Raw genomic sequence first — 288,358 nt, 5'->3', positions numbered from 1 at the left:
AGTAACTATTAAATTAGAACCCCAAGTCTTTCTGATCCCTTATCTAGAACTCTTTCCATTACACCCTGCTCAATAAATTTGATTTTTTCTCCTTTACATATATAAATGTTTTGCAGATGGCCATGCTTTCAGAAGTATGGTATAAATATGTCAATCACTATTTTATGTTTAACTGGCAATAAATTCCCATTTTTGTGACACTTCCACAGAGGACAGAGAAACACACAATGTGGAGAATAACACTACTTCCCCCTCTTGGTCAACTTGCACTGGCTATACCAACCTTGCAAATTTAACAATTCCAAGACATATGGATAGGTACCAGCAATAAGCATATTGTATCCTTAGAGGGGAATTATTATGCATATCCGACTCCTCCCTGTCATCCTGCCAAGATAGCCATTTAGTTTAGCATAGAAAATCTGAACAAATTATGTTTTATTATAAAATAGACTAACATAGCTCATAGCTCCTATTAAAACAATTATCATAAGAACCATAGGTCTGTAATAGCTTAGCAGAAAGAGTGCTGGAGTTGGAGACAGAAGTCTTTTGAGTCCATAGATTCAGAGGACCATAAATTTAAGGTAGGAAGGGACCTTAATCATTTAGTTCTACCCAACCACCCTCATATTACAGACAAGAAAAATCTATATTCAGAGCAGTTGCCATGGCCAAGATCATCCCTAGACATAGCAAGTAGGAGAGCTTGGATTTGAATCCCAGTCCTCTGATGCTAACTCAACCACCTATTAGTTGTGGAACCTTAATTAGTTAGTTATTTAACCATTCAAGGCTTTGTATTCTCATCAGAAAGGCAAAGGTGATCATAGAATCATTTAATCTCAGATTTGGAAAGGGCCTCAAAGATCATGTAGTCTAACCCATATCCCAAAAATTGGATGATCAGACTTTTCTTGGATACCCTGGGGAAAGTGTAGAGAATATAAATTATTTAACTGCTGTGACTGTTTCATTTTTGTATCATTAGCCCAGTGCCTACCCCATAATAGGTACTTTTGCTTGTTGATTGATTAACAGAGAACTCAGTATCTCCTGAGCCAGCCCATTCTACTCTTAGATTGCTTCTTTGGAAGATATTTTTCTTATGTTCAAATTAAATGTCCCTAAGGCAATGGTTCCACAAGGGCCAAGCAGAGCAAATTTAATCTCTCTTCTACCTGTCAAATTTAAGGATGACTGTCAATTGATATGTCCTTTCTCTGTCTTTTCTTCTCTAGGCTAAATATGCCCAGTTTCTTCAGCCAGTAGTTGCACAGAATGGTTTTGAATCCCATACTATTCCATTGCCTTCCTACTTGCATTGCTTAGATGGAATGAAATTAACTTAGATTAATTTTCATTTTGAAAAAAAATGTGGTAGGGGCAACTAAATGGCTGGTCTTAGATTCAAATCTGGTCTCAGATACTTCCTAACTGTGTGACTTGGGGCAAATCACTTGCACCAAATTGCCTAGGCTTTACTGCTCTACTCCCTTGGAATTAATACTTAGTATCATTTGTAAGATTGAAGGTAAGAGGGGTTTTTGTTGTTGTTGTTGTTTTAAGAAAAGAAGAGGAAAAATATGTGGTATCACTGAGAAAACTATTTAGATAAGTAGCAATAATTGGTATAAATTGCTATGCAACAATGATCATTTCAGTTGGAGTTGGAGTCAGGTAACTGGATATCCAGAACTGTTATTTAGTTAAGCAACTAGTCTGCAATAAATTGTTTAGGAAGTTATATGGGCCACTAAGAAATGATCGCACAGGTAGTATCTGTCAGAGATAGGACTTGAACACAGTCACAGTGAAGTAACATGTACTAAGCTCCTAAGGTGTACTGATGATCATCATGCTAAATTCTGGAGATATGGAAAAAAGGCATGACAAGTCAAGAAGATCACCATCTAATGGGAAAACAATAAAGGGAATAGTGGAAATTACCCAGGTCAGGGGGATGATGAAATCCTGCAGTCAAGAGAGGAAATAATCTGAGGAGTTGTAAGTTACAGAGTTGATTTCATCTTGCAGAATTACGAATTTATGGAGAGCATCTAGAAGATCCAGGATCCAGGAGATCAGCCATGTGGGAAATGAAAAGGAAAACTCTCAGAGTAATTTTCTCAAAAGATAGGGTATCAGGGAAGTCACCAGTGTTCATCCTCTATCTTCTCTATCTTCTCCAAGCATAGAGAGGGAAGAGCCCCTACACACTGACATGTCTGATTCCAAGTCTAATTCCCTATCCATTACATCAAGGTGCCTTTCTTGTTCAGTATTACTCATTTTAACTGAACATTAGATGAACATTTTGAAGATGTATTGGAAATGGAAGGGAGGGGGCAAGAAGGGAAGTGTTTTGATAAGAAACCTTTGAAGATTCGATTCATTTAGAGCCTTCCTCTTAGACTTGAGTCATTGAGTGTGACAGTCTAACAGAAAGTTAGGGAGGCATCTACCTCCCCATTTTACAGATGAGGAATGGCCCAGAGAAACAAAGTAACTTTTCCAAGGTCACATGGCTATCTATCAACAGAATCTGAGCTAGAACTCAGGTCTCATAACTCTCAGGTCACAACTCTAGGTTGCCTCTACAAAAAAATTAAAAACCTGATCTATCTTAATGTTGATTAAAATTATATATAAAGTGCCAAAAGATTTAATCAAAATCTTTCCAAGAAAAAAAAAAAAGATAGTACTCCAAGTTGGCCACTTTAAGAAGGGCATTGATCCTGCTTTGACAGACTAATGTACTTCTTAAAGAGCTTACCTTGCTCCAGGGAAAAACCAACACAACTAATGCAGTAAATTTGTTTGGGGGCAGACTTACAATTAAGGGTTCCCTCTGGAGAAGATATCTAGCTGCCCTGTTAAAGATAATGGTGACAAATGCATTTGTACAGCAGTGTTCAAAGAGGAAGTGGGTACATCAGGACATGTATGTCTTGCTTTAAGCCAATTTAACATATGAAAATTGAGCTTTCGGCAATAGAAATAGAGAGGGCAAGGTTGTAGCAGTGATTATTCGTTTTATAAAGGTACTTACAGTTTAAAGAGATGGCATGGCTAAAAGACCACCCTAGAAGTAAGGAAGACCTAGTTTCAAATCTAATGTCTGACAAATATTACCTATGTCACCTTGGTCAAGTCACAGCCTCTCAATGTTCCCTTGTCTTTAACTTATAGACAGGTTGTCCGTTTATTTTGATTGGGGGAGTTTGAATGAACTCCCTAAAAATGAGAAAAATCACAAGTCTAGGCAAAGAAGGGAAAAAAGGCCACAGCAACCCTCCCGCCCTACCTTTGATGGATCCACTGAGTTATAGTGCAGTGGGAAAAGTGATGAATTTAGATTCACAGGCCTTGGTTCAATTCCTTGCTTCTTATTAGATGTTGCTTTGTATAAATCATTTAATCTCTCTGGACCTCCATTTCCTTAACTATAAAATGAGGGACCAAGATTAGACTAAGGTCACTTTCACTTCTAAATATGTAATCCCATTTCCCAAGATATAAATTTTATAATTTAAAGGCAAAGTTTATTGATATTTTTATTCAACTTACAAAAACTAATATAAAAGTATAATAAATATATTATAGAAAGCAAGGTATATATAGTCAGTAATAGTCTAGATTCTGCTCTGCTTTCAGAAAAATCATGAATCAGATTAGAATTCAAAAAGCATCTTCTGTATTGTGTCACCTCTCACGTGAGTCAAACAAACTTCCCTTTGCTATGACTGTGAGTCTGAGATTAAGAACCATAGGCACAATTCTTCACATTATCAATAATTTGTTATATAGCCTTAGAATGGGAATTGGAGCTCAAGGATCCTCATCTCACAGATAGAAGGAGGAACATGTTGTTGTTCTTCCCTTTCAAAGAGCACCAATGGCACCACAAGGTGATGTCCTGACTGGCTCTGATTGGATTAAAGTGAGGCAGAGCTGCACAAAATCATCAGCCTCCCTCTCTTTTCCAAAATCATCAAGTCCAAGGGAAAGGAAAAGATCAAGAGCATTGGTGATACCCTGGGATGTAGTGGATGGCCATGGCAACTTTAATGCCACACCAAGCTTTAAGTGCTATACAGCTCCTGCTTTGGAGGCTTTTTTGGCCACTGGGACAAAATGTTCTCATCTGCCCATTCCACCAGGGACAGTTTTCTCATGCTTGAGATACTCATCCCCACCCCCATCACTAACAGGTTTGAGGCATGACAGTTACCTGCAACCTGGTTGAGACAGTCTACTGAGTTTTAAGGATGTGACCATTGTGCATGCTACAAGCTCCTTGTATCCACTGGTGAGAATTTACTGAAATTGGAACCCCAAAGTGGATTAGCAGCTGTGAAAGGGACTCTGTAAGTCATCACACCAGAGGTTCTCATCCTATTAAAACATCATTACAGTGCTTAATTTTTAAAATAAATGTTAAAATTCTTACCTTCTGACATAGAATTGATATTATCATTCCCAAAGCAGATGAATAGTTAAGGGCTAGGCATCTGAGGTAGTAACTTGTCCAGGATCACAAAGCAAAGAAGTGTCTGAGGTCACATTTGAACCCAGGACCTCTCATCTCCAGGCCTGCCTCTCTATTCACTGAGCCATTTAGCTGCCCCTACAGTGATTAATTCAAAACAAGTTCCTGCTATATGACAGGCATTATACAAAGGACAGGATACAAATGCTTTTATATTTCTGTGTGAAATGGTCACTGCCCTCAAGGAAAGAAGGGAAAGAACATGTAAACAATAACATTTAATACAAGGAAAAATGAGGAAAGAGAAAACTAGAATACCAAGCTTAATCCTTTATTGACTATGATTCCAATTTCCAGCAATTGGAGAAATATAAAGTAATTAGCAGTATCAGTGGTGGGAGGATTGATCCTCATATATGCTGTTCCATCTCCTTTCTCCATAACTCTGACCTAGTCATACTTTATACCTGGGATGCTCTCTCCACACCTCTACAACTTGGAGTAACTGATTTCCATCAAGTCAACCAAAACATTATTTTATTTAAGGAGGTTTTTCCCAGTCTCCACAACCCACTCTCTCCCCCCCCCCCCAAGGTGCTAGTGCCTAATTTTAAGGACTAGATGTGGCCGTTTCAAATCTTTGTTCCTCATTTCCCTCATGGCAAAAATGAAAAGGAGTGGTTAAATTTCTGATGCCCCTTTACAACTCAAAAATTCTACATTCTAAGTTCAAATTGCAAGCCCCTTAACCAGCATTTTGCAGTTATTTCTCATAAGTATCTGCTTCTAAAAGCAGGGATTCACCTCACTCTCTAGGGAAACCTCACCTTTTAAAGGACTTCACTCACTGCAGGGGTTGTTTGGGTGACAGATATTTGGAAGCAACACAATCCCTTCTTTATGTCAAACTTTGAAACCTGTGAGTTTAATTATCAATAAATAGGTCATTGAAATTCAGTGTGATTAAAAGACATACTGCTTGGATTTCTTTTAGATCTACAAATCAGTAGCTAGATATATGGAATTTTGATGCTAAAAAGAAATATGAAAGATTCATATCTTTAATATATAAATATGAATAAATGTTTATTTCCTTGGGATTTATACTAGATTATTGGTTAGTTTATCTAGCAAATCAGCCAGTATATTAAGGGAATTTTTAATTGGTAAAAGAAAAATGAGTTAGAGAAGGAAATAGCAAATCATTCAAGTATCTTGCCAAATGCCAAGAAAACCCCAAATGGATTCATAAAGAATCAGATGTGACTGAACAATAACAATTTTGAAATGGGCAACTAAGTAATGAAGTGGAGAAAGTACCTGGATTGGAGTCTGGAAGACTCATCTGCTTCAGTTCAAATCTAGCCTCAGATAGTTATTGTGACTGTAGGCAAGTCACTTAACTCTGTTTGCTTCAGTCTCCTCATTTGTCAAATGAATTGGAGAAGGAAAGGGCAAAATACTCTAATATCTTCCCCAAGAAAACCCCAAGTAACATCACAAAGAGTCAAAAACAACTGAAATGACTGAACAATGACAATATTTTGAAATATCTACTACTATCTTTTAACCAAAATGTAGTGTTTCTTTCAATATTTAATAATAAGTTGTAGCTAGTTTTATATAATGCTTTAAGGTTTGCAAAGCACTTCACAAATATTAACTCATTTTGTCATCAAACAGTCCTGAGAAATAGCATTTATTATCTTCATTTTATAGGTAAGGAAACTGAGGCTGAAAAATATTAAGTGACTTGACAAGACTCACACAACTATTAAACATTCAAGGCAAGTTCTAATTCAGGTCTTCCTGATCCCATATCCAGCTCTTTGTCTACTGAGCCACTGAACTGCCTCAAAACATTTATTAACTTAGAATTAGTAATAGTTAATGACAATTCAAAATCAAATTAAATTATAAATTTTAAAATATTATTCTGACAGGGCTTCACCAGACTGTCAAAGAGGTCAATGACATAAAAAGGGGCTAAGATCCCCAAAATTAATAATTAAATCATGAGTATCTAGAATAATAGTATGGGGGGGTAATATGCTATTATTCCAAGTGTTCCTGGTTTAATTCTTTATTTTGACAAGGTTCAAATCAATTGATTCCTGAGTCTATAGGTTATACTGTCACAGACCACTTTATTGGATTGCTTTGAGTGACTTTGGAAAAAGAACTCACCTACGACTGTCATATTCTTCATCCATAAAACTTAAGGTTGGATTTGCTTTCTGCTAAAGTCCCTTTGATCCAGTGATTTCCACAAAGAAAATTGAATAAACCCCTATATTTGATTATAAGGCAAAGTTTCCTGGGATGACAGATTTCTGCTACCTTTTCCCAATTTCTAGCTACAACTACCAAGCTGTTCTCAGTAACATACTGAAAAGACATGTGGGAATTTGGTTCTGTCAGTTAGGCTATAGAGGAAATGATGTATATTTCAGAATGATATCATGGAAATAGATTCAACCCCATAACTGCAAGACTTGTATTCAAGTCCTGCCTCTGCTATATCCTAGCTGTGTAACCTAGGGAAAATCATTTAATCTTTTGGTGTCCTTAGGCAACACTCTAAAATGACAAATTGTATCAAAGGTACTGATCTATGTTAGTAGTGTTTTTTTCACCTGGGAGTTCCCAGTACCAAAGAAATCACAAATCCTCTCCCTATTTCGAGTTTATCCCTTAGATTTATTCTGAGATTCTCTTATGGAAGGAAATTGATTTACTAAAATAGTGATAATTATTCAAAGGTTTGAAATAAGGCTCCATTCAATTCTTCTTTTGTTCTTCATCATATCATGGAAATAGCCAAAGGTTGTGGCCATAGAATAATAGCTCTATCAGATTCTACCAAATGAGAAAGGTATTGTGTCAAAAGACTATACTGTGTCATTCAAAAACAAATGCTGGTAGCCTCATCACCAGGTTAGATATCAAATGATAAATTTGTCAGCTACTACAATTCTCAAAAAAATCTTCTATGTCACAGAGAGATTGGCAATCTGTGTTGACAGCGGTATTACCTAAACTAGTGGTGTCAAATTCAAATAGAAACAGGAACCTGCAGCCTGCATTGACTTTTAAAACCACAAAATATTACCAATTTTTTATTTATTTTTGTTAAACATTTCCCTGTTATAATTTAGGCCATTCTTGGGAGTTTGGGTCATATGCAAAATTAGTTGGCCTCATATTTGTTACATCCAACCTGCACTACTGAAGTCCCAAGTCCTTGAATCTCTGAAGAATGAAGTTCAAATAAAATATAGATTTTTAAATACTTACAAAGCATATAAATAAGGTAGTTGTGTGATATGGAAGTTTTATCCCAATAAAGTTATAAAGTAATTGGCCATAGATTAATGAATTATATAGTACTAGCACTCCCATATGCAAGGAAAAACTGATAACTAGAATCTTCTAAATTAGAGTGCCTTGAGAATGGGATGGTGAACGTTCAAAGTGATTTTTTGAAAAAGCTTTGGATCCTCACGCTCTCCCGTTTAAGTCAATTCAAGATTTATTAAGCACAAATATTAGGGTTGTTTCAGTGTTTCCTACCTTTTTGAAATTTGGGTTGAGAAAAGCTAGGAAAGGGTATAAATTTCTCACCTCCACAATCAAATATAAAATCCTCCATTTGACTTTGAAGCCCCTTCCTTACCTGACCCCTTCCTATCTGTTTAGTCTTCCAATAACTTACTTCCATCTGAGATCCAGTGACATTGGCCTCCTTGTTCCTCACATAAGATACTTTATCTCCCAAATTAAAATTTTTACTAGCTGTCCTCTACACCTGGAATTTTCTTCTCCTCACCTGTCTCCTACTTTCCCTACCTTCTTTCAAGTCTCAACAAAAAGTCTACCTTCTGAAATTAGCCTTTCCTACATGTCCTTAATGATCATGCCTTTTCTCTGATTCTATCTCCATTTTGCCCTGCATGTGTCTCCTTTATACAGAATAATTTGCATGTTGTCTTGCCCATTATTTGAGAATTTCTTGAATGTGTAGGAATTATTTTTGTCCTTCACTGTATCTCTGGAACTTCCTAACATACAGTAGATGCTTAATAAATACTAATATTTTATAATGAATTATGGAAGGAATAGATTCTTAAAGACCCTGGAAGACTTCTATGAACCAATGAAATGTGAAGTGAACAGAACCAGGGGAACAATTTTCACAGTAATATCAATGTTATAAAGATAATCAACTGTAGAAGATTTAGTCATTCTGATCAAAACAGGCTTACTTACTTACAGGCAGAGGTTAAGGGAAGCAAGAGAATCTGAAACTAAAAATAAGAGAAAATTGATTTTTTTGAAAATAACCTTTGACATATTTTGTTATATAAGGATAACCCAATGAGTAGGGAGTGGGAAAATTTTTCAATGAAAGTGATAAAAAAAATCAATAAATGTTTTAAATAACAACAAAAAACAGTATCCAGATAGTCTCAAAACTATGTGACATTTCCTACTATTTTTTTTTCACTAACATGGCCATTGAGGCCTGAGAGATAGCTATAATTTTTATCTGGTTTTTGATAGTTATATTTGTCCTTAACATGATGAGACTCTTAATACTTAGTCGTGTTTATTGTACAGTAGAAATTCTTTCATTGCAAATTATAAGCCTAGTAGAACTCCGTGCCTTTTCATTGCCTATTCCTCCATAAGTAGAATTCTCTCCCTTCTCATCTCTATGTCTTTGCTTGCTTGGCTTCCTTCCAGTCTCAACTGAAATCCCACCATCTTTTTTTTAAAAACCCTTACTTTCCATCTTAGGGTCAATACTGTGTTTTGGTTCTAAGGCAGAACAGTGGTAAGTGCTAGGCAATGGGGGGTTACATTATTTGCCTAGGGCCACACAGCTAGGAGATGCCTGAGACCAGATTTGAACCCAGGACCTCCTGTCTCTCAGCCTGGCTCTCAATCCACTCAGCCACCCAGCTGCCCCCAAAATCCCACCTTCTGCAAGAAGCCATTCCAAATCATCCTTAATGCTACTTTCTTTTCCTCTGAAACTATCTCCAATTTATCCCAGACCTATCCCGTATGTATATAATTGTTTTTATGTGAATTCCCAGAAGCAAGGACTTTTTTGTATCTCTTGTGCTTAGCAACCTCATATGTTAATAGTCACTTAATAAATGCTTGTTTATTTGACTGGTGAGTGTCTTCAGAGTCATTGCTTCTGTAACACAATAAGGAGATAAGGATAAAGGATTAGGAGTCTGCAGCCTGAGCTTACATTAAAGAAAGCATGGAAAATTTGGTTGGAACACACTTCTGAATTCATATTACAGAGAGTAGTTGTACCATTCAGTGGGGGAAACTCTAGGACCAGAGGCATAGACTCTAAGGATGCTGTGAAGAGTATGGGAAAATTTGTTTCTCCTTTTCAAACTGCTTTGTCAATACCAATTCAGCACAAAAGCACAAATAGCTTACTTCTGTTCTACTAACTCTTTATCTCAATAATGTCAACATGCTGGCTTTATTCCACTATTGAGCAATGTGTTCAATACCACTCTTTTTGCCCATAATACCATCCTGAATGTTTTTATATTGTATATAAATTCAAAACACAAAAAGATTTTATATTCTTTGTATTTTTAAAAGTTGCTGAGCTGCTTATAACTAGTTGAAAAGCCAACGCAAGAAGTCACCCACTCAAAACTGATAGAATTATATAAGTCCTTCTTGATAAGAGAGAATATGAGCATATAGATTTACAAAAAGAAAACAATGTAGTAATAGTTGCCAGGGTTTCAGCTTTTTCAAAATGAGAATTCTTACCATTTTTCATGTCTGAAGCACCTGAACATTAAGTAATCAAAGAATAATATACAAAATCTCTCTGGTGCAGTCACATGACAAATGAGGACCTCTGCAAAAGCCCTGTGACATACAATGGATTTGACCTAGCTTTCAAAACAAAGAAGACTATGGGTTGATAATATACTATGTATGATGGATAACCATGCTCTACCACATTAGATCTTGAGGGAAATCAGGAGGTCCAAACCTAATGAAATAAGCCAGTGATTTGGTTATATGGATAAAGATACAAACCATAAGTACGGGATTATCTGTTGTGATGTTGATCAGATCTATTCTTTCATCATGATCATCAATGACAGGTATGAACACAGAAATATGTAGAAACAGAAGCCAGGGACACCAGATGAGGTGAGGCTTGAGCACTGAAGGGGAGGATAACATTACAGCAGTTAGAGAACAAGAATTTACAATAACAGTTCCAACACAAGTAAATGAAGCTTAAGAGATGAATCGTCCTGCCCCACCTGGGCTGGCCCAGGAGTAGGTCCCAAAGCATTGGATGTCCAGAATGACAGTAGGATTTGAACTAAGCAAGGGGTGAGACAGAGGTACAAGTGAGATCTAGAATCAAATGATTTGTTTATGAGTAGGATTAAGGGGATTTGTCTGACTGGTACTACAGAAATCAGTAATTAGTTAGTAGAAATCAGATCTGAGAGGGCAAGAAGCAAAGAACCGTGTCTATATATATAGCAAAAGTCAAAACAGTTATCAGGGGCAATGAAATCAGAGAAGGTAAAGATGAAATGAAAATAGAAGGTCATAGCAATATGTCAGAGAAACAGAAGACAAGTAGCATCAAAGATCAGCGTTCCAAATAGCAGCAAGAAGCCTGAGGCAATTTGTTTCATTCAATTGGTACAGTATATCTGCAGACTTTTAAATTAGATGTCTATGGAGCCAGACTCACCTACCCAGTCTAAGTAATGGGCTTCAATTCCAACTTCACTAACCATTTAGAAAGTGCCTATTATGTTCCATAAACTGGGCTAGTCACTAGAGATCTAAAGACAAAACAGCCTGTGCTTTCCAGGAGCTTCTATTTTACTAGAAGAATACCACATATAAGCGTAGGTAATTAAATTAAAACCTCCCCACAAAAATTGCACAGCAAAGGAAAATAATTTCAAGAGAGAATTGCCTCTTAGGTAGATTCAGCTTACCTCTTCATTCTTTTGAAGACGGCAGACTGATGGCTTAGATTTAGGCTTGGTAAATAACCCATATTTATATATTTTACTCTCATTTATATATTACAACTTATATGATGTATGTATAAAGCATTTTCTTCATAATTTATGCTGTACTTAGAGAAGTCAATTTACATGTTTGGGTCTTAGTTGCATCATCTGTAAAATAAGAAGTTTGGATTATATAATCACTAGGACCCCTTTCAGCATCACCAAATGTAGTATTGAAAAATTAATGTTATACCAAATATAATATGTTATTACAAATTGGTTTGGAAATATAATATTAGTTTTTTTAAAAAGATTATTGTGGTCACCATTTATAAAAATAATTAACCCTTAAGTCACAAGGATGATAATAACTTTTAACAATATAATTTTAACATAAATATAGTCTAAGAAAAAATAAGATGGGAAGGAAATGGAAAAACATTTCCTAGCCTGCCACCCTAATCTTACCAGCCCACAAGAGTGTCTTCCACTTTAGCCACCAACCTCCAAAGAAGAAGACCCCTTCTCTACAGTCTCATTCCTATGTCTTCCTTCTTCATGTCACTTCCTTTTCTTCTACACTGGTCTACCACATCTCAGGAACCAAAGTCTCTCTGACCCAGACCTGTAACCCCTAGTTCTGGGTCGCTAATGGGCTGGCTTGGACAAGCAGAAAGTTCTCCATCCTGGGAGAAAAGGGTTCCCTTTATACATGTAAGCTTATGTTACCATTTTTTACCCATCACTTGACCAAGGTTCAAAAATTGCTAATTATACCTTTGATAAGGAACCAAGATTGTTGAAGACTTAATTCAGCACTCTATTCAATATCCAAATTGCATCTCAAAAGAAGATTGCCATAAACACAAAACTCAAATTAAAGCCTAGAAGATCATCTGGGTGGTACCAGATTTCATGTAGTCCCTCTGTTTTCAAAGAGAGGGTCAGCATGGTCTAGTGAATAGAGTGTAAAGTGTGATAGAGACCAAGACACAGAACCTGATTTACAAACACCTGACACAGAGTCCCAATATACCACTGAACAAGAGCTAGCGAAAGACCTGGGGAATACAGAAATCATTGAACAAGAATCAGAACAAGACATAGATAATACAGAACCAAATGGTATAATAATATTTGACCTAGATAGCAATGAAGAACAAGAACCTTATGAATATATCAAGCTCTATGAAAAAGACAACAAAGATTTAGATGAGTGGAAAACACATTGGCATAGTGAACCCCTGAATTTGGAACACAGAAGTTTTTCTGAAGATGTAAACAAACAAAAAAAAACTATCAGTGGAGGGAATGCTGTCTGCATTAGAAGTCAATAGCTATGAAGAATTTTATGAGAAGTATGGGGATGGAGAAAGTGACAATGAAAAAGGAATAAATGAAACTGCATTACAAGATTACAAAGAACAAATGAAGAAGATATAGACAATATAATGCTAATATCACACCTTCCTTTCTCTAACCCAGAACTTTTCATAAACCAAGAGGCAATACATAATGATGACCCTCACTATTGTGCCTGGTACCAATTCCACAGAAACTCATACAAAAAGGAAGTTTACATTAATCCAGCATGGTACTATACTTAAGATCCAATACTTAATACATGATCAAATCAGGAAAACCCCTAAGCCAGTAATAACAAGCCCTGGCTGCCAAAACTAAGACAAGTCCACAGACCCCAATAAATGGAGATGGAAAACATCAAAGATGTTATTGGAGCACTTTACCCAAATAAAATTTATTGCATGGAACCAAGAGTCTGAAAATAAAGGCACCAAAACAGATTACAGAAAAGAACTGAAACAGGTTACCCATATCCATCATCCTCCACCTAAAACACAATATCTCCAGGGGGAAGAAGAGAGGGAGGGCATCCCAGAGAACTATTAACTAACAGTTTCATGCATCTCACATTAAACATCACTATGCCCATGATAACACACCAGAAGAAAACTTAATGGAGGCCCCAGAATCCATGCAAACACAGACACCCCAAGAATAGCCCTTGATAAACAAACAGAGAGCCCATGAATCCAACAAAAATGCACAGGAAGAAATAGAGATACTGAACAGAGACAGCCCAAATGACAGTGAAACCAAAACAGAATAATGTACAACACAGATAGTAAACCTACATCAAAAAAAAAAAAAACCCTCTCCATCTCAGACTTATACAAAAAGTTCATTAACATCTGAAATAGACCACATAGGAAAACAATATGTAACTCACTTGCACACATGAAGATGGCACAAACATCCTGTAAAAAGTTTCACTCATGCATTAACATATTCACTCTTACATGTGTGCACATGTTAATCTTACACACACATGATCCTGTAGTTCCGGATACCTGAGATCGTCTTTCAAGAGGAAACAATAGTCAAGTATGTATCCAGTACAGCTGAAGACAGCTGGACATGTGACAACTTCAAGCAACAACAAAGGATTGAAAACACACTAATAACTGGAAAGAACTTTGAATCAAAGACATTATGGGGAATTAACTTCAGGAAAATGGGTCACGTAAAATTAATCGCCAATCACATTAATTTCACATATAGGGAATTGCATCCACATGCACATTAAAATCAACACAGGAAGAATGAAGGATAGATCTTCAGGCAACATGAGAAGTGGATTTCCTGAAGAAAAGTAAGTATGCATCCACCACAACATATCTAGAACATGAACAAATTTCACACTGACAACCCATAAATTGTATATCTGTAAATAAATCTCTAGTACGACTCATACAGATGGGAAGAAAATGATCTTCATGTCTGGATGACTCCATACTGGAGGATGTGTGTATATATATATGCATATATATATATACATATATATAAAACATGTAGGATATGTAAATGTGTAGAAAACCCAGACATGTACATATGTAAGATATTATCTAATCAACTAACATAGATAGAAAGGAAAGAGTTAACATACTAACTATTAACAGACAGGGACAGATTAGTTTAGGGTGGAAAAGGGAATGTTGTAACTAGTGAGGTAACACAGGGATGGAATAAACCAGATTTCATTAGATACAAGTTAATATATATACATATAAATGTTATGAATTGTTACATTGGAATTAGCATTACATAAGGCATGGGATAGTTCAATTTTACTTAGAGTTAAACTTTATTTTGATTGCAATAGGAATGACCTTTGTATTTAGAATTGTTATATTGTAAAAATTATGTGATCCTAACCCTCCTTCCCATAAATCAGCCTTTAGCATAAGATAGGACCTTAGGTAGCAAATAGATAGATTAGGATAGGATTTGTTATTTCAGGGGTGGGGGGAGTAGTAAATAGGATGGATAGATTACATTAGGAATAATTTAAGGTAAGTAAGTAGCTTGGTATGCTAAAAGACAAAATGGAGAAGTTGTGATAGAGAAATGATCCAGAGACTTTGAGGGACAGAGCCTGGAGGACATGCCGAGGTTTGCATCCACAGCAGGGGATGGTGAAGGAGATTTGGAATCTTGAGGGAAGAGAGATTCCAGGGTGGGACAGTTGATCTCTTCTCTTGCCTGAGAAGGCTGATCAGAAATTTCTCTCCTGAGCCATACAAAATCTCTCAATGAACCTAATCACCACCACCACCCAAGACACCAAGAATTGTGGCAGAAACTGAGAAAAATAAGAACAGCCTCAGAAGATCTCCCACAGCTCCTGTGACACCCTGAGTCTGGACATTGGCTCTGCTGTGATAGACCAGGGTCACAACCCTGGACCTCTCAGAGACCAGGCTGGCAAGCCTGAGTCTCTCAATTTTGGGGGAGGGAGAAAGATATTTTAGACAGACAGGGACTTCCTTTACCCTCTTTCCTATAAACTCCAACCTGCAGACATCTTATTTATCTTACCCCTAACCACCATTTGTTAGAATAAAGTGTCTGAAGTTGACTTCTTTGTCATATTGAAGGGGGAGAGAGCAGATTTCTCTCTTTCCCCAAGGCCAAAGGTTCACCCATTAATCAGTTATTAGAGGGAGTAAAGGCAAGATTAGTGGAGAGACATTTAAAGAAGACTGAAGAGGGGGAATCCATCTCACCCACTTTCTTCTTTCTGAGATCATCTACTCTTTCTCCATTATACCCAAACCAACCCTTTAATACAAAAGCTTGGATTCAGGAAGACCTGCCTTCAAATATATACCAGCTCAGTGACAATGAGCAATTATTAAACTTCTAAGGATCAAATGAAATTTATGTAAGGCGGTTAATAAACCTTAAAGTGGTAGATAAAGATGAAGGATCATTCTTTTTAATTTATTTTCCCATACTCTTGCTTTTTAGTGGAGTAGGGAACTCTTGAAGAGGAATATCTACCATCTATCTATCTTTGCAACTTATCATTTTAGAGAGGTACCTAGAACACCAAGAGATTAAGTGACTTGCCCAGAGTTACAAATCTAGTATATGTTAGAGGTAGGACATGCACTCATGTCTTCCTGACTTTGAGTGCCACTCCAAAGTAAATTATTACTATATTATAGGAACGAAGCAATGAAAATCCCATCAGAGGCATTCCATTTAATGATGGTATCTTGCCATCCTTTACAATCCATCTTCCTTCCTTTATTCTTTCCTTCCTTTTTTCCTGCCTTTACTTCCTTGGTTTTCCTTTTTTATTTCTTTCTTCTTTTATTATTTTGTTCCTTCTTTACTTTCTTGATTCTTTCCTTCCTTCTTGCTTTCCTTCTTTTCCCATTTTTCTTTCCCTATCCTTTTCATTTCCCCACTTTTCCTATTCTCTCATTTCCTTTCTTTTTCCTCTCCAAAAGAAAGCATTATCTACTATAACTTATAACCCCAGATTGTGTCAGTGTCAGAATAATATTTACCATGCATGTGCAGGGGCATTTAGAAAGAACAAAGAGAAAAGAAGAACTTTCTACTGCAGTATTTCAACCAATTATGGTGCAATCATGTGGTCACAGACCCAAAAAGAGAATGAAACTAGAGCAGACATTAGGAAATAAAAATAGGAATGTCTTGGAAATGAGAATCTCAAGGAAGACATACTCTAAAATAGCTATGAAAGAAATTAAGTTGCCAGACCTTGAAGCTATGAGGACTTGCCAGACTAAACTCTAAATTAAACTTTTTCCCTCTGTGAACTATTTTGAATATTCAAAAATATCTGACAAATCACTTTTAAAATGTAGGCAAATTAATCCAATAATCAACTTATTCTCAGGTCATATAGTTCATTAAGATAGAATGCTGGACTTGGAATCATGAAGACCCCATCTTTGATGCTTACTAGTTTAGTGACCATGGAGAAGTCAGCCTTTGGACTTCAGGCAACTCTTGAAGAAGAACTCTTCTCATCCACATGATAAAATCATAAGCAACCCACTTACCAGAGCCTGGTGAGGATATGCACTGAAAAGGGAAACTAGTACAAGAAAAAATGGTCTTATATTGTTTAACTGAGGGTGTGAGGGGATGAGGAAAGAGATACAAAGGAAAGTGTAGGTAATGTCAAAACAAAAATCAATAAAAGTTTATTTGGAAAAAAAGAGCATTTCTTGCAAGAAAAAAAGGCTCATAAAGTACCATCTTGACACTAGTTGTGAAGTGCTCTCAAGAACATCAACCAAGAGTTATAGATTAAATTGTCAGTATTAAATTGACAATTCATCCTTACCATATGCTGGGCACTAGAGAACCATAGAAAAAAGTGAAATAGTCCTTTCCTTCAAGGAGCTTACATTCTCTAGAGGGGAGAGAACATATATCTATATTGAAGAAAACATACATACATATACAAGCAGATACAATATACATAAAACATAATTTGAGGATACTAGCAAGAGAAGCTGAAGAGTACAGGAACGGCTTTTACATGGATGGATAGATATGATACATACATACATACATACATACATGCATACATACATAGATACATAGATAGATAGATAGATAGATAGATAGATAGATAGATAGATAGATAGATAGATAGATAGACAGACAGAATGACAGACATATAGACAAATGGAAAGAGGTGGTACTTAAGCATAATTTTTTTAAATCCTTACCTTCCATCCTAGAATCAATACTGTGGCAGAAAAGCAGTAAGGAGTAGGCAATGGAGTTTAAGTGACTTGCCCAGGGTCACACAGCTAGGAAGTGTCTGAGGCCAGATTTTAAGCATAATTTTGAAAGAAAGAAAAAAGGTTTCTAAGAGGAAGATAAAAAGAGAGCATTCCTGCAAAAGGTCAAGTCACTCAGTGCAGAGACAGAAAGATAGGAGATGGATGGAATAAATGTCTGTCATATATAAGGAATGTAATAAGACCAGTTTGGTTGGACCACAAAATGTCTGAAGGGGATTAAGATCTGTTTTATAAATGAAGTAGGTAGAAGACAAGGATGCAGAAATGATGGCTTATAAAAGTTTTGAGTCATCTGAATGTTGAGGAATATATGTATAAATTAAAAGTTGAGGTATTGTTGTCAAAAAGGTAGATAAACTGAAAGAATTTCCTTAAACATAATACCATAAAATACATTGAATACCCAAATTAAGAAGTTAAGAAGGGAATTAAAAAATTCTAAAAATTTCTAAAAAAAAAACCTAAAAAATAAAAATAAAATTTTAAAATGAAGAAGGAACAGTTAAAAACAAAAGGAAAAAGATCTTCTCAAAGTAACCCAAAAAATAAAGTATAAAGGGGCTACAGGTGGGAAAATGGATGGTGGGTAGTACAACTTATCAACAGTTTTACTAAGTAAATGTCATGAGCATGACAAATTTTGTAAAACTTTCCTACTGTTACATCCTGTAGACTCCCTTGAATCTCACTGACTCCTTCTTGCTGATCTATAAAGATGTCTCTTGCCTCTGGCTCATTTCTTGGACTCTATTTGCTGACCTCCTTAACTTTTCATAAATTCTCTCCTTTGTCTCTAGTCCATTAAGTTTTGTTTATGACATAGTGTCCCATGAAACTTGAGCCTATATCACGAAGAATCCTCAATTGCACTATGTTGCTTAGCTACCCCTGCCCCTGACCCATTCATAACCAGAGATAAAGGCACCTTACTAATCTACTGCTGGATCTCCTTCCTCTAGAAAAGAGAACCTACTTCTTCTATACCTGATCACAGATTGGCTGGGCAACAGCTCTTTACCTGAATCCAAACCCTGCCTTGTTTCCTCTGCCCTAAGATTCATAGATACATATAATATGTTTTCAGTAGAGTGACTTCCACTTTCCTCCTCTACTTTCATTTAATATCCTATCATACATTCCCACGTATGTTTTAGAAGAATCTGAGAACTATTCTTTTTTTTAAACAGATGGAAAGGGTATTTTTAATCAAATAGTCCTAACTCTTCTTCCTACTAATTATGTATTTTAGGTTAAATGAATTTTCGATGCATATTTTTCAATGTATTATTTACTTTTATTGAAGACTTAATTCAAATCCTATTTCTGGATTGGGACTAGCCACTAGGTTCTCAAAATCTACTCCAGTGCACACACTCTGGGAAATGGAAGGGAAAGGAAAAGGAAGAGAAGAAAGAAGGATAAAGAGAAGGAAAAGAGAGGAGAGGGGAGGGTAAGGAAGAGAAGAGCTGAGAGGAGGGGAGAGAACTCTCTTTGGCAAGACCCAAGGTATTTTATGGTATCTGCCTCCACATTCACCTGCCCTCTCTTTAACCTATTAGGTTATATCAAAAATGTTGACTCAAATGTCATACTCACCTATCTTCACACTGAATTCACACATATACATTCAAAAAATATATTAACCACAATCAGTTTCCTATTTACCTACTCTCTGCTGTTGAGTCATTCCTGAATGTGTATGTCTACCCAGTTCAATTATAGAATAGAGTTGCTGATCTTAGCTAAGGTAGAAGAGTTGCGCCAGAATGTGTGTGTATTCATTTTTCCCACTACCTCTCCTTTTATGCTCTCCACTCTCCTCCAAACCATAAGCCATTGCTCAGGTTACTTTCTGATGCTCCTAAATACCACCTATATAACTGCAATTATTTGATTGCCTTCATTAAAATATATGTTCCTTGAGGGCAGAGACTGTTTTTGCTTTTATTTATATTCATAGCTCTTCACATAGAGCATCACACATAGTAAGCACCTAATAAATGCTTGGCTGACTGTCTCTCCAGTCTTACAGAGAGAAAGACAGAGGAAATGTCTCCACAAGGGTCCCGGGAAGTCTGTCTCCCTCTGGGTCTCATAGTGCCCTAAGCTTTTAACATATTAATTTTGAACTACTTTCCCCTTGGTCTTATCTTTGGGTTGCTCTTTAATGGAGATTTTCCACCAATGGTTTTAACACAATATTCCCATAAATTACATACATTCCTGAGAATATAGAAGATACTCAATAATTTGTCAATTGAATGACTGAGTAAATGAATGAATGTCACCAGCAACTTCTAGCTAAGATCTCTGTATTTGATCTTTCCTTTTTTAAGTTCATCCTACTTACTGCTTCCAGACCAATCTTATTTTAACATTATTTTTACTTTATCATTTGTGCGTGATAATCTATAATACTATATGTTATATCAAATCCAAATTCTCAGTTTGATATTTGAGCATAGTTCTTTTATCATTCTTCTTCTCCAAAACATTTCTCCAGACTCATCCTTATTACTTCTTAATATTAAAGGTAGACTATTAAACCTTCATCATTCTAAGAGATATTCCCACATAAGACTTTCTCACCCCTGCCTACATACCTATGCTTATGCTTTTCTCTTCCCTGCCCTCTTCTCACTTTTTTACTAATCTATGTCCCTCATCTCCTTCAACACCTGCCTCAAAATTCATTTCCTCCAAGCAACATTGCATACAAAACCTTACCTTTAGGCTACATATCCCTAGAAATTATACTTTCTATTTGGACTTTTAATTTTGCATTTGTTAATGGGTTGTTTTGTGGTCCATTTTCTGCTATTTCATGTGCTTACATGTTATCTCCCCAATTCAATTATAAGCTCCTTGAAGCAATTTTTCAACTTTTTGTTTTGTTTTGTAGTGCTTTCTATAGAGCTCTGCATGCAGGAGGTTCTCAGAACATATTTAATAGCCAATAGACTGACTTCTAGAAAGAAAAGGAGGAATAGAGTTGCTGATCTTAGCTAAGGTAAAAGAATTGAGCCAGAAATTTTACTCAGCTCTCACTGTTTCACTGAGACAGGGAAGGCAGTATGATATAATTAAATGAACACTGCCCAGTAGAGTTGGTAAATATTTAACAGACTCTCCAAAAAACAAGACATATTTCTAAAGTTCACTCTGTATTATTAACATTTTCTTCATAATTTTATTGTCTAGACAAGAAGTAAGATAATAAATGAAGCCCTAATTTACAGCATGTGCCAATTTCTAAGATGTAAATGCTCCCACTAAAAGTTTAAGATTTGAGCAAGCTGGTGTGACTGGACTCTAGCACATGCTTGAGCTGTCTCTGGAGTTAAGAGTTCAAATTCTGCCTCTACTGCTTATTACCTGTGTAACCCTGTGCAAGTCACTTAACATATCTTGTCCTCAGTCTTCTGACCAGTAAAATGAGGGCTTTGGACTAAATGGCCTCAGAGTATCCACTCTGATTCCATAAAATTCACTTTTTGTGAGTTGTTAATATATATTCTCAACAGCCTACTCCTAGGGTTAGTACCTCCCTGCTGATGATGAATACAGGGAAGTATGCACTTTTGCAGATAGAAAGCTAGAGACTGAGAACTCCTCCAGACTCAGCAAAAGGACTTAATAAATCTAAGTCGGCAAGTGGCTTAACATAATCTTGTAGATAGAAAACACTTGGTATGGAAACCCCTTCCAGGAAATGACAGGAAGTTGCATTGATCTTTCAGGTCCATTAAATCATCCTTATTAGTGTATTAAATGAATTAACACAATTTGCAAAAGTGCCTTTTGCTTGAGTTTCACTTTAGCCAATAACAATTTTTTGACATATCTTCCATTTAGCCAGGATCCTTGACCTGTGCACTAGGAAAATTCATTTAGCTTCCAAAAGTTCCTCATATTCCCAGGAAGGAGCTTGTACTCTAGAAGGTATGAAATTATTATCCATGTCAATTATAATAGACAATGAGCAAATACTCATTAGGCTATTATCCTACCTTGACCTTGCACATTTTAAACGTTAAGTTCTTACTGGGCTGCTCCTTGGCTCTAATTAATACTTCAGCTTCACGTTTGTGTAGCACTCTATAGTTTCCAAATGCTTTTAGGACCATTACCTCATTTCATGCTATGAATTCGCTTAAGATCTCTGATTTTACTCTGCAAAGAGAATTTCTAGTGTTGGAACTCATTCCATCAAGACAAATTACAACCCATATATAATTTAGTAGGTTATCTCCTGAGCCACATAAAGGTTAGAAGAATTGCCCAGGGTCACATTACAATTAAAATTTGAATCCAAATTTGCCTATCTCCAAAACTATCCACTATCACATGTAGTTTATCATTTCTGAGAATCAAAGAACTTTAGAGTTTATAGGGATTACAAAGTTTACTTAGTCTAACTCATACCTGAAGCATTAATCCCTTTACAATATCCCGAAAAAAAAAGTCATTCAGCTTTTACTTGAACCTTGGCAGTTATTGGAAATTCCTTGGCAGAAACTGGAAATGATAAGGATGATGTCTCATCATCATCCCTTGTTCATTGTGCTTTGAGGTTTACAAATAATTTTCCTTACCATAGGTGTAATGTAAGTATAATCATCCACATTTTATTCATGAGGAAACTGAGTCTGAGAGTTGCCCAATATCAAATAGTTAGTATTGGTGTTAATATTCCTTCTCTCTCCCTGTTGAAAAAACTCTAAAATAGAAGGGAAAGCACGGAAACTGAAGTTAAGTGACCTCCCCAGGGTCTCGCTGCTATGAAATATCTGAGGCCAAATTTGAACCCAGGTCCTCCTGACTAAGACCTGGCACTCTATCCACCGTGCCTCCTAGCTGCCCCTAAATCTAGGGTTTCTAATATAGGTCTTTTATTCCTTTTACTCCATTTCCACACTTCCATTAATTCACAGCTCTAATTTTTTAGGAAAACTTTTATTGAGCTTAAATTACCCTCCCTTCAACTTCTACACAAAGATTCTATTTCCACCTACTAAGACAGAGTAATTCCAATCCCTATCCATGTAATAATATTCTATGTAGTTCAAACAAAAATCCCAGAATCTCGTCTTCTTTAGGCTAAATATTTCCATTTTTAGTAGTCCTCAGATTAAAGAAAACAGACAAGCAAGGGAAAAGCAAAAAGTCTGCATGGCAATTGTACCACAGTTGTTGGTTTATAAAGGAGTTGTTTAATAGATGATATCTTTAAAGAAGATACTGACCATGTGACCCAGACAAGTCACTTAATTTATTAGTGCCCCAGGCAACTCTCCAAGACTGTAAGTTGCAGAATAGATTCCAGTCTGCATTGGCAGAGGGACCCTTATATCAATGAAATCACAGGTCAGATAACTTTTTTTTTAATTTATATTGATGCCGACTAGTAACTACTCCTAGAGGATTATAAGGTAACCATCAATCCTCTTGTCTTTAGATGAATTTTGTTTTCTGTGGAATGGAAACCAAAATCAAGTAAATTTCCAGAATTCATGAAGCTCATCCTGATATATGTCTCCTGGGGAATTTCTCTTCTATGGACATATTTCTCAAGAGAACTAACCCATGGGAAAGCACACATATTATGTGTACTTTCCTCTACTAGACATCTTGTGTGCTTTAGCTGTTCTTGTTTCCTTCCTGTTTATGGACATCAGTTTACTAAGAAGTTAATTTATGGTGATGAGAATGTAGAGATGCAGTCCAGGCTGAATTTATGGTAAGGTGATTGTAATGGAATTCATCCTTCTCACCCGAAGATGGGACCTGAGAATCTGAGAAAACCAATTTCTCACTATAGTTTTAAGTCTCTCCTCCCTGCCTGTAGCAACTAACACTAAGATCTTCTTAACCTGTAACTCTCTGTAAGATCTGCCCCCCTTATCCTATTTGTGAGTTCTCCCTGGAGCTTTCATTTTCTGGAGGAGCCCAGGCCATCCTTTATTCTCCCTTTGGGACTCTTCTCGGTTTTTAGACTCCAAAACCAAGCTTCCTTCCATGTTGTCTTCCATTGTTAGAATGTAAACTCCTTAAGGACAAGAACTGTCTTTCTTTTTGTTTTTATTTATATCCCCAGCTCTTGGCATATAGTAAGTTTGTTTCTCTTATTCCTTCCTTCCCTCACAGAAACTATTGTCAAGCAAGATCTTCCACAGCCATTACTCATACTAATGATTTTTAAAGTCATATTTCACACTTATTCTGATTAAATTTCATCTATTTTTAAGTCTTATAATGATCTTGTGAGATATATTAACATAGGTATTATTATGAGACTCAAAAGCACTAAATGCTTTACCTAATATCACATGGCTAAGAAGTGATATTGTCTAAACTCAAATACAAGTCCTTATCCTGATCCAGTGCTCTCATCTCTATGTATACTGTACTGCTTGCCCTTAAGCATATTCCCTGTGTTCTATCTGTTCTGTTATATGATCTATCTGACACTATCCAACTGGGGAATACATAATTAATGTTTGAGGGAGGGGGAGGAGGCTTGTCTGGAAGATATGAAGATCGCAGTAAAATAGAAACAAAATAAAACAAAAGAAATTAGGTTGCTATACTATCGATCTTTTTCATATTTTCTTGTTCTTTATGAAGAAAAGATGAAAGGGGAAAAGAAAGGAAAAGTATTTAAAGATATAATGGCAAGAAAAATGCTAATAATTATAACTGAATGTTAATGGGATGAATTCACTCATAAGATAAAGGAAAAGCGTAGTGTGTTCTAAAGCAGAATCTAAAAATCTGATGTTTACAAAAAAAATAATACTTAAATTACAAAGATGCACAAAATTTAAATAAAAGGGGACTTGAAGAATAATTTATCATGCCTCTGCCTCAGGAAAATTGAAAAGAATAATAACAATCATAATCTTAAGGCAATAGAAAAAAATTGGCATTTCTTGATCCTGAGCCATATTTTCCTATACCTTTTCATCATCAGTTTAATGTGAATCCAACAAATATTATTAGTGTCCATTAGGTTCAAGTTCTGTATGATATACTGGATTCCCCCCTTGTTTCCAACTTTGTATCAGAAATGCTACTTGGGAATATTTTGTTTGAAGGATTTTGTCAAGTTCTTTACTTCAGGTATCAAATGGTTCTGCCCTCTGTTGATGGGTAAGTGGAAATTATTTTCATGATGTTTGCTTTTGAAGTGTCTCTCCCAAATGATGTTTCTTATTGACTTTCAGAACAGTTTGAAAACAATTTCACCAACTCCTTTATTCTCCTTTCTAAAAAAAAGTTTGGGAGCTATCCATCCATTTAGCTTCATTTATAATAAGAATATTAATGTATTACAAAGTATGCAATCTCTCCCAAACCATTAATGAAATTTATAATTAGTCTGTATACACATTTACTCAAGCCCAGTTTTTCACTCCAAGGAGGGTAAAGATCAAATTTAAAGGGATATCCTGTTCTTAAATTTCCTAACAAGCACTAACCAGCTCAATATACATCCATGTTGTGGTGAGAGGAGAAAGTTGTTCAATGAAATCTTTGCTTTAGCTGAGTCACTCCCTCCTACCAAACTCTATGAATAAAAGAAATAAATTAAATCCTTTCATCATCCACTGGACTATCACATCCCATTTTAATGCTCAACTGATTTGTAATGAACATATATTGCTAATTCAAATAATTTTAATTCTTTACATCCATTATATAATCTAAAAGAAGCATCTCCTCTCACACTATTTTCCCAAGCTTTTATCCATTCTAGAAGTTTAGATTCCCAGATGGCAGCTGATACTCTCACAATTACAGAAAAAGCTCAAGTGTCTGAGGTTTCTACTACTATCACTCTCAGTCCCCCACTGGTATGCTCCTCATTAACAGTTAACCAGTAGATATCCAATAGCTCCTTAAAAAGAATTACCTGAGAAGACAGAGCACGAACATTTCTCTAAACCAGAGGGACACATAAGGTCCTTGGGAAAAGTGAACTCAAACATATAGTACAGGGATTGTGAGTTTATATGTAGACAATACATGTGGCCCAAAGGTCACAACTCAAACTCCTGGTTCCTAAATGTCCTTTCTTGATTCTATAGTCAACATTTCTTCTCTAATGCAAGGGTTCAAAGCTTTCAAGTTAATTCTATCCTCAGGGGGGCTATCCTTCTCTATATTTGTGAGTCCATGTCTGTACCCATTGTGTCTTCTAGATGAATTGTCTACTACTGATCTCTCAGATCACATGGCCAATGGGAAAGTAGGGTAGAATGTAACACTATCTGCACTGACTCTCCACATATCAAGACACAAAATGTAATGATCTTTTCAATCATAAACTATTTCCTTTATGTATCATATGACTTAACCATTGATCAAAAGTCTTATGATCCTTTGAACACAAATTAATTATGGACTTGTCTACAATTTGTCAAAAGGGGTCTTGTTAAATATAAATTATGTTTGTTTGGGGTCAGTTACTTTGCCTTCTTATTTAGATTTATTTCTAAATTACTAAGTTTGCATATCATAAATATTTTGGTCAAATTTCTTACTACTGGCCATTAAAGTTCGCTTTTTTCCATAACCTATGCAAATACTTGAAAGTGTAGAATCTTGAAATCCTAATATTCAGTACTAAGAAAACAATATTTCTTTAAGCTGATAATGTAAAGCTGGGTAAGACATGATAGATAATTAATACTGCCTCAACTTCAGTAAATTAATTAGGTCTCTTTAGTAAAATCAAACTATATTCACTCACATTTTCCTTCATACCACCTGTTAGATTGAGGTGTTAAGAGTCTTGAATATTTTTTTCTACTGTTTTTCTATCATACAAAGTTTTTATGAATTTTTTGATAAATGTTACATAGAAAGCATTTCATTTTTCCAGGCCTTGTCTATCACTAATATAGATTATCTGAAACTGTTTTGGTGATATGACTATATTACTTACCATAGTATTATCTTTGGCCTTGAGAAATTCTAATATGCCCAGTTACACAGCAAGATCTGTCCCAGGTATAATGTAACACTTTATGTTCCCACCTCTTTCTAATCTTCCTTACTGTAAAGGCCTCTATCTAAATGAATACACTTATTTCCAAATTATAGCTGGTACAGATTAATACCACTATATGAGATTTTACTTAAATCTGGAACTATGGCGCTTGAGGAGTTACAACCCTAAGTGAGTTCCCCTGCCCATATCCCCTTTCATTTTGCATTAAGTGGTATGGGAAATACTGTGCAAGAATAGATACAAATTAATTGATATGGTATTCCTACCCCTCTCAAAAAAAAAAGAGCTTTGTATGTCATGTTTTACTGTCCCACTACTATAATCTCCCTTTCAAAGTATGCTAAAAGAATTTGAAATTTTAAAAACCCTTGATATATTGCTTAGGAGACTTTGTGTTGTTTTAAGTACTTCTACTTCTGAAGGATATTACCACAATTGGGGAGTTTGCCTTAAAAACTTTTTTGAAATATAAGTGACATTTTCACTTTCTTCAGTCTCTTGTTTATATCTCAAATTTGATCTTTGCCAGGGGGCTTCCCAATCCATAGTACTCCACCTTCTCAAATAACAAAAGCCACAAAAGAAAGTTTTAGAAACTTGGTTCTGGGGTATATCTAATCATTTACATACATATATATATTTCAGAAGAATTTTAATACTTAGAATTAATAAACTGAAAATTCAGAGACATAGCTTTAAATATGAATTTATGTCTGTACATATGAATGTATCTGCACACATATGTGCATATTTTACATACATACATACATACATACACACACACAAATTAACTTTAATTAAGAAGGAAGAAAGACCAGATTATTAACAATTCACATTTTGGGGTTGTAATGACAACCTTAGTTAGTTTCCTCATTTTTAAAGGTAGTGGGTTGACTTTAATAGGGCTTTAATATTTTATGAGTATATATCAGATCAACTAGTATACCCTTAAAAGAAAACTCCTAAGTGCACACACACACACACCTATACCTATGTCTGTATCTAAGAGCAAGTAGTTTACCATAATCTCAAAAGTAATGCAATGATATATTCATCCAAAGTTCTATGGATCTCCAAATAATTGTTAATAGACTATAATAATTAGTAAAAGTGATTGTTTCTTAGCCATAGCAAAATCATATCTGGGAGCCACAAACTTCCAAGAGTACTTGGGACTTACTTTCTTGTGTAGGTCCACTTAATACTCCCTTTGATTTTCAAAACTCCTCTCAGTATCAAGTGTGAACAAAGCAGTGAGTGAAGCTTCATCTCCATTTGGGCTTGTAACCCTTCTCCAAACACAATTGCAGCCAAACAGGATTGTAACCTGATTTGCATTTTCACTAACTGAGTTACAAAGCATATTGAGAATGCTTGCTACGCATAATAGGGACTTGTTAGAAGACTCCATAGCTTGGACTCTGAACACTAATGAAACATTTTTATCTTTCCCCCTCTCATCCACTGAAATTGGGCAAAAGCTTCTCCTGCTGCAACTTTGTTCCAAAACAGCCTTCCAACATGTGATCTGAGCTAGGCTGCTATTTCAGGTGGCAGGATTCTGCATCCACAGTGGACAAGGCCCCAGGGACAAAGTTTCAGCCTTAACTTTGAGCCTCCTTTGCTTTTGTTGTGTTGTGTTACAACCTTAGCATTATCTCACCCTGGACTTTTTATCTGTGAATATCTAAGTCCTGTCTTGTGGAAAACTAATTACTGAACCACTGAGAGCTTCATAATGTCCTGCATTTAAGTCCTGAACATCATACATAATGCATAGGAAGCAGTCTCTGCACTCTGATTACAGAACACTGTCATTAAGTGAGCAAATTAAAGATGTGAATAATTCACTGGCTGAGCTTATTGTCAGTGCTGCATTGTGAAATTAGAATTTCTAATAAGTACTGCAATTTTTTTAACCCAATTAACACAGAGAACATCTTGAGACTGATTAGTACAATAAAAATTATTACCTTATTCTTTTGCTTCACAACAGCCAAATTAAATACTGTACTTAATTATGCAGCATTCATTCCTTCTCTGCTAAAGGAAAGAGGTAGAAAAAAACAACTATCGTTTTAATAAGAGTTCTAATAGCTGAACGTGGGCTAGAAATACATCTCATGCATCTATGGCTCACTATCTTTTTGCAAAGTTTTTTCACCAGTGGGAGACTATCTTAGCACTAGTCTATTCTCAAACCAAATATTTGTTTCCTAAAAAACCAAACACCATACAAATAACTAACAAAGTAACTAACCTTCCCAGATTGAGTTGCATGGAGTCAGTCTTTGCTTCTTCTTGTTGTCTCTAAATGTATCTCAAACACAAATATGCCCCCCACTGCACCTCCTGTCTGTGTTTGAAACTAGAAAAATGCATATTTTAAAAATTCATTCATTAGGAAAATCAAGAAACTGAAACAGTGTGCCTTACCTCAGGTTCTCATTTCGCTCACAAGAATGTGTCTCCATTCAGCCAGGCTAGTGGAAAAGTCCAGCTAATGCACAGCATATTGGTCCTTCTCATACAGGGTGTATGCTGCCATGTTAAATAAAGAAAATGATCATTTAAATCGGGGCTTTTGTCTCCCAATATTTCCTCCTGCTGCCCCTTTTGCATCAAAGACCAGAGCAGCCGGCACATCTGGTGGCAGTCATTGCCACTGGCTGCAGCTGCCCATGGGTTAGCTTTCCCCCTTCCTGCCCAGCTTCTTTGCATCTCCATTCTGGGCAACTTCAATTCCCTCCCCCCCCATGGGGGAAACAACGGTGACATTGCGTTCAGAATATCAGATTATTTTCCCCCAGTCTCTGCAGCCACCTCCTTCCTGTCTAGATATTTTATAGAGGAGAGTGAAAATAGCGAAGGTGCTCTGAAAATCAGGCAGACACAATGCAATAGGGAGAGATAGAGAGGAAGGAAAGGGAGAATGAGAGCGAGAGAGTGAGAGGGAGAGAGGTTGGGGGGTAGCTGTCAGTGCAGATAAATCTGCATATGGAAATCAAGGTTATCCTGGGTACAGTTTTATTTAACTATGATCTACTGTTTTTTTAATTAGATTGGAATTTTAGAGAGGGAAAAGGAGTCTTACAACCAGAGAGCAACTTCTTATTCACTAGAGTCTTAGAATCTTATTGCTGCAGCAGCAGAAGTTTCAGGAAAAGAGAGAGAGAATGAGTAGAGATTTTAGGAAATGAATGTGGGGATAGGAAGGAAGGAAGGAAGGAAGGAAGGAAGGAAGGAAGGAAGGAAGGAAGGAAGGAAGAAAGGAAGGAAGGAAGGAAGGAAGGAAGGAAGGAAGGAAGGAAGGAAGGAAGGAAGGAAGGAAGGAAGGAAGGAAGGAAGGAAGGAAGGAAGGAAGGAAGGAAGGAAGGAAGGAAGGAAGGAAGGAAGGAAGGAAGGAAGGAAGGAAGGAAGGAAGGAAGGAAGGAAGGAAGGAAGGAAGAATGGAAGAATGGAAGGAAGGAAGGAAGGAAGGAAGAATGGAAGGAAGGAAGAATGGAAGGAAGGAAGGAAGAATGGAAGGAAGGAAAGAGGGAAGAAAGGATACAAAAATGAAAAGCCCTTATGTGGTAGGAATTAAGTGCCCATTAAAAACTGAGGATGAATCAGAGAATCCCAGAACTGAAAGTGATCTTGGTGTCCATTTAGTCTAACCCTGAACAAAAATTCCTTCTTAAAAGGTACCCAACAAGTAGTCATTCAGTTTTTGTCTATTCAATGTCATAGATAGAACCCACTACCTCATCAGGTCATCCATTCCAATTCTGGACAATGCTGATGGCTACGATTTTGTTTCCTTACATCAAACCAAATTTACCTCTTCTTGCAACCTCTAACCATTCCATTTTATTCTTCCTTCTTGTGCTAAGGGAAACAGTCTAATCCCTCTCCATAATATTTGAAAACATCTTCACATTCTTTTTAAGTTTCTTTCCCTGTTCTTGGTACTGAAAGTAAGCACTATTCCACTTTGGTCAGCATGGTCGCTGACATATAATGGCTTCTTAATCAATCAATAAACACACATTTTTAAGTGCCCACTATGTCCCAGGGACAGTGCTAAGAAATGAATTTTTAAAGAGAAGCAAAAGATAGTCCCCTGCCCTCAAGGAACTCACAATCTAAGGAAAGGAGACAGTAAACAAATTAATGTATACAAACAAACTATATAGAAGATAAATAATAGGAATTATTGTTCATCCTTTCTTTTCTAAGAGGACAAATTTTTGGAGTGATATCTTGATTTGCAAGTGAATTAAATTTAAGTGAAGCAGAGTTACACACGTTGAGAGTCTCACTCTCTCTTCCAGAGTCATTGAAGTTTAGAAGCAAGAAAAAAAGTCACAGTGACTAGCAATGGCCTGGGATGCAATGGATGACCTTGCCATCTTCAGTATCTGATCAAGCTCTAAGCACTCCACAGTGCCTACTTTCAAAGCCTTCATGACTATTGGAACATGCTTAGAGTAGTCATTCCCCTTTCTCATATTTGGGTTTGAGGTCTGTCCCTTACCCTCAACTTGGTTTAGCCCATCTGCCTAGATAGTTTTACTAAAGTATGGCTGCTGTACATGCTATAGTGTCTAAGAGCCCCTGGTGAGAGTTGAGTGAAAGACACCAAAGTAAATGAGCAGCCCTGAAAAGGGCTCAGTGAGTCCTCACACCAGAGGAGCCAGTCCTCCCTAAATGACCCATATACCCCATCCAGGGCAACTAAGTGGCTCAGAAGATAGTTTCAGATCTGGAATCAGGAAGATTCATATTCCTGAGTTTATATCTGGCCTCAGATACTTACTAGCTGTGTGACTCTGAGCAAGTCATATTACCATTTGCCTCAGTTTCCTCATCTGTAATGTAAGCTGGAGAAAGAAATGGCAAAACAATCTAATATCTTGCCCAGGAAAACCACAAATGAGGTCATAAAGAGTCAGATACAACTGAAAAAGGAAATAATTAGCAGATATAAGACATTAGAATTGAGTAGTTGGGAAAGGTTTTCTGTGGGGGAAAAAATGGGATTTTTAGCTGGGAAGCTAATAAGCATAGATGAGGACAAAGAACCTTCTAGGTATGAAGAACTGCCAGAGAAAATTCTCTGAACCAAGAAATGGAGGGTACCATTCATGGAACAACAAACAAGCAAGTGTCATTAGATTGAAGAATATTATGGGAGAGTAAGATATAAGAAGACTGGAAAAGGAGGAGGGAGTGAGACAAAGATGAACTTTGATTGTCTAAGAGCATTTTGTATTTGATCCTGGAGGTAATAGGAGTGGGGGGGGGAGGTAACATGGTTTGACCTGTAATTTAGGAAAATCACTATCAGCTGAGTGGAAGATGGATCAGCATTGGGAAAGACTTGAGGCACAGACTCACAAACAAGCTACTGCAAAAGGTCAGATATGATGAGGTAATGAGGGCCTGCATTAGAGTGGTAGTAGGGTCAGGAGGAGGAAAAAAGGCCTGTTTTTGAGAGATGTTACAAAAGTCAAATCAACAGGTCTTGGCAACAGATTGTATATGGGAAAGATATCGAAGAGTTGAGGATGACTTCTAGGTTTAAACCTTGTGATGGGATGATGGTGTTTCCCTCTACAGTTATAGGGAAGGTAGAAGAGGAGAAGTGTTTAGGGGGAAAGATAAGAATTCTGTTTTGAACATAATGAGTTTATGATGCCTATTGAATATCCAATTCAAGATGTCTGAAAACCAGTTACTGTGAAATTGGAAGTCAACAGGGATGTTAGGGCAGAATAGGTAGATTTGAGAACCATCAACATTGAGATGGCAATTAAATACATGGGAGTAATGAAGTCATCAAGTAAGAAGTAGCCCAATAGGCATATCTAGAGGACCTCATCATCTATATGTAATCCCTCTATGAGTTGGACTTTATGATTAATCTCCTCTATGACAGTGGCAAATACCTTTGGGGAGCATAATTTGCCCTGTTTTATGCCTTGTCTGATATTAATGATCAAAGAGTCATCAAACAATGTTTTATCTTTACTGTTCTATCTTTCAAAGAATCGTTTATAATTCTGACATGAGTATAGGAAAAACTGTTGCAAACAAACCTTTAAGGTTGTGTTTTGCTCTACCATATCAAATATTCTTTTTAACAAGCAACAAACAATAATCACAATAATCTGTCAATTAAATGATGGTAAAGAGGTAGTCCACTATGGAATATTGCTTAAGAAAGCCTGCTGTACCTTCATCAAGAATGACCTTGTTAATGCATGGATAGGTTTCTGTCATAAATTTTTTATATACACAGAAGGGTAGGAACAAGAAACAGTAGATATTGATGTCCTCTCCATTGTTTTGGAGGTTTGGGGATTTTGGAGGGGTTAATAAAGTGATAATATCTTTTCCCTCACTCCTTTTGTAATACACATTACAAAGGGATACAAATATATATTTACAAAAATAACCAATAGTATCAGATTGTTACATGTTAATGTTAGTACATCTATCAAATTTACATTTTTTTTAAATTCCAAAGAATTTCTCCTTTGAAATTTTGGAATATAACAAATAGTTACAAAACAAAACCAATTTGAATTCATAATTGGCATAGGACAAATACCCCTTGCAAGGTAGATAAGCACTTGAGTACTTCTGTGTATCTCTAGTTTCATCTAATCCAGTATTCCTTCCAATTGTGCAAACCACTGGCAATTCATTCCTTCTCACTCTCCATGTCCTTTGATAAATCCTTCAAAGAAAGTCAATCCTCCCTCCCTTGTCTTTAGGGTCTTCCTCTAGATCTCTTGAAATTGTGTAGATACCAGGAAAGCATGTAATCCATCCATTTGTAATCCACTGTTCTGTTAGAGATCACTTCTTTTTCCATATAGACATTTTAATGATGATGATATTCTTTAGACCACTCATTCACATCATTCTTCCTTGGTAATGTGTTATAGCCTACTCTTACTTATCATGCATTTCTCCGTTGTCCTTTCAATGACCTACAGCTTTGATTCTTTAGAGATTTTGATGTTCTGTGACGTTCATAACAGAGTCATGTCAGGCTAACGGGGTCCACTACAAATTTATTATCTTATCTCAAGTAGGCCTTTGGTACATCAAGGTAATTGTTTCATTCCTATTTAATAGATTTAATAACCCTCTCTCCAAAAAAAAAAAAAAAGCTTTAAAATATTCTTGTCTCTCCTAAAGACCTCACCTAATACAGAGAGAGAGAGAGAGAGAGAAAGAGAGAGAGAGAGAGAGAGAGAGAGAGAGAGAGAGACAGAGAGACAGAGAGAGAGACAGAGACAGAGAGAGAGAGATGAGGATATATATATATATATGTATATATATCATGAATTCTTCTTTCATCCCTTTTCTGATTTGACATCACTCAGATATTTTCCCTAGTCTGACCATGACATCCTTCAAACTCAACAAACTTCTTTGGTTCTCTGTAACTTAAGGATCAACTATAAAGTCTTCCTTTTGGTATTTAAAGTTCTTCATAACTTAGCCCTTTCATACTTTTCCATTATTATGCTTTACTTGCCTCCATGAATTCTTCAACCCAGCCAACACTGACCTACTTGCTGTTCCTGACATTTGACATTCTGTATGCTGTCTTTGCTTTTACACTGACTATTCCTCCTATCTCCTCCTTAAAATATTCTCACTCTTTACTTATGCCTTTAAGTTTCCCTGACTTACTTATCTTAATGTTCAATTTAAGTCTAATCTTCTGTAAGAAGTCTTGTATATTCTCCCCCAACTAGTAGTTCCTTCCCCTGTGAGACTTCTCTTTCCTCCTCAAACAATTACTATTGTGTCTGACCCTGGACATGCCATTTAACCTCCCTCTGACAGCTTCAGATTCCTCATCTGCAAAATGAGGATAATAATAGCATCTATCTCCAGAAACTGTTGTGATAATAAATTAGATAAAATTTATAAAGAGTTTAGCAAAACTTAAAGATCTGTATAAATGTAGGATGTGTTATCTGGCCTCACTCTCCCAGAGTCAGGAAAACTACTCTTGCCCATAGGATTCTAGGGTTACCCTAAGGATTTAATAGTACCATCTACTGCCATTAGCTCAAGATTCTACTTGTGCTCCATTCAAATGTAATAGACTTTTCTACTAGCAGCAATGCAATGATCCAGGATAATCCAGAGGATTAATGAGAAAGAACACTATCCACATCCAGAGAAAGAACTGTGGGAGTAGAAATGCAGAAGAAAAACATATGATTGATCACATGGTTCAATAGGGATGTGATTGGGGTAAAGGCATTAAAAGATCACTCTATTGCAAATGCAAATAATATAGAAATAGATTTTTAACAAGGATGCACATATAACCCAGTGGAGCTATTTCTTCTCTGAGAGGGTGGAGGGAAGAGGGAGGGGTGGGAATAATGATGTACCATGTAACCAAGGAAAAATATTCTAAATAAATAAATTTTAAAAAAATTAAATTCTACTTGTGCTCCCCACACTGATAAGTGCCAGTATCTGGGTACTCACCATTTAATCACTTACAATCAATTACCTTTTACAAAGGGATATTTACTTTGAAGGTACAGCAATAACAAAATTACAATTGAGATGTATGAGATGTTCAGGGAGGAGCGGTGCCTCAGGTGTGAAGGCAGGCTCTATATTCACCCTCGATGTCCACCTTTCACCCAACTCTCATTTGTGGTTTCGAGAAGCTATAATCTGCTCAGAAGCCAGACCCTGATAAAACCATCTCTGAATTCCCCATTGAAATGGACAGATGAGAATAATTTGTTCCAATGGCCATGAATTCAGCTAAAGCACTATGGAATGCTCAGAGCTTAGTCAGACATCAAAGAAGTCAGGGTCATCCACCATACCCCAGACTATTGCCCTGACTTTCGTCCTGCCACTGAATTTCAGTGATTTTTGTACAACTCAGCTTCACTTCAATCCAATTAACTTTCAAAGTCAAAACATCACTCCACGATGGCATTGTTCCTCTTCAAAAATGAAGAATGAACAACAATATAAGACAATTGGCCTCTCCCCTATCATATCTCAGTCTTTGGGGAGATGAGTTCACACTTAGCTCATTTTCTATAACATTTCTACCATAAGTTCATGTCTGGAATCGTCCTCATCTTGGGTACCACTAAGCTGTATCCAGAAGATTATATTTGAAGGTCATTCCTATCCCTCTACTGAGATGGCTGAAAAACTCAAATACTAGGATACTGGCACATCTTTCCCCCTTAACTGTGGCCTTGGAAGGGAAAAAGACAAAAGACTATCCCTTTACATTGCTTCTCACCAGATATTCAGTGAGCCCCTAAATGAAAATATCTTCCAGCTCATCATGAAACTTTAGCAAAGGATCGTAAATTGTAATTTTAAGTGGATGTTGACCAAAAGTATACTCTCAACCTATGATAGCTTTCAAGTAACCAACAATTGAAGGGACCCTGGGCCACATTAATAGTCAAATGATCAGGGGGCAGCTGGGTGTCTCAGTGGATTGAGAGCCAGGCCTAGAGATGGGAGGTCCTGGGTTCAAATTTGACCCCAGATACTTCCCAGCTGTATGACCCTGGACAAGTCACTTAACACCCATTGCCTAGCCCTTACCCACTCTTCTGCCTTAGAACCAATACATGGTATTGATTCTAAGCCGGAAGTTAAGGGTTTAAAAAAATAGTCAAATGATCATCAGACATTTTCTGATGTTCAATCACTCATTCAACAAAAACTAATTAAATTACTATATGCCAAGTATTTTTTCTAAGTGCTGAGGATACAGAGAAAAGCAAAAACAATTCCCTCAAGAAGCTCATATTCTAGTTGAGTAGACAATAACTAGGTACATACAGGATATAATAATAATAGTAGTGATGACAATTAGTATTTTTGTAATAAGGGCCTGGAACACCAGAGATGTGCATAGAGTTACAGAAAGTACTTCTGATATGATCTTCCTATATAAAGAAGTAAGTAACAGAGGTAGGATTTGAATATTGGTTTTCTGATTCCAGAACCAGCATCCTTTTGTGGTAAAAGTTTATCACACCAGTATAAAATTCCAAGCTAAATAATAAGTTTATTGAGAGGTGGCCAGTCTCACAATAAAACTGGACTCCACTCAGGATCAGGACCAAAGACCCTGAACCTCAGGAGATAGCCTTTAAAAAAAATACATAGTAATCTGATAACATCCTGTCATAAAAGACATACTGAATACAAAATGTTTCACATGGACAGATCATGCAAGTGCTGAATAAGCCAGAAAGTATAAAAAAAAATTAATCCCTATGGGTGATAACTTTGTATCTATTACTATTATTGACCTTTACAAAAACTTTTCAGTAAATGGGTGCCAAGGAGGCCAAGCAGGGTCAAAGAGTGAAAGTGTAACCAAAGAGATGGCATTGCTGTGGCATGGGCCAAACTATACCTCTTGTGACATCACCACTTAGTCCTTCCCAAGACATTTTTGTTTAGAAAATTGTCACTGAGAAGGTGGACCTAGAGACTCCAACTCCTCCCTCATTACTTTATCACAGGAAGAAGCAGGTCTTAAGGACACCATCAAACTCCTTCCTCTCTGTCATGACTACCTAGCACTGGGCAGCTAGAGCCTGCTGACTTAAATCAATCTTTCAAGTACATCAAGTAGCTGCTTGGTCTTGCCCCAAATCTTATTATCCTCAACAAAGATCTCAAAAAAGGGAGCACTCAAACTAGTTTCATAGCTTGGGGAAGAAATTATAGCTTCAGGTTAAAAATAAGTTGGGTTTGGAGGGGTAGTGGCTAAAGAGAAAATTATTTCACAAAAAAATATCCCTATTCAGTGTTAATTATCCTCACAGGAAAACCTGTTAACTACCATTTCATTTAGCTATAACTTCTATTAGATTATGAACTCCTTGAAAACAAGAACTGTTTTTGCCTTCCATTGTTTACCCAGTACTTAGCACAGTCCATAACACATTCTAGGCACTTTAATGCATGATGATTTCACTCAATTAATGCATCATTGACAGAGTTATGAATTAGTGTGACTATTTAGATAAACAGTTTTTACCTTTAACCAAAATGTCACCAAATTGTGTCTATCCAGCAATATCATTCCTTACCAAGAACAAAAGAAGAAAATAATCAAAATGAACAAAATACTTATGGTAGATTTTTTTTGGTTGTGATAAAGAACTAGAAACTAAATGAGTACCCATGGTTGTAATCAGTCAATTATGATATACACATGTAACTTAATAATATTGTACCTTAAGTCATTTTGAAAGGAAGACTTGGGAACCTGGGAAAATTATATGAACTAATATAGAGTGATGTCAGCATAACCAGGAGAATAATATGTATAATAACAATGACATTTTAAAAAATATACTACTTTGAAAATGCTTAAGTACTCTGTTGAATGCAATGACCAACCATGATCCTGAGGAACCAGTAATGATCCATGCTGCCCATCTTCTGACAGGGAGGTGAGGGACTCAAGATGCAAGATGAGACACAGCCAATATAGGGTCTGTTTTGCATTATTATGCATATTTTGAAGGTTTTTTCTTTGCTCTTTGCTTTCTCAGTGGGGACAATGAAAAAAAATGCTTGTTAATTGAAAAAATTTTAATTTTTTAAAATACCAAACTGTCCATAATAAAGATTTGCAGTTTCATATATAATTCCTTTTTTGTTCATCTTTGCATATGGAAAAGTTCATGTTTGCTTATTTTTGTCAAATTCAGAAGAATGACATATTAAAACTAATATCTTATGAGAAAAGATAATCATCAGTGGATGCTCTTGAGCTAAGGCTTTGAATTAATGTCAGCTCAGGGACTAGTTTGAATCTTGGGTAGCCTTTTCAGGAGGACTCTGTGAGATACAGTGTACACCCACGGCACTACATTGATGAAGTGATGCCAGCTCTTGGGGGTTTACTATAATTTTTTATAAATATTCACAAATGATCCATATACTAAAATTTTGATAGATGTTCTCTAGTCTAGAGTTTGATGGCTGTACCATATTCCATTTTTGACAATCAGAACATTGGACTTTGATTTTTCCACAGCTCATCATGGTAATGTTAGCAAAATCACTCCTTGATAGTGACTTAGCAATGACATTGACTATGGATTTGTTTTGTTTTATTTTTTAGTGCCATTTTACCATTGTAGAGAAACAAGTATGATTATTTGAAGATCATGACTTAAAGACTGAAGATCATCTTGGCAGAGCTATGTTAGGGTCTGACTCAGTGAGAAAAGAGCCATGAAAAAATATTGGGGTCTGCTACAAGGAGAAAGAAGCCACGCATAATTCTCATCCATGTTTGAAATCATACCTACCATTTGTATAATACTTTAAGTTCTATAATGCACCTTCAAAATATTATTCATTTTATCTTCAAAATGACCCTGGAAGATAAAGAGTTGATATTATTCCCATTGATGAGAAGACTGAACCAGAGATATCTCTGCATCCTGTGCCTATGCCATAATGCCTATGACTTATTGTTCAACTAGAGCATGATTTTTTTTTTCCTTGATAAAAGTGAGATGTGATTTGTGCATGCTCTTACCTGGCTCTCCAGAACAAAAAAGGGAGATAGTTTACATCTTCCTATTTGCTTGGACATCATCTGTTGTTGTTCATTTCAGTCATGCCCAATGCTTCAAGACCCCATTGGGGACTTTCTTAGCAAATATACTGGAAAGGTTTGCCATTTCCTTCTCTAGCTCATTTCATAGATGAGGAAACTGAGGCAAAAAGAGGTAAATGACTTGTATAGGGTCACAAAGCTTGTGTCTAAGGCCAGATTTGAATTCATGAAGAAGAGCCTTCTTGATTCCAAGATTGCATTGATTTAATAAGAGGTGAACATAGTGTTGTGGAGGAGTGAGTTTGTGGTGGGAAAGCAAATGCTGGTTCTTGCCCAAAGAATAGCGGCTCAGACCCTTTCACCTGAAGGCACAAGAGTGTTTAAAGATTTTACCAATAGTGTGGTCAGGACTATGGAATTAGCCCATGGTAGTGGGATGGGGTTACAGCTGCTCTCCCCCACTCCCCTCCAAGGTTTCAGGGAGTTGGATTTTATTGAAAGTCTGAGGGATTCATTCCTCCCATCCTTGGGAATTCTCTACACTCCATAAGACTATTCCTCCCTTAGCCATTCCAAGAGAAGGGGCACCAAAAGAAGAAGGGGGCATGTGCAGGGCTTGGGGGATTTTCCCTACTCATAAAGATATTCCCTTAATTGCAAATATCCCCAGTGTGCATGGGTGATGTTCCTTCTTCTGTCCTGTTTGACAGGTTTTCAAGGTTGTTTCAGTGTTTTAGTGTCCTTTCTCAGTCTTGCAAACTCTTATCAAAGGGAAGAAAATCATAACGTCCTTCTAGTTAGCTCAGGTTTGGAATATCCTCTCTCCCTTGAGGCTTGGAATATCAGGTAAATCCTTATCATCTGGGGGAAGAGCGTTGAGTTGAAATCTGCATTCTGTTTGGCAATATCTGTTAACTAATAAAAATCACAAAATCTAAAAGCAGCTTTAAGAAGGATTCCAAAGCATTATTTAAAAGTTCTACTCATTCTTTCCTGCTGCACAATCACATCAATAGATATATGCAATCTAAGATGAAAGACCCTTTCAACAGATCAATTAAGTGATCTAGGATAACTGGAGCTGCTCTCCTGGGAACTTCTTTTTTTTTACCAAACAGTATTAGAAGTAGAAGACAACTTGGTAGCTCAGTGGATTGACTGCTAGGCCTAGAGTTGGGAGATCCTAGGTTCAAATCTAGCATTAGACACTTACTAGCTGTATGGCTCTAGACAAGTCACTTAACCCCTATTGCCTAGCCCTTACCACTCTTCTGCCTTGTGTACTAAAGAGGGAATTTGGTGAGATATAATTGGGAAATCAAAAGATGTTACACCAGGAAGTAGTGAAATGAAAGAAGCTGAATCTTGAGACCCCTCCCCTCTCTACTTCCTGTTTCTCCCTTCACCAAACAACCTTAATGGGGTTTTCTTCACAGATGGTAAGTTAAATTCCTCTCTCTAATAATAATAATCCTTCAAACTAATTTCTTTAGTTAAAGGATCTTTTATTCTTTTGAGGAGAAGGGAATTAAGATGGGGTTGGGAAAGAGGGGAAAAGGTTTCCCTAATTTTTAAAGCAGTAGTATTGGTTGAAGGCTTTGAAATAAGTCTCTTCAAAAAAAAAAAGAAAGAAATGAAATATCTTCTTCAGAGGGAAGATGGCAATAACCCTGCCAGGGTCTTTTCCGCTCAAAACTATTTCTTCAGCTCACAATAGTGAGCTTACTACTTAGTAAGGTAATGACCAGAGAGGAGAGGAAGTGGTCTGTCTTCAAACCACCTTCAGGCAGAAGTAAAGTTCAGCCAGCTGGGGGGTCCAACTGTCCCTTCTTCAACTTCCATGGAATTCTTTCTCTCCCACCTCACCCCAATGATCTCTGTTCCATGTGATTTTTTTCTTTTTGCTTTGCAGGTAATTCCTTCTGTCTGTGTCCAGATTTCTTCAATCACAATTGCAAACATACATAGTATTGATTCTAAGGTGGAAGGTAAGGATTAAAAAGAACATTATTGGAAATAAATAAGAAAGGGAAACTTTCTCATCCAAATATGGCTTCTGATCCAAATAATGCACACCCTTCTTAACTGAACAAAATTGCTTTATGTCCCAGATGTGGAAGACCTGTTTCCCAGGATAACTACTTGTCTACATGTCTTCAAATCCTTTATATACTTTCCTGCTCATTGTTATTAAATACATACTATATCTGATGAGACAGTTCCACCTCTCTTCCCTGAACTGTGATAGAACCTGAGAGCTGGGACCAAAACAAGGACATTTTTACTTGGAATCATGAAAAGTTTTTAAAAATTAGGGCAGTTTCAAAATGGAATAGGCTCCCTCAGGTATTAGTGAAAATAAATACTAGCTGATTGCTTGTTGGAGATGTTATAGAGAGGAATCCAGGTTCACTGGTCTTCTTGCTGTACCTTATACTGGCTTGTCCCCATGCTTAGGATATTCTGCCACCTTGACTCCATTTCTTGTTTTCTTTAGCTTTGTTCAAGGCTCAACTAAAGTTGTACTTTCTATAGGAAGCTTTTTTTGGTTCCCTCCACCCAGTTTTGAGGACCTTTCCTTCCCAGATTGCATTCCATCTAATTTGTTACCTAAACTACTTAGACTGGCTACATGTATATTATCTCCCAAATCAGAATAAAATTATAGTTTCCTTATGATAATGACTATTTTTTATCTTTCTTTGTATCCTCTGTACTTAGCACAGTGCCTGTCACAAGGTAAGGCCTAGATAAATGTTGGTTGATTGGTGAATTTGTTGACTAATCAGGGATGCATTAGATTAATGCCTTTGATGGCCTTTCTAATGTAAGAAATTAAATTAATGGTTTGATTAAATATGTGAGAATTCTAAAATAATATGGTGGTCACTAATTTAAAATAGCTCAAGTCAAAATGACTTTTAATAGCTTTTATTTACAAAGAAGTGGAAAGAGTGAAAGTAAATAAATGCAAAAAGAGGGTAGAGAAAATGTCTAGCCTATCACACTAAATATTGCTCTGGTGCACACCTGAGGACCCATGTTCCACCCACACCACCTCCTCCAAGAGGGGAAAGTCTCTCCAAAACTAATCTCTCCAGAAACTAGGAAAGGAAGGACAGCTACTCACTCACCCAAGAAACAATCAAAGAGCCAAAGTCACAAGTTGAAACAAAGGTCCAAGTACAAAGTCACCTCCAAGAGGCAGGTCACCAGCCAAAGCTTCAAGCTAAATATTCAAGCCAAACACAAGCCAAAGACCCAAGCCAAAGGCATTCAGAACTTTTTATAGTTCTATTTCCACATCACTTCCTGTCCCTTTCCCTCTTCACAGAGGCCAATACCAGCTTCCAAATTGCCTAGCACTGCCCAGGGGGGCAGTGTTTGTGATTCGATTTTTTTCCTTTTATTCTCATTTCTTATACTAAAGATGCATGCAATTAATATTAATTTTTCTGCAGTAATGTGTTATATATATATATATATTATGTAATATATATATACACACTTGCTATAATATTAATGCATACCCAAAAAGTTTTAAACTGTGAGAACCTGCCATTTATTGATAAAATGTTATGGGACTGTGATTAATGTTTGTGTCTGATTCTAGGAAATGGAATAAAAACAAGGAGCTCAGACTTAACCTGAATAGTGCCAAAAAGAGCACACAGGTAAAAAACTAGTGTGAGACTTGAGGTTGAGATGCTTGACATATGTTAAGTCGTAGGTCTTCCTTGTATCTACACTCAAAAAGTCAGACCAAGGAATGCCATTTCCCTATCAAAATAAAATTCTAGTTCTTTTCTTCTTGTAGTATGGCAACTTCCTGTAGTCTTGGCTGCAAATGGGTAAGTGAAATATTACTGCATTCTGACCTACAGATTTGTGGGATAGAAATTACTTTAAATTGGACCTATACAAGGGCCTGTTAGAAATTTATTAAATGCAAATAAGGGCCTATTTTGATTTTTTTTCCTTTCTCCCAAAAGTTTAACTTTCTTCCATGTTTTTCCTCTTTATATTTTTGGAGTTTTTTTGTATTGTTTTGTTTTGTTCTTCTTTTGATAATTGACTCATACACCCCCATCAGTTGAACTAGATGTTTCTTGACACCCACTTCAGGGGGGCATGGTATTTTAATAAAAATCCAAGATTTTGAAATTTTTTTTGAGAAAAGATCTTCAAGGAAGAGGCTTGATAACTCCTAAATCCAGAGAATGAACTGTTGCAGAAAGATGCCAGAAAACCTATACTACATCAAGAAATAACTTTGGGTGTGGGTGATTGAACTGAGGTTTGATTGAACATTTATTGTAAATGTACACTTTTATGCCAAAGGGGACTGCCCCTAATTTGGCTTTTTTTTTCAATGAGCCTAGCAAAACATTGGTTTTGCTTACTCTCTTTTCTATTCCTCCCTAATTATTGTAATTTCCTCTTAGAGACTGAATATTGTATACATCTGTAGTTAGAAGAGTTTAGGACTACAAGATGATTATGTTAAATGATCAATGGGGAGACTAGTCTCCCAATGATCATCAGGGGGAATTGTGAAATTTAGATTACTCCACCCTACTTAGATCTTACTTTATGGAGAAGATGAAATTGTAATCTCCTGATTGAACAATGAAGGTACTTATTTCTTACATTATAGTGAAGCTATAACCTTAAGCTAAGTCTATTTTAAGATCTTAATACAAAAAGATGTTAAGTAACTATAAAGGGTAAATTAATCACAAAAAGTTTAAGTAACTAACAAAAGATGAACTTAAAAAAGAAGTGTTAAGTAACTCAAAAGATATAATCTAATCAAAGAAGATGAGAACAAAAGAATGGGCAGTCCTGGAGAAAAGCCTCTGATGTGATTAGTAGAAGTGAAAATTGAGAGGAGGGGACACGAGTAAAAGGTCTATATATTTCATGTCACTTCCTCTCTCCAGTACCTTTAGCAGCAGAAAGGTAGCTGGTGGGCAGTGTGCTGGGCCTTTCAGCATCTTGGTGTACCTACAGATATTGTCCAGTTCAGTGGTGAGTTTCTGGCTGAGTCTTTCCTCCTTTACTTTCCAAAATTTGTCCTCTTAGAAGCCTTTAATCTTCTTCAGAGACCTAGTGACAGAGATCTTGAACTCCCCCCTAGCACAGGCCAGGTGGGAGAAATCCTATACTCTCTTCCCTCCTTCTCCTTAAGGGAGAAAGCCTATACCCTTCTTCCCTCTTTCTCCTTAAATCTTTCCTTCTGTATTAATTAAAAATTTCAATAAATTTCCAGACTGACTTGGGTATTTTATTTTGGGATTTTCCCCTGGTGACCAATTAATTTAGATTTTAAATCACAACCCTTAAATTATCTTTACATATCCACCTCTCATCCTCTGAAGGTGTCAACTCTTATCAAAGGATTCACAAGTTTCTGATTCATTGTGTTAAAAGGGTGGAGCTCTCCTAGTAAGCAACTTGTAAGTAAGACAAGCCATCTTACTTGATGGCTAACAAAGTGTTAAGAACGGGTTAAGTAAGAGTTTCTTAGATTAACTCAAAATAGACAAAGAGAGTAAAGAATTCCCTTTCACACTAAGTTTCTGTGGTTTTGATATAGAAAAAAGAGCAAAGTCGGAATCAGTCAGTAAGTATTAAACATTTAATGTGTGCCAGGCCCTGTGCTAAACTCTGAGTATACCATTTTCTTTTTATCATTGATTACCACTTTCCCAAACACTTCAAACTATAGACAAATATTATTGTTTTCTTTCTTGCCGCCAATGAAACATTAAAAAAATCTTCTTATGTTTTAACCTCATTGTGGTCTACATTTTCTAAGTATTTCCTAAATTCTCAGCAGTCTCAGGAAACCAGCTCTCTAATTGATTTCCCATGACCATATCCTGGATTAGGCTGAACTGCATTCCAGAACAGCACTCTTCATTCTACCATAGTTTCTTAATTTCACCTCTTCCAGAACTCTCATCCCAGGAGAAGAGAAAGGAATAAGCATTAATTGCTAAATGCTTTGCAAATATTACTTGATTTGAACCTCACAACAATCCTGGAAGACAAGTACTGTTTTTAATCTTCAAATCTTCATTTTACCAGTGAGGAAATTAAAGCATCTAGAAGTTGATTCTTGCCCAGCGTCACACAACCAACTAGTAAGAGTTTGAGTCTATAATAGAACTCAGGTCTTTCTGATTCCAGGGTCAGTACTCTATCCATTTTGCTGTCTTGATGCCTCTACTTCCACTTCTTGAAAGGGAAACTAAAGCAAGTTCTGAACTTTCTGCCACTGAGTTAGAACAAACAGCAGGTGAAATGTTAGAGAGAAGATAGTGACAAGACTAATAGTTGGTGGGGGAAGGGGCAACTGGGAGTGGCAGTTGGTCTGGTAACTAGCATTACCTTCCTGGCACTAGAACTGGAAGGAGGTCTCTCTCCCTATCTCTGGATAGAAGTATCTCTATGCCTGAATTTTCCAACTGTGTGCTCTACCAGGATCCCTGTGATCATTTTCATCAGACAGAAGGACTTAAGGGAAGCAGTTTGGACTGTAAGGCTGGTCTTTAGGGGCTTCAGCCCAAAGAGACAAGCCCAAACAGCTCTGAAGGTCAGAACTTTCTTCTTCTTGCTCTCTACTGCTAAAGACTTTGAACTTAAGAAAGCTATCATTAGCATAGACAGGAATACAGAAATCCTCCACCAGCCTGTGAGGCCTGGCCTCATCTTAAAAGCTGAGAGATACTCAAACCTCATCTAGGGAAATCCCTCTTCCCTCTTCCCTGATACCTCCCCAATCCAAACTTGTAATTAAAATTTATCTTTATTTGAATATCACAGTCAGATAAGAGGACTAACATTTCATGAGACATAGAGAGAGCTGAACCTCAGGACAGCCATTCAACTATAAATGGTCCTCATTAGATGCCTTCTGAGCAACCTTGGTCTGGAGGAGGCTTGTCCCTCAGGAGGGTCCATTTATACCTGCTCTGGAGTATCTGTAACATCAATCTATAGAGAAGATGTCCCCTCAGGCTATCATAGGTGGCCCATTGCTCAGGGGTCCTCTCTCTCCTTTTACCTCACCAGCAGCCACTCTTCCTTCAACTCCTCATTTCCCTACACAAAACCTTCAGTATCCCCTGTTCTTCATATCCCATCCATTTTCACTATCAATATTACATACTTTATCCATTCTCTTTCCTAATTCTTCTTCTTTCCTCCCATTCCATGCCTAGGTTTTCCCTTTGATCTGACATTATTGGCTCTCTTTCAGATTTTCACTCTTAGTCTTTCTTCCTTACCCACCCCATTAGCTATTGGCTCCTAAGGCTTAAAGTTAGCTAATTAGCTAATTGAATCTTAAACTACATTAAGAGAGACAAAGAAACCACAGACAGATATTTTTAACTTAACTAAGCATATTTGCACAAAAGGAGGCATCCTGACTTGACCCCTCTAAACTCTAGAGAAATCTTAGCCTCAAGACACATTTTTGCTAAACATTAAGCTTAAAAATTTAGAATCACAAGGCTGTTGGCTTTGCAAGTATCCATTAAAGAAATTCCTTTGCTTTTTTGGTCCTGGAGACTGCTAAGAAGTCATGCACAAAAGTGATTCTTTTGTTTACATGTAATTAAATGAGATTTCTTCTAGACAAAGGCACTAGCCAAAATAAATGGAAGGGCTGTAAGATATCACTGAACTTCTTTCTAAGGGGTTCCAGAAATCAGGATTGAAGAGAAATCAACAAGGTATTGAAAGAAGGGTAGAAGACTGTTCATATCTTTCAATATTCCTTTCTTCCTCTCCTCTCCACAGTTAGGAATTATGCAAAGAAAAGAATGGGAATGCCTTTTCTACATTTGGCTGGAAATATATGGAAGGTTAGAATAGTACTAAAAGTTCCTGGAATTTCTAAGATACTAAGGAGGATCCCTGAGGTAGTCTTAGACAAAATTAGATTTTCAGGAAAGTCCTTGGATTTAGAACTTCTAGGTAAATTGCAAAATAATACTCTCTGTTTCAGAATTCTCACAAACTAACTCAGCCCTGGAAAAAAAAACTTGGAGCCACATTAGATGCAAAGACTAGATCAAAGTTTCTTCTGGTACAGATACATGCTATGGAACAACAAGGGACATGGACCAGAGGTATCCAAAGTATCAGTTGTGCAGAGATCATAAAATGAATGTCATTGCCACTCATTGTCTTCCTGCAAAGGAGTACCCAAAGATCAAGCTACTAAAATGAGTTGTCTTTGCAAGAGCAATCTCAATGTAAGCTGAACAAAGTAGAAAAGGAATCTAGGTGTCACAATGGATAAAATGCCAAGGTTAAAATTAGAAGGCTTAACTTCATGAGTCCAAATATGGCCTCATACACTGACTAGTTGTGTGAGATCCTGAATAAGTCACTTAACCCTGTTCGCCCAAGTTCTTCATCTGCAAAATGAATTAGAGACGGAAATGGCAAACCACTCCAGTATCTTTGCCAAGAAAGCCCCAAATTGGGCCACAGAGAGAGTCAGAAATAATGAAAAATGATAGGAAAAGGGAAGGAAGGAAGGAAGGAAGGAAGGAAAGAAGGAAGGAAGGAAGGAAGGAAGGAAGGAAGGAAGGAAGGAAGGAAGGAAGGAAGGAAGGAAGGAAGGAAGGAAGGAAGGAAGGAAGGAAGGAGAGAGGGAGGTAGGAAAGGAAAGGAAGGGAGGAAGGAGGGAGGGAAGGAGGGAGGAAAGGAAGGAAGGAAGGAAGGAAGGAAGGAAGGAAGGAAGGAAGGAAGGAAGGAAGGAAGGAAGGAAGGAAGGAAGGAAGGAAGGAAGGAAGGAAGGAAGGAAGGAAGGAAGGAAGGAAGGAAGGAAGGAAGGAAGGAAGGAAGGAAGGAAGGAAGGAAGGAAGGAAGGAAGGAAGGAAGGAAGGAAGGAAGGAAGGAAACTTTTGTCCTATATTATTATCTGGTCCCTCGAACACCAAAATGTTATGGTCCTATGTTTGACAATATAGGAAGAATGATAAACATAATTACACATCCCTTAATATCTCCTTAACTATAAAGGTTAAAATTAATGGTTGGACAATGAAATTATGTGGTCACTAGTATTTGTTATATCTTAAGTCAGAAATTTTTTACAAATAGAAAGGAAACAATAAAGAAGAGAAATGTGAGGGGGAAAGAGAAGTTATCTATCCTGTTAACCTAAATGTTTTGCTCCAGGTCTGCTTATTCTAGGCAGAGATTAATTAGCTCTCAACCAGGAAGGCTGATAGTGAATAACCATGTGGTCTCCTCCAAGATGGAAGCTAGTCTCTCCATAAGCTAGGAAAGGAATCAGCCTTTTATTCACCCAATGAAGTAGTCCAAGAGTCAGAGTCCAAGTAGAAGCTGAGCTCCAAGCCCATAATCCAAGTCGTAGACTCCTGCAAAGCTCCCTCAAAGACTAAGACTATCTCCAGAAAACAATCTCTTCAGACTATCTTCTCAAAGACAATCCCCCTTGAAGGAGTTTGGGGCTTACATTTTTATGGTGACTTCTTGTCCCTTTCCTTCTTCACAGGGGCCAATCACAGTTTCCAAGTTATCTAGCACTGCCCAAGGGGCAAGGTCTGTAGGATCAACTTCTCTTCTTCTGAAGGTTGAGTTCTCATCAAAAAGATTCATAGATTCCTGATTTGATTGAATTTTTAAGGGTATGAATTCTCTAAGTACCTTGCTAGCTTCTCACCTAGTACTAAGAAAGGTATTTAATCTTTTGTTGATTCAATTTAAAAGTATACAAAGGGGAAGATAATCCTGTCTTCAGTCTAGTGAGGTACTAAATAGGGGTACTTAAGTTAATGTTAACTTCCTATAGACAATAAAGAATTCTCTTTCCCATAAATAAATTTCAGCCTAAGAGAATGTTGCTGTTTACTCGAATCACTTTCCTCACACTGGATTTCCCTATAGCAATAAAATTAAAAGTTGTCTCTCTATTCCTTTCTTAATTAAAATAGAACTCAAAAGTACAGGCACATTGTAGTGTGATATACATGAAAAGTATGATCAGACTTGGGACAAAGCACTTCAAGCACTTCACACACCAGGCAAACTTTGAAAATGTTGTCACAGAAAGTTTTAAATCTTCACTAAGCAAGCCAACATCACAAAATAAATGTCTGCTGTGGAAATGATTAAAGTAATTTTCAAAATGATTTTTTTAAGTTAGAAAACTGACCCTCACTATGTTTACTTACAGGTTACATTAAAGGTAGTACCTATGTCACAGTTATATCTCTGAGTGGTATAGGATTTAAATTAACGTGTAATACTTCAGGTATTATTTTTATAAAGTTTATTATCTGACAAAACAGAACTACTTGACTAAGTTTTTTCTACCTGCTCAAATTTCCCCCTCCACCAAAGTCATCACAGAAAGGGAAAAAAAAGCTAGACATGGAACACCACTCAATTTATATCCTGTCTACGTCAGCACGTAAAAAAGTGAGTACTGTAATATGGGGGGTTTGGAGGTAGGTTCAGATGGGATATCAATGGATTACTTTGGGCCAGTATCAGGGTTTCCACACTGTGGGTTGAAGGGTCTAATGGTTAGCCCTGACCAAGCCAGAGCCTGATCTGGAACCAGCACACATTTTTACTCAGTCACAGAGCTGGATATAGTAAATGAAAGGTGTATTTTATTTCCAGAGAGAGGTTTGAAGGGGAAGGGAATCCCTGTCACTAATTCATTAGAAGATCTTCAGAGATTTAATAGACTACACTCATCGCCCTCTCCTCTCTAACCTATTAAACCAGTCCCTGTTCTAAATAACGTGCACTAACCCCCCCTCTCTTGATTATTACTAGAGGTGATAGCCTGTGACAGATTTGGCAGGGTCCCAGGGTAGGTCCCAGATCCAAATGGACCCAGACTTCAGCTTACTGACAGTGCAGGATCACAAGGTTCTTCTCCAAAACACAGAAACAAGGACAGCAAACAGGATGGGAAAGCAGGATAGGATCAGCAACCTCAGGACAGGCAGCCACTTTCCCCAGGTTACATCCAGAGAGAGAGAGACAGCCAACCATCCCTCAGTACCAGCTTAGCCCTTCCTTCCAGCATTCCAGAATATTTCTCTAGAGGTCTCATAAATCTGCCTCTACAAACCTTTGTGGCTTGAGTTTGGCTTCAATGACTCCCTTGGATTGAGGAGAACCTGGCCAGAGACACTGGCTCTTCAGCTCTTCTCCTCTTTGATGGGACTCTTTGGCCTAAAGGCATCCGGATCCAGACTTAGGGTATTTAGCTAGGCAATAATTTCTAATTCTTTCCTACATTTCCCTCTTTACTATCTCTAACTTGCTATGCAAAGCAACTAAAACTACTAACAGTCTTGCGAGTTAAAAGTTAATTTTTATAAATGGCAACCACAAATTTTTCTAATTCTCATATTTGTCAAACCCATTTTTATTATTATACAACTGACCTAGAAAATAACTTCAGTGTAGATAATATAAGAATTGTTGCTCTAACAAAAAGCCATTATCAAAAACAAAAAGCTTTTCAAAGCTCTCAAAAAATCATCTTTTAAGAAATTATCAAGGAAAACCACCCTGATATTTTAGAATGAGAGGATAAAATAGAAATTAAAAGAATCTACCTTCTGAATTGCCTTCTGAAAGAGATCCAAAAAGGATAACTCTCAAAATATTATCCAAATTCCAGAACTCCCAGATCTACAGGGAAAATATTACAAGAGGCCAAAAAGAAACAATTCAAATATCATGAGCCACAATCAGAATAACATGAGTTTTAGCAGCTTCTAAATTAAAGGATTGGAGGACCTAGAATATGATATTCCAGAATGCAAAGGAACTAAGACTTTAAACAAGAATCAACCAGCAAAATTGATCTTAATCCTTAAGGGGGAAAAATGGGTAATCAAAGAAAATAGAGGACTTTCAAACTTTCCTGATGAAAAGACAACAGCTGAATGGAAAATCTGACTCAAATACAAGCTGCCACCTCCAGAGAAAGAACTATTGGAATTGGAATGCTGATCAAAGCATACATTTTTTCACTTTGATTTATTTAGGTTTTTGTTTGGGAGTTTTGGTTTTATATGAGTTATTCTCTTATAAAAATAAACAATCTGGATATATATTTTATATGATAATACATGTATAACACAGATCAAATTGCTTACCAGATCCAGGAAGGGGGAAGAAAGGGAGGAAGAGAGACAATTTGGATCATATAATTTCAGAAAACTTATGTGGAATATTGTTATTACATGTAATTGGTAAAATAAATGTCTTTACAAAAAAGTCACAAACTTTTTATATGTAAGAAGTAAAATTAAATTTAAAAAATTAATCTCCGAATATACAACTCACCCTCTCCTCCAGTAAACTTTTTTTTTTAAGTGGGGGGAACCAGCTCACTGAAACTAAACAACACATATAATCTGATACTACATGCAGGATTCTATACTCAAAGTCCCCACCTGTTTATACCAATTCCCTCCTAGTATTATCAAAGAATTCTCATAAAACTTTATATAGACAGAAAAGTAGGCATGGTAATTGGTAGTTACTGATCGCTTATCTTTTTTAGTAGAAAAAGGACTGAGATTTTTAGATGTCTATAATTTCCACCCCTTAAAAACCACTATATCCTTTCTTTATAAATTTGGTTTATCTCAACTGCTTTTCTCATTGTTCAACTTATTACTGCCATTTCATTTGTACTTTTTTATATGTATATCTCACTATCCTTAAGAGTAGAATTTATTTTTTGAAAACTAATTATCTCTACTATATACTTTTTGTCCTCAAATAGTTTTATCTTTAAATGTCCTCAGATGACTTTGCTTCTTTGGGTTTCTTGACTAAGCTTTTTCTTAACATATTTTTATAAGGCAAAAAAAAAATATATCATCTAATCACTCAGTGCTCCCAAGCAACTTTCTAAGATTATAACTGTTTTTCTGCATTGATAGAGTTTCCTTATGGGAAATTCCTCACGCTAAAGATTTTTTTAAACATTTGCCTTCCATCTTAGAATCAATACTATGTAATGGTTCTAAGGTAGAAGAGTAGTAAGGGCTAGGCAATGGGAGTTAAATGAGTTTCCCAAGGTCACACAGTTAGGAAGTGTCTGAGGCCAAATTTGAACCCAGGATCTCCCATCTCTGGGCCTGGCTCTTAATCCACAGAGTAACCTAGCTGCCCCCAAATATTCTTTAAAGGACAAAGTAACCACATTGACCTAACATTAGTTTCTCTTAGCCAAACTAATAGATATAACAGTCAAAGGAAAATCTAGTTTCAACTTTATTTATTAAATTTTTTGGCAGGATAATGGAAATTCTAAGATGTAGTCTCCAAGCTATTAATAATAGGTCTTTTGATAGGAGACCAGTTTCACAATAAAGCGGGACTCTGGTTATGATCAAGTCCAAAGGCCCCAAGCCTTAGGAGATAGCCTTTTTTAATGCAAAGAAATCTGATGACACAGTGACAGAAAATAAAATCAAAAGGAAAATAGAATGGATGCAAAAATCTTTCCCATAGGTAGGTTCTAACCAGGGATACAAGTGCTGAATAAACTGGAAAGTACAAAAATAATCACTGTGGATGGTAACCTATGTCTATTATTATGACTGACCTTTCCAAGACCTCTTCAATAAATAGTTAGGGTCTAACTGTTTTTTTGCTGACAATGATTGGTTAATACTAGGAGTCAGCAGTTGGATGACTGATATTTGCACCCAAGAGCAGCCCTCCACCTCCTTTCTTACTGTCTTGCCATACACACCAAAGCAGTTCTCCACCTCCCTACTGACTGTCTTGTCATACACTGAGCATGGTGGTGTGGTGGGCTTAGTAGAAGCTTTGCCTGTCAGCAAGATTTGATACCACCCTAAACTGTATTGTTCTTAACTAATGTTTATAATTCATATAAAACAAACTATATTATTTGACTATTGACTCAAAACTAATCTTTGTGTTATAAAAATAATCATAAAGGCTAATAATATAATCATAAATGGGGATGGGGGTTCTGTAATAGACACTATTACAAGAGTATATATAGTAATAAGTACCAGAACACAGGAAGCCGGCTAGGGCAAAGGCTGGGTTTTGCACTCCTTCCCCTTCACACCCCTTCCTGTCTCTCTCAGCTGACTTCAAATGGCTTTCCTCCAAATAGTAAGATTTAAGAGGGTTTCAAGGACTGGTCTCACAATCTAGCTCTTTACCAAAAGAGGTTTTATTCTTAAGGTAAAGGAAATAAGGGAAATGGAAGTGAAAAGGGAATAAGGTTTCCCTAATCTCTAAGGGTTTCCTGTTGATTGAAGGATTCTCCCAAGGTGTTAAGTTCAGGAAACAGGGTTCATTTTCTATGGGGAGATATGGATAATGAAACTAACAAGGTTCTTCAGAGCTAAGCTCCCAATCTTCCTAATACTCAATCAATAGATAATCAGGAATCCAGAGCAAGTCTGTCTGCCAGCCTCTTCCCAACACTCCCAAGGGAAGAAGTGTCTCATTTCCAGCTGCTGGCTTCTTAACTGCCTCCTTACCAGCTTCTCTTTAGAATCTTCTCTTCCTCTGGTTGATTGACAGTTCATTCAACATTCCCTCTCTTGCTTTTTCTTGCAAAAGCCATCTTGTGTTGTAATCTTTTCTTTACAGTTCACACTGACAGTCCCAAGACTCTCTGATTCTATTTTATTCACTGTATCACATTGCCTGGAGGCAACTGATACTAGCTAAACTTTTGAATGAAGTTACATGTTGTCAATGACCTTCCATTTATTTTCCTTTTTGGGAGTATCAATAACTTCTTTAAGTAGGTCAGGTTGGAGGTTTTAATTGAATGCCATATACTTCCACATTTTATTTCTCCTTCAAACTTTGTAATAAATTTGATCTTTTCTCTGTTTAGTTGGTGGCCTAGCTGTACACAAACATCAGAGAGAACTCATTCAGTTATTACTCTAATTAGGGTGGTTAGTTCCTCCTTGTTAAAGTGTTTGGTTAACATCATTTATTTGTCACTATGTACAATGCTTTCCAATTCTTGAAGAAGAATTTAGGACATATAGGCATGAGGTTTATCAAGAGATTATAAGTCCTTTGTCTTTCAACACTGGACAAAGATTTCATATTCAGAGTTCCAAAACTTATTCAATATTTTAGACTGTCTGAAAACTGTATGATATTTTAGTATCTTCTATTCCTATTTCTACCTTTCTGCAACCCCTACTGAACAAGTAAAAGGGGATCATAATGGACTAAAGGTCTTTTTCTCTCTTTATTTTTTCCATGGCCAAAGAATTTATCACCAAGTAGCCAGCCCACTGGTGATAAGACCCTGTTCTTCACTAGACTTATCTTCAGACTACAGACAGTCTTATTTTTAAAAGGTTAAAAATTACTTGTATTTGTTCTATCAAAGGAGATTAGGAAACTAATATAAGGCCAATGTGGTCACATTATCCTTTAAAGAATGGGGGCAGCTAGGTGACTCTGTAGATTAAAAGCCAAGTCCAGAGATGGAAGGTCTTGGGTTCAAATGTGACCTCAGGCACTTCCTAGATGTGTGACCTTGGACTTAACTTCCATTGCCTGACCCTTACCCCTAAGCCTTAGAGCCATTATATAGTATTGATTCTAACATAGAAGGTGTTTTTTTTTAATCTTTAATTTTTAAGGGACTAAAAGTTCAATATGACTCCATAGTCTTATATGACAACCCAAAATGTTAATTTCATTTTAAAATTCAATACTTCAAAAGATATATAATTTCCTTGATGTGGAGATTCCCTCCACCACCATATGTCATATCTAAATCTGCCTTAGTAAACAGTTGTAATGGCCGTACCAGCACCCACGCTTTAAATCAATTTAATTTGCCTTGTTTGCATCCATATATTTGTGGCAGCAACAGGGAGAAGACATCATAAAGACACCAGGGGAGCATAGAAACTTGAAGGTGAATTAAAGAGGGCCAAAGAGCATGGTGATCAGAACAGAGCCAGGCAGGCTTTTAACTCCAGCTGCTTAACTGTGCTAAGACTTTATTTGTGAGGCAGCATGACCTTTTATATTTGTCAGTTGGTTTTGATGGCATTTCCCCACTTCTTTCATAAATGCCTTATTATAAAGAATAACTCTGGAAATTGTTGCAGAAAAGGATACAGTCGGACTTCCGGGTAAGCACTGTGGCAATCTAGACAGGAGTCTATTCCTCTCCCCAGCACCCAATGAAATAGACTACCTCAAAAGAACATAAAAACCATCTTCAGAAGAATGGAGGGACTCTACAGTAGGGTGCAGCATTGAAGGTACATAGAGTTTGAGCATTTCCATACTATAAGAAGGAAAAAATCCTTGCACCCAAATGTGAGCTGATCTAACCTCCCCCACCTCACCTATAGAGCCAGTCAGAACAAGCACGCACCAGAAACATTGAGTGAGCAAAAGATACCCCTAGAGTGAACAAGGGGCACCCCTAGGTCCTTGGGAGATGACTAAGACTGCTGGGGATATACTCCCGAGAGCAGTTACACAGGAAACCTCTGTGCCCTGGAAAGCACAGACCGTGGGCGCTCTAGCGAACAATGGAGGCTGTAGAGATTTGAGAGCTTGCCTCAGGCAAAAGACTTGCTCCTTAACTCCACAAACAGAGAACCTGCCCACCTCACACAGATTCCTGACTAAAAAGGAAAGGGAAAACCACCAAAGGGATGGCTCACTGTGCCTAAGACCAACCCTCCAAGAAAAACAGGAAGAAGACAGTGACTCTTGAAAATTTTTACAGAGGGGAAAACCCAAGCTACAGAGGAAAAAGGAGATGAAATTCAAACAAAATCAAAACCTTCACAAAATAATGGAAATTGTCCACAAGCTCTGGAAGAATTCAAATTGGAGCTTATCCAAAAGATGGAAACCTTCTGGCAAGAAAAATGGGAATTAATTCAAAGAGAGATCAACAGTCTGAGAGACAAGAACTCCCAATTGGAGAAATAGCTGGAAGCCCAAAAAAGCAGGGCAGAACAAACTGAAAAGGAAAACCAGTCTTTAAAGACCATAATTAGGCAAATAGAAGACAATGATCTTGCAAAACAGCAAGAATTAATAAAGCAAAGTCAAAAGACTGACAAAATAGAAGAAAACATAAAATATCTCACTGACAAGGTGACAGATGAAGAAAACAGAGGAAGGAGAGACAATTTGAGAATCACTGGTCCACCTGAAAAACCAGAAATAAACAGAAATCTTGACACCATACTACAAGAAATCATCCAGGAAAATTGCCCTGAAGTTCTTGAACAAGGGGGCAAAATAGACATTGAAAGAGTTCATAGAACACCCTCTATACTAAATACCCAAAAGACAACTCCCAGGAATGTAACTGACAAATTCAAGAGCTTCCAAGCTAAGGAGAAAGTTTTAGAAGAATCCAAAAAGAGACAATTCAGATATCAAGGAGCACCAATCAGGATCACACAAGACCTGGCAGCTTCTACACTAAAGGACTGCAAGGCCTGGAACACAATATTCAGAAAGGCAAGACAACTGGGTGTTCAATCAAGAATCACCTATCCATCAAAACTTCCAGGGGAAAGTATGGGCATTCAACAAAATAGAAGAATCCCCAAGTATTTGTAAAGAAAAGACCAAAACTCAGTGGAAAGTTTGATATCCAAACACAAAGAATAAGAGAAACATGAAAAGGTAAATATGAAAGAAAGAGAAAAGGAGAAAAGTGTTTTTTTTATTCAAACTCTCTTCTATAAGGACTACAATTAGATCAAATTATATATATTAATATGTGGGGAAATTTTTATTTGTAACTCTCAAAAATTGTATTCGTTATTATATTAATTAGAAGAATCATGCATAGAGAAAGATTGGGGCATTAAGATGATATGGGGGGGAAAAGAAAGAAAAAGGGGGGATGTGAACCTTAAAAATTCTCAAACCCTACTTTATAAGGCTAGGATTATAAACCTTAAAAAATTCCCAGACCCTACTTCATAAGGTTGGGTTAAGACCATTCCCCATTGGGACCATTCTCCATTTGGGCAGTGAAGGTACTTAGATCAGGAATGTGAGAACTCTACTCCACCCCTACTTAAGTCTGCCCTAGGGGAAGATAAAGTTGTAAACTCTTTGCTGAACAATGAAAAGTACTTAAACCCATACTTATAGTAAGACAAAAAGTTCTTTAAGCCATGCCTATTTTAGGACTAATACAAAAGAGTGCTAAGTACCTATCAAGGTCAAGCAACTTGTGAATTTACAAGGAACAAAGAGGTGAGAAACTTACTCAGAGCTTTCCTGGTGTGAATTACTCAACATTTTACAGCTTCTTAGGTGTGAACTAAGAATGGTCTGTCCTTTGAAAAACGTCTACTGTGATTGGTAGATGGGAGAACTTAGGGGAGGTGACATAGGAGAAAATTCCCTATATAAGGAGATGACAGTCTCCTAAAAAAGGAGAGTCTCTAAGGAGGCTCTGAAGACAGTCTCTTGAATACAGTCTCTAAGGAGGCTGTTAGGAGAGAGCTCTGGAAACAGGGTCTAAGGAGGCTGTTGGGAGAGAGCTCTGGAAACAGGCTCTTAAAACAGTCTCTTGAGGACAGTTAGAAGAATCTCTCTCTGGAGAAGGATGGCTGGCTGAACTGGTATATATATTCTTGCTTGGACAGATCTTGTGGTGAGTGATTAAGGACTGACTGATCTTTTCTCTTAGGGCTTAGGCCTGGGTTGGCCAGGACTGACCAGGGCCGGCTTATCCCCTTCTCATTATTCCCTCTTTCTCTCTCTTTCTCTCTTTCTTTAATGCCTCATTGTATGAATTAAAAATCTCTATAAAACCTAGTTAACTTGGGTATATTTCATAATTGGAAATATTTCCCTGGCAACCACCTTATAATTGATTTAAAAACAAGACACTGTAGTGAAAACATATGTTCTGTGGTCACAATTTACTCATCCACTCTTATATCTACAATTTATATCTTCCACTATTTTAATCACTACAGTTTACTGCCTCAACTATTTTAATTATTACAAGGATCAATGATGGTACCAAGAGATACTTGAAGAAATAGAAATAAATAGAATAATCCTTTTCACACAAAGATACACATGGGAACGGGAGGGGAAGAATACTCTTATAAGAGGGAGAGGAAGAGAGTGCTACTAGGTAATACTCGAATATTACTCTAAGTGAAATCAACTCTGAGAGGGAAGAGCATCTAGATCCACTGGGAACTAGAATTCTATCTTATCCAATAGGGTAAGGGAGAAGGGGAAACTAAGGAAGAGTGGGGGGAGGGAGTTCAAAAAGGGAGGGAAGGAGAGGGAGAAAGGAACTTAACAGACCCTAAATAAAAAAAAAACAAGAAGGGAACAAAAAGGGAGGGACAAAAAAAGGGAAGCATATCAAGGGAAGGGATCAGGGAAATTGATTAAAAGTAAACCACTGGTTGAAAAGGATATAGAAAAGAAGAAAGGTCAGAACTAGGGGAGGATAGGGAGGAGTAATATCGCTGGTATGGAGGGCTTGTCGTGCCCTTCTAGGGCAGCTCTCCAGCCACTGACCCTCACCTGACGCCCAGCTCTCACTTGTGGCTCCTAGTAGCTGCTAGCATGCAGCAGCGGCCACACCCCGGGCAACGGCTTCGACAGGCCGGCTAAACCCTGTGAGGGTAGCCATCGGGTCGACGTCGACCCCTGGTGAACTAGGGCTTTGCTCACCCAGCATGTGAAGACTGCTTCAGCAGAACAGGCGGAAGAAACCAACAAGAAGGTTTAAAGGCTGAGATGGCGATGCAGCAAGGCACTGTGGAGTGCTTAAGGCATGATGGAGCACAAAAGACAACACAGCCATCCAATGCAGCTGAGGAAGTCTCCAGGTGTAACAACTTTTCGTGCCAATGGACCCAGGCTTCCAATGCCAAGAGAGTGGAACTGTCTCTGTGCATCGACTTCTCCACTTAAATCTTCATGCACAGGTGTCTTTGTGCACAAAAACACACAAAGACAATCGTCATCCTCAGTTTGAGAGACAACCAACAACAGTGAATTCACAAGTGACAATCATAACATTGAAGGTGAATGGGATGAACTCACCCATAAAACGTAGATGAATAGGAGAGTGGATTAGAACCCAGAATCCTACCATATGTTGTCTACAAGAAACACACCTGAGGTGGGTAGATACTCACAAGGTCAGAATTAAAGGTTGGAGTAAGACCTATTGGGTCTCGACTGACAGAAAGAAGGCAGGAGTTGCAATCATGATATCTGACAAAGCCAAAGCAAAAATACATCTGATTAAAAGGGATAGTGAAGGTAAATACATCCTGATAAAAGGGAGTATAGACAATGAGGAAATATCACTAATCAATATGTATGCACCAAATGGTATAGGACCCAAATTTCTAATGGAGAACCTAGGAGAATTAAAGGAGGAAATAGATAATAAAACTATACTAGTGGGACACTATCAAATTTAGATTAATCAAATCAAAAAATAAGAAAGAGGTAAAAGAGGTGAATGAAATCTTAGAAAAATTAGAATTAATAGATATATGGAGAAAAATAAATAGGGACAAAAAGGAATATACCTTTTCAGCAACACATGGCACATTTACAAAGATTGACCATATACCAGGTCATAAAAACATGGCATACAAATGCAGAAAAGCAGAAATAATAAATGCAACCTTTTCAGATCATAAGGCAATAAAAATAATGATCAATAAGTATACATGGAAAGCCAAATCAAAAATCAATTGGAAATTTAAAAATATAATTCCCCAAAATTGGTTAGCTAGAGAACAAATCATAGAAACAATTTCATTGAAGAAAATGACAATGGTGAGACATCCTTTCAAACCTTATGGAATTCAACCAAAGGAGTACTCAGAGGAAAATTTATATCCTTGCGTTCATATATTAACAAATTAGAGAGTGCAGAGATCAATGAATTGGACGTGCAAATCAAAAAACTTGAAAGCAAACAAATTAAAAACCCCCAGAAGAAAACCAAATTAGAGATCCTAAAAATTAAGGGAGAAATTAATAAAGTTGAAAGTGATATAACTATTGAATTAATAAATAAGACTAGAAGCTGGTATTTTGAAAAAACAAACAAAATAAACAAAGTTCTGGTCAATCTAATTAAAAAAAGGAAAGAAGAAAAGCAAATTAACTGTATCAAAGATGAAAAGGGGGACCTCACCTCCAATGAAGAGGAAAGTAAGACAATCATTAAAAACAATTTTGCCCAATTATATGGCAAAAAATATGCCAATCTAGGCGATATGGATGAATATTTTTAAAATATAAATTACCTAGACTAACAGAAAAAGAAATAGAATTCTTAAATAACCCCATATCAGAAAAATAAATCAAACAGGCCATCAAAGAACTTCCTAAGAAAAAATCCCCAGGGCCTGATGGATTTACAAGTGAATTCTATCAAACATTCAAAGAACAGCTAATCCCAATACTATACAAACTATTTGAGATAACAAGCAAAGAGGGAGTTCTACCAAATTCCTTTTATGACACAAATATGGTACTGATTCCAAAACCAGGCAGGTCAAAAACGGAGAAAGAAAATTACAGATCAATCTCCCTAATGAACACAGATGCAAAAATCTTAAATAGGATACTAGCAAAAAGACTCCAGTAAGTGATCAGGAGGGTTATTCACTATAATCAGGTATGATTTATACCAGGAATGCAAGGATGGTTCAATATTAGGAAAAACATCCACATAATTGACCATATCAACATGCAAACCAACAAAAATCACATAATTATCTCAATAGATATAGAAAAAGCCTTTGACAAAATACAACACTCATTCCTATTGAAAACCCTAGAAAGCATAGGAATAGAAGGGTCATTCCTAAAAATAATAAACAGTATCTATCTAAAACCATCAGCCAACATCATCTGCAATGGTGATAAACTAGATGCATTCCCAATAAGATCAGGAGTGAAACAAGGATGCCCATTATCACCTCTATTATTTAACATTGTACTAGAAACACTAGCAGTAGCAATTAGAGAAGAAAAATTGAAGGTATTAAAATTGGCAATGAGGAGACCAAGCTATCACTCTTTGCAGATGATATGATGATCTACTTAAAGAATCCTAGAGAATTAAATAAAAATCTAGTGGAAATAATCAACAACTTTAGCAAAGTAGCAGGATAAAAAATAAACCCACATAAGTCATCAGCATTTCTATATATCTTCAACACATCACAGCAGCAGGAATTAGAAAGAGAACTCCCATTCAAAATCACCTTAGACAATATAAAATATTTAGGATTCTATCTGCTGAGACAAATACAGGAACTATATGAACACAACTATAAAGCACTTTCCACACAACCAAAACTAGACCTGAGCAATTGGAAAAACATTAACTGCTCATGGGTAGGACTAGCTAACATAATAAAAATTACCATCCTACCCAATCTATTTATTTATTGCCATACCCATCAAGCTTCCAAAAAACTTTTTTATGGAATTAGAAAAAACCATAACAAAGTTCATTTGGAAGAACAAAAGATCAAGGATATCCAGGGAAATGATGATAAAAAAAATGCAAAGGAAGGCGGCCTTGCAGTCCTAGATCTCAAACTATACTATAAAGCAGTGGTCATCAAAACAATTTGGTACTAGCTAAGAGACAGAAAGGAGGATCAGTGGAATAGACTTGGGGTAAGGGACCTCAGCAAAACAGTCTATGACAAATCCAAAGATCCTAGCTTTTGGGACAAAAATCCACTATTTGATATAAAATTGTTGGAAAAATTGGAAGACAGTGTGGGAGAGATTAGGCTTGGACCAACACCTCACACCCTACACCAAGATAAATTCAAAATAGGTGAATGACCTGAACATAAAGAAGGAAACTATAAGTAAATTAGGTGAACACAGAATAGTATACATGTCAGATCTTTGGGAAGGGAAAGAGTTTAAAACCAAGCAAGACATAGAAAGAATCACAAAATGTAAAATAAATAATTTTGACTACATCAAATTAAAAAGTTTTTGTAAAAGCAAAACCAATGTAACCAAAATCAGAAGGGAAATAACAAACTGGAAAGCAATCTTCATAACAAAAACCTCTGACAAAGGTCTAATTACTCAAATTTATAAAGAGCTAAACCAATTGTACAAAAAATCAAGCCATTCTCCAATTGATAAATGGGCAAGGGACATGAATAGGCAATTTTCAGTCAAAGAAATCAAAACCATTCTTAAGCACATGAAAAAAGTGCTCAAAATCTCTTATAATCAGTGAGATGCAAATCAAAACAACTCTGAGGTATCACCTTACACCTACCAGATTGGCTAACATAACAGCAAAGGAAAGTAATGAATGCTGGAGAGGATGTGGCAAAGTTGGGACATTAATTCATTGCTGGTGGAGTTGTGAATTGATCCAACCATTCTGGAGGACAATTTGGAACTATGCCCAAAGGGCGATAAAAGACTGTCTGCCCTTTGATCCAGCCATAGCACTGCTGGGTTTGTACCCCAAAGAAATAATAAGGAAAAAGACATGTACAAGAATATTTGTAGCTACGCTCTTTGTGGTGGCAAAAAAAATGGAAAATGAGGGGATGCCCTTCAGTTGGGGAATGGCTGAAGAAATTGTGGTATACGTTTATGACGGAATACTATTGTGCCCAAAGAAATAATAAAGTGGAGTGTAAAAAATAGACTCGAATACAGGACTATAATCCCCACAAGCCTTTGCTCCACTTCCCCAAAATGCTTTGTAATCTCACAGGAATTCTGAGGTGGGCCGAGATCGAGGAAGGATTTAATCTGGTGGCAAAGGTTTTTGGGTCTTCTTTTGGACTTCCGTTTTGGAGCAGATGCCTCTCTTCCATGATGTGAGGTTATCTGTCCTAGACCTCTGGCCTAGGCAGGTGTTTTTTCTTATTCTGTATTTTCTTTAATCTTGAACCTTTAATAAACCTCTAAAAAAATATAATACTCCTTACAGAGAGAAACTAATTTCTACCTGCCTCAGTCTCCCCATATTCCTAAATTTTAACTGTTACAGGAGGAATTCCATGGGAACTGGAACAATCTCCAGGAAGTGATGCAGAGTGAAAGGAGCAGGACTAGGAGAACAATGTTCACAGAGACTGATACACGGTGGTACAATCGAATGTAATGGACTCCTCCATTGGTGTTGTGCATTGATCCTTAACAACCCATAGGGTTACAGGAGAAAAAACACTATCCACATCCAGAGGAAAAACCGTGGGAGTAAAAACACTAAAGAAAAACAACTGCTTAACGACATGGGTTGAAGGAGATATGACTGGGGATGTAGACTCTAAATGAACATCCTAGTGTAAATACCAACAACATGGAAAGGGGTTCTGATCAAGAACACATGTGATACTTAGTGAAACTACGCGTTGGCTATGGGAGGGGTGGTGGGAGGGGAAGGAGGAATAGAGAATGATTTTTGTAACCAAGGAATAATGTTTGATATTGAAAAAAAAATAAGATTTATTTCTCAAAAAAAAAAAAAAAGAAAAGGATACAGTGGCAAATATAGGTAACATAAATGTAACTCTTGGCATGTATAGACAAGCTCAATTTTCCTTACATGGAACCCTCTGCATTCCCTACTATATATGTGGGGATATCCTCTTTGGATTGATTGTCTGAATCTTTAAAACTGGTGAGACCAAACCATGCCATCATTTCTACTGCCCTCTTTTCTCAATCAGCCTGAATGCTATGAACTGAAGTGGTAAGAAGGGAGAGTAGTGTTTTCCTGTGCTTAGTTAGCTCTCCCTTACCCCCACATTTTGTTTTGTGTTTTTCTAGTCTATGTATTGTATCCTCTTCAATTTCAGGTGCTGAAGGTGATCCTCGAGGGAGAGTCTTGGCAACCTTGGAGTCCAAATTAAAGGCAGGGTGTTATAGCACTCATAAAGCAGGGAAGTCCTGAGAAGTCAGAGTGCCTTGAACTTAAGCCCCACTGGGGTTTTGGAATGGAGGCTCTGATTTATAGAAACTAAACTAAATGATTAACCTAATACCCTTCTCACTAGCCTTATCTCCCCAAGAGACTGGGGAAGGAAAGTAGGAGGAGTTATTTTGGATATTTGTGATTATTCTTTTGAAGTAAACACGTCTTCGTAAAAAGCTCTATTGTTACATAAAAACCAAAAGTATCAATAAAACTTTATTTTAAAATAACATCTAAAAGTAGTGAAACAGCACTCTTTGGGGGCATAATCCAGATCTAGGCACCAGTAATAAATGCAACAAATAAATGCAGCAAGATGAGCTGAGAAGTGAGTTATCTAGGCAGACAGCAGATATAGTGGAAGAAGGCACAGCAGCACTGAAGATAAATCAGAAGCTACAGTGAGCAGAGCTAAATCAGTCACAAGAACTTTTATGGCAAGGTGAAGGGATTCACAGACTGTATCATTGTTCTTCAGGGAGGGGAGAAGTGAGTCTCATCCCTTAAAATTCCAGCTATATTCACACCCTCTCATCCTTGTTTGGGTTGTTGGGCAAAGCAACTGGGCTTGGGTTTGGGGAATGAAAATTGGTTAGGTGAAAAGGTGAAGAATTAATTTTAACTTTTATTAATCCATCAGTTTTACTATGCTATTTATCTGATTAAATATTTGTTCTAACTACCCATGGAGCTATAAGTAAATAGGAAACAGCAGAGTCAGGATGGAGAAGAAATTGGGGCTAGTGGGATGGGAATTATGTACTGTTGCTTTAGATGGATAACAGATTATAAGATTACATATTATAATTTTTAATTATATGATATGTGTGTGTAACAACCTCTGGACTAATGAGAGAACAGTGATACCATACACAAAGGATTGGCAAAAGGTGAGAAGATAAATTTCTGAGGGAAAGAGAAGCTCAATGATTACTGCTAGAGATATATCTGGTGTGGATGATACCTATAACAGATTGACGTGAGCCTTTAATTGAAAGTAAAAACTCTAGGGGCAGCTGGGTAGCTCAGTGGATTGAGAGCCAGGCCTAGAGACAGGAGGTCCTAGGTTCAAATCTGGCCTCAGACACTTCCCAGCTGTGTGACCCTGGGCAAGTCACTTGACCCCCATTGCCTAGCCCTTACCACTCTTCTGTCTTGGAGCCAAGTATTGACTCCAAGATGGAAGGTAAGGGTTTAAAAAAAAGTAAAAACTCTGATATTGACAACTGAAGAGAAATAGATATTTATCACAGTGCTCCCCACATCATGTCACATATTATTTATGACTGTCTATGAAACAAAAAAAAATAATCTGTGGCCAACCTCATCACGAGACCTTCTGTACTTATGTTGGTTAGCTAGATTAGATAGGTAATGCATTACCAATTTTACTCGCAAAGCTTTTCTGTTTAGAAGGCCAACCAGAGTTTGTGCCCTGTGTAATTTGAATCTGTCACCCTAAAAACTCCAATCCCCCAAAATACGATTCCCAGCACCCTACTCACTTCCTCATTTTATGTTCTGACTTAGACAGTATATAAATTGGGTGGAGTGTCTAGCTTTTTTTTTCCTTCTTATGGTGGCTTTGGTGGAGAGGGGATTTTTGAGCAGATAAAAAACTTAGTCATATGGTTCTAATTTGTCAGATAATAAACTTTATAAAAATAATACTTGAAATATTCAACATTAATTTAAATCCTACATTTATGGTGACCATAAGTGGGGTTAAGAACCCTTAATTCTCTCTGAGTAGATAAGTTTGAAAAGAAACCATGTTTCTCCTGCCATGACTTTCTCCCTGCTCTCCCTCCCAACTCTCTACGTTCTGGGAGTTGCTGCTGCCCCTGTTGCTGCTGGTCCAGCCTCCTTCTGCTAACTCCTGGGTAGTCCCAGCCTCAAGCTCCTGTCTCCCTGCCTGGGTGGTTATTGTGGAGCTATAGCTTCTGCAACTTCTGTTCCTCCCACTGCTGCTCAAACAGCTCCCAGTAGTATGGGGATCTTTTCTTCCTCCACACTATATTTAGTGTGGAATTCTCCCTCACTATGGGAGATCCCAGAGGTGTGACCAAAAGTAACCTAGATGAATGATGATTCTGGGGAGGGGAAGGAACCTTAAAGAGTCTGGAGGTGGATTTTAAACCTTTTCAGACTCCATTGTTTTATGAAAAATCGCTGTATCAGAATTGGAGAAAAAAAAAAGGACTTGAATTCAGTGTCTGTATCCCATCACATATATTGTATTTGCTGATTGCTTGTTTTAAGGTTTTTTTTGTTAAGTTCTGTTATACTGTGTCACTTTAAGTTACTGTGTTTTGACTGTGTTTTGACAATTAGCTATATGTGCTGTTATATTGTCTTTATTTGTACCTCCCCATATGACTGGACTAGAGAAGATGCCATTATAAAATTACCTTTGAGTTGTTTGTAACGAGAGGTAAGGGTTCATTTAGTAGCTGAAATGAAGTATTATAGCATTAATCCCCACTTCTGCACTTGTAAAAATGTAATGGATAAGACATATAAAGACATGCCTTTTATAGCTGTTATAGTCTCATATCAGAGGAGCTGGAAAGGTTTTCTTAGGGCGTGGTACCCCTGGAAGGCTCCCAAAAGGAAGCATTTCCCATGAAGCCTCAATACCTTCTGGATGATTTTTAACTCTTCAGCTTAATCTACCTCCACTAGACTGATATAGATTCTTGGTGACATTTTAGACCAAAAGGTTTTCTTGAATTATCTGCTATACTACTATTTTTATAAAGCTGTATACTAGTGCAAATTAATTGTCCTGAGTTGATCCATGTGTTTGTCAATACCCTCCTCAGAGGGGATTGTATAATTGTCATAAAATTCTAGTTTTAAAAAAGTTAAGAAACTTGTTACCTCCCAGAATCCAGGAAGTGAACTGCTTGGAGAAGGCACCATAGAGATGCCTGCAGAAACCTCACACTGCACTTAAAGATCCAGAATAAACTTTGGCTTGTAGCAAAATTGAACTGTGGGGGATTATACCACATTTATTTTGTATTTATACTCTTATGCCAAAGGGGACTGCCCCCCAATTAACTTTTTGTCAGTGCACCTAGCAATCATTGGTTTTGTTCTCTTTCCCTTTTATCCCCAAATTATTGTAATTTATAAATTGGTTATGTTTACAAGATCCATTGGGGAGACTTGTCTTCCAAAGGATCTCAGGGGGATATTGTGTAATTAGCATCTATTACCCTAAAAATTACGATCCCAAGCAAAACAAGATTCCCAGCACCCTACTCACTTCCTGTTGTTATATGCTGACATAGACAGGATATAAACTGGGTATAGTGTCTAGTTTTTGGTTTTTGTTTTTTGGGGTTTTTTTTTTGGCTTTGGTGGAGGGGGGATTTTTGAGCAGATAGAAAACTTTGTCATGTGATTCTATTTTGTCAGATAATAAACTTTATAAAAAAATAATACTTGAAATATTCAACATTAATTTAAATCCTACAGACCTCTGGTACAGCCTTTGAAAACTTTAAAGTTTTAGTCTCTATTACTACTGATGGAACCAAAATGTACACAAATAATCTATTCCATTCTCTCATTTATGGTGTAGCAGTTTTGACTCCTGAATTCCTTAAGGCTAATTGTTGGAATATTATTTCTGGAAAATACTACCAAGCTAATAGGCCAATAACATGGAAAGACTTACAGTGAAATACTCTACTGTTCAAAAACATGAAGAAGATTAAGATGTCATTACTTTAGACTGGGTACAGCTACCAAAAAAAAGATGCCTTATCCCTCCCCCCAGCAGCCCAATGGGATCACTTCCTCCCTCCCCTGTGTGGGGTAAGGGGGGCAGGGCACATCCAACACTCAATGGGGAGAAGGGGCACAGCATGCCATCTGGGGGGATGGGCACAGCACTCAGTCTGGGGGTATCGGATGGAGACAGGGCCTGGCATTCCATCTTTAAAAGGTTTACCATCACTGTTCTAGGCACTGTGCTAAATTCTGCTTTTCTGGGGCTAAAGAGAAAGGGAAAAAAAAGCAGCACCTGCACTCAACAAACTCTATTATAATGTGGATCCATTCTAATTTTAAATATATAACATATATTTGTAATGTTATAAGTAGTAGATTATTGTATGTTACAATATAGAATATATTATATGTGTTATATAAAGGATTACATATATTATATGTAAACATGGTCTAAAATGGGGAAGATAACATGCAAGTGAATATGCAAATGTGATATATACAAGATAAAATGGAGATAAAATTAGAGGAAAAGCATAAATATTAAGAGCAGCAAGGGAAAAAATTCTTACAGATGGTGAGATTTTAGTTGAGATTTGGAAGGAGTCAAGGGAAGCAGGAGGCATAGGTGAGAAGAGAAAAAATTCCAAGTATGGGAAATAGCCAATGAAAATATATGGTTTAGACAGAGAATGTCTTCTGTGAAGAAAATTGAGGAGGCCAGATTCACTAGATCATTTTAGTAAGGAGAGGGGAATAATAAACAAAAGGACTGGAAGAGTCAGAAGAGGCCAGATTATGTAGGGCATCAAAAGTCAAAAAAAGGGTTTTATATTTGATTCTAGAGGTAATAGGAAGCCTTTGAAATTTACTGAATAGGGGAGTGAGAGGGTCAGACCTGTACTTTAGAAATGTGGAAAATTAATATTGAATTGTGTTATTGAATTATGAAATAATTTTCTCCTTAGCCCCCCCCCTCCCCACTCTAAGAACCTCTTGGTTCTAATTTGAGTCTGAAACACTTTCTTTCCCAGGCTATAAAGCTGGGTTGGGACTTCTCTTTTGTTAATATCTTTGTTAAGGATAAAAGAGATTAAGGGCAGAGCCTAGCAGGCATTTGAACCACTGGGTAGATCAGAGAAAGCCAGTGTGTGCAGTAGCCATGTTGGAGTGACCCAGCTACTTGGCAAGGAGTAAAGAGTGTGTTTTGGTGTCCTCTTGAGACCTGCCTCTTCCTGTGATGAAGTAATGATGGAGGAGTTGAATCTCCAAACTCATCCCTTCAGTCACTATTTACTAATCAGAGATGTCTTGGGATAACTAGGGGAGGTCTGAGTGGTGAAGTGTTTCTGGGGTTTTTTGCCTCTCTCTTTAGCCTTTTCACTTTCCATGGTGCTGCTCTGGATTATGGAAGGAGTTCAGATTGTCTTGAGTAGTCAATTAATAAATTAACTTAAAATTAAGAAATACTTTCTCCTAAGAATTTCAGTCATTGCAGGAAGATGACTTTTACAGTTGAATGAAAGAAGAAAAAAAAACTAGTTAGGAAAACCAAATGACACATCAACCAAGTCTACTAATATATGCAATATTTCATATTCTTCTACTCTATTCCCTGCCTTCCCCACCCCCAGCCTCTAAATAGAAGAGGAAAAAGTGCATTTTCTGAACTCTACTCTAGGACTTGGCTTGATTATTATAGCACTAAAGTTTTTCATTCAAATTTGTTATCCTTCCTATCTAGGTCAGCTAGGAAGCACAGTGGATAGAGTTCCAGAAGATGAGTCAGGGAGACTCATCTTCTGGAATCAAACCTGGATTCAGACATTTACTAGCTATATGGCCCTAAGCACATCACTTAATCCTGTTTGCCTTTGTTTCTTCATCAGTAAAATGAGCTAGAGAAGGAAATGACAAACTACTCTAGTATCTTTGCCAAGAAAACCCCAAATGAGATCACAAAGAGTCATTGGACACAACTGAACAACGTTGTCAATAATTTGTTTTGTTTCCTTTGCTTCAGTCCATATTAGCCTATGATCCTGTTTTCTTTATATCCGTATGTTCTTATGGTCCAATAATATTCCATTATTTTCACAGATTATAATTTAGTTTAGTATTACCCACTCAGTAGACAACTCTTCTCTTTTCAGTTCTTTACTATGATGAAAAGTGCTACTATAAATATTATTTGGGGGGTATATATGGGTCCTTTCTTTCTATCTTTGAACTCCATCAGGTTTAAGGTCAAAGCATAGGGATATTTTAGTCACTTTCTGAAAACATTTATATTGCTATTAGTACATTTAACCTGAGATCTTTGACCAGCAACAAGCATGTTGTTACATTCATAGAAAAATAACTAGAATTCATGTTCATATTCTTGCTGCTAATAAAACAAAACAACAGAAAGAAGGTAAAGGTATAGGTTCTCTACAGAGAAAAATTTGTGGTATATGTTTGTAATGGAATACTATTGTGCCATAAGAAATGGCAAACAAGATGATTCCCCCCCCAAAAAAATCTGTAATGCCTTATATTTAGTTATGCAAAGGGAAGTGAGAACCAGGAAAATATTGTATACAGTAACAATAATGTATGATGATCAACTCCAAATGATTTAACTATTACCAATAAGGCAAGGAACCAGGGCAACTTCAAGGGACTCAGGACAAAAAATGATCCACCACCATAGAAGGAACAGACAAAGTCTGAATCCAAATTTATTTCCTCCATGAATTTTTCTCTAGCATAAGCAATATGTATCTTTTTTCCACAACATAACAAACAAGGAAGTATGTATTATAGAAAAGATGTATAACCTATATTGTATTACTTGCCTTCTGGGGGAGGGGGGAGGTGATGAGAGGGAAGGGAAGAAAAATAATAAAATGTAAATTTTTGGACCTAACTAATGTGAGAATTTGTTTCTCTTGGATAAGCATATTTATAACAAATCATATATATTAGTTATGTTACATTATGTTATATTACATATAAAAAAAAAACAAATGGTAGCTCAAAAAAATAAAATTTAAAAATTGATGCCCTGGAACAATGGCCCAGAAGGCTTCCAAAAAAAAGAAGGGATTTTTTTCAGGACTTAAAGGAAGTGAGGGTGTCAGTAGTCAGAGCAGAGGAGGGAGAACCTTACAGGACTGATGAAGAGAACTGAGGTATAGTTTACTCTGCATTAACATATTTCTCTCTGCTATAATCTTTCCATATTGTCAGGTTAGGGGACCAATGAATACAGTGGAAAACATGTACTAATATCCTTGAAGAAAAAATTCCTTAGTGATTTTTTAAACATATCTCTATGTCTAGGACTGGTGATTTCTGTTCTCTCCACTAATCTGAACTTTATTGAGTTGCCTGAAACTGAAAAATTCAGTGCATTGTCTATAATCTGACAATATTAGAAGTGTAATTTAACCCAGGTCTTCCTGTCATCACGAGCAGTCTTCTCATCAGGCTGTCTCTCAGTTTGGTTTAAATACTGGTAAATAAAAGGATGGGGAAGCCCTGCTAAGTGGGAGCCTTGTAGAAAAATATCTCTTGCTAATCTTGATTACTTGCATTTATATAATGCCTTAAAGTTTGCAAAACACTTTGCATTTAGTATCTCATTTGATCCTTGCCAGAACCATAAAAGATAGAGGCTGTTTCTCCATTTTACAAATAAGGGAACTGAGGAACCAAGAAGTTACTAGACCTAAAGAGTCACACAACAACTAAATGTCTGAGTCAGGGTTTGGACTCAGACCTTCCTCATTTTAAGTCTAACACACTAACAATGATGCCTCTATAAGAGATATCCAAATCCAAGCAATAACACCTGGATCGGCACTGACAGTGATACATCAGATCTATTTCCATTTGCAAATATGGGCAGGCATAGGGAATATCTGAATCCAATTCAATTTTTTATCTCTGCTCTGTTAAATTAATGGTGCCACTAGGTACCTGAACATTAGTATGAAGATTCATATATGCTACACCAGAAAGATCTTCCAGATGAACTAATTATAAACCTCCAATAATTTTCCAAATCTGATGTAAGCTAGAATGCTTGTTCCCCAAAATAGCACTAAGGAGGATATGTAGTTCATTATCTGTCTCAGAAAATTAATACAACCAGATAAGTCCACATAGAGGTGATGAAGATAGGTTGTGCTCCCAACTTCAACCAAAAGCCATTAGAAGCAACCTAATATAATCAACAGCACAGTCCTAAAAGTCATAAATAGATTTAGGTACCTTAGGAGTGTCTTCCTTGATAATATACAGTTAGATAACAAGATAATGTGTATTGTGTTCAGAGGTAGACAGAACCCTTACTAAAATGCTATACTTACTTCTGAGCCTCAGAATTTGAGATAGGGAAATCTTAAAAAAGGCTTAGAAAACTATAAGAATTATTAATGACAGGAAAATAAGAGGCACAATCAACATTAAAATAAATTGATATTAAGCATATAAAAAGAGTGTTTGTCATAAAGAAGACCCTAAGGAAGCAAGAAGTAAGCAAAAACTTTAGAAGTAATTTTGAGATAGATCATAGATATAGAATTTAGTCTAATTCCATTTTTTAGTTGGGAAAACTAAGATCCAGGGAGGTTAAATGACTTGCCCACAGCCACAAAGTGTGAAGAAGGGATTGACTCTCCCCTTGCCTACTTTTAAATTTAATCAACCAAAAGCAGAGACATCTCTACTTAACACTAAGTAGGGGAGGTCCACAAGCCACTTACTAAAGTGGGTGACAACTCCAGAAGTGACTGACCACCCCTTGGGCAGTGCTAAACAAATTTAAAGGCTGTAATTGGTCCCCTTAAAGTGGAGGAAGAAAAAGGAAGGGACATTAAATAAGGACTATAAAAGATGATAACTTCCTGTGCAAGAGGTCTTCATCCTGAATTTTGAGGTTGGAGTATCTTGGACTGGGACTGCAACTTGGAACTATTTAGATCTGGGACTCTGGATCTTGAACTGCTTCTGGTAAGACTGCTCCTGGATCTTTTCCTTTGGGAGCTTAGGCTTGGGTGAATGAAAAGCTTACCCTTTTTTCCTGGCTTCTGGAGAGATTAGTTCCAGAGAGGCCTCCCCTTCTTAGAGGAAGCCACATGGGTTGAACCCTTACTTAATTCACCACTGAGTCCTTCAGCTGAGGGGTTAACAAGCCCTGTGTGGGTTAAGCCAGGGACCAGAACAACATTTAGGGTGATAAACTAGACTTCTTACTCTACCCTCTTTTACATTTCTCTTTCACTATTTCTACCTCCTTGTAAATAAAACTAACTAAAAGTCATTTTGGATTGAGCTATAGTATTTTTTAATAGGCAACCACAGTATTATCTTTAAATTCTTATATATTTAGTAAACCCATACAATTCAATTCCTTACAATAGGGACTAATTATGAGAGGTAGGATTTTAACACTAGTTCTCAGATTCCCAAGTCACTGTCATCTCCTTTGTATTTCACTGCCTCTTAACTTTCTCAAAATCAAGATTATTAACCTGAAGAATAGCTGTTGTTATTAGAAGAATTTGTGAAATTTATTTTCCTGTTTCTTTTTAAAATAAAGTTAGCAACCTGATAAACATGTTTAATTATTCAGAATTGCCAGGCTAGAATGAGATGGCCAAAGCACAGAAAGGGCTATCTAACAGCAATAACCAACAACTTGCCCCAACTTAATCCAATCACATCACTTCACTATATAATACTAATATGAAGGTACAGGATGAAAACCAATTTATATCATATTACAGTTATTTGTTTCATCCCCTCATTTAAGTGTAAGTTTCATGAGGGACGGGAAAATTCCTTATTCAAATTTTGTCTTTTGTCCAATGTATGGCATAGTATTTGACATGCTTAATATGTTTGTTGATTTGACATGAATAAGCCAGAAATGTTTTATCAGATTCTCTATTTAAAAACCCTTACTTTCCATCTTAAAATTGGTACTATGTTTTGGTTTTAAGGCAGAAGAGGGGTAAGGACAAGGCAGTGGAGATTAAGTAACTTGCCCAGGGTCACACAGCTAGAAAGTTTCTAAGGTCAGATTTTAACCTAGAACTTCCCATCTACAGACCTGACTCCCTACTCACTAAGCCATCTAGTTGCCCCTTTATGAAATTCTTTATAGTATTTTAGATAACAGTGTATGGGTGATCCTCAGTTTCAAAAAGGACTAGAACTTCTGGTATAAAGATTTGTTGTATCCTTTTAAGGTCTGCTCATCCAATCCTGGTTCTACTTATTATCCAACTTTCACCTATGGCTCCAATAAGCTGTAGCATACACAATGGCCACACATTAGTAAAACCTTCTCAGCAGATGGGTTAAACCAAGTTGAGCATAACCAACATGACCCATTGATGAGTTAAGGGGATGTCTACTTTAAACATGTGAAGATATTCCCTGGTAGAATAATCAGATGAGGACAATTTGTTCCAATGACTGTGAGAGCAGCTAATGAGAAACTGATTACCACAACAGAGAGACTTGCAAGCAGATGCAAGGAAGGGAAACTTGAAAGATTGTCAGTCAATCAAGGAGAGAAGGGAAGATTCCAGAAAAGAATTTGATCAAGGAGACAGTTAAGAAAGTCAACATATGAAACTTCACTTTTGCTCTCTTGAACTGGGAGAGAGGAGCCAGAAGACCATTGCTCTGAATTCCTGACTAATAACTAAACTTTGGAAAAGATAGGGGCATAGCTCTGAAGATCCTTTTCAAGTTTTTAACAATATCCCCTCAAAGATAATTCAAACTTAGTTCCTTGTACTGAATTGTATAATAGATTAGGGAAACCTTAAATTCCCTCTGACCTACCCCAACTCCCTAACTTCCTTCCTTTAAAATAAATCCACTTTTGACAGTAATATATTGTGAAATTAATCTATGGAAAGTTGCTGTTAACTTACTATCTCTAAAGAGCTGTAAAGACAGGAAGTGGGTGGGGGAAGGAGTGAGAATCTCAGTTTCTCCTCTAATCTTATTTCCTAGTGTCACCATTCCAGCACTTCTCTTACCATAAAATACTCTAGTGAAAGAACCTCAATTACAAGCTGAAGAAAGTACTGTGGATAATTAGAGCTGTCAGACATAAAAAATACCAAGGTCATCCACTACAGCCTGGGACATCAATAATTGTCTTGATTTTCTCTTGTCACTGGATGGACATCAATGACTCTGGAAGAGAGAGTGAGGTTGATAACTTTGTGCAACTCTAACTCACTTAAATCCAATTTACTGGTAAGTCAAGATATCACTCATCATGAAGCCATTGCTCCTCTTCAAAAAACAATGAGACAAAGACACAGCTACACAAACCTTGCAAATTCCCATCCACCTCCAACTTCAAATCATCCACAATCTTTTTTGTCTGGAGTACCTATGAAAAAATTTGGTCTATGATAGAAAAAAAGTGGAAGCTAGAACACAGATTTCCAGCAAAGACAAAAACATGAAAGTCACAGTCCAGCCAAGCTCTCTGTGATCTGTCACAGGAATGTAAATAATGGCTAAATGAAGTGAAAGAACAACAAATAGAAGAAATGAAACACCAATGAAGTAATCTCCAAGAGAAACAAACAAAAAACAACTAAAAAACAAAGGACTGTGCTATTTGCTATGGTACTCTAGATCAATGATGGTGAACCTATGGCACAGGTACCAAAGAGGGCACTGTAAGAGGTAAAATTTATGGTTGGACTGGATATATTTTTAGTTGATTGCCACAGATTTAAATCCTAAATCCCAATGAAAATATTCAAGTCAGAAATGAATTTATGGTGGTTTATTTACAATAGAGGGGAAACGTTAAGGGAATGAGAGAGAAAGGGAAAGAGAGAGAGATAGCTATTCTGGCCTGGTCTGAACCAGGCAGGAGTTCAGAGGCCTCCTCCAAAATGAGGGGTCTCTCCAGAGGCTAGTGACTCCAGAAAACCAAGGGAAAGGGAGTCCCAAGAGATGGTCCTCTCCAGAGGCTGGTGCCTCCAGAAAAGCCAAGGAAAGGGGAATCAGCCTTTTCACTAACCATGTGACAGTCTACTGGAAACAGTCTGAGGTTTCACACTTGAGCTCCTCTATGGTCAAATTTCACAACCAACTCCCTCCTACAGGAAGTGACATGAAATATAAAGGCAGTTTATTTCATCACTTCCTGTGTCTTACAAGTACCAATGGTGGCTTAAACTTGACTTTGGACTGCCCAGGAGATCAGTCAGTTGTTTCTGATTTGTCACTTGCTAGCACATGTGGGTCATAGACCTTCCTCCCCCCGACCCCCACACTTAATCCTTAAGTGGGGGTGTATACATTCCTGGTTGCTAAAATTCTAAAGACTAAGTGGGGTGGAGTCAAATCTAAAAGTCACAATACCCCCTGATGATGATTGGGGGACTCATCTCCCCAAATGATCACTTAAGATAATCATCTTTGGATCTTAAAACTGCTCAGACTCTACTTCAGAAGATTTGATTAAGCTATTCCCCATTTTCTACAATGGAGGTACTTGGTCAGGAATGTATTGAGAACTTTAAAATTTCTCCAACCTGCTCAGAGAGTGCTTTAGGGGAAGATAAAGTTGTAAACTCCTGATGGAACAATGAAAGTCCCCAACTTATACTTATAGTGAAGCAAAAACCTAACCTAGGTGGTCTATTTTTAGAACTAATACAAAAGGGTGCTAAGTACCTATAAAGGTTAAATTAATCACTAAAAGTTCAAGCAACTTACAAAAGGCAAGCTTAACAAAAGGGATGTGAAGTACTCAGTAGATTTTATCTAACCAGAGAAGGTGAGAACAAAAGAATATGTGAACTAAGAACGGGCAGTCCTGGGAAAAAATGTCTACTGTGATTGGTAGACGTGAAAATTTAGGGGAGGTGACATAAGAGAAAATTTCTTTAAAAGGAGAATTCCTTTTCAGTTTGGAGTTAGTTCAGTTTGGAAGCTTAATTGGAGGAGGTCAGGAGTTCAAAGGAGGGTCTCTGAACTCAGTTCAGGAGTTGAGGATTTCAGTGAAGGACTAGAGCTTGCTTGGGACGATCTTGTGGTGAGTGATAAAGACTGACTAGTCTCCCTTAAGGCTCAGGCCTAGGCAAATGGCCTCGGCCCTTTCTACTATTTTCTTTCACTCTCTTCCTTTAATTCCTTCATTTATATTAATTAAAATCTCCATAAAACCCAACTGACTTGGGTATTTTCATATTTGGGAATTTTCCCATGGCAACTACTTATTTTTGATAAACCTTTACAGTTTTGGCAATTCACAGTCTTGGCAAACCATATTTTCACATATTTCACATACTTTTTGGTGGCAGTAGTAAGTTAAGCATGGGGATTTTAAATGGGTTGATCAGCCATGGGCACATGGTCTTGTTAAATTTATTTGTGGTTGAGACTGAACTATATTATTAGATGGTCCCAGGGATTTAATTTCTATATCCCAAAATGAATTACTAAAGTAAGTGGAATTTATGGTAGTTTATTTACAATATTTACAATAGATGAAAGCTATTAAGGGATGAGAGAGAGGGAGACAGAGAGAGAGAGAGACAGAGAGAGAGAGAGAGAGACAGAGAGACAGAGACAGAGAGAGACAGAGAGACAGAGACAGAGACAGAGACAGAGACAGAGACAGAGAGCAACTCTGGCTTCTTCTGATATCAGTTAGAATTCTGGCTGAGAATTCTGGTGAGTACAGGCCAATTGCTAGGTTCTCAGGAGCTTGGCTGAGGACACCACAGACTTACCCCAGAGAGCAGTGAGACTTGGGACCCCAGGAGGCTGAGGAATGTGGAGAAAGGGAAGAGAGGAGTTGTGCACAACAAATGTAGCAGAGACTAAAAAATAGCCTCAGGTAAAAACCTTTCTGTAGCTTGAAACACAGAAAGCCTGCCCTCCTCACTCAGACTTCTGACTGAGAAGGGAAGAAAGAACTAGCACAGAAATGGCCACCAACATCCAGGAATTACAATTTGCAACTACAAAAAAACAAAACAAACAAAAATAAGAAAAGAACCTTGGCCCTCAATAATTTCTATGGTGAAAAAACCCCAGGCTACAGAGGAGTCAGCAGAGGACAACAAACAAACAAACATATTGTAGAGATTTAAAATAGTGGGAGTTAAAAACTGTGGTAGATAAAAGAGTGTTTGGCTTAAATTGTGACCTCAGAAATATGGTTTCAAGCCAGTGTCTTGTTTTAAATCAAAATATAAAGTGGCCACCAGGGAAAAATTCCCAAATATGAAGTATACCCAAGTCAGCTGGGTTTTATAGAGATTTTATTTAATACAAATGAGGAATTAAAGAAAGAGAGAGAGAGAAAAGGAATAATGAGAAAAAAGGCTAGGCCAGCTTAGGCCAGCCTTAAGAGAGAGAGATCAGTCAGTCTTCAATCCACTCACAACAAGATTTGTCCCAAGCAAAATTCTAGTGTTCATAGAGACACCAGTTCAGCCTTGCCAGCTCCATCTCCAGAGAGAGTACTCCTGAGACAGCCCCTTCTCTCAGCTTTTCATATCCTTTTAAAGGGAATTTTCTCCTATGTCACCTCCCCTATGTTCTCACATCTTCCAATCACAGTAGACGTTTTCCAAAGGACAGACCATTCTTAATTCACACCTAAGTAGGCTTAAACTTTTTATTAAGTTCACACCTCTAAAAACCTCTGAGTAAGTTCTCACCTCTTTGCTCCTTGTAAATTCACAAGTTGCCTGACCTTTATATGTACTTAGCACCCTTTTGTATTAGATCTAAAAATAGGCACAGCTTAAGAACTTTTTCCTTACTATAAGTATGGGTTTAAGTATTTTTCATTGCTCAGCAAGGCATTTCTTCCCTTAAAGTATGCTTAAGTAGGGGTGGAGTAGAGGGCTCACATTCCTGATCTAAGTCCCTTCATTGTTTAAATGGGGAGTGGTCTTAACCAAACCTTATAAAGTAGGGTCTGAGAATTTTTTAAGGTTCACAATATTCAAACCTTCGCAAAAAATGGAAATTTGTCACAAGCTTTGGAGGAGCTCAGATTTGAGATGATGAATGAAGTGAGAAAGATAGAAGAAACTTGGCAAGAAAAGTGGGAAATAGTTCAAAAAGAAAATAATGGTTTAAAAGACAGAATCTCTCACTTAGAAAAAGAAGCCCAGAAATCAAATGAAACAATAAACAAACTGAAGACCAGAATTGACCTGATGGAAGCCATAAAAAACAGGATAGACCAAACCAAAAAATAAAAATCAAAAGTTTATAAGTGAAAACCAGTCTTTAAAAACTAGAATTGGGCAAGTAGAATGTAATTATCTCATAAAACAGCAAGAATTAATGAAGCAAAGTCAAAAGAATGACAAATTAGAAGGAAACATGAAATATCTCATTGAGAAGATGGTTAACTTGGAAAACAGGTCCAGGAGAGACAATCTGAAAATCCTAGGCCTACCTGAAAACCAGGAAATAAACAGAAAGCTTGACATCATACTACAAGAAGTTATACAAGAAAAATGCCCTGATATTCTTGAACAAAAGGACAAATTAGACATTGAAAGACTCACAGATCACACTTTACATTCAATCTTCAAAAGACAGACCCCAGGAATGTAATTGCCAAATTCAAGAGCTTCCAAGCTAAGGAGAAAATATTGCAAGAAGCTCCCCCCCAAAAAAAACCAATTCTGATATCAAGGACCTCAAATCAGGATTACACAGGATCTGACAGCCTCCACATTAAAGGACCACAAGGCTTGGGATATGATATTCAGAAAGACAAGAGAAGTGGGCCTACCACCAAAGATCATCTGCCTATCAAAGCTGACTCTATACTTCCACGGAAAAGTATGGGCATTTGACAAAATAGAAGATTTCCAAGTATTTGTAAAGAAAAGAGCAGGAATAAACAGAAAATTTGATGTCCAAAAACAAAACTCAAGAGAAACATGAAAAAGTAAACACAAAAGAGAGGGATATTTTTTCTCTTTTAAGGACTTCAGTAAAGTGGAATTGTTTATACTCATATGGAAAAATGATATTTGTAACTTTCAAAAACTGTATTAACTATCATAGTAGTTAGAAGAATTATTCATAGGTAGAGTTTGGGGAACTAAATGGTTTAAGATGATATGTAAAAAAAAAGAAAAGGGAGAGGAGAATAGGAAATGGCACCAAGAAAACATGAAGGAATAAGAAAAACAGGATAAATTATACAAAAAAGCATGCATGGAAGGGGGAGGCAAATAATACTATTATAAGAAGGAGACAAAGACACTGCTAATAGATAATACTTAAACCTTTCTCTCAGTGGAATCAACTCTGAGAGGGGAAAAACATCTAGATCCATTGGGGTATTGAATTCTATCTTACTCTACTGGAAAGTCAAGAGGAGAAAACTTAAGGGAGGAGTGGGGAGGAGGAGTACCCAAAAGGAGGGGAAGAGTAGGGAGGGAATTCAATAGATCCTACAGAAAAAATATAAAGAGAATAAGAAGGAAGGGGGTCAGAATGGGGTATAAAATAAAGTTGAGGATTAGGGGGACTGATTAAAAGCAAAACACTGGTGTAGAAGTAAATAGTGAAAGAAAGAAGTACAGGATCTAAGGGTTATAATACAAAGGTTGGACTAAATATATAAAAATGTGGTCTCTGAAATTATTACTCATCAGAATGACTTTATGGCAGTTCATTTATAAAATAGAGGGAAAGAGTGACAGTAGAGAAATAAGAAATGGGGCAGAGTAAGAAATCTATCTTAATGAACTAGACTATTTCCTCCAACCCTGACTTTACTCCAGCAGGGCTCCAGAAGCCCCAGCTGAAGGGCCTAGGGGTAAAGTAAGCAAGGGCTCTAGCCACACAGCCTCTTCCTCCAAGATGGGGGAGGGGTCCTCTCTAAATTCTAGTCCCTTCAGGAGCCAGGAAAGGAGACAGCCTTTTTAAATCACACACATGGTAGTCTTAAAGGAAGATCAAAAAGGAGTCTGAGGTCCCAAGCCAGAGTTCCTTCAATGTCAAGTCTGAAGGGGAAAGAGCTGGTCACAGAAAGTTTCTCCCACTTTTAAAGACCATTCCGTTTATCACTTCCTGTGCATTCCTTTCACTTTATGTGGACCAATTGCAGCTATAGCTTTCCTTAGAACTGCCCAGGGGGAAGTAAGGCATTTTTGATTCATCACCCACTATAGCACACTGGGGTCACAGACCTCCCCATAATGAAAGATAAGTGGAGTGTATACATTTCTGGTAATTAAATATAAAAATAGGCAGGGTAGAGTTAATCCCATCTTCACAAGGACTAGGAGAGAAAATCAAAATGATAGGGAATACATAGGTGGTAATCATAACTCTGAATGTGAATGGGATGAACTAACCCATAAAATAGAAGCAAATAGCAGAGTGAATCAGAAACCAAAATTGTACCATATGTTGTCTACAAGAAACACGCATGAGAAAGGTAGACACCCAAAGGGTAAAGGTAAGGGCTGGAGCAAAATCTATTGGACATCAACTGAGAAAAAGAAAGCAGGATTTGCAATATTGATATCTGATAAAACCAAAGTAAAAATAAATCTGATTTAAAAAGATAGGGAAGGTAATTACAACCTGATAAAAGGCAGTATAGACAATGAGGAAATATGAGTAATCAACATGTATGCACCAAAAGGCATAGCATCCAAATTTTTAAAGGAGAAACTACTGGAGGTTAAGGAAGAAATAGATAGTAAAACTATACTAGTAGGAGACCTCTATCAGATCTAGAGAAATCGAACCAAAATATAAATAAGAGGTAAAGAGATGTGAATGAAATCTGAGAATAATTAGAATTAATAGATATATGGAAAAAATAAATATGGACAAAATGGAATACATCTTTTTTCAGCAGCTCATGGTACATTCACAAAGACTGACCATGTATTAGGGCATAAAAACATTGGAAATAAGTGCAAAAGAGCAGAAATAATAAATGTAACCTTTTCAGATCATTATTCAATAAAAATAATACTTAGTAAGGGTACATGGGAAGCCAAATCAAAAACTAATTGGAAATTAAATAATATGATTCTCCAAAATCAGTTGGTTAAAGAATAAATCATAGAAACAATTAATAATTTGATTGAAGAGAATGACAATGAAGAGATATCATATCAAAATCTATGGGATGCATCCAAAGCAGTACTCAAGAGGAAATTTGTATCCCTGAGTGCATATATTAACAAATCAGGGAGGAAAGAAGTCAATGAATTGGGCATACAAATTAAAAAAACTAGAAAGAGAATAAATTTAAAATCCCCAGATAAAAACTAAATTTGAAATAATAAAAAAATAGAGGAGAAATTGATAAAATTGAAGTGAAAGAACTATTGAATTAATAAATAACACTAGAAGCTGGTACTTTAAAAAACAAATAAAATAAAGTACTGGTTAATCTAATAAAAAAAGGAAAGAAGAAAACCAAATTAACAGTATCAAAAATGAAAAGAGAGACCTCACCTCTAATGAAGAGAAAATTAAGGTAATTATTAAGAACTATTTTGCCCAGTTATGTGACAATAAATGTGGCAATCTAGGTGATATGGATGAATATTTACAAAAATATAAATTGCCTATATTAACAAAAGAAATAGAATACTTAAATAATCCCATATCAGAAAAAGAAATTAAACAAACCATAACTGAAATCCCTAAGAAAAAATCCCCTGTGCCTGATGTATTCACAAGTGAATTCTACCAAATATTTATAGAACAACTAATCCCAATACTAAACAAATTATTTGGCAAAATAAGCAAAGAAGGAGTTCTACCAAATTCCTTTTATGACACAAATATGCTACTGATTCCAAAGCCAGGCAGATAAAAAACAGAAACAAAAACTACAGACCAATCTCCTTAATGAACATAGATGCAAAAATCTTTAAAAAAATACTAGCCAAATGTCTCTAGCTAGGGATCACAAGGATTATTCACTATGACTAGGTGAGATTTATACCAGGAATGCAAAGATGGTTTAATATTAGGAAAAGCATCTACATTATTGACCATATCAACAACCAAACCAACAGAAATCACATAATTATCTCAATAGATATAGAAAAAGCCTTTGACAAAATACAACACTCATTCCTATTGAAAACACTAGAAAGTATAGGAATAGAAGGGCCTTTTCTGAAAATAATAAACAGTATATATTTTAAACCATCAACAAACATCATCTGCAATGAGGATAATTTAGAAGCCTTCCCAATAAGATCAGGAGTGAAACAAGGATAGCCATTATTACCTCTACTATTTATTATGGTACTAGAAACACTAGCAGTAGCAATCAGAGAAGAAAAAGAAATTAAAGGTATTAAAATGGGCAACAAGGAGAATAACCTATCACTCTTTGCAGATGATATGATGATCTACTTAAAGAATCCTAGAGAATCAACTAAAAAGCTAGAGGAAATAACAACTTTAGCAAAGTTGCAGGATTCAAAATAAACCCACATCAATCATCAGCATTTCTAGATATTTCCAACACATCTCAGCAGCAAGACTTAGAAAGAGATATCCCATTTAAAAATTACCCTAGATATTATAAAATATTTAGGAATCTATTTGCCAAAACAAACACAGGAACTATATAAACACAACTACAAAACACTTTCCACACAATTAAAACTAGATCCAAACAATTGGAAAAAATTTGATTCCTCCTGGTTAGGATGAGCTAACATAATTAAAAGGATCATCCTACCCAAATTAATTTATTTATTTAGTGTCATACCTTATCAAATTACCAAAAAACTTCTTTACTAAATTAGAAAAAAAAACTATAACAAAGTTCATTTGGAAGAACAAGAGATCAAGAATATCAAGGGAAATAATGAAAAAAAATGTGAAGGATGGGAGGCATAGCAGTACCAGATCTTAAACTGTACTATAAAGCAGTGGTCATCAAATCAATATGGTACTGGCTAAGATAAAAGGGAGGATCAGTGGAACAGACTTGGGGTAAATGACCTCAGCAAGCTTGTGTTCGATAAACCCAAAGATCCCAACTTTTTGGACAAAAACTCACAATTTGACAAAAACTACTGGGGAAATTGGGAAACAGTATGGGAGAGATTAGGTTTAGATCAACATCTCATACCCTATACCAAGATAAATTCAGAATGGGTAAATGACTTAAATATAAAGAGGGAAATTATAAGTAAATTAGGTGAACATAGAATAGTTTACATTTCAGATCTATGGGAAAGGAATGGTTTTAAGACCAAGTAAGAGATAGAGAATATTACAAAATATAAAATAAATAATTTTTATTACATTAAATTAAAAAGGGTTTAGTACAAACAAAACCAATACAACCAAAATTAGAAGAGAAGCAACAAACTGGGGGAAAATCTTTATAATAAAATCCTCTGACAAAGGTCTAATTACTCAAATACATAAGGAACTAAATCAGTTGTACAAAAAAATCAAGTCATTCCCCAATTGATAGATGGAAAAGGGACATGAGTAGGTAATTTTCAGATAAAGAAATCAAAACTATCAATAAGCACATAAAAAAGTATTCTACACCTCTTATAATCAGAGAAATGCAAATCAAAACAACTCAGATATCACCTCACACCTAGCAGATTGGCTAAATAAGTCAGCAAAGGAAAGTTATAAATGTTGGCAGGGATGTGGCAAAACTGGGACATTAATGCATTGCTGGTAGAGTTGTGAATTGATCCAACCATTCTGGAAGTCAATTTGGAACTATGCCCAAAGGGTTTTGAAAGACTGTCTGCCCTTCGATCCAGCCATAGCACTGCTGGGTTTATACCCCCAAAGGAATCATAAGGAAAAAGACTTGTATAAAAAATTTATAGCCTCCCTCTTTGTGTTGAAAAAGAATGGGAAAATGAGGGGATGCCCTTCAATTGGGGAATGGCTGAACAAATTGTGGTATCTGTGGATGATGGAATACTACTATGCTGAAAGGAATAATGAACTGGAGGGATTCTATGTGAACTGGAACAACCTCCCCGAATTGATGCAGAGTGAAAGGAGCAGAATTAGGAGAACATTATACACAGAAAGGATACACTCACTATGGCACAATCAAATGTAGTAGACTTCTCCACTAGCAGCAATGCAATGACCCAGGATGATTCTGAGGGACTTATGAGAAAGAATGTGCTATCCACATCTAGAGAAAGAACTGTGGGAGTAGAAATACAGAAGAAAAACAACTGCTTGATCACATGGATCAATGGGGGTATGATTGGGGATGTAGACTCTAAATGATCACTCTAGTGCAAATACTAATAATGCGGAAATAGGTCTTGATCAATGACACATGTAAAACCCAGTGGAGTTGCTCATTGGCTACAGGAGGGAGGTGGACAGAAAGGAGGGAAAGAACATGAAGCAGGTAACCATGGAAAAATGTTCTGAATTAATTAAATAAACAAACTCTTAAAAATAAATAAATAAAAATAGAGGCATGCCTAATCACTGTTCATTGTTGGAGGCAACTAGGAAATGCCTCTCATTGATGAAAGAAGTCACTGATAAGCAATTGGGGAGTAGGGCAGCCTGAACCCTACTTTCTAGGCCTGATGAAGTCAAGGTGACACAAAGGTGACCAGGGCAAGGAAGAGGTGCCAGACCCCCAAGAGGGGCAAAAGCCACTATGCTAATGAAGACCTAGTCACAAGTTCAAGACCATGATTGCTGAGGGTGCATGATAGAACAAATTAAGGGCTAAGGCTGAAACTGAAGCTTGTGTCAACAATGAATAGATATTTTAAAGCAGTTATCTTACTTTAGATCTTATATTAAAATAATCATGAAAGGCCTACTAAGATCATCATTTATGCTAACATTATTTAACTATCTTAGAATTACAAATACGTCTATCTTTTGATTATCTGAAGACTACTGTTAACATTAAAAATCTAATCGTCATTGGGTGCAGGGGATTTTTCACTCACACTCTCTGATTCTAATCATACTCCAAAAGGAATTTACACTGTGATATACCAGAAAAATTGTTATCCAGCTTATGACTGATGATAGTGAGAAAAAGGGAACATGCCATCGTCCAAGGCAGCCCATTCAATATAAGGAATGCTCAGATTGTTTGAAAAGTTTTCCTCACATTTTCTTCATTGTACCTTCATTCAATACATTCCTCATGGATTTTCCTATTATATCCTAACAGAATTAGTTTCTCTTTCACATGACAATATTATATAAACACTTGAAGATCATCATATTCCTCTTGCAACTTCTCCAGTATGAACAACCATAGTTCCTTTAAATGTTCCTTATAGAATATGAACTCTAGTTCCTTCACCCTCTTTATTGCCTTCCTCTGGACACTTTAAAGTATGTCAATGTCCTGTTTAAACTATGATGCCCATGGGACAGCTGGGTAGCTCAGTGGATTGAGAGCCAGGCCCAGATATGGGAGGTCCTGAGTTCAAATGTGACCCCAGACACTCCAAGCTGTGTGACCCTGGGCAAGTCACTTAACCCCCATTGCCTAGACCTTACCACTCTTCTGCTTTGGAACTAACAATACACAGTATTGATTTCAAGACTGATGGCAAGAGTTTGTCAATAAACAAATAAATAAATGAATAAAAAATGAATTAAAAAATAAACAAATAAATAAATAAATAAACTAAGTTCCATCCTTTAAAAGAGGGTGTGATACAGTGGGAGAAGCTTCTGGAGACAAGAAGAGTCACTTCACTTGGTCTTGGCCCCATCTGACCGAAATTGTCTTTACCTTGGGGTCCATTATTCAGTCTGTGCTAGCCTGATATTCCCTTCAGGATGGATTCTCAGGGGAACAGGGAACAAGTACAACCTTTGGGGTCTCCAACTTACAAGCTAGTCCTAAAACTTGGAGTTCATCGGATCTTACTAACAAGTTTGGGGGCTTCTAGATTCCACATTGACAACTCAATAAACCTCCAACCTCAAAGATTGATTGAAGAACTTTTTTATTCTGACTTCATCATCCACTATATTAGCTATCCTGCCTGATCAGCTTTGGGTAATATATAAATTTGACAAACATGCCATTTATGCTTTTATCCAAGTTACTAATAAAAATGTGAAATACCACATGGCTAAGCAAAGATTCCTGAGGCATTCTCCTGAAGACCTCCTGCTCTGGGGAAATTGAATTATTAATGGATACTATTTCAGTCAGGCCATTCAATTAATTCTGAATCTCTCTAATTTACTGTAATATTGATGATAATAAAAATAACTATAATAGTAATGGCTAGCATTTATATTAGTGCTTAAAATTTTGCAAAAATAAAAAAGTAGTAGGTGAGACAATTTAAGAATCATCAAGTACCCTGAAAAAAGATGTTTCAAACAAAATCCTGGATATCTGATCTCAAAGAAATAAGTAAATAAATAAAATAAGCCTGCCTAGCACCATTCAAATCCATCCATGAACCAATCAAAAAAGCATTTATTATATGTCTACTATGTACTAGGTTGACAGTTGGGGAGCAGAGTAAACAGAATGCCAGGCTTAGAGTCAGGAAAAACAGCTTCCTGAGTTAAAATCTGTCCTCAGACAATTACTGGTATATATAATCCTAAACAAGCCGTTTCACTGACTCAGTTTCCTAATCTGTAAAATGAATTAGACAAGGAAATAGCAATCTTCTTCCAGTATGTTTGCCAGGAAAATCCCAAGTGGGATTGCAAAAAGTCAGACATGACTGAAAATGACTTAACAAGCATGTGCTAGATATTATGCTAGGCACTTTGGCTACAAGGACAAAAATGAAATGTACCTCCCTGCAAGGATCTTACATTCTATAGTGGGAAATAATGCATACAAATATAAGTACATATAAAAAAGAAACAAAATCAATATAAGGTAAGTATGGGGGGTGGGGATTAGTCGTAGCTGGAGGGGCCAGTATAGGTCCATGTTGAAGGTGATTCTTAAGTTGAATTAGGCAGGAATTCTTGGAGGCAGAGGTGAAAATGGAGCTCATTTGAGTCATAATGGATGAAAAATATAAAAAGAGGAATACTGTAACAAAGTTGAAAGATATATGGAAGCCATGCTGTTAAAGGCTTTAAATGTCAAACCAAGGCATCTGTAGTAATCTTAAAGGCTACTAGGGAGCCACTGGAGTTTATTAAGCATGGGAATCTCATGGTTACACCTGTGCTTTAAGAACAATATTACTCTGGCATCTAATCTATGTAGAAAATTGAGTGTATTGAGGAGAGCCTTGGAGAAAGACCAATTAAGAAGAATTGCCAATCGCATTTGTACATTCATAATTACGGCCCTTAGTATAGGTTCTAGAACATAGCAAACATTTCATTAATATTCATTTATTTATCCATGTAGTAGTAGTCTCTCGGTGTCCGAGAATGACTATTGTCTTTGTGCATTATCATCTATGGTGTACCCTCATGTGGCTTTGGAGTCCAAAGGCTGAGGCGCACAGTTTGTGGCACATGAGGCATGGGGCGCCAGTTGTTACAGGAGGTGCGGTTGTGGCCTGGTGTCGGCATTCATGCGCAGCAGCAAGACGTCAATGTCGCTCATCTTCAAAGGTGGCGGCGGCATGGTGAATGTGGGTTCACCAGCTGCTTCTGTCAGAGGCAGCAAGTTCTAGTTGCTTTGGTGTAATGCCAGCCCACTTCAAGTTGGACTTTAGCTGATCCTTGTATCTTTTCTTTGGTCGACCTTGTTTCCCGAGTCCAGCTGACAGTTCACCATAGAATACCTGTCTTGGTATTTGCTGTGGGTCCATGCGGATGACGTGCCCAGACCATCGTAGCTGGATTTTGAGGACCATGACTTCGATGCTGGTGGAGTTGGCTCTGTCGAGGACTTCCTGGTTGGTGATTTGGTCCTGCCATTGGATCCTCATGATTGACTGGAGAGAGCATTGGTAGAATTACTCCAACTGCTTCATGTGCTTCCGGTACAGAGTCCATGTCTCACAACCATACAAGAGCGAGCTGAGGACCACTGCATTATACACTTTGAGCTTCGTCGCAGTGCTTACACCGCTGTGTTGGAGGACTTTGGAGCGCAGCCGCCCGAGTGCCTGGCTGGCCTTTTGGATCCTGGCATTAATCTCATGGTCTAGGGACCCGTCGTTGGCGATGGTGCTGCCCAGATACTTGAAAATGTTGACGTTAGAAAGCTGTATGACGTCGATTGTAATGTACGGCTGGTTCATTGGCCTCCCTGGTGCAGGTTGGAACAGCACCTCTGTTTTGCTGAGGCTGATAGTCAGGCCAAACAGTTTGTTGCTGTAGAGAACCTGTCCACAATGGTTTGGAGATGATTTTCTTGGTGGGCCATGAGAGCACAGTCATCTGCGAAGAGAGCTTCCAGGATGAGTCTCTCTGTTGTCTTTGTTTTGGCAGTTAGGCAGCGAAGGTCAAATAGTGAGCCATCCAGTTGGTATTTGATGTAGACACCCAGATTTAGATCCATCACAGCATGTCGTAATACTTGGGTGAAGTATAGGTTGAATAGCACTGGAGCAAGGACACAGCCTTGTTTCACGCCATTGGAGATGTTGAAGCAATCAGAAGTCTCTCCACCAGATAGGACTTCCCCTGTCATGTCAACATGAAAGAGCTAGATCAGTTTGACGAATTTTGCTGGGCAGCCGACCTTGCTAAGGATCACCCACAATGTGTCCCTGTTCACTGTGTCGAACACCTTCGTCAGGTCTATGAAGACAATGTAGAGACTCAAGTTCTGCTCAAGGCATTTTTCCTTCATTTGCCTCACCATGAAGACCATGTCGATGGTGCTGCGATCTGGTCAGAAGCCACATTGTGATTCAGGCAGGTTCTGCTCTGAAACAGATGACAGGAGTCTGTTGAGTATAACACGGGAGAGGATCTTTCCAGCAGTGGAGAGTAGTGAGATGCCTCTGTAGTTGTCACAGGCTGCTCATGCGCCTTTGTTCTTGTATAGGGCTATGATGGAGGCACCTCTGAGTTCTGGGGGCATGTCTTCCTCTTCCTATATGCTGGTCAGCACTATGTGTAATGCCTGAAGCGCCTTCCCCTTTAAGGCCTTGTACACCTCAGTTGGGATCCCGTCTTTACCGGGTGCCTTATCTGTACTCATTTGTTTAATGGCTTTTTGAACTTCCTCTATTGAAGGAGGGATGTTAAGTTGTTCAGTGGTGCGGTTTTGGGGGATCTGGTCAAGCGTGCTTTAGTCGACTGAAGAAGGTCAGTTGAGAAGCTGACTGAAGTGTTCTTTCCACCTGTTACTGATGCCTTTTTTATCTTTTATGAGAGTGTCACCGTCAGAGGATAGCAAGGGAGTGGTGGTGGGTTTTAATGGCCCATAGACAGTCTTGAGGGCACTGAAAAATTGTTTGTAGTTTTTTGTATCAGCAAAGTGCTGGATTTCTTCTGCCTTTTTTCCCACCATCAATCTTGCATCTTCCTGGTCTCACAGTTTGTCTTGGAGAGACTTGAATCTGTCCTTTTTAGGAGCAGAGTTTGGGTTAATTTGCCATTCCATAAAGGCTTTGTTCTTTTTGCTCAATAGGTCTTCAATAGCAGTGTTGTTCTCTTTGAACCAGTCCTGGTGGTTGTGTTGTTTGGGGCCTAGGACTGCCTTTGATGTTTCCTTCACTGCATCTCTGAACTGGTTCCATTTCTCGGTTGAGCTTCCAGTGAGTGGTTCCTTGGAAGACAGCTTGTTGTCCAGGCAAGACTGGAATGTTTGTAAATAAGATCGATCTCTAAGACAACTCACGTTGTAAAATGCGCAAACTGTCTGGGCGAGTTTTTAATGGCAAGACGCAATGCGCATTTGAAGAGTCACTCTAACCAATCGGTGGTCTGTCCAGCATTTAGCTCCTCTCATGGTTCTGGTGATCTGTACATCCTGGATGTCTTGCTGGCATACAATGATGTAGTCAATGAGATGCCACTGTTTTGATCGTGAGTGCATCCACGTTGTTTTATATTTGTTCGCCATTCTGAACACAGTGTTCATGATGGTGAGTTCGAACTCTGAGCATTTGCTGAGTAGCAGTAGGCCGTTGTTGTTCATTTTGCCCACGCCGTGTTTGCTGAGCACTCCTTTCCATCTTTCATAGTCCTGGCCAACACGGGCCTTGAAGTCTCCCAGTAGTATCAGCTTGCCATTGTGATATGGAAATCACTTTAAAAGACTGATATATATTAATTTAAGGTTGCCAAGGAATTCAGCTATGTAATTCCTAAATGAAAACTCAAGTCAGCAGTCAAACTTTTATGGAGTTTTTAATTACAAACAGGAGGAAGAAAGGTATTAGAGATAGAGAGAGAGAGAGAGAGAGAAAGGGGAGAGAAAGGAATAGGGCTTAAATACCCCCTCTGTTTAGGCTGGGCCAAAGGCCCAAGCCCTTAGATATCTGAGGCAAAGAAAAGAGATCAGTCCCTATCACTCACATGACCAAAATGGAGAAACAGTCTCAGGGGCCTCCACCTCCAGACTCCTTCAGAGCAAAACCTCTCAGAGCAAAACCTCCTCAGAACAAAACCTCCTCAGAGCAAAACCTCTTCAGAGCAAAACCTCTCAGAGCAAAAAACTCTTCCTCCCTCTGTCCTCAGACCCTGCTATCTTTAAGGAAACCATCTAAGTTCCCTCCCCTCAGTTTTCACATCTACCAATCACTATCGATGTCTCCCCTGTGCCAATGGTGGCACTAGTTTAACCCAGGACCGTCCGGAGGTCTGTGGCTTTGCACATGTCTGTTGAAGGTCATATTCTCAAATAATTAAATCTTGATCTTTACTGCAGCCCTTCCTAAATCCTGTTACTCTAAGTAGGGTGGAGATTGTATTTTCCAAGACCTGGTTCTGTCATTCCAAGTATCTCTATTGTATCAATTCTAAAATCAATCATGACTCAAAGAACTTCCTGTTCTATGCTTAAGCATAGGTCAAAACCCTTTCCATTGTTTAGCAAAAGGTTTCTGTCCTAAAGTAGTCTTAAGTAGGGAGGAGAAGGATCCTCCCATGCCAAGGGGTTCCACATTCCAATAGAGTTCTTACTATCAGTAGGAAATTTTTTCCAGTATGAAATTTCCCAATGGGGAAATTTCCAACATTCATAAGTCTAAGAAATTTTAAGGTTTACACCATTTTGGGGCACTGAGTGCAGGACAGCACTCAGGTCAGAGTAGAACTGCTCGATGGTCTCCTCTGTGATGGTCAGTGTAGGGGCATATACTCTGATGATTGTGGCATACCGGTCTTTGCTGAGAGGCAAACGGATCTTCATGAGCCTCTCGCTGATGCCCACAGGCAAGTCTGGCAGCTGTTTGAGCAAACTGGTCTTGATAGCCAGGCCAACACCATGGATTCTGTCTTCATTTGTGGCTCTACCTTTCCAGAAGAAGGTGTATCCAGTGGTGGGTTCGCTGAGTGATCCCTCTTCTGGTAAGTGTGTTTCGCTTAATGCTGTGATGACGATGTTATATCACGCCAGTTCTTTACTGATTAGAGCTGTTCTTCTCTCAGGTCTTGGGGTATTCTCTCTATCAAGTAATGTTCTGATGTTCCATGCTCCTAGTAGGCCTTTCTTTGTATTATGTTTCCTTTGATTTCTACCACTTAAAGGGATGACCCTCCAGCTGCGGTGTGCTGACCGGGTGTTTGTAGGGCAGGCAATGTTTGGGACACCTTTTCTAGTCCCCTCCCTTGATTAGGGTGAGCAATGCTGTCCTAGAGAGGGCTGCTGAGTCGCCCAGGATGCTGCCGAACATCCCTGCTGCTCTACAGGGCCGAGCGACCACTGGTCCGTGGGCCGCCTACATGCAGGATCATGACTACGACTGCTAGTGGTCACCTCCACCTGTTTCGTCATCACTCCCCCATTGCTGCAGGTCTTGAAGAGGGAGGACGGGGTTAGGATAGATGAGTGTGCATAAAGACACTTGTTTGTAAAGGAGATTTAAGTGGAAAAGTCAATGCACAGAGACAGTCCCACTCTCTCGGCGTTGGAAGCCTGGGTCCAGTGGCACGAAAAATTGTTATGTCTGGAGACTTCCTCAGCTGCATTGGATGGCCCTGTTGTCCTTTGTGCTCCAACACGCCCTAAGCACTCCACAGTATTTTGCTGCGTCGCCATCTCAGCCGTTGAACCTTCTTATTGGTTTCTTCTGCCTGTTCCGCCAAAGCAGTCTTCACATGCTGGGTGAGCAAAGCCCTGGTTCACCAGGGGTCAATGACCCAATGGCTACCCTCATAAGGTTTAGCTGGCCTGTCGAAGCCGTTGCCCGGGGTGTGGCCACTGCCACATGCTAGCAGCTACTGGGAGTCACAAGTGAGAGTGGGGTGTCAGGTGGGGGTCAAAGGCTGGAGAACTGCCTTCGGAGGGCACAACAAGCCCTCCATACCAAAGATACTACCCCTCCCTGAGCACCCCATATACCCCATTTATCCATGCAATAAGCCTACAAAGGTAGACTGGAGCCAGATTGTGAATTACTGTATAAATCAAACGGTGAAATTTATATTTCTTCTTAGAGTAAAGGCAAGAGGGAGCTGATGGTTCTTCTTGAGTGTGGTAGTAATCTGGTCACAATTATGATTTAGGAATAATATGTTAGTGGCTATATGAGGGACAGTGTGAAGATAGGCCCTGCTGACAGAAGTGGCTCAATATTTGACCACTGATTCATATACTTACTGTAATAGGAAGAGGATGTTTGCAAAAAGACTTTGCAATGCAAACTTTCAAGTGATTGACAGGAGCATGTGACAGAGTCACATATGGGAGCCTAAGGGTCAAGATTGTCGAAGTGAGAAATTGAGAATGGTTTACAGCAGGAGCTGGAGTAGCTGGGACTGATGACCTATCATTCAAACGAGAACATTCTGTTTGGAATGTGACCAAGAGAAACTGTTGGAATAAAGGGATCGGACCAACTGAAGCCTGAAGTCTTTGGCTTTGAAGACAGAAAAGTCAGGACTCTCTTTGGCTTTTGGAGACAGAAAGGAGAGAAGTCTCTTGGCTTGGGGACAGAAGAAAGAAGGACAAAGTCCAGCTCTCTCTGATTTCTCTGCTGTGATATAGTGACTGAACTTCCAGACCTATTAGCCTATTTTCCCAAATTGAACTATATTCCACCATCCTCCAATCTAAGACTTATTCTAGTATTAGGGAGACCCCAAACCCTCTTTCCCTCCATTTCTTATCTTTCCTTTCTTCTCCAATAAACCTCTTACTTAATTTAGAGAAGAAAAAGAGTATTTTATTTGAAACATCGTAACATTCACCCTGAGTTGATTTAAAGAGACCAATAGAAGAATCAACAGGAAGGAGAGGGAAGAAGAAACGGTGAAGGGAGGAAGAAGGGAGGAAAGGAGGAAGGAAGAAAATTAACAGCCCTGATTTTTAGTTATCATTTACCATTCAAATAATCCCTTATTACAAGATCTGGGTAAAGATTCTAGGGTCCCAACAGAAACTTCACTTCTCTCCTGAAGGACCTTGGATTGGAGGTTTTACATCAGGTTTCTGGCTTTTGGTGATACCAGCTGAAGAGAGAAGAATCCTGCTTGGACTGGCTGCTGGCAGCTAGAACAGAGGAATAAAGACTCACTTCTCCACTGGACCTGCTTTGGACAGTTTTCATCTGAAGATTCTAGCCCGTTGATTGGACTCCACTTGTGAGATTTTGTGTTGGGGAAACTTAATTTTTTTTAGCTAAGAAAGTTAGGTGAAGATAGGTTTATAGAAATTAGAGTTTAAAGTTAATTGTAATAATTTTCCTTACCCTTTCCCCTCTTCCCTTTCCTCAAAATAAAACTGATTTTTATATATTTCCTTCTTGTTCTTTCCCCTAACAAAATCTCACTATTACATTACAAAGTCAGCTTCACTCAGAAAAGGAGCACCCAAAGCTTTCCTGATTATAATCAGATTACCAAACTTTATCCACTTCAGGTATGCAATGTTAGCAAACTTTCCCAATCAACATGACCTTGAAGAAGAAAAGAAAGAGGAGGTGTCAAAGTCTAGTCCACTGGCTGATTGATTGAGGACTTCTGAAGTCCTCATCCCTCTCAGTCCCTATGAATTTGCCCAACAACAAAAATACATTTGGTCCTCTGACCCCTGCTCTAGACAATCAACAAAACAATAAATCAAGGCCTGATTTATAACATTAGCCAATTTCTGAAGTGTAAATCCTCACACACTGAAAATTTAACAATTGACTCTTGAAGCAAATGTGACCTGAATCCAATATACTCAATCACATGTAAAAGCAGAGTCCCAAAGATCTGGATTCTGGGCTCTAAATCATGGAATGAATCACACAAAACACCTGAGCCATTGATCATGGGCCTGTGTGACTGTAACACTGAGGAGCCACACGCTTGTGTGCTGGTGAGTAATAAAACACCTGAAATTACCCTTTGAACACTCATGATTCTTTTTAGTTCCTCACCCATGATCCCCTCAGAGATAGATTGGCTCAGGGGGAGACATGAAGAAGTGTGTCCAATTAAAAGGATTTTACTATAGTGTATGTAGCATCCCAAGCATATTCACATCTATGAAATATAAATGACTGTATGGCGACCGTGTCTCCAAGCATAAGGTTATACCAATGAGGCTTGTGAATGTAACCTTGAACTGGCCATGCGGCCCTTGGCTAAGACAAACTCATTAACATGCTCGGACTCAATTCCCCAGGAAAGCACCACGGTTTGCAATCTACAAGCCCAAAGGTGTTCCCTCTACCTTGCCACCCAATCTTAATTGTCTATACTTTGTGATGTGGTTACTACATGCTTGGGAGTACTGCCCAAGCAGGACAGGAATAAAATCCAGAGGCAATCCCATGAACTTCCTCTTGCCTCTTGGCCTTTCTCCCCTTCCATGGAGCTCCACTGAGCTCCTCAATGACTATCTCTCTCCTCTTGACCTTCTCCTTCCCCGAGGCTGTAACCATCTCGGCCTGCATTTCCTATCTTAATCTCCTCCTCCACCTCGTGTTCCTTTGTACTCATACTCTCCTATCAAAGGGAGTATCATAGGGATTGCCTGCCCTATCCAACCACTGACTTGTCCCTGTCTTTCATTTCCACCCTGGTTCTCGGTTCCTACCTCTCCTCGGGTCCCATCACAAAGGTGAGCCCCTTCCCTTGTGGGACCCTGCTGGTCAGGGAAGTCCATTAAGGAAAACCCCACAGTGTAGGAGGGAAGTGATGAAGGTCTGAAATTAGAGTCTATGGTATGAATGGAAAGAAGTTAAATGCAAAAGATATTGTGGAGGGAGAACTGACAAGATTTGGCAACTGAGTGAATTTGAGGAGTAAGGAAAGCTAAGGAGAAGTTGAGGAAAGATTAACTGAATTTGAACTAAAAAGTTAACTAGGGGCATAAGAATATAAAATAATGCATATGAAGGGAAGTTGGGAAGTTGGATGAGCAGAACTAGTTACTCTCATAGGAACTGCTTTAGGCTGATTTGTGCTTATTTGGATGGGAATTGGGTGGGAAATAGATGTGAATTTTTCATTGCTAGTGTGACTTCCTTATGTTAACAGTCTAGGGCTGTGTTGGACCCAGGTCAAACTTGCTTCAAGAACCAATTGTTAAATTTTCAGTGTGTGAGGATTTGCACTTCAGAAATTGGCTAATGCTATAAATCAGTTCTTGATTTATTGTTTTGTTGATTGTCTAGATCAGGAGTCAGCAAACCATGACCTGAGGGCCAAATGCATTTTTTCCCCTAGAGAGCTAGCTGTTGAATTTTTGGTATCATACCCCTAGTTAACACCATCACATGTTTGTTTTCTTCTGCTTTTGAGGGGCAAAGGGGGCTTGTCTCTTAATGACTTACTAGTTCCATGTAGCAGGTAGTTTTGGTTTTTAACTTCTGACCAGGTCATTTCAGCTCTTGACTAGAAATAAAAAGAATTAATGGTCTAAAGGCAGCACAGAAACAGTTGTGAGCCAATTAGCTAGATTGGGCAGAGACAAAAGTATAAGTCTGGACCTCTGTGAAGTAAATGTTGCTGTTACAGTTCCAAATTATTTTTTAGAATAGTTATACTCATTCACAAGCCCATCAGCAGTGTGTCAATAATATTTTCCCACAGGTCATCCAACATTTGCCAATATTCTTTTTTGTTATTACCAATCCAATATATATGAATTGGAATCTCAAAAATTTTTTCTAATTATTAGTGATTTGGAGTATTTTTCTTCACATGGTTACTGATGGTCTGGATTTCTTCTTTTGGGAGTTACCTATTTATATCATTAGATCAATAATAATGACCATTATTCAATTGAGGAGTTACCCTATTTTTATAAATTTAAATTCATTCCTTTGAATTTGAAAGAAATTATACATTCTCAAATGAAGGATGAGGAGGTTGAGGAAAAGGAGGACATTGTATAAATGGAATTAACTTCATTATTTATTTTAACTTAATCAAGAACTTGGAGTACCCCTCATTTCACACTTAGTTAACCTTTTACTAGAAAAGGAAGTTCACATCTTCAAAAGACAAAGTGCCAAGCAAATTAAGAAACTATGATTTGTTCCTAAGATGTGATAGAGTAGCCCACAGTGAGAGGAAGTAGAAACCATAGAGACAGGAAGTGACTTGGGAAAAGGGTCTATTAAAGGTGAAATTCTGTTTTGGTGGCTTGAGGAATTCAGATTCAGTGACTTGCTTGGGTTGAGGAGACCCTGGCCAGAAATACTTGGCTTTTTGGCTCTTCTCTTGTCTTTGGTGGGACACTCTCTTCAGTGAGGAGGCACTTGGATCCAGACTTTGGGTATCTAGTTAGGCAATATTTTCTAACACCTTCCTACATTTCTCTCTCTTTACTATCTTTACTTTTACTGTAATAAAGCTACTAAAGCTACTAACATACTCATAGTTTAATTTTTAATTATTATAAAAGGTGACCACAACTTTTGATAACTCTTAATTTGACCAAAATAATTTTAATTATAACAACATGAAGGTAAAGAAAGAGAAGTAGGAGAATGAGAAAAAGAATGACAATATCTTCCCTTCAAGAAAAACCCAACACTTTGGTGTGATCACTCTCCAGGAACTTTGATCAACAAATTACCACCCATATGATAGTCTGGGCCTCATTGCAACTTCACTTTAAGGTCTGTTTGAAGAGGCTGATGCCACTTGATTTCAGCCTAATTCAAGGGGAAGAAGGGAAGTCATCATGGTTGAACCTCACTCAAATTTCAAAAGAAATTATCTCTTCTGTTTCTTTTCCTTCCTGTCTGACCATTACTTCTCAATCTCCTGTGCTGGATTTCATCCAGATCAAATCAGTGACTATGACTATGTTTTCTCTTCTTCTATTCGGTTTCTCACCTCAATTGCATCCAATTATCATTCTTTGCAGATAATTTTTAGATCTATTTGTCCAGCCCAAACCTCTCTCTAGAACTTAAATCTATTGCCTACCCCCCAACTGCATTTAATCCTAAATAGTGTATACACACAAGTACATGCATGCACACACACACACACACACACACACACACATCCTAGGATTCAACTTCTCATATTATTTTTATGCCATTAGCCCCATTTAACATCTCTCTTCATTTTCTTCCTACCTTAGGAATGAGGAGTCTTTATATCCCAGTGGATAAGCAACAGACACTGGTCTCCAGTATTCTGTTATACTTATGAGGGAGAATCCCTTTTAAGGGGTCAGGGCTGGGATGTGAAACCTTTTTTAAAGAAAGGAGGGAGCCAAGATAGCAGATGTCGTAGCAGGGAAATCCTAAACATGCTCTGAACTTCCTTCCAAACGGATCTTTAAAATGTCTCAAAAGGACTGAGGTCAAAGCAGAATGAGCAAAGTGGCTCTCCCATGTAAAAAATAGACTCGAATACAGGACTACAATCCCCACAAGCCTTTGCTCCACTTCCCCAAAATGCTTTGTAATCTCACGCAATTCTGAGGTGGGCCGAGATCGAGGAAGGATTTAAGCTGGTAGCAAAGGTTTTTGGCTCTCTCTTTTTGGACTTCCGTTTTGGAGCAGACATGGCTCTTTCCATAACGTTTTCCTTATCCTGTATTTTCTTTAATCCTTAACTTTTAATAAACCTCTAAAAAATATAATACTCCTTGCAGAGAGAAACTAATTTCTACCTGCCTCAGTCTCCCCATATTCCTAAATTTTAATCTTAACACCTACTGAATACAGTGTGAAAAGTAGGCAGAGAAAAGGGATTACCTTGTTATAAGGGGAAAAAACTGCACAAGGAAAAGCACAGCCTGACCACCCCCAACCCCCAAACTATTGCACCAAAGGCAAAAGCAGAATCTGGGCAATCTCTGAATTCTAGGAGGCATGCCACATTAAGAAAAAGTACTGAACACCTTCCCCCCTATCCCCCTCCCCCAAGTCTCTAGGCCCTGGCAGTGAGTTTTGAAGCTTCATAGCATCAGACTCACTCAGTGGCAGCAGTAGAAGTAGCAGGTCAGTGGAGGGTGCAGCAGGGGCAGGGAAGATAGCCTCAGAGCAAAACACTGGGAAGTGTGATCCATCTTAAAAAAAAAAAACACCTCAGACCTACCCCTGGAAATCCCAGGTCCTATAGGTAAGGTTCAGAGCTCCAGAGCATTGGCCTCACACAGCAGCAGCAGCAGCAGCAGCAAGAGCAGCAGGCAATAAGCAGCAGGAGCAGGCAGCAGGCAGCAACAGTGAAAGTATCAGAGCCCTACAGTACTGGGCTCAACTCAGACCTCTGACAGGGAAGGGAAGATAGCCCCAAGGCAAAGCCCTGTGAGACAGAAGCTAAGATAGAAATGACCAACAACATGCAAGACTCCCAGTCCTCCAGTGGGAAAAGGAATAAACAATAGCAAAAAAAAAGCTCTTGACTGGAAAATTTCTATGGAGGAAAAAGAGCAAAAATCTGAAGTAATAGGAGAAGGTTAGAAACAAGCAAACACATGCAAATTTTTTAAAAAATGGAAACTGGTTGCCAGCTCTGGAGGAACTCAAAAACGAGTTCAAGAACCAAGTAAGACAGAAGAAAAATGGAAAGAAAAGTGGGGGGAAAGAAAATAAAGTAATGTAAAAACAAATAACAGTTTAAAAGGCAAAGTTGGACAATTAGAAAAGACACAGAAATCAAATGAAATAATAAGCACACTAAAAATCAGAATTAACCAGCTAGATGAAGAGGCAAAGAACTCCAATGATGAAGAGTGCTATGAAAAGCAGAATAGACCAAATCAAAAAAGGAGAATCCAAAAACCATGGATGAAAATCAGTCTTAAAGACTAGAATTGGGCAAGTAGACATTAATGATTTCACGAGACAGCAAGAAATAATAAAACAAAAGCAAAAGAAGGAAATAGAAGGAACATGAATATCTCATCGAAAATACAACTGACCTGACAGATAAAGGAGAGACAATCTGAAAATTATTGGACTACCTGAAATCCCTGAGCCCCCCACCCCCCAAAAAAAATTCTGGACATCATATTACAAGAAGTTATTCAAGGAAACTACCCTGAGTTTTAAAAAAAATTATTTTTTTCAAATATTTTTTCATGTTTACATGATTCATTTTCTTTCCCTACCCTTTCCTTACTCCTCCCAGAACCAATAAGTAATTCCACTTACTTGTATTATAATATTTATTGGGAAAGGATGGGGAGGATATGAAAAACGGGGGATAAAGGGAAGGTCTGTAGCAGGGTATATAGGAGTATAGGGGAGAGAGGGAATATTGCTCAGTGAAGCAAAGGAGAGAGATGCCCTCTGCTGAGAGGAAACAGCAGGGGTCCAATAAGGACTGTTTGTCCTGGAATGACTGAACTGAAGTTCAGCTCCCTCTATGACCAGAAAAAATAGCCCACTTATCTGACTGCGAATTCAAATAATATAAAGTTTAATAACCAGTTAGGATTGGAGTTTTTCTCAGCTTCAGAGTTGAGGCCAGGCCCCAGAGGCTGGCGGAGGGTTCCCCTCCACTGCTGTCTACTCTATATCAGTCCTGCTTAGTCTAATTCAGAATCTTAGCAGTAGACAGAAAGCAAACAAGAATAGTTCTGATCTTCAGAAGTAATTGGGCCTGAATCTTCGGGCTGAACCAAGAAAAGGCACACCACACTAGACTGGAATGAACAAGCTCCTCTCTGTTTGTTGTATCAAGCCCATTTCATGCAATTCTGCTATTCTTGTCTGTAAAGCTTATATATATTTTGTTAATTGACAGTCTAGCTTGTGACAAGTTCTACATCAGAGAAAAGAAGATGTGATAAGATCATTACTTTGTTTGCTTCTTCTCTCTTTGTTTTGGATCAGGTATATGATTTTGTTGTACTACAAATTTAGTGTCTTTATCCACTTCCTCATACTTTTCACAAAGTTCTTGGTAATTCTTGACTCCCAATGTTGCCAGCATTTCTTCTAATGAGATTGTGTAGTTTACTTCCTTAACTAACTCTTCTAACTGGATCGTTTGTTCTTGATTTAAGTTGTTAGTATAATTATCTGTCTCTTCTTGTAAAGCTTTGTGATCTTGATTGTAGGGTTTGATATATTCATAAGGTTCTTGGTCTTCTTCATTTTCTGAATCAAACATTATTGAATATAGTGATTCTGTGTGATTTGTGTCTTGCAAGGATCCTTGCTTGGTGATTTCTATATTCCCCAAGTCTTTTGCAAGCTCTTTTACTTGTACATAACTTGTGATTTGGCTGTTTTCAGGAGATGTTTTTAAAATAGATTTAGTTGCTCCTGTATCGATAAGAGCTGGGTAGATCTCATTACCCATTTTTATCATGACCCTTGGTTCTGTGTTCTCATTTTTTTGGCACACTTGGGCCATAGGTGCCTCTATTTCTATTTTGTTCAAATCCCAGTTTTGTTCTTCTCTATAGACTTTTCTTGTTGCTCTGAACATTCATTTTTCAATTCATCATCAGTTTGCAATGGAATTGCATTATTATGGAGACTTAAGGATAGCATAATAATGTTTGTGTTTGCTTTTTCTTGTGCAGTTACTATTGGTTGGAATTCTTCTGCATAAGGATTTAAAGCTGACTTTTCTATTATGTCATTAGTATTTTCTTTCGTAATATCATCCCTGTTTTCCGAGTTATTGTCTCCAGGAGGTCTTCTAATTTGAATGTTTTCTGTTATTGCATTTTTCTCCCCTTTGGACCATTCTGTTGTTAGCTCATGTGCTTCACTTAATTCATTTGCAGTTTATGTATTACATACTGTTGCCAGTTCTGTTTCTTCCTCTTTCTTTGTAGCTTGTTCCACTGTTCCAAAAATTTTCTCTTTAATCTCTGTAACATCATTATCTAATTGGATTTCTTCTTCTATCTGTTCTTTAGTTTTATTTTGTGCTTTTGCAACCTTAAGTTCTATTAGCATGCAGTCTCCTTCCTTTTCATTTTTCCTATTTCCTTTCCCATTTTTCCCTTTTGATGTTACCCCATGCACCTGGCTTCATAACTGACTTTGTTTGGCAGCACCTGAGACTACTTGCGATTAACGTGGTTTCGCTCCTTGTTGGATGTATCTCTCCATGGTTTCTAAATTTGGTGCTTGCAATGAATTCTTGCAATTACAATCACAACATTTTGTATTTGTTCATGTATTATTGCTGCTATACTTTACGTTGGTTATCCAAGACCTCTGTTTGTTATTAGCTTGGAATAATTGTGCCTTTAAATAACAGTCTCGAACTATGTGACCCATTTTCCCACAGAGGAAACATCTGGGTACATTTCTCCTTTGATTGCTTTGTGTGTAATTTCTTGTGGGTTTGTATGATTGCATAGTGGCTAGATTTTTTTATTTCTTCACTTTCTTTATATTTACCTGAACTATTTGCCTCCTTGAGCTTGGCTTTAAGCTCTTTTATTATTTCATCCTTTTCCTCTAGTATTTCTTTATGACCTGAAAATATATATGTAAGTTGCAGTTTTTCTTAAATCTTCCAGACTTAGTGTTTCCCAATCTGGGCATTGAAATTTAAAATATAATCTAATAGGTGTGTTACTGCCTTTCACAGATTGTCTCCTTATGTGTTGGAGATTTTGTTCAGTTAAATTTTCAAATCCAAGCACATCCTCTGCTACTTCAATCACTTTATCGAGGAACTTAGATGGATGTTCCCCACTTTCCTGTCTCAATTTCTCAAATTTTCCCCAAGTATCTGGTCTTTTTGAAAAACTTTTCATTGTCTCTAATAAGTCTTCTCTGGCCTTTCTTAGATAATGTAGATTTTCATTATTAGATAACTCTAAGTCTGTTCCTTCCTCCGGCCATGATGTTAAATTTGGATTGTTTCTAGTTTCATCAGTGAATTGTTGTTTTTCCCATTTTGACAATAATTCTGAGAGAAGAATTTCAGTGTCCTGGAAATCTGGATCATAAAGCCTAATTGCTCTTTTAAATTCTTTTAAACATCTCATCAATTCTGAAAACCAGGAAGGCATCTGTTTTTTCAGACTTTCAAGGTCAGCTGTTGTAAATGGCTTTTATGTTTTAATATGAATTATGTCACTATCTAGTTGTAGGCTTGTTTGATCTCTTAATGGCAATATTGATATTCCACTTTCAGCCCCATCTGTATTTTCTTGCTGAACTACATTTTTATTTTCAAGTATGTCTTCTTGTGTGTTAACAACCATTGCAAAGTTTCATAGATGCTAAGCAGAAAATAAATATAATCTGGGATTGTGACAAAAAATAAGTTGTAAAACATATAAAAGAAATATCCAATCCAGGCTAGATAACCCATGGCAAGTAATAGTTTCTTTGCCGTCTTGTATCTTGAAAAGCTTTTTTCAACAGAAAAAATGTTTTTAAGTCTGGCCCTTTAAGAGTCGCCTGCTCGCTTCAGGAGGAGTGGTTTCTCTTGGGTGTGGTATCACTAGGCAGATTAGTTGCACTAAGAACTGCTCTCAAAATGGTTAACATACTAGTTTCCTTTCCACAGTATAAATGTTATCACTTGATACCTATTTCATATTATCCATTTTTGCGATAGAGCAATCTTTTAAAGCCAAAACCCCAAATCACATACCCATATATACAAGTGATAAATGATAGTCATATGTCTTTCATTTGTGTTTCTACTCCCATGATTCTCTCTGTCAATGTGGATAGCATTCTTTCTCATAAATTCTTCTGGAGTGTCCTGGATTATTGTATTGCTACTGGTAGTAAAGTCCATTATATTGGATAGTTCCACAATGTTTCATTTGGGAATCTTAAAACTACTCAGACTATACTTCAGAAGATTTGATTAAGCTATTCCCCATTTTTAACAATGGAGGTACTTGATTAGGAATGTATTAAGAACTTTTAAAATTACTCCACCCTACTCAGTGCCTTAGGGGAAGATAAAGTTGCAAACTTCGGATTGAACAATGAAACGTCTCCAACTTATACTTATAGTGAAGCAAAAACCTTAAGCTAGGTGGTCTATTTTTAGATGTAATACAAAAGGGTGCTACTAAAGGCTAAATTAGTCACTAAAAGGTCAAGCAACTTACAAAAGGCAAGCTTAACAAGAGGTGTGAAATACTCAGAGGTTTTTGGGTTCTTTTTCTAACCAGAGAAGGTAAGAACCAAAGAAGATAAGAACTAAGAATGGGCAATCCTGGGGAAAAGCGACTACTGTGATTGGTAGACATGAAAATTTAGGGGAGGTGACATAAGAGAAAAGTCTCTTTAAAAGGAAGCGAAGGAACAAGTTCAGGGAAATTGAATTCAGTTAAAATTTGAATTCAGTTTGGAGGCTAATTTAAGTTCAGAGTGGAAGAAACCAGCTTGAAGACAATCTTGTGGTAAGTGATAAAGACTGACTTGCTCTCCCTTAGGCTCAGGCCTAAGCCATTTTGGCCTAGGCCCTTTCCTACTGCTTGGCTACTCTCTCTCTCTCCTTCCCTTAATTCCTTCATTTGTATTAATTAAAATCTCCATAAAACCCAGCTGACTTGGGTATTTTCACATTTGGGAATTTTCCCATGGTGACCACTTAATTTTAGATTTTAAATCAAGACACTAAAAATTATCTTTACAGTTTGGCCGAAACCTTTACAGTTTTGACAATTCAGTTTTGGCAAAACCACATTTTCTCAGTTACACACTTTCTGGGTACAATGTTCTCCTGGTTCTACTTATTTCACTCTGCATCAGTTCATTAAGGTTTTCCCAGTCCATAGAGAAATCTTCCAGATCATCATTCCTGATGGCATAATATTTCATCACCATCATATACCCTAACTTGTTCAGTCATTCCCCAATTGAGGGATACACCTCCATTTTCCAATTTTTTGCCACCACAAAAAGTGTGGCTATGAATATTTTTATACAAATATTTTTCATTATTATCTCTTTGGGGTACAAACCCAATAGTGCTATTGCTGGGTCAAAGGGCATGCAATATTTGAAAGCTCTTTTGCCCTGATATACTTGAACAAGAGTGCAAAATAGACATTGAAAAAATCCACCGTCACCCCCTACATTAAATCACCAAAAGATAATTCCCAGGAATGTTATAGTCAAGTTCAAGAGCTCCCAATACAAGGAGAAAATACTGTAAGCAGCTAGAAAGAAACAATTAAGATATCATGGGGCACAGTCAGGATTACACAGAATCTGGCAGGCTTCACACTAAAGGATCGCAATGCTTGGAATATGATAGAAGGCAAGAGAACTGTGTCTATAACCAAGAATCATCTATACATCAAAACTGACTATATACTTTCAGAGGAAAGTATATGCATTTAATTAGAAGACTTCCAAGCATTCCTGAAGAAAAGATCAGAATTAAACAGAAAATTTGATTTCCAAATTGTAATGATGTAAATTGATACTGTATCTTTCGGGCTAGTTATTTTTAATCTTGAGTAGATACTTGCTGATTAGCTGGTATGGAATGAGATTCAGTTATAGCAGTTAAGGCCTAGTTAAAAGTTTGGTAAATGGAGACTGACTGGAGCTATTTTAATATGCTATTGAAAGGAGCAAGGAAAGGAAGGAAAAGGTAAATATAGGATTGAAGATATATTCCCTAATATAAGAAAACTAAACTATATCCCAGTACCCATTCTGTCTCACAAGAGACTTTCTTTGTGCTTGATTTCTCAAGTCTGACTTAAGCTCCTTAATTTACTAATTATTTAATATCTAATCTTACTAAACTATACTAATTAATTATCTTCTTATAGATATTATAAATCCACTTTCTCCTTTTACTTTCTCCAGATAGAGATCAATCCAGCCACTGTCAGGTTCCCAGCAGCTAGCACTCTCCAGGGCCTGCTTGGGCCTGTAGTGACATAAAATAAATTCAGTCAGTCTCTCCTCAAGTTGGTTTCCTCCACAAAATTTTCCTGAATATCTAAATGTCTTCCAAAAGCAACTGTCACCAGCTCTTCCAGGACTATCTAGAGGAAAGATCAAACCATTCACCCTCAGAGTAATTAACCTTTAAGAGTGTGTCTGTGATTTTCCAACAGACCCCCTAAAGTTCTTGGGAATTCCTTTAAGGAATCTCCATAAAGATTCTAGCTGGCTTCTTAAGGTAACTTTACTCCTCTTTCTCTTTTCCTACTTACCAAGAATCCCTAATTAGTCCAAATAATTTATTAGCTTTTAATTAACTATAATAAAATATAAAACTCAAGAAAAGCATAAAAAAGGTAAATAAGAGAAAGAAAAAATTTAAGGGCTTCAATAAGGTTGAATTGATTATACTCCTATATGGAAAAATGATATCTGCAACTCTTAAAAATTGTTTTCTTTTTCATAGTAGATAGAAGAAATATACATAGGTAGAGGATGTGGTATTAAGCTGTTTCGAATAAGTAAAAAAATAGGGGGAAAAAGAGCATTATACTAAGAGAAAGGTGAAGGAGGAGGTAAAATGGAATAAATTATACCATGTAAAGAGGCATGTGGGGTGGTGGGGAGAATATTCTTACAAAAAAGGAAGGATGAGGGTGGTGATAGATAATACTTAAACCTTACTCTCATTGGAATCAGTTCAGAGAAGGGAAAACAGCCAGATTTATTAGTCTATTGAATTCTATCTAACCCTGTAGATAAGTAGAAGGGAAATAAAGAAGGGAGGTGTGGGGAGGGCAGTAATATTAGGGAGGGGAAAAGTTGGGGTGACTAAAAGACCCTAAAGATAAGCAGGGGTGGGAGTAAGAAGGGAGGGGGTGGAAGGAGAGTAAAATAAGGGTCAGGGAAAGGGGGGATGATTAAAAGCAAAACACTGGGGGGGCATCTGGGTAGCTCAGTGGATTGAGAGCAAGGTCTAGAGATGGGAGGTCCTAAGTTCAAATCTGGCCTCTGTAAAAAATGGAGATTTGAACCCCAGACTTCAATCCCCAGAAGTCCTTGCTAGTTCCCAGAATTCTCTCTAATCTCCCTGAGTGCAAGATCACAAATTAGTATTTAAAGGAGCTCTCCGCCTACTTGAGCTCTCTTCCTGCTTCCGCTTCCAAACACACGCCTCTCAAGATGTATTGTAAGTGCAATTGAATGGGCCATTCGCCTCCTAGGCCCGTGCTTTCTTATTTTGTATTTTCTTTATTTCTTAATCTTTAATAAACCTCATAAAAATATAATATTTTTAGCAGAAAAACTAAAATTTTAATTATAACAGTTGGTGAACTAATGGGTCAAAAAACTACTCAAAATAAAAAAAAAAAGATAGCCTAGATAATGATTTCTAAGCCATATTTCTCCAAGATGAATTTTTAGAAAACTGTCTTGCTCAGCTCTGGCCTGCAGCCATCCACTTAGGACTTTCTTGAGCCCTTCCTGCAAGTCCCAGCTCGGCTCAGCTTAGCTCGGCTTGGCTCGGCTCGGCTCGCTCCTGCTGCCTGCTTCTGTTGCCTGCAATCTGGACCTGTTTAACCCAAATCTTGATCACCTGGTGACCCACCCTCCCAGCCCCAGAAGACTCTAACCTTGGAGCAGATCACTCATAGCCCCAGGACTCACTTCCACTGGTAAAAATGGGGATGTCTGTTTCCTTAGGCTACAATTAGCCTCCACGTGGACTGGGAGAAGGGAATCACAGGGAGAGAGAAAGAAAGAAAAGAAGGAAGAGGCTTTTCCAAACAGAAACTTACAAGCATGGCTACTTTAAGAGGATATCTTTTGACTGTATTGATCCTTTCATTTATATCACCTGAATGCCAGGGGAAAAATTCAGCTCCCTGCAACTCTTTAGCCAAATTTGAGATTCCTAAAATCCACTCTTACTATGGGGAAGCAAATCAGGGGCTCAGTGAATTGAGAGCCAGGCCTAGAGACGGGAGGTCTTTGGTTGAAATCTGGCCTCAGACACTTCCTGGCGGTGTGACCCTGGACAGGTCATTTAACTCCCATTGCCTAGCCCTTACCAATTTTCTGCCTTCTGACAATAGGCATCTAAATGGATAATTAAAAAAAAAAAACAAGGAACTTTAAAGAAACTGGAGATTATATTTTAAGGCTTTTCAGACTCTAATGTTTTATAAAAATCTCTGTGTTCTATTGCATTTGCTGATTGTTTTGTTTAAGGTTTAACTTTGTGATTTTAATTTCATATATTACTGCATTTAATACTATTCTGTTACACTGAATCATTTTAATGTACTTGGTTTTAACTACTGTTAAATTCTGTTGCTTTCCCCCTATAACCATACTGAACAAACATTATTGAGTAAGCCCATATAAAACAGCTTTTCTATTTTTGACTTTGTAAATTGTCACATAGAGGTTAGATGGACTCCATCAGAAAAGTGCTATAAACCTTTGGAAAATTTAAAGTGCTAAATATCTCAAATTGATTTTAAGGGTTCTTTAGACATGATTTTTAGAATTTTTCTTAACAATCTCTGGTCATTTTGCCTGCCCCTACCATGTGGTAAGGCCCATTTTAGTAGCTGAAGTGAAATACAATTATAACTCCCACCTCGCATTTCTAAAAATGTGAATGGAATCTGGGCAGTTAATCCCAGGGCATGTACCCCTAGAAGCCTTCTAAAAGAAAAAAAAGGGAGCATCTCTCATTTATACTCTTCAGCTCATTTTACTTCCACCAGAAAGATATCTAGATTTCTTGATAATGTTCTAAACCCCAAATAAGTTTTACTTTGTTTAAAAATATGTTTCGCAAGGTTGAAAAATTTGCTATGATTGTAAAAATTGTGACAAATATCCATCAGTTCATAGGCTTTAAAAATGCCATATGGCAACTCATGTGAAATATGATAGTAGGTTTGTTTTTTATTGCAATTAACTGGACTATTGAGAATTTTGGGGATATTGATAACTACATATTTGTACTACTGTTCAATTCATTTGCTTGTACTCACAGTGGATAATGGCCAGACATGAAGAGGAAATGGATCTCATTTTTGGTGAGAAAGCCTTGTATTCTATATTTTCTTAGCTGACACAGAGTGTCAATGATTATTAACTATATTTTTGCATTTTTAAAAACTCTTTTATTATATTTTTCTGGCATGTGCAAAATACTATTTCAGTTTTTTCTCTCCTTTTTATATTTGAAACACATGTCACCAGTATTAAGATTTTCTTTCTTTAACTTTTTGATTTTGCAGTAATATAAGTTTAAAATACGTTTGCTATAATGTCAATGCATGCCCCCAAAAGCTTGAGACTATAAAAATGATGCCAATAATTGTTTTTAAAAAAAATTATGGGACTTTGCTTAATGATTCTATCTGATTCCAGGACAAGATATACAAAAGAGCAATTGCACAGGGCCAAAGATAAACCAATCCAGGATGGATTGATGTACTTCTAAGCCAATACAAAGGACTTGAACCTAGTGTGAAGACTCAAGGTTGCAATGCTTAACATACATTAAGACATAGGCCTTCCTTGTATCCACACTCACTCTGAAAATACTTACAGACAAGTATCCCAAACTTGGCTCCTACTTGGCTTCTATAATCTAGTCCCTTTTCTGTCTTTCATAGTGTAGCAAACTTTCTGTAGTCCTGGCTACTGACTGGGTAAATGCTTAATTGCTTAGATCATTTTAATTGGGCCCTAATTCAAGGACCTGTTATAGATTTACTTTTCCTTTACTTGGAATTTTTACACATAAGGCTTTGATAGTCTATATTTTCTTCCAGAAATTATTTTTTTATTTGGATTTTTCTGATGTCTTTTTAATTTCTCTTGCCAATGGATTCATATACCTCATAACTCAGCCATGTATACCTAAGTGATCCTGTGTTTTTCAATTACCCTCTTCATGGGGAAATGTAAAAAAAATATATTATTATTTTAAATTGTAAAGTTTAAATTACTTTTGAGGAGAATTTTAGGTTAAGAAACATGATACCTCTCCGAATCCAGAAACTAAACTGTTTGGAGAAGCCACCATGAAGATGCCTCCAGACCACAAGCTGCATGAGAAGATCAAGAATGAACTTTGGGTGTGGTTGATTGAACATTTATTTGTATCTATACTTTCATGCCAAAGGGGACTGCCCCCTAACTGGCTTTTTGTCAATGCTTCTAGCAATTATTGGTTTTGTTCTTTTTTCCTCTTATCCTCAAATTATTGTAATCCTTAAGTTGATTATGTTTTCATGATCCTTTTGGAGAAAATATTTTCCCAAATGATCAAACGGTGAATTGTAAAAATGGAGATTTGAACCTCAGACTTCAATTCCCAGAAGTCCTTGCTAGCTCCCAGAATTCTCTCTAATCTCCCTGAGTACAAGATCATAAATTACTATTTAAAGGAGCTCTCTGTCTACTGCAGCTCTCTTTCTGCTTCCTCTTCCAAGCACACATATCTATAATTGAATGGGCCATTTGGCCCTCCTAGGCACGTGCTTTCTTATTTTGTATTTTCTTTATTTCTTAATCTTTAATAAACCTCATAAAAATATAATACTTTTTTTTAGCAGAGAAACTAAAATTTTAATTATAACACCTCAGATACTTCCCAGCTGTATGACCCTGGGCAAGTCACTTGACCCCCATTGCCTAGCCTTTACCACTCTTCTGCCTTGGAACCAATACACGATATTGACTCCAAGACAGAAGGTAAGGGTTATTAAAAAAAGTAAAAGCAAAACACTGGTGTGGAAGGAAAAAGTGGAAGGAAAATGGACAGGATTAAAAGAGGAAATCAAAATGATGGTGAAATAATGATATACTAATAACAATGGTGTTGTTGATGATGAGATACTGAGGTTATTTGATTCCTCGGTACCCTTCAATGAAGGTAGGCTGGGAGACTCCCTCACTGGAGCCAGTATGCTTTAAGTCTCCAAGAGAGGTTGGTAAAACAGGAACAGGGATTTATTTTGAAATAACAAAGAAGTATGAATGGAGGATTAAGGAATAGGGGTTCCCTAGATATAAAAGATTCTCACTAATCTCTCCCCTATGATAACTCCCTCAGAGTGGTTTCTTCTATTATCTTGAAGCTCCCTAGGCCCTAGCCTGTCTATGCCTAAGATTCCCAAAATTCACTAGCTAGCCTGGCTCTAATTAATCCTCCCTGGTTAGTTATAGGATGAAACAGATCTCCAAGTATCTTCACGGTGAACTCTAGATGGCCAACTTCAACCCTTGTTGGGCCTGGTTGGAGTTAGTCTCAGGCCATACCAACAGTGCCTGTGCTTAGAATAGGCTCACAATTCTTTGGGTTAATCTTCACAGCCAACAGGAACACTGCAAAGTAGATTTTCTTCAAGTCAGGAACAAACAGAGATAAGGTGTCTTGATTCTCCTCAGCTCCAGGGGACAGGAAGTCACCGCCAGTCAGCTCAAGGGACAGGAAGATCCAGAGCCCTGAGTAACTGTTGGTGTTCCCTCTTATCCCCTCTCTGTGTTCCAGAATCCATTGTCACTTGGTTCCTGGCATGCAACTTGCTTTCCTCTTGCAAAACTTACTTATTTCAACCCATTTCTCTATTTTCCCCCTAACAATAAGGAATGCACAGATTGTAATCATAACTGTGATTGATTTTTTGTGATTTTTTTTGTGATGATTATGATGAACTCACCCAAAAAATGGAAGCAGATTGCAGAGTGGATTAAAAACCAAAATTCCACCATATGTTGTCTACAATAAACATACATGAGGCAGGTAGACACACACAGTTAAAGAGCCTGGGGCAGAATTTATTGCGTATCAACTGAGAAAAAAAGACAGGACTTCCAATCATGATCTGTGAGAAAGCTAAAGCAAAAATTGATCTAATTATGTGATAAGAAAGGTAATTATATCCTGATAAAAGGCAGTATAGACAAAGAAGAAATATCAGTAACTCAACATATACATACCAAATGGTATAGCATCCAGATTTTTTATAAACCCTTACCTTTTGCCTTAGAATAAATATTATGTATTGGTTCCAAGGAAGAAAAGAGCTAGGCAATGGGGATTAAGTAACTTTCCCAGGGTCACACAGCTAGGAAGTGTCTGAGGCCATATTTGAACTTAGGATCTCCTGCCTCTAGGCCTGGCTCTCAACCCACTGAGCTACCCAGATGCCCCACTGGCATCAAAATTTTTAAAGGAGAAACTAGTGGAGCTTAAGGAGGCAATATATAGTAAAACTATACTAGTGGGGAACCTCAACCTTCCCCTATCAGATCTAGATAGATCAAGCCAAAAAATAAATAAGAAAGAAGTAAAGGAAATGAATGAAATTTTAGAAAAATTAGAGCTAATAAATATATGGAGAAAAGTGAATAGGGATAAAAAGGAATATACCTTCTTTTCAGTAGCAAATGGTACATACAAAGATTGACCACATTTTAGAGAATAAAAATATTTCAAACAAATGCAGAAAAGCAAAAATAATAAATGCAACTTTTTCAGATCATAATGCAATAAAATTATAATTAGTATGGGTTCATGAAGTGTAATATTTTTAGAAAAATGAGTAGGATTGAAGAACAGGGGTTACTGAAGGTTTTATAGCAGGGAATGGAAGAGTTGAAGAGAGAGAGGGAATATGGCTGCCGGTAAGGTGAAAGGAGACAGATGCCCCCTGCTGAGAGGCAATTTTTTTTTAAAAATGGGATTCCCAAGAAATGGGCTACTTATGATAGCCTGAGGGGACGTCTTCTCTATAGAATGATGTTGCAGATACCCCAGAGCAGGTAAGCACGGACCCTCCTAAGGGACAAGCCTCCTCCAGACCTAGGTGACCCAGCAGGCGTCCCATAAGGATCATTTATAGTTGAATGGCTGTCCTGAGGTTCAGCTCAATCTATGACCCCTGAAATGTTAGTCCTCTTATCTGACTGAGATACTCGAATAAAGATAAATTTTAATAACAAGTTTGGATTGGGGATGTATCAGGAAGAGGGAAGAAGGATTCCCGTAGATGAGGTTTGAGTCTCTCTCAGATGTTGAGCTGAGGCCAGGCCTCACAGGCTGGTGGAGGATTTCTGTTATTCCTTTCTATGCTAATTTATGCTAGCTTTCTTAAGTTCAAAGTCTTAGCAGTAGACAGCAAGATGGAGAAAAGTTCTGACTTTCAGAGCTGGTTGGGCCTGTCTCTTTGGGATGAAGCCCCTAAAGACTGGTTTTACAGTCCAAACTGCTTCCCTTAAGTCCTTTTGTCTAATGAACACGATCATACCGTTGGGAAATTCAGGTATAGAGGCACTTCTATCCACAGACAGGGAGAGAGACTCCTTCCAGTTCCAGGTCAAGGAAGGAAGTGCTCATCCCAAGACCAACTTCCATCCCAGTTGCCCCTTCTCCCACCATCTGTCAGTCTTGTCAAAATCTTATCTCTAACACTCTAACTGCTATTTGTTCCAACTCAGTGGCAGAAAGTCCAGAACTTGCTTTAGTTTTCCTTTCCACAGGAGAGGCAAATTAAAAATTAATTAGAAATTAAATAATCTAATTCTCCAAATTTGGTGGCTTAAAGAACAAATCATAGAAACAATTACTGGTTTTATTAAAGAGAATGACAATGAGGAGACAACATATCAAAATTTATGGCATATAGATAAAGCAGTACCCAGGGGAAAATTTATATCCCTGAGTGGCTATATTAACAAAAAAGAGAAAGAGGAAATCAATAAATTGGTAATACAACTTTAAAAAAAAACTAGAAAAAGAACAAATTAAAGATGCTCAGATAAAGACCAAATTGGAAATCCTAAAAATCAAAGGAGAAATTAATAAAGTATAGTAAAAGAACTATTGAACTAATAAATAAGACTAGGAGCTGGTATTTTGATAAAGAAAATAAAATAGATAAAATATTGGTTGATCTAATTTTTAAAAATAAAGAAGAGAACCAAATTAAAAGTATCAAGTATGAAAAGGGCAATCTCACCTCTAACAAAAAAGAAATTAAAGCAATTATTAAGAGCATTTTTGCCCAGTTATATGCAATCCAGGCAAAATGGACAAATATTTACAAAAATATATAATGGCTAGATTAACAAAAGAGAAAATAAAATACTGAAATAATCCCATATTAGAAAAAGAAATTGAACAAGTGATCAAGGAACTCCCTAAGATTTCCTCCCTAACCCAGGGCCAGATGGATTCTCAAGTAAATTCTATCAAACATTTAAAGAACAACTAATCCTAATATTATACAAACTATTTGACAAAATAAGCAAAGAAGGAGTTTTACCAAATTCTTTTTATGACATAAATATGATACTGATTCCCAAGCCAGAAAGACCAAAAACAGAGAAAGAATACTATAGACCAATGTCCTTAATGAACATAGATGCAAAAATATTAAATAAAATACTAGCTAAAAGAATACAGCAAGTTATCACAAGAATTATTCACGATGACCAGGTGGGACTTATACCTGCAAAGGTGGTTTAATATTAGGAAAACCATCCACATAAATAACCATATCAGCACCCAAAGTGATAGAAATCACATGATTATCTTATCAGATGCAGAAAAAGTCTTTTACAAAATACAACAATCATTCCTACTGAAAATGCTAGAAAGTTTAGGGCCTTTCCTCAAAATAATAAGCAATATTTATTTTAAACCATCAGCAAGTATCATCTGCAATGGGGATAAGTTAGAAGTATTCCCAGTAAGATCAGGAGTGAAGCAAGGATGCTATTATTACCACTTCTATTTAATATTGTACTAGAAATACTAGTGGTAGCAATTAGATAAAAAAAAGAAATTGAAGGGATCAAAGGAGGCAATGAGGAAACTAATCTATTACTCTGCAGATGATATGATTTTATACCTAGAGAATCTGAGAAAATCAATTAAAAAGTTAGTGGAAATAATAATTTTAGCAAAGTTGCAGGATACAAAATAAATCCACAGAAATCATCAGCATTTCTATATATTTCCAACAAAACTCAGCAGCAAGAGTTAGATAGAGAAACTCCATTTAAAATCACTCTAAACAGAAGAAAATATTTGCAAATCTATTTGCCAAGACAAATGGAAGGACAGATCAAGAATATGAAGGGAACTAATGAAAAAAATGAAGGATGGAGGCCCAGCAGTATCAGATCTTAAACTGTACCATAAAGAATTGATCATCAAAACAATATGGCATTGGCTAAGAGACAAAAAGGTGAATTAATGGTATAGATTTGGGGTAAATGACCTCAGCATGATAGTGTATGATAAACCCAAAGATCCTAGCTTTTGAAACAAGAACTCACTATTTGACAAAAACTGCTGGGAAAATTGGAAAACAGTATGGGGAAAATTAAGTTTAGATCAGCATCTCATACTGTATAACAAGAAAAATTCAGAATGGGTAAATGACTTAAATATAAAGAGGGAAATTATAAGTAAATTAGGTAAACATTGAATTGTTTACCTGTCATATCTATGGAAAAGGAAAAAAAAGTGAGACCAAGCAAGAGATAGAGAACATTACAAAATATAAAATAAATAATTTTAATTATATTAAATTAAAAAGATTCTGCACAAACAAAACCAATGCAACCAAAATTAGAAGGGAAGCAACAAACTGGGAAAAATTTTATAACAAAAACCTCTGACAAAGGTCTAATTTCTCATTTATAAGGCACTAAATCAAATGTACAAGAGATCAAGCCATTCCCATTTGGCAAATATTCAAGGGACACAAATAGGCAGTTTTCAGAGGAAGAAATCAAAACTATCAATAATCACATGAAAAAGTCTTCTAAATCTCTATAATCAGAGAGATGCAAATCAAAACAACTCTGAAGTACCATCTCATACCTAGCCAATTGACCAATATGACAGTAAAGGAAAATAATAAATTTTGGAGGGGATGTGGTAAAATTTGGACACTAATACATTGCTGGTGGATCTGTGAATTGATTCAAACATTCTGGAAGGCAATTTGGAATTATGCTCAAAGGGCTTTAAAAGAATGCCTGCCCTTTGATCCAGTGCTAGGTTTGTACCCCAAAATGATAATAAAAAAGGGTTGTGCAAAAATATTCATAGCTGTGCTCTTTGTGTTGGAAAAAAATTGGAAAATGAGGGAGGTTCCATTGATTGGGGAATGGCTGAATAAATTTGGTATATGATGGCAATGGAATACTGTAAGGAATGATGAACTGCTTGGTTCCATGTGAACTGGAAATACCTCCATGAACAGATGCAGAGTGAAATGAGCAGAACCAAGAAAATATTGTACACAGAAACTGAAACATTGTGGAATGATTAAATGCAATCAAATTTGCTATTAGTAGCAATGCGATGATCCAGGACAATCCCAAGGGTCATATGAGAAAGAATGATACCCACTTCTAGAGAAAAAACTGTGGGAGTAGAAAAGCAAAAGAAAAACTTTTTTTTTTTATGATTTATCACTGCTTTATATGGCTATATGATTTGTGGTTTATGTTTTAAAAGATTGTACTGTTACAGAAATGAATAATATGGAAATAGGTATCAAGTCAAATCACATGTATAACCCAATGGAGTTGCTTGTCAGTTCCTCTGGGCAAGGATGAGGGGATGGGGAGAGAAAATATATTATGTAACCACGGAAAAATATAAAAAATGGAATTAAAAATTAAATTTAAAAGATTTTTTTAAACCCTTACCTTCCATCTTGGAATCAATACTATGTATTGGTTCCAAGGCAGAAGAGCAGTAAGAGCTGGGCAATGGGGGTCAAGTGATTTGCACAGGGTCACACAGCTAGGAAGTATCTGAGGCCACATTTGAACCCAGGACCTCCTATCTCTAGGCCTGGCTCTCAATCCACTTAGACATCTATCTGCCCTCTAAAAAGAATTTTTTTTTAAAGGAGAATAGGATTGTTGTTGTTGTTGTTTTTTGTTTGGTTGGGTTTTTTTGGCCAACAGAAGAATGAAACAGTAGGAATTAACTCAGGCAAGCTTATGTGGGAAGACATTCTTCCAGTCATAAGCATGCTGGCCTCATATATGAAGCACTTTTGTTCCACTCTAACTGGATTTAAAAATTTTTTTAAATTTCACTTTGACACAATGCCTGAAATCCTGCCAATTATAGATTCATTTGGATTAGGTAACATTCTCTTTAAAAATGCAAATGTCTTTGGGAAGTTCAAGGAGGTAACATCAATGTAAATCAAGTTCCCCTGTTCTAATATTTACTGTGTCAGCTACACTGAAAAATATGAGTTTTGACTGATAAAGAGTTGCGAACTTTTGTGGTTTGGGAAACAAGTCCAAATTCACCATAAAGGGTAATGGGAAAAGGGGTTTCTCCCCTTTCCCAATTAAACTATGTCAGACTGGGAATTAAGAAACAAGAGTTCTAGTTCTAGTTCCATCAATAACTGGCTATGTATTCCTATTGTTACAGTTCACTGTGTTCATAGTCTAGTGCTCAGGTCCTTATCTGCAAATGTTTTTCAAGGCCCCTGTTTTGTTCTAATATCTTTTGAGTTTATAAAATGTCATTATGAGAACTCATCTGCCCTCTTTCAGCTCAGCTATCCTTTGAAACGCAGGCACAGAGACTGAAAAGTTAAAGGATTGCAAATTGGAATATATTTTTAAAGGAAAATCAACAGTTTACTTTTGCATTCTAAAGCATAACTAGCTTATGAGAAACTCCCTTTTTAAGCAGAGGCAGACACAGAGACAGGAAGAGTTATTGGGTTGAGGTTACTTTGAAATTTGAGAATATAAAGTCTTTTTTTTAGTAGATTCTTTTTAAGAGCATGAAACTGGTGTATTATTATTTTTTTTTAAACCAGATCTCTGATTTCATCTTTGTTGGAAGCTCGGAATAGATGGCCCTCTCTCTTTAATAATAAGTCTTATTTTCCATTTTCTTTTAGGTTCTGATTTTTCCTATAAACTTGCTCAAATCCCATTTTATGCAGGAAGCCTTTCGAATTACTAATCTCCTCCCCTGGTTTCAGGTATGTCTTATCTTCTGAGATAATTTTTTACCTACTCTGTATATAGCTAGTTATAGTTACAACATTGGGCTCTTATGTATACTCCTTGAGGGCAGAGGCTGTTTTTGCCTTTCTCAGTATCCTGTGTGTTAACTGGAAAAACACAGAACTTTTAAATAGTCAAAATCACTCTTTAATTAAGGGCAAAAGGGGTTCAGCGCTAGTAGGCATGGACAACAGAGCTGCTCCCCACATGCGACTGCACAGTCCAAGGATTGAACTCTGGCCGCTCTGGTCACTGACCCCTGGGAGTGCCACCACGCAAGATGGACTCCCAGGAACAAAAGAATTTGGGGAACCTATATACCGTTTGGGGGATCCAAGGACATGTAAAGATAATTGACATCACCATAGCTACAAAGAAGATGGGAGTGTTCAAACTACATTGACAGGATACAATCAAGTTTGGGAAATGAATGCTAGCTAGAGGCTAGGGTGTAAGAGAAGGGGCTGCTTACAATGGATACTAAAGGATCCTTAGCATATGCTTAGTCTCACCCAACTAGGATTGTTATTCCCCTGAGGGTCCCCCACTCAGTCTGAAACCCCTAGCATGGGATTCCCTTCAGGGTAGAATCCCATGGGAACAGGGAACAAGGAAGAAGCTTTGGGGTCTCCAACCTATAAGCTAGTCCTGAAACTTGGGGTTCATCAGATCTCACTAAGCCACAAGTCTGGGATTCTTAGATTCAATGTTGACACATGCTACTCACAGTACCTACGTAGCTCGTAATAAGCTCTTAATAAGTGATTGATGACCAACGAACTAAACCTTAGGTTTGACTCCCAGCTGTACCATTTTATTACGTATGAGATTCCAGACAAGTCACTTCATGTTTCTTGGCCTCAGTTTCTCCGTTTGTAAAAGCAAGCGGTTGGCTGTAAAGAGACCTCTTTCAGGTCTAAATCTATGATCCTAAATTCCAAGAAAATTGGAGCCCAAGAGAAAAACGTTCATGGATTTGAGGTGGAAACAATTGCGCTACTGAGACTTTCTAAGTTAAAATAACGTTAACTCCTGGGACTCTTAGTCCCAGTGGAGTGAAGTGATAGCGGTATTCGTAAATGCGCACGCGTAACTCATTCACTTTCTAGTCGCAGCTCCGCCTCCAGACCACAGTCATTCTCCTTCAATGGGGAGGTCAGAAAGAATGGAGTCCCTGGGAGACCTGCTCTCGCGAGATTTTTCTGTCTTTCCAGCTGCGGAGACGTTCAGGGTATGCGAGAGGGAGGAGCCCGAATTTGGGGCGGAGCGGGCTGACCTCCAGTCTAAGCCCCTCCTCCTTTTGGACGTACGAGCGCGCGGTGGCGGGAATTTCACTTGTTCCGGCCCCGGCGAACTGCTGAGTTGTTTCGGCTGTTTCCGGGGTCCCAGGTGGATCAGCCTGCGTGGTACTGGGTTGGCCAGGTACTGATTACCCTCTTCTCTCTTCATGCCCAAGGGCAGCCAGATCTTGTCTCATTTACCCATCCGAATTCCTGCGGGGTAGGGAGCCCTGGGAGCTGCCTTTAAGAGGTGGGGGTTGCCCCGCCCGGAAACGTGTAAAGACGGAACCTGCCCACCCCCCACTCTTTTTCCCCCCTCCCCTTATTTCTGTTTCCATCCCCTGCAATCCTAGAAGCCTCCGTTTAGGTCCATCTGCTGCAACAATTCGCCTCCCCATTTACAGAGAAGAAAACTGAAGTTTTCTCTAGCTCAGCTTGTCCGTGTCACCATCCTAACCAGTTTGGAAAGTTTCCTTTGAAACTCTGGATCACTTTTCATTCCCCACCTTGAGGCCAGGCTGCTTGTGCGATTAAAAACCACTTATTTCAGGGAACTGTGTAAATAATGGATGGCCACCCCATACCCTCTTCATTCCTTACTGAAAGTTTGGAGCTAGAACTGGAGACGGAGTGGTGTAGACCTCCTTGTTTTTCTTGTGCCTCTGATGGAAGGAAACATTTTTCACCAGATTCCCACCTGGCAAGTGGATCTCTGAAGAGGTAAGAACTGGGACCGTTGTTCTCTCTTATTAGTTCATTTGTGTCTTTATTGTGAATTTCTAATTGATAGAGTTTATGGGAATGTGACATTTATTCATATCCTGATTTTGGTCCTGCTCTCTCTTTACTTACTGAGCACATTTGGCTTCTTATAATTAAATCCTGTTTCTGGCTTCTTGGCGAAAGCACACCTTCATCCCCCCCTCACCCCCATGGTTCAGGAGAGTCAAAATATGATATAAGGTGGACTTTTCGGAATGATCTGAGTTTGGTGTGTCAACGTGGAATCTAAAAGTCCTCCAGTTTATTTAGTTTGGAGGTAGAAAACCCGGGTTTTGACCTTGTCACTGGAGAGTTTTCTCCCTGAAGAGAAACCAACAATAGTTAGTTCTGAGTGGGGATGGCCTCTTTTTGCCTTAGAAGCTTCTCCCATTATATCACATCCCCCTTTTGAGGATCGAACTCTGGACCGGTTTATGAGACTGATGCCCTACCAACTGCACTATAACTCAAGGTCTATTGTTACACTGAGACCCGTGAAGTAGGACCTTCCCTCAGGGAGAAAACTCCTGTGACAAGTCAAAACACCGGGTTTCTACCTCCAAACTAAATAAACTGGGGACTTCTAGAGTTCATGTTGACAGGTGGTAGAAGGTAGGTTTGAAGCTCTTTTAGTTGCATATTAATATAGAGTTGTTAAAATGGAACTTCCTTAGAAGGCTGCTCTATTTTGACATAGGTTCTCCCCCTCCTTTCTCCTACACAAACACACTATATCTGTTTATGTATGAGAAGAAACATGTATTCCTTTTTATATAATATATGCTATATTTGTATTTCAGGCTATCCATATATAAAATACCTGAAAATGAAATGAATTTTTAAAAAAACATACTATAATTTATGCCTCCACTTAAGTTTTGAATTTTAAAATAATTCTAGAGGGCCTTACTTTCACTAAGATATTTAGGTTACTCAACATTTTGGGTCTCCTCTTTTGAAATTGCTTTCACTTGTCAACTCAAAAATTTAACTTGTTACTTCATGATACACTTTTATCTTTTTCTTTTGAGCCCCCCCCCCCCATTAATAAGCATTTATTTTCTCTCCATTCTATCACCATCCTACCTCCCATATGAAAAGCAAAGCCCTTGTAAACGTATATATTGCCAAGGAAAACAAATTCTCAAATTGGATGTGTTCAAAAATATATTTCTCAATACTGTTGCATTTTGAGTCAGGCACCTCTCTCAGAAGATAGCTTGCTGTGGAATTGTAGTTGGATACTGCGTTGCTCAGAGTTCTTGAAGTCTTTCAAAACTGCTCATCTTCATAAGTTAGTATATAAAATTGTTACCCTGGTTCTGTTCATTTCACTTGTCATCATTTCATACAGTTCTTAACAGGTTTCTCTGAACCTATCTCTGGACATAATTTCTTATAGCACAGTAGTTCTCCATAATATTTGCTTAGCCTTAATTTGCTCAGCCATTCCCCAATTGATAGGCACCCTCTTAGTTTCCAGATAATTGCTATTGCCAAGAACCACCATAAATATTTTTGTACACATGATCTTTTTCCTCTTTTGATTTCTTTGTGGTAATAAGTCTATTAGTTGTATCAGTGAGTCAAATTGGTATTCGTATCTTAGTGAATTTAGGGGGATGGATCCAAATTGCTTCCCATAATGAATAATAATTCATAGTTCTTCCAACAATTTTCCTGCAGTTCTTCCAACATTTTTAATTTTACTTTTTTTGTCATCTTTGACAAAGGTAGAACCTTAGAGTAGCTCTTTATTTTCATCACTGCTAGTGATTTGGAATATTTATTTCATTTGGCTATTGATTGCTTAGATTTCTACCCTTGCAAAACTGTTTGTTCATGTCTTTTGACCATTTGTCAATTGGAGAATGACTTATTCTTATGAATTTGGGTCAGTTATTTATATATTTTGCAAATAAGGCATTTAATAAATTCATTGCAAAATTTTTCCTACTTGTTTCTAGTTTTGATTTGGTTTTATTTGTGCAAAAACTTTAAATTTATGTATTCAGTACAATCTATTAAAGCTTTTATAGTTTAAAAAAGTATTTCTTCCTTAGGTCTCTATTAATTAGATGATGTTTTATAGTTGTCATTTATTTATTCCAATGTGATCAGTCACTCCAATGAGCCTTGCTCAGAATGTCTTTTAACTTGATTTCAATGTCAAATAGACTTCCTAACAAGACCAAAATTAGCCATTGTTAATCAAAATGGTATGTAGTGACATAATTATATTTTTAAAACATCACTTTATAGGAATACTTTGAAAATTACTAAATATGAGACATACATTGACCTACAGCACACCAGGTTTTATATTTCTCCAGGGTACTTGTATTAGTTGTATAATATTTTATGAGATGGATACTTTGTTGTCTGATACTTTATGAACTTGAAGGCCTTATTTTATTTATTTTGTATCTCAGAACCTTGCATATGGTAGATGCTCAATAGAAGTTTTATTGTCATTCAGTCATCTAATTTTTTTTACATACCTACTAAGTGCTAGTTTCTGTGCTAAGCACTGGAGATTTAAGGAAAGCAGATTGTAAAAAGGAAGACCCTCATCTCAAGGAGCTTCCAGTGTAATAGAGGAGACAACATGCATACAACAATGTGCAAACAATTTGTATATTGGATTAATTATGGGTCATCACAGGAGGAAGACACTAAGGAAGACTGGGAAAGACTTCTTGCAGAATGTACTGGGACTTTAAGGAAGCCAGGAGACAGATGGGGAGGGAGAGCATTTCAGGCATAGAAGATAGGCAGCGGAAATGGAGCTGAAATATGGAGTGCTATGTGCAAGAAATAACATGGATGCTGTCATTGAGCGAACTAATGTTAGCATACCACAATAATAGAATGTTTTGTACTACAGCGTGTAGCACAATAATTTCTTTGATATATATACCAAAAGGTTACAACTGAACAAATGTTTATATTTCAGATTGATGCTTAGCTTAGATCCTTTGCCAACCAACTTTGAAGAAGATATAGTGGAACTCTTTGACTTCCAATGGGTGACTGAAATTGCTTTAGTGAATTCTTCTAGAGACCTCTTTTCTTTATGCAGGTATGTTTGTTTTGTTTTGTTTTGTTTTTGCTGTTGTAGTTTTTGGGAGGTTGAGGAGTAGCAATAGTGAATAGTAAGTGATGCTCTTTAGAAGCCAGAAAGGTATATAGAACTTATTTTTTAATATTTTAAATTATGTTGAATATATATAGTAGTCTCATCTATGAAATCAATGATCTGTATTACTTATCTTCTTCATCTTTCAGCAGAAGTAAATTTGACTAAATATTCTTTTTAATAGATTTGTTAATAAACTACTCTTTTATAGCCCTTTATATTTGTTTGATATTCCAAGTATAAGAACTTTGGATTTGAAATCAGAAGACATAAGTTTTAAATCCATTTCTGCTATTTTATAACTTAAATGACCTTGTGTAAATCACTTATTTCTCCAAAGCCTTGCTTTTTCATCTGCAAAATATAAGTCATTGGATGTAATTTCCAAGGTCCCCTTAAGTAATCTTATGGCCCTCAATTATCTAAAATGGGTGATGTGGGCAATTAAGGAAAATACTTTACTTATGTAAATATTGAGTCCTTTTGATATCTTGTGGCTTAGAATTTCAAAATCTCTTCCTGGTTGTGTAAAAATAAAAAAGTAGATGACATATAGCTCATCTACTAGATAATAGTTTGAAGTTGTTCTTGAAGACTTTGTAGAAAGTTCAGGAAAGTGACATATCAACCAAAAACCCATTATAAGAAAGTATTTCTAATACATGTAAAAGAGAATTGAATAGAGAAGGGAACTGAAAAGGAAGATTCTTTTAGGAGACCTTAATTATGGACATTCTGTTGGGGCAAAGATATAGAATGAGAGAGGATGTTCATTGAAAAAGTATAGACAAAGAATGTAGATTGGCTGTCCTAGGAGTTAAAAGGTAAGTAAAATTGAGATTGGACATATCAAGGTGATAAGTCTCAAGACTTGATGTCCAAAATTAGTAGTGCCTTAAATCACAGGATATATAATTCATAAAAATGTTGGACCCATTCAGAATTACCTGTGTGCAGATCCTGCCTTCCACACTTAATTGCTGTGTAAGCATGGGCGGCAGAAATTTTCTGTGCTTATTCCTTCATCAATAATGTGAGCATAATAATACCTGAAGTGCCTATCTCAGATAGGATGACTGTTGTATAGGACTCAAAGAAATTAATATGGAAACTTTAATAAACAATATTAATATTAATGATTTATATATACATACAGTGTGTAGATATACACATATACTTATATGCTTACATTTGTATACACATACATACATACATACACTCTATTATTTTATCTCCTTGAAAAACATCAGTCCCTCTTTATATTTCCCTTTTTTGAGTTCTAATTATACATACTGCCTTGTTTGGTCCAGACTTCATTATTCTAAGGTGTAGAAACTCATTATATAGGAATGCAAATCACCTCTAACTGCTGGTCTCAGAGAATTCCACCAAGCACTGAGAAGTTTGGTGACTTAATTCATGATCAAATAATATAGGAGAGGCAGCACTTGAACCTATTTCTTCATGACAGATGGCTTTTTATCCATTCTACCTGGTTGCTTTTCACTGTACATTTTAACATATTGTTATATAATTGTTTTATTGTCTCATTATTTGATGTGTAAAAGTTTTGTAAGCACATTTAGGGCAAACATAATCTTATACTGTTAATGGAATTTGTACATTATAGTTAAGACCTTAGATTCCTTTTGGCACTAAAATGAAATGATTTTATATTTTTGTACCTGGACTTCTTAATAGAATTTTTAAGAAGGCCAGAATGTCAGTTGAAAGAGAGAAAATTATCTGTCTTATAGGAAAAATTTCATTACTTCATTATTTGAAATGACCCTTTGAGAATCACACAGTGATTATTTTCACTAAATACTCAATAGGCTCTGAATTTTTGAGATGTTCACTAAAAACATTTCTAAAGGGAAAGTCTGATGTAAACATAGGGGATCTATGTACTCTATAGTATTATATTTGGAAGTATTTGTGAGATAAGGTTTTTATCATATAAAATATCAGAACTAAATTTTTCCTTTTATTTAAAATAGGCAACAAATTTACAAGTTGGAAACACTATTACAGACCACTGGTGATTTGGGTAAGTTTAAAATGTGTATTAAATATTGCAGAAGTCATTACTGTACCATAGTATAGGATTTCTAGATTTTTCCCCCCCAAATTAGGGTTTTGTAGTAATAATTAAAGTGATGACATTCTTATTTCCAGTCTGGAGAACCAGAAGATGAAAAAAAAAGATACCTAGTTTCTGTGTTGTGAAAAAGCAAATAAAAAAGTTTATCTCAGAGGAAGGAAGGAAAGAAGGAGGCACTTGGGAAGTAAGTGCTGTTATTATCCCCGTCTTAAAGATGAGGAAACTGAGGTAGACAGAGGTTATAAGTGACTTGTCTAGAGTGGCATAGCTAGCAAATTGTCTGAGACTGAATTTGAACATCAGTTTTTTTAACTCTAGACCTTTTGCTCTATCCACTACATCATCTTTAGTTATGGGAAATGCCATTTGCATAGCTGTCTTAATCCCTTTTCTTTTCCAATCTTCTCTGGACCTTTTATTTTGGTAGGGGAAGTAGTTGAATTTTGAGGGGGCAAAAGTGACTGGAACATTTGTGAGCAGTATACCTTCTTTAGCTGTTGCACAAGATAACTGTTTCCTATAAAAGCAAATAAGCAAAAAAGTTGGATCTTGCTATTACATATAGAATGGATAGTCTTCTACAGCCTTATCCCTGTGTCTCAGTATAAATTGTAGAAAGAATCTAAGTTATCTGAGACCAGACCTGTGAGATGCAAGCTCTGGCAAATCCTAGCACACTGGAAATGGTAAGAGTTTGGATTTTTTTTAGTACATTTCTTGTTTGAGGACTAGCCTAGGTCAGATTCAGAGAAGTACATCTTCAAATTGGCCTCATCATGATTTAATTTGTATTTTGGACCCAATACCTCACTCCAAAAAGATGTAAAGGGGTTGTGATTTTCATCATTAGAAGATGCCCCCCCCCCAAAAAAAATTTTTTTTTTGAATCCTTGAAATAGGGACTTTTAAAAATTGTTTTTTGGCTTTTTGTATTTCTAATGCTTAGGGAAATAATCTGACAGAGTAGGTGCTTAATAAAATGCCTGTTGACTTGTCTTGAAATAATAATGAAAATTATTTTTGCTATTTCATAAATTATTTGTTATTTTATTTGGGAGAGGGGACAGCACAGTAATATTTCTGTATTTAAATATGATATGCCTACTGGGGTGGTAGGGATCTTTATATAATAATAGAATAGTTCTCCAAGCATATAGTTGTTTCCAATTTTTTGCTATTATAAATCAAATGGCTATGAACATTTTATACAGATAAATACTCTTTTCCTCCTATGATATTTTAAGATAAAGTCCTTCTTATCAAGACAATCTCCAAGTTAAGAGATTTGATCAGTTTTGCTCTATCGGGCTTCAAAATATGTTTACTAGAATACTGCCCTATCAATAATGTATTAGAATATCTAATTCCCCATATTGTTGTCAACATCTAGTTTTTAAAATTTTTGCTATTTTTGCCATTCAGGTAGGTATAATATAGTATCTTCAGGCCATCTAAATTTGGGTTGCTCTGAGTATTAGGGAATTTATTATGCTTTTTATTAATTTAATCATTAATAGTTTATGTTCTTCCATAGAAAATTGTTCATTTTTTGGCAGCTGATCCATTGGGGAATGGGTCTATTATAGATGTGTAGCAATTACTTCTTATTTCTGAATTCCAACTAGTCATCAGATATTTTTATTGGGGGAAAAGTTTTCCTAATCTGCCTTTTCTTTCCATTTAAACAGTATTTTTTATTTTAATTTTTTAATATTCTTTTTAATTGCATAACATCTATCTTTATATAATCTAACCTATGACTTTATAATAATTCATTCAGTTTTTCTGATAAAAATACTTTCCCTTTCATTAGTGTAGGTATACATTTCTTCTAATTTTTTTTTTCATTATTTAAGAAAATTAGTGATTCAGTACCATTTCTTAATAAACTCATGGACCAAGTGACTACACCTGCTTTAATGAGCTCATGGATCAGGGACTTTTTTTAATTCTGGAGAAATCATAGTGGAATAGGACTAAGAACTAGTTCCTAATTTCAAACTTTCAGGACTATCTTCCCTATTTGCCATCCTTAAAAAGTAAATAGTAACAAGAATTATTGCTAATGCTTTGAAACGTCATGATATCATGCATAGCTTAAGAACCAAAAGAGACCTGAGAGGCCATTCAGTCATTTTTCAAATAAAGAGAGGCACAATGAGTTAAGTGGTTTGTCCAGTGACACACACAGTTTGGTATGTGCTGGAGTTTGGATTTTAATTGAGGACTACTTGCCTCCAAATCCAGGGCCCTAATCTGCATCTAATGATGAACTATGAGCTCATTGGTATGGGCTATTCTACCCATAAATGACAACCCATTTGTACCATGTTATCATTTGCATCTATTGTCCATGTCCTACCCACACATTGTGAGCCTGCCTTTGGGTTTATTAACCCTGAATAGATATTGATTATCATGGAGATACATTGATATCCATCAGTTAAGTGAATGTTTAGAGGAAGTTAAAAAAAAAAAAGCAAATCCTGTGATTCTTAGCATCCTCTGCCATTTTATCATTTGGTTTCTGACACTGCCGAAACGGAAGGGGGCTACACAGAGATACATTTTGTATTTTTCTGTATGTCATGGGTTTCTTTGGCCAGAGAATTAATTAACTGCCAAATGATTCTGTCCTGGAAATGAGCTTCTCCATCCTTAGATTGACTTAGATCAGCAGTCTATATTTGAAAACTTTATAGAATGACTGAGCCTTTGCTAGCATAGGTTGCATGTCACTATGAGGCGGCACAGAACTTTGTGAAGAGTGTTAAGAGTTTACAAAACTTTTTATGTACATGATCTTATTTGATCCATAATGAATGTCTACTAAAGGATTAGGAAATGAATTATTTTCCCCATTTCACAGACAAGAAAACTGAAGCTTATAGACAAGATCACATAGCTAGTAAGTAGGTGAAAGAGGCAGGGCTGAAACCAATTCCCCTGACCCTGACTTGGCAAGTAGGGTTCTATAAGTGACTGGGAAAATTTTTTTTAGTTTTTTTTTAAAAGTGATAATTCTCATTTGTGTACAATTTATCAAATTTCTTCATTCTGTGCCTAAAATTAATGCACAGAAATACTTGTTCATATACTCTTTTAATATACTATTTATGTAGCTCTGTTGACTAGTTAATCAGTCCAGTTTGGAATTTTTCAGGGCCTTTTTTTGCCTTTTAACAAAAATAAATCTTAAAAGTTCATATCCAGCATTCATGTTATAACAGATAGTTTTTCAATACCTGATCAAGCCTCCCAAGTTTTATTTACATGGACATCATTATTTATAGAGTTCATTTATCTTTATTATGGAATCAATGAAATGGGAACTCAACAAAACACTTTGAATTAAGCAATAAGACATGACAGGCAGCCTATTTATTACAGCCTTCTACAGACTTGGGATTTAATCTTAAAATCAGAAAATTTCAGAATTAGAATGGGCCTCACATATCACTGAATCCAAAACAAAAACTCTCTGCAACATCTTTGACTGACATTCTGAAAAGTTCAGCAAAAACTTAGAATGCTTTGTTGGATGTCCTGTAGGTTATTTATAAAGTGGCATCATGATGGAAGGAGTCTTATCACACTTAATATCTTGTGGGAGTTGTCTAACTAGTGGTAATGTTTTTATAAATTTTTTTTTTCAGAGCTCTGCTCCCTTCCATATTTGTTAAGAAAATAATGAATAAGCCTTTAGAATTTTCCCTTGGGTAATGTGCATGTGTAAGGATTAGAGATAAGGGATTAGGAAAAAGTAAAGATTGTCTTTAAGAGGAAAAGTAGAGAATTTAGACCCAAACCCTGGGAGAAGATTCTGGAAGGAGAGGAGGATCTTGGGAGTTTACTGAGTTTAACAGTCTCTCCTGAGAGACTTTCTTCTGAGCTGGTAAGGAGGATCCTTGCTCTGGCATCCCCTGGGAAAAGACTAATCTTGTGGAAAGATTAGGAATTCCTGGGTTGGCGAACTGCCTTGGAGGAGACCTGCCTTTCCCTGAAGTACAGAGATGAACCTGTCAGAAACAACTTGGTTAAGGTAAACCCAAGGATTTTGTCACCTGGGACTTTGGATTTACTTAGGAAATCAACTCCAGGCTTTGGGTAAGAACTCAGTACATCTGTGAGTCCTGTATCCTCAGCCTTTTAAAGATAATATGTGGTATATAGGTAGTCAGATAGCTTTTGGGGTCTAGATAATATCAGGGAGTGAATAAGAAGGGCTTGAGAAGACCAGAAGAGCAAATCTCACAAGGGGGAATGTAGATTGGTAGGAAGAGCTATAGCTATGTAGATTTAGGACTTTATTTATCATTTCCCTAACCTAAATAAACTTGTTTTTTTATAATTGCAGGAGTTGTGCTTCATTGGCCCTGGGAGGTTCCTAGTTGTTGTTTTTTTTTTCCATTTCCAGTTTCTCTAGGTCCTTTCCATTAAACTATCTCCTTTTGGAGGTAGTTTTCTCTTTCACATGTATCTATTTCCTAGAGGTTGTACCTAATTGTAGGTGCACAGATCTAGAGTTCCAAGGGACCTGAGAGGCCATTGAACCTAAGCTTTCATTTTACATATGGGGAAATTGAGGTTCAGAGAAGTTAAGAGACTTACCCAGGGTCACACAACTAGTAAGTGCTCAAAGCAGGATTCAAATCCAGGAAATCTTACTCTAAATGACTCTATTTTAGTGAATGAAGAGACTAGGAATGGGGATGGGGGCTGAATGAAATGCTTTCATTTTTTAGATAAATAAGCTGAAGTTTACAGAAATTAAAGAACTTGGTCAATGTCACTGTCCCCATTAGCTTAGTTGGGATTTGAACCTTGGATCTCTGAAATGAAATTCAATACTCTCTTTCACTGTACTTTTCACTTTCCATCTGTGTTGTGATTTTTTCCTAAACCTAGTATAGCTGTGTGGAACCCTTGATGACTAAGACTTGCCTGTGATTTTGAATAATTAGCAATTGTGTCCTGTCCCTTTTAGATACTATTTTGGTTTTCTATAGTTCATCTCTGAAATAAAACTTCTTTTAGATTTGTAGTTTATGGTTGAGTGGACTAAGCATGTAAGACATGATTTCCTTTCAGTTTGTATCAGGGACTTTAAATATATGTGTATATACTAGACATATATGTGTATTTACATAAGGATTTGAGATCATTTAGATAGTTAAAATGTTTGTAGATTCATAAAAATTTAGAACTGGGAGGCAGCTAGTTGGCTCAATGGTTAGAAAACCAGTCCTGGAGATGGGAGGTCCTGGTTTCAAATGTAGCCTCAGATACTTCCTAACTGTAACCCTAGGCAAACCACTTAACCCTAATTGCCTAGACCTTATCCCTCAAATACTTAGTGTCAATAATAAGACTAAAGATAAGAGTTTAAAATAAATAGATAAATACCTGTATTTAGAACTAGAAAGGATCTCTTGTCATCTAGTCTAATGCCCCTTTTAAGGGAAGTTAAGTCACTTGCTTAGTGTCACAGAAATAGAGTAAGGCTTGAATTCAGGTACTCTCCAAAACAAGTGCTATTCCCACTGCACTTTGCTTTATAATTAATTACTGCCATTGTGCAATGATATTAAGTGTAAGCTCCCTGGCAGTTAGGGTCAAAAGAAACATGTTCAAGTTATATTATTTTATGAAAAGGAGCACACTAAAAATTCTGGCACTGAATTCTAGAATTTTATTGCATAGTTCTTTGTGTAGGGATGGTTGGTGATAATAAACATGTCTTCAACTACAGTTTTGAGAAACCATGAAAATAGTCTTCAAGTGACTGTGAAATACTGGTACTTTAAAAGATGAGAGCATAACCTTATATCTCAACACATTGAAGGAAGTTCTGGGGGAGAACATTTTAATAGCTCAATTCAATACTCCCTCCATCCGTATACATTACAAGCCAGGCATACGATCTCCCACTTGTATATGTCTTGTCATGTTTGCTCTTAAATCCTCAGCAAATATATAGGGCCCCTATTTGGAGCTAAGAAAATATCTAATATTTTGCTTTCTGACGACCTAACTTTATAATATAGAGAACATAGAAGAATATATTGTTTCTTTTTTAAAATTTATTTAATTAATTAAATTAGAATATTTTTCCATGGTCACATGATTGATGTTTTTTCCAAAGAGTATATATATTGTTAAGGTCACTTAAATATTATATATCTCATATGAACTTTTGTCAAACTCTGAATTGCTCTCCCTTTTCAGTTGTATTCTCTAATGCATGCCTCTATTTTGTGTTTGCTGACTAAAGCGGGATTAATATTAATAATTTATAATTCATGTAGCACTTCCTATGTGCTGGACTCTATGTTAAACACTTTACAATTTGATTCTCACAACCATTTTGGGAGACAGATTAGGATCTATTATCTTCATTTAACAGATGAGAGAACAAAGACAGGCAGAGGTTAAATAACTTGCTCAGGGTCACATAGCTGGCAAGTATTCAAGCCTGGATTTGAATTCAGGTGTTCCTGATCCTGGATCAGTGCTCTCCCCATTTCATCATCAAGCTGCCCATGAAACATTGGTACCCTCTGTGTGCCAGGCAGAACTGACATTCTGTTTGAAAATTTTAGGAGCCTTATTTATATTCTTACTTGAATAGAAAGAGAGCCATTATACTTCTTGGAGGTAGGCCAGTGAGATGGCTATGAATAGGGGGCAAAAGGTTTATCTCAAGGGAACTTTGATTTGGTTCAACCATTTAGATAGGCATTCAGGTGATTTTTGAATAATTTAATTCAGGTCATAAACATTTATTAAGTATACATTATGGCTCAAGCATTATATTAGGTTCAGGGCATAAGAAGCTGGAAAAAGTGATAAGATTCCTCTTCCAAAGGCTTTTATAATCTAAAAGAATAAGAAAGAGAGGTGTGGTATATGATTATGATGGAGTACTTCTGGGCCATAAGAAATGAGGAGACTAATTTTTTAAAAAACTTGGAAAGAACTACACAGGATAATGAATGATGAAGTGAACAGAACCAAGAGCACATCATACACAGCTACAGAATTAATACTGGAAGAATACATTGTGAATGTTACCTCCAGAGAGTGACCTGAAAGGTAAAACATGAAAGACTTAATTTGTATGAACATATCTGTCTCCTGGACATTACTTGCTGTGAGTGGGGAGAGTGGTGAAGGGTTGGGACCCTTGTGGATAAATTTTATTACTAAAATTCTATTACTATTTTAGAAAGCGAATAGAATATCCAGAAGGAAGCAGACAAATAGGAAAACTTTGAAAGTTTTGCATGGGATTTATTATTTAGAAAAGCAAGCCAAACATATAAGAGATTTATTATTTCATTTATGTACAATATTCATTTCCATATATGGAAAAGCTTGTTTTATTTGGTTTTGTAAAATTTAGAATTGAAAAACTAAAATTAAAAAAATTATTTAAAAAAAGACAGGCAGTGGCACTCAATCTGGAGTCTCCAAGTCCTGGGTTCAAATATAATTTCCAAAATTTATAAGCTACCTGACCACTTGTAAGTCACTTAATCTCTTTGAGCCTTAGTTTTCTTATCTGTAAAACAAGGATGGTGTTTTTGTGAAAAATATGAAGCATAGGAATTATTTGGTCTTTAAATGCTTCATAGAATTATTTGAAAATCCATCTGGATTAAGTTCTTTCTTTGAGAGTTCATAAACGGTTTGTTTATGTCTACCTGAGATTAGTGATTTGGAGTCATATGTTTTGGTAATCTGAATATTTTAATATTGTAAATATTTATCCACTTTATTTGTTGGCATATATTTATATATTTTAGTTCCTAATAATTTTTGAGTTTTCTAGCTTATTTTGGTTTTGCTATTTTGTTGACTTATAGTTATTTGTAGTTTCAGTTTTTTAAGTTTTTTGCTCAATCAGCAAGAATTTAAGTGCCTTTGTTGTGTAAGGCAGTAGGTGCTGGGGATGCAAAGACATACAACTAGTTTTTGATTTTAAGAGCCCTATATTCTCTTCTGTTAACATGTACAGAGAGAAAAATTTTCCTTTAAGGACAGCATTAGCTGTATCCTATAAGTTTTGGTATGTTTTCTTATTATTGATATTTTTCTGATGTTATTTCTTTGACCACTCATTATTTGGAATAACATTTTATTTCCATTTAAGTCTCTTGTTGGTTGCCTTATTGGTTCCAGGGTTTATTTTGTTTATGCTCTGTAAAGAATATATTTACTATTTCTGCTTCTTAAAAATTTACATAATGACATTTTATATAGGTGTGCTGATGCTGAAAAATATATTTAGTATTTCCACTTGATAATCTGTAATAACAGGTTTTTTCTACTTTCTGTTTAGATTAATAATTTTCTTTCTGTTACGCTTTTCTCAGTCTTGCAGTTTGTTCAAGCTGCATGCAGTCAGTACACACATTGTGCTTACTTTATGTTAGGCAATATGCAAAGCTCTGGGGATTCAAAGAAAGGCCAAAAACAGTGTCCACATTCAAGTAGATAGTATTTGAATGAACAAGCAACCATGTATATACAAGATCGATACAGTGTCAATTGCCTTTTGCTTCAGAGGAAAAACACAAGGCAGAGAGTAGGGAAGAGAAGCTTTCTGCAGAAGGTGGGAGTTGAGCTGAGTCCTGAAGGAATCCGACAAAGCCAGGGATGATGATGGGGCTAAGGGAGAAGATTCCAGAAATGTGAAAATAAAAGGCCACAGAATGAGGAGATAGAATATCATGTGTAAGAAACATTATGAGCTTTTCTAAACCCACCTCTAAACAAACACAAAAGAAAAAACCACCTCCAAACAATTTTTGTAACAACAAAACCAGCAGAAGACAGAGAAGCAGGATTTGAGCCAAAGAAAATAGAGGGGCAGCAAGAAGGACCTGCCCAATTGGGGTAAGAGATCAGAGCAGTGGAGTCTGTAGCATGGGGAATGGCCTGCCACCAGGTGAATTCAGCTCCTTGACATTTAAAGTTAGAGTTGTTAAATTATTTTTCTTCCTTCAGTCCTGCCATATTCTTCTTTTAACATAATCAGCACTAATTACTTGCAATTTGCTTGAGAAGTTATAATCCTCATATCTTCCTACCTCCTAGTTCGTAGCCAAATATCTGTCCCTTTTTCCACTACTTTTTTTTTCCAATTAGCCTTAGGTAACTGTTTCTTGTTTGATTTCAAGCAGTTCCTTTCCTAATTACTCTACCCTCAACACAAATACCCCTCCCCCCCTCCCTAGACTTCTCTTTTTGTATCTTTGAAGTATGGTTAAGAAAACAATACCCTGTCCAGTCATGTGATGTATTCTATGTCTATATTTTCCCCCACTTTTCTAAGCATCTTTGTTTCTACTGTCACCTCTTTGTATGAATTACTTTGACTTGAAAAAAAAAAAAGATTTCTAAGCACTGAGGTTCTCTCTTCCTTTCCCCTTGCCAAGACCATCATGCCATGTATATATCCAAGACTATATAACAGTGATGGTGAACCTTTTAGAGATGGGATGCCAGGCCCCACTCCCACCCCACCCCCCAGACTGAGTGCCATGTCTAGCCCGCCCCCAGAGACTGTATGCTATGTAGCTCCCCCACACCAAATTCACCCTGCCCCCTTTTCCCCTTTCCCCACACATGAAAGGGAGAAAGTAATCCCATTGGGGTGCTGAGTGGAGGGGTGAGTGAAATGAGGAATGTCCTCAGAAGTGGCTTGAGCTCTCTGCTCCCCTCCAGCTCTGCCACCTGTAAGCCACCCATCTTACTCTCTATGCAGTTCCACTGGGCTTCTGGGAAGAGGGGCAGCGGGAGGGGAAAGGAGCAGCTCTACCCAAGTTCCTCTGCCTTTCTAGTAACAAACTGGGGAGCAGGGCGGGGGGGGGGGGGCGGTGTGTGTGCCCAGAGAGTGCTTTTCATGCCATAGGTTCACCATCACTACTATTGGCTATTTCTTAATTGCTTCAGGGACCCATAGAAACTTAACTGGAGGGAAACTGGTTGTCTCAGAAGGAATTATTGAAAGGTGTTCTGTTCCCTCCATGTATTAAGTACTCATTATTCTTTGGAAGCAGTTTGTTGTATTAGATAGAGAGTAGGTCTCAGAATCAAGAGGTCCTGGGTTCTGGTCCTATCTGGCATATCCTAAGTGTGTGACTCCAGGTAAGTCACTTAAACTCCCATTTCTTCTAGTAATTGAGTTGTAGAAAAAATGCAGATATACTTTGGTAGAGTTTCTTTTCTATGTGTTTCTTTTACCAGTGAAATCAAAGGTCCTGACTTAATTCTGCTGGATGAATTATCCTTGTAATTAACCCATTTTCCTTTGCTTTTCATTTTGTTGAAAAGCTGATTTTGATCATTTGAGTTAGCACTTTTTAGTGCGTGATCCATATCTTTCTGGCTACAGGAAGAGCCTGGAATCTGACCTAGAATCAGAGAGCTTTGGTTCATAGCCCAGCCCTGCCCAGCTCTTACTAACAGAGAAACTCTGAGCAAGCCACTTAATCTCCATGGGCTTCATTTTCCTCATGTAAAATAAAGAACTTAGTCTGTAATGAAGTCTTTTCCAGTTCTAATTCTATAATCATGATTCCCTCTCCCTCCCCACCCCTCATCCCTGTTTGGTAAACACTGGCCCTTCTATGGATTCCTCATGTATTTTTCTAGTTTTTATGCTTTTTAATTGGGTTCTAATGTTTCTTGTTGCATCTCTACATTTTTCGATTATATCTTAACCCCTTTTTGCATGATGACCATTGTTTCACTAAACATTTTCTAGCTTCTATTATAAAACATTGGGGATTTTGTTTTGTTTTGTTTTAAGTAATTCTTTTATGAGACTCTTCCATCACTGAGGATTTCTGTGTTTTTTTACATTGTTCTTCCTGGATTTCTTTTTTTTTCTTTTCTTTTCTTTTTTTTTTAAACCCTTACCTTCCATCTTGGAATCAATACTATGTATTGGTTCCAAGGCAGAAGAGTGGTAAGGGCTAGGCAAAGGGGGCTAAGTGACTTGCCTAGGGTCACACAGCTGGGAAGTGTCTGAGGCTAGATTTGAACCTAGGACCTCCCGTCTCTAGGCCTGACTCTCAATCCACTAAACTACTCGGCTGCCCCCCCTCCTGGATTTCTTGCAGTATTGCTTTATCCTTCTGGAGATTTTTCCTCATAATTTATTACACCTTAGAATTTATTCATTATATTTTGAGCCTTAAAAAAAATTTCTTACTCTTTTCCTCTGGTCTCTGCTGGCTTTCTGTAGGGATTTTCTTGTGAGAATGTTTTGCCTTTCCTCTCTTTTTTCCCCCATTCTTTTTCTTATAATTTATTTGGTATATTTCTTGCTGTTTTGGTGGTAATAAAGGAGAGCTGGATTTACATCTAACCACTCTGATGTTTTGTTGGAAATGTTTTGTGGATAATAACACTGTTGGAACCATAGCTGGGTGTTGATAAGAAGGAATAATGAATTCTTTGAAGTGGTGAATTATTTTAATTTCTCACTACTTATTTCCATTGGGCTGAAACTTGTTGCTATAATTTAAATAATGATGACTTCAAATAGTGCAAATTAGAATACATGTGACCACTTGTTAATACTTAAGGGAATTCATTAATCGAATTCATACAAACCTAGCCTGTCCCTCACAGAATTATTATGAGGGTCAAGTGAGGTAATGCATATGAAACACTTAGAGCATTATACAAATGTGAGCGATTATCCTACATTATATAGTTTTCATCTAAGGTGTGTGTGTGTGGAGTGTGACTGGAGCAGAGGAGAGATTCAGACAGTATGTTTCAGTAGCATTGGAAGAGATGGAGAGCACTTTCAACTCTGACTTGGAATGGGGCAGAAGGGCTTTGGACATTCTAAAAAAGGACTCTGAATTAATCCTTGAAGGTAAATCAAATTTCAATATGTAAAGATAAGAAAAGAATATTTGTAGGTGTAGTTGACAGATGGGGGAACTATCAGGACAACTTCGGAGAATAGTCTATAGACCTTTTTGCATGGAGTTGGGCTACTGTGGTAAATAGGGTCAGAGTTTTGCTTTAAGAGGTACTTATAGCTTGCTCAAATACTGGGAGAAATTCTTACTTGATATCTTTGGGTTTTTTCATTATAGTTACATTTGCCAGTAGCATACAAGATGGAGTGTTACATTAAAGTAAGCCTGGAAATACAGAATGTTTGGCCAAGAAATTTGAATTTTATCTTTTTGGTAGCCATTGAAAGTTTATGGGGAGAGGAAGGGAATGATGGCCAAACTTGTGTTTTAATGGAATTATGTTTGATTTGGAAGTGTAGAGACTAGAGACTAACTTAGTAGGGCAGAGATAACACTAATCCAAATGAGAGGTGTTGAGAGAATGGTGCTAATCTGTGTGGAGAAAGGGGAACAAATATAAGAGTTAGCCTAGAAATAGAATCAATGGGACTTGGACCTTAGTGCCTGGGAGAGTGGGGCTGAGGGGAGAGAAATAGAGTCAGAGATGAATCATAGATTTATAGTTAATTAGGAACCTTAGAGTTCAGGAAGTCAAATCTCTTCATTTTATAGATGAGAAAACAGACCCAGAAAAGTTAATTTGTCACATAAATGGCAGAACTAGAAATTGAATCCAGCTCTCCTGACTCCAAATTCATCATTCTTTTTACTATACCAAGTTTTCTCTGTAGTTTCAAGCCTCAATGTTAAGGAGAAGATAGTAGCATAAATAGAAGTAAAGAAATTAGGATGAAGGATAGGTGTTTATGGGGAAGATAAATTATTTTGATTAACTTAAATTAAAGAACAAAAGTTTTATTAGTGGCTGCCTTGACTATTAAAGAATCCTACTATGGCTGTCTGAATCTTGAGTAGGCCCCTATCCTTATGTTTCTTGCCAGGATATGTTAATAAACAGATACTTCTTAAATCCAAGCAATTGTATAAATTTGGAATAAAGTGACTTGTTACCAAACATAACAGCTATTGCTTTAGTATAGATAATATTTCTGATATTGTTAATGAGCAGTTTCAGGCATATCTTAAAGATGCTCTTAGATTTAGATAAAAAATATGTCTTCCGTATGGAGAAAGATGGATGTTTTCCCAATTGCTGTTTCCAGAGGCCTACCATCCTGTGCTGTTAACTAAGTTAAGAAAGGAGTGGGAGGTTACAGCTCTGTTATATAGTTTTCAGAATGAGACTTTCACCTCCAGTGGCATTCTTTAATTCTGGGAAGAGGGTTACAAAGCAGGTTTTGAAGGAGTATTAATAGCCTAAAATCTATCCTAAGAATTATTCAATTTGATTCATAGATGGTTCTTGTCTGTGGAATTAAGAGCTGAAGAGAAGTCAATCAGCATTTCTTAAAAGTCTTCTATCTTAATGATTTTGTTGTTTTTAAATTAAATAGGTATCACTTGTTGGGAGTGTGATAATTATACTAAAAATGCTTGTTCTTTGTGGAAAATGTTAGTTTAGGGACCTAGACCTATATCATATTGACAGTAGAGTTGATGTGGACTTTTGAGGCAAATATCTAGCAGATTGATAAGTCCCTAGGTTTGGAGAGTTGGGGTATCTTCCATTTTAAGAATAGGGCAGATTATCCTTTGAGTTCATTCCAATGGAACGAGTTTCTAGAAGGCAGGGTAAGGTGTCTAATGGTGAAAGAGAAAGGGAGTAAACATTTATGTAGCCCTTACTTTGTACTATGCATTGTGCTAAGCACTTTACAGATATCTCATTTGATCCTCACAACAGCCCTGCAGTTAGATGCTCATTGTGGAAATGTGTAGGTTTCCAACAATGTGGCTAATTTGTTCATTGGAATAAGTCAACAAATATTTATTAACTACTTGCTATGTGCCAGGTCCTATTCTGAGCTCTGAGCAAACAAAGAGAGGCAAAACAAGCAAACCCAGAACTTGTGTTCTAATGTGGAAGATGGCATGGAAATAATTAGATATGCATACGATATATAAGTAGACAAAGGCATTCTAAAGAGGGAGAATATTTGCAGTTGGGAGGACTAGGACAGGCCTTTTAAAGAAAGTGGGATTTGAGCTGAGCCAAGAAGGAAGCCAAGGGGAGTGGAGGTGAGGAGAGAAAAAGATTACAGGCTTAGGGATGGGGACAGGCAGAGATGGGAGATGGAGTATTTGAGGAACTACAGGAAGGCTAATGTCACTGGATTGCAAAGTGAATTGTCAAAAGCCCACATAGGAAGTAACCAGGTTGGGAGGAGTATTAAATGCCAGGACTTTATGTTTGATCCTGAGCTTCTGTTATATTTGAGTTCAGTGCGTGTGTGTATATGTATGTGAATGTATATATTGGGAGGTCAGGCATTGAAGTAATGTGATCAGACTTGTTCTTTAGAACAACTTTTGAGATTAATACTGTCTACTTTATTTACAGGCCAGGCATCAGCCTTACACTCGGAAGCAAACAATATCAGGCATCGCTGTGTTATGTTCCTTCATTATGTGAAAGTTTTCATCTTTAGGTAGGATGTCAGATACATTTTGTAAAAATTGTGTGGCCCAACATGCATGTGTGATTGATATGTAGTAGATAACAGTGTCTTATGGGTTTCCAGGTATCTGAGAATACATGAGACAGAAAATGATGTACCACTTCATCCATATGAGGTTTTGGAGGCCCAACTTCCCTCAGTATTGGTCGAAGAACTTCATGGATTGATCCTGTATACTGGCCGTCTGTCTGACCACCCCAGTGTTACCCCAGGAGCATTTGTAGTACAAAACCAAATAAAGGTTTGCCTTGTTTTGTTCATTGTTTCAATATAGTTTTCACAGTGGGGGAAAAAAAAAGCATTTTACAAAATAATTATAGCAACATTGCCAAGTTACTCTTCCTTCATAGGGGGAACATTAAGAAAAACTGTCTTTGAAATCAGCATCCTTTTTTGTATATCGGCAAATAACAGTGTAAGCTGGTCAAAAAGTTTATAGAAACAAAATTAAACTAAAAATGTATATGAATATTTGCTTTTTAAAGCTATTGTTCTCCTCCTCTTAGGGTGCTTAGATAAGGCCTAGGAGAACCCATGGAAATTTCTCATTTTACTATGGAGAGGTTTATAGACTTCATTAACTGAAAAAGTGTTTGTATATATACCCAGTCTCTCATCTATAATTTTTGTGAACTCTTTCTAGAATGTGATTTATATTTTTTTATGTTTTAAATCACTGCCTTTATTCCTTTTGTGGGTAAAAAATAATACTTTCAAGTTGTGTTGTTTGTGATTTTTCTTTTTAAACAGTTTGCTCAGCCTACCCTCTACAAGCCTGATTCCTCTGTATGAAAACCAGAGTTTCCACAAATGAGAGATTAGAATGACACAGATTTTTTTCATGAATTCATCTCATGTAAAAAGGGAATTTGGCACTATTATAAAGTGCCAGTACTGTTACCAAAAAAGAAGAAAAATTTACTCCTTCTAGAACCTTTAAGAAAAATAAGATTGAATTCAGGTAAATCCATTATATAGTAGCAGCTAGGTGGTGGTGCAGTGGATCCAGTGCTGACCTGGAGTCAGGAGGATTTCATGAAGTAATCATCTTTCAAATCTGGCCTCAGACATTTACTAACTGTGTCACCCTGGGCACGTCATTAACTCCATCTGTCTCAATTCCTCATCTGTAAAATGAACTGGAGAAGGAAATGGCAAATCATTCCAGGATCTTTACCAAGAAAACTCCAAATAAGGTTACAAAGAGTTGATAAAAACAATTTTAAAAATCCTTAGATTTTAGAAATCTTAACTCTAGTACTAGAAAGGATCTGAAGAAGTCACATAATCTGATCATTCATTGCCTTCATGCAGGTAAAGTGTCAGTATTTCTTTTAGCATTCAAAGTACTCTCAAAGGGAAGGATAATTCTACAGTTATTTACCACAGGTCTCTATTTTGCCTGTTAATTGAGCAGATACAAAGAAAACCAAGATTCATATTTGTTCTCATGGAGCTTACAGTCCAGTAGTTGTGATAAGATATGTATTCAAATAACAGTGACATAAATTAAACTATAAGTACATAAGAAAAGTTCTAAGGACCAGAGATAGATTATTTCCAAGTTAGGGTCTCCCTTTTTCCTGACCCTGCCTCTTCCTTTCTTCATTTTTTATCCTCTTTCCTTCTTCCATCTCTGCCAAATTCCCATAGAATACAATGAACTTGCCTCTTTCCCCAGGTACAAATGTTTGTCCTTATGTCATTAAAAAACAAAAACAGGAGAATATGTAAACTAGGAACAGAAATAAATCGAAATAAGCCTTTAGTCATATAAATGAGTAGGTATGACTATCTGTTACTGATCCTTTTGGAAAGGGCTGGACTGGTCCAGGACTATTGGGCTTAGGATTCTGTTGGTTTTAGGAACTCATTCGGAAACCTCAACCATCAGTGCAGCCCAACACTAGCACCTTGGTGGGATGGAGTGGATCAGATTTTAGTCTTGGATTCAGGAAGGCTTGAGTTCAAATGTGACCACAGGTCCTTATTAGCTGTGTGACTTTGTGCAAGTAACCGGAACCTCATCAGTAAAGTGAGGGGTTTGTACTTTGTGCCACAAAATGCACTTTGCAAGGTTGTTATGTGTTTTAAATGAGTTCATTGATACATGCTGATGCCTGGCACCTACCAAGTGCTCAATAAGTACTTATTTCCTTCTTAAAAGTTTTCCAGAGCACTGAAAATTTAGGGGATTTGCTATGATTTACAAATCCTGTTTATGTGGGACTTGAACTCAGATCTTTCTGAATCTGAAGCTACTCTATCTGCTGTGCCACATGGACTCTTGACTATATTGTATAGGCAAAACTAAGAAGATAAGCTGACTTGAAAGTCAACAGAATACAGTTTTCTTAAGCCTCTTACTCCCAGTTAATATATTTTGTTTTCTATCCAAACTAGCCTACTCTCTTCTCCCTACATGGTACTCCATCTCTTGCTTCCATAGCTCTGTACAGGCTGTCCTTCAGACCTGAAATGCTCTTTCTCCTAATTTCTCTGGGGTTTTAAGAATCTTTAGCTCCCCAGTGTGGTTACCATCACCCACAGGAGGTCTTTCCTGTTTCTCCTGTTGAAATATTCTCCCATCACAGAAATAAATTATATATATATATATAATTGTGTGTGTGTGTGTATATATACTTCTATACACACATATGCATTTTTTGGGGGGAACCTTACCTTCTAGAATCAATAGAATTGCTACTAAGTATTGGCTCCAAGGCAGAAGAGTGGTAAAGGCTAGGTAATAAAGGTTAAGTGACTTCCCATGGGTCACACAGCCAGGGAGTATCTGAGAGCAGATTTGAACCCAGGACCTGCTGTCTCCAGGCCTGGCTCTCACATAGACATTTGATAAAAGCTTATTGAATTGAATTAAATTGAATTGAATTAAAGAAAAAGACAAAAGTGAGAAGTTTTTTTTAAAGAGCAAGCTCCCAGTCCTCAAGACATTACCTCACCATTTAAAGAAGTCAAGCACCCAAAATATACCTTTTTAGGGGTATGATCACATAGTCACATGAACTAACAAAGAGTGTAGTACTGTCAGATTTTTTTTTTATAATGCATTGGGTAATGTAACTATTTTTATTGTGGTGTTAATAATCTCTAAGTATATATTTTGAATTTCACACTAATGAAAATCCTGACAAGATGAGGATAATAACTTCATATTAAATTAATGCTGTCCTCTTAAAAATAAGGGTTCATAGAAGTGTTTAAAATCATAAAATGACACTTCAAAAACCTGATAACAGTTTGGTTTCTTGCTTAATTTAGAAAGCTTCTAAAATAAGAACAATGAAAACTAATGTGATTTTTCTGAAGTTTTTGCTGATTTGCACCTTGAATGGAACCAAAAGTTTGGAAGGGGACTTTCAGTAAACTTGCCAGTTTTGTTCCAATGCTTTTATTTAGAGCTACCTTAAGCCAACCTAGTGAAGTGAAAGTATATCCTCACTTCAAAGTTTTACAAAGCTGTTCTAGTGGTAAATGAGACAAAAGTTTGTCTATGTTTCAGAATTGCAAACAGTTAATTGGGTTTTCATCCATGGAAAAATATGGTGACTTGTATAACACTTATGAAGATATTAGAGTGTCTTGATCATAGTTGATAATTCTTTCACAGCTCTTTCCACCATCATGGCATTTAATACATCTTCGTTTGGATATCCATTGGCTAGTGCTAGAAATTCTTCACATCCTGGGTGAAAAAGTTTCAAGTAAGTTCAAGGAGTGCTGATTGTGTGTCTTGCCTTTCCTTTAATTTCTTAATATTCCTTCTTACTATCTTGCTGAGTTATGTGTATTTGGTATAATATTGTTTTTGATTCTTCATAAGGGAAAACTAGAGATTTCAACCAATATGATATTAGTATTAAATTAACTCAGAATAATATTTAGTGTCTACTTAGTTCTAGATCCTTATTATTATAGTGCTTCAAAAATATTTGATTTTATTGTGGGAACTCCCACTGACAGATTGAAATGCTTCTAGGAATTGCCATTTTATGTTTATGTTGCTATTCCTGAAAAAGTCATTGTCCTGCCAATCTAGTGCCATAATTGGATCTTGACTGATGGATATATGGTCCATTGATACTGTGCCTATACTCAAAAGAAGCATCCTTGCCTTGGCAGTAACTGCCAAAGTTGGTCCCAAGAACCTTCAAGCACCAAAGTAGACCTCTATGCCATAAAGAGGCATTGTAATCAGAATTTAATTGACAAATTACCACAATACTTTGAAAAGACTTTTTTTTTTCTGTTAAGAAATCATCCTATATTTTTCCCTTGTAAATGGAATGTCAGTCTCCCAAATAGTTCATTTTAGCTGTAGTGGCATGGTCTGAGTTTGAGGACATGTACAAGTTTTGATGTTCTCCTCAACCTGTTTTGGCCTCATTTGGACCTCCACTATCTCCACATTTTCATATTCTGATAGTATATTCCTGGTTCAGTCTAACTTTTCTGCTTTAAAAGAGGCATAGAGGTATAGTTGATATAAATCTGGAAGACCAAGATTCTCTTTCCTTCTGAGACACTTAATAGTGGTGTCACCTTGGACAAATCATGTATCTCTGAATCTTGTTTCCATATCTGTGAAAGGAGATAGTATTAGTGTCCTGTTCAGATTGTTGGTAATGCTAAAAGAGATAATTTTTGTAAAGTGCTTTGCATGCCTTAAAGCATGACTTGAATGTTAAATATTATTGGTGTCTTTTGTTATTCACTCATTTAGTTGGGTCTGACTCTTCTTGATCCAATGGACCACATGGTACTCCAGACTCTTCTATTCTCTATCTCCCAAAGTCTCACCAAGCTCATGTTGGTTGCTTTCATGACACTATTTGTGCATCTCATCTCCTGCTGGCCCCTTCTCCTTTTTTCATTAAGGTCTTTTCCAGTGAGTGCTCTCTCCTCTTTCTGTGACCAACATATTTAAGCTTCAGTGCCAGTATTTGTATTTTCTGTGAATAGTCTGAATTAATTTAAGTATTGACCTATAAGATCTCCTTGCGGTCCAAGGGACTCTAAGTCTTTTCTTTCACCACAATTCAAAATCATTGATTCTGTGGTGCTCAGATTTCCTTACAGTCTAACTCTCACAACTATCTATATATGACTATTGAAAAAGCCATCACTTTAACTATATGGATCTTTGTTGGCAAGGGAATGTCTCTGCTTTTTAGTATGCCATTGATATTTGTTATAGTTTTACTTCCAAGGAGCAAAGTGTCTCAATTTCATGACCTCAGTCATCATCTGCAGTAATCTTTGGGCCCAAGAATATGAAATCTGACATTACCTCCATTTTTTTCTCCCTCCCTTTTCCAGGAATTCATGGAATTAGTTGCCATAATCTTAATCTTTTTCATGTTAAGCTTCAAACCAGCTTTTAGACTCTTTACTTTCATTCTCATCAAGAACCTCCTTAATTCTTCTTTACTTTATCTCATTATTTGCAAATCTGAGATTGTTACTGGTTCTCTTGACCAATCTAATTCCAGATTTTGATTCACCTAGTTGGCATTTTGTATGAGTTAAATAAATAAAGTGACAGTATATAGCCTTGCAATACTCCTTTTTGAATCTTAAACTAATCAATTGTTCCATGTTTAATTGTAACTGTTGCTTCTTGACCTGCATTCAGGTTCCTTGGAAGCCAAAGATGATCTGGTACGTCCATCTCTTTGAGGATGTGCCACATTTTGTTGTGATCCACATAATCCCAGTGCTTTAGTGTAGCCAATGAAGTAGAAGTAAATATTTTTCTGAAACTCCAATGCTTTCTCCATTATCCAGTGAATGTTGGCAACTTGGTCTATAGTCTCTCTGCCTCTTGGAAAACCAGCCTGCACTTCAGATAAATCTTGGTTCCTATTTTGGTGAAGGCTAGCTTGCAAAATTTTAAGCATAATCTTTCTGGCATATGAAATGAATGCAATTGTTTGGGAATTTAACAGTCTTTGGCATTGTCCTTGTTTAGGATTAAGATTTAAACTGATCTTTCCGAATCTAATGGTCACTCTTGAGTTTTCCAAATTTGCTGGCATACTGAGTGCAACACTTTAATAAATCTTTTAGGATTTTAAATACCTCAGTTGGAATTTTTTTACCTTTACTAGTGCCTTATTGTTAACAGTGCTTCCTGAGACCCACTTGACTTCATTCTCCTGGATATCTGACTCTAGATCACTAACAATGCCATCATGGTTATCAGTGATGTTAAGATCTTTCTTACTTAGTATTTCCACACTTCCCCTTACTCTACTTATATCTACCTTTCTTATCTTTTATCATGCCTACTTTTGCATGAAACATTCTTTTGATAATTCTGGTTTTATAGAAGAGATCTCTTGTCTTTCCCATTTCTTCACATTTCACATTTAAGATAACTTTATCTCTCCTTATCTTCTCTGGGAACAGTTGGGTATATCTTTCCCTTTCTCCTTTCACTTTTCTTCTTTCCTCAGCTATTTGTAAAACCTCCTCAGATAGCCATTTTGCTTTCTTGCTCTTCTTTTTCTCTGGGATGTTTTTTGTTGCTGCTTCCTATACAGTAGGGGGAACCTCTGTCCTTAGTTTTTCAAGTACTCTATGCACCAGATCTAATCCCTTAAATCTATTCATCACTTTGATTTCATATTCTTAATGGATGTTATTTAGGTCATACTTATATTGTCTGATTTTTTTTTCCCTACTTTTCTTCAATTTAAGTCTGAATTTTGAAGAAGAAAAAAAAAAAGCTCATGATCTTTATGTACTATTGTCTCTCCACCTTCAATTGCAAAGTATTTAATCTGCTTTTGATGTTGACTATCTGGTGATATAAATTTATAGAATCGCCTTTTGGGTTGTTGAAAAAGTATTGGCTCTGACCAGCAAGTTCTTTTGAAAAAACTATTAATCTCTGCCCTGCTTCATTTTGTAATCCCATGGCCAAACTTGCATGTTATTCCAATTATCTTTTGATTTCCTATGTTCGCTTTCCAATTCCCAATGATGAATGTGGCATCTTTTTTTGGAGTGGAATAAGTGTGATTTCTATAAGATATTGTAGTTCTTCATAGAACTGAACAGCTTTATTCTCTTCAGCATTAGTGGTTGGAGCATAGATTTGTACTATTGTGGAATTATTGATGCCTACATCTTTTCAAATTGCATTCACTTCTATAACTCAGCTTGGCATCAATGTGCTTTTTAAAGAGTGAATTATAATATTTTTCTTTGAATTTATTTTATTAATTTAGAATATTTTTCCATGGTCACATGATTCGTGTTCTTTCCCTCCCCTCCTTTTTCCCTCTTCCCATAGCCAATGAGCAGTTTCACTGGGTTTTACCTGTATCATTGATCAAGACCTATTTCCATATTATTAATATTTGTAATAGTGTGATCATTTAGAGTCTAGGTGTGACCAAGCAAATGTTTTTCTTCTGTGTTTCTGCTCCCACAGTTCTTTCTCTGGATGTGGATAGCATCCCTTCTCATAAGTCCCTCAGAATTATCCTGGATCATACATTGCTGCTAGTAGAGAAGTCCATTATGTTCGATTGTGCCACAGTGTATCCATCTCTGTGTACAAGGTTCTCCTGGTTCTGCTCCTTTCACTCTGCATCAATTCCTGGAGGTCATTCCAGTTCACATGGAATTCCTCCAGTTTATTATTACTTTCAGCACAATAGTATTCCATCACCAACATATACCACAATTTGTTCAGCCATTCCCATCCCCTCCTTTTCCAATTTTTTGCCACCACAAAGAGCGCAGCAATGAATATTCTTGTACATGTCTTTTTCCTTATTATCTTTTTGGGGTACAAACCCAGAAGAGGTAAGACTGGGTCAAAGGGTTTTAAAACCCTTTGGGCATAGTTCCAAATTACCTTCCAGAATGGTTGGATCTGAATTATAATTTTTAAATAGATTTTATTTCTCTCCATTTCATGTAAAAACAATTTAGAACATTTTTTAAAATTTTGAGTTATAAATTCTTTCCCCTCTCCTCCCTCCTTGAGATGGCAAGCAATCTGATATAGGTTATACATGTGTAATCATGTAAAACATATGTCCATATTAGTCATTTCTTAGAAGAAAACTCAAAACAAAACAAAAAAAAAGTGAAAAATGGAATGCCTTGATTTGCATTCAGATTCCACTTATTCTTTCTCTGGAGGCAGAAAGAGGCATTTTTCATCTTGGGTCCATTGATTTTGTCTTGAATCTTTGTATTGCTGATAATAGTGAAATCATTCACAGTTGTTCATCCTACAGTATTGCTATTACTGTATACAGTGTTCTCTTGGTTCTACTCACTTCACTGCCTCAGTTTGTGCAAGTCTTTCCAGGTTTCAGTGAATTATAATTTAAAGTAGATGAAACATTCACGGCTCTTCATAATCTGACCCTTTCTACTTTCCAGTCTTCTTATACCTTCAGCCCCAACCCACCCTGACCATGTACTTAGTGATCAAGTGGCACTGGCCTCCTCATTCCTCCTCTGAGACATCCATTTCCCAAGCTTAGCATTTTCACTAGATGTCTTTCATGCCTGGAATTTTCCCTTAATCACCAGATCCCAGCTTCCTTGACTTCCTTTAAGTTCTAACTAAAATCTTACCTTAATGTTAGTGTCTTCCCTTTGTTGATGACCAACAGTTTCCAAATAAAGTCAGTTAGATGGCACAGTGAATATAGTGCTTGGACCTGGAGTCAGGAAGACTTGAGTTCAAATCTAGCCTCAGATACTTACCAGCTTTAATTTTAACTTTAAGTTTCTTCATCTGAAAAATGGGAACAACCACGTACCTACTTTCCAGAATTGTTATGAAGATAAAATGAGATATTTGCAAAGTACTTTGTAACCCTTAAAACCTATAAAAATGCAGTGGTGATGATGATGATGATGATGAAGATGAAGATGAAGATGAATCCATTCTGTATACATAACTGTTTACATTAGATCTTTGAACTGAAGGACTTTTTGCCTATCTTTGTATCCCCAGAGCTTGACACAGGGTCTAGAATATATTAGGCATTTAATAAATGATTGTTGACTGGTTGGAGCCCTTTTAGCAACAAATATGTTAGATAACTCTGTTAAAGAATTTAGGAAAATCTATTAATTTGCAGAGCATGAAAGCACTTTTGGTAATGTTTATCAGTAATTTTGGCAAGGAATATGGTCTCAAACTGTATTTTTCTTTGCAAAGCAAAATTATATCTGCCATAGTACTTGTTAGGACCAGCTGACAATGAATATTGTTACATTTTTCTATTAATGAAATTTTATAGGCCAATATATAGACTACTTTTTGGAATTATTTTAATTTTTTAATTTTTTAGAACAAGTTGTATATAGCCATCAGTTAATGAACATGGCTGGTGAGAATTTGACCAGTGTCAGCCTGTTTACAGAGCATTGTGAAAATCTCCTTTGTGACCTGATAAGTTTGTCAGTCAGCAGATATGCCAAGGTAATTGTATACAAGTCTCTTTCATTCATTTGACATTCTAGGACTGTTTTTTTTTTTTAATTCAGTATTTGTGTACTCCTTCCATTTGTGGGACAGAATTTAGTCCAAAGTATTTAACTTGTCAATATTACAAATTTCATGATGTTTACTAAAGTACTGCCTGACAGAACTGAATGGGGAAAATATTTATATTAAAGACCAAGTATGTTTGACTCATGATGAGATTTAATGCTACTAATTAAAACAAAAGAGCTCTTCCAACTCCCAAAAGCTAAAACAAAATTCCCGTAGTCCTGTTAGGTAGTTAACTGGACAGTTATATGAAAGGTTAAAAGGTAATTTTCCATTCAGTACTTTAGAACAGTCTTTCATGAAGACAATTTTTTTTTTTAAGAATGTTAAATATCTTTCTTTTGGCAGGTGATGAAAATAGTAGATTGAGAAAGTCTCCTTTCCCCTCTCCTCCCTTTCCCTCTATTTTCCTCCTCTTTCTCCCCCTTAACAACTCTGCATTTAACTACTTCTCACTCAACTTTCTAGATCTCTGGAGTCTATAAACTGCTGGCCAATAATGATCCTGAACAACAGTAAAACCAACATGTTATTTAATGGAAAACCTTAAAGTATCTAAACATCTAGAGTTTTGTGATTGCCACTAATGTTGAAATAAGTGAGTGTAGTCTTGTAATGATGTGTTCCTACACTGCTATCTAGTGATGAGATAAGTGAGAAGCAGTTGAACAAAGATAACTGACCAGCTTTAAGAGCTTTGGCTTGATTTATAAAAACTCTGAAGTCACTAGAGAGATCATACATTTTTTAGTATTACTGATTTTTTCTTTATTATAGTAAATCAGTAAAGTTTAATGGCCTTGATTGTTTTCATATTGCAGTCTATAATGAAAAGAACTACATTCTATTGACTTAATTTCAGGAGATGGAAGGGTCTTGGGTCTCAGATTTATAGATTGCTTTCACTTAATTTCAAAGAATAGAGATGAGATCATCACCATTGAAGTATTGAAGATTACTTAATTTTAAATCTCAAACATAAGTTTAGATCTAAGCTTTGGACAGATCAGGAATTTATTGCCCTTTTTTTTACTTAGGGTTTTTTTTTTATGGTTAGGATCTTTTATTTCTGTGGTTAAGCTTTTATTCTTGAAAGCCAATGAGCAGTAACCACACATGCTTTTTAAAGGGTAATCCACATGAATATGTTCATGCTTAAAAAGGAAATAATTCATTCTGTAATTAAATAGAAAACAGTAATATAAACCACACAAGTAAAATGCCTACTATCTGTCATGTTAAAAGAATGTCTGCCTCCTATTGATTTATAGAAATACAGGTTTATGAAACACTATAAATTTAATTATCCTACCTAAAGAGTATATATGTGCATACCTATATACTTTTGCACCACCCATAGCCATTAAAGATATTTTTATATTGCAAAAGTATTACATAATTTGGAAATCGTTGTCTTTACAAAATGCATATATTTATTTTATATAAAGTTTGTCTTTTACTGTTAGATAATGAATTAGAATTCTTTGCATCTATCCCATTCTTTTCATTAAAAGTCTTTTTTCATTTCTGAATAAATAATATTGAGGCTGATTTGATAAAAGCTTGACAGTAATGCACACTTGATCTTTTGGTTATACAATTATTTTTGCTAGGTATTAGAGATTGCTCTTAGAAGTTATTGAATGGTACATTTTGCTTCAGACTGTCCTCCCATTGGGTACAAATTTTTAAAGTTATCAAAGACAATATGGTATAGTCGTCAGAGAGTTGGCTTTGGAGATAGGATTTCCTGACACTTCTTAGCACAGTGCTTGGCACAAACCAAGCCCTTATTAAATGCTTATTAAATCCACTCGAATTGAAATGATTTCAAATCTTGTGTCTCTTATACATTGACCGTGATCTCAGCCAAGTTAGTTAACCTCTCAATGCCTCAGGCAGCTCAGCAGGACTATAAATTGCTAGGAAGGGGCAGATTTACATAGACAGGAATATCTTCTTTCTGGAGTTCCTTATACCTGTGCAGCCATAGGTCCAATCCCTATTCCTTTCAAAGTGTATTGGGAAGTCAAGAGAGTATCATATTTTTTTAAACAGGAGGAGAAAATAAATCCTACTTCTCTGTTACTGATTTTTTTTTCTTTTGCCTTCCTCAGGTTAGGCCCTCTGAAGCTGTAACAAGTCACCACTGCCCCTGCTTGTGCATCAAAGAATTGTGGGTGCTACTGATTCAACTACTTGACCACAGAAGTAAAGGATGTCACACAGAAGTAAGTTTTATAGCTCTTCTTTTGTATCTTTCATTTATTTATGATTATCTCAATGTGGATTTTTCTTGCAACAACACTGTAAGAAAGTAGGATGTTATTTATTTGATGAAGAAATGGAGGTTCACATAAATTAAGTGACTTGATTAGTCCCAGGTTATCAGCAGCAAAGCTTGAACCCAGGTTTCCTGATTATAAGTCCAGTGCTATTTTTCACCATACTGTACCATTATCCACACTATCTATGTGATCATAAGCAAGTTACTTAACCTCTCAGTTTCCCAGACAAATCTCTAAAATTGTTAGAGTAAGTGTTGGTCTGCATTGGTAGGTGTTCTCTCTAGTAGTGAAATCACAGATCCACTCTCATTTGCATTTATTTCATATTGACAATATTAATCTGTTATAATTTTAATAACATATTATGAGTTATATATTTAATGGTATTTTCTAGGTAACTTAGTCAGCTCATCTTGTAGTTTACTTATGTGATCATAAGCAAGTTGAAGTTGGATGAAGATAGTTGCTGCTGTTATGCACCACCCCCAGAGGAAGAAATAGAGAAATTTTACTAGGAATTTTGAAAGTATCCTCTTCTCTTAATCAACCATATACCTTTAAATACAATGACAGATAGTGATAGTGGAGGATGTTGAAAAATTTGTTGGAGAATATGAGATGAAGAAACAAAAGAAGTCAAAAGTTTTTGTATGCCTCCTAAACTTACTGCTGTGAGCTTAAATCATGAATACTTCTATCAGAAGGGTTTGGACGTGCCCTGAACAGCATTACAAGAGAAGAAATTGACAAAACAGCATCTTTAGGAGTCATTCTACCCATCAACTACCTATGAGGAGCCATATCATCTTTTGATTAGATTAGAAGTTAAATTTAATAACAAATTAGAAGAATAAATATAAGATAATGATATTACATGCAGGTTACTTCTGCCTGGAATCATAGCAATTTTAACCATTTTTATTATATAAAAGTATACAAATTGATTCTGATTATTATATTCTGATTATTGCTATTTCTTAGTAAAATTTAAATAGAAAATAATTTCCATAACCAGGAGTCTTTAAATCCACCTGAATTTGTGAGCTGAATTTGAGATAGTTGACCAAATATATACAAAGAAAATCTGAGCTTGAGCTAATATAATTTTAAAGGTAGTAGGTTTCACTTTCATATTTCTAAGTATGCAATTCCTAAAGGATGGAAAAGATCACAGAATATATTACTACCAAAAAGAAGCCAACTAAGGCTCACAGAATCTTAGAATCAGAAGGGAACTTGGGGTCTACCTAGTTCATCAGCCACTACCAACCCATATGACTACTTTCTCATCCCTATAAAATCTTTATAACATATGTAAATATTGAGGGTCTCTGAAAATATGAAACAGGCAGTCTCTTGTGGTTCTATGAAAAAATCTCTAGTCTCTAGTCTGAGAGGTATAGAAGTGATAAGATTTTATTTTTATTTATTACTTTTTGATTACAAAAAAAAAATTTGACCTGATAAAGCAAAATGCAGCCTGCACAAGTCTTTAACAAAATTTCTTCTATGAATCTATTATAATCATACAAAAATCCTTGATAGATGCAACCATTGAGAGAGGTTTGTTAGCTATCCTTTAATCAACTGAAATGTAAAACAGGGAAGCTGGGTTGACTACTCTTATGGAAGACGGCCTGCAGAGAGTCCAAAAGAGGAATTTCTTCTATGTGGTAGATCTCTTCATATGTCCCTGTTGATTGTATTGAGATCCAGAATACTCTTGCAGCTAGACAGTAGAATCTACAAGTACACAAAGGAGACTGGCCCAGAAAGGAAGTGGATATAAACAACGTATGTGAATGAGTGAAAGAAAAAGCATATCTTAAGCACCTGTTACCTGCTGGATACTGCACTGTCAGATCATTTACCTGCAGCCTACTGTATTAATTATTTTTATTAATTAAATTAAATTAATTTTATTTTATTTATTTATTATAATAAAATTTAAAAAATAAAAATAAATTAAAAAATAAATAAAAATTAAAAAAAATAATTAATAATAATAATAAATAAATTAAATTAATTAAAATCAACTAATTAGTTGACTGGTATAGACGCATTGGAAAAGCACTGCAGATGAATGATGAACTTGATCCTGAATATTAAGGACAACTACAATAGGCTGTCTCCCACCTTTGAGAATATATGACACCTTTAATGAGCTCATCCATTGTCTTCATACCAATATTCTCCTGATGATATTATGTGGTTGTGAAGGCTCATCATTGTAGGTAACTGAAAAGATAGTAGAAAGAAACAACGTATTGGTCCTCAGTGCTATGAAATACATTATTGTAGACATATATGACCAGAATAAGGAGATGGCCTAGTAATATATTGAGTGCAAAGGATAACAGATAGGTAGATAGCCAAAGGGTGCACTGAAATCACTGACCCTTTAAAATGCTCAGAGCAGGACCTCAAGTGTTTTTGATAGATTTTATATGAGAGATTTATAGGATGTATATAAGAAGCCCACAAGGTAAGAGGAGTAGATGAGTTTCAGTTTTCATTGGTTTAGTTTAGTACTCAAATCTGTGAATTCATAGGTCCACTGAGGATGCTTTTTGATGCAAATTGATATTCTACTCAGTTGCTGAATCTCAAAACAAGGACTTTTTATTATTACATTTCAATTGTCATAATGATCATGTTAGCATTATAAAATATCACAAACAGTGGTACGTGATGGAAAAATAACTTTGAGTCAGAAGACCTGAATTCAAGTCCTGGCTTAACATTTATTAGATATTTGACCCTGAATAAATTTCATGTATCTTCCGTAAGCTTCAGTTAGCTCACCTATAGAATGTGAATAATAGCATTTGTTTTACCTACCATTCAGGGTTCTCCTGAAGAAACCGCTACAGAAATGGATAACAACAATAATAATAATAAATAATCTTTTCCTTTGTTAGGTGACCAACACTAATTTAATTTTAATTACAGTTTTCATCTACTTGCCATGTCTGTTTTTGCAAAGTATTTGTGTTTTGAATATATGTTTATATATAGTTATATATTTCCAACAGAACTTGGTTGTTCATTGACTCAGTGGGCAAGTAAATTGGTATTTAAAAGTAACTTTCAACGTTTGGGTATTTTTGAGTTAGATAATACTGTGTACAATGCCTTGTCCACTTTTCAAACTGTAATTGTGTCTCTCTTTTTAAAATTTTAACATTCAGATCTTCACACTGTATTTTAGATGTGAACAAAATACAGTGTGTTAGTCTATGTAATTCCTATGCTGCTTGCAGCCTTTTCTTCTGTGGGAACTAGAATTTGCTTGCTTTTAAATAATGAAACCTATGATAATTTCAAAGCTTTTTCAAAGCTACTGAATGAGTGGTTTGATTCATATTTTTATGACAAATTTTATTATAAAACTCAAAATACATGATCCTAGAAGAATGTTTTTAATTTAATTGCACTTGAATCACTTCTGTTTCTATAGCCCTTTTGGAGATGGATGAATAAACTACTAAAGGATCTTTTTAAGAAGCCAAATGATACAGAACGGCCTTCTATTCCTGTTGTCCCCTCCAAGGATCCATTGGGCTTTAGTTGGTGGATTATTACTCATCTAGCTTCATTTTACCAATTTGACCGTAATGGAGTGCTAGATGAAAAGGTAATATCTTAATTCTTCTTGCTTTCATCTTGAAAGTGGATTTTAACTATAAAGTAGATGTTTTCCCTTTCTTTATCCCCTTTCATTGTGATGATTACTGAGCTGCTTTACTTGTTATTTTATGTTCATTTGTGGGATCACATAGAAGTAGAGGTTTGACTCCTCAAGTGCAGGATTTATTTGATTTTTAAAAAATCTTTGTATACATAGTGCCAGACACATAGTGGGCTTATTTTATATGCTTATTGAGTGTTTCTAAAGGGCAAAAATCTCCTTAAGTTTGAAGATTTCTTTCTTTATATTGTAAAACATACTCTAATTACAAATGTAAATACCTCAGTCAGGGAAATATTGATGTTTATGAAAAATGCTACTTGGTAAAATAATTTAAAGCCAAGGATCTGGCTCAAGTGCATAAAAGTCACCTTACCTAACATAAGATTGTAAGAGCCTCGGACTGGAGGTTTAAGTAATTTGTTAGGGATTTTGTTCTAGGCTTGCCAACCACTTAGCTGTGTAACTACAAGAAAATCAACTAAGCTCTGGACTTTAGTCTTCTAATATGCAGAAGGAAGAAATTGTACTAGATCATCACTGAGGCCTCTTCAGTCTTTTTACATGCTGTGCCAAGTACTACTGCTATAGGCACTTGGTAGTGTTAAGTACTTAAACTGGAAGGCACTGGCATTCCAGGAGGAAAGGATGGAAACCCTGATAGTGGCAGCCAAGGGCTCTGATAAAGCCATGGTCTAAAGGGGACAAGGAGTTCCCTATTGCTGAGGGATAAGTTTGAGCCCCTCAGCCTTTGATTTGGTAGCTTGAGTCACAGCCCCATGTTCATCAGGATATTGAGGTGACTGCTGAGGGCCTTGTCCCAAGCATCTAGAAGGAGGGGGAAGGCCTTCCTGTTGAATCTCAAGGCCCCCACCCCCACCCCCACCCCTTGTTTTTGTGTTGAATCATAGTGTTTGCAATGAAAATAATGGTAAACAGAGGCAACAGAGTTCTGAGCATGAACAATTTATCAACAAGGCTAGCAGTTGCCAATAAATAGGTCCAAGGCTTCTCAGTAACCAAGGACCACTCTAATAGTCTGGCAATTCTTTTATAGTCATAAAAAGGGTAATAACAAAAGGTTAAAAAAAATAACCGGGTGCATTAATTACAAGTCAAAAGGTCAAAATCATAAGATCTATAGTAACCTGGGTACAATTGGGTCTTAAAGGGCATGCCTAGGGCAGCACTATGAGTGTTATTGAGTAATGATTAGAAGAATCATGCTGTTTGCACAACTTTGGAAAACATCAAGTTGAATTTACTAGAAGTCAGCACTTCATATAGAGCAGGCTTGACCTTTCTCTTGAGCCTGTTTCCCCCAAAATGAATGGTGAGTGAAATTACAAGAAGGAAGACGACACAAGGAAGGAATTTAAGCTCACTGAGGCCAATGACTAACACTTAACAAAATGGAGGAGATGATCCATTTTAATGTCATAACGGTATAGCACTTCTCAGGATAGCAGTCCAGCTCCTGGATGATGGGTCCCTGTTTGGAACCTTGGTCCATGAAGCAGAAGGAAGGGGTCTCTCCCATTGGGGCATGTGTAGGGAGTAGCAGTGATATTCTTCTCTGTCCGTGGAGGTACAAAAACCTCTCAATTAGTGGTTAATGGACTAAAGGTACCTGTGACTCTGTGTTAACTTGTCCATCTACCTGGCTTATTTGGATCCTGATAAGAAGAAATGAATGTTTTTAAATTAATTAAAAACCCTTACCTCTTGTCTTAGAATTAATAATAAGAATTGTTTCCAAGAGAGAAGTGCAATAAGGGCTAGGCAAACCAAGGTTAAGTAAGTGACTTGCCCAGGATCATATAGCCAAGAATTGTCTGAGGCCCGATTTGAACCCAGGATCTCCCATCTCAAGGCTTGGGGTTCTGTCTGCTGAATCACTTGGCTGTCCCTAGAAGGGATCACTTTTAAGAGCCATAGTTGGAGGTTTCTTAGAGGTTCACTGATCCTTTACCCCTAATGGTTGGTAAGCCATAGTGGTGACAGAGGTAGTCTGCACAGTAACAGGGAGACCCATTTGAAGAGAAGGGGGAAGAAGGGCAGATCCCGGAGGAGATCATCCAAGGATTCAAGTAATTCCTGATAGAGAAAGACGGGCTCTCAGGAGAGCATTCAAGAGTGGAAGACAGTCAGACAGTCCAGGGATGGACAGTGATTGCTCTGCCAGCTGGTGGATTTAGAATGGCTTGCATAGGGTTTTTATGGGTTGTTCTCCCAGTTGTCTTTCCAGATTGGAGGTGGGCTTTCCTCTTTACCTCAGAATGAACAGAGGCCATTTATTCCTGAGTGTCTGAGCCTTCAGACCTAGGGTGTGTGGTCACCTGAATAATGACCTCTGATCAGGATGGTAGCTTATCAGAATAATATGAGGTGAAGCCAGTGCATGGACATTTTAGTAAAGTAGCTAATATATTTGCTTAGCAACTTAAAACTGCTTTACAAGCCATAGTTACAAGTTAGGACCCAGATATTGATATAAAGTTTAGGAGACATTAGAAACTTATACAGTTTTTAAAGAGTCATACAGAGACATTTTCAGTATACTTACATTGCTTTAAAGATAATCTTATTTGATAAAAAAAATATTTTTTTGGTCAGTACAAGCATTTTTTAATTGAAAACCCCAAAATATCTTATCAACCCATAAATGGGTTATTAGTTTGAGACCTTCTTTAAAATAGTGGATAGGGAATTTTGTTTTTTTTAACCCTTACCTTCCATCTTGGAATCAATACTGTATTGGTTCCAAGGCAGAAGAGTGGTAAGGGCTAGGCAATGGGGATCAAGTGACTTGCCCACCGTCACACAGCTGGGAAGTGGCTGAGGTCACATTTGAACCCAGGACCTCCCGTCTTTAGTCCTGACTCTCAATTCACTGAGCTATCTAGCTGCCCGCAGGGGATAGGGAATTTTTAAGCAATATTTTGATGATTTTTATGATGAAAAGAACCAGAGAAAAATGTTTAGAGTGTTGGTCAAGGCCTCTTGTGAGGATTTATAGAAAGATATGAATAAGAATCTCATAAGATGAGAAGATGCAGAACTGTGTTCTACAGGTAAGCAGTACAGTGGATTTGAAGTTATGATGATATGAATTCAGATCCTGCCTTAGGTACTCTAGCTGTTTGACTCTGGACAAGGCCCTTAACCTCTTATAGCCTAAATTTTTTATCTCTAAAATGGGGACAATAATAGCACCTATCTCAATGGGTTGTTGCAAGGATTAAACAAGTTCAAGTGTTTTGCAAACCTTAAAGTTCTATATAAAGGCATTATTGGTATTATTACATCTATAACAATATCTTGGTTTTAGATATATAATCCATCTTAGTTTTGTCTGCCAGCTACTTATAAAAGTAGATATATCTGAGGTCATCCTGTTTACCTCTCTTCCATTTAGTTAGATGGCTATTAAAATCTGTAATGAAAATTTTTATTTCATATCCATAACTCCTTAAAAGAGAGAGATGTCAGGAGTACTAGAGGCAGTTATTTCGTACTTTTCACTTTGACCCTTATGGAACAGTTTTTGATAGTTTTGTTTGGTTTCTTTAGCAGAATTCTTCCTTGTGACTAGGTGAGCCAATGGTAACAGGAAGGATTATTCTTTGACTTTGAGAGTTAGTTTATGATTGTTCATTTGCAAGTTTGGAGGCTATATATGCTAAAAGCATTCTAGCTGCCATCTATCTGTGTTTCTATTTGTTTATCAATCTATCTAAGCTAACTACTTAGTCTCTCTCTCTCTCTCTCTCTCTCTCTCTCTCTCTCTCTCTCTCTCTCTTCCCTCCTATCTCTTCACATACTCTCTTTCCCATCTCTCACACTTTCTGTTCCTGTGTCTCTCTGTATCTCCCCATCTCTCACTGTCTGTCTCTGTCTCTCTGTCTCTCTCTGTCTCTAACTCTCATCCAGACCTGTCATTTCATTGATGAAGGGATCTCCTGGTGAAGAAATTCAAATCTTCCTACCATTTCAGACCAATGATTCTACGATTTAGTCTTAGAAAATTGCCTGAGATAAAATCCACAATGTGGATTTGAATACAGGTCTTTCTGACTCTGAGTTGCTCTGTCATTATATGATGCTTCGCATTCCCTCCCTTTTTTGAAAATCAGGATATTTCCCCACTTCTAGGCTTGCACTTTCTCCGGCACAGGTAATAGTCGAGGTTCAGGATTTGCTCCTCCAAGTTCTTTCAATACAGTAAAATATAGCTTGTCTTTGCTAAATGATTTTAGGCTACTAAGCTTTTTGGCAGATGAAATAATACATATGAAGTACTTAATAAACCTTAAAGTATTATTTAAATTATCCTCAGACGCTTAGTTAGCAAGCATTTATTAAGCATTTATTATGTGCCAAACACTATGCTAAGTATGTACTGAGGATGAAAAACTGGCAAAAACAGTGCTTGCTTTTAAGAAACTCACATTCTAGTTGGAGAGACAACATGTTAGACACATATGAGATGTTTAAAAAGCAGATGAAATTAATCCAAAAGGGAAAGCAGGATCAAGAAGGGCCTCCTATAGAATTTAAGAGGTGGAGGTGAGGGGGCAAAGCATTCCAGGTATGGGCACAGCCCAGAATTGAAAGGTGGAGTGTCTCATGAAAGCAACAAAAAGAAGGTTCATGGGGACAAGTTATCTCATATTTTGATTCCCAGGCAACCATTTTTTGTTCTATTTTTTCTAGTCTGAAAATTATTCTCCTTGGTAGAGAATATAGAAACAAGATAGAGACTAAAGCAAATTTTACTTATCTCTATTATTGCTGGTAATTTCCCCATCAACTCCAATCCCCTTCATCCCTTGATCTTCATTGCTTCTAGCATAAATGGGGGGAGAGTCACTTTTTCTAATGTCTTCTGAACTTATTGCAAACCTCAGCTCTTCTGGTCTTTAACTTTCCTTCTGACCTTGGTTCTTATCTGATCATGGGATTTAGAGCTGGAAAGACTTGTAAGACATCATCTTTAATTCAGGGGATTCTTAAACATTTTTGCATGTCACAACCTTTTTGGCAGTCTGGTGAAGCCTGTAGACTTCTCAGAATAATATGTATATATAAAAACCCTTACCTTCCTTCTTGGAATCAATACTGTGTATTGGTTCCAAGGCAGAAGAGTGGTAAGGGCTAGGCACTAGGGGTTGAGTGACTTGCCCAGGGTCACACAGCTGGGAAGTGTCTGAGGTCAGATTTGAACCTAGGATCTCCCTTCCCTAGACCTGGCTCTCAATCCACTGAGCTACCCAGCTGTCCCCCAGAATAATATTTTTAAATGCATAAAATAAAATACCTAGGGTTACAGAGGATGCTAGTCATAGTCAAATTGTTAATTTTTCAATTAAAAAAAATCAAATTCCCAGACTTTAGGTAAAGAACCCATGCATGTGCTAATCCAATCTTTTGTCATTTTACAGATATGTAAATTGAGTCTTAGGTAGAGGAAGTGATTTGCCCAAAATGACACAGATAGTCTGTGACAGTATGAACAGAACTAGGATTTAAACCCTTTTCCTCTGACTCCAGATTTCTCATTTCTTTCTGAATTTACTCCTTTTTTGTACATCTTTAGTTATATACCTCCCATCTATTGTGAGGGGATGATAGAAAGGAGAACAGCTAATATTGCTCTACAAAGCTATTTCTGTATCAGTTTATGAGAAGATTTTAAGTGACTTTCTCCCTGAATAAATAAGGAAATCAGTTACCTAGATTTTGATAATTATCATGATAGCTAGAACTTATATAGCTCTTTAAAGTTTGCAAAGCTCTTTACAAATACTATCTTGTTTGATACTCATACTTACCCCCTTGGATGTAGGTGCTTTTATTATCCATATTTCACAGATGAAAAACCTGAAGTAGAGGTTCATTGACTTGCTCAGGGTCACTCAGGGTCACCCAGCTAGTAACTGCTTGAAGCTGAATTTAGACTTGGGTCTTCCTAACTCCAGGCCTAGCCTTCTGTCTACTATACCACCTATTTTTAGTTAATTGTGTGCAATAGGCAAAGCACTCTGATTTTGATGATGATGATAATATCTAGCATTTATATAAAGTTCTTTAAGATTTGCAAAGCATTTAAAAAATATTATCTCATTGATTCCTGAACATAGTCCTGGGAGGTAGATCCTGAGTTATTATCATTTTACAGAAGAGGAAACTGAGGTACACAGAGTGAGATTAAGTGACTTTCCTAGTAAATAGGTAGTAAATGTGTGAGGATTAATTTGAACTCTAATATTCCTGACTTCAGGTCCATCATTGTATCCACTACACCTAGGTGTTGAAGACATAGAAGACAGTCTTCTGATGCACTGTTTGAAGTAAGAGTAACTTTTAAGTGACCTGGATACCTTTTATTTAATTTTCAGTTAAATAGTAACAACTGCAGATGTGCTTTTTTTTTGGGGGGGGGGGAGATTGCCTGTATTTGTCATCATTATTAATAGTATAACTAATTTATTCTGATTCAGCAATTGACTAGGCACTAATCTTTTATGGCCCTGAATTTGCTCTTTAAATGGGAAACCTAGTGTGGATACCTTTTTTTCCCCTAACAAACAATGACATTTTAGTAGTTATCCAAATACTAGAATTTGGCAGATTAAAATCACAGAAAAAGGAGGTGGCCATGGTAGAGTGGAAAGTGCAAGGTATTTTAACGAGTTGGAGCTGGGTCTGAGTCTGGTATTTTTTCTTCCTGTATAACTTTGGGAAAGTAATTTTACTTCTTAAGGCCTCAGTTTTTTCATCTGTAAAATGAAGGGAGTTGACCTCTTAGGTTTTTTCCTGGCTTATAATCTTCTGATTCTTTGAAGAATAAAGGTGAAAGATTTTCCTTTAATGCCATTGAATCTAAATATTAGGTTAAGTGTTAGAAGTCAAACAGAATATGACAGAATTTCCTCTTTTATATTTAGTAGAAGCAGACATATCTTAGTCCATTCTTTCAAAGAGATTAGCTTGGGTCTTGGAGATAATTGGCTCATTTTGTTATCAGTATCTTGAAATTCTTCAAATTCTATTTTTTCTGGATTTAACACATTCAAGTATAAAAAGGAAATGATTATACAGTAAACATTCTTTATGCTACTAAACAGTAATCTGGTGGAAGGAGGATGATATGAAGTAATAATGGTTATTCATATATTCTTCAGGGGAAAAAATGCCTCTGGTCTTGTTTCATCCATGGAGGTGTTTCAATTTTTTAATGTGGACTGCTTTGCCCTAGAGGTTAATGTGAAATCTTTACATTCTAAATAGGTTTTCAGCTGTGGTTAGTTATTTTTTTATTTTATAAGTTCCCATAACTTGGACATTTCCTATATATATATATATTGAAACCAGAAAACTGTAGCCAATTTCTCAGTATAAAAATATAAGGAAACTTTGGTGTCTCATTCTTCATACTTCAGGTTTTAGATTTATCATACATCTCTGTTTAATGCTTCTCTCTTCTCTTAACCCAGACCCAGAGCATGTTATCCTCTCAAAATCCTGCTCATCTATTTTAAAACCAAATGGAGTGTAAAGAGGAAAATTCACCACTTTTGAACATTGCAGGGGTCAGTTTTAACGCTGCTTTCTCTGTCCAGACCACAGAGAGAATTATTCAGGGCTAGGTGATATTCTTCTTGGAAATGTCTGAAATGAATACTGGATAAAAGATGCAAAATGTAACCCTGAAAGGAGAGTAGAGCCATTCTCCCATATAGACTAGAAATGGAGGGCAAGGGAAGATTCATTTTATTTTCCAGGTAGAGATACAACTTATGCAAGACCTTAAGTGTGTTTCTCAGTTGCAGCTTTTATAGCAGCCTTGGAAGTACAAAACATCACTTCAAGTGGGTGGTTCCATAATAATTTTATACCCCTTGGAAGCCAGTTAGTCATAATTTTACATGTAGAACAAATACTATTGCTATGGGAAACTGAGTTAAAACTGCCTCCTCATTCCTATTCCCTAAAAAAGAGAATTTACAGCTGATACTTTTTCTGTCCTTTATACATACTCTGTTTTGCAATGACCCAGATGCTAGTTTCTTGAAATTAGAATGATACTTGGCTATTTTGAATGTTAGCTTTTACACATCATCTGTCTGTTTTTACTAGACAAGATGTTTGTATTACATCTGCAGAGTTCTAATTAGTGGAATAATGCAGCTTGGGGGAGGCATTAGAAATTTTATCAGTAAATATTGAAAAATGGGATAGAAGCATTTAGTTAAATTTAACTAAATGCTTAAATGTTTCTATCCTGGTCTACAGATTCTACTCAGTTAAATTATTAACTGTGCCATCCTCATTGTTACATACCCTATGCCATTGCCATCTCATGTTTTCCTTGTAAAAATGTTGATTATTGTCTGATAATTGCTAGAGCTTTTATTATTTCAGTGCACAAATACATTTTTCAAAATTTAACATTTCTTCTTGACTAAAATAAATACCCAAATTAAGCCACAGTTGTACCTGCTAAAGGTTTATGTGAAATGTATTTTAAAAATAACAAGTAATAACTAACTTAAGTCAGCCATGTAAATGAGCTTGGGCCTCAATATTTTTGCTTTTTCTCTTTATGTCCAGTGTATAATTTCTGCTCCCATTTACTCTCTGTCAGTACAGACTGCTAATGTCTGGAATCTTGCTTTAGTTTGAGTTGGTCAGAAGCTACCTACTTTTGTCTTATGAAAAAATGATCTAGAAATCTCAGCTGTCTAGACTATAACAAAAAACCAAGAAGTAAGCATGCACATTTTGAAAAAAAACAATCTATGAGCAATTAAAGATATTTCACAAAGTCCTTACAATGTAGCACCCTTTACAGCCTATTTATTCCTATTTTAGACACACCTTCAACAAGTTTGACTATCTTAATTTCTCAGCCCACAGTAGACCAGCAGCAATTTAGAAGGGGCAAGGCTTTGGGAGACAGTTGTAATATCAGAAGACAAGAAGTCTTCTAATAGTAAGTGAGCAGAAAGAAAAACTTAAAAACAGACTCCAATTCAAAAATAACAATAGTCTGTTCTACTTGAGTATACCCTGGTCCTGTAGCATAGTCTAGTAATTAATGTTTATATCAGTGACCTTAAGCCATCAAGAAAAAACTGAATTATATTTATTGTATCCTATTTAAGAATCCAAGAGTGCATTAGATGTTTCGTATTTTAGATCACAGACAGATTCTTCACATTTAACTGAAACAAATTTTGCTTGTAAAAGGGCATATCTTTGTCCAATTTCTGGTCAGGTTTTACGAGTAGTCTAAGTAGTCCATATCATAAATAAATAATGGCTGAAATTGTCATTGGTTCAATGCCTCATTTAAGATGAATTGGATTTTGGTGTTGCTGTTAAAGCAAAGAATAACTTTGTTCCTTGCCTTCTATGTCTTCTTTTTTATTAAAGTTTTGTTCTTTTCACCTTGAAGAAATGAAGATAGAGGCATTAAATATGCATATAAACATCTTTATCATATTTTGTCCCAAGTCTATTTCTTTCAGTAACTGAGACTGTAACACCATTTAATTATAAATAGTCAGTATTAAAATCCAACCATTGTAAACTGTTTAAGTGCCTTGAGGTGTGGCATGTGCCAGATTAAACAAACTTTTTAGTTGACAGTTTGACTCCAATTTCATGTAGCAATTTCATTGATGTGAATCAATCATGAAGTTTTTGTTTGATCCAAATCCAAGTGTGGAATGATCTAATTATTTTTAGAAAAATACAGATCCTTTTTGGGAGAGCAATTTTTCAGCCAATGCAATTGTATAGTTAGCTATTGGAAAGTTTCATATATACATTCAAATTTGACATTTAGCAGAGATCAAAATATTTTTGTGTTATTAGAAGGATTAAATAAAATTCAAAAATAACATAATTCCTTACTCAGTGAGGGTTATGGTTTTGTTTCAGAATAAAATCTCACGGTTAGTAATTTTTTCCTCCTTTTGATTCTGTCATGTATGAATATGACATGATAGGGGAAAATATCAGATACACATAGGAATGTTTCTTCCATTGATGTTGTACTGAATTCTGTGGTAATAGAAATCTTTTTAAAAATAATAAGTTACTTTCCCTGCCCTAGTTTTAAATATATATATTATAAAAAATAGTGATTTCTTTGTTTAAAGTTTTTTTTTTTCTTTCCAGAAACAAATGAATTCAAATTGGAATTTTGTAGAGGAATTGCTGAAAAAGTCAACAAATGTTCAGGTATGTATATTCAGTAGCATGAAAAAATATTAGCATGTTAAATTCTTCAATATCACATGGCATACATGCAGAAGAAAATACAAAACAAAGCCAACTTTTGGTTATTATAATTGAGCATACAGATGTTCTTGATTTTTTGTTTGTTTTTGCCAAAGTGAGGCTGGTGCTTATGAGATTAGTAACTACCCTTTAAAGATTTTTATTCTTGACACTTAAGTTGTCAGATAAAGGATAAAGATAATTATCCCAGTTGGCTATTTTGACAAGATATATTCAAAATAAGGACTAGATGCTAAGAAACTGTAAGCCATACATTGAATGTGTGGATATCAAGTCTAGGAGACATGATGGGCGAAGATAGTAGCATTGAAAATTCAGCTATATCCTCATCACAGCAGGAAGGTGACTTGCCTTGCTGAGCAATTTGTCTTACAGGCTTGAATCATACTCTTACTGATAAGGTTCTAGTTTCTGAGCACTCATTTCATACCTTATCATTTTTCTTTCTGCAGAGCTGTTAATGCAGTGCTTCATGGCCCAGAGGTCAGACTTGACCTCCTTTTAAAGTGGTTTTAAATATGCTGTTCATCACATTTTTAAACATGTTGCATTGTAGCTCTGTAAATTTGTTCTTAAGTTTCATGGTATAATTTATGTTTTGTGTAATGCCTTTGAGAAAATTAAAGAAATGAATGTTGTTTTTATTTGTGTAAGAAATCGTTTAGCCACTAAGAAATAAAGACTTTTTAAAATCTCTGAGAGAAATAAAGCAGAAATGTGGTAGTTTAGGCTGTTTTCAACCACTACTTTGAAAATCAAGTCTGTGAAACTCAGCTTAATATCTTATTTTGAGACTTTGAAGAACCCTCTTGCATTGTGTACATAAATTCTTTTAAAAATTAATATTTCACCAGACGAATATATAAGTATATTTAGTTGTAGCACAGATCTATTAATTATGTAGGTGAGAGCTCGGATGGAATATTAAAGAATCCTCTACTTGGAACGAAAGAAATACTGCTTTTTTTTTTAAACAATTTTCCTGTAAGACTTGCTATAAGTTTTTGTTTTTAAAAATGTTACTCATATTTTATCATATGTATATATTCCCATGGCCTCCCATTATATTCCCCCAAAGTTTTTTTTTTCAGTTTATATCATCTTGATTTTGAACATTTAAAATTCCCCTTATGTACTAATCTGGTTTTTAGCTTTTATTTTAAGACTCTTGGGAATTATTGGCATGTGATCATTGTGTCATTTATATCAAGTAGTAAGCAAGTTTCCTTAATAATGGCTCAAGGGATCTTTTTTGTGGTATTTGTTGTTTTGTTTTTACTATAGAATGGCTTTCATTTAAAACCAAAGGAAAGGCTTTTTTTCAAAAAATTAGATTTTGTCACTACTTTGTTGTGACGTATAAGGGCAATAGATAAGAACTTCTTAGAGATTATTTGTTTTGGTCTTTTAAGTAGTATGGGTTTTCTAAGTATTTCTTAGAAATTTTGAAATAGATAAAAACAGATATCCTGATGAGGAACAAAAAATCTAAATATATTATATGTGACAACAGGAAAAACAGTATATAATCATCCCTGCCTTATAGCAATAGTATTATTTTTACTAAGATTGTAAATCACTTTCTATCATTCTTTTAGTGATTTATTATTATTATTTTCCTTTAGAATATGACTACCTAAGTGTTGCTTTTTTTCCCCCTAAGGAAAGGCACTATATCGACCATGAAAAAAAGATTTTCCTCAGTTGGAATGTCTAATAATATAATAAAGCTTTTATTGACGCTGCTGGATTTTACTTTTATAATACTATATTTTTTCTAATGGTGAGAGTCAGAGCTAGTTCTGTAGCATACTATGTAATTCCTTTTTGTGGACATGAGGATGTTAGATTTTTTTTAGGATAGCTTATACAGTAAATATTTCTTTATGAAACTAGAGCCAACACAAAGCAAGATTTTTTACTCATTCAAACTGTGTAATATCTTCCATTTCCTAATATTTAGGAAGATTAAGCCCCTTTCTCCAATACTATCTCAATTTTATCATGCCTTGCATTGTGTCAAATCATATTCCATAAGTAATATAGAACAACTTGCTGGTGTTCTCGAAACCAATTTTGTGGGTTCAGTAGGTGGTCATAAAGAATAAATAATATGTTTAGATAGAAGTATCATTTTGATTATATCTGTTTTTCTTCCCACTGAGATAAATTAAAATCTGACCGCCCTCATATTCTGACTTGATCTCCAACAGTGAAACAGTCCATTTATAGTCTTAAAAAAACACCCCAAATGTACAATAGTCTTAAGATAAAGTTGATATGATCTTGAAAGCAGTATTAATTAAGCAAACAATATTTTTCAAATCAGAGAGGTACTGACTTTTACTGAGCATCAGTAATAAACTGTGTATCATTGGATTTTGCTTACCAAAGTAAAGATGAAAAAGGTACTGTTTTTAACCTTTGTGAAAACTAAAATAAATAGCCCTTTTTAATCAGCTGTATTGAGAATGATGTGGGAAAAAGAGAATTAGATTGTGTGCTGTATCAACCTTACAATATCATAATTTTTAATTTTTGCAAAAAAGAACTTTTATGTTTGATTTTTCTTTTTCTTCCTTAAGTTCACTGAAAAAAAGTACATATTTTATAGGCAATCAGCAAGAATTTTACAGAAGGGGTTATTAAGCTCATCTCCTTGCCTCAAAAAAGGGACATTCCATGATGAATGAGTGCTATTCCTATTTTTAATTTCAGGGAGAAAACTCCTCCAAATTTTTTGGTAAATTAATATTTCATCAGGTTTTTCTGATTCTAGAAATAATATTCTTTCCATCATATTAAGATCTAGAGATACTATTCATAATTGAATTTAATTTGTGAATGTAGAATATACATTATGGAGGCAAAATAGTTGATGGAAAGAATACTAAATTTGGGATCTGAGTTCTTTTGCTCCATTCTCAATCTTGGTTCCATATGATCTTGGTTAAGTCATTTAATATCAATTTCTTTCTCTAAAATAAAAGATTGAATTTACATGGCCTTCCTGTTTTTCATCCATGATTCTGAAAAAAGACTACATCCCATTTTTAAGTATCCATACATTTATGGAATCTTAAACTTCATAATTAAACGCCTAGACTTTGAGATGTAGAATTCCACAGCAGTGTCCAGTATCAGTCATTCAAAATATGAGCCAATGCAGCTAGAGAGTAAGTAGCATATGTAATGTTTTTACCCCTTTTTCTTAGTTTTAATATAGATGTTAATCCTTCATATTTTGTGCAACCCAACTGATCTTTTTGTTTTAAAAATGAGTAGCTATTGTCCTGTAGTGAGTTTGGTTAATTCCTTAGGATGATTATCAAATGAGATAATACAGGTTAGGACTTTGTAAACCTTAAAGTACTATGTAAATATTATTATTATTAGTTATTAGTAAGCTTAATAGAGATCTGTGGGTTTGAATTCATCTGGATTATTAGAACATCTTTCATTACTTCTTCCCTTATTCTGTCTTGTTTCAGTCAGCTAACAGACATTAAGAATTTACTATGTGTTTTGTTGCATTCTCTCCTGTAGATTGACTAATTTCGTTTCCTCATCTACTCCACACATAGACTATTTTAAAATTTTTGAATGGAAATTCTGATTATTTCCTTTATATTAGTGATTATTTAATAGCTTCTAAGACTAATAGAAAGGCATTTGGCCTCATTGACATTTTATTGTCAAAAAATGAAATGGATATGATTAAGTGTTTGTGAGTCTTTATATTTTCTTCAGTCATTTGTCTCTGGAGTTGCAGTGTATTATCAAATGATAATGCTTTTGTGATCAGACTCTATTTCCTAGCTTACCACTCCACCTTCATGGCTTTTTGTTGATGAAAAGAAGATAACCAGTAATAAGGTTTGTAGAGAAAATTATTCCATAGCAACCTTTGTACTTGAAATGACAGTATATGTTAATGTTTAAAAGCATGGCTTGTATATAATTGAATGTTTCTCTTTTATTAGGATGGCATATTAGAAGAACAAGTGCGCATGTATATTCATTGTTGCTTGACATTGTGTGGTTTTTGGAACCCCAACATTCAGATTGTTACAATTTTGTGGGACTACTACAGTAAGAATCTGGTGAGTGAGCAGATCTAAGAGATTGGTCCTCCTAGTTGAGGGATATTTACATATTCTTTGTGCACTTAATAACTATTTCAGGACATTGAAATGTTAGTATTTGTTAAACATAGATTGAAGCATTTGGGGAATAATTTGGTAGTCATAAAAACCATTTAAACTTCATTTTATTTAAACTTAAACAATTTAAATTTGATTTCCCAGAAGGGGAAAGCTTTAGTCTTCCTTTATTCAGTGGATTAGTTTTAACCAAAGCAGAAATGTTCTCACCAGTATAAGATATTTATTCATACACATTTTATGTCTGCTAAGAACACTTTTGAGTCTAGATCAGGCTAACAGAAATGGAGAAATGCTTTTCTCTGTAGCTTATAGCCCAACAAATTTGCTCCAGACATTCTTCTTCTTGGTGTTCTAGTTGTTATATTTTACTTTCAAAGTTATTTAATAAGGGGTGTGTGCTCATAGCTCCTTTGGCCTTAGATGGAGAACAGAAGAGGCAGGAAGGTTATTTAGTATAGTGTGAAAGAGACTGATGTGACACCTTAATGCTTATTTTTTTCCCCATTGGTCTGAGCAAGTTTTTAAACTGGTGACCTCTATTCATATTGCTTCTCTGAGAGTCTTGGACATTTCATTATATTTTATTACTGTTGCGAGATGGGGTCAATCTCTTATTCTTCATAGACCTGAGTGTGTTTTGCAGTTTGAAGTTTTTACCTGGAGATATAATACTTGTTTTTTTTTTTCCCTCCAGAATAGTTCTTTTACTATTCCTTGGCTTGGTTTACAAGAATTTGCAACTATTTCTAAGTCAACATTGTCTATGCTTGAAATAGTGAAGACCTGTTGTTCTGATGAACAGAGCCATGACCTCTATAAATCCAACAGTAGTTATAACATTTTTCTCTGTGTTCTGGCAAAAGTTATGAAAAAAGCTATAGCAACTAATGAAATTCATCCTTGGAACCAAATCAAAGGAAGGTATGTACTCTTTTTCTTTTTGAAAAAAGAATGTTAAGGAAAATGTCTTTAAGGAAACATTACAACTTTGATATTTTGCAAGTTAACCTGTTAATCAATAAGAATTTTTAAAATTGCCCATTAGGTACACTGTGCCAAACACTGTGGGGATACAAACACAATTAAAATGTTCTCTGCCTTTCTAGAGTTTAAAATATATCAAGGGACTTGAACCAATAGAAGTACATACAAAGTAAATAAAAAGTAATTTGGTAGAGGAAAAAACGGAAGCTGGTATGGTGGCAATCAGGAAAAGCATCATGTAGGAGGTAGAAATCATGTTCATTCATAAATTGTATATATTTTCTGATGTTTGCTAATTAAAAACTTATTAAGTTGATAAATCAGAGAACAAATTCAGTCTATCTAACTCAGCTTCATTGGTATGGAATTTCATAGCTTTCTGTTCTCTTGATTCTATTAAGAGCAAAATGCTCAGGATTTCTGGAGACCTTTGATTAACTTTAGCTCATTCTTCATGCAAATAGTTGTATAAAAATTCTTTACATGCGAGTCTGTTGGAAAAAAAAAAAGCCTCCTTAAAATTGTTTAAAGCAAAGAACCTCAGTATCCTCAGAGACTAGAGATAATGCGTTGCCTTGCAGCCCTGGCTGAACATATCCTACAGATTGAGAGTTAGGTTATATCCCAGGCTCATCAGTATTAATCGTCATATTTTGGGTAGAGAAATAGGGTACTGAGATATCTTACTTACCCTCACTGTTCATATTTCTCTGAGTGTTGATAGAAACCAGTTTTGTATTGATTCAAAGAGGAAATATAACATAGTGAAAGAAATTTTGTATTTGAAGTCAAAGGACCTGCGCTTTAGATCCTGTCTCTACAACTTACCAGTAAGTAGGCAAGCCACTTATCCTGGTTACTTATCTGTGAGATGCAATTTAAGAATTCAATAAACATTTATTAAATACCTGTTGTGTGCCAAGATCTATGCTAAATTCTAGAGCTAAAAATAATAAAGATAGCCCCTTGCCCTTAAGGAGCTTACAATCTAAAGGAGGAAGACAGCCCACAAAAGGAAGGTGAAAGTCAGGGATAGGGGGGCTACCTTGGAGTACCAGACTTGGAGCCATCATGTTTCCTGGAATTCAAACCAAGAGAAGCTGCACATAGAAAGTGGAGAAAGAGCTATATACTAGATAAACTAATATATTACATAAACTCTAAAGCACTTCCCAGAACTAGCAGAACTAGCATTCTGTAATTTTTTAAATAATTATGTTAACTCATAATTTAATAATTATGTTAACCTCCCATTCAGAGGTAGCAAGGGGAGGGGGAATAGAGACTGACCCAAAGTGAGGATGACCTGGATTCAAGTATTATTCTTACATATAACTGATTGGTCACTTAAGATCTTTGTGCCTCTGGCAAGTCTTCAGTATTAGCAATCACAGAGCAGATGTGGGCCATATTTGCAGTACTATCTCTATCCCTAAATCTGCTCCAGTCATATTTAAATTTAGTTGGGAAATATTTAGCAATATAAATAGATACAATAGAACATAGATTGTGCTAATATAAGCCCTTTGAATTCATTATGAAGGCTGTTTGCTTATCCTGCAAAGTGAATGAGTCTTAAAATCAAAACTTTTCTTCTCAGAAGGTTCTTTAGAAATTAAGTAGTCTAATTATCTTAGAAAAGTTTTGAGGTAATCTTGTTTTTTCTTTCTAGATAGAATGGCAAAGTTGGATTTATCTTTAAAGTCCATAATTTAATAAATTTTGTTCTCTTAAACAAGTTGGGCTTTTTTTTTCTTTAAAAAAAAATGTAAACCTAAATGGTTACACAACAAAAACTGTATGGTGCTTCCCTATCCATACACTATTGTTATTTACTTGTTCAGTCAAATCTGACTCTTCCTGACCCCATATTATCCATGGGGTTTTCTTGAGGAAGATACTGAAGTGTTTGCAAGTTCCTTCTCCAGTATTGGTATCATCAGTGTCTTTAGCATGAATCATTCCCACCTGAAATAAAGCAGTTATACAATTTGCTAAGTCTTATAGCCTGTAACTAGGATGGGAGGGGGAATTATTTTTCAGCAGCAAACAAGACATTAATTAATTCAAGGAAAATGTGTGTGTTTGTGTGTGTGTGTGTGTGTGTGTGTTTTGCTGATATTTTTGATTACCAAGTAAAAAGTGAATTTCTTCCTCAGAATTCATTTTTTGGCAATTTTTATTTTTTATTTCTTTTAACATTGTTTTATTTGGTCATTTCCAAATATTATTCTTTGGAAACAAAAATCATTTTCTACCCCCTCTCCCCCCCACCTCTCCCACCACTTCTCCCATAACTGGCACACAATTCCACTGGGTATCACATGTGTTCTTAACTCGACCCATTTCTGTGTTGTTGGTATTTGCATTAGAGTGTTCATTTAGAGTCTCTCCTCAGTCATATCCCCTCCACCCCTGTAGTCAAGCAGTTGCTTTTCTTCGGTGTTTTTACTCTCACAGTTTATCCTCTGCTTGTGGATAGTGTTTTTTAGGTCCCTGCAGATTGTTCAGGGATATTGCATTGCCACTAATGGAGAAGTCCATTACTTTCGATTGTACCGCAGTGTATCAGTCTCTGTGTATAATGATTTCCTGGTTCTGCTCCTTTCGCTCTGCATCACTTCCTGGAAGTTGTTCCAGACTCCATGGAATTCCTCCACTTTATTATTCCTTTTAGCACAATAGTATTCCATCACCAACATATACCACAATTTGTTCAGCCATTCCCCAATTGAAGGGCATCCCCTCATTTTCCAATTTTTGGCCACCACAAAGAGTGCAGCTATGAATATTCTTGTACAAGTCTTTTTCCTTATTATCTTTTTGGGATACAAGCCCATCAGTGCTATGGCTGGATCAAAGGCAGACAGTCTTTTATCGCCCTTTGGTAGAGGGTTTTATTTTAAGTGTAAATATAAGCCTTAGTGCAAGAAAGAAGATAACCAAATAGATTATAAATTATTATTATAAATTATTTTAAATTGTCTGGTTCAGATTGGAATGAACCTTTTCAATTTCTAATTGAGTGCATACTGGTCTTTTTTTTTTGTTAGTATAAAATTTTTTTAAAAATCTAAATTTAATGGTTAACTACAGTAAAAGATTTTTAAAATCATGTAATCTGTAGACTGCACAATAGTATTGTTTTTAGGGAAAACTAGCAAATCCCTTCATATAGTCACAGGGTGATTTGTTGCATTACTTATAGGTTGTATGCCAGGTTAATACAGTATTCTGTGACTTTGTCCTCTTAAGAAGTAGTGACCCTTCTTGCTGGCACTAAGCTAGAAAACTCTTATTTAGAAATTCAAATTTGTATCTTTTCGTTCATATGATGACCTTCTCTGACCTGAGTATCTAGGAAGGTTATAGAGAAAGGTATTTCCATGAATGAAACAATGAACTCCATTAAAACAGTTGTTTTTATTTTACAGAATATATTCGAAATTCCATCAAAAAAGAATGGAGGAGCTAACCGAAGTTGGTCTTCATAATTTTTTTAAACTTTTTCTGGTGTTGGCTGCTGTTGCAAAGTTGGAAGATGTAGTCAGTCGGGTTCTGGATCTTTTGGACTTCCTCAGACCTGGCTCTGTCACACCTTCACAGAGGGCTCTTGTTTGGAAGGGTCAGATGGCCTTTCTCTTAATGTACATTCAGAGAAATCTGGATGTTGGTATTTTGGCCCAGACTCTTTCTGGTGCATTTAGAGAAAAAGCAAAGGAATTTTTAGTATCTAAAAATGAGTTGGGACAGAAACACAATCTATGGATGCTTCTTTCTATTTACATGGATGGTGTTCAAGAAGTGTTTGAAATGAGTCGGGACTTGAAACTTTCTGAGGAAATACTGTTGAATGATGGATTCAGCATGCTTCTTCCTGCTTGTCGCGAAGCTCAGCTTGGGACTGTATTAAGCTTTCTACAAGCTGTTCTGGCCAGAGTCAGGTATGTTTTTCAGTAAAATCTAAATACTGATTTCTTGGGTGTTTTTTTTTCCTTTAGACGACTGATTTCTTTTGGTTTGGGTAGCAGGTAGTTCCCTTCTCTTCAAATTGAATTACTCTTTCAATTTCAAGTCTTACAAAATTGCCTAGGTAACAAAGAAATTAGGTGACTTGTTCAGGTTCATACAGTCAGTATGACTTAGAATTTCCTGACCCTAAGTCTAGTTTGCTATCCTCTCAAGCCATGTTATCTCTCTTGGATTTGTTTTTGGGCATAAAATGCACATGGGATTTTTTTATCTCCTATGTTGTAAGTTGACCAAAATAGTTTACTCAGACTTTCTCTAGTTAATATGCCATACCATCCAACATTTAGGAGAAATAGTTATGCTTTGGTTACCATGGCTAATCTAGAAAAACTAGTTATTCTCTAGAATCCTCTTTATGCCCAGGGAGTTATCTAAATATTTAAAGAAAGTAATAATAAACATGAGAAACCATCTTGGATTTGCCTTAGTGATTCAAAATACTTCCATGAACACATATTTAGGGGTAGATTTTACTATCAATGGAGGAATTATAAAAGGAGATCTTTGATTATACCTTTTGATTTCCTCAGAAACCAAAAACACTTTAGGAAACTATTCTTAAAGCTATGTTTTCAGAATTAGTGCTTTTTTCAAAGACTTGTGGCTGGGGATGTTTGATTAGCTTTCTTAATAGAGAGAGGATGTCACATCTTCTAAATAGTTAATCTTAGCACTAATACATTTTTGTTAGTGTTTCAAAATAGAACTGAAGCTATTTTACTTGCTCTAAAATGTTAAAGGAGGAGGATTTGGTTGTAGGGCATGAGAGAAATTGATGGATATTTTAAAATTATAGGAAAGGCTTTAAAGGAAGAAGCATGGTGCCTTGGAAGAGGCCCTGGTATAGAAGTGAAGAGTTTTGATTCTGATTGAGAGCAACCTGGATGTATGGTCCTAATACTTTTTTCTTCTTTATCCTGGTATATTTATATATAAAATCAAGAGGTTGGACTATAGTTCCCTTAGCACCCAAAATTCTGTTATTTACAATCTTAACAATGAATAAGTATTTTTGAAGGGCAAATGTGTGCCTTCTGTGTGTCAAGCAACATGCTTAGCATTCAGAATATAGTATGTCCTCTCATGGAGCTCCTTTTTCTCAAGGGGGTAAGAGCATGCACAATTATAAGTACATGTAAATTATAAGACATAAATAGGGTGTAGAGCTGTGATTTCTTTTATACAAGGAAATCTAAGCTTTGGAACCTGCCTCAACAAATGTGTATATAAACTAAATTACTACCCCCCACCCCCCAAAAAAAAATTCTGGTGTGGGATGGCACTAGCACCTAAGTGGAAGAGTTAGGAGGTGTGAAATCATGAAATAGCCTGAGAAATTTCTCTTCCTTTACCAGTTCTCCAGCATATTTTTTTTCTTCCCCTTCCTGTTTTTTTCTCAAGCTAGTAGAAATAAAAATACACTGATTGATTTTTGGCTACACCTAGTGGTATTCTTGCTTATTGTCTTCTTTTATATGAATAATCACTGTGCATTCATTAATATATTTAGCAAATAACTGCAAAATACCACTGAATTTTTTTGAACTCCTTTGCCAGGAGATATTTAAGTAATAAAGTCAGTAAAATCTGATTTTAATAAGAAACTATTTGCAATGCTATCTTATTCTGCCTTTGTGTAGTCTAGGCTCCTACCTTCTTTTTGCATCTTATATATCCTTAAACACTGAGATTTTTGGGTCAATTTTAACATTAGATCATCATTTGAAAGGAAAAATATCACAAAGAAAAGGGGTAGAGAAAAGTAAATAAAATTTTATTTGTAATAATTATTTTAGTCTGGATTTGTTATCACCATTTCCAACATCTAAATTGCACTTCTGTCAATAAACATATAGCTGCTTATTAATTCACTTTACAAAGAGACCTTCCCTACTAAAGCTAGCACTACTTTAGGAAAACTGGAAAAGCATCTTGATTTGCCAATCTATTTCAAGTTATAATGAGGTAGTTATTGATCTGTGCTGTTGTTCTGAGTAGGGATGTAGAAATTGGCGGGGATGGGGCAGTGAAGAATACTTGAAATAAATTTATGTGTGTATATAATAGTCTCATTTAACTAGAGTGCTTTGTTACATAGAGAATGTGGAATTAATGTTCTCTGCACATCTAGACTTTAAAAAGTGAGTATTTTGTTATAATTTATTAGGTACCTTCCCCCCCTTTTTTTCACTGCTCCCTGCATAGTTAGGGGGGAAAATTACTTGAAAGGAGCACCTAGTCATTTACATTTTTATTGCTGAAGTTGCTAGACAATTTTATCTTTAATGGACAAAATGTATGAACTTAAAGTATGAAAAAAATGCAACGACACAATCTAGGTCTTTATAACTTAATATTTTACTAACTGTCAGGTTTTCCCTGAATTTCACCCATTCATTTGGACTGTTTTGTTCTTTAGCTACATTATTTAAAGCAAATTTGCTGGACAAGTTGTGATTTGATCAACTTTATTTTAAGCAGATGTGATTAAGACAACACTTTACAATAAAAAGAATGTTGACTGGATACACAATTCCTGGGATCAAATTTAAATTCTGCCTCTTAATACCCTTATGATCTTGGAAAAGCTTAAAACCTCTAATGTGTCTCTTTTTCTCTTCAGTAAAATGAAGGGATTAGATTAGATGACCTTTAAATTGGGCTAGATTACCTCTGTTCTACCTCTAGATTTGGGATCCTAAACCATGCTTCCTAGTACCAGTACTTGGCCATGTTAGTGGCAGAGTTTTGATCTTTACCATACATTGTAGTTCGTAGTTGTAATCTCTGTTACAAGGAAAAGTTAAGGCTGATGGAACACTCAAGCCCAGGAGTTCTGAGCTGCAAACAGTAGGCTAAGCCCAACAGATGTCTGCACTGAGTCTGGGATCAAAATGGTGACTCTCAATTAGCCAGTGGATTTCTAACTTGTGAGATAGGGGAACTCAGTCTCAAAAAGAGGATTAAAACAAAACAAAACAAAACAAAACAAAAAAACTTACTAGCTTTTTGACTCTGGGCAAGTCACTTAACCCCTTTTGCCTAGCTCTTATTGCTCTTGGAACCAATAGACAATACTGGCTTTAAGATGGAAGGTAAGGGTTGTTTTTATTTTGTTGTTGTTGTTATTAAGGAAAGATCTTGGAGACAGAGACCTGATTCTCTACTATATTATACTTGAGATTAATATTTAATTTCTTTGGTCTAAACTCTGGGATCTCACTGGAAACCTTGATCACCTTACATCCTAGTTGCTTCCTTTAAGTGCCCTTTATTGCTGTGTGCAAATTAAATACATTTTTGGTAGTTACTCTAAAATTTAAAGTAACTGGAAAAAAAAAACCTAAGCCTATTCAGATCAGGACATAGTTTCTTTGAATTTTGGTATAAGCGGAGAAGATTGGCTTACATAGATTGATGATATTTATTCCTGGCTGCATCCCTGACTAGGGAAAAGGATGAAATACATTACTATAGCAATCTCTCCTGTTTTAAAATCCAGGTGGGAATAAGGTATCAGTCCTTGCATAAATGTGTTTCCCCCCCTTTTTCTGTATACTGTGCTGGGTAATAGTTTTATAACTGTATGACAGAGAATTTACAGGTAGGAAGAAAGTGAGATCACTGATTAAAGGGAGAAGCAGCTCCCCCTAGGCTGTTAAGAAATAATAACTTCATATGCCACTTTCTGCTAACCCAAGATGATGGCTCACAGGAGCATTCTTTATTGCTGATTAAGTAGCATTATGAAAATACTGACTTGGTTATGTTAACTAAATGCCTCAGTATTTAAAGCTTAGAATGTCAAATAGTTTTAGCAATCCTCTTTAACATATCACATTACCTTTCTAGAATCACATTTCTGGTTTTCCACTTGCTTTTATTTGAGGTTATTGTAGAAATGGCAATCTTTCATTTATGGAGTTAGGTGCAGCCAAAAGCTGTTCTTTAATTATAGCCATTCATGCTGCTATAGTTAAGGGTCTGTCAGCATTTCCATTATAGGCCTTTATTTTCAGAGTTTTATAACACAGCTATGAAAATTAGCTCTGGGCTAAAACTTGCCATATGAGGTCTCATGAGATCACTTTTTCCCTTTTTTTTTTAACAGAAGTAAGGGTGAGTAGTCTGAAATGCCTTTTGGCATCTGGAAATATCATTTGGATTAAAAATAATAATAAAACAAAACAATAAACTCCAAGGCTTTGTACCTGTTTGTTCATCCACTTAAGGGAGGCTGTGGACTTCTGAATTTTCCACCAAATGGATATTGATCAACTGACAACCTATTCAATTATAAATAAAACAGCATTTTGGGGTTTTTGTTTTTAGAGAGAAGTTTTAAGGCAATTGAGAATTGATCTTAAATGTTGCACAGTTCAAAGAGAAAATTCTTTTTTAAAAAATTATATGTCCTTGCTAACAATTTCAAGAGACTCTCATTTTAGAACATCATTTTCTATTTCATTTAGTTCAGTGAAGATAACAAACAGATGATGCCAGTGTTACATTCCTTTTTATATGAACCTATCAAACCTTTTGGAAATCAAGGTAGAAGAGATCCATGTTTTAAGTGAAAGTTGAACTAGATGACCTCTCAATTCCTTTCCAACTTTATAGGAGTCTATGACCCACCTCCCCTCCCAAGCTTTATTTGGATCAGTAATTGTAATTCATCTGTTCTTGAGAAAAGTTAATATTATGTTTGATAATTCCCATTACTATATAATCCATTCTTTTCTTATTTTGTATATCATCTCCCAGAATGAACTAAGGCACATTTGAGGAATGTGATCACTCCAACCCCACCCCAATCTGTTCCTTAACTAGTTTAAAGTGGGACCCCTGAGAACCAGCTTGAACTAAGTAGACCCTTCACAGAAGATGACACTGTCCTTTTCCAAGTTAGGGATGACTTGGTGTTCAAGGGAAAAGCTAAAGGTGGGGAGAGATGATGGGGTAGTTTTGTTTCCAGTCAAGATTACTAGAGGTAGTTGATGCCCATCAAGCAATTAACATTCTTTATTTACCAGGGAAGGATGTGATCATCTATACCTGAAGACGGACCCACATCACCATTCAATATTGCCTTACTTTTGCCAGCAGAGGTCAGAATGATGTAAGCTAGGCCAATCAGAAGGGAGACACACCTAGGTTTAAAAGATCCTGTCAGTGCCTTTTCTTTGGTCATTGAGAGAGATAGAGTACATTGGCCCAATTTCTTAATTACTGCTCTCCTAATTATATGCAAAGAGATCAAAGTCAGATCATTGGCTTTTGCTCAGGTGCCAGCATGACCCATTTTAGTAACAGTTTAGACATTACTGTTAAAAATGATATCTTGCCCTAGAGAAAACTGCCTCTGTTGCAATTTTATTTGCCATATTCTTTAAAAATGAATCCTATTTTGAACTCTTTAACTTTTCTTCCTTATTTATTTGAAAAGTTATCTGTAAGAGGAAATCATAATTGCTTTTGGTTTTGGAAATCACATTGTTTAGCAAAATTTCCTTTTTATATTGCTTTTACATATTTTAGGTCCTATTTATGTGAGTATGAGAGGATAACAAAATGTAGCACAAGATGGATAGAGTATTGTATAGCTTCTTTCTGGTTACCCAAGTCCAAATTCTTTGAGTCAGATTTGATTCTTGCTTTCTCATCTCTCCATAGCCAATCATTTGCCAAGTCTTACTTCCACAACTTGCATCCTCCTCTTTTCCCTTCATATGGCAACCATCATAGGTCTTCCTGGAATAAGGGATAGTCCTTGTTCTGGACGACTTAAATAACCTTTAAAATTCATCTGATTACTTTTAGTCTTTGCTTCTTTCTAGTACACCCTTTACATTACTGTTTCTAAGCCACAAATCTGACCATGTTAATCACATTTAGACTGTAAAGGTATTACACATGTTAATTTAATTTGATTTGAGTTAAACAACCACTATCTAAAGCATCAAAAAGCCAAATGTACCACATGCCAAATTCTGTTTTTCATTTCTCTGAATATTAGTGTCTTATTTGTAGATTTAAGTTAGACCACTGCACATAATGAAAGATGCACCTTAAGAAAAAGGTGCATAGCATCATGGTAGCTTTGTAAACATGGTGAAATCCCCTTACTAAAGTAGGAGTGGGAGTCATGAAGAAGGAAAAAACAAAAGAAGAAAAAATAAAATGAGTGTGGACCAAATGGGAAAAAAAAGTAGCTAAGAGCAAAAAAAGCTAAAAAAAAAAGTAAGTAATAGAGGAAGGATTGAAACTTAGCCTCTCTAACTCTACATCCCAGGTCTTTCCCACTCTACCAGACAACTAGGATTGCATTTTGCCTACCCCAACCCTTCTCCCATTAGAATATAAACTCCTTGGAGGCAGGGACTGCTTCACTTTGGCCTTTGTTATCACTTCACCTAATTCTATTCCTTGTACAGAAGTAGTCTCTTCAAAGATTTTTAATGATTTGAATGAAAAGATAAATAAGAATTAGTAAAATAAATCAAAAGATTGCTTATTATACTGTTCTTTAATAGAATGATACCCTAAGCCCTTTGGGTATTCTGGGCTTAATTTGATCAGTTAGAATCTCAGTTCTATTCCAGTTGATGCTTCTGATCTCTATTTTCTTTATTGTATGTTCTAATTCTTGAGGAATTAGCTCACCTTGCTTTCTTCCTGAATTCTCCTATTTGGCATTTCTTTGGTCTCCACTGTTATAGATAACTCTGTTCACTATTGACACACTACCCTGTGTGGGATCCCCTCCCCTCTTCTCACCAGCACCCACTGCCATCTGTTTGTCTGCTGCTTCTATTGTTCTTGTCTCCCTGCCAGGAATAGAAGAGGTTATGACTAGGCAATTCTGTGAATTTTTAAAAGAAACTAGGTAACTTCATCACAAAATTTGTTTAGGAAAAGAATGGAGAGATTGCTTCTACATCTCCATAAAATGTGCCAAGGACATTCTTTGTGTCTCCTGTTTTAATGACATCTGATTCTGGTAAATTTGGGCTTTTCAGTTTGTACCTGTTCACAATGATGTGTTGCTACATTTCTGAATGCCAGGATGCCATCCCTTAAACTAGAAAGGAAAATAAGGGATGGAGAAACCTTAGGAAACAAAATTCAGGAGAGAAACTTCCTTTAAGAAACATCTTTATGCCAAAAAGTTTCATTCTTTAAAGACTGGTCATCTGAATTGTTTAGGGAATCCAAGTGCCCATGCCATTGTTCTATACCAGAAATGTAGAGTATAGAAAATAGTGATACATTAAAAGATATTGGGGGGCAAGGTAAAAGCTACTTTTCTCAATCCCATTTAAGTCACTATGGTTCCTTGTTTGAACCCCATGGCTCTCTGTAGGTATTTAGACCACCCTGATCTTCAAAGCTTGAGATGAGATTTAGCAGTGAGTTTATAGGAAGGAATGAGTACTGTTCTATTCCATTGCACCACATGGTGCTGTTTCTCAAGCCAAAGGAAACAGTTTTATATTGTCATAATAAATATGTGGTAGGTTGATAAATCCCTTTAGTGGAAGCTTTGCTAAACTTACTTTTGTCCAACTGCTGACTGACTAAAAATGGCTGGATTATGATGACTTTAATAAGACAAGTGGCATTGAAAGTACCTATTTGTAATTATATATAAATAAAAAAATATATTTAACCAATTAGTAAACATATTAAGTCCCTTCTGTATCCCAAGGCCTGTGCTAAGTTCTAGAGATACAAAAAGAAGCAAAAAAAAAATTCCTTTTTTTCAAGGCGTTTACAATTCTAACGAATTGTATTCTGGTTCTGTGACCCTGAGCACATTACTTAACCTCCCAGACCTCTCACAGATCCAGTCTCTATTCTTGTATCCTATATTGACTTTCCTTTAAACATGTTATATCACCTTGTTTTCCTGAAAGCTCCTTAAGGACAAGGACCATCACTTTTTTATTTGTACCCAGGACCTGGTCCATATTGTTGATTGAAGTTGCAGTGTAGCATTCACAACCAGGTCCTATGTCTCTACATATGGCCTTTCTTCCATTGCCACATCATGCTATTTTCTGATGTTTCCATTTTAACTCAGATTAAAATTTTCTAAATAACCATTTTTAATAGATTTCATGTGAGCAATAGAGTGGATTTTTCATAACAGAGTTTAAATTCTATGATATAGATATTAGCCTAATCAGATATAATGAGGAAGGTACATTCAGTGAAGGGGATGGGGGGAGGGTAGGAGGGAAGTATTCCAAAGCTAGCAAATGACTTTCAGATAATACAAGAGTTACTGGTACTCACATAGTGTTAAAAGGAGACCTTTCAGCACATTGGACAGCTCCCAAGTATACTTTGTTAAGAGGACATGGCAAAAAAAAAAAGTTGCATAGGATATGGGATTTGTAATAGTTATAATCTATATTATGGATTTTCAAAAGTGTAGACTGTGGGGGTCACCAAGACCCTTTCAGAGGGTGAAGTAAAAATTCTCTAGTTTCAATTTTTTCAAATAATAAAATGTTATTTGCAAAATGCTCCTTCTTATAAGGCTATATTATCTTCATATTCTTCAACTAAAATAGTTTATCATAGTAAATTCAATTCAGGAAGAGATGAGAACTCAGTTATCTTTCATTACATCAGACATTAAGGAGATTTATTTTTTTAAAAAGTTAAAAACAATTCTACTCTTCTCACTAAATTTTGTTTTTGTTTTGGAAGCTATAGTTATTTTTTATGAAAATGTCATGTATGTTAACATGTTAATACTATTTTAAAGTAAATAAATATTTTAAAATTTTATCTGCTTTAATTTTGGTTAAAATTTTTAATTATGTATCGGTTCTAAAGAAGAGTGGTGAGGGTTAGGCAATGGCGACTAAGTGACTTGCTTAAGGTCACACAGCTAGGAAGTGTCTGAGATCAAATTTGAACCCAGAACCTCTTGTCTCTAGGCCTGGCTCACAATACACCAAGCTACTCAGCTGCCCAGAGCTGTTTGTTTTTTTTTTTAATCAATTCACAAATCATCCATCAGTGTATTAACCTGCCTGTCTTCCTCCATTTCCTCCAACATTGACTATTTTTGTTTTTTTTCACTTGTGTCACTTTGCTGGGTGTGAATTGTTTTAATTTTCATTTCTCTTATTGCTAGGGATTTAAAACATTTTCACCTAAATGATTATTAACCATTTGCATTCTTCTTTTGAAAACTGTTTTTGTTTTGACCATTTATCTTTGTAAGTGGAACTTGGCCATACATGTTTGTGTCAATTCCCCCTGTATCTTAGATGTTAAACCTTTTATTAGAAATATTTGATATATTTTTCTCCAAGTTGTTAAGTTTTTAATCTAATTTTGGCTGAATAGATTTTATACCTCTAGAATCTTTATCTGGTATAATCAGAAATTTCTCATTTATCTCATCACCTTATCCAATGACTGCTTAAGTAATTTCCCATTAATCATTATTGTTAAAAGAATTTTCTTTCATTCTCTAATGTTTTATCATTTTAAAAAATATTTAAAAAATTTTTTACCCATTTGGAGCTTATTGTAATATATAATGCATAAGATGTTGGTCTAAACCTATTTTCTGCAAAATTTTTCAGTTTTCTCAATGGCTTTTACCAGATTGGAAGTACTTAGATTTCTTTCCCCATTTGTTTATATACTTGGGTTTAGTGAAGATTGGGCTAATATGTTTTATTACTTATAAAATTCTTTTAAAACTAATTCCAAATAATTTTGATGATAACTATTAAATGATATAATTTTCGAACTTACAGTGCTGTCTCCCTTTGTGAAAAATGAATGTCTCTGCAGTTATTTAGGGCTTTCTGTAATTCTTTCAAGTCTATTTTATAGTTGTACACGTGTATGTGCTTGTATATGTATGTATGTGTTTGTACACAAAAAGTAAGTTAACTTTTAGTTATTTATGCATTTTAAAATTTTAAGTAGAATTTTTTCCATTTCTTCCTAGCTTTTGTTACTATTATAGAAAAGTTTGCCTTTTGACTTTAATTTTATTCTCTGTCAGTCTTTTAAAATTTATTTTTTTTGTTACTCAAAACATGACAAACATCAATAAACAAAGATTTCTGTGTACAAAAAATATGGATATAAAAATGTATCTATTACATATAACTAAAATTTTTTAAGTATATACTAAATATAAAGCATGAAATGACATTTTCTAGATATAAAAAAAACTAATGACTCAAGTTATATCTCAAATGCCTAAATTTTTTTTCTACATGATTTTACTTATTAGCCACATTAATATTGAGTGAGTATTGCTCAGAAATTAGGCATAGTTTTGGTGGTGGATACATTTAGAAGTATAATAAATAATACCTTACATTAATACGATTTCATAGACTTCAGAAAATTTAAAGATGGAAGGAACCTGAGAAATAAAGTAGTCTAAACCTATGATTTCTTGCCTTTCTAACCATCTCTTCATCTGTCAGAGCCTTAAAGGCTCAGTTCACTTGCTACTCCTTTGGAAAGCTTTCTTCGTCCTCTTGTAAAAACAATGTTTCCTAATTATTTTTTCTTTATACTTTTTATACTTATTGTGTCCTCCTAGTTGATCATAAGCTCCTTGAGGGTAGGGACTTTCCACAGTTTTTGTTTCACCAGCCTATTAAGTAGTAGGTGAGTAATGTGTTTATTGAATTAGTTTAAGGTAACAAGCCCAAAGTATACATGACTTGCCCAAAGCCATGTCAGGAAGTAAGTTATAGAGATCCATGTCTTTTGATTCCAAATCCTGTGCTGCTTTCACTACAGCATATTCTTTATTTGCTAAAACTTTAACAAAGACTAGAGTTTTCTTCTGCTTATTATATTATTGTGAATTGACTCAAATATAAGATTTTGATAGAAATTTGGTTTCTGACAAAATCTGTCTTCAGTTTTTAGTTTAATTTCAAATACTAAATAAAAATATACAGATTATTTTTAATTAATAGTGGACTTTTTATTATTTTTATTTTTGAACTTGTTCTCTCAAAGAATAATTCTGTAAGGGTGGACCAATGAAATGATAATTCAAACTGCCATTCTTTGTGTGTGTCATATATAACTATATAAAGGTAATTTATTTTGGTTTCCCTTTAGTTGTTTCATGGGCATTATTGAAAATGTTGATTGTAGTGTTGTTTTGTCAAATAACTAGATTTGTATTACTGATTAGCCAGCTGAATTTAAACTGAGTTCATTTTGCAAATTCCATTTTGGAGAGTTACATATTTTAAGAATATGAAGAGAGTTGACTGCTTTGAAAGGATTTTGTGGTAATTTATTCTATAAAGCAAAGAATGACCCCTTTATTTTGTAATCCTGGATTCCAAGATGTGGTTACAATTATTATTTTTGAAAATTTATTAAGTACCTACTACATGCTTAACAAATGGGAAAGCCTTGGCACTCCAAAAAACAGGGTGCAATTTTAAAGTAACATTGATAATTAACACATATGCACAATTGCATTGGTGCTATAAATGACATTTATTTTTAAAATTAGGTTAGATTATTTTATCTTACTCATTTTACATTTTCATGCATTATGCTGTAAGATTATGGGGGGCAGGGAGTAGATTAATCTTCCATATGAATTGAAGGCCTACTGATTATGAACCTCAAGTTATTTTTTTAAATATGTTTTTTGAAGACCATCAGTGCACATTTTTATTTCACTGAAGCAATTTACTTTTGGAACCATATTTCCCAAAAGGAACTTTTTCTCACCTTCCTCCTTCTGCCTTGTGGAGAAGACTCAGTAATTGCTTTCATTCTGCTCTTATTTATTTATTTGAACAAAATTGGGAACACATATGAAATGAAACTAGCATTTGAAACTCTTAATTTCAATTGTTTCTTCTTTACCTTACAAGATATATATATTTTTCTCTCTTTAGGATATCTCTTGTCAGATTTAAGGCTTATTTAAAATGAAAAGAAAGCTGGAGCAATTTTCTTTATTCCATTTCAGTCTCCTAAGGCCTATTTCCCCCTGGTGAGCTCATAGCAACAGGGGGGTTTAAGGGAATTCAGCTTTCTGCAAATTAATGTCTCACATCATGAAAATTCAGGACTTTTTTTTTTATATCTTGAAAAGTAATACAGTGAGTGCGAGTATTATTTCTTGCCAGCGGGTGGAAGATGAATGATTTTGTCACAGTTTTACTGCTTGATGAGCAGTGTCCTGAGGGTCAGGCTTAAGTCTGTGTCACTATGCTGCTCATTACTCTTGAGCTAAATAAGGGCTGATTGGATCTAAATTGCCTAGCACATGGGCCACAGATGAGCTCAGTGAGCAGGGGCTGACCTGCTATTCAGTCTGGGAGTCACCCCGGTGTGCAAATGCTGCATTAGAACACCGTGGGAGAATGAGAGGCTACCGACGGCTGCCAGCAAAAGAAATCGAAATGTAAAAACTCTTTGATGCTGGGATGTTCGAATTTGAAATGTAGGAAGTGACAGGTTGATGGTACTTATCAGCTTTGGCTGGATTAGAGAACAGTGTCATCTTGCTTATATAATGACAGAAGAATGAAGCTAGCTGCTAACTACTGTGCACTGTTGAGATGCTGCTGCTGCTGCTGCTGCTACTACCACTACCAGTCATTGCTGCCTCCTACAGGCAGTTTTCTTAGAGAATAGCTAAAGGGATTGAAGGAAAAAGCATCCCTTTACAACATTAGGACTAGGCAAACAGCTCTTGATTACAGATTTTCAGAGCTTTTCAAGCCCTGGCCTTTTAACTGCAAGTTCATCTAGATCAAGGGTTTTTCACTCGAGATTAAGATAAAATGTTAGGGAGTCTGTGGACTTGAATATAGGGGAAACACAACTATGTCTTTATTTTCAACAACTTTGAGTTTCCTTTGTATTCCTTTATATTTCATTTTATGCATTTAAAAACATGTCACCAAATAGGTTCACAACCCCTGACCTAGGTGCATTGGGATTAAAGGCTAACTGCAATATTAATACTCAGCATGGCAAAACCCATGAATGTTTGAAAAAATCTGACTCTTAACTGAATAATTGAATTAACATCAGTCTATGTATCTAGTAAAACACCACCTTCCCATTTGTCTGTTGAGTGAACAATAGCTTATGTAGAGTTTTGTAGTGCACTGACCTTGGAATCAAAAGACTTTGGCTTAAAACTCTGATACTTTCTCCTTGTTTATTTCTGGGGCAGTTGCTTAGTTTTGTTGTGCTTCACTATCCTTATCTGTGAAACAAAGGGATTGGGTTAGAAGGTCTGCAGTGCCCCTTGAAAATACATATTAATTTAGGATAACATGCTATCATAACACAGTATTTAATTTAATCCTTTTAACATCTCTGAGTAGTTAATGCAAGAATTATTATCCAGATGTTACTGTGAAAGACATTGAGAAGTTAAAGTAACCTTTCTAAAGTCAGTGTTACAGCTGAGACTGAACTTGAATGCTTTCCACAATGAACAATGTTAATCTCTTTCAAAAAGTTGGATAGAAAATATTTCAGATTCTATCATTCAGGATTTTTAGCTTAACAATTTTAAGGTATGTATTCTGAGTTGAGATAGCAATTTTTAATAACTGGAAGGCTGGACTTGGAGTCAGAAAGACCCAGGTTCAAAAACTCTCCCTGACATCAACTAATTTTGAAGTTTTTGAGTGAGAACATGCTTCCATAATATGTTATAAATAGAGTTGGCATCTGTGTGGATGAAGTAATCCCACAATAGAGTATCTCATAATTGAAAGCACAAGACTTTGACATGGATCAATTTGAGTCAAGACTGCCACAGTGGCTTCCTATGTGATCTCAGCTGACATCCATGATGGGCATCAAGAGATCCTCCTGACTATCTGCCCAGAAACAAAAATAATTGAAGAATGTTTATTATCTGGACTGTGATATAGTTGCATAGAAAATCCATTGAGCTAATCCTTCAATGCATATAAACTAAGACAGATACTGAAGATGGGCAATGAGCTGGACCCAGAATTGAGCAAAAGAAGAAGAAGCTGGGGCTTGATTGCCTTTTGGTTAAAGCTTGGTTCTTCTGTTGAGCCCAACTTTTTCCTGAGCAAAGACTCATAGTTCAATAATATTCTTCTTTTGATGATGTGTGATTGTGAATGATGACACATCTTAATCTCTGAAGCATTGAAGTTGAAATCCAACCAAAATACAGGGAAGAGGTTCAGAGAAGGTCTCAAGAGACTAACAGTTATTACAAGTGGTAGTTACACAGGAGAATTGGTATAAAGGTTGTGATCAAATAAAAGCTCTAACATAAAAAAAGATAAGTTGATCAGATAGTGAAAACAAGAATTGTTTGTGGACAACTCATATGCTATATCAACATCTATGCAATGCCAGGAGAACAAGAAGATGCCTCATCATATGAGATGTACTATCTTGAGGTAGATAGGTGGCAAGAAACGTGGGAGAGTTAAACAGTATAGATAAGCATGGATGGGTTGTGATTCATATAGTTGGTAGGCATACCCACATCAATGCATCACATAGGCATTAGGAAATTGATTTGGTTCTTAATGACCTAAGGGAAGGGAAGATAAAGATGTGGTGTTTTTATTACATAAAACAGATTTTGTTTCACCCAGAGATACATTCTGAAAAGGGCCCAGCAAAAATAAAAATGCATGGGTACCCTTTGTGGTGCATGTATGTGTTGAGATCAAGTAATACAAACTTAAAAAAATACATACCAGACATAGGTTTGGTATGTGCAATCTTTTTTTTTTTTTTTAATCAATACTATGTAGATTCCTAGGCAGAAGACCTCCCATCTCTAGGCCTGGCTCTCCATCCACTGAGCCACCCAGATGCCCCTAGTATGTGCAGTCTTCATAGGCTTTTGGTATTTACTAGAAAGTTAACATACAAGATCCCTAAGAATGATTGATGGATAAATCTCATAGTTATGAAGTGATTCAGGAGACGGAGTCAATTACTGGCTTTTAGCAAAGACTAAGGATGACTTTCTCTTAAGCAGTATTTCAATAATTTGTCCTAAATGGAAGGTCTGAGTAACTAATGACTGATGGACATCATAGTAAGATATCCCTATTTCTCTTATTATTTACTTAAGTACAATTGGATGTATCATTGGTTGGCAAAAGCACTTCCATTTCTCAGAATCTTCAAAAACTTGCTCATTATCTTCCTGTAGCATTGTTGACTGCTTCATGTATAAGAGGGTACGCTGTTCTTGGTGTAGAGTCTAGAGAGAACTGGTAATTTTTTGGCCAGGCTAGCTATGTAAAAGTTTGACTGTAATATATTATTAATTTTTGCTCTTTATGTAGCTATCTGAGAATTTTTTTTTAATGAAAGATGTAAAACTCCTAGTCTAAGAATATACAGATCCCATAGAAAGAAGCACATGAACAATTTTATAAAATTCATTCATTCAGCATACATTTATTAAACTCATACCACCTGTAATGCCACATTAGGTACTGCCTACTTTACAGGCAAGCCAGCCTAGGTGAAGCAGCAAAGTCCCCTGAGGGACATGTGCCAGGCTAGCCAAAACCACCCCAAAGGAGGCAGCCTCAGAACCCAAACTCAAGAATAGTATGAACTACTTCTTGTAGCCCTGGCCCAGCAGCCATCATTGAGGGGAACAGTATCTGCGGAGAAAGGGGCCCCTTCCTCACCAGCACCAACTGCCCCCAGAAAGGATCAGCCCAGGAGCCCTGGGAAGGGTATTGACTCTCCATACTGCTGCTTCTGTCGAGAAGCACAGCTGTCTTCCCAGCATATCTTGGGAAGAAATCTTTGTGGAAATATTGTCCGCCAACTGCTTCTGCTGGTGCTGCCCCCATAGACACCGAAGATTCAGAAAAGAAAGTTCTTTCTCCTAAAGTCCTTGGTACTGTCAAATGAAATGACTCGCTATCAGACTCTTTTTATCAGTGGAAATGACCTGAAAGATACATTGTCCATATGCTTTGCTAAGGACCACAGGGCACTTCCATTTGACTGGCAGCTAAAACCCTCTCTCTAGACATGGTCTACCATTACAGTGTCATCTCCTTGACAATGGAAAATGACTTACTTTTTAAAGATCGTATCTCTAGCACTTAGCACAGTGCTTTGCACCTAGTGAGCTCTTAATAAATGCTTATTCGTTCCTTCATCATCAAATGATGGTGATCCAGTGGGAAAGAGATGTAAGCCGCATCCAGAACCTTGTCTCCTTTCTTCTCAGCACCTCCAGCATGGTTTACCCAGTGCCTGACAGTACTGATGTTAGCAGTCTAGCTACCATATATAACCTCAGTCATTTGTGAATGTCACTAGGCGTCCTCCAGCTGTCTACAGTTAGGAACTCTTATCTCTGCACTCTACTTGGTACATCTGTCACATTCGGCTGCCATTCGACCCAGCTGCTCCAGCCCTTTCATCTGTCAGATGTTAGTGAAATTCCAGGCATAATAGCACTAGATTCTGGTGCCTCAAAAAGATTTTTTTTTTGGCTTGGTTACTGATTAATCCCTTCACATTTTTATTTCCTTTCCCATCCTTTTTTATTGACCCTAGATTGTAAAGACAGCTAATGACCATGAGAACACAAGCAATGCTATAAACAGGGTCAAATTATGGTTTCATCCATGCCAGTGTTCTCTTTCAAGGGAAACTCACCAAAGAAGACTTTGCAGTAGCCGTCTCAAATCCTTTTAGGACTGAACCTTAAACTTCTTTAACTACTCAATGGATAAGTACTTCCATTTTACCAATTTTAGAGTTAATAGTTTTTGCTAAATAGTTTAAAAGTCATGGTACCTTAGTTATAGTAATAGTTGGCAACTTCAGAATCAGGAAATTTGAAGAATAGTGATCATAATTCCAGTATTAAAAAACACCAACTCTCAATATTCTGACACATATGGAAGAGAAAATAGGAGTAGTTGAAGGATTTTTAGGTTAGTGAAGTGAAGCCTCAGGGGAGGAAGAATGATTTGTCTTTAAATATTTGAAGGGTTGATTTGAAGAGAGATTATATTTATTGGCAGGACCCAATAGGTAGAAGCTACAGAGGAGCAAATTTGCTGTTAAAATAAGGAAGAATTTCTTAATAATTAGAACTCCAAGAAAATGAAATGGGATGCTTTGGGAGGGCTTCAAGTGGAAGATAAATGTTTGTTTTGCAGAGAGGACAAGACCAGGTGCCCTATAAGGTAGGAATTCTTTGAACAAGGGTCTTAATATTTTGTTCTTCCTATTGGTTTCACTCAGACCCAATTATTTGGGTCTTTTACTTCTCTTTTGTTGCTATGTTTCATTGATCTTTAGGTAGTACCACTGTGAATGGAGAAATTCTATAACTGAACTTAAATTCAGAAGTTCAAATTAGACCTAGAAAGTACTGAATATGCTTAATAAAGCTGAAATAGAAATTGTTCTCTCATTCCTTTGTAGAAAGAATTTTCTTAGAGAACTCTTTGTTAGCTATGTCATATGTTTTATCTAACTTTTTTGAAACAAGATTTAGATCTCGAACTCTTAGAGTTAAAATTTTCATTTCTGTCTTATCCTACTTGCCTCCATTTTGTATCTCAAGGGCAGATAGATCTTTAGAATATAAAAAAATAGAGAACACTTCAGGTTAAGGTTGCCATTCAGTTATTTTTTCCCTATTTATCTAAGTTATGGTCATCTTTTAGTATATCTAAATATAGTCTCGTAGAAAAGAATATACTATTTTTACAGATTAATTAAATATAGAGATATGGGCAAAATAAAATTCTTTTGTGGAAAGATCCCACTGTGACTAACTAAAGCTTTATAGCCCAGGTCAAATCACTTAACCTTTTAAGGTCTTGATTTCCTCCTCATTTCAATAGTGAGAGGATTGGATTATATGAACCCATAAGGTCCTTTCCAGTCCTAACCTCTTCCTTAAATGTTTTACTTTTTCATATTGTTAGGTAAAGTAGAAAAATGGTTCCATTGAGACTTATACAATTATTTCTTTATGGCATATGGATAATGAAATTATATATATATGAATTTTTCTTCTTTTAATAATTTTATGGCCTTCAATTTGAAGTCTTTTTTTTGCATGTTATTTTGTATAGAGTAACAAAACTTGAATGTAGATTACTTTTTGCAATTCACAAAGTGATAGATTTTTCTAAGCAAGAAATGACAAGGAAATAGGAATATAATTGACATATATCTGTGATATGTAGTTGATAAATTTCATTTAATTTTTTAAATGTGCAATCCCAAACTATCAAATGGTGACATCCTGTTGTGTGTAAGGCACAAAAAGTTATAAGAATTATTCAGCAAATAATGGATCTTATTGAAGGAAGTTAGCTTTTTCCTGCATTTCAAATAGAAGAAATTTGGGGGGACAAGATAGATCTGCATTAAAATGAAGACATTTTTGCACAACTGACATTTGTGGTCTTTATTGTCATAATTGTGTTCCAACAACAAAAAGAAAAATTAAGAGAAAAAGAAAACACGATGGTATGGAAAAGATTCATGGCAAATATGACAGATAAAAACATGACATTTAGAATTATAAAGAACTATTAAAAGTTCCCAGGACAGAGTGGATAAATGGCCAAATATTATAAACCGTTTTTAAGAGAATAAGAATATATTCTTAATATTACTTGAATAAAATGCCCAGTCTCATTAGTAACCAAATATTTAAGTAACTTCATAGTACCATCTACCACTCATCAAATTGGCAAAAATTATTTAAAAAGCAGCAAAATGCCACAGTGTTGGCCGAGTTTCAGAGAAGCAGGATGCTTATTTCTTCCTGATGGAATTGCAGCCTTATAGAATTTTGTTCACTACTGTCTGACAATGTACAGTGAAAGTTACAAAAAAAATATCATGTTTTGGGAAATACACTCCAAAAATGTTATTAAAACAAAAGAATCATCTGTTAAAAGAGCATTGACTTTGGAGTCAGGAACCTGGATTGAATCTAGAATCTTCTATTAATTTACTCTTTATATGACTTAAGTAAGTCTCAGTCTATGGATATCTTTCCTCCTCAAGGTTCCTCCTATGTAAAATGAGGGAGTTAAACTAAGTAACCCCTAATTTTTTAAAGTATTGTGAAGCAGCTCAGCACTCAGATTCAATCAAGGAATATATATATAAAGAACCAATAGGCCTTTCATAGGGTCAGGTAGAAAATACAATGTATAGTGTTAAGCCATGTAATAATTAAAAGAGTGGATGCCATAAACTGTAAGAGTTAAAATGATTGAGGTTATAAATTGTAGTGAGTTAAAATAGTTGAAGATATAAATTGTGGTAGATATAAGAGTGGATGAGTAAATTGTAACTGCAGAAATTATGTTTTCACTACAGTGTCTTGTTTTAAAATCAAATATAAGGTAGTCGCCAGGGAAATATTCCCAATTATGAATATACCCAAGTCAACTGGGTTTTATAGACAATTTAATTAATTAATACAATGAGGAATCAAAGAAAGAGAGAGAGAGAGAGAAAAAAGGAAATAAATGAGAAAAGAATAGGCCAGCCCAGGTAGCCCTGGCCAACCCAGGCCTAAGCCCTAAAAAAAAAGATCAGTCAGTCCTAATCACTCACCATAAGATCTGTTCAAGTGAGTATTCAGGGGGACAGAGTCTCCCCAGAGGGAGTTCCAGCCAGTCAGCCTCCCTTGAAAGGTCTCCTTACAGATTGTCTCTCAAGAGTCTGTATATCTCAAGAGATTCTTCAACAGTCTGTCCTTTTTCTTATATATCGGGTTTTCTCCTATGTTACCTCCCCTAAGTTCTTCCATCTACCAATCACAGTAGATGTTTTCCAAAGGACAGCCCATTCTGAATTCACACCTGAGTAGATTAATCCTTTTTAGTAATCCACACCTGAGTAGGTTAGAATCTCTAAGTTTTTTCCTCTTTGCTCCTTTTAAGTTTACAAGTTGCCTGACCTTTATAGGTACTTAGCACCCCTTTGTAATTAATTCTAAAAATAGGCATGGCTTAAGTGTGGGTGTAAGTATTTTTCATTGTTCAGCAAGGAGTTTTCTCCCCTAAAGCAGTCTTAAGTACCGGTGGAGTAGAGGTCTTCCCATTTCTGATCTAAGTAGAGTTCTCACATTTTAGATGGGGAATAGTCCCTAATAGGGAATTGTCCCAATGGAGAGTTCCCCAATGGGGAATTTTTTAACATTCACAAGTCTGAGAAATTTCAAGATTCACAGCCGGAAGTCAAAAAGAGTTATCTTCCGGAGGTCAAATCTGGCCTCAGACACTTACCAGCTGTGTGACCCTAGGCAAACCATTTAACCCTGTTAGCCTCAGTTCCTCATCTGTTAAATGAGCTGGAGAAGGAAATGACAAAACCACTCCAGTATTTTTGCCAGGAAATGTCAAATGGAATCACTAAGACTCAGAAGCAGTGGAAAAGACTAAACAACAAATTCCTGTTAGCATTGTACTTGGTGTCCTAGAGGATAAGATAAAAGGGAAAGAATATAAATGACAATCTATTTGAAATACCCACAAAAAACGATCAAACAAACAATATTTGGCACATAGTAAGCACTTAAATATTTGTAGGCTGCCTGTTTCCAATATATGTAAGTGTCATGCAATTTATTACCTTTAAACGTCTCACTTTATAATGATTATTGTTAATAACTTTCCTCTAAATGCTCACTTTAAAATATCCAGAAGTTTAGAAAAAGGAGCAATAATAAGAATTCATGCGTGTGTATACCTATACATATATATGTATGATGCATATGTATAAATTGACATAAATATAATGATTTTGAAGGGTGTGAGCAGGGCCTACAAGATGATTGATATGGTATGAACAAATAGAAAAGGAGAAAACACTCCAAGTAAGGAGACTAACATGAGAGATTATAAGTAGCATATAAGGGTTGCTGGAACACCAAGATGACTGCAAAAGGACTTTGGTTTCCAGTGTGAAATGAGCTATTATGGGAAGTGCACAGCCAAATTATGAAAGGCTTTGAAAAGAAGGAGGAGACTTAGACTGGATCTAGTATTTAGAAGGGAGTATTTGAAGGATTTGAATATAGGAGCCATGTGGGGAAACTGGATTTTAAAGAAAATTGGATCCACCAATGGAATGCAGGATGGATTGAAAGGGGAACAAATTAGAGTAAAGAAAATATTCTATTAATATAGACACGAGATGATAAGAGCCTAGAGTAGGAAGGCTACAGTGGGAGTGGGCAAAAAGGGATGCATCTTTTCAAAGGAGGAAGAATGCTGGTTTTTAGGTTTAAATGGATACCTGGAGTTCGGATCTTAGTTCTGCTTATTACTTGTGTGACCCTGGGCAAATCACATAATTGCCATTTCCTAATTTCTAAAACAAGTGGTTAGACTACATGGCCTCTAAGTTTCTTCCTAGCTCTCAAACAGTGATGAACCTATATTTAAAATATATGTATTTTTTGTTGATTTTTTTTAAAGCATTGTTGTCACTTGCCAATTATTCTCCCTTTCCCTGTCCTGCCCCCCCATCCCTCTTTGGGAACAAAGAAATTGAGTTCGATGAAACAAATGAAGTTATTGACCACATCTGACACACTATGCCACATTCCATATCTGTAATCCACCATCTCTTTGAAGAGACTAGAGAAGCATTCTTCATTGCAGGTTTGATTCTAGATTTTTCAAACCAGAGATTCATGAATTTAAATTGATTCTCATCAAAATCAGGAAATATTAAAGGCATAGTTTTCAACTATGTAAAAAAAAAGTCGTGACCACTTAAATTCAGCATGAATTCATTAAGAACAACTTTTGTCAAATTAACCTCATTTCCTTTTTTGACAAGGTTACCAGACTGGCAGATGATCAGAGAAATATCAAAGTGTCAGAGATGTTTTATATCCAAATTACAGCAAGACATTTTACTTGATGTCCCATGAGATCATTGTGGCCAAGATACAGAGATCTAGCAACTGAATTTTGAACTGGTCGAATGACCCAACCCAATAACTGTGTCAACCTTATTCATGATGTCTTTGTGTCAAGCCCCTTTAATACTAGGCAGCTAAGTGCCCCATTGGATAGACTGCTAGAACTATAGTCATGAAGACCTGAGACTGCAACCAGCTTCAAGTACTGTTTAGCTCTGTGACCATGAGCAAGTCATTTAATCACTGGCAGCCTCATTTTCTTCATCTGTAAAATGGGAATAATATGAGTATCTACCTCCCAGGGTTGATATAAGGATAAAAATAAGATAGTATTTTTATTTTTTTTTAATTCATTTATTTAATCAATTTAGATTCCTTGGTTACAAGAAGCACATTATTTCACTTCCTCCCCTCCCCCCACCCTTCCCACAGCTGATGTGCAATTACACTGGGTATCACATGTGTCCTTGATCAGAGCCTATTTCCATGTTGTTGGTGTTTGCACTAGGATGTTCATTTAGAGTCTACATCCCCAGGCATATCCCCATCAACCCATGTGATCAAGCAGTTGTTTTTCTTCAGTGTTTCTACTCCCACAGTTTTTCCCTCTGAATGTGGATAGTGTTCTTTCTCGTAGCTCCCTCCAAGTTTTTCAGGGTCATTGCATTGCCACTAATGGAGAAGTCCATTACATTCAATTGTACCACAGTGTATCAGTCTCTGTGTACAATGTTTTCCTGGTTCTGCTCCTCTCACTCTGCATCAATTCCTGGAGGTTGTTCTAGTAGCCATGGAATTCCTCCACTTTATTATTCCTTTGAGCACAATAGTATTCCATAAGATGGTATTTTTAAAAGCATTTCATAAACCTTAAATCATTATATAAATGCTAGCTGCTATCATTATTATTATTAATGCCTTTCCTCCAAAATGATCTCCAGTTTATCTTTTGTGTATCTGTTTGCATATTATATCTTCCATTAGACTTGAGCTTCTTGAGAGCCAGGAATCTAATTTGCCTTTTTCTGAGTCACCTGTACTCAACACATACGGGCAGGTAAAAAATGCTTGTTGAATTGACTGGTGTCATAAGAAGAACTCTGACCCTGTTTTATCCCATGTGTTTTTAATTAGTAACTTGAATAAAAATATGATTGACATGTTTATCAAGTTTGTATATACAACCCATTGCTGGACCTGGACTGTGAGCCTAGAGTTTGTCTTTCCACTGGAAGAGCCTCCAAGAATCCAGGCTCACCTCCCCAGCACAGTGAGACCCTGGTAGGAAAGTAAAAAATAAGGAACTTATATGCTTAGAGGGGTTCATGGGTGTGTAGTGGATTATGTACTGGATTGGAATGCTGAATACCTGGGTTCAGATTCCCCTTCAGAAATACTGATTCCCTACATGACTCTTGAGAAGTCTCTTACCCTCTCTAGGGCTCAGTTTCCTTATCTGAAAAATGAGAGTTGGAATCAATGGCCTCGACCTTTTCTAGCTCTAAATCTATGATTTTTCTGATCAATAAAACCATCTCAATCATTTAATAAATATTAAGCACTGACTACATTCTGTGCATTGTGCTAAGTGCTAGGCATACAAAAAAGTATAAAAGAGGGTCCCTGTCCTCAAGGAGTGTACAGTCTAAGGAGGAGATAATGTGCAAACAAATATAAACAAAACAAACATATACAGGATAAATAGGAAATAATTAACAGAAGGAAGACACTAGAATGAAGAGGGGTTGAGGAAGACTTTCAGCAAATGATGAAATTTTATTTGGAATTTAAAGCAAATCAAGAAAGTCAGTAGGAAGAGTTGAAAAGTGAGACTATTCCAGTTATGGGAGACAGCCAGGGAAAATGCCCAGAACTGGGAAATGAAATATCTTGTGTGTGGCACAGCCATCTTTTATTATCTCCTGCCCCCTTCTTGAACTCTTACCACACTTGAAGTTTGTATAGCATTCTATGCCAGAAATAACGAGGGAGAACTGGTGGAAGTTATAGAAGTAGATTTGGACTTACTGTAAAAATAAAAAAAAACCCAACATCAAAAGCATTAGCGCTATTTAAAATGGAATTCATTTTCTCAGAAGATGTTTAGTCCCTCCTAACATCATTAGAGGTCTTAGTTGAACACTAAGAGAGGTCTCTGGTCAAGTGGTCAAGCATCATTTAGATCAGGGGTTCCCCAAACTTTTTACACAGGGGACCAGTTCACTGTCCCTCAGACCCTTGGAGGGCTGGACTATGAAGAAATCTGTATAGCGCTCTCTGGGATAGCAGAGGCTGCAGCACTGGCTGTGATGGGCCTTTCACAGCTTGCACAGGCCCATCACTATCACCACTATACCAGGCAGCAGTATACACAGTGTGGAATCCCCTTCCCCAGATCGCCACTCACCAAGCTGACATCTTCCATTGTGCAGCCACATAATCCTTTGTGCAGAGCCTCGTTCTTGTTCTGTTACTCTCAGAACAAGGCACCACACAAAGGACTATGTCACTGGAAGTAGTACTCTTCATGAGCAAAGCCTGAGCTTTGTGGTGCAGCCACATACAGTGCTCCTCTCACTGACCACCAGTGAAAGAAGTGCTCCTTCCACAAGTGCTGTGGGGGCCAGATAAATGGCCTCAGGGGGCTTCATATGGCCCATGGGCAGTAGTTTGGGGACCCCTGATTTAGATTATGTGACCTGTGAGATTGCTTCCAGCCCTGAGGTTCTGTTTCAGTGATGGGATGTACAAAATGAAAGGGAAAGTAAAACAAAACTGAATTGATAATTCTGGTGACCAGGAAAATTGTGATGTCATTGACTGAGACAGGGAATTTCTACAGTAATGGTAATTCATTACTAATGGCCTAATTTGAATTTGTATAAATAACTGAAAAAATTATAAGAATTATAAGCAAACTCTAAACTTTATTTACATGATCATATGCATTTAAAAATTTGTTACCTATTGTACTAATGTCCAATTGAATAATAATATGTATTTTGCCTTTGGGAATTTCTGGCAATGCTAAGAGCTCACTGAACTCTGGCTCCTTCCCATTTGATTCAGTTTATCCATTGACCTTGCCTTTGCCACAGAAACTCCAAACTCCAAATTTCAATATTAAGTTTCAAAGTGGAAAAAAAAGAGAAACAGTAGGGAGGTCAATCCAGGACGTGCTTGGTTTTTTTCAGTTGGGTCCAACTCCGTCATCCCATTTGAGATTTTCTTGGTAAAGATACTGGAATAGTTTGCCATTTCCTTCTGCATCTCATTTTACAGTTGAGGAAACTGAAGCCAACAGTGTTAAGTGACTTGCTTCACAGTCACACGGCTAGTAAGTGCCTGAGGCCAAATTTGAGCTCTGGAAGATGAGTCTTGCAGGTTGCAAGCCCAGTGCTCTATTCTCTTTGCTACCTTGCTTCCTAGACTACCTTGTCTTTTACTCGCAGGATACCACCTTACTTCTTATGCCTCTTCTTACACCTCCATCTCTCATATAAGCATTTAAGCTTCTTCCCATCCTTACCTTAAAACCCTTCCCCAATTTATTAGCCTCTCCTTCTCCCTCAAACAGGTTATAGTTTAAACATAAAACATTTAGACATAAAAACATGAAAGGCAGCAGAGAGGAAGAGCTGGCCCCCCAAAGCAAGAAAATCCTGGGTAACCCTGACTGTGACCCTACCCAGATCTCTTAGCCCTAGGCAACTCTCTGAAGACTGATTTTAGTCTGCAGAGAAAGTACAAACCCATTTCCTCATACAAGAGGTCCTTTTACAAATCAAATCACAGGCCTAGTCCCTGTTCACAGAATACAGAAGTTTGTTAAAATCATTTTTTATATCAAAATCAATATTTGGAAATATAATTTTTAAGGAGTATTTCCTATTGCTGATGGTCTGGTGATTATTTCCACCAAAACATTATTAGAAAGGATAAAATTTTCAGATTATAACAATATCTGGCATTTATATAGGCTTTTAAGATTTGCAAAACGCTATATATTTTTTTTTATTCGTTCATCACAGTAAGCTTCCAGTGTGAGTGCTGTTATCACTTACATTTAACAGATGAAGAAACTGAAGGAATAAAAGTGCCTACTATGTGTCAGGCACCCTGCTAAAAATGCTTTACAGAGATTATTTCATTTGATTCTCAGAGGAAACCTAATGTTTGGCAGTAAGAATCAGGGAATGGGCCATGACCTGTGCCTTACTCATCGACACGAGAAATCCACATTTCAGGTACTGAGTTCATGACGGATTGATTTTACTTCTTACTGGACTTCATCTTAAATTTAAGAACAATTGAGGTCTTTATTCCCTTTGGGCTAGGGGGAGTAGGTGTCAGTAAGTAGAGGAAACACACTCTCCCAAAAAAATGATCATGGCAGTCTTCCTTGAGGTTTTTGGGTAGCTTCCTTGGTAGCTACTCTGAATGTCAGTCATCAGCAAATATTTATAAAGTACTTACTATGTGTTAGGCACTGAGCTAAGGACTCAGGGACATAATAAAAGATAAATAGTCTGCCCTCAAGAAGTTCACAATCTAATTTTGGAGATGATATTTAAATAACTAGATGCAGAGTAGATAACACACACAGAGGAAAGGAAAACATTAGCATATGAGAGGTTGTAGAAAGGCCTGTTGGGATAAGCAGTCTTGAAGAAAGTCAGGGTAATTTAAGAGACTACAAGGGCTCAGGCAAGTCAGTGCAAAGTCAAGAAAGAGATCCAAGTGGGTTTGTGGCATATAAAGAATAGCTGAAAAGCCAATAATGGCTGATCTTTGAGTTCATGGAGGTGAGAGAAGAGTCTCAGGATATGAACATATTTTAAATGCCAAACATTAGACTTGGAAGTAATAAGGAGCCATTAGAATTTACTGGATGGAGGTGGGGGGGAGAAGGGAATTGAGTTGGTAAGAATTAATGCTTAAGGGAAAAAATCACTTTGACTCTCTAATAGTGGATAGATTTGAATGAGAAGACCAACTAGAAGACTATTGCTAGGGACAGTTAGGTGGCTCAGTGGATAGAAAACCAGGCCTGAAGACAGTCCTGGGTTCAAATGTGGCCTTAGTTAAGCATTCCCTAGCTGTTTAACTCTGGGTGAGTCAACCCAATTACTTAAACCTTTCCACTCTTCTGGCTTGGAACCAAAACTTGTATCAATTCTAAGACAGAAGGTAAAGATTTAAAAAAAGAAAAAGAAGGCCATTGCAATAGTTCAAACAAATGTATACTATTTGAAGAATTTTAATATAGCCCAAAAACATTTATTGAGAACCTATTGTGTGCCAAGCACCTATTTTGTAAAAGCATATATCCGTGGGGAGGAGGAGAGACTTTTTCTGAATTTATTAAGTGTTCAAGATGACCTGAGTTTATTTTCTGTCTGACATTTGCTAAAACTCTGTGACCTTGAATAAGTCATATGAGTCTCTAAGGTTCTTTCCCGCCCAAAACCTATGATGCTATGAAACTACATTTTTTTTTTAATATTTTGTTCCCTGTTTCCATTACAATACTTTGTAACATGAAGAGGGAGTTATCTTTTTTTAAGAACTTTCTCACTTCACCCAGCTCTCAGGTTGTCTGTTGTTGTTGGGTTTTTTTGTTTGTTCTTTTATTTTGGTTTTTCCCCAGCCATTGTTATATAGAATTTTAGAGCTTGGTGCAGAAAGAGATCTGTCTTTTGTTTTGTGTTGTTCTCTTCCAATATGCTGACTGTGTCTGCTAGTCTCTTTTCCCTGAGAGAAGGTCCTGTTTATCTGTAATCAGGGTTAATTAAGCCTTACAGCCATGTTTAGAAAGGGACAATGTTGAGATCTTGCCAGTTCCTGGAAGGTACAGACTTCATCAAACCATTGTACCTAACCCAGGGAAGCAAAGAGCTGGTAGTCTTCAAGTGAGGTTTTTGTTTTTGTTTTTAATAGTACCTGGGAGCTCTCCATTTTAACTAGGATAGATAAACTTTGAATAGATAGTTCTGTTCTTTTATAATTTACATTTGTCAGTGGAAAAAAATTTCTTTGCTTTTCTTTCTGAAATCACACCATTTTTAATGAAATTAAGTTTTCAAGGAAGAAACTCACCCTGATTCTTATAATTTTCATTCATAGGCCAAAGCCTCCTTTACCATATATAGAAACAAGTATAATAAACCTAAACTTAATGCTTATGGTTTTGGGGAAGCATAAGTAGTAGAGGCAGGTGTCCTAGTCACCTCTTGGATGAATCACGTCTAAGGAAAATGACATTTATAAAATTGCCTTTATACAGTTTAGCCAAAATGACCTCGTAGTGTTCTCCAAAGACATTATCCCATTTTCTCTCTCCAATGTGTCTTTGCAAAGGTTGTTCCCATGAGAGAATTGCTCTCCCTTCTTATCTCTGTCTCTTGGAAATCAGTAATTTTGGGCAGAGCTCTGCTCAAACATCACTGCCGCCTGGAGACCTTTCTGGATCCTCTCCTCATTATTTTGTATACATTTGGTTATTCTCTTTGAGTGTAAGTTTTGAGAGCAGGGTTTGCTTGGTTTTTGTCTTTTGTGCCCCCATTGCCTAGTGTAGCCAGGCAAGTGCCTACTGGGTGCAGGACACTGTTCTAGAATCTGGGTAACCAAAGCAAGGTAGATAGTAGGAACATAAAAGCCAAACACTTGGTCTGCATTATGTCATTTGAGGCTCACAGCTACCCTGAGTTAGGTACCCAAGCATCCTACAGACAAAACAGCTGAAGCTCAAGAGGTTAAGGGACTCAGCCATCTCTGTAGCCCATGAATATGAGAGGTAGCATTTGAATATCTGTTCCTGACTGAGTCTAGAACTACAGCAGGTAACTTAGAGGCTGGAGGACTAAAAGCTTCCGCTTTATGGTTTCTGGAGTTGTTTTATACACACATACTCACAATGCATGCATTTATAGCCATCGTCTTAAAGCTAAAAGTTCTTATAGAACACTTGACATAATAAAAATAATTATAACAATACTGAACAATAATGTTAATAGCATTTATAGAGCTCCTGCTATGTGCCAGCCACAGTGCTAAATGGCTTACAAATGTTGTCTCATATGATCCTCCCACCAACCCTGGGAGATAGTGCTATTATTATCCCCATTTTACGTTTGAGGAAACTGAGTTAGACAGGGAGGGCATTTGCTCAGTCATTCAGCCAATAAGTGTCTGAGGCTGGATTTGAATTCTTCCTGACTCCAGGCCTACTTCTCTATCTACTAAGCCACCTTCCTGACTTACTGTTGTTGGCCTAAATTCTATGCTTTCTTCACTAGTCTATTAAAACAGCCTTAATCATTTTGACTTTAACTATATTTAGAATTATAAGCCATCAACTTAGCATGAGAGTGGCCCAACTTTTGCTTGGCAGAGCAACGAGGTGACACAGGGTTAGAGCTCTGGGTTTGCCATCAGGAAGACAAGTTCAAATTTAGCTTCAGACACTGTTAGCTATGTGACTCAGGGGAAGTTACTGCTGGCTCCAAATTCCCCACTGAGCACCTACCTCTTAGGGTTGTTGTAAGGATGTAATGAGCTAATGATTGTAAACACTTAGCACAGTGCCTGGCACATTGTAAATACTATTTAAATGTCAGTTACAGTTATTATTAATTTGGGAAAGAGGGTTTGAAAGGAAATGTTCAAAGCAAAAACATTCACACCACTTGAAACTTTTTCTCCCATCCTACTGAATTTAAAAGGCATTTTAACACTATCTTAAGCTACCAATTATTTTCAAGATACTATTACCTAAAACCAAAAAAGTGATACTGCTGTGAGCACTTGGACACCTCCTTGTTGCATATAATCAGTACTGTGCTGATGGCTTTAGTAACTGTTTAAACGACTTGCAAAATAACCATATTTATCATGCTTTGTAAACTGTTTCCTGGATGGCTTCTTCTCCCTTCACCTCCCTCTTCCCCCCAAAGAAATTAGGCATTCCATAATTTCTTTTGAGGAGAATTAAGATAAGTGCTCTTTGCTGTTGGGTAGCATATTTGGTTTTTTTTTCCCCAGATAAAATGTGGAATGCTCTTTTTTCTCTTCTCAGAAAACCAAAACTCTTTTGAAATGTGGACAATCTGAATGTTATGACAGAAAAATTAGTTCATGCAGTTCCCCTTGAACTTCATTTTCTTCTGTAAGATTAGAACATGAGGACATAAAACAATTACATTTTGTTATAGTTCATTATAAAAGGAATTCTCCTGTTGAGATGATTTTGAACCTCTGGAAATCTGGCAATCTTTAAAGTCACTTTTGGAAGGTTTGAAAATCATGGTAGCATATATATATATATATATATATATACACATATATATATATATAAAGCATATTTTTCTGTAAGTTATCAAAAATAGAGATTTTGGTGGTGTGTGAAAATTTGTAGCACTCTTCTTTCTGTTCAAATTAATACTGTAAATTGTGCTAGTGAGGTAGGAGGGAGTATGGTGGGCAGAAAGTAGAGGAATTAAAATCATTCCAATAAAATGGTTTAATTTATGCCTCTGCAGTTAAGCAGTGCTCCTGGTTAACAGAAATACCCTTCAGCTACACAGGATTTTGGAGGGTTGGAGGGCACTCATTTGCACATAAATAGCCATTAACTGATAAATTCCCAGAGGTCTCCTGTTGCATGTTAGTGGTTCTGACCTACTTAGCTAGCTTAAATTTGTTTTACAGAATTATTATAATTCCATCCTTGGTACTTAAACTTTGTGATTAATGCATGCCTCACAATACAATTAAAGTATAATTACACAGTTTTGCAGTTTGCTATCATGGTGTTATTATTATTATTACAAAGAGCTGGGTTTTGCAAATATTAGAAGAATTAGGGTTCTGATACTCATCACTTTTGCTGTTATTATGTGATTATGTTAAATGGGACCCCTTTATAGCTGAAGAATGGATTGGAGAGAGGTGAATCATTAAGTAGCACACCAGATAGTCTGAAAGAGATTGAGCCACAGAAATGAGAAATATGGTCATTTCTGAGAGGTATCTCGGTTGACAAGTGGAAATTCACTCACTCACTGATCATATGTCCCAAAATACATTAGAACTTTATATGATTCATTGTTCAGGTAGTATTGGGCCACATTTTTGGAGACACTGTATATAGTACAATAAATGTTGGAATTTGGAGCCATGAGACTTAGATTCTTAACCTGACCTTGGTTATTGACTGCTTGTGGGCCTTAGTTGTCTCTGTAAAATTGCAGTATTGGACTAGTTTGTCTCTAAGACACTTCCCTGCACTAAAATTCATAGATTCTTAATATAGTTTATTTGAAATATGCTCTTGTGTGTAGTTTTAATTTTTATGTCAGTTTATGCAGATCCATCTGCATTAGTTGAAATCAATATTGCATTTAGTTTCCATTAGAAAATGAAGTTCCCCAGGAACTGCATCAACTATTTTTTTCTTTTATAATATTCATATTGTCCACATATTAAAAGAGTTTGTTTTCTGAGAAGAGAAAAAATAGTACTCCTTATTTTGGCTGGGAAAACTTTTTCCTTTCCTTCATTCCTTCCTTCCTTTCTTCCTTCCTCCCTTCCTTCCTTCTTTCCCATGAAATCATAATTACCATGGGGGAAATTCTCAGTAGAGCATTATTATTGTTGATAGTAAAGTAAAGTTGATAGTAATATAAAGCTAATGTAAAGTCAGGGGGAAAATGTTTAGCTTATTTTCCATTTCAAATATTTAAAAACTTGCAGTATGTACAGTGCATTAGGAAAAAATCATTAGCAATTTCAATTGCCAAGTTATTTGAAGAGACAAGTGTTTTTCACATAATTTTCTTGACTAGTTTGGGTCAATTTTTCTTTCTTGTCTAGTAAGCAATAAAGATTTTAAGTAAACCACAATATGTCCCAGTATCTGACAAACACCATTATTAATTAATAAGTGGAAGCAAATGACTTCATCATCGTCTGTAGTTGGTGGAATTTAGCATTCTCATATTTTTTGAAAAGTAGTATGTTTGAAGCTTTGTTTTATTTTGTTTCCATTCATTGACATTACAAAAGTGCAAAGGTTTTCTAGAAAGGGGAAAACTGGTCAGCAATAGAAGGTCCTTTGTAAAGTTGGTTTACAACGGGCCTTCTATGAAGAGAAAACAGTTACCATGTAATAATCAAGACTGATGAATTCAGAAATCCATTGATTGTCCCAGCTCTGGGTAGATTAGGTGCAGACTTGCTTCAAGGAGTGGAATTTATGAAATGTTTGCTGCATCCAGCAAGCAGAGCTGCTATAATACAGCTGCCTCCTCAGTGGTTTGCTTTGATCCTGTGGAATGAAAGGACAGGAGGATCAGCTCAGGTCTAAATGAGATTACAGCTGGTTCTGCAGCTTATCTGGTCTATTGCCAACTAGTGTGGCTTTGCACGTCCTAAGGGGTTTACAACAGAAACTGTTTATTGAGTATCATCGGTTTACTCAACACAAGCAGGCTAATCCTTCCCAGCCTCAGCATGTTGTAGAATTGTGCAAGAGCCAAACCAAAAGCTGGTGTAGCCAGGGCCTCTAGAGCCCTTTGTCTCGCTTCATATTGATTTTTACCTGAGTTAAAGACAGTCAAAATAAAACTGATAGCCAGCCCTATTGTGAGCAAAAGGTTAATCTTACCTAAAATCTTACAAAAAAGCATCTGTTAACCCTAGAAGGGACATCAGCCTTACCTTGCCTTTCCACTCAAGAGGGATTTTCTAGTTTTGAATTTTGAAGAACAAGATAAGAAAAACAGCTTAAAAGATCTTGCCAGGCAGCCCAAGTTAAATGCTTAAGTGTCATTTAGCAGTGCTGTAACAAATTTCTATGTGAAATAAGGGATGATTTGGGGGTTTTTGTTTGTTTTCTTTTTAGGAGTAGCAGTTTTTGCTTTGTATTCTTTCTGAAAACTCATATAGTTTTACTTTAGTATGACAGAGAATTCAGGAAATCAGAGAAAGCAGATGTGAAGGTGTCAAAAGCATCTCAGTTGCCTATATTAATAGCAGTACTAAAGTTTGTTTGTTTTTGTTGATAATTCTTTGATAAGTGGCACAATTCTGGAACTGAGGAAAGCAAGTGATTTGACATAATAGAAATGCAGAGCTCTGATACAATTATATGTATTTAATTATTCTGCTTACTGGAATGCTCTGTTGGACATATTTTTTTTTCCCTTGTGAGGGCTCTTGTCAAGTGAAGATCACAAGCTTTCCTTACTTTCTTATCCTTTGTGATTGTCATCCAGTATGTTTTTTCCTAAAGCTTCTATAGAGGGTCCATTGTGTACCCTAGAGGTCTTCTCTTTTTATTTTAATTTTTCAGTTATTTGTTTATTCACTTCCATATGTATTTTTTTTTAATATGTAGAATTGTATCAGTGTTACTAAATGACTGACTTACTTTCATTTCTGGTTGTTTCAACTACTATGTCATTTATGCCCCCTTTTTGTATGTAGATCTCATCATTCAAAATGACCTTCACCCTGCCATTATTGGTACCATTAAGTAGGTACCATTGATTTTTGCTTACAAATCATTTTATTTCTTCTATGGCTATGATATTTTGCAATTTTTATCCATGTAGCATCACAGGGAGAACATTAGTTGCCCTTGAAGAGATGGTCTTTTGTGAAAGCAAGTAACTAGAGATTATTGGAAGTTTTGATCAGCCAAATGAATTGTCCCTAGATTTCCTCTTCCTACTCAATTGCAGGCCTAGATCATTGTTTTTTTGTGGCACATATTAGGGATATATGAATAATTGTGCAATTTGGAATTTTATTCATCAACCAACACACAAATCCCAAGTCCTCTGATTTAGTAGCTAGGCCTTCCCCTTTCCCCCTTTTTTTGAATAGTCAGTTTTGGACAATTTCTGTGACTTGGAATTATTATAGCCAACCTAGTTATATGAACCTCTATCTTAACTAGTCTGCTCTTTGGGCATAACACATTCCATCACAAACCAGACCTGTGCTCCAGGTTTTTCAGTGTCTATAGCACATGACATTGCTTTAAAGGACCCATAATCACTCTATACCATAATGAGATACTGGTATAGGACTTTAACATAGTACTTGCATATGTTTTATATTAAGGATCATAGATTTAGAGGTGAAAGAGACCTCACGGGCTTTCCAGTTCAACCTCATTTTCAAGGTAAAGAAAACTTTGCCTTGAAGAGGTGAGATAACTTATTTAGGTAATAAGGTATTAGAGGCAGAATTTAACCCAAGTCATCTGATCCAGTATTTTTTCTACTGTCATACTATTTAGCACCTGAAGAGTAGAAAACCTCTTTACTGAAATCCATTGTCTGTCCATACTAGAGTCAGGTGTTTCTGGAGAATGGATGAAAAATGCATATAGACTGAATAACTTCTTGTAGGTAGTCATTTAAATCAAAAACTATGTTAAAATTCTAAAGGCAAGAACCTTCAGTTTTTTGTAAACTCGGATTGCATATAAAAACGTGTCATCTGAAATAGCCTTTACAATACAATAATTCATATTTTCCTCCTAATTTAACCAAGTTGGAAAATGGTATGATGATGCCATTAGCAGTCCAGGCACTGATGATGGTAAAAATCCCATGATACAAATAAGAGAAAGTAATATTATGAATAATTACTTTGGTTTGGTTTGGTTTGGTTTCTTTTCATTTCCATTATCTTTTATGTTTATGTCATCTTCATTTTCAAATATATATCTATGCATTTATATATTATATGTTTTTATGTCTCTCCCCCAGCCTTCTAAGAGAGATAACTCCTAAAAAAAAGAAAACAAATAATTCATCAGAACTAAATAAACATGTTAACATCATAAGCAATGTTCCACATCCATGGTTCCTAACCTCTGCTGAAACCGAAGGGAAATACATTCTCATATCTCTTCTTTGAGGCTCAGCTTTATTGTCATTTCAAAGCATTCTGTTTTGATTTTTTGTTGTCATTTTCATTTACATTGTTGTAGTCATTCATATTCTTTTCCTCTTTAAGTTTCTTCATTTTATGTTAATATAAAACTTCTATGCTTTTCTATAGTCTTCATATTTATGATTTCTTGTGGCACAGTTATATTTCATTAAATTCATGTAGTGCAATTTGTTTAGCTCATCCCCAAGTCAGTGGTCATCTGCCATTTTCCCAGTTTACTACTACATATAGCATTGCTATAAATATTTTGGTGTGCATGGAGCCTTTTACTTTTTTATCATTGGGCTATTTACCTAGCAATATGATCTCTGGGTCAGAGTATTAACATTGTAGTTCATTTTATAAGCATAATTCTAAATTGCTTTCCAAGATCTCAACATCAGCTTGAATAATACATCTTCCTTATGCATCCAAAAAAAAAAAGTCACTTCTTCCTTATCTGGAATGGGCAATAGAGAAGACTATTGGTTCACAAATTTTCTCTTGTTGAACGACTGTATAAAACTATTATCAATTATTTAATGGAAAAACTGTGAGATTAGGGAATTTTGACTGAATTTGACTTAAACATTTTGAATAGTAAACTCAGTTTACTAATAATAATACCAGCTTATCATTTTGTAACACTGAAATTTAGAAAGCATGTTCAAATTTAAGACAATGGTGCAAGTAAGGCAACTCCATAGTGTTGCTTCTCACTTGAGTTATTACTTGATTGCCCTATAAGCAGTCTTAGAGACGAATGGTCCTACCAGCTGCATTTAATACTAAGTAAAAGAAAAGGTGAAAGCTACAGAGGGTTTAAGAAGACTTTGGCAGTACCTCCCAGTTTACTTCACTTAATTGGGAATGAACATGTATCCTCAGCTATAAGTAAGCAAAAAAATGTTCCTTTGGAAACATTTGGAGGCTTTCTAAATAGGCTCTGTGATGGAATCAGTGAAAACTGATGTTTATCTTAAAACATAAAGCTTGTCCAATATTTAAACCTAATGGACAAGATGTGTACAAGTTGAAAATGTAATATTTATCCAATCATTTCTATTCTATCAAACCTGGCTCTAAAGCAATAGGTTGTACTCATAGAGTAATAAATTTTTAGTGCATTTGGAGATAAAGGCTATTGGTGGTGATTGCTTAAACTCTTTTTGTTCAATCATCTGAATGGTGCAAATCAAAGCATTTTGTCAGACTGTGAGAAGTTTCACCTAGATATTGCTTCCCACACACGCAGGTCACCATATAAATTACGTTCACGGTTTTACAGCATAGCCAATGCTGGAAGTTAAATTGATGCCCAGTGGTGGAACTCGTAAAACATTTTCCTGTTAACACAACCAGGCAGAGTTGACATTGTTGATGGTGGCTTCGATCTAATAAACCATCGGTTCTAACAGTGATTTTTACTGTGTTTCAGAGGTGATGATGATACAAGTTTAGCAAGCCTATGGTTCTTCCTGAATGACAGAAAATTAGCTTGACTGTCTATATTACCAAATGCTGGGAAGAGTCTGAGTAGGGGGTGATTGGAGCCTAATGTAACCTCGCTCTCTTGAAAAGATGATGAATTACATGAACAAAATCCTTTAACTCTAACTCAATAGACACCTTCCTTCTTAAAGAATAACACTGATTTTCTGAAAAACATGATGTGCAATATTTCACCTGCAGGAAATTTGGAAACAATTTATTATCTAGTTATTGTATATGCAAGTTGTCTCCCTTTCAACATGTCTTATGTAGATGATATTAAGTGGCTTACTACTGAAGAGAGAGACATTTTGTTGGAAAGGGTTGCTGAAAATTGACCACCCATTTTTTACTTATTTTCTCAGAATATTCTGTGATTATTTTTCAGGGGAAACTTCAAGCTTTTAAGAGCTCTTAAATTTTGAATCTCCATAACATCCAACCTGCAAATTCATACACGAGAAAATATACTTCATATGTAGTCAGCCATCTATAGAATGGTGGTGAACAATGGGATTAGTCTACTATACATTTTAGAAATTTTCTTTTTAAGTATTAAGCATGTGGATTCCTGTCTTTTTTGTATGTAGAAAGTAAATTAGGTATAAACCATTTCCAATTAAAACATGCTAGATGTAAAAGAAAGACAAAAGCCCACTGCCTTGTTTTCATAAACAATTTATCTTTTCAATCCTGAGATCTGGCTTAAAAAACAAAACAAAACACTTTTATCTGTTCCTTCAGCACCTTTGCACATGATTATTGGTGATCTTCCCATAATTCAACCCCATTTTGTGGGAAATGGCATATCTTTTATTCACTGCTTTAACACTTCTCATCCCAGCATACGGGTGAATTTTTTATATCAGTAGATGAGCCTTTTTGATGTGCAGATAAATGTTATCAATGGTACCATGCAGATGAGACTAGTCATGTACAAATAGCATGTATCAAGCCCCAAGCATGCAGAACCAGATAAATCGGCTCATTTGCTGAAGCCTTGCAGAAAGAAATTAGTGATATAACAAAAGCCTTTGAGGCTTTCGGCCCTAATAACAGAGCTGTATAATAATGCCTACAGCTCATTGACTCAGCGGATAATCTTTTAGGAAAACACTTTTCCTTTTTCTTTCTTTTTTCTCATTCCTTTTAACCTGCTACAGTAGAAGGTGGGGCAGGACCTCTAGAGAGGAATGTTTATAACTAAGTAGCTGAAATAACTGGAATTTAAACTTAGGAAGAATTTTGCATGCTTAATAATAATACTGATCTGTTCTCAGAAAGTTTATTTTAATTTTAATTTACTCCATTTTAAGATACACAGATGTATATGTATGTGTATATATGTAGACTTTTTTGAAAAATTAATATAGGTAGATTTCAGTGTTAAATTTTTACTTATGCAGGTCTGTGGCACTGAGAGGTTAAATGATTGATTTGCCTCAGCTCAGATGGTCGGTGTGTGTCAGATTGTGACTTGAACTCCCATCTTCACAATTCTCAATCCTGCTTTGCAAACATCATGCCATGCTACTGTGTATATGTGTGTGCATGCACACATGTGTATATTCTATATAGATTTATATCTTTATATTTATAGAACTATAGATCTATTGGTATAGTTACACTGGTCTCCTGCATGATCTTCAGCTTCATCCATGGGACAGTGATGGACAGACTCACACCTGGTCCTGTGCTGTACCTTTCAGTAATTCTGAACCCCTGTAGATCATCACCCAAACCCCTTCCTCCCCCCAATTTCTTATTCTCATCCTCCTCAATTCCTGAACTAGGAGTCTTAACCAAATACTACACAGTCTTTTTACTGTGCCCTCTGGAATGTTCAATCCATAGGCAACAAATCAGGGGTTCCTTATATCACTGATATAAGCTAGCTCTGCTAGAGCTTCAGATTTGGATCATTCCTATCATCTGACACCTTCACTACTACATATATGTCAATGAACAAAGGTAGGGGAGTAAAAAAATCACACAACTGTTCTGACTGGGTATACTACAAATACAACTTTACAAGCCTCAACTGAGCTCTTACTGCTGCCAGACAATCCTTCTATCGACTCACTATCCTACCGTCCATAGTGGCTCTTCTAAATGGTTCCATTTCTCCTAAAACTCTTGGTGCTCCCCTTCCCCTGACCCTCTCTGCCAAGAATCTTGTATCACATTTTTATAGAAAATTTGAGGCCATTTGTCATGAGTTCCCTCTTCCCTTTTCCTCATCTCCTATCAGATATCCTCAGATGTCTTATGTCACCATCTCCTTCTTTGCTCTTCAGTTGTTTCATTTGTGCCCCATTCTTTTTTTTAAACCCTTACCTTCTGTCTTGGAATCAATACTGTGTATTGGATTCCAAGGCAGAAGAGTGGTAAGGGTTAGGCAATGGGGATTAACTTGCCCAGGGTCACACAGCTGGGAAGTGTCTGAGGTCAGATTTGAACCCAGGACCTCCCATCTCTAGGCCTGACTCTAAATCCACTGAGCTACCCAGCTGCCCCCTTACTCCCCATTCTTAAAAAATCCTGGAGTGGTTGAGGCAAACTGAGTTAAATGGCTTGCCCAAGATCATACAGCTAGTGTCTGATGCCAGATTTGAACTGAGAAAGATGAGTCTTCCTGTGACTTTTATCTAGCTGCCATCTTTGACCCCTCTCCCATATAGCGAGGTGGTCTTAATCCTTACCAGTATAAACCTCTACCTGCTCAAATGATCCCATTCTATTCCTTCTCTCTAATAGATGGCCACTTTTCTCATCCTGACTCTCACTTATCTTCAGTTTCTGCCTGTTTACTAGCTTCTTTTCTACTTCCTACAAAAATGTTGAGATTTCTCTCATCCTAAAAATCCTCGCTTGATCTTTCTGTCCCTACCAACTATAGTCCTATACTTTTTTTCTGTTCTTTATAATGAAATTCCTCAAAAAGGCTATGACAGGTTGTCTCTACTTTTTCCTTTTACTTTCTTAATAATCCATTATAATCTGGCTTCCAATTTCATCATTCCACTGAAACTCCTCTCCAAAGTTACCAGTTATTTTCTATTAATGCCCCTTATACCTAGAATGCTCTCTCTCCTTATCTCTGCCTACTGGTTTGCCTGGCTTTAAATCCCAACTAAAATCCCTCTATAGGAAGCCTTTCTGAACTCTTCTTAATTCTAGCATTTTCTGTCAGTTATTTCCTATTTATCCTTTATACAGTTTATTTGTATATAATTGTTGACTTGTTGTCTCCTCCACTAGTTTATAAACTAGGGGCAGGGTATTATACTTTTTTTTGGTATCCCTAGCATTTATTAGCATATATAGTAGGCTCTTTTAATTTTTTCCCCAGATTATATGTCAATACAATTTTTAATAATCATTTTTGATGTGTTGAGATCCATATTCTCTCCTTGCCTCCCAACCCTCACCTATCTCTTAAGATAGCAGTAATATAATATAGGTTGTACATAATGCATATTTCCATGTTCGTCATATTACAAAAAAAAGACTTGTATCACACTAGAGAAAAATTTGTGGAGTAAATAAAGGAAGGAAAGATACACTTTAATCTGTATTCATGCTTCACTAGTTCCTCCTCTGGTGATGGGTAACCATTTCCATCATGAGTTTCTTGGAGTTGTCCAGGATCCTTGCTTTGCTGATCATAGTTATTAATTCATTCACATTTGATCATCATACATTATTGCGGTTACTTTGTACAACTTCTGGTTCTGCTCACTTCACTTTACATCACTTCTATAAGACATCGTTGGCTCTTAATAAATACTTATTATTATGACTGACTATATACACGCATGCATATATGTGTGTATGTCCTTTATACACACTCTCATTTTTTCTGGACCAGACCTATGATTTCAGTGGTACAGGGAGCTTCCTTTGTGAAAACTACTCCCTCTGTCTCTACCTGCTCAGGTGACTTTTTTGCCTGGTGGCAAAGCATCTTTCACATAATATGTATCAGACAGGACTTGAGGTCTTCCAGGTGTACCAGGCTGTCTTTGTGTGTATATCTTTGTATCTCTACAGATTCTCTCGAAGAAAGAGCGATCATTTAGTTGTATATCTGTTTTTATACTTCAGAGGAAGTAAGAGACATGCCCAGAGTCACACACAGCCACAATGTGCCAGAGGTGGCACTTGGATCCAATTAAGCTGAATTACTATCAATTGGGCAGGTAGGGGGCACAGTGGATAGAGAGCTAAGCTTGAAGTCAGAAACACTTCTCTTCATGAGTTAAAATCCACCCTCAGACCTTTTCAAGCTGTGTGTCCCTGAGCAAGTCTGCTTCAGTTTCCAATGAGCTGGAGAAGGAAAAGACAAACCATTCTAGTCTCTTCACCAAGACCCTAGATGGGGTCACAAAGAGTCAGGTATGATGAAAAAAACTGAACAATAACACTTATCAATTGGGCCACATAATACAAAACAAAGTAGTTTTCTATATTATAATGATGAATTATAATGAGAATCATAATCAGTAAGGTTAGGAAGACCTGGGTTCAAGTGTGATCTTTGATATTTACTGGCCTTGCCACCCTGAGTGTGTTCCTTAGCTTCTCTGATAAAAGAAAAGATACAAATCTAACTGATTGTAGTCTTTCCTTTGTAAAGTCTATATTTAAGTATTTTTTTAAGAATACTTTCAAATCTCTTTAACTTACAGGACAAGGGAGGCATTGGCAGTAGTACATTATCTTGTAATGGCCAATAAACTGTTGCTAAACAAAGTTTTATAAAGAATATTTTAACCATTACAGTCATCATTATAGGACCAAGAGATTCTTCCCCTCTCTCACTACTTTGAAGAAAATTTGAAGACCATCCCTTAAAATAACTCAACAGTTAGGGAGGGATAGAAGCTCCTCTTGACTTAATATACAGCTGTATTTTAAAAGCAGGAATTTCTGCCTGCTGAGGCTGTTAGGAATTTTCCTTTAATCCATTTTCATAAGTGGTAAGGATCAGTTCTATCTGGCTATGTAATTTGCTGGATTTCCCGAGTGTGGGCAAAACAGTATGGATCAGAACATTTAAGAGGTTTGGAAAACACATTGATATAAGAAGACCACTTTCCCCAGTGCATTAAATATTATAATTATGTATTGGTTACAAGCTGTTGACATAGAGTTAGGCTTGATTTAAAGGAGAGGAAAAAAAGGACTGTGGATATTCTTGCTATTTATTGATACACTGAGTCCATTAAGCTAAATTATAGAGCAAATTTCACCATGACAGCAACATTTGGGTTGCTCTAGTTAAGAATCTGTCAACATTACCATAAGACCTTTTCTTTTTAATAATTTATTACTGGCAATTTTTAAAAAATGCTTTCAGATAGAATTTAATCCTAGTCTACTCTTGAAGTGTTGTTCATTTGTCCCTCAAAAAGGGTTGATGTACTTACATTTAGCAAAATTGTTCTTTATTACATGATATACTGGGATCCAAATCATATCCTTGAAAAATATAACAACTAATTATACTAGAAACCTAAGATAACAGTCTATTTTTTACCCAGCCCTATGATTTCATTTTCTATAGAAAACTTTATACTAATGAAGACTGGCAAATGCTCAGCCTCCTTAGTTTGTCTGGGTGCACACTTCAAATTTAAGTGAAGTGACCAGGGTCATAAGTATGAATTCATTATATGTCAGAGGCAAAACTTGAACATGAGTATTTCTTACTTGGAGGCCATTTCCATCACCAGTGTTTCACCTTGTTTCTCGGCAGAATGCATCTTACTATATAGGGGTGGTGGGAGGGGGAAGGGGGGAGCACCACTGCAGGCTATAGGTGGTATCATCAGGAAGATGATTGGAGTTCAAATTTCATTTTTGGCCATTAATCTTAAAGAAGTTCTTTAAACTTCCTAAGCCTCAGGCAGCTCTGTAAGACTATAAACTATAGTTAGGTTTTCATCAGCATTGATCATCCATGGTTCTCACACTGATGTAGTCACAACTCTCTAACTATTGATATATGATAATAGCTTACCTTTATGCAGTGCTTTCTCTATAGTAACCCCTGGGAGGTTGTATAAGTGTTTTTGTGTAACCTTAATGTGCCTCAGTTTCTTTAATTGATGTGTTTCTGGTCACTTGGCTAGTAAATGTTGGAGCTGGGTTAAAAATCCAGGTTTGGTGACTCCCCATCCTTTGTTCATTACAGTGCATTACCATGCCCAAGTTTCTCATGTTGGCACTGTACCTCAATGCTAGTATTATAAGAGTTCAACCCTATCTACAATAAGTTGAATTAATTTTATAGGTATTGTAATGGTTAGAATGGATGGTCACCAAAAATTGTAATTAACCCTTAAATCACAAGACTGTTAATAGCTAGATTTATTAGTAAGAAAAAGAAAATAAGAGAAATATAGAAACAAGGTAAGATTTTCCTAGCCTAATAATCCAGAGCCTAACAACTTGGTTCTGTCTCCAAATCTCAGCCTCAGAAAATTACCCTCCACCCCCACCCCCAGCTTCCTCCTGGGTCTCTAGCTCTCTTACATCACTCCCCAGGAACCAATACCAGTTCTGAAATTAGCCTGGCACCACCTAGGGGAGCAGTGCCTGTGGGATCAATTTCATGGTTGCTGATTGATAAACTCAAAACAAATGGAAAGGAAGTTCAAGTCTGATCAAATCCACACACAAATTCCCTTCTCATAGTATTCTTAACAGTTGTGTGATGTGTGCTTTCCCATTTTGTTTTTGGTCAATACCCTTGTATATAGAATAGATTCATCCTCTATTAATGATTTTGAAATTAATCTCACTCCATTTGAATGAGTGATGCCTTTGAAAATTCAGAATATATAAATGAACAAGATTGGAAAGCAGACATGGTTTCACCAATACACATCCTCTTTCGCTTAAAAAAAAAAAAAATCTTTCCCCAGCCTTCTCCCTACACAAAAATACCTATCTCCTTCCCACCCTTACTCATTTCCCTTCCCTTCCCTTCCCTTCCCTTCCCTTCCCTTCCCTCCCCTCCCCTCCCCTCCCCTCCCCTTCCCTCCCCTCCCCTCCCCCTCGTGCTTCCCCTTCCCCTTCCCCTTCCCTCCCTCCCTTTCCCTCCCTCCCTTCCTTTTTCTCTTTGCCTTTTTGTCTTTCTTTACCCATGCTGTTCATAACTTGTGCTTACCTCGAGCTTCCTCGTTTTCATTTAATCAATCTCTGTCCTTTGAAAACCGAGCTCTAATTCTTTTCCATGAAGCATCTTCCTTGACTTGTGCCCCATCAGCCAGAAGTAATTCCTCTCTTCTGAATGACCATAGTATTTGATGTCTCTCTAAATCACATTTTGATTTATAATAAAAATTCTTTGTACAAAGGCTTATTTTCCTTACTAATTGATAAGCTCTGTGTCAAGGATTACATCTTTTTCCCTCCTTTGTATTTCTTCCACCTAAAACAGTGTTTTGGTAGTAGCAAATCCTTAAATAAATATTCATTTAATGAATCAAGGAATAAATAATATATCCTTTTCAATAATCATCCAATGTGGCTCAGTAATTAATATTCAAAATGGCAAAACATTTATCATCAAAATTGATGGGCAAAGGAAGAATTGTTTAACTTAAATACTGGCTTCACTTATTCTTATCCTCTTTTACTAGTGGAATATAAGTGACCAAAGGCTTTGTTTTTCCTTATGCTCCAGTAAAAGTACAAGAAAATAATTTTAAATAATCTCCTAATATTCACATCAGAAACTATGTTTCATTAGAAAGGAAGAAAACAAACAATAATAACACCTAACATTTACTGTGTGGCAGGCACTGTGCTAAGCATTTAATAATTATTATGTCATTGAATACTGACAACATCCCTGCAAGGTAGTTGTTGTTATCTCAGTTTTACAGTTTTGGAAACTGATGCAAGCAGAGTTTAAGTGACTTCATCAGGGTCATAAATTTAGTATATTAGTATCCGAGGCTGGATTTGAACACAGGTATTCATGACTCCAAACTATCCTCTGAGCCACCTAGTTGCCTCTAGGAAGCAGTGTGGCATGTTGAATTGGAAAACATGAGATAAGTTCTAATATGATGTTGGATCACTCACTATTTTTATGATGTTGGATATGTCACTTAACCTTGCCAAACATGTTTTTCCTTATTTGTAAAATGAGGAAATATGCTTGATTGGTCCATAAGGCTCCTTCCAACTCTAAAATTTTATGATCTATGCTCTTTATTCCAAAACTGGTAAGATATCTTAGGAATATGAGGTTTATGATCATGCATCATGAATGTAGAATACAGTGGGTCTTGTATAGCAGAGATGCCCCCCTTTGCAGCTCAGGGTAGGAGGGGAGAGGGAAGATCGCAGAACTTATAAAACTTTGGAGAGGGACTAGAACCAGATTAAAATGTAATTGGGAAATGTTTAACAAAATAAATGAATATATATATGTATGTATATAATAAATATAATATAACATAAGTAATGTTAGCTTATACTTTTCTATGTCAATTAGTGGCCTGTGAGGATCCATTTCTAGTTAACTTAGACACTGCTGTTGTGTATATATAAGGGCCAGAAATGTAAGGGGTTAATATAAAAGGTTGTACTAGATTATTTAAGAGTAGGGTCACCAGGAATTTAAATCAATTCCAAAAGGATTTCTTTTTAGCAGTTTTTTAATAAAATATAGAAAGAGTAAAAATAAGAAAATTAGAGAGAGGATAGGGTAAGATATCTATTAAGATATCTAACCTAGACACTAAGTATTTTGCTCTAACCCCTGGTTTAGCTGAGGAGCCTCAGTCTTGAGCCAATGACCTGGGGATGCATGAAGCTTCTCTCAAGAGGGGAGGCCTCTCATGAGGCTAGTACCTCCAGGAAATCCAGGAAAGGAGTCAGCCTTTTTCATTCACCCTACATGGTAGTTCTAAGGGAAAAGTCCAAGAGTAGTCTGAGGTCCCACTCTGGAACTCCTTCAAGATCAAGTTCAAGGTGAAAGACCTCTTCACAGGAAGTTCTTGGCTTTTTTAAAGACCATTCCTTTTCTTAACTTCCTGTCACCTCCTTCCATTTTACATGTACCAATTACAGCTAAAGCTTTGCTGAAGGACTGCCCAGGGGGCAGTCATTCAATTCTGATTTGTCACCCACTATTGCACACGTGGGTCACAGACCTCCCCCACTCAAGTGGGGTGTATAGACTTCTGGTGGTTAAATCTAAAAATGGGCAGGGGAGAGTTAATCCCATCTTTCACATATAGTACCTTTCAAATAATAGCTGCTCAATAGGTATTTACTGTTTGGTAGATTGAACCTCCTTTGCTTGTTGAGGAGATTCAAAAGACAAGCATGCTACCTTTCTCTTTATGTTGGAAAGATTAATGTAACAGAAAGGTAAGAGTTTTGGAGGTGGTCAGATCATAAGCAGTTATTGCAGATGCTGGTCAGGGTTACCGGTGTAACAGATTGTCCTTGTCTTTTTCCATATCATCTAGGAATTAGAACTTTCCCAACAATTATCATCATTATCATAATAGTTAGCATTTGTACACGTAGCTCTTTTAAGGATTGCAAAGTGCTTTTTATAAATGTAATTTTATCCTCACAACAACCATTTGAGGTGGAGTTTTATCTCCATTTTGTAGATGAGGAAACTGGGCTGAGAAAGATCAAGTGACTTGCCCAAGGTCACCCCACTAATAAATGTCTGAGGGAAGATTTGGACTCATGTTTTCTGGACTGGCTTTTCTATTCACTGCTGCTTAGAAAATGAGACTTAGATAGGGAATGCATTTTGAATATTTGTGATTTTTATCTTTTATCTAGCTTCCAATTCCTTAATTATCTTTATCCTTAAGCCTGTTTGACTAGGAAGTTAGTGCTTTCATTTAATATCAAGAAAGAAAGCAACTTGTACACTTTGTTTTAGATTTGGTCTCTGTCCACTCTAGACCTGTCATACCTGTTTCTGGTTAAAGTCCAATTAATATTAAGGGAAGTCATTTGAAACTAAGATACAAAACAATCAGATAAGAAAAGATATTTCATCAGAGACTTGCAAGATTATACAACCTATCTGTTGATTACTGCTTACAAAGGTGTTGAGCTGTTAACCTCTAAGTCTTCATTTACTAATAAATGTGTCCTCAGTTACTAGAACTGGCATCTCATTTCTTTTAGTGCATTATGGTCATGTAAAAATAATGTCTCTTTTCAGCCTTTCCAAATCGTCAGTTTTTAATCTTGTGAGCTAGGCCACTGTCCATTCCTTTCTTTCACACATGAGTAAAGCGAGACAAATATAGGTTATATTTCTTAGATAATAATATTGACTCTTGGTTATAACTGAAAGGCTTAAGAAGTAGAAAGGCCTTATTCTGCTGTCAATAATGCCTATAATTTATATTTACTTCTTTTATCTCCAGAAAGGATCACACATATTCCTTTAGTTTATGTTAAGGTTTCAGGAGTAGCAGTATTGTCAATAACATAGCAGAGTTCTGTTTTTATCTTGAGTCTTTTTGCATTTGTCAGTAGCTAAGTTCACACTTTATATTCCAGTAGGAATATTGTAACTATCAGAGACAATCTATCCATGTGACATCTGATGGAGATCTGTATTGGCCCCTCCTTTTTGCTCTCTGTCACCAGCCCTGACCCCACCCCACCCCACCTATCTCTGTCTGTCTGTCTGTCTGTCTCTATCTCTATCTCTCTTTCTCTTTCTCCCTCTCTTTCCTTCTCTTCCCTTCCCCCCTCCTGAAACCCTTCCCCCAGGGTAGTTTCACATTTCCAAATACCAACTGAAACATTTGCTTGTATGTTCTGTGGTCACCCTAAGCTTCACAAACATAAGGCTAAACTCATCTATTCCACAAAAACACTCACCCATTGCAACATCTCTATTTCCATCAATTGTCCTGTTGGGAGTACTGTGGAATTCTTTTTTCTCTAGTCTCAGCCTCTTTTTCCCTCACTCATTGCATATCTACACCCATTGCACTCATATCTACTCAGTTATCCAAAGTTTCTCATTGATAAAATTTCTTTTTTTTTTAAACCCTTACCTGCCATCTTTGAATCAATACTATGAATTGGTTCCAAGGCAGAAGAATAGTAAGGTATAGGCAATGGGGCTTAAGTGACTTGCTCAGGATCACACAGCTGGAAAGTGTCTCAAGTCACATTTGAACCCAGGACCTCCTTTCTCTAGGCCTGGCTCTCAGTCACTGAACCACCCAGCTGCCCTTTTATTTGTAACTTTTTTATGTCCATCTTTTCCTCTCCATTCCCATTATCAGAAATGAAAATGAAATACAGGTCCTTATAATTTAATACCTAGAATACTATTGGAAACTCCATATTACTCTATCTACCACTAATCTCTCCCGTACCTACCCTATTCTGCATGTCAACATGATTAATTTTCTTTAATGCATCATCCTGATCATGTTACTCTCCCATTAGGAAGCCTTCGGTGATTCCCAATTATATTTAGGATATGTAGTCTAAACTTCTCAAACAGGTATGTAAGGCCCCTTTCAATTTGGCCCCATCCTACAGTAATGACTGCCAACTAAGAACACTCATACAATTCGATTCATTCCCTGTATTTAACTAAATCTTTTCTGTTCTTCTGTAGGCAGTTCAAGTCCATTTTCTTTGACGTCTTCTGAGGTCCCATTCTCTCTCTACCAGGGTGAACCCTCTCTGCTGAATTTCTCTAGTATTTTTGATCCACACTGTTCATATGGCATGTAGCTGTATATATATTCATGTACCAATGCTAATTATAATCTCCTAGATATTTGCCCTACATTGCAAAAAAGGAGTCCTGGATTCCAAGATCTGTGGTTATTTGAATTTATTTGCTTTCATTTTACCTCTGTGTGTGTGTGTGTGTGTGTGTGTGTGTGTTCATGACTTTATTATCCCCTGCCCTCAGTACTTAATAAGCTGTTCATTATATGTGACCAGATTCATAATTCCAATGTATCACATCTATAGTTCTTTTGTAGCCAGTGCTCTTCCCTTTTTATCTCTTGTGTCCTTTGATCAAACTCTCATCATGGCATAATGGGAAATGGCCAGCCTTAGAAGTGGCCCACCTGGGCTCTGGGTCTGTTTCAACCCCCGACTAAATCTGACCTTGGACAATTCAAACTTTGGGCCTCAGTTTCATTTTATAGCTACGTTTCATTCAATCTCGAGACTTCTATAATCCTTGAATTCTTCTCTCTTAAACCTGACTATTCCAAACTGTAAGTATAGCAAAAGGGAGCAAAGTGAAGTCCTCGACTCCTTATTTAGTTTTTTATCAGGAGAATGCTCTGTATCTCTTCTAAGGCTCTTATAAAATCAAATGTTTGCCGTAAAATATATCTTTTAAAGCACTTCTGATAGAGGTCCTTAAAGTTTATGGTAATATGGTAATAATGTTTTAAGGATGTATTCTTCTTCATGTCCTAGCACATGTGTAAACATTTGAGCGAGTTATAATAATAATAATAGCTTAAATTAACATAGAACTTACTATATGCCAGGTACTGTCCTCAGTACTTTACTCTTATTAGCTTCATTTTACAAATGAGGAAACTGAAGTAAATAGAAGTATAGAATGATTTGCCAAGACCAGATTTGAACTCAGGTCTTCCAGACTTCAGGCTCATTGCTATCCACTATATTGAGTGTGTGCTTTTTTGTCTCTACACACACATAGACGTATATGTGTGCACATGTTATATTCCTGTATTTGGCTTTGCTTTGTCCATATATATGAATTATTAATCTCCACCAACTATTTATTAATGGTAACACCAACTCGTAAACCATAATTTGGGGACCTGGAGAAGGGAACAAGGCAATTGAAATTCCCTGGGGTTAGAATTCTAGACAAAACATGGTTAAGATCCCTAAAATACATTCATTACAAGTCAGCAAAAAGGAAGACAATCACAAATCAGAGACATAAAAGCATACATGAATATCAGAGTGATGGTAAGAAATGTGTCAAAAACCAGACATCCTGGCAGAAACTAGGAACCCCCAAATGTGAAGGGTAGAAGGCATTGCAGATGATGAGAGGGCAGGATTTAGTAGGTTTATGTTAACTAATGAAGAAAAGGGAGAAGTGGACGCGAGACATTAGTAACAAGCAATGTTCTCTGACCTCAGAGAACTCCTATATGTTTCCTGCTAGAAGACGAACTAGTTCTCAATATGACTAGCCTAGGACAGATGGATAAAAACAGGTAAATGGCTGGGGGAAATGTCAAATATTGATGAGGTCCAAAGGGACATTTCTTTCAACTTAAGCAAATCGACGGTGATAATATCTACTTGAGCCTTGATTTCATAACTCTGTCATGCTATAATGTCTCCAAATTAACAGTCTAGCTGAACATGGATCTAGAGAGTTCAGTGCAGAGTACTGAACCTGGGAATCAGGAAGAGCAGAGTTTGAATTTTGTTTCAGACACTTATTACCTGTTTGATCTTATGCAAGTTACTTAGCCTTGCTGTGACTTGTTTGTAACATGTGAATAATAATAGTATTTGCCTCCTGGAGTGGTTGTGAGGAACAAATGAGATAACATTTATAAGGAGCTTTACAAACTTTAATGCACCAAATAAATGCTACTACAGTAGGGCCCGTATTTGTGGGGAATAAGTTCCAAGACCTACTGTGGATGAAGGAACCATAGATATAAGTGAAAGCCTATGAAACCCACATGTAATATGATTTTCTCATATATACATAAATACATATAATAAAGTTTAATTGATAATTTTTTAAACCCTTACCTTTCATCTTAGAATCAATACTGTATATTGGTTCTAAGGCAGAAGAAAGGTAAGAGCTAGGGTTAGGTAAGGGGGTTAAGTGACTTGCCCAGGGTTACACAGCTAGGAAGTAGCTGGGGCCAGATTGGAACCTAGGACTTCCTATCTCTAAATTGATAACCAACATTAAATGCAATAATAATAATAAAATAAATTATGCATTACTGTTCTATACTGAACAGTAGCCCCCTTTATCTTTAGGGGATATGTTCCAAGACCGCCCCCCTCCCATGAATGCCTAAAATTGCAGACAGTTCTGACTTTTAACTTTTAATACCTGGATTAACTTTTACTGCTTTGTACTGTGCCCCTTTTCCCTCAGCTCCTAGCCTCTCATCTGATCCTATTTTTTAAAAAACCCTTTTAAAAAACCCTCCAAAAGAAAGCAAAACTGACAGACAGAGGCCTCTGATACCAGCAGTCCAGCACCAGGGACAGACCTACAGGCACAGAAAGAAGAGACCTTTGCCCCCTTTACCGCCTGCCACCTACATGTCATTTTAGGGTTCCAGACTCCACATGTGCTGGCCCCCTCCCTCATCTGGCAAAAGCCCTCTTCCTGTTTCTCTTCTTCCTCTGGAATGATAGAAAGCAAAACTATGGATAAGGGATGGGGGGCTACTGTACTATCATCATCATCATCATTCATTCAATTTACTCAATAGCCATTTATTAACCTAATTTGTTCAAGGGAGTTTGCTCATATAAAATATCTGTTCAGTTATAACATAAACCTGTATCCATTATGCTATTTATGTTGGGTGTGAATTTTTCAATTTATTTCATTCAGTTTCTCCTAATTACATGTAAAAATAAATTAACACTCATTTAAAAAAAAAACTTGAGCTCCAAATTCCTCCATTCCTTCTATATCCCTTGACAATACAAGCAATATGCTATTGATTATACATTTGAAGTCATGTATGTTGGGTTTTATCTACATGTCACATTTTACCTTTTCTGAAGGATTACCCAAGGGTATCTACTTGCCCCTCTTTTCTCTTGTATGCATTGAAATGGGTAGAGCAGACGGTAGCTTTTAAAAATAAGTAGGAAGTAAGAATAACTTGACTAAAATAAAAAGCACCTTAAAACAACAACAACAAACTGTTGTCTTTTTCTGTTTTCTACCAAGTTATCAACTCTTTACTTCTTATTTGTAAATGTACCTAGAGGCTAGTGTTCAATAGATGCAGCAAATAAATCTAATAATTCTTTTCTCTTTGGTCCTTGAACATTTCTTATGTTCTAGAAAAAATATGGTAGTGGTGGTAGCAGTGGTGGTTTTTCAGGAATTGAAGAAGAGAAAATAAAGTACTTGAGAATGATAGAACCTTTTCCTAACCTTCCCCCTTCAACTGCCAATGCAATGTATTTCTTTGACATTTCTTGCTTGTATCTAATGTCTTTACTTTTGTGTTTGAATAAATTGTTATAAAGTCATTTTTAATGTTATCTCTTGTGGTAAGAATAAGGTCATTTTAAAATGATATGCCATTAATAGTTAAAACATTTCACTTATGAAGTTTTATGCATATTCCCTACAGTATATAGCTTTGTTTTTCAGTTTAAAAATATGGGGCAGATAATGAACAATGCAAAAAAGAAAAAACAAACAAACAAACTTTTAAAGAAAATCAATACCTTCCATTTAATGAGGAATTTTTAATAATGTATAGTTTTACCTAGGAGGATAGATTTATATATATATATATATATATATATATATATATATATATATATATATATATATATATATATATATATATATATATATATATATATATATATATATATATATATATATATATATATATATACTTTTTGAATTTTACTTAAATTATTGTTTTTTTTCAGTGATCTGAATTCAATTATCCTTTAAAATAGTTCACTGGTTAGCATCTTACCATTTCTCCTTAGGAAAGTCAAAGAGGATAAATTTGCTGGTTATCTCAAGAATAATTTCTTTTCTCCTCAATATCGACTTCAAAGACCTGATAGTTCCCTGGTGACCCCTTTGGCATTCTTTGCCAACATGGAATACTGGCCGTTAGCTCAGGCAGACTTTGGTTAATTTAGCCACTGTTTTCGTCTTTTCTTAGTCTCAAGGAGGAACAGAGTAAATTTTCTGAATGTTTGACTAACCTTTGATTATTAAAGGTGTTAAATGAAAACATCTCTGCCATAATTTAGTGCTTAATCTGTACATAATGAAAATACATTTATCTATTGCCAATCTCAGGGATCCAAACTGCCTAACCCAAGGAACAACATCTCTCCTTGATAGTGGGGTGACCCCAGGTTTCTGAAAGGAAGTGACTGTGGGTGTCCTTCATCTTCCAGAACTATTCTCTGAGGAGACATATTCCCTCTGTCAGGGGGACAAGATGTGGCTACCTCTCTCCCAAAAAAAGAGAGGGGAAGAAGAATCTTCTCTCTCCCTCTCTCCCCATTCCTTCCCTACTTCTATTATAGTGGTGAACCCAGGTAGCTGGCCAAAGAATCCACCAGCTGACAATTGAGAGTGTCTGGGGGGAGGGGCAGCCATCTTATATATTAGAATTCTGTGAGCCCAGCTTACAAGGCAAATTTAAATTGACACCTTTTTTTCTTTGGGGAGGCTTAGACAGATATTGGGGTCAATGTGGGGTACAGAGAAAAGCAAAATGTACCAAAAGATACTGTGGGCTAGCCTTGTGCTTTTGATAGTGGCCTATTTGTATTACTCAATCTTTGGGGCAATTTCCACTATATTCCTTGATTTCCTGGGGGCAGTTATGAATATAACTAAATGGGAACAAAGGAGAACAGAAATGGCATCTTTATGGCCAATGTTCCAGGTAGTCTATGGATCTGTCATGATGATTTGGCAATTTTACACAACAATTAGAAAAGGACTTAAAGTAATCTTGGGCAAGGGTGACATTAACAACTTGGATAACAGACTTGACAAAGTATTCTCACAGATGGCAGCCATTACAGACATGTACTAGGACTTCAGGCAACAACAGCTCTGACTGTAGGAATTTGAGAAAGTAATGGCAGATAAGCAGACCATTATAGACTGAGGGACTGGCAGAGGCACAAAAAATCATGCCTCTTAGAGATTTTGCTAAGTTCACCCAAGATTCAGGGGTTTTACCTATGAAGGTCCTTAAATCAGGACCTGATTAAATCAGGACAGGATTTAGAGACCCTATGAAAGAGAATGCCTCAGTTCTACACAGAATCTTTCAAATGTTTGTGTGAATTAAAACGGGCTTTCAAACTTTTTGAACTAATCTTTGAGAGCATAGAAATTTTACTACAATTTTTCTATTACAATTGGTTGATTGATCTTCAAGATGGAGGAGGGTTTCTAAACCAGGAGTTCTTACACGAAAAAGTATCCTTCAGTTACCTCAAGTGGGAAACCTAAGGAACTACCAAAATCTTTATCAATACATTTCAGTCCCTGTGTAGGAACGTGCCTATTTGAAAATGTTTGGTCTCTTATTTGGGAATGGTCAGGTGGCAGTTGTTCCTTCCTAGGGGCAGAGAGTTAGAATCCATTGAGATAGTGGGATTGGAATGATTTTAGTTCTTCAAATGTTTATCTATCCAGCTTGAACTAGTAAGTAGAACAAAACAGTGACTACATGAAAAGTTGCTGGTGGAGACACTTGTTTAGACTGTAGTGTGTTGACCTGGAAAGACAACGGAAGGCAGGTGTGCTGACATGCTTATAATCCTGCCTACCTGGGAGGCTGAGGTTGATGAATCTTTTGATGAACTCAGGAGTTCTATCTTGAGTGGGCTAAGTTGACCCAGTGTCTGTTAAATCTTCCTTAAATATGTTGAGCTCCTGAGTGTGAGGGGCCACCATTCAAGGACCAAAGCTCTGTGATCAAGTCCATGAGTAGTCAGCACATTTCCAGCTTGGACAGATAGAAAGACCCAGTCTTTGTTGTTGTTTTTTATTTGCTTGTTTGTTTTGTTTTTTAAAGGTAAACTAAACTGTTTGCATATTTTTGGGATACAGCCCATTTGGCCTAACTTCAGATTGGGGTCAGTATTCAGATTCCATTAGTGCTGAAGACTCTTGGTTGGGGAAGTTCCCTCTACTATGCCAAAGAATATGTTCTCTGCAATTTATATTCTTAGAGAAATTGCTTAGGGCATAGAGAGATTAAGTAATTTGCCTTGGTTAGAGGAGAAACTTGAACCCTACTTTTAGTGGCTCCAAAGCCAGTGGTCCATTTACTGTGCCAGGGCTCTTTCTAAGTTTTACAGATCAGGATATAGTCTACTTAACTTTTTGCTTACTTATTTGCAGTTCTGTGACATGTAGTAAGACTTGGCCTTGCATCCAGTCTGCTCTTTATGTAAAATTACTTTATTACTAGTGCACTTGTCCTAATGAGTCTCATGAGATGTTCATTTCTTTTAGAATACCCACTTTCCCCCAGGGAAACAATTTAAAAAAATAACCCCAAAAGAATGGTGAAATGGCTATAATAAAACATTTTCTGTTATGACTACCAATAGTTTTTCTTAATGTTATAGTCTATACATATTAGTGGTATGGCAAGTCTCTCTTCTCAGCTCCATGCCATTATCTTATAAATATCTCAACTCTGAGTTTACAATGCTGTTTATAGATTTAATAAGGCAAATGTAATAATGTTGCCTGTGCTTTAATGCACAATCTCAATTGAGTTGACCACAAGATAAATAGAAACAGAAACGATAACTTGTTCCTACATATTGTTTTTAATAAGCATGTTATTTAGTTGATCAGCTTCCTGCAATAATGCCTTCTATCCCAGTCTCTCAGACAAATTGGCTAATGCTTTCTCATGCTTTTACTCAGGGAGTATTGGTTCCCTGAAGATATCTCTGTATTAAACTTCTAGAAAATCCCAACTTCTATATTAGGTTAAATAGAGAAATATGACTGTAGAGGAATCAAGAAAAGAACAGGCATTATCGAATTCATGTTGCATTATTTCTGAGTAGAAAGCAACTTTTTTTACTTGCTGTTTACAAGGCAATAAGCAAGAGCAAGACCTTTGACATAACAAAAATACAGTTTTGGCTTTAATTTCTGGTACATGCCTTTTTGAAAAAAGAATCATGATTTTAATGTGAAACATCAGTAAATTCATTTTTTGGATACATGCTTATACTTAAGCCCACAAAAGAAAACTGTTTTTTTTGGTGGTGATTTTTTTTTTCTTAAAGTTCATGCCTCGATTGGAAGTAAAATCACTTGTCATGCCAGCTAGCAGTTGCAAAATGCAAACCTTCATTCTTTGGCTGCCTATTTCTCATTTGGTTCTGACATATTAAAAAGCATGTAATTAATGGTTGACATTAGTAATTAACATTAACTTTATGGTGCTTAATATGCCATCATTCATCCATCAAATAACTGAGATGCATTAATGTCTTGGCATAAAGGTTTTAATTATATAAAATGGTCCTTCAGTTTTCATATGGTATATTTGAAAGAAGCCCAAAATGTAGTAACAAAAAAAAAAGGAAAAAAGATTTCTATAAGCATTTGCTGAGTATGAGTGGTTATTTTTATTTCTCCTTAGGAGTGTGTACCAGCAGTCATGCAAGGAGCTTCCAGGGGAGAATTCAGGCCTGAGTGTGCCAGTCTCATCAGTGGCTAAAGAGCACCACCTGGCTGCAATTGCCCAAGCTCTCTGGAGAAATTTCTTTCCTTTCCTCAAGAGCCAGAGAATGTCACAGACGGTGCCTATCCCTCAGCTTGCAGATACAGCTGCAGGTCAGCATTCATCCTTTATTTACTGTTGACTATTTACTTTACTCCTTACAGATTGCTGTTGTTTTGTCATAATTTCTTGTCTCCACTAAGTTTCTTGCTGCTGTAGCCGTTTGAATGTTAAAACATTTTGACAACCACAAAAACAAAGCTGCCTATTTTAATAGGCCCTTTTATTTTTATCCAACTATGATTTATTAGAGACAAGGCTTGTTTTTTCCTGAAATGAATGAGATATTATTAGTAGTATTGATAACAACTACGGATAGTAATAATTCACATTTCTATAGGATTTTAAGATTTATAAAAACCACAGTCTCACAACATCCCAAAGCTGCTCTTTTTCATCCAAAGAAGATTTTTATACTTAAAAGAACATTTTGATTGGTATTTCATGTTTTCAGAAAGTATCATTGCTATGAATTCAAATGATTTTTATAGTTGAATTGCATAAATCTATATCTAGGCTTAAACAGGTTATTTTATATGAAAAGCTGTTCTGTGTGGAATATAAAAACAGTGGAAATAACATTGTTCTCAGTTAAACTAAGTAGGTCAGTTTGACTACTTGTGTGACCTCAGGAAAGTCACTATGGGCCTCAGTTTCCTCATTTATAAAATGACAAGATTGGACTCCATGATTTCTGAATTTACTTTCTGCTCTAAATCCATGATACTCCTGAATTCACCTAAGATACTTAACAAGAATACAAATCAGAATTTAAGAAGGTGATAAGTCAGTAGGGGTAATAGTAATAGTAATAGTAGTGGTGAGGTGATGGTAGTTGTAATAGTGGTAGTGATGATAGTAAGTAAAGTAAATAAAAATGTTGGTTTGATAATCACAAATTATATGATTTTATAATATAAATTTTGATTTTTAACATTACAAATGCTCAACAAGTAAAAGTAAATAAATTACAGCATATTCTCAAATAAAGACTAAAAACATAAGCTATTTACATTTTGACTAGAATAATATAAGGATATGATAGAAATCTTTAAACTAATAATTTTATTCTGTTCCTATTCTAAAGCCATCCATAATATTTTTTAAATTTATTATTTTTTAAAATTCAATTTTATTTTATTTTCATCCATAACATTTTAAGTCAGTTATAGTTTCTTTTTGGTTAGCCAGAAGGCTTAAGTATTATTGAAAATGAAATATATTTTGAAAAATAGTAGACTAAAATTTGTTTTTACCCTGATATGACTAAACAAAAGTGAATCAAATTTCCTTAATCCAAATCCTTAATCTGAAGAAGAGGACATTTGAGAGTTCCTGAGCCCTTGTGTTATTTCCCTAATTAAACTATATTATCTTTTAAATAGACTTTAATAAGAAAATGGAATCATGCTATGGAGGCAGTCAAAAGAATGGTTTATATGCCAGCCATTATTGGTTTCTTCAAGTCTTTTCTCCTTAGTTGATGACTAGTCTCCTTGTTCCAGATTCTTTACACATACTCACCAACTTTTGCATTATTATTCCAATCAATGCAGAAAGACCCTAGGTTCTAGGGGTTTGGAATATTTATCAATCCATCAGTCACCAAGTATTTCTTATATAGCTATTGTGTCCTAGGCACTATGCAAGGTGATGGGATGAAAGTGCAAGATTTAATGGAGAATTGTAGAGAAAGAATACTTAAAAGCATTTAAAGGGAATATAACATTACATACAAATTAATTAGTATAAACTAAGCCCAGGGCAAAACAAGGCGAAGAGGTATTCAGTAGGATAAGGCCCATTACAGAATAGTAATTGCTGAATCAGATGAGTTTGATGTTGATAATTTATCAGCAAGAAGATATCCCAAACAGTTTTAGGGGAGCCAGTTAGTGAATCAAGAGAAATGACATTTGTGAAAGAGGATGGTCCATTGTAAAAGGTTTGACTGAATAATTTGGATCTGAGGGAATCACTATCAGTTCCTGAGTGAGCTGATAAGCATTATCCTTGAATGGTTGATATTCTGGACATAATGGAAAAGATGCAAGTGACACTGAAACACTCAACTAAAAGTCTGCCATTAGATTAGAACCACTATAGGATAATAATATTTTCTTCTATTATGTGGTATTTTTTTTTAATTACACTTATCATTGTCATTGTAACTTTTAATACAAGAGGAAGTAAACATTTTTTTTAATAGCATCAAGAATTTTTCTCCATTTTAAATCTAGGTTTTACTTGTTTGGCTTTGGACATGCCCAGAACGGCCCCCTCAGACCTTCAGCCTCAGCCAGTAATATCAATGATGCAGTTATTTGGGTGGGACGATATGATTTGGCCCCAGCTTGTATCTAGATATTTAAGTCACCTTATACAAAACAAGTAAGTACTTTTTACTTAGGGTAGGGATAAAAATATTGCTATCTTTTGTTTTTACATCACCTTCATTTCCATATGGAAGAATGTATATATTACATTTATATATAAACATTAACTATAATTACATACAAATATGTATTATTTAGATATATTTATATTATATATGTATATTACAGCCAGTATCTGTCTCTAGGTATATAAATAGATAGACAAATGGAGAGATGGATAAATGGAGAGGGGGGAAGAGAGAGAGGGAGACTATGTATATATTTATGCATTCATTATCCCCTACCTTTGCAAAGGAAGAAGATACATTTCCTTATGCCTTTCTCATAAATATACAAGCATTCATTTTGGAGTTCAGGGGATTTTTTAGATGGTTCTTTCCAGTTATAGTGCTAAATTGTTGTAGTCCTTGTCTATGTCCCCGTTGCTAGCTTTGCAGACTTCATTTTGTCTCAGTTTACATAAGCCTCCTTCAATTTCTGTGTTCTTCATGTTCATCATTTCTCATGGTGCAGTATTAGTCCATTATATTGATATGGCAGAATTCAGATAGCCATAACCCAATCATTGAATATCTACTCTCCCACCCTTCCCCCAACCCCCCAGCTCTTTGCTATTATTAAAAAAAAAAAAGTTGCTGCCATAAATACTTTAGTGTATGTTGAGGCTTTCTTTCTGTCTCTATTCTTCTTTTACTACTTTTACTTACTTTTACATACCAATTTTCCTAGCCAAGTGGCTTGGGGGAAATGGACATTTGATTCATTTTCTTAGCATAATTTCAAACTGCTTTCCAGAATGGTTATAGCAGTTTGTAGCTCCACCAACATAAAGTGTGAATTTAAAAAGAAAATCTTTCATTCCTGTAATCATCTAATTCTTCTAGATCTAGAGATGAGAGAGACCTTAGAAGACAGCAAGAGTTCAGCTTCCTTATTTTTTTAGATGAGGAACTTAAGCCAGAGAGGTGAATTGATTAGCTTGATAATCATATTATATATATGTATATATATAATATCTAAGATTTGAATCCAGCACCTAATTTGTTTCCAAAACTAGTTTGAAACATGCAGCCTTCTGCACTGGACTTTTTCAGGTTTTCTGTTCCTACTCACATTATCATTATGACATTAATAACTTAAAGAAAGATAGAAATATATTTATTTTATAGCATGATTTTGAAAGTTTATAAAAATTACTTTTAAAGTTTTCTGGGGCCTATTTTGTTCTTAGCTCAGATCCAGCAGACTGGGTTTTCTAGAAGGCCCAATAGAGCCCTGAGCCTGGAATCAGGATGACTCCTTTTTGTGAGCTCAAATCCATCCTCAGATACTGGCTGGGTGACCCTGGGCTTAGCCCTGCATGTCTCAGTTTCCTCATCTGTAAAAAGAGCAAGAGAAGGAAATGGCAAAGTGCTTCAGTATCTCTGCCAAGAACACCCTAAATGGGTTCATGAAGAGTTGAACATGACTGAAATGCCTGAACAACAACCAAAATTAATTGGTTATTTCCACACTGACTTATTATATATTTCACATATTACAAAGTTGATTTTCATAAGACTATGAAACCCAAAGGCTCTTAATATTTGGGTTAGGTGCTTCAAATTTCATGCCAATTGTTACTACCCTAAAAATAAAATTTAAGAATTAGAAATAATCTCAAAATGATTTACTCTGAGACCCTCAAGAATTTACTTCTCTGTTTTGGATCTCAGTTTGCTTTAGCTGCAAAATGAGAACGTTATTCAATTAAGGTCCACTTCACTCTAAAATTCTTTTTTTTAATTTAAATTTTATTTTTAAAAACATTTTTCCATGTTTACATGATTCATTTTTTTCCTTCTTTTTTTCCCTTTCCCCCCTCCCAGAGCCGACAAGCAATTCCACTGGGTGGTACAAATGTTGTTACTTGACATCTATTTCTACATTATTCATTTTTACTATAGAGCTGAAACCCTAAATGATATACCCATGTAAACAAGTGATAAGTTTTTCTTTTGCATTTACTCCCACAGTTCTTTCTCTCAATGTGGATAGCATATTTTCTCAGAAGTCCTCTAGTAATGTCCTAGATTATTGAATTCCTACAATAATAAAGTCCATTACTTTAGTTCCACAATGTTTCACTTTCAGCGTACACTCTAAAGTTCTATAAACAGTTTTTTCTGATATTTAGGCTCTTAGGTTGGAGTGCAGTGGGTGAGCCGAGCCTCTCTGATGAGAGTCATCTCATTTACCAGGGGGCTCCCAATTAGAAACCAAACTCTGCCAATGGAAATCAACCACCATTCTGCAGTATGGAGTCTTAGAGAATTGCCTTGAGAGGTTGTCAATCACTATGCATTTATTAAACACTTATATTCTGCCAATTAATAGTCCAGGGTCACACAGCCAGTATGAGTTAGAGGTAGGATTTGAACTCAGGACTTTCTGACACGGAGGGAAGCTCTAGCCATTTCAACATTAACTTCTCAGTTAAGCTACATGGTAGTGAGATATTGATTTCAGTTCAGATTTCTGTTTTCTTCATTTACATGTTAATTCTAGTTTTTAGCAGAAATATACATTCTTGTGATTATAGCTTACAATATTTTTCCTCTATATTTTCCATAAAGGCATAAAATAAGGTTTTTTACTCTTATATCCCATGAAAGGAATTAGCACTTTGTTTTGCAGTTTTCTAATGCACTGATCATATAATATACTGTACTTTCATTATCTTTGTGTTTTATCTCCCCATGAGACTATAAAAACTATGGAAGTTCATCCTTTGTCCTAGCTAAACTTGGTGTCCTCCCTAACACCTAGCAGAGGGTTACATTTTGTTTAGGAATTTTGTACCAAATATACCATGTGGAGTAGATGAAAATATCAGCTTTCTGTTTGTCTAACATTTTGTGGCGTTCTCTATTTTAACTTTGATTAACCTGTGTGGCGGCTAAAAACTCATAACCTTGCCTTCTCCAGACAATTCCCTCTTCTATTTGCTTTCCTTCTTGTGAGCACAGAGAGCGAGGCCCAGACAGAGCTAAAAGACTCCAGACTGCCTCTCCCTCGCTCATTGTTTGAAAGGACAAGATCTTTTAACCTTCATATTACCCATTGGTTCTTACACCGAGTGGCACTCTATGTTTCTCTGGGTTTTCTTTTTGAGTTATTGGGAAAGTAAGACATGAAGGAGCTTGATAAGCAAAAAGAATGAAGTATAATCTTCTAAAATATCAGGTAAAATTGGGTCAAAAGTATTAGATACTCCAGTGAAATTACTATCTGCCTTGTTCATCTAGACTCGACCACCCCGGGAATAGATTTCAATAAAACAATAGTCTTAGGAAGTTTATTACTGTAATGATTTACAAACAGGATTGGATTTTCTTCAAAAACAGGTTGGGCAGATTACTGCTTGCCTATCAATGGATAGATGTCCTAGGTAACGCAATTTATTGTTCTTCTTCCATGAATATGGCTGCCCAGCCTCTCATCCACCCAGAGTTCAGGGCAGCTTATTGGGCATTTTAATGCTGAAATAATTTCATACTCTTTGTGACTTAAAATTATCAGAATAAAATGTAGTGAAAAATGGAAATTGTGTAAGTATTAAATGATGCTGATTGTTTACTTCAATGTATCTCTTCTACCTTCCTTACTTTTCTACTCACTTAATATTGAGTATCTCTTTCCTTCTTAAGTGGTATGATATAGGATACATTCTGGATTGGAAGTCAAGAGTTCTATGTTCACGTCCCACTATGCCAGTTATTACAAAGTTATATTATATTGGGCATATATACATCTTTGGGCAAATTCATTTCTTGTCCTCATTTCCCTAACTTGTTAAAGGAAGAAATTGGGCCAGATTATAGATTTCCTTTCAGACCACACCTGACTTTCACATTCTATGACTGTAATCTCATAGATCTTCCTTCCTCACAATTTTCTTAATACAATGCATTCAGTTTTATAAACCCTTCCTTTCTTTTGTAGTTTCATTTCCCCCTTATCTTTCTTGCAGCATAACCTCTAAACACATGAACTGAGAAGGAGAGGGATCTTTCAAAAATAGTGTGGCATTTTATGCAAAAGGACAATTTTTATATTTGAGTAAAATGTCAGTTTGTAGATATCTATAGTGCCCTTCTCTAAATGCTGTTTTGTGATTTCTATGTTAATGTGCCTTGTACATAGTAGGTGCTTTATAGGAACTTAACAAATTACTGTATAAACTCTATGAGGCATCCAAAACATTATGAATTAACAGGATAAATATATTTTGCTTTATTAATACCAGAGTCTAATGGAGTGTATTTTCTTTGCTGGTGTGTGTGTGTGTGTGTGTGTGTGTGTGTGTGTGTGTGTGTGTGTGTGTGTGTGTATTTGTTTATCTAATTACAACCTTTTTCATTAGGACTCTATCTGAGACACTTTCCCATTCAGGCTGTACATCTTTCCAAGCCCTGACTGTACGTTCATGGATCCGCTGTGTCTTGCAAATGCATATGAAAGACCTCTCTGAGCCTAATGGCATTTTGGTTGGTATAGATGCTGAACAAACTGTTGGTAAGTGTTTTAGGGGGACACAATTCTGTATTGTTGAATATGTTGAAATTTCCCAGCTAATTGCATCAACTAATATAAAAGATATAGAAATCGATTCGTAATTAGGTATGAATATAAACAGAATTATATTCCCCTTTGCTGTCTGTTCTTTTTCTTGATGTTTTGCCTGCACCATACATGACAAATTTCTCTCATACAAAGATAAAAGAGCTTGTTTCCTTGGAAGCAAAGAACAAAAACTTGCTCCTGAGGAGACAAGCTTTTTTTTCTCCCTGAAGAAACTGATCAGAAAAAAAAGTGAAAACCTGAAGTAAATAACTAGACATCACACTGTGAACTCCCTAAAAAGAAAAATACCCAATTATGAATAATTCTTTCCCATTTTATATTAGATATTTTGCCTTTCTTCTACTTTTCCATTATTCACTGAGTGATACTTGTACTGTTTTTTTTTTATCTCTTACATACAGTCTAGTTGTCTATAGGACATATCTTCTCCTGAAGCTATTGTTTATGCCCATTTTGTAAATTGCAGGAAGGCCAGACTGAAAAAAAAAATGCTCCAAATTTACTTTGATAACTTATTACACTAGTTGGCTTTACATGAATAAATTTTTGTGCTAGAATGTTTCACAAGAACATGACTTCTTTGAATAAAGCCTTTGCTTAGTGAAAGAAACTTAATTCAGAGTCTTTGAATTTTGTGGAAATTTGAATTTAAAAAGAAAGACAGCTTCATGAATGAAGTATAGTACATTTCCTGCTATATTGTCTTTTTAAACAGAAAAAGAGTACATGGAACAGTTGGCTGAACTGACAAGGTTGCTATTTCAGCTTCCAGAAGTAAAGAATATTCTCTCAAAGGCTCAAGTTGAACATTTAGCCATCACACAAGACCCTCCAAAAGCACTTGTCCTATTCCTTGAGGTACTGTGCATTTATCAGCATAATTATATATCTCAGTTAAAGTGATATGCAAGAAAACATGACATGTTCTTGAAAAGTTGCCTGTGAATTGAATTTCTCTAAATCTTGCCTTGTGTTTTCCACTGATTTCTATTGCAGTATTGAAGATAATTATTATAGGAAAAAATTTGGACTTAAGATTTAAAAGTTTCATGCATGAATATAGTAAACCTTTAAAAATATTCAATGGAAAATATTAAACCATTGCAGTGATAAATTAGTGCCTTTGCTTAATACAGACCTCACAATCCATGTAATGGGGCTGTTTTGTGGATTAGAGTTGCCTTAAAACAAGACTTTTTGGCATATTAGTGGCTTGCATAGGACCCAAAACAGTTGTGTCTTATAAGTTGGTGATTTATGTTAATTATAGGGTTTTCAGAGACTTAAAGTAAGCCTCAAAGTACAAATACTGCTGTAACAAAACATTTTATGACAAATTAATTTGCTTGGGGATGGGAGTTATGTCTGACCTTTGAATTCAGTCTATGGCTTTATCTCTTTTCCAAAATAAATATTTCCTTTCAAAACCTCATGCTTTTAAACTTTAAATTCCCTACTTACATGCTATATCAATAGCTTTTCATGCAAAATAACCCCCTTAAGCTTATATGTTTGGTCATTCATAGTTGGTTGTAATGCCTAGTGGATTTGTAGTTAGCCTCAAACTAGAAGATATAATTGACATATAATAGGAAAGATGCAAAAAATTCTTCATGGGAGAGAAAGTTACACTGAATCTAAGTTTTAAAAAGTAAAAATGTAAGAAATAAATTTCAAGTTTATGACAAAGGAGGTATGGCTAGATAGTTGTTGGTCTGAAAAGAGGCCTGAGAGTTTTAATGGCCTTAGATGAGTCAGCAGTATGACACGGAAGCAAAAATGGCTAATGCTAATCTTGGCTTCATTAAGAGCTTCAGGGGGCAGCTGGGTGGCTCAGTGGATTGAGAGACAGGCCTAGAGAAGGGAGGTCCAAGGTTCAAATCTGACCTCAGACACTTCTCAGCTGTGTGACCCTCGGCAAGTCACTTTACCTCCATTGCCTAGCCCTCACCACTCTTCTGCCTTGGAGCCAATACACAGTATTGACTCCAAGATGGAAGGTAAGGATTTTAAAACTAAAATTAAAATTTTTAAAAAGAGCTTCAGTGAATATAAGATTAGGTAGTTTTAGTACTGCTATACTGTCTGCTATATAGTCAAAATCTGAAACATTTTGCCTACTTTGGGGTCCTGCCTTTTAGTTGAGGACATTTATGAGCCAACTAGTATAGAGCAACGAAGATGGTGGAAGCTTGAGATCTTGCCATAGGAAGGTTGCTTAAAAGAACAGGGGATGATTAGCATCAAGAAGTGGGCCATGAGTGCTATCTTTGTTATCTTCAAATATTGGAAGAACTATCATTTGGCAGTGGAAGTAATTTGTTTTGCCTGGCTGTCAAGGGCAGAATTAGAAGGCTTAAAAATTTCAGAAAGGCAGATTAGGGTTTATGATCAAGGAAATATTTCCTAAATTATTAGAGCTATCAAAAAGTGAAATACGTTTCCATGGCAGAGGTGGTGAGGTCCTTTTGATGAGAGATCTTTAAGAAAAGTCTAATTGACCCCTTGTTAGGTGTATCATAGAAGTAAAAACTGTAGGTGACTGTACTGTGGCATTTTTTTGACTCTCTCCCAGTTGAATATAGATTATAGTTCTTGCCACAGCCCCCTTGGGCTTAATCTATTGTTTGTTGTTGTTGTTTAGTTCTTTCCATTGTGTCTGACTCTTTATGACTTCTTTTAGGCTTTTCTAGACAAATATACTGAAATGTTTTGCCATTTCCTTCTCAAGCTCATTTTACAGATGAGCAAATTGAGGCAAATAGAATTAAGTGACTTGCCCAGGGCCACCCAATTAGTAAGTGTCTGAAGCCAGATTTAAACTCAAGCCTTCCTGATCCATCCAGTTCCAGCCATGATTCCACTGCGCCAGCTAGCTGCACATAACAATTATAGAACTGATTTTGGACCTCTTGTTTAAAAATCATTTTTATTGTAAGAATTGAGTCTTTTTAATCCTTCCTTTGATCTGTATGTAAATTGCAATGACATTTTAATGGAAATTTAGAGATTCAGGTTTAAGTAAATGGAGCTGGAGTTCAGCCCTACTTGTTAAACATGGAAGAATCAATCTTATTTATTTCTCCTTTATTTTTCAGACTGTTGGTATAACATATAGTAGCTTACAAACACTTCCTGAGAAGTCTGCCATGGTCACAAAGGCATTAGAATACCTTGGAGAGGTATTAAAATATGTTAAACCTTATTTGGGGAAAAAAAGTTCCAATGCAGGTCTACAGCTGACATACAAGATAATGGGTATGTATTGACCAAGAGTTCTTGGCATCATTCTCTTGTTAGTAACTCAAAATTCTGGTTTTATAGGAAGGTCCCTTACTTTGCCATCAAAGAATGAAGGAATGAATTTACTGGTCAGCTTCCAAAAATCCATACTAACTTTAAGAGCAGTAGGGGAAAAATTCCTAGTAGTATATTTCGGTGGTCTGTGACTGTCATGATTAGGTCCCCTTGTACACCTTTGATACAGATCTTCTTCTACCTCCTAATGATTTCATATTTGTTTTGCATGTACTTATTAATATACAATTTTCACTGATAAGCCTCTTTTTTTTTTAAACCCTTACCTTCCGTCTTGGAGTTAATGCTGTGTTAATACTGCTCCAAGGCAGAAGAGTGGTAAGGGCTAGGCAATGGTGGTCAAGTGACTTGTCTAGGGTCACACAGCTAGGAAGTATCTGAGGCCAGATTTGAACCTAGGACCTCTTATCTCTAGGCCTGGCTCTCAATCCACTGAGCTTCCCAGTTGCCCCCTACTGATAAGCCTCTTGAAGGCAAATATGATTTCATTTCTGTCTTTTTGTCTTTTGTGACCATCACAAAGTAGGTATCAAATAACTGCTTGTAGTTTAATTGCTAATGATTCTACCAGGAGCTCTGGAGCACATCTTCTAAATATTTTAACATTATATGGGTTCTACTGAAGAACTTGGACTCTATACTGAATTGGCCAACAGTTGTTTACTAGGTTTGGAATAGTTTTGGTTTTTAAGTTGATTTAGTGGAGTAGAGAGACCTGGAGATGAGAGGTCCTGAGTTCAGATCTGGCCTCAGACATTTCTTACATGTATGCCTCTAGGCAAGTCACTTACCCCCAATTTTCTAGCTCTTACTGCTTTTCTGCCTTGGAACTGAAACTTAATATCAATTCTAAGACAAAAGGTACAAGAAGGAAATATTCAGTAGAGATATTTTTTGAGAGGAAGTTTTTTTTCTTCTTGTTTCAAAAAATTAAAAGATTTGGCCATATGATTTATTTTTGTAATATTATAAATAAAATATTCAAGTGAAGCTTCTCATATCTTGCTTTCTGGCTTTTTACTCACCAAAGAAGATTTCTAAAAACTATTCAATAGTAAGATTTCAGTGTAAATCTTTGTAGTCTGAAGTTCTCCAGTGAGGAAGCAACATATTAAAATTCTTAAGGACCAGAGAAAGATATATTTCTGCCTGCAGGGGGCATTGTCATTTTCATAAGAAAAGAAGAGCCTTGCTCAGTTAATTTTGATGATTTTTTACTTTTTAATATTTTATAATTTTCTATCATCACCAGAACCATCACTTCTCTATAACTCCCCAGCGCCCATTCATCCCTCTTTGTTAACAAAGTTAAGCAAAACAAGCCAAGCTATCGCCCATTCTGACAAGACATAACTCGTTCCACATCTTTAGAATACCACTTGTGGCAGCTAGGTGATATAGTGGATAGAGTGCTAGGTCTGGAGTCTGAAAGATCTATAGTCAACTCCAACCACAGATATTAATAATTGTGTGACCTTGGGCAAGTTGCTTAACTTTTGCCTACCTCAGTTTCCCCATCTTTAAAATGGACACAATAGCACTTATCTTTCAGGGTTGTTGTAAGTGTCAGGACACTGGCACATAATGGGCACCATAGAATTCCTATCTATAATTAGTATTACTACTTGTGTCAAGAAGATATAGTCACATAATGTCCTCCAAAGTCAGGCTTAGTATGAGTCAGTGTTCTGATCTAACCTAGTTTTCAGAAACCTGACAGTGATAGTCAGTAGCCCAGAAATCATATACATATTTTTTTCATTAAAAGTTAGAAATGAGTTTATTACCCCCACTTATTCAAAAAGTGTAGACTAAGAAAACATAAAGACAAGTTTAAAAGTTTTGAAACTGAAAGTTATTACCTCTGGGCCAGTAATCGCAGAAGATCTACAAAATCAGCTAGGAGAAAATAACCTTATTTATTAATAGTGAGAATTTTTAAGTTTTTCTGCATTTAACATACACCTATTTTTTCAATGGATTTGTAATCTCATATAGTTGGGTGCATCCCTGCAATGATGCAACTCACAAACTAATCAGACTTGATAAGTAAAGGGTTAACTTGTATTGTTAAGGGTCTAGACTTAAGAAAATGATAGAGGAAAAAGGTTAATAGTACAGATTTAATTTAACAGAGTTCTTTTGTATTTTTTTTCTTCTGGAGAACCAGTTATTAAACATTTACTAGAACATACCATATAGTTTTTATAATTATAGTTTATTTTCAAAATATAAGCTCCTCAGCATAGAATTTTAAACTCCCAAGAATTTGCCTCTTAACTAATTTCTATGCTTTTTTTTTTTAACTCTTCTTCACATAATTAAACTCCAATGCTAATGGAGTTATTTGACTTAAAAAAAAAAGGACTTCTACCTTTTGGACTCACTGTTCTTTCTCCTAGTTCCATATATGTCCCCATATGCCTGGAAGCAAAGTCTTCCTGAGTTTTTTTCTTGAAATCTTTAGCTTTCTTCAAAATTCAGTTCAGAGACTACATCTTCCTTATCCTCTCAGTTATTCATTCTTCCTCAGATTATTTTGTTGCCTAATCTGGTTTTATAACCACTAATAGAATGTAAGGCCCTTGAGGACAAGGATTATGTTGTTTTTTGCCTTTATATTCCAAATGCCTTATTTATGCTGCATACTTCATAAATGATTAAGTGTTAGATATGCCAATTTCCATGATTATTGGAGTAAACAAGTTCAAAACAATGTATCTGTATGCTCTTAATTTATAACAAAGTAACTTTAGACCTATAAAATACTTAAAAGACAAGAAAAACATGGCATGCGTTTACATTTCTAACAACCTTTTCCCCCAGTTTCCCTTTTAAAAATCTCCAGTGACTTTAGAATTCCTGGAAATTTTACCTCTCTACTATTTCAAAGAAATGTTTTCCTTTCAGTAAAACGTTAAAAAGTGTAGCAGTAAAATTGATGTATCTTCTCTCTGTCCTATGAACCTGTAAAACAGATGGTTCCCAATAAAGTACTTTAACCTTACAGCTGATGAAATTTCCAGTTTGGACGAAATATGTATGCATGTAGAAGGTACCTATCCATCCCAAATGATCTAGGTGTGACAAATGAGAGTAGAATGAGTCATTGTGAATGTCAGGAATAATGGCAATACCCTTTTAAGAGTGTATTAATATGAGGTCCTATAAATGCTTTTTTCCAATAGGTAGAAAAAATGGGGAGTGAGGCAGCATTATTTAAAATATTGCTAAGTGAACATTGAGTTTCTTTATGATTGATCATTGTATTTTCTTTTACACAAGAAGATTAATGTTGTTTGTTGTTCATAGAGGTGATTATGGGTTGACTTTTACACATCAATAACTTCTTCTGCAGGCCTATTTGTTGCCTTTTTTTTCAGTTTCAGAACATAAGTATATATGGATTTATTATATGTGTATAATACATATAAATAAACATACAAATACACAGTAAGCTATCTACATCTTTCTGTTTTGGACATAGCCTTTTTTTTCCCCTCTTTTTTTTCTTAGATGAGGAAATAATTAGCCTTTGTTCAGCAGGTTTTCACCTATGCTGTCTGAACCAGTCCTTGTTATAGCATGTGATGAAATAAGGCTTTTTTCAGGAAATTTGTAAGTCAGTCTTCTTAGCACATTTTACTAGGAAATGTACCCCCATTATGAACCATCTGAAAGACTATTGAGCCAAAAAACTCAGACTTTTGATAATTAGTTTTCTAAAGAAATGTCCTGGTTTTCTGTTAAGAAACACATTGGGTTCGTAAAAAATTGGTTTGCTGCTATATTCTTTGAAACACATGAATTTAGATTAATTGCTCTTTTCCCTTCAAATGCAGAGATTACAAATGCATAGTTTCTTAGCACCAAGGAAACTATAATATATTTACTAAAGTATTTAAAGTGGAATCTTAGCATAAGACCAAGGACATATCCCTGACACACACCCCATTAGGATCTTCAGTTTAGGACTTAAAGAGACTTTCTTGCCAACACTCTCATTTTTACAGATAGAGAAACAGGTTTTGAGAGATTGTGATGTGCATAGGGTCACACAGGTGGGAATAACAAAGGAAGGATTAGGATTAGTAGGTCTACTGCTCTTTCCAATGCAAGAAGGAGTTATTAGTTATCTACCAAATAGAATCCAAATTTAAAGAGGGCATGATTTTATATATGACTGTTTATGTTTATATATGACTGTGATAATGAAATAGGACCAAAATTTGAGAGCTAAACAAGAATTTAGGAGTCATCTAAGTCGATTTTCCACATTTCATTCATTTGTTGATTTTACAAAGTTTTTATTATTATTGTTAAATGAATCTTATCTATGCTTCTTGTTTTTTTTGTCACACATATATAAATACAGAAATGCCCCCTTTCCTTCCTTCCTCCATTAAATTGAACCCATTCTTACAACAAACAAAAAAGTAGCTAAACAAACACATCTTACTGTTCTAACCTCGTACATTCCAACCCCTCTGCTAAAATGAAAGCCTTATTTTCAAGGTGAGAACCCTGAGTTATATAGAGATCCAGTAACATCTCCAAGGACCCATACCTAGGAAATTACGCATCTAAGCCTAGAACCAGCCTTAACTCACTGTCCATTATGTTTTTCCCTCCTCATACATGCTGTGGTTAGACCTTGCACAGCTTAATTAGCAAATGTTTGTCAAACTTTGTGAGTATTGTTCATGTTTTCTCATTTCTGTATTTTCCCCCCATTGCTTCTGCTGTAGGGGTCCTTGTAAAGTCATGGGCACTGATTCTTGCCACTTCTAAAGCACAGAAGCTCCTGTTCCGTATCATAGACTGCTTGCTTCTGCCACATGCTGTTTTACAACAAGAGAAAGACCTGCCCACAGCTATGCTGACTGCTATTCGGAAGAGCCTTCCTCTCTATCTTCAGGTAAATAAATATATTTATGCTTAAGCTACCCATGAGTAATTAGCTTTCACTTCTCAGGGATGTTTTATATTAAACAAAAATGCTAAAAAAAAAAACTTCTAAAAAATCTTATATATGTTGACCTTGAGGGAAAGTAGTTTTTTTGTCTTTTAAGGAGCACAAAAACTTAAGTTCTTTTGGAGGTTCAAGATTCTTAACTCAAAAGAGCCTTGAATGGGGGCAGCTAGGTGTCTCAGGTTTGAGAGCCAGGCCTTAACACAGGAGAACCTGGGTTCAAACCTGACCTTAGGTGCTTCTTAACTGTGTCATCTTGGGCAAGTCACTTAACTCCAAATGCCTACCATTGACTACCACTCTCTGCCTTAGAACCAATACATAGTATTGATTCTAAGTCAGAAGGTATGGACTTAAAAAAAAAAATTGAAAGACTTAACACGAAAACCTGCCACATAGTCGAGTAGAGATTGACATGATAAATCAATAAGCAATCATTCATTAGGACTTGCTTTGTGCCAAGCACCATTACTTATAAGTACTGAGGCTACTAGAAAAAGCAAAAGTAGTGTCCATCTAAGACAGAGTAGACATTTTTAGTTTATGTAAGCTATAGAGAGTAAATCCTTCATAGCATAGAAAAGATTAGTAGCTTGAAGCATTGGGAGAAACCTTTTTTTTTCATTTAATTGATTATTTAGAGCATTTTTCCAGGATTACAAAAATCATGTTCTTACCCTCCCCTCCTTCCAACCCCTTCCTATATCCGACGCACAATTCCACTGGGTTTTACATTTGTCTTTGGCCAAGACCTTTTCCCATATTATTTATATTTGCACTAGGGTGATCATTTAGGGTTTATAACCCCAATCATATGGGAGAAACCTTTTGCAGAAGATCAACTAGCATTTGTTAAGTACCCATTATGTGCCAAGCTCTGTGGGAAAAATTCTCTTAGCAAAAAGTCAAATAGGAGAAACAGAGTCTCCGAGTCAAGAAGAAATAGGTTTATTGGAACTCTAAGGTACCCCCTCACACTTAGAAGATTGGTTAACATGACAGCAAAGGAAAGTAATGAATGCTAGAGGGGGTTTGGCAAAATTGGAACATTAATGCATTACTGGTGGAGCTGTGAATTGATCCAACCATTTTGGAGGGCAATTTGGAACCATGCCCAAAGGGTGCTAAAAGACTGTCTGCCCTTTGATCCAGCCATAGCACTGCTGGGTTTGTACCCCAAAGAGATAATAAGGGAAAAGAGTTGTACAATAATATTCATAGCTGCGCTCTTTGTGGTGGTCAAAAATTGGAAAATATGGGGATGCCCATCAATTGGGGAATGGCTGAACAAATTGTGGTATATGTTGGTGATGGAATACTATTGTGCTAAATGGAATAATGAACTGGAGGAATTCCATGTGAATTGGAACAACCTCCAGGAATTGATGCAGAGTGAGAGGAGCAGAGCCAGGAGAACATTGTACACAGAGATGTTTACACTCTGGTACAATTGAATGTAATGGACTTCTCTACTAGCAGCTATGCAATGATCCAGGACAATTCTGGGAAACTTATGAGAAAGAACACTATCTACATCCAGAGAAAGAACTCTGGGAGTAGAAACACAGAAGAAAAACAACTGCTTGATCACATGGGTAGATGGGAATATGATTGGGGATGTAGACTAAATGATCACTGAAGTACAAATATTAATAATATGAATATAAGTCTTGATCAATGACACATGTAAAACCCAGTGGAATTCCTTGTTGGCTATGGGAGGAGGTAGGGAAGGGAAAGAATACGAATCATGTAACCATTGAAAAATGTTCTTAATTAATTAAATAATTTTTTTTTCTGGGCAAAATAAATAAATAGAATCATTTACAAATGCAAAAAGAAAGGGAGCGAGAAAGGAAGGGAGGGAGAAAGAGAAAGAAAAAGAGAAAAAAATAAAGTTAGTTTATTGTGAGATGGCCAGTCTCACAATTTAGCCAGACTTCTAGTCAAGCCCAAAAGACCCCAAGCACTGTGAGAGGCCTTCCTTTAGACCTCAAGAATATCACAATTTATATACCAGTGCAGAATAATCCAAGACAGTGGTTATACCCATCTAAAACAGAGGCATGCATAATCACTGTTCATTGGTGGAGGCAACTAGGAAATGCCTCTCATTGGTGAAAGAAGTCACTTGATAGGCAAGGGGGTTGTGGCAGAGCCTGAACCCTACTTTCTAGGCCTGATGATGTCAAGGATAAAGTATACTAAGGTGACCAGGACAAGGAAGAGGTTCCAGACCCCCAAGCAGGGCAAAAGCCTGATGATGTATACAAAGGTGATGGGGCATCTCCAGGCTTCTAATCCAGGCAGAAACCTCTACGCTAATGAAGACCTAGTCACAAGTTCAAGACCAGGATTGCTATGGGTACATGATAGAGCAAGTTAAGGGCTAGGGCTGAAACTGGGGCCTGTGCTAACAAGATTAGATCTATTAAAGCAGTTATCTTGATTCAAAACTTAATATAATCACTACTTATTCTAAAATCTAATCCTGATATAAGGGGCAGGGGATTTCACACTTGCAGCACTGAGCTCAGAACTTGGAATACAGAGGAAGGCCAACAACAAAACCAACAGCCCCAGGTCTCAAGCAATCTAATGGGAGAGACAAGTTTGTAGGAATAAGATATGTACAGAATAAATTGGAAGTAACTTCAGAGGAACGGCTTTAAGATTAAGGAGAACTGGGGATGGCTTCTTGCAGAAAGTGGGATTTTAGCTGAGCCTTGGCACAAACCATGGAAGCTAAAAGGGCTTGGAAAGGAAGAGTATTCCGAGCCTGGGGGAACAAGCGTTCAGAAGTGCAGCAGGAGGTGGAATGTCTCGTGAAGCAACAACAAGAAAGACAGTGTCACTCATTCATAGAGTATGGGGAGAGCAATGAGAGGCTACACCATGGAAGGCAATTCAACAGCCAAATGGAGAAAGACTCATGGCAGGGAGACCGGCCAGCAGGCTATTGTGATTGTCCAGGCAGGAGACAGTGATGAGAGTCTATAGCAGGGTCGTGGCAATGCCAGAGGAGTAAAGGGGTATACATGAGAATTTTATGAAGTTGGGATCAATAGGATTGACCCCTGGTTGGATATGCAAGGTGAGGGTGAGGAGTAGGGAGGGACACCTGGGTTGTGGGCCTGATTCACCAGGAGCATAGTGGTACCTTTCAATAATCAGGAGGGTAGGAAAAAGGCAGGATTTGCAGGGAGGAATAATGACTTCAGTTGTGGATGTGTTAAATTTGTGATATGTCCAAAATGTCTAGTTCGAGTAAAAAAGGCAGTTAGAGATGGGAGATTGATGGTATTCCTGGCTAGATCAGTCTGACAACTCATCTACAAAAGAGATGATAATTTAATCCAAGGGAGATGATGAGATCAAGCGAAATAGTAAAGAGGAGGTAAGAGAGGAAGGCTTAGGACAGAGCTATGGCCAGCAGTCACAGCATGGATGAAGATCCTCAAAGGAGACAGAGGCATGGTCAGACAGGTAGGAGGGGAACTAGAAGAAAAGAATGGGTCACAAAAACCTAGAATGGGGAAGAAGGAGGGGGTGGACATGATCAGCAATTTCCGAGAAGTCAAGAAAGAAGAGGCTAAGAAAAGGCCACTAAATTTGGCAATTAAAAGATCATTATAACCTTGGAGAGAGCAATGTTGGTTGAATTACGAGATCAGAAGCCACATCACAGAGAATTATGAAGAAAGTAAGAAGAAAGAAGTAGAGATCCTTATTGTTGATAGCCTTCTCAAGGAGGTTAGCCACAAAAATGGGGGAAGATCTGGGATTGTAGCTATCAGGCATGGATGGGTCAAGGGAAGATTTTTTGAGGCTGAGGGAGACATGATGTGAACATGTATTTTGACAGTAGAGAAAGAGCCAATGATAGGGAATCAGGGATTCTAAGAGGAAGATGTGAGAAGTAAAAGAAATCCAGACAGGAAGGAAAGCCAGTCCAGAGTCAGTCATAGACCCTGGAATATTGATTAAACAAAGAAACCTTTGTAGGCTAGCTCAGGAGCCTATTCAGCATTTATATCATTACCCCAGTAGGAAAATAGGAGTTCTAAATGATTGACTTGTAAATGAACTATAGAAAAATACTGTATTTTAAAGTTAGTAACTACCTATTTTGGAGCTTTTGTAACTGAAGTGATCAGTGACAACTTTTGACCATTTTTCTTTTTGATTTTATGCATAGCTATTGTTAGTCTCTGTTATTTCTATTATATTATCTTTTATGTTTTTGCTTTATTGTTGTTAGCCCTCAGAGTGTAATATTGACTTAAAAAATACTTGTGCCATGGTAGCATGACTGACATATTTTGCTTGAGGAAAACCATAATTCATTGATGTAAAATATAACAGAATTCCCAAATGATGCTATTTCATCATTCTTGTGATAAGACGGACTATATGTATGTATGAGTATATATTAACTAAATATGTATGTATATACACATTAGTGTGTAAACATGTACAATACTCTTTTAAGAATGAGGAACGTTGTGTGTATATTGATGTGGAAGAGAAATTAAAGAGTCTTTATATCCAAAAGGTACAACATATTGTTTTTCCCATATAAAGAATGCCAAAATACAGTTATTGTGCTCCATAGGATACATTTAGCTCCATACTATAGAATTCTTCCAAGGACTGCAAGCTCAATTCCTGGTCTTAGTAAATTAAATACTCTATATTATATATTAATGATGCCAGTTGTTTGACAACTTAAAACTTCCAGCAAATGAAAACGAATACAAAGGTAATATTCTTTCATCTAACATATTCTTTACATTTCATCCTTCTCTTTTTATTTTTCCCTTAGGGCATGTGTGTTATCTGTTGTCATTCTCAAACTCAGAATGCCTATTTGAACCAACTACTAGGAAATATTGTTGAACAGTATATTGGGCGTTTCTTGCCTGCTTCCCCTTCTCTTCAAGCCCTTGCACAACATCCTGTCCTCTTGGCACTGAACAAATCAGCCATCATGCCCAAGACTGCATCTCTTCAGAAAACTGTTGTGCAAGTTATAAGGTAACAGTAAATACATGGCAGGGAAAGGGGGAAAGTGACAACTTCAAGCCAAATTTTTACTTAATGTTTTATTTTTTTAAGTGACTGGAAATGATTGATGCTTTTAAAGTAATGCTCTAATCTATTTAATGGTTGGGATTCATGCTTTAAAAAAAGTTACTAACATTACCTTAATGTTAAGTATAGTAAAAACCTTGAAATACCAAACCTTTAACTGTTTGTAGTCTTCAACCCAATGAAGTTAAAGACATAAAGTTAAAATATGTAATAAATATTCTGAGAAATACTTCTTGTGGCACAAAAAAATTGTAAACAAAGTGGATGCCTATAAATTGGAGAGTTGTTGAACAAATTGTAATATGTAAATGCAGTGGAATACTCATAAGAGTGCCAACAAATATGAATTTAAACAATTCAGAGAAACATAGAAAGACTTATAAGAACTGATACTGAGTGAAGCAAGCAAAATTAGTAGAACCTAACTATAATAATATAAATTAAAACAGTACTAAAAAACAGATTAATTTCAATGAGCAATCTCTGATCTTAGAGAATAAGAAAAGGTGGGTGACAATAGTGTTGAAACATCATATATACTATCTGATATGATAGTTTTTTCATCATTTGGCTTAAATGTTTTTCTTTGTTACAAGTATTCATTTTAATGTAAATGGCATTACATTTGGAAATTACTCCAATGTTAAAAAAGGGATCATAGAAACTTAAACTAAACTTTAAAGAAACTAATTTTGTGTTTGTGTTTGTGGACAGTTTAAGTGATTCTGCAAAGAATCAATTACAACTCCCAATTCTCCTAACAGTTCTGCTTGTACATTTTAGCATTCATTATTTCTAGGCGTTCTACCTTGAGGAATCTTCCCTATCTTTTATTTTTTAATTCTCATATTTCTACTAAAAATAATCAGATTTCATTTTTCCAGAGTCACTTTCCTGCCATTTGTGTTTTTTTTCAAACCCATATCTTCCGTCTTAGAATCAATACTGTGTAAGGCATAAGAATGGTAAGGGTTAGGCAATGGGGATTAAGTGACTTGTCTAGAGTCACACAGCTAGGAAGTATCTGAGGGCCATTTGAAGATTTGTGTTTTCAATGGAAAATTTATCCTTATCTTCTCTACCTGCCTTAAGGTAGTAGATACTGACTTTTAGGACAGAACAAGATCCATATTCCCCCTTCTCCCCCCCCAAAAAAATGAAGAAGGAGCAGCATCAAGCAAAACTGACTTTCTCAATAAAGTGGCACCCTGTGACACCCCTATAACAGATACTGTTCTAATTACTACTGTTTCCTGTATTCATCTAATGTTTTCATTTTGTAATTGGTACTTTAGACAGATCTTTCATGATAAGTAGATTTTGAAGAATCTGGGAAGAGAGGAAATCACTCTCTCCCCAAATACACAAAATGCAAGCTAAAAGATGAAAGGTGGTAATGAAAAGGGCAGCAATTTGAGGACCAATTCAGGTAGTCTTTTCTATGCCAGTAACTAATTTCTTTCTAGGAAAATTTAATGTGCAATTCTTTGGACTTCTTTTTTGCTTAGTTTGGGGCCAAAGGTTTTGTTAAACCATAGTTCATATGCTAAAGTGTTGAAAGGAGTAAAGAATGAAATAATTTGATCAATCCCCTACTATGATATATTTTTGTTATCTGTTCATTATACATTGAACCCTCTGGTAGAGAATATTCTTAAACCTTGAAATAAAGCCATATATTCTAGAATTTTAGGACTTGAATACATAATTTTAGTTCCTTGATCCAATTACCTCCCCTCACAAATAAGACAATTCAGGAATAGAGAGGTAAAGAAAATAACTTGCAATTTTTACAGTGTATAGATCCTAGTCTTTCCACATATTTGGCCATGCTGCAGATCAAATTACCCTAGAAATTACCCTAGGATGATGTAAAGTTCATTTCTTTCAACATCACGTGTTTGTCTTCTATCCAACTCTAGCCCTTACCATATGCTAAACATTTTCATTGGAATATATAGCAAGCCAATACCTGAAACTAATTGTATCTAAGACCAAGCATTTCTTCTCCAACATGACACTATCGCTCCCACAAATAAAAAGAAAGAAGAGAAAAGAAAGAAGAAAAAAAGAAAATATTTTACTTTTGCTTCCTTTTTTTCCTCTTTTTGCTATATACTTAGATTCACTCTTCTATACCTCTAGCCTTGAAACTTGAGTCATCTTTGGCCCTACTTTCCTTGTCTTTCATATCTAATTGGTTTTATTGATTCTTCTTTTATATCTTGAATTCATCCCTGCCTTTCTATTCCTACTTCTGTTGTCACCTCATATTTAAACCATTGCAGTAATAAGCTTCTGTCCTCAGCCCCTGCCCCCTCCACTCATTCTTATTTACCACTGCCACATTAATCTTCCTTATGTACCACTTTCAAAATGTGATACTTGACTTAAAAAAATCTGAGTTCCCTGTTGTTTATAGGTCAGATTTCAAACTCATTAGCCCAGCTTGCTACAACTAGCTTTCTTTTTCTCTCTGTTTCCAGCAGCTTTTTCCCCCCTTTAAGATGCAAGGATAAGTATGACTCTTATGTTCTAGTTTTCAATTAAAAAAAAAAGAGATTACTGTTCTTTGTCACAGGACAGTTTGTCTCCATAGTGGCCCAAAGCTCAAACATCATCATTTCAGAGGGACCTTATAGGTCATCTACTCTAACCCTTTTCATTTTACAGATAAAAAAACTGTATAGGTATAAGTAAGCATGTAATATAGACAAAATAAATATGAGCTAACTATCTATTTTGGGATAGAGTGTACCAGAGACTAAGGGGATCAAGAAAGACTTTTACATAGAAGGGAGTATTTGAGCTGAGACCTGAAGGAAATCAGGGATTCCAAAGAGGCAGGGGTGAGAAGGGACTTACATTGTAGGCATGTGAGATGAGAGTGAGTACAAAAGTTTTGAAATGGAAAATTGAATCTTTAATGTACTAATCAATAAATAGGTCAGTATAGATAGATTATTGAGTGCAAAGAGAAAGTAATGGGTAAAAAGAATGGAAAGGTAGAAAAAAGTCAGATTTTTTTAGATTCAAATGTTAGAGCATATTTTTGGTTCAAGGTATAATAGGGAGCTACTGGAGTTCATTAAATAGAGGAGATGGCACGTGCAGACATGTATTTAATGCCATGCCATTTTGGCAGCAGAATGGAGAATGGATTGAAGAGTGGAGATGCTTGAAGTAGGAGTACCAAATAGAAGGTTAGTGCAATAGTCCAAGCAAATGGTGATGAAAGCCTAAATCAAGATGTGTATGAGGAGAGGAAACTTAAGTTTCTCTTATATTTAGATAATGATAGTAGAGATGAAATTGGTTCACAAATATCTGCAGTAAATTACCTTTAATGGGTTGTATCTCTTTCCATTTGGTGAATATTAGTCCCCTTGTTGAACTATTTGTCATCTCTAGCTCTTGCCTCAAGTAGAAAAAGGGAGAGGGATAAGTAATTAAGTTAAAAGTTGAACAGGCTCTAATTGTTCTATCTCTAGCATTGTTCAGAAAGCCTGTTTCTCATTATGAGCCCAAACTAAAACTATTACTACTCTGAAGGAGAGTTCAGACTTAGGGGTTAGAGGAATTTTTTATTCGGGTTAGCTCCTTAACCTGCTCATCAAAGGATAAGGTACAGTGGGATATGAGGGTATTTACTTATATAGGGAAGTCCTTTGTTTATACAAGGACAGGAAAGTCTGCTTATCTCTTCCACACCTCTGTCCCTCTACTTCCTTGCAAAGAAAATGGTGAGAAAGAAAGGTTTCTATATGGCTTTGGAGAATATGTTGTATTCTTTATAGCAGAAGCATAAGAATGAGGCTTGTTGTATTATGAAAAAAATAATCCACTCACAGATAAAGTATTCTAGGTAAAGTGTATGGACTGATTATGCTCTTAATTTGGAACCACCAAATTGGGCCATTATAGCTAAATAGATTTGACTTTTCAATTATTATTAAGTCCATTTGACATGTGGGTACCTAAATCCATAATGGTCCAGGAGAATAGAAAATGCAACATATCTCTCTTTTCTGTAGAGAGAAATTTCTAGGATATAATGGTAACTATTGTTAGACACAATTATTATAAGAGTTTGAGTTTTTTTCTCTCCTAATTTTTTTTTTAAGAGAGAAATCAGTTTTAGGCTATTTGTATGTGGAACATGGTACTATTTCCAGTAATTGTGATTGGAAAACATAAAGTATCAGCAAAGCTTAATTTTTTAAAAATTCATTTTCTCAGTATTCATAGAGTTTTCATACCATATGTTAAGCACAAATGCTTAACAGAACAGTAGAGGGACACGTAATTCTTTAGTACATCACTGGATCTATAATCTTGTTAATATGGGTATTCCCTCTATTGGTATATGTTGTAGCTGGAACATTTGGGGGTTCAGCAATAACTAGCAGCTCTGATGTGAGGACTTGCCTAGCTCTTTTCAGGACTACTCGTCCTCTTTTGGTGTCTACTTGTCACCCAACTCCCACTTTAGTTCCAAAAATTTAAAGCAGGTGCAATGGCCACATTCTGATAAAACTGTCTCGGCAGACTGGATAAACTGCATTGATAGTAATCAACAAGCTTCAGACCCATTGGTGAGTTGGGGCTCTCTCCCCCAAGCATTTGAAGACTTCTGCTGTGGGATAGACAGATGAGAAGAAATTGTTCCAACAGCCATGAACATGACCAAAGCAGACACCGTGGAGCTTCTAGAGCTTGGTCAGATGTTGAAGATGCCACGGTCATTCGCAGGATCCCAGGCATCACCAGTCATCCTGAGTTGTGTTTTGCCACTGGATGACTGCACGAGGGAATGAAGTTGATGACTTTGTGCAACTCTGCCTAACTTAAATCCAATTCATGTAGGAGTCAAGACATCACCTTTATGATGTCATTGGTCCTCTTCAAAAACAAAGGCTGAACCACAACAACTAATCCATACCTTTTCATCCTTGTAATTCTTGTCCATTTTCTTTTATAGATCTTCGTTGGGGGAGCTTCACTTGGAGGCCAATCCCTAGCTCTCTCCATTTTGTGGGTATTAGTTCCCTCCTTGAACTCTTTGTCATCTCTGCCTCTCACTACAACAAGGAAATAAAGGGGGAAGGATAAATAATTAAGCACCTACTATGTCCCAGGCACTGTGCTGAGACTTATGAATATTATTTCCTTTGAGCCTACTTCCTGTTCCAGTTATACAATTTTACGAAATGAGATCCCTTAAATCAATTATTATGGATAGGTTATCTTTGCCCTTCGACCTACTACCTATGTGATCTTGACTTGCCCGTTCTAAGTCTCAGTTTCCTCATCTGTAAAATGAAGAGAGAGTTTAACTGACCTCTTAAGATCTATTCCAGATCTAAATCTAAATACTGCAGATGTCATTTCTTGTGTATCAGGCCATCATAAGGAAATACAGTAAAATATAATCATGTACCTTAAAAAAAAGGATTAGATTAATATTTACAAACTATACATTATTCATTTTGATTATTTTGAAAGTATGTGTTGTTCAGTTATGCCATAACCAGAATGAAACATGGACACATTTCTTTTTTAGGAAATCCTACATTCATTTTAAAGGGACTTCACCACCTCCTCGCCTAGCATCCATTCTGGCTTTTATTCTTGAACTTTTCAAGAAAACCAACATGGACATTGGTGATATGAAAGAGCTCTTACCTAGTGTATTGAAATGTTTGCTCTTGGTCAATGAACCACAGGGTGAGTTTACTAATCTTTTTAGTATGTTTATTATTATAGAATAATGACAATGTTTATGCAGTGCTTTAAAGTTTTGCAAACGTCTTGCACAGGAACCATTACATTGTCTCTTTTATATGCATTGCTTTTTTTTTTTAAACAATATCTAGAGTAAATTGTGACATTATAGGTCATTTTATTTTACCTTATTTTATTTTTGAGACTTTATCTCCTATTTCCCTCAAGCTGGAAGTGCAATAGCTACTCCTGGGCCCAATTCCTCTATTTACTGATCAGCTTGAAAACTTACCTACTTCATTCCAGCCCTGGGCTGGGTCACCATTCCTTAATAGCCTGGTCTCTCCTCCCCCAAAACTCACCAGGTGGGTGTCCTATTTAGTGTGGATGCCCAATTAGCTTATGGAGTGTTAAAGAATTCCTGAGCTCAATCAGTCTACCTGCCTTGGTCCCCACAATAGCAGGCATTGTAAACATGAGCCACCACATGAAACTGTGATCTCGAGAGGGGGTCACCCATCCTGAGTTACACAAATGGCAAATAATGGTATTGGTTTCCCATGTTCAAGAGTACCCCTAGCTATTATTTCCCAAATGTACAGATGATGGTAATGATGAGGAATGGCTGATATTTTTAGGGTACTTTAAGGTTTGCAAATTGCTTTATATATACATTATGTCATATAAACAAATAGCTTAAATATTATTTGGTTTGACCATTTACCATTGTTGAAGACTTATATTCTTATCAGAAATCAAGCAAAAACAAATAATAAGTATATTCTTTATGATAGTCTTTTCTGAAACTTCATAAATCTCTTTTATTGTATCTTTTGTTCTCCACATCATAACCAACTTTTTAGTGTTCTCTTTAAAAAGTCACTTAGTTCGCATTTAGAATATGTAAAGCAATATAAACTTGGTAGGGAGAACCCAGTAAGGACAATAGTGAAACGTAGCATCCAAAAACTTTATGACTTGACTTCTTGTTGACTAGACCATGACAATAGCCTGTTAATAAATTGACCTGCTTTAAGTCTCTTCCCACTCCAATGGCTCCTCCATTCACCCACCATCAAGAATCCCATTTGGTCTCCATGACCTTCATAACTGAATTCCCCCCTACCTTTTCAGTTCCTCCCTGCCATGTATTCTTCAATCTAGTGATGCTGGCCTCGTTGCTTTTCCTTGAACAATTCAATCCAGGTCTTGTCTCTGGGTCCCTCATGCTTAGAATGCTCTTCCTTCTCATCTCTTCTTATTGGCTTCTCTGGCGGAATTCATTAGACTCAACTAAAATTTCATCTTCTAGAGGAAGCCTTTCCCAACCCTTTTCATTTTAGTACTTCTCCTATTTTAATTATTTCCTGTTTATCCTACACATGGCTTATTTGTGCATCTCTGCCTGCCTCAATTTCCTCAACTGAATAATGGGGAGTATAATAATCTCCACTTCACAGGGTTGTTGTAACAATCAAAAGAGAGAATATTTGTAAAGGGCTTAACTCGGTAACTGGCACAGAGTATGCATTTAAGGAACTTAATACAGGGCATTGACAAAAATAGGTGCTTAAAAAGCATTTCCTTCCTCCTTTTTAAACACCACTTTGGTAATGAATGAATAGAATGAGTAAAATAGAAACCTGTAGAATAGTTTCTTCTCCCAGAACCTTTGCCCTTCATAGAGAGCCCACCTATTCTTTGAATTTCAGGAAAAGTCATTTCTTGTGTATATTCCTAGACTTTAAGACAGTGAAGCCATTTAAAAGTACAAGATCATGATCAGCATATTGTTTCAAAGATTGTGAAGTGCTCCATCATGAATGGGATCAAGGTTCAAGAATTGAATTTTGCTGTTCACTTCTTGTGAGTAAATGGGTCATGTCATCAATGTTGGTGGCGTATAGGATTCTCCAGGGATCCCTGCATTGATTTCTTTTGCCAGCTGAAGGAGCAGCATTAAGCAGTGACTTGTGTCCTTGGCTAGAGAGAAAATTGTTGCTCCTTGAGGCCTTAATGTGAAATGGGCCATTTGGAAGATCATAGAAAACGCTTGATTTCTCCCCAAGGATATATAGGGAGAAGAGGAATGATTTCATATTAATTAAATCAAAATTTCAATACACTACACATGTGGATTTTTAGAAGTCTTGTTAAAGATAATTATTTTTTCCCCAAGCATAAATACTGTGTGTCTGGATTGTGCTTTGGCAGCTTTGAACTGTGATGTTAGTAAACCATGGTTTTGTAGATGGCAATCTAATATGCTCTTTTCCTTATGCTTTTCTTGCCTCATAAATCTTTATATGCCCTTTAAGAAACTAGACATTTTTTTCATAACACATTATCCCATTTTAGATATCACAGAAGCATCTCTAGGTTGTGCTGATGAAATAGATCCATGTATGTATGATTCAGGCTTCTTCATCATATCCTACATGTTTACAAAATAAAATATAACAACATAACTTCTGAATGAGCTTTGGATATTTTAAAATTCATTTACAGAAGGCAAAGCAGTAACACTTAGAAATGCAAGGCTATTGTTTTAGATATTAGTTGGTAAACAATTGTTTTCAATATGCTTGTCTGTATGTAGGATCAAAGTAGGAATAGGTGTAGGAATTTGTGTTTTTCCTTTTAATGCAATAGAAAGATTACTACATAAATATATATATTGATATAGCTCTCTGAGATTTGCAAAGCATTTTATGTCCTTTATCTTATTCTCACAACCCTGTGAAGAAGATACTGTCATTATTCCAGTTTTACAGATAAGGAAACTGAGGCTCAGAATTTAAGGTACTTTCTCAGTGTCACAAGCTAGTAAGTGTCTGAGGCAGAAATCAAACCTATACCTTCCTAACTCTGAGTCCTAGTGCTTTATTCACTATACTATACTGTCTTTCAGCAGGGAGATGAAGTTGTAGTATATAATTCAAGGATCTATCATTTGAATATTTCTTTTGCTCATGCATATTATGGCCCCACATGCCTTCAATGGATCCATGATCTCATCAATGTAAGTAATCCCCCTAGCAGTACTGATGTCAACTCATCCAAGCCTTCTTGGGCTTTATTCTCCTACAAATTCTTTTAGGGAGAGGTTCATGGAACATACTAGGGGACTTTCCCCTAGTCCTTTGGACATGTACATATCAGTGTAGCATGTGGGTTCTCCAGGGTTTATCTCTTATTCGTACTATATGACTGACTCATCTGCTTTTTCAATCATATATCCCTGTGATAATGTTTTTTTATACTAATCATTTCATTGCCCTTTGAATGAAATATAGTTTTAATTTCTTGGAGGTATTCTGATTTGCATCTGTAGAACATCACCAGAAATTTAATGGTATTACTGAGTTTTGTTTTATTTTTAAGGAAAAGCTTTTAGTTCCTGAAGTTATATTGTAATTTACCAAATGCTATCAATATTGTTTGTTTTTCTTACTCAATTCCAATCCTAGCTCATTGTACATGTAGAGTTCCTTTCTAAGATTGAGACACCTAAAGACCAGTTTTATAGGCTATTCATTCAACTACATAGACTTGTAGAAACAATAGACATTCTTCGCCCACTTAAATTTTTTTCATTTTAAATTATTTTGGCCCACATTTGTAGAGCTTGCAAGTTTTATCATTTAAAGCAATCAGTACTGCGTCATGCTACCAGGGATACATAGAGGATCTTATTATAGGGAATCTCCAATTTGGGCTATAACATTTTTTTTAAAATGTCACAAATTTTTAACAGTCATCAACAAATGAAAATATTTTACAATACACACAGAACAGGAAAGGATTATGTAAAAAACTTAAATTATGAAATTTTAAAAGTGTATGTATACAATTGTATAAATGTGTTTGTCTATGGGCCATTAAAACCCACCACCACTCCCTTGCTATCCTCTGATGGTGACACTCTCATAAAAGATAAAAAAGACTTCAGCAACAGGTGGAAAGAACACTTCAGTCAGCTTCTCAACCGACCCTCTTCAGTTGACCAAAGGGCCCTTGACCAGATCCCCCAAAACTGCACCATTGAACAACTTGACGTCCCTTCTTCAATAGAGGAAGTCCAAAAAGCCATTAAACAAATGAGTGCAGGCAAGGCACCCAGTAAAGACGGGATCCCAACCGAGGTGTACAAGGCCTTAAATGGAAAGGCGCTCCAGGCATTCTACATAGTGCTGACCAGCATATGGAAAGAGGAAGACATGCCCCCAGAACTCAGAGATGCCTCCATCGTAGCCCTATACAAGAACAAAGGCTCACGAGCAGCCTGTGACAGCTACAGAGGCATCTCACTACTCTTCACTCCTGGAAAGATCCTCGCCCATGTTATACTCAACAGACTCCTGTCATCTGTTTCAGAGCAGAACCTGCCTGAATCACAATGTGGCTTCCGACCAGATCGCAGCACCATCGACATGGTCTTCACGGTGAGGCAAATGCAGGAAAAATGCCTTGAGCAGAACCTGAGTCTCTACATTGTCTTCATAGACCTGACAAAGGCGTTCGACACAGTGAATAGGGACACATTGTGGGTGATCCTTAGCAAGCTCGGTTGCCCAGCAAAATTCGTCAAACTGATCCAGCTCTTTCATGTCGACATGACAAGGGAAGTCCTATCTGGTGGAGAGACTTGAGATCGCTTCAACATCTCCAATGGCATGAAACAAGGCTGTGTCCTCCCTCCGGTACTATTCAACCTATACTTCACCCAAGTATTACGACATGCTGTGATGGATCTAGACCTGGGCGTCTACATCAAATACCGCCTGGATGGCTCACTATTCTACCTTCGTTGCCTGACTGCAAAAACATAGACAACAGAGAGACTCATCCTGGAAGCTCTCTTTGCAGATGACTGTGCTCTCATGGTCCACCAAGAAAATCATCTCCAAACCATTGTGGACAGGTTCTCCACCGCAACAAAACTGTTTGGCCTGACTATCAGCCTCAGCAAAACAGAGGTGCTGTTCCAACCTGCACCAGGGAGGCCAACCAACCAGCCCTGCATTACAATCGACATCATACAGCTTTCTAACATCAACATTTTCAAGTATCTGGGCAGCACCATCGCCAACGACGGGTCCCTAGACCATGAGATTAATGCCAGGATCCAAAAGGCCAGCCAGGCACTCGGGCGGCTGCACTCCAAAGTCCTCCAACACAGCGGTGTAAGCACTGCGATGAAGCTCAAAGTGTACAACTCAGTGGTCCTCAGCTCGCTCCTGTAGGTTGCGAGACATGGACACTGTACCAGAAGCACATGAAGCAGTTGGAGCAATTCCACCAACGCTCTCTCCGGTCAATCATGAGGATCCGATGGCAGGACCGAATCACTAACCAGGAAGTTCTCAACAGAGCCAATTCCACCAGCATTGAAGTCATGGTCCTTAAAACCCAGCTACAATGGTCTGGACACGTCATCCACATGGACCCACAGCGAATACCAAGACAGGTATTCTATGGTCAACTGTCAGCTGGACTCAGGAAACAAGGCCGACCAAAGAAAAGATTCGAGGATCAGCTAAAGTCCAACTTGAAGTGGGCTGGTATTACACCAAAGCAACTAGAACTCGCTGCCTCTGACAGAAGCAGCTGGAGAACCCACATTAACCATGCTGCCACCACCTTTGAAGATGAGCGACGTCGACGTCTTGCCGCTGCGTGTGAACATGACACCAGGCTACAACCGCACCTCCTGTAAGAACTGGCATCCCATGCCCCATGTGCCACAGACTCTGCGCCTCAGCCTTTGGACTCCAAAGCCACACGAGGGTACACCGTAGATGAAACTGCACAAAGACAATAGTCATTCTCGGTTACCGAGATACTACCACTAACTAAATGTGTTTGTGTTTAGATATTATGTATGTATGTATGTATGTATGTATGTATATGTATGTGTATTGTAATATAGAGTTTAGAAAAGCTAATAAAATTTCCCTAAGTTGGGTCCTTTTCTATACTTTTTTCCTTTGTATTTAAAAAATATTTTATTGATCTCTTTTTTTTAATATTTATATTACTATGTACCCACTTATCCACCCACCTACCAACCTCTGAAAACATTCTTTACCCTTATAAAATATGCCTGCAGTTTACATATATATATATATATATATATATATATATATATATATATATATATATATATATATATATATAGTCTAGTAAGGCATAAAAGTTAAAATGGATAGTTTTGACTAAATTACTTCTAAGATCCCTTCCAGCTCTAGACTGATGAAGACTATGATAGAGAATCCACATGAAACATCCTTTATGAAAATGACAAACACTTTTGATTTTTCCCCTTCTTATGTCTCAATTTATTTTAATTATCAGATTCTCATCCATAAGTCAAGTATTTCTCACCCAACATTATTTTTGTTGATGTGTCTACCAAGAAACCTTATATCTCCTTCACACATACGGGTGCCATCTTGTTAGAGGCAGGCAATAAGGGAAGAGAAAAGGAAAGGGAAATAATTGAGTTTTGAGCTAAGACTTAAAGGAAGCCAGAGGATAGAGGATAGAGGGAGAGGACTCCAGGCAGGGAAGACATCCTGTGAAAAGACTCCTTTGTGAGGAAGTAGCAAAAAGGGCCATGTTGGATTATAGAAGACATGGTGGTAGGTAAAGTACAATAAGACTAAAAGGAGAAAGGGGCCAAGTGGTGAAAGAAGTTTTTTAAAGGGAGCCCTTAGAGTAGAGATTGTTTAAAGTGTCCTCCATATTAAACTATCCCCAAACAATAAGCATAAGCTGTGGGCTGCTGTAAGCTGTTGCTACCTTTTCTAAATGCCCTTTGCTCACTAGAGATAATGTCTATAATTTTCAAATATAGAATCATAGAATCATAGGTTTAGAACTGGAAAGGACCTGAAAAGCCATCAAATCCAACCCTTTCATTTTACAGATGAGGAAATTCATGCTCTGCTTATTTGAGTGACATGCTTAGAGTCACCTAGTAAGTATTGGAGGTAGGATTTGAAACCAGATTTTCCTGACTCCCCAGTCTAGTTTCACTGTACAAGGCACCATAATACCAGAATCCAAATGTGGTAGCTCCAGTGTTACTGAAGGACATCAAGGACAATGATTATGGTAATAATGATATCGCTAACACTCATATGGTGCTTTAAGGTTTGTAGAGTACTGTAAGTAAGGTATCTTATTTGTTCCTCACAATAGCCCTGAGTGCTAGTATCATTCCCATTTTATAGATGAGGAAACTGAGGCTGAGAGGTTAAGTGGGTTTCTCAGGGTCATGGGATTTGAACTCAAGTCTTCATGGTTCTAGGGCCACTGCACTTTCCCATTATATATCACCTATCTGCTGTTGTTAACATTTCATTTCCATTTTACCTTTTTTTCCCCCTACAAGTTTAAACCTTAAATGCTCTTGGATATGATCTAGTTTATTTATGTCTCCTGTCAAGCTTTATATAAACTCATTTTTCTCTCTACTTCTTTTCCCTGGCTCAGCATTGTTCACTGTTCCCCACCCATCTCCTCCATAAAGATTTTACAGATGAGTTCATATTCTAAGCTGATGTTGTCTTTAATTTTCATATCTCTACTAAGCAAACGGATCCAGTACTTCCTACCTGAAAGCATTTCTAGACAATTACCTTATATCAATTAAACTTTCAAAGGAAATAGTTATGGTCTCTATTGAAACTTTCTCCAATTTATTGGTGTCAGTAACTATTTGAATTGATCAGCTTGAAGCTGCTTTTATTATATGTCGTATCTTCTAATTTGATGTTGATTCTGATACTCGCTTTAACCTATTCTTGGTTGTTTTGGGGGGTTTTTTTTGGACAAAACACAGACAACACATTCATTCGTTAAGTGACATCTCACTTGTATTCAGTTGTGTCCTACTTGTTAATATGAATAACAATTCCACTTTTTGTGATATTCACTATTTACCTGGTGACCACCTCCCAAGCCTCTTCTTGAAGAAAGCATAGATATGAGTCTTCTTCCTAGTCCATTGGTTTTAGAGCTATCCTCTTTTATCTCTTAACCCTAAGCTATATTTTCTAGTTCCCTCCCTTTTCTTCCTTCATGCCTACTTATCTCTGTAAGTCATTAAGTGTTAAAGCACATGTTTGATTTAACTAGTTGGGGCTTTTTGAATTCTCCAAAATTTCTCTCCCACAAGTTACAATTCGTGTGTATGTGTGTGCATACACTTTATGGTTCTCATAAAATAAAATTTATTTTTGCCTATGGATAAACAATAAAATGAATACAGTCTATTCTTTTATTTACCTCTATAACAATAGTCTATTAGTCGTTCTTGCCTACATCCTTGGGAATTCCTTCTTATCTTCTGGTCCAGTTGAGAATGAGAGTATCAGTGAAGATATGATTCATTTCCTCAACTCTGTAGACTGTGTCATTGAGCAAAGATCTCACATTTAGAGTACCGACAGTACTACCATCTTTTCAGCCTCTGTGTCACCATCATTAAACAAACAAAGGCATTTTAAATGGGACTTTTTCTTTGTTCTATGAGCTGCTTTGGAAGAAAAATTCATCATTTAGTGGTGGTATCTCATTGTCTCAGTAGTAAATTATTTTCATAAAGTTCACTTATAAATAGTTCATTTATTGGCCAAGCCTTTAGTGCTGAGTATCTTTCGTTGCACCTTATGGATAGTGTTCCATCCCTCTTCTCCATGCCTTGACATAGATGGTCCTCTTGGCTCTAAAATGCAAACCTCCTTCATCCTTCTTAACAAGGTCCCTAGCATCCTTCATGTATCATCTCCTATACCAAGGTTTTCCTGATTTACTAATTGTTAATTTTTTTTCCTCTTGAAAATACTTTATATCTACTTATCTCTCTTTTGCTTGTAATGGAGTTTTCCAGGGACTGACTATACTCACTGTTGGTCATTCATAAGCTTGCTACTTGACACATGGCCATATTAATTCTAATCCTCAATTCTAGGGTAGCTCCTACCCCAGGGATTAATTTGTATATTTGTTGTTTAATAAAATTAGAATAGCTTCCTCATTAATCAATTAGTTTAGACATCTCATCTCAATTTTTTAACACTTTTCCTCATAAGCAATTGCTAATATGTAGAAAAACCCCTAATATCCTAGGAATAAATCAATATTGAGGTTACTGGCTGTTTATTAATATGTAATCAATAATAATTAAAAAACATAAACATTTACAATATTTTAGCTATAAGAAAGTCCACAGAGTTACTTTTAGCCATTATCATAATGGCAGATTACTTCTCCTTACTTCTGGAAACATAGTTCCATCATTCAGTCCATTTGGAGAGCAAAGCAGTCTCTTATCACAAATTCTCTTCATCATCTTTACAAGCTAAAGGTTAAAACATCTCCACCAGGAAAGAAGATCCTTTCATCTCTTCTCTTTCTTCTCTAGCTCCTTTACAGCCATGACAAGAAAAGATTCTTCAGTTTTCCCTCAGTTGTTACTCAATCTCTTTTCCAGACTAACTATTTATAAAATTCTATATAAAATAACGGTTGAAACCATTATCCCATGAAAGAAGCTTTTTTTACCCTCTTTCTCTTTATCTCTCCTCCACAATTTCTTTCACACTCTTTCAAATTGACTACTCAATTTCTTAAAAACTGCTGTGAATAAACTCCCATAGAATTAAAACCTTTACTCTCAAGAATTCTAAATTCTCAGTAGCTATGTGGGAAAATGCTCAGTCACTGATAATGAAAGAAATGCAAATTAGACAACTCTGAGGTACCTCCTCACACCTATCAGTTGGTGGAGTTGTAAATCATTCCGGAAATCAGTTTAAAAGGACTCTGATCCAGCAGTACTGCTGCTACATCTGACCTCAAGGTAATCAAAGAAAAAGAAAAAGGATCCTCATAGGTTGAAAAATATTTATAGCAGCTTTTTGTTGTAGCAAAAAAAAAAATTGGACATTGAGGGGATACCCATCATTTGGGAAATGGCTGAACAAGTTATGTATATGAATGTTATGGAATAATAAGAAATAAGGGAAGGCAGGTTTCAGAAAAACCTGAAAAGAATTATATGAAATGATTCAGAGTGAAGTGAGCAGAACCAGGAGAATATTTTATGCAATAACAGCTCTATTATAAAGATAATCACCTTTGAAAGATGTGCTAATTAATCAATACAGTGACCACCAAAATTCCAGAGGACTAATGAAACATGCTATCCACCTCTAAACAGAGGGCCACTGAACTTAGGGTGCAAATTAAGAATGTCTTCTTTCTTTTTTCTTTTTTTCTTTTTGAGGGGAGAGGTTAATGAATAATAATGGAAATATATTTTGCATGACTACATATATATTTGTAGTTTGGGATTTTTTCCCCTTGCCTTTTCAATAGGTGGGGGAAAAGGAGAGAATTCAAAACTGAAAATTTTAAGAAAAGAAAAGAAACTGTATAAAAGAAAACAAAAACCTATTAATTTATAAGTTTCCCTAGTCTGTAGGAAAGGCTTGTAAAATGAATTCTATCCCTCCTGAAACTACTTTGTATTCACTCAATTTATATACTCAAATGGATCTGTAATCTCATTGATTGGGTATTTACCTCTACTGAGTCAGATCACAAATCCATTAATCCCTGCCTATTCTGATTCATGTCTTCTGATATGTTTGTCACTGAGTCCACCCAGGGGGCTATAGGCCTTCCTCATTTTCTTCTGACATCATAAAGGTACCTCTAATAGAGTAACTTTGCGTGTCCATTTGTGTTCCCTTTTTCTCACCACATAACTCATAGTTTCTTTCTCTAATATAATTCTTTGATAACATTCTTTATTTCTGTTATGTTAGGGAGTTCCTCATTGGTTATATATTGCAGCCAACTCAAACCCATGCTATGCTTTTCCACTGTCCTCTGTGTGATTATCATTAATTTTTTTTTAATTACATCTTTTGCTTTGTTTTCTTCATAGGATAAATTCTTAAGGATAAAGACTGTTTTTGTGGTTTCTGACTCTTACTGAATTAAACCCTTTGGAATTTCATCCTAATTTTTTACATTAGTTTGAATTACTGAGAAAAGAGTACAACATTCCTCAGTTGCCATTGCCCTCTTCCTTCCCTCCACCCTCAAGTTATCTGGCTAAAGAAGTCATTTATTCTCTTCTTTAATTAAAATATTCCTTTTGATGCCCCTGGCTTTTTCCATCATCTGTCCATCAGTGAACCAACACCCCAAAAGTGTGCTCATTATCTCACTAGTTCGGTTTTAAAGTTTACATTTCAGACATAAAATAGCCTTTTCATGTTGTCACTAGAAGTTATGTGTTATGTAGTTGTGTTTTTTTCCAATAGCACATCTTCATTATAGTTAAAATTATATTTTATATATTATTAGCTTTTATTTAGTTTTTTAGAAGCTAAGTAAGATTTTTAACCTGAAATCTTGGGGCTGGCACTTTTAAGAGAATAAACCTCAGAACACACTATTAGATTCACAGGCTGTTCCAAAGCAGCCTATTTTCAGTCAATCTTTAGTATATTTGAATACAAATGTTGCTTTATGATTTCACTGCCATATGTTCTGAGGGAAGATGGGTTGAGGAGAGAGCAGTTCCATAAATGAGTCCTTGTGGGGGAAGAGAAGCAGAGCCACCTTGCAAATAGCTTTTTGCCCACATGCCTGAGGCCATTGACAATTTGGGGTGGACTAGTAGCAAAGAATATTCCTTTTATGTCGTTTATTACCTGCATGTTAGGCTAGGCAGCAAGGGGGAAGGGCACAAGTTGGATTATGCAAGTAGATATTTATAAAAAACAAAACAAAACTGAGCTCTTGCTTACTTGATCCTCAGCTCAAGAAAACCAAAAGAAGGAGGTATATGCTTTAAGAAAGCAGCCTATTTTTCTAAATCAAGAGAATAAAGTCTTCATAAAAAATGGTATCCAGATGGTCAATTCAGACATACTGTGTAATGCTATAATTTTTCCTCCTAGTTAAAAGGCTAGCCACTGAGAACCTGGACCACATTGTAAAAGCCTGCCAAGCAGGGTCAGGAGGAGAGCCTGCCACCCAGCTGACTTCCGTGTTTAGGTAACTGGAAAATATGCCAACTGGCAAGGAAACTATTGCAAGCCATTTGACAGCCAACATGTTTTTTAAATAACTAATTATCCCAAACATAATGTGTTACTATTTGTTTATAGTATTTCAATTGTTGTCTTCTCGGCAGCTTTATTACCCTGTATTTTTGTTTTAAAGGCAAGGAAAAGGTACCTGAACCGACTTTAGATTACCTGTGGATTTTGTAGAGAAGAGATGCTGACATGGGTTAGGCGGGAGCAGGGGGGGAAGCTGCAGTCATGATGACAGGTGCACAGACTTTAGGAGCTGGGTAAATAGGACCCTGAGGATCAAAAATAGGAGTCTGGAACCTTTTACTATACACCCTTTAGTGGGAACACATAGAAAACTCCATTTCTCTTTCCTGCACAATCTGTTGAACACAGATTAAGATAATTCATGTTTTTTAAAAAGTTTGATGCTTTTGGTTTTGCATTACTGTCATTTCCAAATATATATCTCTTCCCCTCCTTCTCTACCCACTGGGCTTTCTCTTGTGAATAGTGAAGACAAACAGGCAACCTCATCACCTCAGTCTGACAGCATATGCACATCCATGGCCTCCCAGCTCTCCCTCTGAACGAGCCAGGTGCATTTCTGCATCTAGTTTCCAGGTGATTGTAATTACCTGGAGTTGAGTTTTACCTGCACCCTTTGTTTATATGGAACTTTTTCAGTTTACAAAGTGCTTTCCTCTCAGTAAGCCTGCAAACTAGGCAGAGCAGATATTATCATCTCCCTTTTACAGAGGATGAAACTAAGGCAAAGGCAAGTTGTGATTTGTCCACTATTCCATTGCTATTAAATGTCAAAGTTGGTACTGAGACACTGATTTTTTTCCCCTCCTTTTTTGGGAACCCTTACCTTCTATCTTAGAATTGCTCCTAAGATTGAGTTCCAAGGCAAAATGGTAAAGCCTAATTAATTGGAGTTAAGTACTTTCCAAGGTCACACAGCTAGGAAGTATCTGAGGCCAAATTTGAATCCAGGGTCTCTCATCTCCAAGCCTAGCTCTCTATCCACTAAGCCACCTAGCTTCCCCCAGACACTGGTTTCTTGATCGCAAGGCTAAAAATTTTTCCCCCCTCTCTCTTTGAGCATATGCCTGTTCAGTGAATTAAAATGAGTTCACAAGTATGGTATTGCTTAAGCTCTTTCTCACCATATAGCCTTCAGTTTCTCATATCTCTTGACCAGTGGTCTGCTCTGGATTTAATATGATTGATAATCTTGGAATTTATCAAACTAAAAATGTAGAATTTCTGGAAAAATATAAATTAGGGGAAAGGAGAGGTTCTGTTTCTTTGTTTTTTTTTAATCATGTGTTTATTGTTTTTGTACAATGTAGCATGTTGGAATGTTTTGTTTTGAAAGGAAAATGATTATATGTTATTAATTTTTGACAGAGTCTTTCAACATAAACATAAAGGCACAGTAAAAAATTTTCAATGCAGATTTTTTTCCCCTCTTTCACTTGAGAGAGGGAGATTGGGAACAATGAAAAACTTTAGGAGTAAATGGAAAATTTTCCTAAAATATCCTTCATACTTTTTCTTCTTTAATCCCCACCTACACCAGAAGGCTTGTTGTTTTTGATTATTATTGTTCCTATATGTACAATTGCCCTTTAATGAGGAGAAAAATAATCTGTACTTCTCTTAAGTATATTTCTAGTAAAATTCCTAGAGTATCCATCTAGGAGTGGTCTTCTAAAAGTGTTCAAGTTACAATGTAGGTAACTGGTAAGCAGAAACTGGCCTGAACAATAGCACCAAAGAGGTAATCCTAAGTATTGCTATTTTATTTTTAGGCAGTTTGTCCAAGACTACAGTATGATATATGAGCAACAAGTTTATAACATCTTAGAAAAGGTGGCAGAATTAGACCAGCAGATTGTTACCGGTTTGATTTCCACACTCACTCAGTGCCTGAAGGACTCTGAACTTAAACAAGGCCTTGGCAGAAATATTGCACAAAGGTATGTCTTATAATTTTATTTTGGTCTTTGGGACGATAATAAAACCTACATTCATTACAAGTTTCTATAGTATAAATTTGTACAGTTGTGCTTGTGAACTGTTATGTGTTGAGCAGAATCTTTTAAATGATGAAAGTTTTCTCAATTTGAGCATGCATAAAGCAGTGAGATTTATTTTTTTAACATAATTACCAAAAATTACACTTCCAAATGAGTGTCATCTGTTTCAAACTGGGTACATTTGGAAGCTACACACTCATTAAACGCTGCTGCTATTACTTAGAACATTTTTGCAAGTTCTTTTTTGGAATTACCTTTAGAACCTATAGTGTTACATTCTTTTACAGTATCTAGCCACATCAATGGAAAACCAGGGACCTTTGAGAGTAGAATGGAGTTTTATAAATGGCCGAGTCATTTGACACAAAGTCTAGGGAATATTGAGGTCAGTGGCCAAGTTATCTCCTGGAGAGGGTGAGGCTAAGCAGGGGGCCCAACGTCACGTGATTGTGAAGCAATGAGGTCGCTTTTTCACTTCCCTACGGAGCTGAGTCTGAAGGCAAACTCTCAGTATTTTGAGTCTGTGGACAGAGCATTAGCCATAGGTGGTTAGTCGTCTACACCGACTGCTTTGTAGAACACATTGGAGTCTCCCCGGGAGCAGACAAAGACCTCCAAGCTCACATCGATTCTGAAGGCCCCATCGGAAAACACAGTTTTACATAGGAGGAAACTCTGGCCTGGGGAGCTTAGGTGGGAGCAAGTTAAAGAGCCAGAATGAGAACCAACCCAGGCCCTCTGATCTGTACAAGTTAAATTAATGTCCAGTAGTTCAAGTATTGAACCGCCCACTGCACCAAACCACCAAGACCAGAAGGAAAGAGGGCTAAGCACGGAACTCCGCCCCATTTATCACAGGAAGTGAGTGGGCTCCTGGGTAATGTAGTTCAAAGATACAAGACTTCTAATTACACGGATTCTATACCTGGTATTCATCTGTATCCATCCAAATGTTTGTTTTAAAAAAAGTCACCTTTATAGCCATGGCAACTGTGTATTCCTACATATGAGCATGTATGTAACAATTTTCTATTTTAAATGACCATTAAAGTGGCTTTTAACAATGTTAAATGGCAATAATATAATTTCATTGATCCATGTTGTCGTAGAAAAGGCGCCGTGTTGAGAATCCCGTGAGCTGGTTTCAGACCTTTGCCTGTAGTTGCTGTCTTCCTTCAAGGCTCGTCTCCAGCCCTCACAGCCTGGGCTCTTGCATGATGCCTCCCTCTGAGAGGCCCTTCCCCTGGGTACAGCTCATACATGCGTCTTCTGTATGAGCATGTGAGGTCCTTGAGGTCGAGGACTGTGTTCGGAGCTTCCTTTGGCCCAGGGCTCAGGACAACGTCTGGCCTTTATTCAGCGAGGACTTGTTCCCTGGCTCTGCCCTTTGACTTTCTCTGTGCCTTTTGGACAAATCATTTCACTGGCGTCGTCAGGCCCCAGTTTCTTCATCTGTAAATCTGTTACAGTTAAGTGAGTTTGGGTGACTTCTAAGTCCCCTTCCAACCCTAAACATGAGATTCCACGATACTTCTTTTTATATGTTAATTTGTAGCTCAAACTTCATGTCGGAATTTTATAAGCCAAATGAAGAAGCTCTCAGTAATTATTCTGTCTTTAATTATTTAATTTTTTTTAAATAAAGAAAAGTTAGAGGTAAAAAAAAATTACTTATTAAAAAGCTTCTTTCAGGAGGAATGGCCTATGATTTGATAGCAATAACTATTTATTCAATGTGTTTGAAATAAATCATGTTCCTAGAATGATCGTTTAAAAACATTTTATAAACTAATGAAGTTTTCTTATCTAAGATGGCAGAGAAGAGCATGGAGTATATAGAAAGATCATAATGAAATCCTCCAATTTATCTTCCTATTACCATTTGTGCTTGTTATACCAAAAACTCGCCATTTGATTTTTATACCTTTTTTATCCACTTAATAAGAATTAAATGATGGATGTTATTACCTATTTAAATCCCCCGACTCTTCAACGCCATATTATTTAAGTAGATTAATGAAATTTTACTGGTCACTTTGTAACTCTGATTTCATTAAGGGCCACTCTAAGCCAAACCAATAACCGTCCAGTAGTTCTACTGGCCTTAATTATAACAAAACAGTAAATATGGATTCCAAAGAAGTCTTTGCTTTTCCTGCATCTCTTGTTGCATTCATTTTTCACAGGATCTCTATTTAGAGGTACTTTTAAATGGAATAGGAGGCACATCATTTATTTTCTTCTTTTTTTTGTTTTTAACAGGGAAGCCTATGGTCGACTTTTATCCCTCCTAGGACAACCAGGTCAAGAGGAGAGACTGAAACTGGAAAATGAGAACACTTAGTGTGCTCTTTGTGACTGGCACTTTGCTTTGAGGACTTCAGCATGCTGTTGCTGCTTAAAGCCACAATTTACTATTTGCACTTTCTAAACTCCTACTTTTCTGAGCTGGATAATCTTCTAATGAAGTGTTAAAAATAAAAATGTTTCTAGAATTGTCTTCATATAACTCTACAATTCCATAAAGTACCTCACTGAGGAAGTAGAAATTGGTTCACTGGGCAAAGCTTTGCAGTAAATGCTTTTAAGAATTAGGTAAGGGGAATGAAAAAGAGCCATTTCTAACAGTATTTTGCACCTCTACTGAAATAATAAGCAGGCTGTTCTTTGGGAGCTAAATTCTTGCTGTATGCCAAACACTGGGATTGGTGATCATCGTTAGTTCCCTGTAGGATATTTCCCATAGAAATAATTCAGTGTTTGAGGCTGATATTTCCTGGACATCTTTTGTAATTTATATTTAAATATGCCACGTATTGAGCCTTTTAGATCCAACAGTGGAGGTCTATTTTTCTTCAGTCAAGGTCGTCAAACACAATCCATTTTCAGCCAGAGAAAGAACATAGGTGACTATAATTTAAATAAATAGATAATCCTTATTTATTGAGATAAAATATTTTTTGCCTTTCATTTCAACCACCTACCTGTAGCCTTTTTATTGGTCACAATCAACACAAATGGATTAAGTGCTCAATGTGACCAGAATATAGGCAATAGCTAGAGGAGGAAGGGGAGACACTAGGGCCAAGGCCAATCCATAATCTGGGTACTCGGACCTGAGCAAAACAGTAGCATCTTTGAGAAGCAGATATTCTAAGATCAGCACACTGCGAAGGACATGAGGAAATTGTCTCAGGGGTCCTTATTCAGGTTCACACTAAAAGAGACTCATCTAAGTCTTCAGGGAGAGTGTTTGTGTTCTCACCAACCAGTGTCGTCGTACTCTAGCATATCATCAGAAACTCTCCTGCTACCCTTTGTCCTTTTACTTATGAAAGTCTAGCTTGTGTAGCCACCCCACCGCACATGGAGGATCTCTGAGAAATGGGACAGAATCTTGATGGGGCTGGCATGGGATGGCCAAACAAGTTAGCTTTCATGAATTAAGAAATCAGAAGTAATAGGATAAAGAAAAACATTTTTTAAAGAAATCAGAAGTAATAAAATTAAGAAAAACACTTTTTTAAAGAAATCAGAAGTAATAAAATTAAGAAAAAACATTTTTTTAAAGAAATCAGAAGTAATAGGATGAAGAAAAACATTTTTTAAAGAAATCAGAAGTAATAGAATTAAGAAAAAAAAATTTCCCCCTGAAGAGACAAAGATTCTTGTCTTGTAAGAAATGCAACTGAGGGAATTAAACTCATCATTTTGGAAGAGTCCATGAGAGAGACTTTGAGAGAATTGAGTTTAAATCTTTATTTCACAGAGGAGATATCGTGAAAAGAATTCCTGGGAGATTTAAACTCCCATCTCGAGAAAGCAAGAACCCTTGGACCAAGGAGTCAGCAGTTGCAGCCAAGAGTTGTTTCTGATTTTGACCTTTCTCACATTCATTGCTGAAAATGGTCCTTTCTGTCTTTGCATTATGGATTACTGCTAATAAATCATGTAGCCAGTCACCGATGTTTCTCCAAGTCTGTGAGACCAGTTTGAGGCAGGAGAGAATGTTTATGGAGAAATAGGTTTTCCAGTTTTTATATACCGTGGTGGGGGCTCGGCTAGTTAATGAAATCATTTCTATATTCTTGGGAATTCCGGAGGCAGTATCAGAATGTAACTTGTTTTGCCTTTGAATTGGACCTAAGAGATTTCCTAAGGTAGCAAATAAAGCACTAGGCTGAGAGGAAGGGATGTGTTTTGGCTTGAGAGATATCGAGAGGCGTTCTCGTTCTCACAAGCCCTCATTAATAGGGAAATTCCTACACGTTGGCTTAGCAAAATTTAGACGCAGGAGTGATCTTATCCCTGTTACATCCAGCTTGTAGCATGAAGCCTCCTCTAAATTATGTGGTTCTTGTTATAGGCAGGGTAACACACTGTACATTGATAACAAGAATAATAATAGCATTTACAGAGTAAATTCTCTATATAGTGAAAATACACGTATCTTGTTTGATACGTAAATGACCTTTTTTATTATCCTTATTTTATAGAGAAACCAGAGCTAAAAGGGATTAGTAAATTCCAGCTAGTAAATTCCATTCGGAAGGTCTTGAAATCAGGTCTTCTTGGCTCTGTATCCTGCACTGTAGCCCATCTAATTAGCTCTTGGTCCAGATTGAATGATCCTGGTTATTTTTATTTTTTGTCATGAGCCTTATTTCCTCATTCCATCGTTTATTCTTTCTCCCCAGTCTCTAGTCTTATCCTGGATCTAGTGTTCTACCAAAGAGAATAGATAGGTCCATTATAATTTGAGATTCTTAGATGAAAAGTCATTTATTAGTTATAGGATAATGAATAAATCTATGAGATTTTCCTTTTTGGAGAAAAAAAAAACTAGTAGAGTATTAAGGGAGCAGTAGTATGTTTGAAATATTCCAGGCTGAAAAGGAAATTAATAGTAAAGTTTATCCGGAGCAGCAAGCTAGTGGTACCCTGGACTGGTGCGCATAATACACACGCTCACTCATTCACACGCCCCCTTTCTTGGTTCACCAAGTCCAAAGAAGCATCTGTACTGCTTCTAAGCGGCTCTTGCTTCAGCACATGTCATTAAAGCATCCTTGGGCGACTTGATTGCTTAGAGTGTACAATTGTTATTTTTCCGTTATAAAACTGACTTATTGAACCTGGGTTGGGCTGCCTGGTAAGTTCTAGCACCTGAGAGCATTTCAGGCTGTTGGAAGAGTCTTGTTTTTTGTTTGTTTTGTTTTTTTAACCTTTTACCTTCTTGTCTTGTAGTCAATGCTGTGTATTGGTTCCAAGGCAGAAGAGCGGTAAGGGTAGGCAATGGGGGTCAAGTGACTTGCCCAGGGTCACACATGTGGGAAGTGTCTGAGGTCAGATTTGAACCCAGGACCTCCCATCTCTAGGTCTGACTCTCAATCCACTGAGTTACCCAGCTGCCCCCCAAAAGGCTTGTTTTTAAAAGGTTTGTAGGAATTGCATCTTCTGTTTGAGGACTATAAAGAGTTGTTATTAGGACTTCCGGTCAAGATGGCGGTGTAGAAGCAGCGAAAGTTCAGACCTCCGAAACCCTTCCCTACCTATCGCAAACAAAGTGCTCCTAGGCCACCGAAATTCAAGCTGAACAACAGGATAGACCTGGGGAAACCTCCTCCTGGACCTGGATCAAAAGGTACCGCACCCCAAAAGCCAGAACCCTAGATCACTCGGATCTAAGGGGTAGACAGAAAGAAGGTCCCAGGACCCATCCCCCCCAACCCAGAGTGCTGAGCCCACGGCAGCAGCGGGAACCTCAGGGCTCTGAGGACTCACCTTGAAAGCAACCCGAGCCAGTCTCCGGGGCACCCAACACAGACGGCAGGGAAGCATAGAGAGAAGGGGGAAGCCTGTGGCCTCCTGGCTGGGTTCTTCCCTCTGGGTCTCGGGGGAGGTCCCAGCTTCGGGGCACCAGCTGAGCCCAATCCCATCGGGAGCCCTCAGAGCTACTGAAAGGACAGAGGGCTCAGGGCTGGCAAAGGGGTGGCTCCGAAGAGCCTACCTTGAAAGTAACCCGGGCCAGTTTCTGGGCACTCAACACAGACTGAGGAAGAGGAGGTTGCTGCTTTTCTCTTTCTTCCTTTTTTTTTTGGCTCCGGGATCATTCGGCCCACACTACCTGAACCTAATCCCATCAGGAGCCATTAGAGTCCAGGCAAGCCACGACCCCTCCCCCCTTAGAGAGCAGGGTCTTCTGAAAGAACCAGCTGAACCTAATCCCATCAGGAGCCCTCAGAGCTACTGAAAGGGCAGAAAACTCAGGGCTGGCAAAGGGGTTGCTCCAAAGAGCTTTCCTTGAAAGTAACTCGGCCAGTCTCTGGGCACTCAACACAGGCTGTGGAAGAGGAGGTGGCTGCTTTTTTTTTTCCCTTCCCTTTTTTGGCTCTGGGATCTTTCGGCCCACACCACCTGAACCTAATCTCATCAGGAGCCCTCAGAGTCCAGGCAAGCCACAACCCCTCCCCCCTTAGAGAGCTGGGTCTTCTGAAAAAACAGAAACCTAGAGGCGAAGTCAAGATGGCAGCCTATAAGGAGCATAGACCTGGCAGCCTGGCTAGAGCTTTAGAGATCGTCCATATCTGCTCCAGCCGTCCAGGAAGTTTAAAACTCAGAATAAACCCATCCCAAATAAGCTGAACTCAATCCCATCAAAAGTCTCCAGAACACAGGGAAGCCCAGGCTCCCCATCCATCCTCACTGACTGCTGAACTTTAAGCCAATCAAAAGCCTCCAGAGGACAGGAAAGCTCAAACCCCCAACAACCCTCCCTCAGAGATTACACCAAGAGATCCTCTGTTAAAGCTCCAAGAGGGGAGACTGATAGAAGTCCCTAAAAAACAGAAAAATGAGAGGAACAAGAGCACAGACAAATACAGGGAGGAAAGAAGGGGTGAATTTGAACAAACAACAGAAACAGAAGAAAGAAACTACAATAGACAGCTACTACTCACCAAATGGAACAGAGGGGGAGAGATCAGCAAACGATAAACCAGAAATCCCAGCAAATTGGATACAGGCTGTGGAAGAACTCAAAACACAGCTAAGAGAGGCTGAAGACAATTGGGAAAAGAACTTAAAAATTAAGATAAGTCATCTGGAAACAGAGGCACTTGAACTAAAACAAGAAAATAGTGTCCTGAAAGCCAAAATCATCCAGCTGGAAAATGAGGCAAAGGAGATGAAAGATGAAGCAAAGGAGATGAAAGACGAGATAAAGAGGATGAAAGACAATCTTCAAAGAAACTCAGACCAGAAGGAAAAAGACGACCAAAAAGCCAAAGATGAAATCCAATCTTTAAGAACCCGAGTAAAACAACTAGAATCAAGTGACCTCACAAGGCAGCAGGACACTATAAGACAAAACAAAAAGAATGAAAAAATTGAGGAAAATGTGAAGCATCTCATTCACAAAACAGACGATTTAGAAAATCGTTCAAGAAGAGACAATTTAAGAATAATTGGACTACCAGAAGACCACGACAAAAGAAAAAGCCTGGACATAATACTAGAGGAAATTATCCAGGAAAACTGTCCCGAAATCCTAGAACAAGAAGGGAAAGTGGAGATTGAAAGAATCCACAGATCACCCCCTGTTTTTAATCCCCAACTGACAACACCAAGAAATGTTATAGCCAAATTCAAAAACAATCAGATAAAAGAACAGGTATTACAAGCTGCCAAAAAGAAACCATTCAGATACCATGGAAACATGGTGAGGATAACACAGGATCTTTCTGTATCCACACTGAAGGACCGAAAGGCATGGAATATGATATTCCAGAAAGCAAGGGAACTAGGCCTACAGCCAAGAATAAAATACCCATCAAAACTGACTATATTCTTACAGGGGAAAATATGGTCATTTAACACAACAGAGGAATTCCAAGCATTCATAAATAAAAGACCAGACCTGAACAGAAAATTTGAAGTCCAACCACAGAATTCAAGAGAATCATCAAAAGGTAATTTAAAAAGAGGGGAAAAACAACAACAACAACAAAGGTTTTTTTTAAGAGACTCAATAAGTTAAAATGATATGTAGCCCTATAAGAAAAGAGGTCATTGGCAACTCTTAAAAACTGTTGCTATCACCTAAGCAGCTAGAAGAACTACACTCAGAGGGAACAGTGACAAACTGTATAGGATGAAAGGACAAGACATAAATAGGTATATAGAGATATGCATGCATAAATACATATACATGTGTATGTATATATATATATATACATGACTAAAGCTAAAAAAGAAAAGAGGTTATGACTAAAAGAAATGGGAAAAGAAACAAATGGGGGTAAATTTTTATGTCACAAAGAAGCTCATGGCGGGAGGGGGGAGAACATCGATACACTGGAAGGGTAAAGAGGTCGGAGATAGGAAATATTCAACTCTTACGTACTTTGAAACTGACCCAAAGAGGGAAGAACAATCCAATCCAATGGGGAAGAGAATAGATTTGCGCCCTATAGAGGAGTAGAAGGGTAAAAAACAGACTGGTGGGGAGGGAAGCAGTACAAGGGAGGGAGAGGGTGGGGGGGGGGAATTTTTAAAAAGACTACAGGGGAAAATAAGGGAGGGAATTAGAAGGGAGGGGGGTAGAAAGGGAAATAACAACATGGCAATGGGTTCAAGTCAAGAACACATATGATACCAGTGGAATCACACGTCGGCCACGGGGGGTGGGAGGGAGGAAAAGAAAATGATCTTTGTCTTTAATGAAAAATGCATGGAAATGATCAAATAAAATACTATTAAAAAAAAGAACAAATAAAAAAAAATAGAGCAATCTGAAAAAAAAAACAAAAAAAATAAAAACAGAATGTTAAAAAAAAAAGAGTTGTTATTGATTGCATTTCTTTTCTGTATTTTAGTCTATTTCTTTGTGTTTATATGTATTTATGTATTCCTGAAATAGATCGCTTAGATCTAGATCCGGGCAAAAAGACAGTTCTGTTTCGTGGTGTCTCTAAGAACTTGTGCCGCCACCCTATGTTCTGGGAACGGAAGGTTGTGGCCACACTAGGATGAAATAGTACAAACGATGTTAAAATCATAGCTCTGTGAGCATTACATTGTAGCAGATGCCTCTAAGATGGCTGCTGCCATATTGAATCGGTTCCACGGTCTTTCCAAAAAGACCTGCCTCTGCCTGTCCTTCATCTTGAAAATAATCTTCATTGTATTCCAGTTATGTTTTACAGAATCAAAGAGACTGAAATTGGCAGAGCCTCCAACAGCCGTCTAGTCCGCCCATCTACCAAGGAATCCTCACTATTACATTCCCAATAAGGCTCTGTCCATTGTTAGGGTTGAATGATTTCACTTTTAAAATTTGCTATGCAGGAAGCTAAAATCAAAACTTTAATTTCCTCTTGTATAATGAATATATGAATGAGGGAAATTCTTGTATTTTTTGGTCTAAAAATTAAATTTTCTTAAAAGCAAAATGACTAAATACTTTATCCACACTAAAATGCTTAATGTATTTTGGGGGAGGAAAAAAAAATATACATTTAATGTAAAAAAAATGAAATTACGGTTGAATCATTTAACAATCATCTACATAGAGATGGTAGTTGAATTCATGGACCAAGTAAAATAGAATAAAAGGAGAGTAACGGGCCACCAGTTATAGAACCACAGCGAACACAGGTTGGACCTTTTACTATCCTGTTGGGTTCATTAGAACTAAAGGCACTTTCTCAAATGAGATCTGATGAGGTCAGAATACAGTAGAACCATCACCTCCGTTCCTGGAAGAACATTTTCTCCTTTCACTCCTAAACTTCCCAAATGAATGGACTTGAACCATTTATTCCACTTTCTTTACAACTCCTTCCCTCCCACATACTCTCAGTATTGCTGACCGCTCTACTGACACCAGCCTCACAGCCTTCTTTCCATCCGTGGCTCCTTCCTTGCCCGTCAGCCAGCGGCCAGGCACCGGGCCATTCCTATCCATTCTCCCTTTGTAACTTCCTAGCAAGAGCCGTTCTTCCTGTCACGGTCTCTTTCCACAGCCTTGTCTTCTAACGTACTGACGACGGTAGCTCTCACCTTGGAGGAGCCCATTTCCAGATTGTTTTCCTTCCATCCTCTCTGTTGTTCCCCAGCCAATCTCCACGGCGTTTTCTTCCCCAGAAAATGAGAGAAAAACGTGCCGCCCCGCTTCTTCCCACACTCGCACACAAACTCCCAGGAGGGACCTCATTGGGGGAGCCCAGACTATCTCCTCTCCCACCACCCGAAGAAGTCCTTCAGGGTCTAACTGCATTCTCCGCCGTCCCTCCTCCCAGCCCCCGTGTCCTGTAGGGGCGCTCGTGCTCCTTTTGGCACTTTTATAAACGAAACGGCCTGAAGAGGCACAAAAATGACCCTGGTGGTCTCGGAATCTCTACCTCATTTGCCCCAACTAAATCATCTCCTTTTGGAGAACAGTCAGAGGATCCCGACGTCTCCGATGTCGTCTAACCCTTTTCCCTCATTTGACAGAGGAAGAAACTGAGGCCCAAAGGAGTTTTGTGACTCAACAGTCATTTAGGTAGTAAAAGGCAAAGCTGGGCTTCCAACGCCAGGTTCTTTTCCATTGTATTCATTTTCCATCAAGCACAGATACTTCCTTAAATGGAAATCCAAACATGACCATTTCTTTTCGGGCATTAAGTAATGCAGAAGAAGAAGTCAATTAAAATGTAGAGATTGAACGTAAGATTCAAATTTTACTCGCTTAAGTAAGCCACGTTTGTCTTTATTTTCTTACGTTTTTAAATTACTTTGAGACCTCAGAAGCCGTCAGATCCAACCCCTTTGTTTTACAGAAGAGGAAACTGAGGCACAAAGATGGCTTGGGGCTCAGCTAGGGTGACACAACTAATACGTCTCCAAATAAGGATTTGAACCCTGTTCCTGTGGACGCCTAGTCCAGTTTTCTATCCACCTTACTACACTGCCTTTAAAGAACGTGGGAGTTCTAAGATAGTTTTTTCAATATTCTGTGATATCTCTGATGTCAAACAATTGGATCAGGAAGCGTTGGACTCCACTTGGTAAGGTTCAATAGAAGCTATTCATTACTAATTCCACTGTGCCAATAAATTTCAGGTAAATTCAGCTGTTCAAAAGTTAAAAACAAACCCCCAAAAAGTTAAAAACAAATGACTTAAAATTCTTCCTTTACACATTCTTAGGACCAGGGCCTTCCATCAAGGTCAACTTTGGTATTTTCCTTTTTCAAATCCTATAAATCTGTCTGTTTTTGCTACACACCCATCTGAGCTAGAGTGGTTGGAACCTATTATTCAAAATCAATAAACCAACCTTGTGAAAATTAGAAAAAAATTGTGAAATTGCCCTTTAAAAAATTCCTATGTGTTATGAACTAAATTAAATTAACTAAATTAACTAAAAAGAAAAAACAGGAAAGCACAAGAACTCAAAGGAACAAAGTAAATAGAGTAATTTTTAAAATACCAAACTAGATTTTAAATAGCACTTTCTATATTAAGGATTGTGCCAAGTGCTTTATCTCGCTCTCATTTGATCCCCATAACAACCCTGCTGTGTAAGTGCTATTATTCCCATTTTGTAGACAAGGAAACTGAGTCACAGGAGTTAAATGATTTGCCCAGAGTCACACAGCTACTAAGGGTTCCGAGGCCAGCCTTCCTGACATTACCCCATAGGTGGCTTAGTAGCACCCCTTTGCTAGCAAATGAGACCCCAAAGCAAAGTAGGGGAAGAATCTTAGGATCATAGATCCAGAGCTGGAAGGTACCATTGAAGCCAACTTCATCATGTTACTGATGAGGAAATTAAATAGATTCACTCCCTCTGAAAGGCAAAGAGCTATTGCGACGTGGCCAGGACCACAGGTAGTCCGAGTCTGAGGGAGGATTTAAGACTCAAGTTTTCTCAACTCCCATCTCCGTGCTTTATGCGAGTCTCTTTTAATTTTCTAGCCAGTCACTTTTTGAGTCTCCCTTTCTGTTTCTCCACATTAGATAAGGTTGCACAGAAAACGAAGAATGAATGAAGTTATATGGGGGAAAGCAGCACGTAGGAAATCAATTATGAGGCACAGGGAAAACCTTTCTATACTATCTCATTCCCTAACTCTTACCAGGGAGGAATTGAATTAACTATAAAATTCCCTTTATATTATTCGGTGGGAAAATGATATCTATTGAACAGAAGTACGAGTTAGAAAGCAGTCAGAGTCTATAGAATCTGGTCTTCTGATGCTATGTATGCCCAAAGTAAGAGACATCTTTCCGGTACGGATAAATTTCACTGAAAGTTTCAACCATGCAAGTCATATGATGATATAAACGAAGAGTATAAAACACCAGCCAAGCACTTCAGGGTGATGAATGAATAGCAGAATTTTATTAGACATCCAGATTTAGTTATGGTTCAAGGTCTATGTTAATTAGCATCTAATTAAGAAACTTCCATAAAAACCAAATAATTGGATGAAAGTTGTGGCAGGCTTTGCCTCTTTGAAATAAAATCCTTCTTTACGAAGACAGAAGGATGGTCAATGTTTAACCCACAGTTGAGATAAATTCCTCCTTGAACAATTTGTTTTCCTGTTATTTATTTTGTTTCTCTTGGGGTAAAATTTTTTCTACCTGGGCAGGAAAAAAATAGGTGAGTAGAACAGAATATGGGGGAGGTTCCTTCTACACAGTATTTTCCAATTTTGACCTTTTCTTTAACCCTGTCTTTGTAGCCCCCGCCAGGCTGTAAAAATGGAGATTTGAACCCTAGACTTCAATTCCCAGAAGTCCTTGGTATTTCCCAGAATTCCCTATAATCTCACCTGACTCTCCACCTTTGGTGAGATCACAATTGGTGTTTATTTAACTGGCAGTAACACCTCCTACGCTCTTCTAGGCTCTTCTCTTCCATTGCAATGATGTAGTAAGTAAGCTAAGCACCGGAATTTTGAATGGGCTAATCAGCCATGGGCACATGGTTTTTATTTTGTATCCTTGATTTTTAATAATCCTTAATAAACCTCATAAAATATAATATTTTTATTATTAGATATAAATTAATTTTTACAAGGCACAGTGCCTGATATTGTGGTTGTTCTTCAGAGTAGGTGCTTAATAAATTCTTGTGGATTTAACTATCCACATCTACATTGCTTCTGAAAAACTGTGCATGTGCTTTCCCTTTTCTGCTCATACTTCAGGTTGCTGTCTGCTAAATACCACTCATTCCACTTCTCATGTTTTCTTTTGTGTTATTTATTGCATGAAACTCCCAACCAAGTTCTACAGGAGGGAGCAATTTCATTTCTTGGAAATAGGATTTCCCCAAAATCTATAGCCACGGACTTCATGTACAAAAAACAAGCATCCACAAAGGAAGAAATAGAAGACTCCCCTCCCCAAAATGGGCATTTCTGATCAGAACCGTTCTGGCTCGAATGATGGATCGAGAGGCATTAGAACCCAATCATCTTTTTTTTTTTTTAGTTCAACCAACTGGCAAAACACAGATCAGATCATGAATTAGGAGGTCAAAAGTAGAAATGGTTTCTTCTTCATGAAAAGATTCATTGTAATTGTCCCTGCTCTTGTCTTTATGAATTGTGCTTTGGTAGAAAATCTTCGATATGGTTGTTTTAAACCTAAATTTACAAGACGCCAATGTGTATATGTAAGAAAACTTTGCCTACACCATCAGTGTCTATTTTTTCTAAGCTGATTCCTCATCCACTTTTGGTAATAAATTCTGAATTGAGTCATGAATGAAAGCTGAACTGGACCTTAACTACGGTAACCTTGATCAGTAACTCTTCGTGTTGTACAGTCAAGTTTAAGGCAAAAGTAGGTTGATAATTGCCTAGTTATTGCAGTAGTTAAGAAATAAACACAATGAAGGAGGGAAACAGAAGGGAATGAATGAATGAATGAATGAATGAATGAATGGACCAACCAACAAACAAATGAAGGAAAGAATTTTTATTCATGAGGGTGAGCTTTGAAGAAAATATTCAGAAATAAAATGCATCCAGGTTTCTGAAGTCTCTCAAATATGAGAACTAGACAGAGACTTTTCTCTCTTGACCTCACAAACAGGATTTTGGATGCTGACCTTATGCTGGCTTCAGTTCAGATTCAAATGTTAAGCAAAAAAACAAAAACAAAAACTGCAAAACCACAGAATACTTTGAAATGATAAAGAAGTTCATGTATAATGCATGGGAGGTCATAGGCTTACTATTTACATCATGTAATCCCTAGGATTTCACAAATTTTATAATTTCCTTTTTATTTGGAATCTCACACTGGAAGCCAGAGATGAAAGAGTTTCAGATGAATAAACCCTTTCAATGGAAAGTGTCCATTTCTGAGGTCACATCCTTCAAAGTGACTGTTTCAAAGGTTGTTTCCACTTGCTTAATCTCTATTAGTCTTCTGGGATGAGAGACAAAGTTATCAATTATATTATTTCAGGAATTTGGGGATTTATCAGGAAGAGCTGGATGCTCTTTGTAAAGATGTTGAAAGCCAGAAGAAAGACTATCAATAGTTACCTAAAATTCAATAGAAAGCAAATTTAATTCCTTAAATGGACATTACCCAGAAGACAAGGTTTGGTTTTGCTTTGTTTTGATCCGAGGTAAAGATTTGTTGGTCTTTAGATGCATTTATCCATTTTCCTAGGCTGGTTTCCTTTTCTGCACAAGCTGGCCTCCCCACCTGCCATCTCCCTCCATCATTTGAAACAATGTCAGTAAATGCCATTGTTATTCATGTTATCCCTCCAGCAAATCTGCTGGGACTTGGGGCTGGGGGAGAGGGGGGAGTGAAGAAGCCACGTGCTACCTGGCACCTAGAGGAAAACCTCAATGAGCTCCAATTCTTGGGAACCTGGCTGTGATGTGATGTGTTGAATTCCTGATTAATGAAGGCTAACCTCCGACTCCCTTTTGTTTCTCAGCTCTTGTATTTTTGCTTTGTTTTCTTTTGAATCTTGTTTAAATTTCCACTGAAGTGATCCTCCCAAAATCTCTCTTTAGTGACTACCTGGGGATCATGTAAGTCATCATCTGTGTTGTTCAGGACACTCAGAGACGTTCTGGGAGTTTTTATTTTTTAAAGAACAACAAAACTAAACCATCACTCTCAAGCCTGATCTCCCACTAGCCTGAGCTCCTTGAGGAGAGGGACTGGCCTTTGACCTACCATTGTATCCCCAGTGTTTATGAGAGGCACACAGTAGGGCCTTAATAAATACTCATTGACTTGAGTTGTTCTTTTCTACAATGTGGCATGCTTTTCCTCTTCCCTCACTCCCTACCCCACAAGAACAAGATTCTAATTAGTGGATCTTTTACTATCTGATGCCTTTTAAAAGATGAATATGTAAGAACTGGCTTTTCATTTTAAAATTCTTTTAATGCTTTGGCATTTTTTAGGAAACAGACAGCACTTAGTAATTTCTATTATTGAGGGTTGTTTGACTCATTAAATATCTGACTCCCTTCACTTGAGTGTGAAGGAAATATCCGTGTGCATAAATTGTCAATGCCCTATCTTGGACTGGGGAGCAATTAAAATATACAGGGGACAAAGTGGGTCATAGTAAAATCTTAACTCAATAAAGGCAAATTAGCTCATAATTAGATCAAACAAACTCTCCCTTTATACCTATTGGATTTACACATCAAATATGGTATTGGAATAGCAGAATTTGTGGGTGTGGGAGGAAGTGTTTGTTTTTTAAATAAAGAGGCTACAAATCTGTTCCAGAAAGAGATTTCTAATTCATTATTAAAAGTATTAATAATAAAATATGGATGGAGAGGGTGGAGAAGAATCCCCTAAGTATTCAAGATTGACATAACCTTTAATAAAGTAAGAAAACTTTTAAATTCTTATAACTGCCTTTTCCAGGTTCAAATTTATGTCAAAGCACTTTATGGTATGTAATTAGTGCAAACTAATTTTTTTAAGCTTTTAAATGTCATCTTTCACTGCACAGAGTTTGAATGAGAGATGTTTCATAGTTATTACTTGAGGCAAGGATTTGTACAAGGTTAGAGAAAGATGGAGTAAGTAAACTCTCTTCATCCTAATTGCTGTCTGCTATTCATTTTGGGATTTGTATATATTTTCCAAGTTTCATCTGGACATTTTTAAACATAAGAAAGAATCTGTACTCTCTCTGTTCAGCCGCATGATCCTGAAGACGGCAATAATATCTTGTGATTTACGAATATTTTTTTCCTTATGAGGTCAGAACACTTCACAGTGCTTGTCTCATCTTCAAAACATCCCTTTGGGATGGGAAGAGGAGATAATTATCCTGCTTAAACAGGGAGGAAGCTGAAAATTTGAGAGAGGTTATGATTTTTGCCCACGGTCACAAAGTAAGTAAAATAGAGTAAGAATTCAGAGTTTTCTGCCTTTCTCCCCCAATCTTCTTCCATCCTATTATTCTTGGACCACCCTGAATAAAATATGACATTTAAAAATTTATCATACTGTAATGCAGAGTCTCTACTGAATGGAGATGGGTAGGTTTTTTTTTAATGGTAAAAAGTCCAATACTGAAGATCTATTATTTTGTTGAATCAGTGATTCCATTAGCAGGAAATAAATTTGCACAGCTAACATAGTATTGTATAATCCTGGACAACATTAGCTGGGAAGGATATGTAGAGAATGTATTTAAGACAGGTGGAGCCACATACAGGCAAGTAACAGGTTGTTACTGAGCAACACCATTATTTTAAAAAAAAACCCAAAACTCCTGGGTACCATATGGTAAGTTGAC

The 288,358-nt window shown here is 36.6% G+C and overlaps 2 protein-coding genes across 4 annotated transcripts in view; one reads left to right on the top strand and one right to left on the bottom strand.

Moving 5' to 3' along the window:
- Window positions 1–119,699: 119,699 nt before the first annotated feature.
- MMS22L (MMS22 like, DNA repair protein) lies at window positions 119,700–274,053 on the top strand. 2 transcript variants are annotated; one of them, XM_007484352.3, is made up of 25 exons: window positions 119,765–119,908; window positions 120,317–120,486; window positions 123,485–123,610; window positions 125,668–125,717; window positions 140,181–140,268; window positions 140,362–140,539; window positions 143,930–144,023; window positions 149,649–149,779; window positions 151,969–152,082; window positions 155,600–155,776; window positions 166,022–166,084; window positions 170,128–170,247; window positions 171,005–171,231; window positions 174,729–175,238; window positions 231,136–231,329; window positions 233,517–233,667; window positions 238,078–238,229; window positions 239,014–239,156; window positions 241,397–241,556; window positions 246,365–246,534; window positions 251,414–251,625; window positions 257,246–257,409; window positions 269,394–269,490; window positions 271,331–271,498; window positions 273,821–274,053. In XM_007484352.3, exons 2-25 carry the CDS (start codon window positions 120,332–120,334, stop codon window positions 273,900–273,902), a joined length of 3,726 nt encoding a protein of 1,241 aa, XP_007484414.2. In that variant the 5' UTR covers window positions 119,765–119,908; window positions 120,317–120,331; the 3' UTR covers window positions 273,903–274,053. The 2 variants fall into 2 exon arrangements, with proteins under 2 accessions (XP_001377410.2, XP_007484414.2); XM_001377373.4 differs by having other exon boundaries at window positions 119,700–120,486.
- A 9,873-nt stretch (window positions 274,054–283,926) lies between these two features.
- KLHL32 (kelch like family member 32) overlaps window positions 283,927–288,358 on the bottom strand; it is a 336,425-nt gene continuing 331,993 nt past the window's right edge. For both annotated transcript variants that reach the window (XM_007484347.2, XM_007484349.3), the window contains one exon: window positions 283,927–288,358. This exon is cut by the window's right edge and continues 397 nt beyond it. The gene's annotated coding sequence lies outside the window, so the exon portion shown is untranslated.

This window comes from Monodelphis domestica, chromosome 2, assembly GCF_027887165.1.
Source record: "Monodelphis domestica isolate mMonDom1 chromosome 2, mMonDom1.pri, whole genome shotgun sequence".
Lineage (NCBI taxonomy): Eukaryota > Metazoa > Chordata > Mammalia > Didelphimorphia > Didelphidae > Monodelphis > Monodelphis domestica.
This window is presented reverse-complemented; position numbering and strand designations above follow the sequence as displayed.

What these genes read in the sequence shown, in the direction of transcription:
- MMS22L (XM_001377373.4), top strand. Translation starts at nt 120,332, where the DNA reads ATGGATGGCCACCCCATACCCTCTTCATTCCTTACTGAAAGTTTGGAG. An exon ending in CCTGGGTGAAAAAGTTTCAA is followed by an intron (nt 144,024 to 149,648) that starts GTAAGTTCAAGG and finishes TTAATTTTTTAG; the next exon opens with AACAAGTTGTATATAGCCAT. An exon ending in AGTCACCTTATACAAAACAA is followed by an intron (nt 233,668 to 238,077) that starts GTAAGTACTTTT and finishes CTTTTTCATTAG; the next exon opens with GACTCTATCTGAGACACTTT.